This window comes from Pristis pectinata, chromosome 33 (assembly GCF_009764475.1).
Source record: "Pristis pectinata isolate sPriPec2 chromosome 33, sPriPec2.1.pri, whole genome shotgun sequence".
Classification (NCBI taxonomy): Eukaryota; Metazoa; Chordata; class Chondrichthyes; order Rhinopristiformes; family Pristidae; genus Pristis; species Pristis pectinata.
The window spans coordinates 5,692,800-5,921,902 of record NC_067437.1 but is presented as its reverse complement, the minus strand read 5'-3'; the positions used below and the strand labels follow the sequence as shown (position 1 = coordinate 5,921,902).

Here is a 229,103-nt window from a genome sequence, read left to right as displayed (position 1 = left end):
ACATGCTTTTTAAATAGTGCCTTGGTTACTTCTCAATTATAGATCAGCTGAGAGGTTGCTTCACTAGAATGTCAGCCTTCACTTTGGTGCAGACCTTGGGCTCTCTCATTCAAGCTCCAAGGCAAAAGGAATTTATGAACTGAGCTGATCAGTGGGCTTTTTATCATTTGTCCTTTGGATTATGCAAGATTGGGTGAATTAGGTCAAAAATCGTATTGAAATAACATCATGAAAAATGTCCTATCTTGAATTTAGCTTGGATTCTCTAATGACCAAATAATGCAAGTCTGATAATTGAACCATTATCCCACTGACCCATAACATCTGTGATCAGTGTTGGCCAAGGTGGGCCTTGAACTTTTACAAAGGCCAAGTAGTTTATTGTCATATGCACAAGTACATATATGCACAGGTACAAAGAAGAACTTACTTGCAGCAGCATCACAGGTACATAGCATAAGATAAGCAGCAATCGCAAGAAAAACAAATTGTACACAATTCTTACAAAGAGCACAATGAGAACAAAAATTAAAAACCAAGTCCATTTTGGTGCAAAATTATAACTTGCTCAACTTTAGTGATTAGGGTTGTGCCGGTTGGTTCAAGAACCAAATGGTTGAAGAGAAGTAGCTGTTCTTGAACCTGGTGGTGAGCAAATTCTGGCTTCTGGACCTCCTGCCTGATAGTGGCTGTGAGAAGATGGCATGGCCTTGATGGTGGGGATCTTTGGATGTTGCCTCCTTGAGGCAGTGCCTCTTGTAGATACCACTGATGGTAGGGAGGGATGTGCCTATGATGTATTGGGCTGAGTCCGCTACTATCTGCAGCTTCTTGCATACCTGCTCATTCGAATTGCTGTACCAGACCATGATGCAACCAGTCAGGATATTTTCAACTGTACATCTACAGAAGCTTATTAGAGTGTTCAGTGACAAGCTGAATCTCTTTAATCACCTCAAAGTTAAAGTCCCTGGTGTGCCTTCCTTGTGATTGCATCGATGTTCTGGACCCAAGACAGGTACAGTTGATCTTTTCTCTTGCTTCAATAGCGAAATGCAAGGGAAATCTTGGCTTCCCTTAAACCTCACAGCACCGTTTTTAAAAAGCGTTTTCCTCAGTTGATTTAACTGTGGCTTCACATGTTGATACCTATCTCAAGTTAAAGTGGGGTTGCAGACCTCTGTCCATTGTTCAAGGATTCCACCTTTCCATGTAAGATAAGTGTCACCGACAAAGCCAGCACTTATTGCCCATCTATCATCCTTTAATAATGTGTTGGTGCTTTTTGAACCATAACACTCCCTTGAAGGGATCCTGTAAATGGAGTTACAGGATTTTGACCCAGTGAAGGAAGTGATAGTTCCATGTCAGTTACTTGGAGCATTTTTGTGCACTGATTGTCCTTGTCCTAGGTGGTGCGAGGATCAGGTGCTGTTGGGGAAAGCTGGAATGATTTGTAGCAGCCCATTTTGAAGACAAAATGCACCATGTGCCAGTGGTAGAGTGCCATTCAAGTACCTGCCTCTTGAATGGTGTCAAGCTTCCTTTTGGGAGATGCACTTATCTAGGTTAAATGAAAGGTTTTCTCAAGAGTTCTGTACCCTGGAAGTGGGAGTTGAGTCATTCACTGCGCAACACCTAGCCTCTAACATGCTTTTGTGGCTGAAGTATTTTTATGGTTGCTCTGGTTGATTTTCTTATCAATGTTAATCTCTACTAATATGGTTAAGAGATTGAATATCAAGTGCTTGAACTTTTATTGGAGAAATTCATGGGCAGCCATTCTGATAGCACAGTGTGGAAACCATGAAACCCTGATCATCCAAACTTTGGAGCCATCTCTGGTTATCCACAGAATTCTTGAGGCATTGTTCAAGCTGTTTCACAGGATACTATAGTTCCAGAAGTGATTTCATCTGGAATCAGTGTCGTAGAACCTGATTACACTGAATTCTGGTTGTTAGTGGATGTTGACAGATATGGGTATTGTGAATAGAACAGAATGAATAATTCCTGAGAAGGAAAGGTCTGACTTATAGACCAGCCACCCTCAGTTGTGAAGAGGACTCAAGGTGCCTTCTTGATTAATTAGATTTTGATTTGGGTATGACCACTCTTTAAGAAGGGGAGGGAGGCAAAAGACAGGAAATTAGCCTGACTTCAATGGTTGGTAAGATTTTAGAGGCCACTATTAAGGATGAGCTTTGGGGTACTTGGAAGTACATGATAAAGTAGCTTGAAGTCAGCATGGTTTCCTTAAGGGGAGATGTTGCCTGACAAATCTGTTGGAATTCTGAGGAAGTGACAAGCAGAATAGACAAAAGAGAGTGGATGTTGTTTACTTGGATTTTCAAAAGGCCTTTGACAAGGTGCCACGCATTAAGCCCCTAAACAAGAGATGAGCCCATGGTATTACAGGATAGATGGGCTGATTGGCAGAAGGCAAAGAGGGTGAATAAAGGGGGCCTTTTCTGGTTGGCTGCTGGTTGACTCCTGATGTTCCTCGGGTCCATGTTGGGTCCGCTACTTTTCACGTTACATGTTCATGATCCGGATGATGGAATTGATGGCTTTGTGGTTAAGTTTGCGAATGATAGAGAGGTGGAGGGGCAGGTAGTGTTGAAGCAGGCAGTGTGCAGAAGGACTTGGACAAGTTGGGAGAATAGGCAAAGAAGTGGCAGATGGAATACAGTGTAGGGAAGGGTATGGTCATGGACTTTGGTAGAAGGAATAAAGGTATAGACTATTTTCTAAACAGAATTCTGAAATCGGAGGTGCAAAGGGACTTGGGAATCCTCATGCAGGATTCCCTAAAAGTTAACTTGCAGGTTGAGTCAGTAAGGAAGGCAAATGCGATGTTAGCATTCATTTTGAGAGGACTAGAACTTAAAAGCAAGTATGTACTACTGAGGCTTTATAAGGCGTTGGTCAGACCACATTTGGAGTATTGTAAGCAGTTTTGGGCCACCTATCTAAGGAAGGATGTGCTGGTGTTGGAGATGGTCCAGAGGAGGTTTACAAGAATGAGTCCAGGGATGAAAGTGTTAATTTATGAGGAGCATTTGATTTATTTTTCTCTCACCCTCATTCTCCTGCCTTCTCCCCGTAACCTTTGACGCCCTTTCTAATCAAGAACCTATCAACCTCGGCTTTAAATATACCCAATGACTTGGCCTCCACAACAATGTTTTCCACAGATTCACCACCCTCTGGCAAAAGAAATTCCTCCTAAAGGAACATCCTTTTATTCTGAGGCTATGCTCCTAGACTCTCCCACGACTGAAAACATCCTCTCCACTTCCACTCTATCCAAGCCTTTAAATATTCGGTAGGTTTTAATGAGATTTACGCCCCCCCCCCCCAAAATCCTACTTAAACGCAAGCGAGTACAGGCCCAGAGCAGCCATGATCAAATTGTGGAGTAGACTCAATGAGCCAAATGGCCTGATTCTGCTCCCATCTCTTTATGGTCTTATGGAATAGTTGCTCTATGTACGCCACTGAGTTTTGTTACTTGCAGCAGAGGAGGAACTGTCCTTTTATTCTGATGGGGGGGTCTCCAAATTGCTCAAAGGAAATTTACCACTGTTTTGTACGTTAATTATACCTTTTTATATTCACTTTCCCCACTCGTTGCTCCCACGTCTCATTTCACTCCCCATTTTGCTGTTAATCCTTGGCTTTGGAAGATATCAGTCACGTACCCTTTTTCAACCAAATCTGGTAAGCAACAAGGTACAGATAAATTTCCCAGGCTGGGACCAAATGACCCCTCCTGACCAAATTTAGTTGGGAATGGGAGAGGATCAAATATGGCCCATATATTCACGCTAATGCTTGGAACAGTTGCATGCTATTGAGTTGGTGCTTTTCCGATCAGTAAGCTTCCTGACTTCCCTTTTGTGCCCTGCTATCAACCAAATTCAGTAAAAATGGATGACCTGTTTCTGGGTCTTAATGCTGCTCCAACATAGCTATAAAAGATAAATGTTGGATTGCAGTATAACTCTAGACCTGCCTTGTTCATGTGGATGTCCCTTAATTAATCCTAGTCAACATTCATCCCTCAACCACAGAACTGGTTAACTTCCAATAGCTGTTTTTAGGGTGCTTGCTGTGTGTAAATTGATAACAAAACAAGTACAGCAACCACATAGCTGTGAAATCATTTGGGGAGGGGGTGTGGAGGAGAAAATCTGAGATCATGGTTTTAAAATGACCTAGTGAGTACAACCATCTCAATTTTAAATAAAGACATGTTTAGCTTGTGTACAAATTAGTTAAAACTGTCACCATTTGATATTAAAAATAGCTCTGGAAAGGGTTACATGGATTTCCTCTGGCTCTGTCTGTGGGAGTGCAAAGCTAGACTTGCAGATTAATGAGGAATATGTATAGCTTTACTCAGCTCGAAATATGACACTCAGCATTCCTGAGTCAACAGATGCACATTGGGAGGCATTGCCAGTGGGAAGTCTTTCACCGAACAAACCAGTGACATTTTTTGTTTTTCCATTCTTGATCTCCCACCCTTAAGCAACTTGAAATAGAACAGTTAGTTGTCATCCATATTTAGAGGGTAGTGCACTACCTCGGTCACATGGGTAAAGTCCTGTTCTGGAGAACCAAGGACTTGTTTAGCTGACCATTAAACATTGCCCTCAATGGCCATATATATTGTCTTCTGGCCACCATTCTCATCCCAAGACATTTCCAGCAGCTGAGCCAGACCATTTAGAACCTCGGTGTTAATAAGATCCTTTGTTCCACGTTTTCCCCTCACTAAAACTGCCTGTTTCCACTATCTCCTCCCTCAGGTCCTCGGTGGCTGGACCCTGATTTACACCCTTTTTATCTCTAGACTCAACTATCCTGGCTGACCTGCCTTTCATGCTGTGTAAACTTGATCATTCCAAGCACAGCAAACTGCATCTCAACTTCAAGTCTTATTCACCAATACCCCTCTACCTGCTGACCTATAATGGCACCTACTCTTGTCTGCACCTTAAAATTCCCATAGTTCTTAATCCTTTCCCAGAATCCCCCCTCCATCCTTGCCTTCTGCAACCTCTTCCAAACCTACAAGCTTTCTCGGACTCTGTGCAACTCCTAAGTTGGCCTCTTGCAATTTCTCACATTGGTTGCTATCATCGGCAATGTGGTCCCTAAGTTCTGGAATTCCCTTCCTAAGCCTCTCCAATCCATTGGACAAGTCTTTGGTCATCTGTAATCCTTGTCTGGTGTCACATTTATGTTTCACAACGCTCCTGTTGGGTGCTTGAAGTATTTCCTTACCTTTAGGGGTTCAATATACACATGGCATTGTTGTGGGAAGGAAAGGTGAATCAAGAAATGTGAGCTGAAAGGCTGGAGAAAGAATTGGGAATATGATAAACTCTGTAGGATCAGTGTACAATGTGGTTTATAATTTGGAAATCTTGCAGGTGTGGAAAGCATTTTGTACAGTAAAATGCAGTGGGATAAGCACAGAATAAAGCTTCCCACTCTACAGTCAGCTGACTTGTGTATACAGTCACGTTGCAACAGTTGGAGTAGAAAATTACCACGCAAACAGCTCTCTGGGGAACTCGGCTGGAACAAGTTTAACAACAAAACCAAGACAGAAGATTTATTTTGCTTGTAAGTCTTTTATTCAAATCCTTGAAGTATGAGATTCTATACGTTGTTAGTCAGCATTGAATAGTACAGAGTAGGAGGCCATTTGGCACAAGCAGTCCAGGCTAGATCTTTCCAAGAGCAAAGCAGTTAATCTAGCATCCTTCCCTCATTCTCAAAATCCTGCTATTTTTCTCCAGGTATATATGCAATTTTTGGAGACTGCTGTTGAATTTATCCATGCCTGATTGCACAATTTGTAGAAAATTGTTTTTCTTTGTGTATTCCCGGTTTTTGTACCAGTCTCCTTAGACCTGTATCCTTTTAAACTTCAACTACTAAATAGATTTTTAACCCTACGTCCTTAACACAAGTTAACTTTCTCTTGCCACAGATGCTGCCTGACCTGCTGAGTGTCTCTAGCACTTTGTTTTTATTTCTAATTTGCTGTATCTACAGTTTTTTTCATTTACTTGCACCCTAAATGAGTTGTATTTACATTTTTCAGTTTCATTTTATATAATGAACTATCTTGTAGATTGGGAGGATTTAAAATTTAGCTAGTGTATTTGTTTATTTAGAACCATAGAACCATACAGCACAAAACAGGTCCTTGTGTAAATTTTAGAATAGTGGGTGTGTCAGTGAAAGACACCAAATTTTCTCTCCCAGAGGGAAAGCTGTGTGTGAGAACTTTCACTTTTGCACAAAAATTCAAAAATGAAAACCATGTAACCTTTTCGTAAAAATTATTTTTTTTAAAACTTATCCACGCCCCCCTCAAACCAACAAGGTGTTCAAGATTTGGGCTTAACGCCAATATGGTTATATAGGATATAAGCATCTAACCAATCCATGTCAGTGTTTGTGTGTCAAACCTTTTGATTAGTGTAACTATCGATTCCCTGCTCCTTTGTGTGCTGATCCCACCTCCACCATATTGCATTTATACGATTCATCTCAACCTTTGAGTGAATTCCATGTTCTCACCACTCATTGGGTAAAGGAGTTTCTTCTAAATTTACTATTGGATTTTATCTCCAGTTGTGCTGTGGAAACATTCAAACACCATTCTATCAAAATCTTTCACGTAGACCACCTGAATCTATTGGTCCACTTTCATAATCAGATTTATTATAACTGACATATAACATGGAATTTGTTTTGCAGCAGCAGTACAGTGCAAAGAGATTAAAATCTATGAATTACAGAAATAAATAGTGCAAAAAGAAAAGGGAATAATGAGGTAGTGTTCATGGATCATTCAGAAATCTGTTAGCAGAGGGGAAGAAGCTGTTCCTGAATCATTGAGTGTGGGTCTTCTGGCTCCTGTATCTCCTCCCTGATGGTAGTAACGAGAAGAGAGCATGTCCCAGATGGTGAAGGTCCTGAATGATTAGATGCTGCTACCTTGAGGCACCAGATCTTGAAGATGTCCTCGATGGTGGGGAGGGTTGTGCCCGTGATGGAGCTGGCTGAGTCTACAACCCTCTGCAGCCTCCTGTGATTCCATGCATGGGAGCCTTCGTACCAGGGCTGTGATGCAACCAGTCACAATGCTCTCCATTGCACATCTATAGAAATTTGTAAGAGCCTTTGGTGACATACCAAATCTCCTCAAACTCCTAATGAAGTAGAGGCCCTGGCATATGGCGTACTTGCATTTCTGGTGTCATCTTTAAATCTCTGCACCCTCTCCGCTGCCCTCTATATCCTTTGTATAACAACTATATACAGCCTCTGTGCAGTCCAAGTTGTAGGTTTTACATAACTTTAATCAGTTGATCAATTTTTAATAACCGGTTTGTATTCTGAGCTCCCTTTATTTCTCTATCCCATCTGGACTTGCATCTTCCAAGTAATATGCAATTCTATTTTACCAGCAAGTTATATTTGTGTTTCTGTTGAACTGCAGAAAATTATTTGCCTACCATTTATAAATTTTCCTATTTATTAATATACTCGTGTAACTTCCTGTAGTCCTCTTCAGTATTGATCACCTTCACCCCTCCCCCCCCCACCCCACCAAAAAATGAATCTGCAGATCTAGAATTTAGTCTAAACTCTCTGCACTCTTTCAAGCTTATTGATATCTTTCCTGTAGGTACATGACCAGAACTGCACACAGTACTCCAAGTGCCACCTCACCAATGTCTTGCACAACTTCAACATAATCTCCCAGCTCCTGCACTCAGTGCCCTGATTTATGAAGGCCAAGTGCCAAAAGCTCTCCTTACGACCCTATCTGCCTGTGATGCCACTTTCAAGGAACTATGGATCTGTATTCCCAGGTCCCTTTGTTCTACCGCACACCTCAGAGCCCTACCATTCGCTGTGTAAGTCTGACCCTGGTTTGTCCTCCCAAAGTGCAACACACTTGTCTGCATTAAATTCCATCTGCTATTTTTCAACCCATGGTCAAGTTCACGCTGCAAGCTTTGATAGCCTTCCTCGCTGTCCGCTACGCCCCCAGTCTTGGTGTCATCCACAACTTTTGCTGATCCAGTTTACCACATTATCATCCAAATCACTAATATAGATGATAAACACAGGACCCAGCACCGATGTTCTCCCTTCGGCTGTGTGGGTTTTCCTTGGGTGCACCTGTTTCCTCCCACATCCCAAAGACATGCCAGGTAGGTTAATTGGATATTATAGGACTGCCCCTACTGTAGGCGGGTGGTGAGAGAATTTGGAAAGTTGATGGGCCTGAGAGAATAGATTACAGGGCAATAAATGGGAGAATGAGGTAGCTTGGAGGCAAGGACATGATGAGTTTAATGCCATTGTATCATAAGGAAATATGAATATACATTAAAATTGCCTCAAATTCAGTAAGGTTAGATTAGCTGGCTTTTTTGAAAATCCTTGTTGACTATCATTAATATACATTTTTAGATGTTCTATTCTCTCCTAAGTAAGGTTCTTAGCACAAGTGTCAAACCGACTTGCCTGTTCCCCTTATGAAATATAGGTATTGCATTAGCTTTATCAGTGCCTTGCAGCTCTGCCATATTTGCATGTTCTCCCTGTGACTACCTGGGCTTCTGCAAGATGCTCTGGCTCCATCCCATATCCCAAAGGTATGCTGGTCAGCAGGCTAATTGGTTACTGTAAATTGCCCCTAGAGTGTTGGTGAGTGGTAGAACCTGGGGGTGGGGTGTTGGGAATGGGGGGAGAATAAAATGGGATTAATGTGAATGGGTGCTTGATGGTGTTCTGGTTTCCTCCCACATTCCAAAGACGTACGGGTCAGGAAGTTGTGGGCATGCTATGTTGGCGCCGGAAGCGTGACACTTGCGGGCTGCCCGCAGAGCACTCTATGCAAAAGATGCATTTCACTGTGTGTTTCGATGTACATGTGACTAATAAAGAGATCTATCTTTGTGCAGATAAGCCTAGTTGGTCCAGGAAGGACAATTTCACTTGCCATTGGGGTCAAAAACCAGGGGGCACTTATTTAAAATGTGTTAGAGGGCAAATAAGGAATTGTTGTTTTAACCTGGATGGTGGTGGGGGTCTGGAACTTTCTACCTGAACAATTGGCAGAGGTAGAATCTCTCATCACTTTGGGACTGGACTTGAAGAGCCATGACCGTTAAGACTACAGACCCAGTACTGGATCGAGTGGTTCCACTTGGCAGATCATTTTTGACCATGGAAGCAAAGGGGTTAATATAAATTTTCTATGAATGATACAGTGACTAACTTCCAGCTCTTAGCAAGTTCCCGTAGTACAATCTTTGTCACACCCGAATTACAGAGGGGTGAAATTTTTTTCTGAGCATCATGAGTCTTGGGAACTCTTCCTCAAAGGGTCGAATGGTTACTACAGGTAGATGGGAATTTGGAGTCAAGGTTGCAATCAGATCAGCAATGATTTTATTGAATGGTACAGCAAGCTTGAGTTGAGCAGCCTACTCCTGCTCTTAATTCCTATCTCATGTAAGTTGTTGCGTTGACTTTTTGATTTGTGTTAAGAGTGAGTCTGAGCTCCAAGGCAAAGTGCAATACTGCTAACCTACTCTGAACCTTCAGCAACAACTTCCATTTTTATTACACCATTAGAGTTTAAAGTAAGTTATCCTAAAGCTAAGGCATCAAGTTTTGAGGTAAAATAACCCAGGGGGATATTAGAACGTAGAACAGTACTGCACAGGAGAAGTCCTTTGGCCCACAGTGTCTGTGCTGACCATGATGCCAACTTAAACTAAAGCCATCTGCCCACACATGGTCTATATCCCTCTATTCCCTGCCTGTTCTTATGCCTGTCAAAATGTCCTTTAAACATTGCCTTTGCATCTGTTTCGACCACCACCCCTGACAGTGCATTCCAGACACTTACCACTCTGTGAATAATAATAATTTTAAAAAAGCTTGCCTAAAATCTCCTTTTAAACCAAAGTTTTATATGGCTGTGACATGACTTCCCAACTTTTATACTCAACACCCTGACCAATGAAGGCAAGTATGCCATATGCTGCATTTACAGCCTATCTACTTGTGTTGCCACTTTCAGGGACTTGCACCCCCAAAATTCCTCTCTGCATCAATGCTCCTCAGGTTCCTGCCATTTGCTGTATGCTTTTCTTTCGCACTTGGCTTCCCAAAGTGCAACACCTCACACTTGTCTGGATTAAATTTCATCTGCTATTGCCCTGCCCACATTTCCGACTGCTCTGGATCCTTTGACAACCTGCTTTGCTCCCCACAACTCCAATACTTGTGCAGCTAATTTACTAACCAGCCCCCTGCATTTCTGTATAAATTATGTATATCACAAACAACAGAGGTCCCAGCACTGATCTTTGTGGAACACCACTGGTCACAGACCTCCAGTCAGAATAACACCCTTCCATCTCTACCCTCTTCTGTGACCAAGCCAACTTTGAATCAAATATTGAATACCAAGTTTGCCACGGATCCCATCTGTCTCGGTACAGATGGCCTAAAGTTTGACCAAACAAATAATTCCCATGAGGTAGAGAGGTAGCAAGGTTTATGGGGCCTTGGGCAATTGAAGGTGCAGTTTCCAATACTGGAGCAATCAAATTTGAAGATTGGCAGGCCAAAATTATTGGTAATGCTGGAGTTGTGAAGCTGCAGGAGATGCAAAGATTGGGAGTTGCAAGATATTTGAAAACAAAGAGAATTTATAATCAGGGCATTTCTGAACCAGAAGCCTATGGTTGAACAGTATTGAAGCAAGTTAGGACATTAGTCAGAAATGTTTCGGATGAACTCTTGCTCACTGAGTGAGTGAGGTCAGTCAAGAGTGTTGTAATAGTCAAGTTTGGAGATAAGAGGTGGATGCAGGTTTCATCAGCAGATGAACCTGGGTGGGTGTGGACTTGGGCAATGTTCCAGAAGTAGAAATGGACTTGGGGATGATATGGATATGTTCAAAACTGATTAATCCAGGTATCTGTAGCTACTTGAAAACCGTGAAGTTGAATCAGAGACACGAGAGATTCTGCAGATGCTGGAATCTTGAGCAACACACACGATGCTGAAGGAACTCAGCAGGTCAGGCAGCATCTACGGAGAGAAATAAACAGTCAACTTTTCGGGTCGAGACACTTCCTGATGAAGGGTCTGAACCCGAAACGTTGACTGTTTATTTCTCTCTGTAGATGCTGCCTGACCTGCTGAGTTCCTCCAGCACCGTGTGTGTGAAGTTTAATCAGACACTGGTAAATTGCTTGAGTGATACCTAGGCTGCAGCTCAAAATTTAGGATAGAATCTCTGGCTTTAGTTGTCTGCTTTAAGATTGTTTTGTATCATTAGCAGATTGTGACATCTGTGTGACAGACACCCTACTAGAATGCTGATGGAAACAATTCTCATCAGTACTTTTCATGTCACTGTTTTATTATCATTTGATTACATTTGAATGTGCTTGCTGTTTATCGGCAGAAGAGACAGTCAATTGTAAAAAAAGGCGTGCGGCATGCTTGCCTTCATTGGTTGGGGCATTGAATATAAGAGTAAGGAAGTCATGTTGCAGCTGTATAAAACTTTGGTTAGGCCACACTTGGAGTATTGTGTGCAGTTCTGGTTGCCCATTACAGGAAGGATGTGGAAGTTTTGGAAAGGATACTAAAGAGGTCTACCAGGACGCTGCCTGGATTAGAGGGCATGAGTTATAAGGAGAGGTTGGACAAACTTGGGTTGTCTTCTCTGGGGCATCAGAGGCTGAGGGGAGACCTGATATAATTTTATAAACTTCTGAGAGGCATAGATAAGGTAGACATTCAGAATCATCTTCCCAGGGTAGAAATGTCAAGTACAAGAGGACATGCATTTAAAGTGAAAGGGGGAAAGTTTAAGGGAGATGTGTGGGGAAAATTTTTTTTTATATACAGAGAGTGGAAGGTGTCTGGAACGGGCTGCCAGGGGTAGTGGTGGAGGCAGATATAATATTCGAGTTTGAGGCTTTTAGATAGACACATGAATATGCAGAGAATGGAGGGATGTGGACCATGTGCAGGCAGAAGAGATTTAGTTTAACTTGCTATCGTGTTCAGTACAGACATCATGGCTGACGGGCCTGATCCTGTGCTGTACTGTTCTATATTATAATTGCCCACGAGCAGCTCCCACAAACTAGATGGAATGATACTTTGTGGAAGGAAGCCATTGAGGCAGAGTGCCTGGCTGGCTCTTTGAAAGAGCTTTCCAGTTAGTCCCATTCCTCAATTCTTGCCCACAGCCCCTCAACATTTTCCCCTTCATATATTTATCCAATTGCTTTTAGAAACTCATTGTTGGTTGAGGGAAAACTATTGGGACAGGACACTGGGAGAACTGTGAAAAATGTCATGGGATCTTTTTAAGTCATTTGGGACTTTGCCTCAGTCCTCCTCCTCCAGATGACAGTATGGGCCTCCTCTGTTTAGATTATGTGCTCAAGTCCTGTAGTTGGCCTTGAACACACAACCTTATGACTCGGCGATGACACGGGTACCAAGCTGGTTAGACTGATGGGAGTTTACCAGCTCCCCCAGTCACAGGGAGGCTGACTTTTACTGAATTGGATGCTTTTGGACTGCTAACAACCATATTAATCTAGCATGCTTTTCTGCCTCTTGATGCACAGTTGGTGGTGAAGGAGTGTTGGTGAACTCCTTCAGAGTTCAGAGAGAATGGGGCAGGTAATACTTGGTAGAGAAGTAATCTAATCAATATGAGAATGAAATTCTGTGTTTGGGTGTCACTGAGCAAAATGATACATTGAATATGAAGTGAGTCGAGATGGAGGGTCTCGACCCAAAATGTCGACTGTCCAGTTCCCTCCACAGATGCTGCCTGACCTGCTGAGTTCCTCCAGCACTTTTGTGTTGCTCCAGATTCCAGCATCTGCAGTCTCTTGTGTCTCCTGTGAGCCATTTCTTCCTTCTTCTTCCATAGGAGGTTTGTGAACCAGTGTTATCCTGTAAAGTTTGGATCCAGAGATAATGCTCCCAAATGAGGGTGCAGAGGCCACTGATGTAAACCAGTCACTAAGAAATCCAATAGGGAATTCAGAAGTAAGTTTCCCCAAAAACTAATGACAATATGGACATCATGACCATAGGGAGTGGTTGAAGCAATTAGTACAGATAAGGGGAGGTTGGACAAGTATTTGAGAGAAGGGAATGGAGTGTTGCTGATAGATTTAGATAAGGAACGATGCCAGAATGAAGCATAAGCATCAACATGAACTGTCAGGACAAATAGTTTGTTTATAATATAAATCCCATGTCCTATGTAGAATTAATCCCACAAATATTACTACATTTCTCAAGAGATGCTCAGACCAGAAAGCTGTATTATAGCACTACACTTAGTTAAGCATTTCCTCTGATTATATCATCACATTGAGATGGGATTTTAAGTGTGTGGTATCCTGGACACGGTAATGAACTGGCAGTGTGTTACATCACAACAGCACATTACATCAGGTATGTGGTATCCTAGATGCAGCAAAAAGCTGAGAGGGAATTTGATCCTGCAGGGAGCTGTTGGTATTTTGGGCTGTGGTCAACAGTGTAATAATCTAAATGCTTCAAAAGAAGACAAAAACAAAAATTGTTGATCTTTATATGGTTGGAAACCCTACAGAGGTGCAGGTGGTTTTCGATTACTATATCTTATCTGGGCAAGAGAATATATGGACATTTAACTCGTACCTTGGGGCATTTGTTTCCCAAGGAAAGAATTAAATGGAATCTGTAAACTTCCCCACGGGCTCAGTGTGTGGGATTGAGAACAGATATAAAATTTTTCTGTTGATACAAATAAATAACGCTAGCTAAACACCTGAGGCAGAAAGGAACAAAATATTCTGGAAGGGTTCATGTAGAGCATAAACACTGGTACAAACCAATCTTTTGAGCCAAATGATCTGTTCCTCTGCTGTAACTTCTATGTAATGGTTACTACAGCAACTAACTAGGCTAAACAAATAATTTGAAATATTATAACATAGACTTTTGTTCTCATCTGGACAGTAATCCGGCAGAGTGAATAGTCTGTTGCGAAAACGTTTGATTTATAATCCTTTATTGGAATGGAATGGAAACTTCCATTACAGAGCAGATATCTGCTTGGGTAGAAAATTAAAACCCATCCCAAACCCAACTTATCCATGTCCAATTGAATTTGATCCATGCCTGATGATTTTTTTTTTGATACTTGACCCAACCTAAACCCAACAGATGTCGGGTAGCTGGGCTCTAATACACAAGCAGGTGATCTGTTCTCTGCCCAAGTAAAGGAGACAAAAATACCATAATGTTGTTTAAAAATTCTTGTTGCTATCTCCCAAGAAAAAAGGTCAAAGAGAGATCCAAAGCTGCCAGTAGCAGAAGTGTGAACAGTGGAAGAAAATTGATGGCCACAGCAAAAGATAGGGTGTGGATTGGGAAACCTAGGGAGAGGTACTGACAGAGAGGGAAGAAAAGGAAGCCAGAGAGTTGGCAAGAGGCACACGGAGCCAGCAATGTGCATGCACACACACAGAGGGAGAGGAACATGAAGTCAGAGAGAACAAGAGTGGGTGATAGGCAAAAGCTAAAGAAAGATGGCCGAAGCTTGATGAAAAAATGTAAATAATGACATAAAAAAATTAAAATTCATTTAAGGAAAGAATGAATTTGCATAGGTTGTTTTTTTTCATGAGGCAATCAAATTGTTTTATTACAGCAATAAAATTATTCCAGGGCTTTGAGTGGTTTACGAGTGTAGTGTACTCTATGTGTATGTGCAGTATCATGTGCTCAGGGCTTACAAAATGATCTGGCCCTTATTGCAAAGGTATTCCTATTGGAAGTCTCCAGCCATTAGATAATCAACAGGTTCATTGGAATTCGATCAGTTTCCCAGAATTGCAAAAATGGAAACTTGCATTTTTTTAAATCTACATTTTGTAGTTTTAATCAACAGTGAAATCATTTTTGTCATTAATACAAATCATCCTTCGGAATTAGTGATTCCCTCAACTAAGTATGTTTGAATTTTTGGATAATCAATCTTCAGGGGTGAAATATTTGAGAAACCTTTCTAGGGTTTAACCAGTTATCTGCCACAGGTCAGTTGGTGCCACTGATGTTTCCAAGTGGGACAATGTTGCATTCAAATCCACTGTGGAGCCAAACCACAAGATTCAGTCTGCCAATCATGAGAGACAAAAGATTGCAGTTGCTGGAATCTGGAGCAAAAAAAAACAATTTGCTGGAGGAACTTGGCAGGGCAGGCAGCAAAGAGATGGTCCACCTTTTGGGTTTGAGAGTCTAGAGGGAAGGGAGGCAGTATGAAGAGCTGAGAGGGGAGGACATGGGAGCTGGCAGGTGATAGGTGGAACCAGGTGAGGTGGAGGTTGATGGACAACTATAACCAGGAGGGGGAGTTTGGAGATGGATGCTGGTGTACGATAGGTTAAAAAAATAGGGAGATGGCGTGAGGGGGACAGTGGAGACTGGAAGGTGATAGGTGGAACCGGATAAGGGAGGGATGGAGAACGAGGGAGTAGTTTAGAGATGGAGGTTGGTACGCGGTGGGTGGAAACAGATAAGGAAAAGAATTTGGCAGATGGAGCCCTGGTGGGGTGGAGATGGAGGCTGGAAGGTGATAAGCATGAGGGCCACAGTGAGAGTGTCAATTCTCGCTCTCCATCCCTCCCTTATCTGGTTATAAGGGAGGAGATGGGAGTAGAGAGTCTGCGCCTCATCGTGCCACTGACTCTTTTGCAAGGGCAGAGGAGTGAGTTATTTTGATACTAGCCAATCCTTATAAGGTACTTTTATTGGTCACATGTACATCGAAGCACGCAGTGAAATACATCTTTGCATAGAGTGTTCTGGGGGCAGCCCGCAAGTGTCGCCACACTTCCGGTGCCGACTGAGCACGCCCACAACTTCCTAACCCGTAAGTCTTTGGAATGTGGGAGGAAACTGGAGCACCCGGAGGAAACCCACGCAGACACGGGGAGAATGTACAAACTCCTTACAGACAGCAGCCGGAATTGAACCCAGGTCGCTGGTGCTGTAATAGCGTTACACTAACTGCTACACCTCGATTAACATCATTTTTAAAAAAAAGAGCACATTATCACTGTGGCGGCTTACTGTGCACAGGTTGGCTGTCTTGCTTTCTGTGTGACAACAGGGATTACAATTCAAAAGTACCTAAAAAAAAACAAACTGCTGGAGGAACTCAGCCGGTCAGGCAGCAAAGAGATGGTCCTCCTTTTGGGTTCGAGACCTTGCATCAGGATTGACGGTCGAGAGGGAAGCGAGCCAGCAGAAAGGGTTGAGACGGGAGCTGGCAGGTGATAGGTGGAGCCAGGTGAGGTGGGGGGATGATGGACAGCTGGAGCCGGGAGGAGGAGTTTAGGTAGATTGCTTCCTGTGTTACAACAGCAATTACAATTCAAGAATGCCTCACAGCACACACAGACAAACAAGCAGAAAAATGGTTATATGTATCCAAAGCATTATGGCTTGCGTTTTTAGTTAATGTGTTGGTGACTGCTAACCTTGAAGATAAAATGGATGCTATGTAAAACCATTCATGCGGTGGGTTCCAAAAGTGATGATACAGGAAAATGAATAACTTGAAAGCAGAGTTAATCTAACAGCTTGGGCTAAATGACTTAATAAATCACTATTGTGAATCACCTGACATCACTTAGCTTTGGGAAAGATGTCACAATGCAATGTTCATCAATCTACCTGCATACCATCATGTTAAGACACCTGGTGGCTCTCTCAAGCACCCGGCCCAAATTCTCCAGCAAGATCGGGAAGAAAGACAGCATGGTTTGTAAATTCGGTAGCTCGATGTGTGTTCACTACAGTGGGATACTGGGCAGGGATTGTGTTTAGTTGAGTGTGGCAAAATGTCTGGGCTTAGATTAAAGCTGGGGTTGTCCAAGTGTTTGTCTTGTACTTTGTGACATCATCACAAAGCAAAGTCTGTGAGAAATATTCGTCTTCACTGTTCTGTTGAGAGGCTCTGTAATGGTCACCGTGGCAACGACAAGGTCGTCATAAACACTCTTCAATTTCATTAACGTAGGGAACTTCAGGGAAGAAGTCTGTTATCCTTACCTGTTTTGATTTGCTATTTGTGTGATCTTGCTGAGTGCAAATCAGCTGGCTGTGTCTGGCAATGTGACCGTAATGGCCACCAGCCTGGATCATGTGCCAGGGCGCTATGTAAATGCAAGCTCTTTACGTCTAGGCTGCAGACGAGGACAAACAGTGGGGGCAGAAGAGAAGTAGGTAAGCAACCAACTCCCCCAATGCCCTCTGATCCATTGTTGCGCCTGGCAATTAAGATGAGGACAAGTTGGGGTTTATTCCACTGGTTTCTCACTTCTGTCGCATACATTAATGACTTAAATCTAGGGGATGTGATCAAGAGGTTTGCTGTGTGGAGAAAGCCTCAGGCTGCAGGAAGATGGTCTAGTCAGCTGGACAGAAAAGGTTTTTTAATTTATTAATTTTTCACGATATGGACATCAGAGGATGTAGATCTAGGGTAAAGGGTTAATGGATTTGGAGGGGATCTGAGGGAGACCTTTCTCGAGTGGTGAGTACCTGCAACAAACTCTCTGAGAGGGTGGTGGAAGCAGAGTCACTGACAGCATTTAAGAAGTGTCCAGACAAGCACTTGAATCACTCAGGCACAGAAGGCCATGGGACTAGTGCTGGAAGATGGGATTAATACAAATGCGTGCTCACTGGTCGGCATGGGTGTGTTGGGCCGAATGGCCTGTTTCCATGCCATTTGTCTCTACAAGGCTAGCATTTATTGTCCAAATCCATAATTGCCCAACAGATTGCTGCTAGCACAATACATTTAAGAATCAAGCACATTTCTGTGCCTGTGGATCCATATGTTGTGACCTTGCACCGTATAGCACTGCACTTCTTCTGTAGCTGCGACACTTTACTCTGCACTGTTATTGTTTTTACCTGTACTACATCAATGCACTCTGTACTAACTCAATGTAACTGCACTGTGTAATGAATTGATCTGTACGATCGGTTTGTAAGACAAGCTTTTCACTGTACCTAGGTACAAGTGACAATAATAAACCAATACAAATATGTGGGCCAGAACCAGGTGAGAAGGCAGACACTGAACCAGGTAATGTTCTCTTTTGCAACGGCTGCCATGATCTCTGGATTGTTGGTCCAGATCTCCAAGTGCCTTGTCTGGTAACTTAATACTGCATCACACTACCCTTTGGGAAGGTACAATGAAGCTAAGGCAATAAGTAGGAGGATGTGGAGGAACAAAGGAACCGAGATTGTATGTCCACATGCACTCTGTTTGAGTTAAAGTTAACAGGACGGTTTAAAAATGCCTTTTTAAACAGTCAATAAGACGGTTTAAAAAGGAATTTGGTGGTCTCAGAACCAACAGAAGCAAGTCCCCTTCAACCTGAGGGGCTGTCTGAGAAAAGAAAGAAGTGGGCACTTTCCTTCATTGATTATGAGAGCAGGGAGATTAGTATGCAACACCAATTGGACCACAGCTTCAGCACTGCGTACAGTGCTGGTCAATGCACTGCAGGAAAGCTGTGTCTGCACTGGAGAGGGCGCAGTGATGTCCTGGGAATGGTATGATTAATCTCCATCAACACAATCATCTTCCTTTGTGTGAGGTATGACTCTAACCATTGGGGTGTTCTGTTACCCATTGACTTGCATTCCTGAATGCCACATCTGGTCAAATGCTGCCTTGATATCACTCTCACATCACCTCTGGAATTCAACTCTCTGGTCCATGTTTGCAGCAAGGCTGTGATGATGTTTGGAGCAGAGTGATGTTGGTATCAGTGAATAGGTTATTGGTAAGAAAATGCCATTAGGAAGCACCTTCCATCATTTTGGGATTAGACTGACTGGGCAGTCATTCGTTGGATTGGATCTATCCTGCTTTTGGTGAACAGACATAAATGGACAATTTTCCACATTATTGGTAGAAGCTAGCATTTGTAACTACTGGAACAGCTGCTTCTGGAGTGCAGGTCTTTAGTACTACAGCTGGGATGTTGTCTGGTCCTGTGGCCTTTGCTGTATCCAGTGCTGTCAGCTATTTCTTGATATCACGTGGACTGGATTGTTACTGGCTGAAGCCTTGCTTCTGCAATGGTGGGGATCTCAGGAGGAAGCCAAGATGGACTGGTGCTTCTGGTTGATCATGCCTGCATGTGTTTTAGCATTCACCTGCTGGAGCCCAACATCGTTGAGGATAAGAATGTTCTTGGAACCTTCTCTGAACTCTTTTTATTGTCCATCACTATTCTTAAAAAGATGTGGTACATCTCCAGCACGTTTATCTGATCCTTTGGTTGTGGGGTTGCTAGGCTCTGCCTATCACATGCTGGTTTTGTTGTCCAGCGCACAGCTTCACGAGGCTGGCACTTTATTTTAGGTATGCCCTGGAGCTGCGCATGCAAGCCCTTCTGCACCCCCCAATGAACCAAGGTTGAGCCCCGGCCTGCTGATTCTGGTAGAGTGAGGGAGATGCCAGGTCATGAAGTTACAGATTGCAGCACAGCACAGATGCCATGTTAAGCTGCCAGCACAGACAGAATGGGCCAAATGGCCACCTCCTGCAGCATAATCTTTCTATAATGGCACACACTAACCCTCCATGATGCATTGCCTGAGACCGCACATGAAGATCCTTGTCTGAGATGTGAGAGGAACACAAGGTAGAGTCCTGATGAAGGGTCTCGACACGAAACGTCGACTGTCCATTTCCCTCCATAGATGCTGCCTGACCCGCTGAGTTCCTCCAGTGCTTTGTGTTCATTGCGTCAGATTTCCAGCATCTGCAGTCTCTCTTGTTTCACTGACTTGATAAATCAGTGTTGTCAGGAAAAGACTTGACCCGAAACTGACAATTTCTCTCCCCCCCTCCCACCCCACAGATGATGCTCGACCCGCTGAATTCCTCCAGCAGATTTTTGCTCCAGATTCCAGCGTCTGCCATCTCTTGTGTCTCCGTCAGGAGAAGATTGTTGGGGAAGCAACAGACGCAGGTTTTCGTGTGCATTTTTGTTGATATATTTAGACCTGCATCATTGCTGCAATATGGTTGATTCATGGATTTTTCCCCCCCCCTTCCTGGCAATGGCACCTGAGCAAAACAAATGTGACCTAAATGATGTCATGCTCAGGTGCAAATTCCCTGGTCCATGAGTTAATTCTCCATTCCTGTTTCCAGCTACACACAAGGCTCGCTACACGTCAGTGCTTCTTAGAGGGCTTGCAAAATAACATCTTACAGTGTGATGCATTGAAACACCCAGAACTAGAAACACAGACCAGGCCCCAATCACTCCAATACCTTTACAAACTGATTTGTGCCATAATCTTCACTGATGCATGAAAAGGCTTATGACAACCATTTTACATACTACAGCCAATCACTTTATGTAGAAAAATGCTGAATTTTAAGTACCCAACTTGCAAATTACATATTCAAATTAAAGCATCAAATTTTAGATTCCTTTACTTTTTTTCTTAACCCATTCTTTTCCTTGACCTTAACTCCTTACCGTCTCCCTTCATTTTACGAGCTTAGTGGGATCCTTTCACTATATCTTCATTGGGTGATCTTTTCTGCTATGTGGTGATGTGCTGGGATGTTTGATCCCTCATGGAGGTTTCCCAATAATCCAACAAAATAATCCATTGTGTTCCTAGTGCTGTCTGCACCATCAAAGATGAAGCTCAGTGCTCCACTTGGATTTTGATCACTTGTACTGTTGTCAGTCATTGTCCACTTGGGAATTCCATTTTCTGGCTCTTCTCCATTAAGGGCAGTCTTCAACCAGCTTTGGAATGGTTTGAAGCAGAACGTCCCAAGGATGTGATTATTTTCCTCCCCTCCATCTTTGCTAGATGTCCAAACCATTGTTTCCCAGGAGTTTGCAGCCCTATCGTGCGCCTCTGGTTAAATGGAAGCCACGTCAACGTGGTGGCAGTTAGTAGTGCTGCTGCCTCACTGCTCCAGTAACCTGGGTTCATTCTAGACCTCCAGTGCCATCTTTGTGGAGTTTGCATGTTCTTCTGTGACCACGTGGGTTTCCTCGGGGTGCTCAGATTTCCTCCCATATCCCAAAGATGTGCCGGTTGGTAGGTTAGTTGGCAGCTGTAAACTGCCTCCAGTGTGTGGGTGAGTGACAGAGTCTGAGGGGGGTGGATGGGAATGTGGGGAGAATGATGCAATTTGTGCACGCTTAGTGTAAATGGGTGCTTGATGGTCAGCATGGAATTGGTGGGCTGAAGGGCCTGTTTCTGTGCTACATAACTCTATGACTTGATTTTACCTGACCTTGCACAAACAATAATGCACGTTTAACATAGTTTCTGCAGAGTATAATCAAAAATTGGATCTAAAGTATAATGAAACATCAGAGCAGACCAAAGAGATTGGTTTAGAAGCCCTTTGGTGATTCTTGACGGAAAACTGAGGTCTGGCATTGTGGAATTGTTCCGTAGCTCAGGAAACTTTAGGTCAACTGTAAGGTCCCTACAGAGATTATCTTGGCGTAGTGTGCTGGATTGGAGCTGGAACTATTGTGGTACGTGTGACTGCATTAAGTGGTACAAACATTGTGGTAACAAAGATCTCCCATTTCCCCATGTCCTACCTTACTGTTCCCTTAGCTGGACATCACTCAGAGGGACAAAGAAGATTCTGTCAGTGGAGGGAAATGGACAGTCAACGTTTCAGGACCAGATGAAGGATCTCAACCTAAAACGTCGACTGTCCACTTCCCTTAACAGATGCTGCCTGACCCACTGTTCCTCCAGCATCTTGTCTGTTGTTCCAGGTTTCCGCATCTGCAGTCTCTTGTGTCTACGTCACTCCGAGGGACCACTGTTGCAAGACATTTAGCTTTGCTTAGCAGGTAATATGATCTGCAATACAGTTTCGTCATTGCAATTTTGATGACGATTGGGAAAGGATGAAGGTGGAGATTTGGGCATTCATTGGGAACGTGCTTAAATTAACATTTGGGAAACAGGCAAGAAAGAGACCCAACACCAAGATCAGATCAGCTCTGACTTTCCTGAATGGCAAGTGGGCTTCAGGTGCCAAGTGGTCTCCTGCTGTTCCTGTGACGTGTGTTATAATGATCTTATTGACGCAAAGCATTTTACACAGTGTGAGATGTGATCAAGTGTTATTTAAATACAAGTCTTTTGCTCTCTACCCCCGTAATCAGCTCCCAGTAACATTATCTATGAAGTGCCTTTCCCATGTTCAAATCCTTAGATAAATATGTAATTGGCATCAGCCACAGTTTATTTTACACCATTCTTTATCTCTGAGTCATAACATTGTTTGTTCAAGTCTCACCCCAAACAACTGAGCTTGCAAATCCAGACTGGCATTCCAACAGTATTGAGGAGGCAGCAGAGATGCCATTTATAGGATGCCACATCAAACCCAGGCCCTCTTGTTCTCTCAAATAGATTTAAAAGATTCCCTTTTTTTCTATTGTTACAAATCACCTGAAGGAGCAAACTATACCCTCTTTTTGAAACACGAGAGACTTCAGATGCTGGAAATCTGGAGCAATGCACACAAAATGCTGGAGGAACTCAGCAGATCAGGCAGCATCTGTGGAGAGAAATGAACAGTCGGCATTTCGGGCCGAGACCCTTCATTAGGACTTTTCGATGTCTTTATCTGAAAGCCAGCACCTCCAACATAACAACATTCCTATAATAGAGGCAGCCTAGATCTTTGTGTTCCAATCTCAACCTTTTTAAAGGTTTCTACTTGAAGCCACAACCTTTTCAGAGAGCAGTCCCAATGCAGGGTTTCGATCTGAATTACGGAAAATTCCCCCACCCCCCACCAGATGCTGCTTGACTTGCTGAGCTCACAGCACGGTGGTGTAGCGGTTGGCGTGACGCTATTACAGCACCAGTGACCTGGGTTCAATTCCTGCCGTTGTCTGTAAGGAGTTTGTATGTTCTCCCCGTGTGTCTGTGTGGGTTTCCTCCAGGTGCTCCGGTTTCCTCCCACATTCCAAAGACGTACGGGTTAGGAAGTTGTGGGCATGCTATGTTGACGCTAGAAGCGTGGCGACACTTGCGGGCTGCCCCCAGAACACTCTATGCAAAAGATGCATTTCACTGTGTGTTTCGATGTACATGTGACTAATAAAGAAATCTTATGTTATCTTCCTTCAGCAGATTGTTTCTTGCTCTTTTCAGAGAGCACTTGATTGATAGTGAACTTATCTGGGACATCCCGAGGTTGTGAAAAGTCACATGTAAATTCTGATGCAAGGTCATTGGTCTAAAATGTTCACTCTGTTTCTCCCACCACAGCTGCTGCCTGACTGGCTGAGCGTTTCCAGCATCTTCTCTTTCTGTTCCCAGTTTCCATAATTTTCCTTTTCTCTTTCAGAATTCCAGAATTCCCCCCAAAATATTTACGTTCTATAAATGTAAGTCTTTCAAATTGTTTTGGTCCATTTTAATGCCAGAAACAAACCCCAGCAAATTAGGATGCATGTCTTTCTTTGAGGTTGTTCCAGTGCTCTATCAGAAGGTAAATTGGTTTATTATTGTCACAGGTACCAAAGTTTCAGTGAAAAACTTTGTTGTGCATGCCATCCATATGGATCATTTCATCACAGCTGTAATGAACTTTGTAGTAACTTTCATCACTTTGCACTAAAATGGACTTTTTTTGTTCTTTCTTGTAAAAATGTTGTAGAATTTACATTTAATTTGTTTTAATTTAATTTGTTTTTTCTTGTGAATGCTGCATATCTGATGCTATGTGTCTGTGATGCTGCTGCAAGTATGTTTTTCATTGCATCCGTGCACATGGCAATAAACGCGACTTTTACTTTAAATCCAGGTAGTACAGGGAAAAGCAATATCAGAATCAGGTTTATTATCATGGAAAGATGACATGAAATTTGTTTTGCAGCAGCAGTACAGTGCAAAGATATAAAAATTACTATAAATTATAAAATAGTGCAAAATTAAGGAATAACCATGCAGTGTCCAGTTCAGAAATCTGGTTTTCCTAAATTGTTGAATGCAGAATATGGTGTTACAGTTACAGAGAGAGTGCAGTGCGGGCAAACAATAAGGTGCAAGGCCATGACGAGGTAGACTGTGAGGTCAAGAGACTATCTTATTTGGTTTTCCAACTGCGAATTATGGTTGCACACCGGTAATTACCGCTTTAATTCTCCACACACCCCTTCCCCCGCCCTCTCTGATGTGGATGTCCATCCGGGTCCCGCTTCGCCCGGGTGACGTCACCAGGCCTCCGTTGTAAATAATGGCGAGGCTGTGAGAGCGGGGCGGCGGCGGACAGTGGAGGTAGGGTGCCCGGACAATCCTTGGCCATCCTCACTCGCCCCGGGCCCCAGCGCCGAGACAGCCCGCGGATCACGGGCCCCGCGTTCCCCCCGAGCCCGGGGAGGAGAAATTGAGAGGGGATCTCGACGTTTAGCCGGTTAAATCGGTGGGGAAAGAAGACCCCCCCCCTCTCCGTCGGCGCTCCGGGAGCTGCCAATCACCAGGGGTTGAGGGAGAGGCAGAGCCGAATTAACCTGAAGCCTCATTCTCCCTTCTTTCTAATTATTTTCCAGAGCAAGATAAAGATGGAGCTGAGAGTTGGGAACAAATACAGGCTGGGGAGGAAGATTGGCAGCGGCTCCTTTGGTGACATTTACCTGGGTAAGTTTCATTGTAGTCAATAAAAAATTATAATGTCAAATACACTGGCTTGAACAATGCTGCAAACCTCACGTTGGGGATAAACTCTTTCCTATTGAAGTAATTCAATGCAAAATGAAGTTGGAGAAGGGTTTTTTGCATTTTTATTTTTTTAGTTTATTTTATGTCGTTTGCATCTTTCCCTTTTTGCTTTATATATATATAAAAAACAAAAGGGCTCTCTCTCTCTATATATATATAATATATCTCATGTATATATATATAGAGAGAGAGAGAGAGAGAGAGCCTGGGTTTAAAGGAGGCAGCAGCTGTTGTAGTTGCTGGAGCTGTCAATGGCTGTTTGGATTGAGTGGGGGTCTATTCAGGAGGGGAGGGGGTTCCCTCCCTCCCATTCTGAAGGCTGGAGTTCAGGCGTCCTCTGGGATATGGGGTTCCTGAAGGGAGGGGTGGTTGGTTATTTGTGTTTTTTTTTTGGGGGGGCTGAGGGAGAATCCAAACAATGGTCAGCATGTGTGTTGGTTAGGCAGACTTCCATCTTTTTCCCTGAAAAGTTAGGAATGGGTGTTCTGTTAATTTTTGGGAGCGCAAGATGTCTGAGTTCAAGGGTTTCAACCCCCCTTTACAGGGAAGAAGGGACTGTGTTTTATTTTAAAATGGCACTTCCTTTTTAACTTTAGATGTTTTAGTGGTTCTTGTCAAAATGTGACTGTGGTCTCTGGGCCCTTCATCTGCTGGGTAGCTTCTCAGCTGCCATCTGCAAAAAATAATGTCTTGATGCTCCCTAGCATATGAGTATTGGATATAATGTAAAAGGATCAGCAGTCAGCCATATAGACCCTTGAGCCTGCCCCACCTTTTGAGTAAAATGATAGCCAATCTGATCTTGGTCTCCTCTCCACTTTCCTGCTTGCTCTCTTTAACCTATGACTTCTTGTAGACTAAACATCTGTCTTTCTCTGCTCTGAATACATCTGATGATTCAGACCCCACAGCTGTCTGGGGAAAAGGGTATTCCTAAGATCCATGACCCTCCTGAGAGAAGAAATTCTCATCTGTCTTAAATATGTGACTAGCTATTCTGAAACTATGACCCCTGTTTCCAGATTTCCCCATGATATGGGTAACATTCTCTCAGCAATGCCCTGTGGAGCTCCCTTACAATCTTAAGTTTTTAAAAAAAGAATCACCCCTTTTCTGGCCTTCAATGGGTAGTAGCTAAAACTTTCTTCAACTCCATCCCAAGAATAAATCAAGTGAGGTTTCTCCAAATTGCCTCGAATGTATACATATGTTCCCATTTTTAAATGAGTCTCAGACTGTATGTGTTACTGCAGGTGTGGTCTTGCCTATGCCCTGTGTGGATCCAGCAAGACTGCTCTATTATACTCACTTCCCTTCACATAAAGGCCAGTGTTCTGTTTGTCTTCCTAATTAATTGCTGGGCTGGCATGCTACACTTTTTTTGTCTCTTGGAGAAAAGGCATTTGATTCCAGCCCCTCTATGTTCTGTTTGGCTTCTTTTAATTGGTGTAATGGTCATGCCTTGTGTTGTTTCGTGTGGAGCAGATGTTAGAATTCTTCTCCTGTTTGTTGACACTGCCAAAATGACTTGGCCAGCAAGTAGCTCTGTCTCATGAGATCTCTTTTTTTTCAAGAAAGAAAGTTAGAGGAAATAATCTGTTCAAAGAAAAACTAGCTCTTCCTGATGTTCCTGTCCATTAACCTTAGTAACTTTTGATATAGTCAGCTTAGAGCTCAGTGGAAAAGGTATACATTGTTTACCTTTTCTGCAGGCACGGTAGTGTAGCAGTTAGTATAATGCTTTACAGTGCCAGCGACCCGGGTTCAAATCTGGCTGCTGTCTGTAAGGAGTTTGTACGTTCTCCCCGTGTCTGTGTGGGTTTCCTCCGGGTGCTCCGGTTTCCTCCCACATTCTAAAGACGTACGGGTTAGGAAGTTGTGGGCATGCTACGTTGGCGCTGGAAACGTGGCGACACTTGCAGGCTGCCCCCGGAACACTCTGTGCAAAAAGGTGTGTTTTAATGTACATGTGACCACTAAAGATACCTACCTTGTATGATGGGGTTTTTTCCTCTTATGAGTTTGTAGGACGCATTGTCTGTGGTACCACCTGATGTGTTATGGTGGCTCATTTGTCTTTAATAATTAAACAGCATTTTATTTCAATTAATGTCGAGAGTCCTTTTTAAAGTCTTCACTAGACTGTACAGTGTGGAGGGGTTTGAGCCTTCCATTTCTAATCCTGGAAAACTTGACAAAAAACTGCAGATGGTGGAAATCCAAAATAAAAATGTTGGAAACACTCAACAGGTCAGGCAACATCTGTTGAGGAAAAAACAGAGTTAAGGTCTTCATGTGAGAGACCATTTTGTTAGAACCTTCAAAGATGCTGCCTGACTTGCTGAGGTGTTCCTGGCATTTTCTGTTTTGTTTCTAATCCTGCCTGATTTTTTATCTCTCTCTCTGGCTGTGACTAGAAGTTTGTTTGGTTGGGAGTATGGAGTTTTGGCAATCACCATGTCAATTCTACTGGCTCAAGAACTTTCAATTTGTATTTGATCTGATCAATGTGTGATACATTAATAGCTTGACACACGGCCTTCACCATTCCGCGGGAGAGGCTATAAGATTGGAAGGAAAAATATTGTGGAATCCTGCAATTTGTCCGTTTAGTCGCTAGTGCCTTGTGGTCACCCTTAATTTACTTTTTTTCTCAAACTGTGCCGCCTTGGTTGAGTTTGTCTTACTGACTATATTGTGGCACCTTTCTTTGAATGCTGTCCTGCTTGGAAGTTGGCTGCCTTTTTCCCTGAGCTTCCCCAAAGAAGTCTTGACTCAATATGAGCAACCAGTGTGAAACCAGCAATAATGGCATATAAAAATTTGAGCAGAATTGGTACTAACACGAGATCGGTTGTTCGTGTCGTGCCTTTCACAATTTTGAGGCTTCCGAGGGGAATTGTATTTTCTTTTGAGAGGGAGGTTGGCCATGTTGCAGTCTATAAAGAAAAGGATTGTGTTTTGAGATGGGTGGTGATTATGCTATAAAAAGAGGCAGCATCTTGCAATGTCTGTGTGCTTGGGGATCAGGGAGGGAAGTTGAACAGTAAGCATTTGAGGGAGCATGGAGTGGGAACCCTTCGGATGATCTGGACAGGAATTGGGAGAGAAATAAGAGTTTGGGGTTGGAGGGGAAGAGTTTGACATCGCCACATGGTTTGGGGTACGGTAGTGGAAATGCATCGGTCTTTGATCTCTTCAGATGGTGCTTGCATAAAGAAAATGTTAGATGAAGATGAGATTAATGGGGGAAACACCAGGTTTGTTTTATAATTGCATTTTGAAGTCTTGTGGAAGGTGAAGTTCACTGTAGATTTATGGAATCCAGCCACATCTGTAATGCTGGATTTAAACCAGTTGTGCACCAGAACGTGGTGATCTGAGGGAGAGATTGACGGGAGTGGGGCGAAGTGCAAAAGAATGCTAAATCTGAGGAATGGGGATGGGATACAGCAAAGGCTTTTCAGGTAACCAAGGCATCAACCAGTGGATGGTTGTGCATTCTAGAAGCAGGGTATATGGAATGACAAGAGTTTGGCAGGTAAGAGATTGGAAGTATGGATTTGTATCCTGTTGATCTTGCTGTGGTTGGTGTTGAGGTATGGAAGGCGAAGAATGCAGGGAAATTGGAGAAGATATCTTTACTAGTCACATGTACATCGAAACACAGTGAAATGCATCTTTTGCATAGAGTGTTCTGGGGGCAGCCCGCAAGTGTCGCCACGCTTCTAGTGCCAACATAGCATGCCCACAACTTCCTAACCCGTACGCCTTTGTAATCTTGGGGGAAACCGGAGCACCCGGAGGAAACCCACGCAGAGACGAGGAGAACGTACAAACTCCTTATAGACAGCGGCAGGAATTGAACCCGGGTCACTGGCACTGTAAAGCGTTACGCTAACTGTTACACCACTGTGCCTGCATGTCTATAAGTTGAGCTGGTGTGGTGAATTTGGAAGAGCTTGAGCAGGGTGAGAGTGAGAAAAATGAGATGATTGATCAATGCCAAAGCTGAGAGAAGTTGGGGGGAGAGAATTCGGGCAGGATGTGGAGAAAGTGAGTGGAGGACAATGATCCTAGAGATGGGGTTGGGTGGTGAGGTAAAATAAGGCAAATCTTTTGAAGACTTATTTGGATAGACACATGGGTAGTTGTGGAATTGGGGGATATGGACCATGTGCAGGCAGATGTGCTGTTTAAATTGTTTGTACTGACCACAATGCCGTCATGGGTTAAAGGGCCTGTTCCTGTGCTGTACTGTTCTAAGGAGAAGTGGCACATGAATATAGGGGAAGGAGTGACGTGGTAAGTGACATGTACCACTGCAGCTTGAGTGGAGCAGGCATGAGTGGGGCTTGGAAGTGAGGGGAGAAGTTGCATATTCTAAGTTTCACAGCCAACTGGCCATAGTAGTTTGATTTCTAACAGTTCCTTTTGTATGCAGTTAGTATGACTGAATATCATGCAAGAGATAGGAATTAGCTTCAGCAGTGCACATACTAAAGAAAAATCTATATTGGTGTTGATGAACTCTTAAACAAAACTTGCTGCCTGAAGGTTAAAATGATAACATGGAAAGTAAGTTAGTCAGTCCAACAGCATTAAGGTTTGCTGTTTTGAAACTGATGTGAGCTTCTTGTATTTAAAATACTGTGTTAACAGCTACAGTCATTTTAACAGCATAGGAAGCCGTTTTTGGCCATTGAGTATGCCAGCTCATTAAGCCATCCCATTTCCCCTTTAGCCGATTCTTCCCACATTCCTATCAACTCTGCCCAGATTGTATCGCTCTCCTACATGGGGAAATTTACTTAACCTATCAACCCCTTTGGGACGTGGGTGGAAATGGGAGCACTTGGAGGAAGCCCACTCGATCATCCTTCAGGGTTGAGATTGAACCAGGTCACTCACTGTGAGACTGCAGCTCTTCTGGCTGTGCCACTGACCTGCTCGTAAGCTCTGCATTTGGTGCCATGCTGTTGGCCTCTCTCTCTTTAACTATAAATTAAGTTTGTGTGACTATCATCAGATATTTATCTAGGCAAAGATATTCACTGTTTCTGCGACACCAGCAAATTCCTGGCCTCCTCTCACCAGTTTAGAGACATATTGAATAGGGCTTTTTTTTTCTAACTAATTATTAAAGCTGCTTATTCAACTCTCTGATTTGGTAAAGTATATCTTAGTTCTTTTTCTCAGAAATTTGGCTCCTTATCGTTTGATTTATTTGCTTTACACAGTGGATTTGATTTCTTTTCCACTTCTATTTTTGATTGTACATATTGAAACTAAGGAGGCGTATAACAAATTCTGGTTAATTGAAATTTCTTTGTGTCAAATCAGGAAGTTGAAAGGCAAAGCTGTGGTTTTTTTTGTTTTGCCAACTTCTACTGAACTTTGATTAGGTGTCAAATGTTCCCAAATCTGTTTTTTTTTGCTTGGGTGCTATTTTGAAGCCAACCTCCTGCACTTTGTGAGATGTTCCACTTTTATCAATAGTGTTCTAAAATTGTACAGAAAATACTTGGGTTACTCAGCAGGGCCAGCAGCATGGGGGCTTTGCTATATTGATGTTACTACGGAATGTGTTACCATGTTGGGGAAAAAATGCAATAAAACTCTACTAATTTTGTATGGTCAGGACTGGTATATTTTCCAACCCATTGGATGTTATTCCATTTATGATTCACTCTGCCAAATCTTCCTGAAGTTTAATTTGGTTTCAAAAATCCCACATTTTTGTCATCTTGGATGTCTAATGAATGATATCTATCTGCTTCACTGTGGAAGGCATTCTGCATTATTGGTAATGCTGGCTTAGTTTATAAACTTGGCTGGCTAGCCCAATTTTTGTCTTAAGTGGGGAATGTAAGCAGCCTTGTATGGCTGTCAAACATTGACTAGCCATTCAAGCGTTAATGCTTGGCTGTCAAACAAGGAGGTTTCCTGACCTAAGGATTTGGTCTAAGGAAGGATGTCCCTCAAACCGAAGGTCTTCTGGCCATCCTGGAACAAACCACTGCGCTTGCATCCTATAATTTTATTCAAGATTCATTTGAAGCCTGATAGTTCTTCAAAAATGTGATTGAAACCCCAAGGTTTGGGATTTTGAGCTGCACTGATATGCTGGCTTTATTTTGTACAGTTTTTTTTGCTCCTGAAGAGAAGTATGGATACTGAAAAGCCGACATTTCCAATATGTTATTTATCTTTGGAACTGAGCTACATTAAAAATGTACACATTCTCCATGAAATTCAGGTCCTGAGAAGGAAACTAATATCACTTGATTTGCTAACTTCAGTTGTTTGTGCGATACCAGTCCAGCAACTTTTGCCAATTCCCTAATTGGTGGTGAGGTGCTGTCTTAAACCAGTGTGGTGTATCTGGTGAAGATACTTGCACAGTTTTGGATAAGGAGGTCAAGGGTTTTGACCTAATGACAATGAAGGAAAAATGATCTCTTTCTAAGTCAGGATGGTGTTTGTCTTGGGGGAACTTGCAGGTAAATGTTGTCATGTGTTTGCATGTCCTCGTGTTAGAAGTTATGAATTTGGGAGGTGCTGTTGGGGTAGCCTAGGTGAGTAAATGCATTGCTCCTTTATGGGTGGTTATATAACAGTCATGATCTGCCAGTGATGGAGGGGTTGAATATTTGTTTAAGGGTTGGGTGCCAATCAAATGGGCTGCTTTGTATGGTGGTGTGTTGCACTAGTCCAGTCGAGCAAATCTGTGTCAAATTATGGTAACAACTCTGAAGAGTAACAAGTATGGGGTTAGTGCCATGTTAATTGTGGGACACCTTTGGAGAGTTGAGTGAGTCAGTCACTGCAGGACATTCAGCCTCTGACTGAAAAGTAGTTAACTAGACATGCAACAGTGGTGACTTCCAACAACAACAATCTGTTGTTAGTGGTGGACTTGGTGATGGTAAGCCACTTAAATATGAAAGGGTGGCTCATTACAGCTCAGAGGATAAGGTTGCAGAGTAAAGTGGGGTTTTGTATAATGCTAGTCGATAGCTTTCCAATCATTTACCGGGGTGTGTTTAAGCTAAACCATTCTGTATTGGGGAGCATGTAAGCTTGACATTCCTTTGTAGTGATTAGGCAAATTTGTTGGAACTGGTTTTGCAGCTTGCAAAATATAATGAAATTCTCAGATGTTGCCAATATGCTTCCTAAAAGCCAAAAAAAAGTGTTGATCAAGTTCTTCAATTGCTCTATTTTTCTGAAACTTTGTCTTGAGACAATTATGTAATTCAAAGTTTAAAACAAAAAAAACTTGCTGCTCTCCAGCAGAGCAATAGCACTGTGGACAAACCCACAGCTGAATTCTCAATTTGTGTGCCAGAGTATCACGGAGCAGTTTGCTTTTTCTAATGTAGTATTTGTAAAGATGTTTACATTGCAACAGGGGATCAGAAGTAAATTGGGTCAATATAAAGGAATATCATAGTCAGGCCATATAGAATGAAGAACCAGTTGTATTTGCATAGCATCTTTAATACAGTAAAATGTTCTAAGATCCTTTGCATTACTGTTCTTGGGCAGTCCCTTGGGATCAAGGATGGCTTGCTTCCACCTGTTCTGTGGTTACTGAGGTGACAGAGACCAATGTGGGACTTGCAGATTTTGCTGTAGAATGGGCAAGACATGCTTGGCAGGTGGTTGAGTAGCCTGGAGGTGGTATAGTCCTTCTGCCATTTACACTGGGCTTCCCTTGTGTGTCCGTGATGCATGGACCCTGGGTTCTTGATGTCATCTCAATTGTTTCTTTGAGTAATCATGGGTGGAGATTCCCTGAAGTTGGTGGCAATGTTTCATTTATTTTCTCAAGGAATTTTTGGACTTCCTTGAATCTCTTCCTGTGGCCTCCTGGCAATCACTTAACACATTTTAAACACTGTCATGTTTGTTCTGGGAATCTGGTACCAGACATCCAAATAATGGAGCTGACTGTGTAGTTAAGGCATCACTGCTGGGAATGTTGGTCTGGAAGGGGATGCGGATGTTGGTTTGCTTATCCTGCCAGTAGACTTGAGGATTTTGAAGATATTGTTGTATCCCTTTTCAAGGTGCCTGTTGCAGGTAGTCCAAGTCTCGGGATAATGGGCATCGCTGCTGCTTGCTATAGGTTGAGTTTAGTGCTGGATTTGAGGTCTTGATCTTCTGAAGAAAAGGGGTGCTTGAAGGCCAAAGGTTATACCAGCGCGCACAGTGGTGGTTGCCATCAGCAATCTGTCTTTGAGTAGCTCCAGAGATATGGGAAGTGACCCCAATATTTTTATTAGGGTCTCTTGTCAAGGACATTTATCGTTAGGTGGTGTTGTACAATAGGAATGGGTTGGGAGAGGATCTTTGCTTTACAACTGTTAAGTGTAAGGTCTATCCTTTATGCTTCAGTGAACAAGTCCAGTATGACCCTGGCTCTGAATATACCTGCACACAAGCATTTCTGTACAACAGCGCAACATTTGAGCTTGGGGTGTCAGATTGCCTTTAGTCACACTCCAGTGGGGAAACTTGGGGATGAAGTAGGGGGTAGGGGTGGAGTAGAAAGTGTAGAGTGATGACACAGCCTTGATATAGTTCTATACTGAGGTTGGATTTGTTGTGGACCTGTTGTATAAGATGATCTGATTGTAGCTACCCCTTTCTAATGTTGAACTGGCAGACATCTAACATTGTTTTAGCTGGGACTTACAAGGTGATCCAGAACGCTGTCAAGAAGGTCAAAAGACCCAGCTGGGATTTTCGTATTTGAAAGCCACCAAATATGCTGCATTTATTGAATGATTCAGTTTTTTTGGACAGCCAAGGTGTTAACCGTATGGTTTAAGTTGGAGGGAAGGAGCAGTTCTACAAAGGATCAAGATGAAAATTGCCCAATAGAGCTCCCATCAATTTAAACTGAATGCTTCAACTTAATAATGCTGTATCAATAATTTTTAAGTATGTGCTTCACTTTGGGAAGATGAAATGTTATTTAACAGAGAATTCATTGATCTTTCTGAAGAAGCAGTGAGACCTCTGTAAAATTTCAAGCAGAGATATTAAGCTGGAACCATGGAAGCCTCTTTTGACCTGGGAGTTATTGGCAGGCTTTGCCAGTGTTTATTGTTCAGTGTTGTTTAAAGAAACTATGTGGACGTTTGTAGAAGCTTCCTGCCAAATTTTCCTCATTACAGCAGTGAATAAATTTAAAGTACTTCATTGGCTGTGAAGTGCTTTAGAATGTCCTGCTGTCGTGAAAAGTGATATTTAAGCAAAAGAAAGACTTTGCATTGGAATAGTAAACCAAATCAGTCTTTGTGGGTCAGTTGAAAAGGTATTCTGAATTCCTTCTAAGCTGGTGCAGAAGTACAGTTAACTAAACGTGTTTCAACTTGTCCTACAACTGGCTTGTGTTCCACAACTGTAATAACATAAATTGGGGCTTGAACAGAACTCCGCTAGTAAGTCTTTCATTTCCATCTGTATTTCATAGATTTAAAAAGTCATTAACTAGGGTTAGATCTTTCATTTATTTGTTGCTCAGCAACACTTTGGCATTACACAGCACTTTCTCCCTTGTCTTTTAGAATGTGAGTGCTTTTTTTTTATATCTTTTATAGCACCACAATGTACCATTTCTTGGTTGAGAAGGCAAGTTATTGGTGCTAAAGATTCCTAGCCTATGGTGGGCCAGGGTGGGTGGGGGGAAACTACTATGAACTGCAGGATCACATGTTAGAGCCTAGTTGAAGTGAGGGGAAGTTTTTTTTTCTCTAACTCCACTTTTGATGTTTTTTCTCTCGCCCCACCCCCCCACCCACCCACCCAAACCCGCAGCTTTGCTCTGCTTCCATGAGATTATAGGAGCAGAATTAGGCCATGTGCCTATCAAGTCCACTCTGCCATTTTTTTTCCAACCCCCACCCCCCCCCCCCCCCCCCCGCCAATCATGAACCTATCAATCTCTGCCTTCAATGCACCCAAGACTTGTCCTCCACAGCCCTCTGTTGCAAGGAATTCTGCAGATTCACCGCCCTCTGGCTGAAGAAATTCCTCCTCATCTCAGTTTTAAAGGGACATCCCTTTACTCTGAGGCTGTGCCCTCGGATCCTAGACTCTCCTACTAATGGAAACATCCACTCTATCCAGGCCTTGCAGTATCTGGTTGGCTTCAATGAGATTTCTCTTTTTAGGCACCTCCCCATCCCCCCCAGCAATCCGTCTGATCTTCCAGATTTTTCTCTTGAATCTAAAAATGTAAATACTTGGAGGAAATTGGGTGTGCAATGGGAATTGAAGTATATGACATGTTGCTCCTGTGCATTGGCTTTTCTGAGATGGCATTCAATGCAATTGTCAAGCTGGCACTTGGCTACGAGTCTCGTACTTGAAGCAAGAGTACAATTCTGATTTGCTTCTGACTCTGCCCTGCCTGATCTGTCGTTTCCTTGCACCATGCTTCATCCTAGCAATAGAGACTTTTTATTTGCATAAAGCAACAATCTGAGATTGCTTTTGCAAAGCTTATCCAGTAATTTGGTTCAAGCACAAAGTATGACCTCGTCTGTTGGGTGCTTTTAGAAAACTTGGAGTTCATTTGAATGCATTGCTTACCATCTTTTTATTTTGTTCTATTTGTGCCAATTACTTGTCTAATTTCTTTGAATCCAAAAGCAGTTGGTGGTCCTCTACCTTGTGTTCCTAGACTTAGTTGAACAATGAGATTATTATTGATGGGTATTTGATGGATATGGCATAGTGCCTGTGATGCTTCTGCAAGCAAGTTTTTCATTGTACCTGTACCTCACCGTACTTGTACACATGACAATAAACTTGACTTGGCAAAGGCATGGTGGACCAAAGGTTTCTGTGCAGTATGACTTTAAGATGGTCCTCTAGTTGATCTTCACTGCTCAGTAGCCAGCTAAAATGTTGGGCAAGGAGAGAGTAATTGGTGTTTTTTGAGCCCCGTCCATTGTAGCTTTTCTAGCAGGAGTTAGCACTTGTACAGTAAGGATTGGTGAAGACTTGTCTGTGGAGTCCTTTTGTGATCTGTCTGGGCTTGTACATTAGTCAGATGATGTACAGGAAGGGTGCTCTGTTATTGCATCACGTTAAGAGTCACTACCCAAAGCTACTTGTTTACAGGAACTAAGTAATCACTTGGTTTAATGTGTGGGAATTTGGAAGTCAAATTGTTTTTCTTTCAGACAAATTGAAACATGCTCAATGATAATATTACTCTTAAAAGTTGCTTTTCTCCAGCCAGTCATTGGCTTACGGTAATTCAGTCACTGGATTTTTGTGAGTTTCTTTACCTTTTTTTTGAAGGCTCCCATGATTCTGTAAGTGAAGTTGTTGTGGTGAGAGCTTAATTGTAGGAGGCAATACAGGCCCTTGTCTGCCTTGACATCAGTTAAGACTAGATCTACATCCTCCTTGCACAGCAATAAATTCCAAATTGTTCTAGCAGGAGTCAAGTGGCCAAGGCGACTCACCGATGCTTTCTGCTCAATTTTTTAGCATCAGAATAATACAGCACAGAATTGGGCACTTTGGCCCAATTCATCCATGCCAACCAAGGTGCCCATCTAAGCTGGTCCCATTTGCCTGTGTTTGGTCCATATCCCTCCTAAACCTTTCCGATCTAAGTACTTGCCCAAGCGTCTTTTTAAATGTACCTGTCCTCGACCACTTCCTCTGGAAGCTCGTTCGATATACACATCACCCTTTTTAAATCTCTCCCTTTGAACCTATGCTCTCTAGTTTTTGGTTCCCTTTCCCTGGGAATAAAGGACTGTGTACATTCACCCTATGTATGACCCTCATGATTTTCTACACCTCTATATACTGCAGCAACAAGGGTTGGCCAACAGAACCGATGTGAGCAATGAAGTTCAGCCAGATCAGCACTGGTCTGCCTGGAGATCAGAGGTGTAGAAACACATCCTGCTTTTGGACCCTGCATGGTAGTACTTTATATTTTGAGTAGTTGCCCACAAACAAAAAGCAGGAGTTAGTTCTCTTTTTGTACCAAGGATCTATGAATCTGCTTGAATATATTCAACGAATGAGCAGCTATCTGGGGTAGAGAAAGTAAAACTGGGGGCAGGGGGTCCATAGAAGGATTCCAATCTGGAAACCAGCTCTTATTCCTACGTCTTCAACAAAAACTGAGTAAATGGTGTGGAAAATCTTAATAGCTGCTTAAATTGCTCAGTGTGTTAATCAAACAACTTAACGTGCCACATAAGATATTGGGAAAAGCTGACTAAATTCTTGGGCAAAGATTTTTAAAGAAGGTCTTTGGGGGAGAGGTGGAGAAACTTAATGTCAAACAAGTTATTTTCTTTGAAAGAAAAATCTGTTTTTCTGGCTTAGAGACTCAATACTGGAATGTTACATAAATGAAAAATGTGACGTGCTTTGTTGCTATGAGTCCCCATCATAGGAACACGCTCCTTACCACTGTTCCTTCTAGAACTACTTATTTTTAAATTGCTTTGAGTGCTCGTGAGTCACGCCACTAGTCTGTATTTCTATTTCTGCTGTCAAAATTTCTACCTCTGACATCTCCGTGACAAATTGTTAGTGTGTGCAGTATTTTTGGAGCATTTTCTTTGTGCTGGGGAAAGGAATCATTCCCATGCATGAATAAATTATGCAAATTGGGTCACCAGTTGCTTGTTTCCCTTGCAAAAGTGAGTTCACACAAGTGGTGAAAACAATTTTTTTTAGCCACTTCCTTTTTAGCTGTACTATGTGTAGTGACAAATCCTCGTTTTCTCCAGGTAAAATGTCACATTAGAACACAGAACACTACAGCACAGTATAGACCCTGCGGCCCTCATTTTATCCTGATCTAAGATCCATCTAACCCTTCCCTCCCACATAGCCCCCTATTTTTCACAAGATCACAAGACAAGGGAGCAGAAGTAGGCCATTCGGCCCATCGAGTCTGCTTCAAGGAAAAGGGAAAAAAGAAAAAGAAATGAGAAATGGGGGGGGGTGGGAGTGAGGGGGGGGGAAACTATTCTAATCCCAATTTCCAGCCTTATCCCCATATCCCTTGATACCCTGACTATTTAGATATCTATCTATCTCTTCCTTAAACGCCTCCAATGATCTGGCCTCCACTGCTGTACCTGGCAAGGAATTCCACAAATTAGCCACCCTCTGGCTAAAGAAATTTCTCCTCATCTGTTTTGAAACTGTACCCTCTAATTCTAAGATTGTGCCCTCTGGTCCTGGACTCGCCAAGCCTAGCCACATCTACTCTGTCCAGTCCTTTCAACATTTTAAATGTCTCTATGAGGTCCCCTCTCATTCTTCTGTACTCCAGTGAGTACAGTCCAAGAGCCGACAAACGCTCATCGTACGTAAGCCCTTTCATTCCAGGAATCATCCTGGTAAATCTCCTCTGAACCCTCTCCAACATCAGCACATCCTTCCTAAGATATGGGGCCCAAAACTGCGCACAGTATTCCAAATGAGGCCTCACTAGTGCCCCGTAGAGCCTCATCAACACTTCCTTATTTTTATACACTATACCTCTCGAAATGAATGCCAACATAACATTCGCTTTCTTTACCACCGATCCGACCTGGTGGTTAACCTTTAGGGTATCCTGCACGAGGACCACCAAGTCCCTTTGCACTTATGTACTTTGAATTTTCTCTCCTTCTAGATAATAATCTGCCCGTTTATTTCTGTTTCCAAAGTGTACAACTGCACATTTCTCAACATTGAATCTCATCTGCCATTTCCTTGCCCATTCTCCTAAACTATCTAGGTCTCTCTGCAACGTTCCTGTCTCCTCAATACTCCCTCTTCCTCCACCTGTCTTGGTGTCATCCGCAAACTTAGCCACAAAACCATTTACTCCGTCATCCAAATCGTTAACGTACAAGGTAAAAAGAAGTGGCCCCAACACCAACCCCTGCGGAACACCACTAGTAACCGGTAGCCAACCAGAACAAGATCCTTTTATTTCCACCCTTTGCTTCTGCCAACCAGCCAATGCTCCACCCATTCTGTTATTCTACCCGTAATTCCATGACCTCTCATCTTATTAATCAGTCTCTTATGCAGCACCTTGTCGAAGGCCTTTTGAAAGTCTAAATACACAACATCTACTGCTTCTCCCTTATCCACCCTACCTGTGATTTCTTTAAAAATCTCCAATAGGTTGGTCAGGCAGGATCTTCCCTTCACAAAACCATGTTGGCTAGGACCTATCTTGCCTTGCACCTCCTAGGTATTGCATAACCCCATCCTTCAGGATAGATTCCAATAACTTTCCCACCACTGACGTCACTGACTGTAATTTCCTTTATGCTGCCTCCCTCCTTTCTTATACAGCGGATCTACATTTGCGAACCTCCAGTCCTCTGGAACCATGCCGGAGTCTATCGATTCCTGGAAAATTATCACCAATGCCTCCACTATCTCTAAAGCCACCTCCTTCAGAACCCGGGGATGCACCTCATCCGGTCCGGGAGACTTATCAATCTTTAGCCCATTTAGTTTTCCTAGCACCTTCTCTCTAGTAATCTTAACTGAACTCAGTTCCATTCCGTGAGATTCCTGACTAACCGGCACATTGCTGATGTCCTCCGCATCTTTTTCTATCACGTCTATCTTGTTTAGTCCCTCCTGAATAATTTATTTTGTCTTTTACCTGACTGTTCAGGTCCAGTGGTAGAACTTGACCCCTTAATCCAGGCTGGAGCATTATCTGGATTAATCTGCAGCACTATCTCAGTACTCTGTCACAGTTGCAACCTGATTTAAAGACAGTTTCTACCCCACTGTGATAAGACTATTGAATGGTTCCCTTGTACGATGAGATGGACTCTGACCTCACGATCTACCTTGTTGTGACCTTGCACCTTATTGCACTGCACTTTCTCTGTAGCTGTGACACTTTACTCTGTACTGTTATTGTTTTTACCTGTACTACATCAATGTACTCTGTACTAACTCAATGTAACTGCACTGTGTAATGAATTGACCTGTACGATTGGTATGCAAGACAAGTTTTTCACTGTACCTTGGTACAAGTGACAATAATATACCAATACCCTGTTGTTTTATTTAAGTTGACCTATGGACTTTGTGAAGAGGAAGGAATTCTCCTGGATGTCTCTTGGATCTCTGCTAAACTGGGTTATCCGGTCACACCTGATTAACTCTGCAGACTAATTGTTTCATTCACCCACAGAGTACTGGGTATGCATTAAAAGCAACTTGTGGCAGGTTTAGATATCTGAGGATGTGAAAGCTGCAACATGAAAGAGACTTGCATTTGTAGTCCTTTTCATTCCTTATTTAGAATATCCTGCAGGACTGAAGTACTTGTGAAGGATAGTCACTGTTGAAGACAGTACAGTGGCCAGTTGATGAATTATTGATCTTGGTTGCAGGATAAGTACAGGCAGTCCCTGGGTTATGGGAGATCTGACTTTGAACAAAGTTTCCCCCGTCAAAAATAAGTTTGGCTGCTGTTCATTCTTTTTTTGGGGGGGAACAGTAGAAAAATCACTGCAACATAAAGAGGACATTTCTCCTGAACCAGAAATTGGATGATGTTGTCAATAATCCACTACAGTGCAAAGGGCGTAGTAGTCATGTATACAGAAATCTGAGGGTGCTGTTGGTCCAGTGCCTCACAAATATCAGAAATGGAAATATTGCCATCCCACAACAAAATAATTTGATATTTCTTCCCTAGATTAAACAATCAAAACATTCCCTAAAATTGTTAATTCGAACATCAGTCATAACTAAAATCAGCAGTTGTTGATGTTCTGAACTCAGCAGTCCGATTATTTAATAATCATAGACATCATACTTCAAACGAAATTTGCTACTAATCTGCTGTTAAGGTGTATTGCCTTCCTACATCCATGCAATCAGATTGATATATCTACATGTTGGTTTTGGGGGTGGGGGGGTGGAAAATTGTTTGATTTGATGAAAATTCAGTTAATGGAACCCTTGCATGAGCTGGGGATTGCCTATGTTGCTCAGTACCTTGAGGAGAGATCCTCTGTTCTTGAAAATAGTGCCATGAAAGCTTTTGTTTCCATCTGAGGGGACAGACTGGGATTTTAGTTTAAGATGTCATCAAAAGGACTGTACTTGAAGTAGTGCAGAACTCATTTGGTTATTATATCGGCATGTCAGGAGTAGATTCGTGTGTTCACTTGCCCAGATTGGGACTTGAACTGACAGCCACTTGACTCTACAACTAAATCAGAACTGATATTGTAAATGGAAGGTATCTTGCTATCATTTATATTTTCTTTAACAAGGACAAAAATTTTATTTTCTTGCATTGCATCCTCTTGTGTGATCTTAATTTCATTAATCTGATTTCTCATTTATTGTCAGCTGTGACAGCAGCAGCTGCCTTGTTTTGGAAAAGCAAAAATGTGGCCTTGTGCTAGAAATTATTTTCATTCCTGAATTCTATAGCCCTACATTTTAAATATTGCTTGGTTGGAAATTATAACATTTATTCAGCCAGCCTTGCTTGCAAAGACTTGATCTGCATGCTGTTCTTGTGATAGCACGCATTCTTACTTAGTTGCAGTCTTTGTAAATGAGCAACCTAGCTGCTTCCATTAGGGTACCACAGCATCCAGGCATAAGCTGTGTGGCAGGAAATTGTTGGGAGATTCATTTGGTCTTCTTCAAGAAAAGAGCATGGAATTTGCCCTGGCTGCAAATTATGCTTCTGGTGATTGGTCACACTCAATACAAAGGCGCAATTGGAAACATGTACAGGACTTGGCAATGAAACCTTTGCAGAGGAGGTACCACCATTTTATGCCTTCTTTGCATCGGTTGAAGCTCACTCGTACTTTGCCTCCTGCGTCAAAAGGTTGCAGTTCTTCTACAAAGACTTGTGTGCAAAATTTTAGGCGGCTGCTGTGAAAATTTAAACAGAAGACCCTTCCGTTATAACAGCCTGGGTTCTTTGAAGGAAAAGTAGGAAGTCATCCCTGGCATGATTCAGTCACTTATTTAGTGTCAGTAAATTGGCTAATGCTCATCATCATTACAATAACAACCACACTTCAAAATGTAAGATAAGATGTCTTTTATTAGTCACATGTACATCGCAACACACATTGAAATGCATCTTTTGTGTAGAGTGCTCTGGGGGCAGCCCGCAAGTGTCGCCACACTCCCGGCGCCAACGTAGCATGCCCACAACTTCCTAACCCATACGTCTTTGGAATGTGGGAGGAAACCGGAGCACCCGGAGGAAACCCACACAGACACGGGGAGAACGTACAAACTCCTTACAGACAGCGGCCGGAATTGAACCCAGGTCGCTGGCGCTGTAATGGTATTATGCTAACCGCTACACTACTGTGCATATTGACTGTTAAGCATTTTGACATCCTGAGGCTTTGAAAGATGCTGTTAACAAGTATGTTGTCATTCCACTATTCCTCTGCAAGCTGACATGGATGGTTCTTTGGTCCGGTTGGTCTCTTGCTGCAGGTTTGGTGTCATTTCTTTCCCAGTTGGAAATCTGTTGCAAAAGGTGTTCCCTTGTGACTGGAAGTACTTGGTGTGCACAACGTGGAACTCCTGATCCAAAAGATAACTGGTCTGTTTTGTGAAGGCAGAATTGGGGTGGTTGGCTTCTCTGTGCAATGTCTTTTCTGATGTTTAAAAGCCTGTCAGATGCTGGCTTGTAATTTGATAAGGTTACATTCTGCCACCCATTGATGCAAGCCTGACAGACTGTGGCCTTTGTAATGACAAAAAAACAAACTGCTGGAGGAACTCAGCAGGTCAGGCAGCATCTGTAGAGGGAAATGGTCAGATAACACTTCATCTGTACCCGAAATGTTGACTGTCCGTTTCCCTTCACTGATGTCACCTGACCTGCTGAGCTCCTCCAACGGCTTTTTATTTTGCTTCAGATTCCAGCATCTGCAGTTTCTTGTAGCCTTTGTAATGTTCAATTGTGTCAGTTACTCGAAGCTTATGGGTATTTTACCAGCTGAAGTTAGCCCTAGAAGCTGTCAAGACTTCTGAGTCCCTTAGATAGAAACCCTTTTTTTTGTATAGCTGGAAGACCATGGGTCCAGTTTAAATATTTCCCACCAATCTGGCTGATCCAGCTGTGAACATGGATTATGCTTGTTCTTTTTGGGTTTAAATAGTTTAGTAGCACACCAGACAAGTTCTTTTCAGACCTACTCATGTAGGTTGTCAGCAAGCCTGTTAGAGCTTACTTCATGTAAAATAAACACTTCAAATATGTTGTATGGGTTATTATCCAATACTGACAGCAGTACGTCTTCTCCCTCCACTTTGAGCTATGTTTTGGGTTGGCAGAAGAAGGTCCCAAAGTGGGAAACTTCCATCATGTTTGTTGTTGAGGGAACATTTCTCCTTTTACATTCTTTTATCTCTTGTTTTTCAGGTGCGAACATAGCTACTGGGGAAGAGGTTGCAATAAAGTTGGAATGTGTCAAAACAAAACACCCACAGCTCCATATTGAGAGCAAGTTTTACAAAATGATGCAAGGAGGAGGTGAGTGCCCAGAGCAGTGTGTGGAGACCAACCTGGAACATTAAGTGGAAAGCTGACAAAAAGACCTTTGGCTTCAACAGTGCTTGTGCCTGCCTTGTTGCAGTTGGTATCCAGTTATCAATGTTTGCCTTGGGAATTTACCCTGTTTCTGTTTGCATGAGTTATCTGCTTTTCTGAAAAAATTGATGCCATTTGACATCTTTTTACACTTGTGAATTCGTGGGTGAGTCTAGCATTCCCAACTAGGGGACAAACTAAAGTCAATGTAATTGATTCAGCTGTTGACATTTTAAACTGTCAAGCTTTGTTGTGGGATTCAGCTGTGAGTAGTATTTCTCCATCTTTTGAAGGTTTTTCTTTCATTTGACCAAATGGTCCCCATTGCAGTGTGGCTGAAGAGCTACATTTGGTCCATTTATTTAGCATTTAATGCCACGTGTGAATTTCAGCAGGGTGAAGCTGGTTGAAGTTGGGGTGGTGGAAATGTGTGTCAGAACTGATGAAATGGTTTTGGAGTGTATTAGCTAGGCGGAGAAGTCGGGCAAACTTGAGTTGTTTACTCTGGAGACTGAAAGATAACCTGATAGAAGTGTATTGTTTGAGAGGCAGAGGTAGGATAGATAGTTTTTTTTTCCCCCAGGGTGGGGGAAAAAGTCAAATATCAGAGGGCATGGGTTTAAGGTGGAGAATCTTGAAGGAGGTTTGAGGGAAGTATTTCACAGTGTAGGTGCCTGGAATGTGCTTCCAGCAGAGGCAGTAGAAACATACAGTAGCAACATTTAATCATTTAGACAGGCACATGAACAGGCAGGGAGTGGAGGGGTTGTACAGGTAGATAGCATTAGTTTAAATTGGCATCATGGTCATTGTAGACATGGTGGGCTGAAAGGCCTGTTCCTGTGCTATACTTTCATGTTTCCACTTTTATGAAAAGTATGGGTAACTGATACTCTGCAAATAACTTTAATTGTGGCTAGATTCCTTCAAGATAAGGTCTGACTATTGAGTAGCAACATTATGCACCCAGTGACTTGGTGGAGGGATGGGGGGAGTAAACTTAGTTTCAACATTTTGCAAAGTGTCAGGGAAGGATTTTGAACTGGGCAGCAATACAATGTAATTCACACCGGCCACATGCAGTATTTTATACCAGAAGCTTCAAGTGGTTTGCTGTCCAGAAAAGCTCTGCTCACTAGTCATTGACCACTGTGTGTGCAACCAATTTACCAGATCACATTACAAGAAAGATTACTCTTACAAAGCATAACTTTGTATGGGTACCCATGAGAGGTGGACCCAGATGAACAAACCAAGCTCTGCTGGATGGGATTGGGTGCTGTTCAACAATTTTCAATTCCACCTGGGCTGACTTGTTTGAATAATCTCAAAATGGAAGACAAAGGCTGAATTTGCATTGTGCTGTCTGACAGCACAAGTTGCAGTGGCTGGATATTTTGGGGGAACTTGCCAAGGAAAGTGGATGGGAGTGAAATGGCTGTGTTCATTTCTTCTCTGCTTACTTCACAGAAAATGGGCAAATGCACCAGCTGGACTTCGTATGATACTGGATACTCTCTGTTGGGTCTAAATGCTGGAACTACCTGCCTAATGCTCTTAATAGGTGTACCTTCACCAGAAATGTGCAATGGTTCCACAATGTGACATAGCCCCACTCACCTGTTAGGGGTGGACAATAAATGATAGACCTGGCAGTGATGGCCCTGGACAAAGCTGACTCCATGTGGGATTGAGGTGATTCATGGTGTGAGCATTTGCATCTTGACAAGAAAGACTGTTTAGCCAAAGAATATCCTGATTTGTACTGAATTGAGTATTCCTGTGGGAAAATTTTTTTTTGCAATATTGGATTGCGTTAATTTCATTTATTGAACTCTGTTAGAAAAAAGTGATACAAATATTTACCGTTCTATACTACATGGAGCAGAACTCTCCCACTTGATAAAAATTGGGGTGAAAGAAGTTTTATTGCACAAGGTCTACAATATCGTAAGTTGATTTGGGTTGTGTGGCAATACAATTTTTGTAATACTACGCTTGTCAATGGCAAAGACTGAAGGGCAAGTTGTGGCAAAGACTTTTAAGACTTGTTTTGGGCGCTAATCTGTCTTTGTTTCGTTGCAGGATAAAAATGTAATTTTGGTTAATTGTTGTTACATGCACTGAGGTACAGTGGGAAAAACTTTGTTTTCATGCCATCCATACAGATTTCATCACATCAGTACATCGAGGTAGTAAAAGGGGAAAAAGGCAATAGCAGGATGCAGAATAAAGTGTTACTTACACAAAATTTAGTATCTAGTTTTGGTTGAAATATACTTGAATCCTCTATTTACAGTTTTGTTCTTGAGAATGATTTGGTGATGTATGCAGCCATGCTTGTAGTACCAGACCACTCTATGGAACTGCAGCAAATCTGAGGCCATTTGGCTCGTTGTGGCTGTGCTGCCTCTTCATCCCACCAGCCTTTTTATTTTGGGTCCTCTTTGAATTTGTCTTTGGCATTTATCTATTTGCTTGGATTCTGCTTTCTGCCTGAACATTCAATATCCAGTTGTCTTTTCAATCCCACAAGTTGCTGATTTACCAAACCCCCATGTACACATTTTCTCAAATCAGTATTAGTGAGAAACAACCCACGTTCTCACCGTTTTACAACTAAAGGCTCCCAATGCCTTTCTAGTAAAGTTGGCCTGGAAAGCCGTCTGCCTGTATATCTGAGCAAAATAGTAACCAAGACACTGGCTTCCAGCTGAGAATTGTCAAAGAAAAAGGATGGGTGATTGCAGAGAGAAAAGGAGAGGTGCTAAGCGGACTTGAGGCTCCAGGACGGGGCAGGGTGAGGGGTGGCCCAAAAGTCTTCAGAATTGCACTGGTGTGAAAGGCAGAGATCTTTCTGTGGAGAGGATAATGTTAGGGGTCATAAATGGTCGGTGATTAAATCCTTGTTTTCAGGTGAAGCTGCTTTTTAGTGGCAGGGATGTGGAATATTCTGAGTGCATCTCTGTTATGAAATGCAGTTACTCCATGCAAGAATGTATCTAACAGTGAAGGAGAAAGGAAGAGAAGGCTGTGATAGTGATGCAGTAAGTTGGGAGGCCTGTGTGAAACCAGAGCACTTGCATGGGTGGTTTGGATGTAATGACCAGCTTCTATATTTTAACTCTGTGCCATGTGTCTGCGAACATGTTCAACCTTTTAGAAGTTTCTCATTGAATTTTAAAATGGTTGTAATAGGGTTTTTCATATGGGGATCTAATTTCCTCTTCCGTGGCATTAAAAAAAAACAAAGTTGAAGGAACTTCCTTTAACTGGTATACCACCAGAATGTAGTGAATTGCTGCCGGTAATTTTTTTTAAAAAAAGAACTGACGTTTCAGAATTTAAGTGGCATATACATGAAGTCTTGGGTAAAATAAAAATATCTGTTTACTTTGGGAATTGCTGCTTCTGAGTTTCCCCCCCCTTTAATGTACCTGTTTGAAAAGCACGATCGTTGGTGGCCCTTGGGATGTTGACGGTGGCAGATTCAGTGGTGGCAATGCCATTGAATGTCAAGGGTAGGTGGTTAGACATTTGGTGATGCCTGGCATTCCTTTGGCACTATCCAGTCGTACCCCTGAATTTTGTCTCGGTCTTGCTGCATACAGCCAGGAGCTGCTTCATTTGCTGACAAGGTACAAAAGGAACTGAACATTGTGTAATCATTGGCAAGCATCCTTACTGCTGACTTTGTGGTGGAATGGAGGTCATTGATGAAATGGCTAAAGATGGTTGGACCACAGTGATGTTCAAGGGCTGGAGTGATTTAACCTTCAATGATCACAACCATCTCCTTTGTGCAAGTTGTGATTCCAGCCACTGAGCTTTTTCACTTTTGATGCCCATTGGTTTCAGTTTAACTAGAGTTCCTGATTCTACACCTGGTCAAATGTTATCTTGATGTCAAGCACAGTTACTCTTATTTCTGGAATTCATTTTTGTCCCATGTTTGGACCAAGGCTATGATGAGGTCTGGAAATGAGTTATCTTGGTGAAATCAAACTTGGGATGGGTAAGTAGGTCTTTTGCAAGTTAGTGCTGCTTGATTGCTCTGATAGCAGAATGATTAGCCAGATTGGGTTTGGCCTGCTTTTTGTGAACAGGCATTACTTGAAGAATTTTCCACATGGTTAAGTGGATGTCATTGATCACAAGATCACAAGATCACAAGATCACAAGATAAGGGAGCAGAAGCAGGCCATTCGGCCCATCGAGTCTGCTCCAAGGAAAAGGGAAAAAGAAATGGGGTGGGAAAAAAAGAGAGAGAAAAAAAAAAACTATTCTAATCCCATTTGCCAGCCTTATCCCCATATCCCTTGATACCCTGACTATTTAGATATCTGTCTATCTCCTCCTTGAACACCCCCACTGATCTGGCCTCCACTGCTGTGCGTGGCAAGGAGTTCCACAATTTCACCACCCTCTGGGTAAAGAAACTTCTCCTCATCTCTGTCTTGAAACTGTACCCTCTAATTCTAAGATTGTGCCCTCTGGTCCTGGACACGCCCACCAAGGGAAACAGCCTAGCCACATCTACTCTATCCTTACCTGTCAACATTTTAAATGTCGCTACGAGGTCCCCTCTCATCCTTCTGTACTCCAGCGAGTACAGTCCAAGAGCCGACAAACGCTCATCGTACTTAAGCCCTTTCATTCCTGGAATCATTCTCGTAAATCTCCTCTGAACCCTCTCCAACGTCAGCACATCCTTCCTAAGATGCGGGGCCCAAAACTGCGCACAGTATTCCAAATGAGGCCTCACTAGCGCCCCGTAGAGCCTCATCAACACTTCCTTACTTTTATACACTATACCTCTCGAGATGAATGCCAACATAGCATTCGCTTTCTTAACCACCGATCCAACCTGGTGGTTAACTTTTAAGGTATCTCGTATAAGTACCCCCAAGTCCCTTTGTACTACCGCACTATCAATCTTCTCTCCTTCTAGATAATAATCTACCCGCTTATTTCTACTTCCAAAGTGTACAACTGCACATTTCTCAACATTGAATCTCATCTGCCATTTTCTTGCCCATTCTCCTAAACTGTCTAGGTCCCTCTGCATTCTTTCTATTTCCTCTATGCTCCCTACTCCTCCACTTATCTTGGTGTCATCCGCAAACTTAGCCACACAACCATTTATTCCATCATCCAAATCATTGATGTACAAGGTAAAAAGGAGAGGCCCCAACACCGACCCCTGCGGCACACCACTAGTAACCGGTAACCAACCAGAACGAGATCCTTTTATTTCCACCCTTTGCTTCCTGCCAACCAGCCAATTCTCCACCCATTTTGCTACCCTGCCCATACCATGACCAGGGCCTTGTATGAATCTGTGAAGACAGGTGGGTGTCTGTCTTGGCTGAATGTGGAGGCCTTTCGTAGTGCTGAACTGGACGATTGGCCTGGGTTTGATGATCTTGAGAAATTGCCAGCTCTTTGGGCAATTCTTCTATTGATGCTGCTCACCTCTTCACTTTTTCTCACCCATTGTTCATGTGTGACATTGGATGTGAAATGTCTTGAGTGTCAAAAGGAAGGCATTGCAGTCAAATATCCTTGCCCAAGATCCATAGTTGCCCACTCACTCGATAGCTGCCAAAAGCAGGAGCTTTTATGTTTAAATTATTGTCCATGCGTAATATTAAGTGTCCATTATGTACTTCCAGAGGAGTGTGGTCATATACTCTAATGCCAAATTTGCTGCTCTAAGATTCATTCTTTTCCTTCTCCAACTGCATAGACATCTGTGTGTATGAGAGATTTTTCTGGGAATTAAAAGGAGTTTGCCTGTGGGGAAAGTTTAACAATCTTCCCTCAGATTTGAGTATGATTAAACAATGACAAGTGAGGAAGCTACATGTTTGGATTTGCTGTGTGTAATAGTTGTCTCCATACTAATTGAGAATTTAACGTTATTGCAGTCCAAGACTACTGCAAACAAAACCAATGTTTCTTTAAATACTTGAGGCCCAAAGATTTCCTAACCAGTTCAGGATATTTCTTGCTGAAAGTGGCATGTGCCCAGACACATGGGCTTGTGTGATTTATATGTCTATTTTTGTGTTTAAGCTGCACTGGAGTAGTCCAGCTGGAATGGTTGTCTGCACGAATGTGTGCACAGCACTGAATCTTTGATCCAAAGGGGTTGGTAATGGTGTCTGACGGGGTTGGGTATTGTATGTATTAGCTGCTTGTTGGAGAAAAACATTGAAATCTTGAGTCACCAACACGTGTCGGTTGCATAGTAAAAACAATTGGGTCATGTGTAAATGGTATATTGTCAGCACATTGCAGTGACCACAATTTTCAGCCAAGTGTAGTTTCCTGGCATTTACAGCAGCTGGTAACAATGTCAATTGAGCAGATTATATGTTGTTGTTATTATTAACCTGTTGTTGCTTGGAAATTGTGTGTGACATTTTGGATTCTATGTTTTCTGCAGTTGGAATTCCTTCAATTAAATGGTGTGGTGCAGAAGGAGATTACAATGTGATGGTGATGGAGCTGCTTGGTCCTAGTCTCGAGGACCTCTTCAACTTCTGCTCGCGCAAGTTCAGCCTGAAGACTGTGCTCCTCCTTGCAGACCAGATGGTATGGATTTTCACTCTGAATTTACAGTTAATTTGTGCAGTGCAACTGGAAAATGGGGAGGGGTTGAATATATTCTGATGGAACCACTGAAGCATATGTTGGCACAATTAACAATTCTCTTCTGTGTTCTAATTTTTGCCAAACTTTGTCCACCCATCTTCTGTCTGACCTCTCTTCCAGCAATATTCTTTTTCGCTCCAAAAAAAAGCTTGCATTTGCAAAGCGGCTTTTTCAGGCAGTACTTTCTGAAGTTTAGTCACCATTCTTAAATGGGGAATGGACTAGTTAATTAGCAATCATTGGTTCCGTTGTTGACCAGATTTTCATATCGTTAAAATTGACACACGTATTGAATCATAGAAATTTCTAACGCATTGTATCTGTCCATGACGGCCATTAGAGTATTTGGGTTATTAAGGTATTTGCGTTGCTCCTCTCCTGAGCTCATGGTCGAGAGTCCTGTAGCTTCTACCTCGTGTATTCATCCAGGTACTTCCAAAATGTGATGAGGGTTTCTGCAGTGACTTCAAGACTCACAACTCTTTTGGGTTGAAAAATGTATTTTTTTTTCCCCTTTTCCCCTCTAGTTCTTCCATGAATCTGTGTCACCCCCTTCTGCCAAGAGAAGTCAATCCCCCTCGTTCAGCTGACATAATTTTTTACGCCTCACTTGAATCTCTTTGCAAAGAAAGCAGCTTCCAGCCCAGGTGATCTCTCCAGAACCATCCTCTCCAATCTCCTGTACGTCATCAAATGCTATCAATCCTTACTGTAGCATAGTGACCAGCACTTAGTTTTGACATCATAACTAGTCTACTTGAGCTTGTTTCAAAAACAGAAGCATCCCATGTACTATCATTAGCTATCTGTCCAGGGTTTTGTAATTGTGTATTCCTGGGTCCTTCTATTAATTTCTTTTAATATTCCACGCCCCCGCCCCCACCCCCAATTTTCTTGTACTACCCAGTTGACCGGTATATGAATCCAGACCCCCAGTGTGGTTGAGTCTTAACTGCCTCAGTTGAGGGGCAATTGAAGATGGGCAACAAATGCTGGCATTGTCAGTAACATCCACATCCAATGAATGAATTGCTTTTCGAAAACAAGTCCCTGTCAACTTTTTGGTATCATCCAGAAGCTTGATTGTGGAACTGGTGTTAAATATGTCATTTAATATGTATCACAAGAAACCATCTAGTACTGAGCCCAAGGGAACTGTGCATCAAAAAGCCTCGGTCACTGAAACTCCCACTGACCTTTACTTTCGCCCACCAAGTTAAATTTTAATCCAACTTGCTGCTCTCCCTTGAATGTCATGGGTTTGCTCTCTTGATCTGTCTACCATGTAGGTCATTGTGAAACACCTTACTACCATAAACATCGACTTCATTTAAGTTTGCTACTTCAGCTTTGTTATCTCAAATATTCATCCTTCTCAGTCATGCATAGCCTTGCCTTGACAAATCAATGTGGGCTCTTTTGATTATGCCGAATCCTGACTTCTATGCTGCTTTCAGCCTTTTCTGAACAGCCTGTGGATTGATGACGAATTTCTCCCCGATCAAATGCATAGTGCCGTGGATTTGCTCGCATCCATCTGATGGGAATCCAGGCCACAGTTTAATGTCTTGCTAACCGCTATGCTACCATGCCAGGACTCACTCCACCCACTCCATCCAGCTTGATCTGCCTCTTCAGCACCCTTTTTTCACGCCTGTACTGACCTATCATCACCCCTGATTTCTCAGAACTCCACAATTAACAGCTATGCCTTCAGCGCTTGGCTCCTAAGGATTCCAAGCAACTCTTCCTCTTCAAAGCCTACCTCCTGATTTTAAAGTTAACTTGCTTGCTGTTGTAGCTTGTCAGGTTTTGTTGACTCGTGCCATTATAGTCTGATATCGTTCCAGTGAAGCACTGTAGGAGTAACTGTTTAAAGTTGCTATATAAATGCAAAGCATTGTTACTTGTACTTCTCCAGCGTCAGCAGACAAGGGATGCATCAAATGGCCAATGCATACAACTGCCTTGCACACCAGCCTGCTCATTCAAACAATGGTAGTTGGTTATGGGTAAACAGACAAACAAATTTGAATAAAGCCATAAGCCGTGGGATCGAGTTTAAGAGCCGTGAGGTAATGACGCAGCTCTAGAAAACTCTGGTTAGACCACACTTAGAGTACTGTGTCCAGTTCTGGTCGCCTCATCATAGGAAGGATGTGGAAGCGTTGGAAAGGGTGCAGAGGAGATTTACCAGGATGCTGCCTGGATTGGAGAGTATGGATTATGAGGAGAGACTAAGGGAGCTGGGGCTTTACTCATTGGAGAGGGGAGACATGATAGAGGTGTACAAAATATTAAGGGGAATAGATAGAGTGGACAGCCAGCACCTCTTTCCCAGGGCACCAATGCTCAATGCAAGAGGGCATGGCTTTAAGGTAATGGATGGGAAGTTCAAGGGAGATGTCAGAGGAAGGTATTTTACCCAGAGAGTGGTTGGGGCATGGAATGCCTTGCCTGGGGTGGTGGAGGAGGCAGATACATCGGTCAAATTCAAGAGATTGTTAGATAAGCATATGGAGGAATTTAAAATAGGGGGATATGTAGGAGGAAGGGGTTAGTCTTGTGCGTGGTTGAAAGGTCAGCACAACATTGTGGGCCGAAGGGCCTGTATTGTGCTGTACTGTTCTATGTTCTGTAGTTGTGGGTAAACAAACAAATCTGAATAATATTGCTAAGAAAGCAAAGCGAGCTGTTGCTAATTAACTTTATCAGCAGGAAAGAGTTTTACTTGCAAAAGATGGTTTCCTGTCACTAAAGTGTCCTTAAAGTTGATCATTGCTGCTGCTTCAGAATCGGGTTCATTATCACTTGTATAATGTGACATTTGTTGTTTTGCAGCAGCAGTACAGTCCAAAGACAAATTACTGTAAATTACAGTGTTCTTGGTGTACTAGGCAGCTTCCACCTCCTTTCATTGGCCCAGCAAAAATCAAAGTAGTATTATAAACAAGAAACTGTTTGGAAACCTGATGCGTAGAATTCACAGGGCCTAACCCTAACCAGTGAGGAAGTGTGGTAGTGTCAGTTCCTGAAAACGTGCAGTATGGCATATCAGAAATAATGGGTAGTCAGAGACTTTTACCCAGTGCAACAATGGCTAACACGAGGGGACAATTTTAAGGTGATTGGAGGAAGCTATCAGGGGGATGTCAGGGGTAAGTTTTTTTTACACAGAGTGGTGGGTGCATGGAACGCACTGCCTGCAGAGGTTGTGGGGGCAGATACATTAGGGACATTTAAGAGACTCTTAGATAGACACATGAATGATAGAGAAATGGAGGGCTACGTGGGAGAGAAGGGTTAGATAGATCTCAGAGCAGGATAAAATGTTGGCACAACATTGTGGGCCGAAGGGCCTGTACTGTGCTGTAATGTTCTATGTTAAAACAACAAAAAAACAAAATAATCATGGTGATCTGAAATGAAAGTAATTGTTGGAAGTACTCATCAGGTTAGGCAGCATTTGGGAGAAAAATGCTTAAGTTTGAGGAAGGAGAAAAATTGTCTGTGATAGTGGAAGATGGACAAAATTTAAGGATGATGGTGAAAGAAGGCATCAATGGGACACAGCAGAGAATAAAAGATCAGTCTGTGTGTAAATGTGGAAAAGGTGAATCACAGTCATTTCAAATACTGTAGATGCAGAAAATCTGGAAAAAAAAAACAATTGTCTCCTTTGGAATTGTTGCATTCCTAGAATTCACTTCAATTGGCTCGGAGGTAGGAAGCAGAGGGTAGTGGTTGAAGATGTTTCTCAGAACGGAGGCTGGTGACTAGTGGTGTGCTACGGGGGGGGTTGGTGTTTGGACCCTTGTTATTTGTTATTTATATAAGTAATTTGGGTGCAAGTGCACAAGGCTTGATCAGTAAGTTTGCAGCTGGCACAAAATTAGGAGGGGTTGTTGATTAGTGCAGAAGGTTATTGTAGATTACAGGAGCATCTTGATCAGTTAGGGAAGTGGGCCGATGAGTGGCAAATGGATTTCAGTACAGATAAGTGTGAGGTGATGCATTTTGAAAAGCAAACCAGTGTAGGACTTGTTCTATGAATGGTTGGGCACTCGGGAGTGTAATGGAATGGAGGAACCCAGGAGTACAAGTGCATAGTTCGGTGAAGGTGGCATCACAGGTAGACAGAGTGGTGAAAAAGGCATTTAGCACGTTGGCCTTCATCAGTCAGAGCATTGAGTTGGGACATTATGTTGCAGTTGTATAAGTCATTGGTGAAGCCACACTTGGAGTACTGTGTACAGTTTTGGTTGCCCTATATAGAAAAGATGTGATTAAACTGGAAAGAGTGTGTGAAAAGATTTACGAGGATGTTGCCAGGAATAGAGGGCCTGAGCTGCGGGGAGAGGTTGGCCAGGCTAGGTCTTTATTTGTTGGAACTTAGGAGAATAAAGGGCAACATTGTAGAAACGTTTAAAATTATGAGGCATGGATAAGGTGGACGGGGGGCATAGACTTGGGGTGAGAGGTGAAAGATTTAAAAGGGAACTGAGGGGCAACATTTTCATACACAGGATGGTGATTATGTGGAACAAGCTGCCGGAGGGAGTGGTAGAGGCAGGTACAATAGTGTCATTTAAGAAGTACTTTGATAAGTACATGGAGGGGAGGGGCTTAAAGGGATATGGGCTGAATGCAAGAAATTGGGACTAGCTGGGTGGGCACTATGGTCGGTATGGACTGGTTGAGCCGAAGGGCCTGTATCTTTGCTGTACTACTCAGACTCATTTCTGAACAATTTTTGTAAATACAAGGCTGGGTAAAATGCACCATTGTTTTGGTACACTGTTTTTCTATAGGCAGAGAGTAAGTAGCATGCATGTGCTGTAGTGAAAAAATAGATTGATAAATCAAGGAATATTCTTAAAGAGTTGATGGATAATGAAATCCGTAAATAGACTGTTGGTAAATTAAAAGAGTATCTGTAATGACTTTCTTTTTAAAACGGCATCTGCTGAGAGTAACAAATTAGATCTGGTGACTGTCTAATATTCAGAAGCAGTTAATGAATCCCTGATGCATGATTCCTTGTTCTTCACTCTCCCCTCTCTCCAGATCAGTCGAATTGAGTACATTCATTCCAAAAACTTCATCCACCGTGATGTTAAACCAGACAACTTCCTCATGGGCTTGGGCAAGAAGGGTAACCTGGTTTATATCATCGACTTTGGCCTGGCCAAGAAGTACCGCGATGCACGGACTCACCAGCACATCCCATATCGGGAAAACAAGAACCTGACAGGCACGGCACGGTACGCTTCCATCAACACCCATCTGGGCATCGGTAAGTAAACAGTGACTCTAAACATTGTGGTATCTACACAAAGTGGGTTTGCAGTTTCTGGCAATAACATTGGGCAAAAGACAAACCGCTGGAGGAACTCAGTGGGTCGAGCATCAACTGTGGGGTGGGGGAGGAATTGTCATTATTCTGGGTTGAGACCCTGCACCATTCCTCCAGCAGTTTGTGTTTAATTTTGCTCCAGATTCCAGCATCTGCAGTCTCTTGTATCTACATTAATGGTAGAGAATCGTATCTTCAATGATTGGGGAGGGAGCTTGTGTGAGAGATATAGGCACGGAGGGGGAAGGAGTCCATGATCGACGTTGGCAAGAAGCAGACCACCTTAACTATTGGACATGAGTATTGTGCTAAAGTTCTGTGCTACAAGCACAGAATTCTGAAGCAATGTTTTTGAGGGAAATTAAGAGAAACTTGGGGAAAACATTTGGGTTAGTGAATTTAGAGAATCCCTTAATGCCATTGCTAGTAACTCTCTTAAATAAATCTTAGCTCCTGACTTTTTAAATGAAAAAAAAATCTCCACAGAACAAAGTCGCCGTGATGACCTGGAGTCACTGGGTTACGTCCTGATGTATTTTAACTTGGGCTCGTTGCCATGGCAGGGACTGAAAGCGGCCACAAAACGGCAGAAGTACGAGCGCATCAGTGAGAAAAAGATGTCAACTCCAATCGAAGTATTGTGCAAGAGCTATCCGTGTGAGTGCCCCCCGTTTCTGGTATCTTATAGTGAATGTTGTTTCATACTTGGGCAATTTGTTTAAAATCCTATTTTGTGCCCCTCTAGGTTGAGTACTCTTTTTGCTAATCCCACAATGTGTGGAGTCCATTTGCTTGCTTTGCATCTAAGGTTGGATAGGTGGGGCAGTAATGTATGACATTGAAACTACACTCAGCCACCACTTCATGTTCTGCAGCAGTTTTACTGTCTGAACAGAAGCAGAAACGCCAACACTTCCTCCTGTACACCCTTTTGTGCCAATAGGAATTCTCATTTTGGTAAATAGGTTTTTTATTGTCATGTACTGAGGTACAGTGAAAAACATTTTGCATGCCATCCATACAGATCATTTCACTATAAGTGCATTGAGGTAGTACAAGGGTAAACAATAACAGTGCAGGATAAAGTGTTACAGACTGCAGTGCATATGCACATGCTATCAAACTCAACACGTACAGGAATAGACTTTTTAACCTCCTGTAGCTTGCCACAACACCGTGTAATATGCACGTACTTGTTTTGAAATTACAGAGGCATACACAAGTTATGAATATATGCCATGTTGAACTAGCACACCATGCTGCGGGGTCCTGTACCCCCAAGTCCATGGCTCGTGTCACAGAATTGAGTTGTTCTATCTTGCTATTACCCCCAGAGGTAAGCCAGTCCAAGTTTTTGTATGTCCTGCTGAATTCTTTAACAGATGGGTGCACATTAACAGCTTGTTAATTGAGTTCAACCCACACTCAGGAAAGTTGGTGTCACATCTAACCTATCATAGCATTGATGAACACGATGGTGGCAAGATATTACTGAGACTGCAAACCAAAACTTGTTTTGTAATACAAATCCCTTGTTAAGAACATTAATATGGCAGAGCTGTTTCTAGGTTGAAATGAAGCCCCTTGCATGTGTACTATGTCTTGTACAGTTTTTTGTACTTCCATATTAGATATCCCATTACTTTAAGAGCTTTGGTAAAGTCTCCACTGGTTTTGCCCATCTTGATGCATTGGCCTACTGTTGATATAACCTAAATGTTCTGTGGAGTGCAGATGTTTCCTCCTGTTAAAATTTTTCATCGGTATTTGCTCAGTCAACTATCATCTGCGTTTGTAAGCTCTGCATTTGAAGAAGTTTCTGAATTGCCCTTCCCTGCAGTGTTTAAACATGCTTCGGTTTTCCTTGGTAATGCCAGGGTTCGTTTCCTAGTAAATGCTGTCTGCAGTGCCTGCAGGTGAACTTAACCTCTTGCATGTTGACTGGTGGACTTGAATCTGGTGAAATGCCCGAAATAACCTTTTCATCAGCCTCTCCTTTTTGTTGTACTTCAGAATAGGGTGAAAACCTTAAAACAACAAAAAAAATCTACAGGATTATTAAGATCTCCATTACTGTTTATGAAGGCTCCTTTTTTTTTTCTTTGCTGTTCTTGCATTTTTGTTTTCTCTTCAAACCCACTCCCTTTTGGTTTCAATTCAACCAGCCCAAATTCAGCTTGATTTAACCACATCTTGCTGCTCACTTTCCCTGGGTCTGTCCCATGGGACTTCTGCTTTCACTCCTGTAAAGCATTGCTTGCCTTTTACAGTTGAAATAAATGGTTGTACAGCAGAGAGTGAGGTCGGGGGGAATCTTGAAAGCTCTGTGTGAATCACCTTTTTTCTCCAGACTAAATGTCACTGCTTGTGACTTAACAACCCTCTTGTGGTGTCTGCCACTGACCTTTGGTCGACTCAGTGTTTCTTGGCTAATCAGTCTTGTTTCAGTATTTCTGTGATCCTAATCTTTTTATTTTCCCTCCCCCCTTAGCTGAGTTTTCTACCTACCTGAACTTCTGTCGCTCCTTGCGTTTTGATGACAAGCCTGATTATTCGTACCTGCGCCAGCTTTTCAGGAACCTTTTCCACCGACAGGGCTTCTCGTATGACTACGTCTTTGATTGGAACATGCTGAAGTTTGTAAGTGCAGGCATATTAAGCATGTAAACTTGGGTGTGGGAGTGGTCTTCGGATGTTATATTTAAAACATTTTAAGACAGTCGCATAGTGTTGCAGCTTTTTGAAGACCCTTCAGTATTTTGCATGCAGCATGGATTTGACAGATGGATGTCAGGGCTGTTCTATAAAAAGGCTTAAGTAAGTGACCAATGTCCTCTGGAGTCGAGGAGCATAAAGGCTGATCTCCTTGTGCATTCCAATATACTGAGGAACTGACCAGGTATATGACACGAGAAGGTTTGCTCTGCTGGAGATCTTAAACAAGGGTGTATGGTCACTTGCGTCAGATATGATGGATCTTTTCCCTTGGAGTGCAGATCCATGAAGGCTGAAGGTTGTGAATGTTCAGCTGCCAGGTATATTTAAGACCAAGATGGATAGATTTTTGGATGCTCTACCAAAATCAAGGGGTCGGGTATTGAGTTTACTGATGGTACTCGTGTAAGGAGCTAGTTGGCCTACCCCTTGTACAGTAATGCCAAAGCAGAACATGCTTGCTGCATACTGTGCTTGTCAGAAATCTTGGTGCTTGGCACAATGACGGTAAACTTGCCTCAACCTGCTTGTTAGTTCAAAGGCCACTCCAGGTTGTGAAGCATAAAATCCATCCTGGTGCTCCACTGCAGTAGTGAGGATATGCTGCTGTCTGCAGTGCCATTTATCAAGGTGAGACATTAGACAGGGGCTCAGTCTGAGGCACAGGCTTGTTCCTTCAGGGTTGTGACCAATCTTTATCCATTGACCAACGGTAGGGTTATTTTTCTTTCTTTTTAAAGAATGGTGTCTCAAACAACGATGCAGTGATATTGATCTGTGTCATTTGATGGTGCAGTAGAGTGCTTCACAACCCAAGGTCATGAAAAGCATCATAAATAAAACCAAGGTTTTACTACTTTATAACAAAAGTTGAGTTTATGTGTGTATGCACTTATTGTGAGTTGGGACTTCCTTGATGATTAAGTATTAAAATCCCATCTTCAACTTTGAAGCCTGTCAGCTGAGATCCAAAAAGATCTGAGCCTGAAGGATGAAATTGGATTTCCCCTATCTCAATTATTTAAGATCAGTTGAAACAGCCAAAGGAGTGAATATCTGAAATGAGGTTGTCCAGGGCAAAAGGAAGGTGAAATGAAACTTGTGTGTCCCCATCACTGAAAGCAAGTGTTGAGATGCAGCAAGGAGTTGGGGGAAACAAATGGTATGTTTATTTCAAGAGGGTTTGAGTACAGGGGCAAAGATGTCTTGTTACATTTGTACAGGGCCTTGGTGAGACCCCATCTGGTGTTCTGTGTGCAGTTTTGAATTCCTCTGAGGAGAAATGTGCTTGGAAAGAGTGTAACCAAGGTCTATTTAACTGGTGGTAGGATTGATAGATGAGGAGAAATTGGGTCAATTAGGCCCATCTTCACTGAAGAATGATAGGAGCTGTCCTAATGCAGTTCTTCCAGCGAGATTTGACTTGGAGGATGTTGCCAATGGCTGGAGAGTCTAGAAGCAGAGGTCACAGCTTCAGGATATGGGAGATGCCGTTGAGAACTAAAATCCAGGAGAAATGTCATCACCCAGAGTGTTGAAGCTGTGGAATTCTCAACCACAAAGTGGTAGTGGCCAAATCATGAAATGTATTCAAAGAAGCGGTAGATGTATATTGATGCTAAATGATGACTGGATAGGGGGGAGGTGGGACAGAGTATGGAACTGGGTGATCATGTTGAATGTCTGAGGCCCAAAGAGCTGACTGTCCTGCTCCTGTTTTCTCTCTCTACCCACACCCAATAAATTGCATTTTCATTCAAGGGGTACCGATGGTCTTTTCCTATTTCCAGGGTGCAGGTCGTACCCCAGAGGAAAGTGAGCGTGAACGCAGAGACCACGAGCGGGAAGAGCGCGTGGTGCAGACGCGCAGTTCGGCAACGCGAGCCCTTCCACCGGGAACAGGAGCCGGCGCCGTTGGCAACCGGTTACGGAACGGACAGGATGCAATGCTCCCTTCACAGGCCACTCGTGCCCAGCAGTCTGGTCAGTATCTTCCCCCAGTTGTAGCACTTTATTCCCTGCTTTGGCTATTCAAGCCCCAAATCAGTTTCCTTCATTTGCCTCTGAGCACACCACAGCAATGTCTCCACAGATCATTGGTTCAAGGTCCAGTCTTAGCCCGTCAACCCTGTTCTGCCACTTGGTGAAATTATGGCTGATCCTTGTCCTCATTCTATGCACACACCTTTTTACCCATGTTCCTTTAATACTTTTTGGATTAACAGTCTTGTTGATCTTGGCTTCAAAGTTAACAATTGGTTAGGTATCCGTAACTGTTCCTGGAAGAGTTCCAAACTTTTCTTATCAAGTGGAAATGTTTCTTAACCATGCTGGTTCAAGCCCTGACTCTGATTCTTGGATTATATGGAATGTACTGTTGTGGCAGATTCCTTGGAGTGATCAACACACACAAAATGCAGGAGGAACTCAGCAGGTCAGGCAGCAGCTATGGAGGGGAATGCACAGTTGACCTTTTTGGATTGAGACCCTTCATCAGAACAGTTTTGATGAAGGGTCTAGACCCAAAACGTCAACTGTGCATTTCCCTCCATAGATGCTGCCTGACCTGCTGAATTCCTCCAGCCTTTTGTCTATGGTTTTCCAAATTCCAGCATCTACAGAATCTTTTGTCTCCTTGTAGTGATCGAAAGGGAGCTGGATAAGTATCTGAAAAGTTTTTAGGGCTGTGTGGGAAGTCCTGGAAGGGACTAGCTGGATTGTTCTTACCTAAGCTTGCTACCAACTTGGTGAACTGAATAGCTTCCTGTTCTATAACATTTGTGATTCAATGACTCCTCTGCCCTCCCTGTTCCCATCTGCCCTCCACCTTCCTTTCCTCTCAGATTCCACCATCTGCAGCCCTTTGTTGCCTCCTCTCACCTCCCAGCCTCTGTCGCTATTCCCATCCTTAGCTCCTCCATCTGCCTATCACCCCTCCTCACCTGGATCCACCTATCACCTGCCAGCTCATGCTCCACCCCTTCTCACCTCTTTATACTGACTATTTCCCCTCTCAGTCCAGGTAAAGAGTCTCGACCCAAAGGTCGACTGTCCATTTCCCTCCACAGATGCTGTCTGGCCTGCTGAGTTCCTCCAGCATCTTGTTTGTTCCTTCCTAGTCATTGTTTCCCAACCATTGGAAATAACCTAGGATAGGTGGAGGGACTCTCAGATGTGGCTCAGTTTTTTTTCCCAGTTCACATAATTAACTTAAACAATCTCCTGTTCTCTACTTGAACTACCTCTTCAAAAATTATTGTGTCAGGTGAGATCTGCCCATGTGTAATAATTTTTAAAAAATCCATGTTGTCTTTTTCCGTAACTGAAAATTGAAGGTGTTCAGTAACTTAATTCCGAACTCCTGGCATCAGATGTTGGGTTCTTTAACCCAATTGTTTCTGTTTGAGTAGTTCTGCTTTAATGCGATAGTTACATTCCTAAGAAACCTTGAGTCATAAAGTCGCATTATAGCAGAGCAGGCTGCAGTTGCCTTTGAAGCACAGATTTAAACTGGTTTTCTCAATTGCACCAATGTGGCCCGTGTAATGCAAGTAGTGTTCCCTAATCCGTCAATCACATTATAACCAATTTGCATTATTGAAATGTGCATTATAACAGAACTACCTGTGGAAGCTAACACTTTGGTATGGTATTGAATAGTCCTGCTGATCAAGCAAGAGGAAGGCAGATTCTTCAGAAACCAAGGCCACTCTTTCCATAACCAGCATTGGCTTTTAATACCAAGGGTGAATCGCCAAGAAAGAACAGCATTTGTTTTGTTTTGTTATTTAAATCCTTGCTTCATGTAAATCAGCTGCTGTTTGCCTGCACTACACCAGTTGATATCACTACAAAATGTCCCACATCCTTTGGATGATCTGATGTCCTGAGGATCTGAAACATGTAACAAATTAGTTTGCTCTTCTCTCTGCCAAACGTCACCAAAAGTATTTTGTAATTGGTGCTGCTGTGCAGATGAAATAGTTGTGTGTTTCAGGCATCCACTCTGCCCTTCGGGTTCATAGCATTGCTGGAAATTTGCCAAGAGTGATTATTCCAGCAATGAACTTTTACGATTGGTACTAGAGTAAATTTGTATAATTTTATCTATTCTCCCTGGCAAAAGAAGTAGATCTGGCTTCTGACCACTGAAGGCTCAACTTTGTGTAACTGACCTCTGGCATTCTGGTTTGGTTCTTCTCTCGCTCTCTGGTTCTTATCTCGCTCTCTGGTTCTTATCTCGCTCTCTGGTTCCTCCTTCTGCTCTGAGCTTGCATGAACTATTCTGATCAGTACAGCGGTGGACTTGCTCAAGCTTCTCTTAGTTCTCCTGAAACGAGCAGGGGCGAAATGTGTTGCTGATTCCTTTGCTGATTTTTTTTTTGCCTATGTACAGAGTACCTTGAATCGGGTCATTTGGTGAAGTCCTTTATCCTTGAACGATCCACTTCTATCCTGGTCCTCCTCCATATGTAACCTAATCATCATAAACTCTGCTTCCAGTGTTCCCAGTTCTCATCCACCGCCCCATCCCTCGGTGACCCCACTTGTCTCTGAGTTGAAGCACTGGGAATTTTGGAATACAGTCTTAATTTCAAATTGCTTAAATATTTATGCTACCATCTTTATTCCTCTAACCTGTAATCTCTGCCATTCCTGTAAATCTTCAACCCTCTAGATCCACAAATTTTCATCTTTTGGTGACCGTGTGGTTTCAGCAGCAAAGGAACAAGCAAATGAGTTCCTTCTCAGGGTACCTCATTTGACCAAGCCTTTTGATCACCTCCACTAGGTATTTCTTCACATGATTCAGTGTCATTGTTTGATGACACTCATCTGAATTTTTATTTTGCATTGTTGGTGTTATATAACTGAGGTGTTTTGTGTTTCAGGATGTGGGTGTTGCTGGCATGTACAATGCTTGCTGCTCACTCCTAACTTCCTTAAAGGCAGTGGTCAACTTCCATCCTAACAGTTGCAGTTTTTCTGGTTAAGATCCCAGCTTTGTTAGGTACAGAGTACCAGGATTTGGGCTCGTTAGTGATGAAGGAACTGTGAGACATTTCCAAGTTGGGATAGTGCAAGTCTTGAAGAGAGACCTGCAGGTAGTGTTCTCATGTTCCTTCTGCCTTAGGGTGTGGAGACCTTGGGTTTTGGAAGTGCAGTCAGACCAATTTCAAGTTAACTGCAGTACATTGTGTAGCTGGTTTACACTGCAGGGGTGGTGGGGAGTGAGAGTGTTTGGGTTGATGGATGGGGTAACAATCAACCATTATCCTAGATGGTGCTGAGCTCTTCTTGTAGGAGTCGCACTCATCCAGGTAAGTGGAAGAGCATTTGGTCACCCTCCTGACTTCCATCTAGGAGATGGTGAAAGGAGTTTGCATGTCAGGAGGTGGGTCACTCACAGCTGGATACTCTGCTTCTGACCTGCTCTTGAAGCCGTCAGATTGTTGGGGCTGGTCTGCTTGTGTTTATGCTCAATGGCACCCCTACTTTCCCCTTGCCTCCCCCCAAGATGTTAGTGGTGGAAAGCTTGGCAATGGTAATACCACTGACTATCAAGGGCAGGTGGTTAGACCCTCCCTCTTGTCAGTGATAGATGTGTCTCGCACATCTGGCATGAATGTTGCCACTTATCAGCCCACGCCTGAATGTTGGTACAGGGGACTGCAGATGCTGGAATCTGGAGCGAAAAAACAAACTGGAGGAACTCGGCAGGTCGAGCAGCATCTGTGGGGGCCATCTGCCCATCATCCTTCACCCCTCTTTGATCCACCTATCACCTACTGGCCCCTGTCCCACCCGTTCCCTGCCTCCTTGTACTGGCTGTCTTCCTTCCACTCTCGGTCCTGATGCAGGGTCTCGACCTGAAATGTCAACAATTCCTTCTTCCCACAGATCCTTCCTGGTCCACCGAGTTCCTCCAGCAGTTTTTTTTTTGCTTCGTGCCTGAATGTTACCTAGGTCTGGCTCCTTTGCTGATGTGTTGCGAATGGAATTAAATGTTGCACGGTCATCAGTAAATATCCCTATTTCTGATCAGCCCCTTTCATGGAAGGAAGGTCCTTGATGAAGCAACTGAAGATAGTTGGACCTAGGACATTAACCTGAGGAACTCCTGCAATGATGTCATGGGGCTTGGTGATTGATCTTCAAGCGTCAGAATGTGACTCCAGATATCAGCACTTTTCCTGTCCACGCCTATTGACAATTTTAGTAGGGTGCCGTGATGCTACACTTGTGGAGTCGTACTGCAAGGTAACGGACCCTTGGGCCCAACTCGCCAGTGCACGACCAAGGTGCCCATCTTAGTTAGTCCTATTTGCCTGTGTATCGCTCTAAACCTTTCCTATCCATGTACCTGTCCAAGTGTCGTGTTCAATGTTGTTATTGTACCTGCCCTCAACCACTTACTGTGGCAGCCCATCTCGTATACGTACAACCCTCTGCGTGAAGAAGTTGCCCCAGGGGGTCCCTTTTTAATCTTTGTTGCTCTCCTCCTTAAACCTATGATCTCTGGTTTTGATTCCCATCTCTGAGAAAAAAAAACTTTGTGCTTTCATCCTATGTCCCTCATGATCTTGTACACCCTCTAAGATCCCCTACGCGTCAAGAATAGTCCAGTCCTAGCCTGCCCAACCTCTCCCTATAACTCTGTCCTTGAGCCCTGGCACATACTCGTAAATAGTAGAATACTGCCCTGATGTTAAATGTATTGTCTTGCCTGGAATTCTACTTTGGGTCATGTTTGGCCAAGATAGGATCTGAACCTGGTGATCCTGGTGAAACCCAGACTGAGCAGATTTATTGGCAAGTGTCACTTTGCGGCACTATCATTGACGTGTTCCAGCACCTTGGAGGGGAAAGGCTATCACATAATGCTCCCGCCATGTGAAATGAGCTGTAGCCAATTCCACTGTTGATGATCCCACTTAAAAGAACACAGCCCTTTGGAGGGGTTGTGTGCTTGTGACATGGCAGCTCAGCAGAATGCAACTTTCAGGAGAATTGGGGCAAGGAAAAGCTTTGTAGTGTTAAATTGACCCAAGAACGTTCAACTCTCAACAGATGCTGCCTGACCTGCTGAGTTCCTCCGACGTTTTGTGTGTTGCTCCAATTTCCAGCATCTGCCGTCTCGTCTCTCTCAAATGAGACCTTGCTTGTGGAGAGTCCACACGTTCGGCATTTCTTTGGTTTGGAAACCTTCCTAGGCATGTACGCAATTATAAAATGGTTTTGTAGAGACTATAACGTGTGCCCAGCAACAAGGAAGGACGGCCCTGCAGTCTGCTCATTATCAGTATAAAGGTATGTGGAGAATGCAGTTTAACAAAAAGGCCTCTTGTCGTTGCAGCAAATACCTCACCAAGGCCCATCTCTCGAGCAGAGCGAGAGCGCAAAGTCAGCATGAGGCTGCACAGAGGCGCTCCTGCCAACGTTTCGTCCTCTGATCTTACGGCGCGGCAAGATGCGTCACGCATTTCTGCATCACAGGTATGCACTTCACTTCCCTCAGCTGTTCACAATTTCCCAGACCTCCTGCAGCTTTCTGCTTCTGACTGGGTGGCAAGGCTGGGAGGGAGAGCGTTGCCACCTAGCCTTTCCCTCCCTCCTGGTACTTTGCCACTGGGTTTGTTTTGAGACTGAGGATTACATGGGAGCTTTGCAGTTAGTGGCCACATCACTGAAGCATCTTTAATCCCAGATGAGAGGCTGGGTTACTTAATAGTCAGATAGACAAGTGTGAATGCCACAGTGACGTTCGGACTCTGATCAGTTTCTATGTGAATTTATTCATAACATCTCCTGCTTTAATGACTACAAATGGCTGAATTGACCTAATGCCCCAGATGCTTCACTAATATTCCCTTGCTGTCAGTAACTAATTGGCATTCTGCCTGTCTCCAGACCCATGTGAGAGTGGTTCCCTTTGAATTGGTTTATCCCCTTTTTTTGGAGTGAGTTGAGCACCCATGTAGGATCCTGTGTGCTTGTGTAACTGCACACTATGCTGTCACGAGTACGCACACAGTCTTTGAGTTGCAGTGTCATTGGTGGTATAAGCATAGACCAAGACTAGTGAGCTATTTGACTGAAGGAGTCACCAGTATAAAGCTAAAACCTATTCAAGAACTGGGTGTACTATTTTCTCTTTAGACCTCCTCTGATTCTGTTGATACAACATTTCCCTCTGTCAGATGAGTAGGGTAGAAGGTTCAAATTTGTGTGCATAGATAATATGGCATGTGAGTTCTCCAGCCTGCTAGCCACACAGCTCTTTGAGAGCCTCTAGTGGTGATAGTTAATGTTGCAACAAAGGCAAAACTGGTTTCATGAAACAGGATTGGTTTGTTCATGCAGGAAAGCTTCTCTTCTCTCAAACTCCTCTTTGCTAATTCCAACCACCGCAAAAGAAGCATTTTTTTTTTGGCACCAACCTGTTAATGCACTATTCTGTCACCTAGTTTTTGTCTAGCATTTGTATCTTGACAAGAATGTTTTGCAACTGAGCCTGATTCATTCCTTGTCCATTGTCCACAATACTTCACAGCAAGGTTTATTGGGCAGTAATTGGCAGTTACTTAGCGCTTGTCCTCTCTTCATGTTCCAGTATTTGACTTTTTGCAGAAGTTGGTCTTGAGCCCATTGGAGACTGAATATCACGGACTTAAGGGCGGAGAACAGAATTCTTTGGTTGGAGAAGTTTCACGTGGATTGGGGCAACTTGGAGCAACTCGGCAAACTGAGGAACCCAGACTGGCTCTAATACCAGTCTGCAAGAAGTTCAAGATGCTGCCCTTGTGTCAATCATTTATTGTTTTGTGTTGTGGGGGTTGCTGATGCTAGGGAAGGGTTGGGCTCCCTGTTCTAATGTGTCAATTTTAGCTGAATTGATATCACTTGTTTGAATTCTGTGAATGGCTGTGCTCTCTTAACTTGCGCTGGGACAATAATGATCTTGTCATTATTTCTTTGGTAGACCAGTATGCCCTTTGAACATCTGGCAAAGTGACTAACATCCTTAGAGCAGCAGGTAAGATTTGGTAAGTGGTTTTCGGAGCTCTTTCACTATAAATGTAGCCCCAAACATAGTTCTTGGCATTTCAGTGAATTTCTAAGCAGCGACACCATTTTGAGATAACCAAATACAAGTTGGGTATGTCAATAGCTAGATGAGTTGGGGTGGAAGAAGCTTCTGCGTATTATAAACACGGAGAAAGTGGGGTGAATGGTGAGTTTCTGGAGCTGCACATTCTGAGGTGTTGGTTGCACAGTGCATTACTAATTAGATTTACTGCCGTATAACTAATACTGGGATGTTTATGCACTGCATAGTGTATCCTGCTGTTGCTAAGCTGTACACTCAGGATTTTGGGATGTCTTTGTGCAGACATCTCTCCTGGCACATAGCCATGTGCCTGTATCTCTCCAGTGCCTTGCATATGCTCATGACCAATTCTTCTCTTGCTGCTACTGGTCTATATTGGGGGGGTGGTGGTGTGTTAAACTTTGTTCCAATGTGGAGTAAACTGTGTTTGTTGTCCAAAGTGAACTGGCTATTAGCTTGACAAACTACTGACTTAAGGTACAAGCACGCCACTTGATGTGGTGCTGAAGTAACAGACCATAATGTTGTTGGTTTTCGCCTCTGGTGTGGATTCCTGGCTGTGCTATTTTGCTGGAGTTTAGTTTTCCCATCCCTGCACTGGTGACTGTTATTTGAACTTGTCTTTTCTCTGGTGCAGCAGATGCTCGTTGGTCAGCACTGGGAGGAGCTGAGTGTGCTTTTTAAATTCTCAATCTCCAATCACTCCAAACGATGTGTTGGCTGTCTCCTTGGACCGCTGACCCTTTTCCCCCCACACAGATTGAAGGAAGAATAAATCCTGAAATTTGGGGAAGGAATGATTTGATCCTTTAGTGACCAACACCCAGAGAGAAATGCATATTGGACGCTGGAGAGCAACATGCATTTGTGGCTGCGTGTCAGGGAAGAAAATGTTCCTAAACCGAGGAATGTAGGGTATCTGTTAATAGCAGCATTGACTCCACTTTGCAAATATTTGATGTATTATTTACTGCACTGTCAAGTGTTTAACTTGATACTTCGTCCTGCAGTGTGCAACTTGCAATATAGGACAGAAACCAGATACTGAGCACAGCTGCTTCACAAGTTGCATTTGCACATGTGCAGCATGTACCAAGTCTTCGAAAAATCCTGTGTGAGTTGAGTATGTAACCACTGAGATTTGACATGAATAGAGTACTTGAGTGGGGAAAAGCTGAGCTTGGTTCCGTTATTTTTTTTGTTCTCTCGCTCTCCAAATTCTTGTGAAACTTCCCCCTTTTTTCCTTGATGTGGTGTAGATGGAAATTGATTTTCGTGGTTAGCCAACAGACTAGTAGAGATTAAAATGGATAGATCTGTGTTGGTGGTTGTACACTCCCTGTAATCCAGTTGCAATTTTCTATACCACTGCTTTGCCAGGAAGTGCAGTACAAGAGCTCTGAAATGATTTGTTCAAAATGGGGAAGTTTGTGGGGGGTGATATTGGGTGTGGCAACTGAAATATGGCTTTCAGGTGGTGTCTGGCACGTCTGGGACTTTTATTCCCTGGAGCTCAGGAGGCTGCGGGGTGATCTTGTAGAGGTATCGAAAATCATGGGGGACATGGCTAACAGCCTTCTTCCCAGGGTAGGGGAGTCTAAAACTGGAGGGCATTGGTTTAAAGTGAGAGGGGATAAGATATAAAGGGGGCCTGAGGGGCCACTTTTTCAAGTAGAGGGTGGTGCGTATATGAAACGAGCTGCCAGAGAAAGTGGTGGAGGCAGGTACAATAACACCAACTAGAAGACCATTGGACAGGTGCATGGCTAGGAAAGGTTTGGGAGGAATATGGGCCCACTGCAGGCAAATGGGACTGGCTCGGGTAAACTTGGTTGGCATGGACATGTTGGGCCGAGGATCTGTTTCCGTGCTGTGTAACTCAATGGCTCTAACAGGATTTTCTTGTCTTGATCAGAAATGTGATTTTTCACCTGTTTCCTATGTCGCCACCCTCAAAGTCACACTGGCTACTTATGGGCACCCTGATCTGATTGTGGTTTGGATAATCCAGCAGAGATTATCCAACTGTGGTCACCGATTCCACTGATTGGATGAACTAACAATCTGCTGGAGGAACCCAGCGGGTCATGCAGCATCTGTGATCCTGATGCAGGGTTTCGACACGAAATGTTGATAATTTCTTGAGGACAGATGCTGCTCGACCCGCTGAGCTCCTCCAGCACATCGTTTGTTGCTCCAGATTCCAGCACCTGCGGTCTCTTGTGTATCTCTCCAATGAGATGAACCTACTGAGTATCTGAGGGTTCACCAAAGGGCACTGGTTCAGTCGATGCTCAAATTGTGATTAGGAGATCTACAGCAATGGGCTGAATGCATTCCCAGTTGTCAGCTGGTGTACCTAACCCAGTTGGGAGTCCCTGGGTCAAAACTGGATCCAGATTTCCAATATATCACGGCGTAGCCATTAGGGTTCTTGCTTATAAGTGGAGTGCAAGAAGATGGTGGGGTAGGGAGAGAGGGAACGTGTCCAGGACTGAAGGACATTGGTTATACGTAAAGGTTGGGCAGGCTTAGGGCTTTATTCCTTGAAGCATAGGTGACCTTGGGTGTATAAAATCGTGAGGGACATGGATAGGATAAATGCACCCAGTCTTTTTTCCCAGGAAAAGGGAATCGTAAACTAGAGGGCATAGGCTTAAGGTGAGAGGGGAGAGATTTAATAGGAACCTGAGGGGCAACTTCTTCAGAAGGTGATACATGTATGGAACAAGCTGCCAGAGAAAATGGTTGAGGCAGGTTCAGTAACAACAATGAAGGACACTTGGACAGGTCCATGGATAGGAAAGGCTTAGAGGGGTATGGGCCAAACGTGGGCAAATGGGACTCTCTTAGATGCTCACCTTGCTGGGCATGGATGAGCTGGGCCGAAGGGCCTCGTTTCCGTTCTGTATTACTGACTCTAATCGTGATCTGCTCTCCCCTCCCTAGATTCCTTCGCTGACTTTTGCCAATGATGGGACGACTTTTCCAACATTGACCACTGCGAACAGGCTTTCAGGGAGGACATTGGAACAGGGCTCGTAATGATCCACTGTTTTATTTGCGTGTGAATTGGGAACGTGGGCTCCTATTTCAGTCTGAACATACTTGCAATGATCTTGTCAGTCACCTCAGATTTATTATATACATTCTTTTTTTTTCCCCGCCCCTGTCTGTTTGGAGTTTTCTTTACCTGGAAGAAAACCCCGTATTTCACCTTGACTGGCCCTTCCGCCCCTACTAAAGGAAGTTCGGCCTCCTGTCTTCAAGGGCTTCAAGCTTGCCCCTCCTATAACAGTGGCCAGTTACCATTATCCTGCCTTCTCTACCTTTCGCTACCTGTCTACTGGCTGTGTGATGACTTCCCAAGACATCATTTAAAGATAGGACGTGAGAGGAAGAGGAAATATCTAAATACCGAGTTGAAAAAGCTTTTTTGACATGTAGCGGTCCTGATTCTGCAATGCTAAGTACGGTCCTTATGGTTCTTAAATGTGGGCATTCCCACGGGAGCTGAGTTTAAATAGATAAACCTAGCATTCAATACAATAGATGGCTGCAGTAGACTTCATCGCGTGGTATGGTGTAAGTAGAATTTGGGATTGCCCCCTTCATTTTCAAGTCACATTTGTAGGTTCCTGTATATAAGGCATTTCTTTTAGATCCTCTTCCCAGACTGAACCTTCTCTCTGAATAATATTCACTCTGTATCACTCCTTGTAAGTATTGAAAGTTAGTTTTTTTTTAAAAAATCTGTATCCAGGGTGATAAGACTTAATATTTTTAAAAGTATATATAAAATCGGTTATGATTTTTTAATAGCAGCACTACTGGTGCAAAAAAAGGGGAGGAGAAAATCCTTGCCCAGCAAACGCTCATTAAAGAGGGTTTGTCAGTTCGGAACCGCTTGTCCTTTACAGTGTCAACTATATCTTGTATTTGTGTGTTGACAAAACCAGTGACTTGGAACTGCATTGGCTGCTAACTTCTGAAGAATGTATGTATTTATTTTTTAAATCTTTTTTTTATTGTGTTCTGTTGTCTTCGAGAAAGGATCAGAAAATTCAGGAGTGAGGAACATAAGGTTTCCTAATCCAAATATAAAGCATCAGTGCCATGTTCCCCCTTTAAGACACCTCCTATTCCCCCCCATTGGTGACTTTATTGGTTAAGGATGCTTGACCAAACTGTTCATTGTGTAGCAGTATTTAGAAAGAGAACCAACCAGGCGGTGTTCTTTGTTCGTGGCTTCAAATGTTTTTTTTCCACTAACACATACACCATGTCTGCGTTGCCATTTGGTGAACCTAGGTTTAATGCAACTATGGCAGATTATTGGGTAGATCTCAAGTATATATTCAAAACCAATTGTCCATACAAGGGTCCCTCTTGGCAAACAACCTGCAAGGAAGGAGTTAGCTGCACGGTGCTAAATGTCATCTGGGAATCTGTTGGTGGAGCTGTAACTGCTTAAATTTCACTTGGTACTCCTGTGTTTGTGGCCAAATTGCCATATAAATGGCTCACTCCTGGATCTCATGCCTTTTTTAAGGATAGTTAGTAGTACTCCCTTCTTAAAATGGCTTCTCGGCTTTGACAGTCATTCCCACAGACACTAACGGTTTGAAAACATGACTGACTCTGCCTTTTTTTAAACAGTTAACTGCATAGTACTAATCAGTAAATATAAAGACTGGCTTGGGCAGCAGGGGTAGTGCAGCAATGAACGGGGCGACTTGCCAAAATACCCAAAACTAAGCCTCTTTTTTTTGTAGTTAGTGCAGCTGAGGGACTTTGCCTACAAGATATAAAATTTTATTGGAAAGGAATGCATCCTGCTTCTGACTGTTTAATGGTCAGCTTTTAGCACACTGAAATTTTAAAAAAATGTAGTCACTTACTAAATATTTTCCAGTCCAGGTGTAAATGTGTCAATAACCACTGTGTGCGCGTGTTTTCTAAGTGTTCTGTGAAATTCTTGCGAATTCAGCAGCCAGAAACCTGAAGCGGGAAACTCTGACAGCTCAGAGGGTCGTGTTGTCTGAGTGGAGCTGTCGTCCCTAATACTCAGGCACTCCATCCAATTCTGGTCACCAAGGCCTGTGGAAGCCCCTCCCTTAAAGATGTACTTCAAGGCTCTGGGTTCATCTGCAGGAGAGCAAAAGAGGAGGTGGCAACTGAATTGAATGCAGCAAAATAAAAACATGACTCTGTGCAATCCAAACACTTAAAATGAAAAGTACCTGCATTTGGGTTGAGCAACAAATGACCTATTTGTCTTCTATTTACATCAAAATTTAGCAGGGTCCTCTTTTTATACCACTACCACCTCTTAAAGCGATCTACGCTAAGCAAAAAAAAATTATAGGATCGCATCTTTGTTTACAGGTTGGTGTTTTTTTTTGTTTCCCCCCCCACCCCCCCCGTTCTGCAACCTCACACAAGTTTCTCAACACCAAAGCTATTTGGCTTTTGCCAAACCAGGGTCTAGGGTGTGCATTTGATTGGTGGGGTGCATCCACAAATGGTGCTCAGGGAAAAGAAGGCAGAATTGGACGAGTTTAGTGGGAGGGGGCAAGTTTGACGCTTGCAGTGTGAAAGCAGAAAAATAGATTAGTCTCATAAATTTCTCTCAAAGATTCTTGCCTGCTATTTGGCAGCCAATGGCCTCCTCTTCTCAAATATAGAATGCATTTTCTTCTGTACTGTAAACTTGAATGTCACTTTTTATTTTAGATTTAACTGTGCACCAATGCTAACAGCCCCCTCGGATATTTTGGTTTTGTATTTAATACACGTTAAGTTATTTCCCCATGTATTTTTTTTAACATTTGGTATTTCATAACTTTTTTGAGACTTTTTTTGTATTTGTGTAAATAACAAGTTTTTGATTGTAAAGTGAAAGCTGTTGCTTCTTAGTACTGATGTTGAACAGTGTAACATAGTTTTAATTTGTGCAAAAAGTGGGGGTGGTTGGCTGGGGAGTATCCCTGCATATAAGTTCACCTGTTGGTGGACCATAACTAGATTCAGTCTCTCGTACATTGTTCTTCTGAATTTTTGTCCCTTCACTGAAGGAGCAGTGTTAACTCCAGCCAGAGTTCATGGGATGTTCTACTGGTGGACTGGCCAGTGTGTGTTTTTGTTTAACTTTTAAAGCTTTTACTATCCTTCCACACTTTCTTACTGAATCTTGTATCCAAATTCAAATCTGACACCGATCAGGGTCCAAATTAAACAACTTTGCATTAACTCAGAGCTGTCATTGCCAAGTTCTATTGCCACCAGACATTAACTGCTTGCCCTTGGGAGAAGAGCAGTCCTGTGCTCTAGTATCATGAAGATCAAAGTTGAATTGAAATCCGGATCCAGTTTTCGCAAGGCAGCTTGTGTTTTACTGTTTTGCATTGTTGAAGATTAGCACCAGGCATGGTGCCAGTATCGGTTCAAGTAAGAGGAGTAATGGCAAAACAAATCTGTGTCGTATATTGTATTTATTGCAAACTGTCTTCTGAATGTGTGTGTACGTGTATGTATTTTGGCTATTGGCAAGGCTTTAAGGGAATTAACGATTAGTGGCTTCAAGACTTCTAGCTTGGTTCATTTGCAATCACTCCCCAAACTTTAGCCTGTGTGCAGCATGTGATTGTTCCTGCCTGATCTGATTTATAAAAAGTGACACAGCCTGCCTCACTAGGGGCCATGCAAGACTAGAATTCCTGTTTGCAATTTTAAATGGAGGAATATACTTCCTCTGTAATGCAGATATAACTTTGCTGTTCGAGGGGAGCGTACCGGTTTGTAAAGCTCTGGGTGTAATGCCTGCAATAAAGCAACAAATGGAAATGTCCTGTAACTTTGTTAGTTTGACCATTTGTGTTACTGGCAGTAAATTTTCTTGGCTTTTCTGTGGGGGTTGAGTCTGTCCTGTCTTGGGAAAACATCAAAATGTGAACTTGGCTGAAATGTAAGATGGTTTGAACTGCCCTCGCCCCACCCCCTTTTTTTAAAAAAAGAAAGTGCTCTCTGACCTACTGTCTCGATGTCTAATGTACAGTTCTTTATTCCTGATTACTATTTAACATTATTTACAATGCAATTTAATATGGTTGTTATTTGTGTACATTTTAAAACTTATAAATAAAAGGGAGAGGAGAAAAGTTCTCAGTCTGCGTTTTTATGTTTGAACAGAACAGCATTTGAATTCCCTGCCACAGTGACCTTTTAGTTCACAATGTGGGCATCATTGGCAAGGCTGGCATTTATTATCTGCCCTTCATTGCTTACTGAAATGATTGAAGGACCAGTTAAAGGTTAACTACTTGTCGATCAGGTAAGCACAGTGCATCTCCTTCCCTGGATCAAAATGGGGGGGGGGGGGGGGGGGGGGGGGGGGGTGGAACTGCTGATGTTGGAAATCTGAAATAAAATGTTAGAAACACTCCGCAGATCAGGCAGCATCTGTGGATAAAGAAACAAAACTAATGTTTTGGGTTGAAGATTTCACCACTCGGGAGATGAAGGAGATTCGACCTAAAACATTAACTGTTTGTAGCATTTTCTGTTTTTTATTTGACCCCAGTGAACCAGAATGGGGTTTTTGCAACAAAACTAGAACTTGCAGGGGTGAGAAAGTAAGATCAGCTACATTGCTGTTGGAGGAAGTCAGCTCAACTTTAGATCAGATTGTCACTGCCTCCTGCTGTTCACCCGAGCTGCATTTGGATGATGCAATGCTCATTGTTTTTTACATGAATAAGGATCATGTGAGAAGGCTGGCATATTTGCTGGTTTGTATGGTTATCAATAGCAACCTAAAAGCTAATCTAAGTGTCTTGAGAGGGAATTGTCACTTTTTTTTAGGAAGGGCGGGTTTTTCTGTTTGACCTGAGAATTCTTATAATGAGACCTAGGTTGAAATTTTGGAAATGCCTGTCTGAAGGCAGATGTGCAGTTTAAATTGACATGGTCGGCACCAGCATTGTGAGCTGAAGGGCCTGTTCCTGAACTGTTGTGAAATCATAAGACCATAAGATGTAGGAGCAGAATTAGGCCATTCAGCCCATCTGCTCTGCCATTTAATCGTGGCTGATATTTTTTTATTTTCAACCCCCTTCTCCCTGTAACCCCTTTACCAATCAAGAACCTGTCAATCTGCCTGAAATACACCCAATGACTTGGCCTCCACTGGCCTCTGGCAACAAATTCCACAAATTCACCACCTTCTGGCTGAAGAAATTCCTCCTCATCTCAGTTCTAAAGGGACGTCCCTTTATTCTGAGGCTGTGCCCTCAGATCCTAGACTCTCCTACTGATGGAAACATCCTCTCCACGTCTCTATCCAGGTCTTTCGGTATTCAGTAGAGATGAGATTGAAGTGCTTACAGCACAGTATCAATGCAATATTCACCCATTTAAATGGTGTCTTTCATTTGCTGGTAACATGACTTCCTAGAGAAGTGGTGTATTTTCAGGGGAATAGTTGATTACAAAGCACTGCAATATGAAGAGGCAAATGCCTTCAGTTGAACTGGTGCTCTTGGAATTGGGGCAAGGGGTCCTCATTCTGAGCTCTGACTTCTTACTGGATGGGGGAATAGGCTCAAGGAGTCAAATGGTCAACTCTTGCTCTGTGCTGTGTTGACAAGCCATTCATCAATGATATTGGAGGAGCATAAATTGCAGAACCCATGATTGATGTGAGAAATGAGATTGAACATGACTAGTTACCACTCCCTGGAGTTGAACGTTTGATGAATTGGCTGCTACTCAACACAATGTAGAATGATCAATGCTAAAAATGCTGTGTGTATTCCATTTTGGTAAGGAAACACACTTCACATGTAGCATTGATCTCTGTAATAGCCCCGGTGGGACACTTGAAGTAACTTTTATCGCACGTTGTAATGTGCCTGCCAGTCAAGTGTTTGCCTCTCCTGAAGAAATTGTAGGTAAATTGTTCAGTTAAAAACAAGTAGATTAAGGGCAGTACCTGGGACCTCAACCGTAGTTGTGCATCATAGTGGTGCAGCAGGTAGGTTAATTGCCACTATAAATTGCCCCTTGGTGTAGATAATTGGCAAATGAAAGGGAAGTTGGTGGATAAAGAGTTCATAGAGTCACACAGCACAGAAACAGGCCCTTTGGCCCAATTGGTCCACGCTGACCAAGCTTTCCCATCCAAGCTAGTCCCATCTGGCCCATAACCTTCTAAACCTTTCCAATCCATGTACCTGTCCAACTGTCTTTTAAAAGTTGTTATTGTACCTGCCTCAACCACTTCCTCTGGCAGCTCGTTCCACCCTTTGTGTAGTTTTTTTTTTAAAATGTTGCTCCTCAAGTTCCTATTTAAATCTCTTCCCTTTCACCTTAAACCTATGCCTTATAGTTCTTGATTCCCCAACCATAGGGTGAATGCACTCAGGTTTTCTACCCCATCTATGCCCCTCATGATGTTAAACATCTCTATAAGATCACCTGTCTCTTATGGTCCCGGAACCCTAGCCTATCCAACCTCTCCCTATAACTCAGTCCCTCAAGTCCTGGCAACATCCTTGTAAATCTTTTCTGCACTCTTTCCAGTTTAAATTAATAATCTTTCCCATAGCAGGGTGACCAAAACTGAACACAATACTCCAAGTGTGGCCTCACCAGCATCCTGCACAACGACACCGATACCTTGCATCTTTTATGTGGGAGAGAATAAGTTGGAAGGGCACCAGAAAATAAGATAATGGAGTGATCTGCTGCGGAGATCCCTGGGCCAAATGACATCCTGTGATGTACAAAGTCATATTTGTAAGTTGTCCAGGACATTTTAACACTAACTTCCACCTCAGCTTGTTCCACACACATCACTGGTCACATGACATGTCCATCCTTGCAGTGGACCCATCTTGCCAATTGGAATGTGGAGGGGGGGAAAGAAAAGTCATTTGATTGGTTAATTCCTGACTTCCCTTTTGCCCAATTTCAGAAAGAGAAACACTGCAGATGCTGTAAACTCGAAAAATAATTCTGACAACACTCAGCAGTTCAGGCAGTATCTGTGGAGAAAAACATTTAATGTTTTGGGTTGATGAACTGAAGTTAAACATTTCAGGATGCAGAGAGAACAAAGGGCGAGGTCTGTGGTTGGGTGGGAACCAGAACAATATAATAGGTGGGTAAATATCACCCTCCTATTTGTACCTTTCCAAGACGCACCTTTTGATTTTCACCACTGCCACCACTTGTGTCAATCAATCTCCTGGTCTCCAACCCTTCACTAACTTGTTTATCTCTAACTTTCCCCAGTCCTGATGAAACATTGTTGATCTAAAGCATTAATAAAAGCAGAAAATGTGGGTGGGGTGGCAGCTGTGGAGAGAGAAACGATTGACATTTCGGGTCTGTGCAAGAGAGAAAACAAGTCACTTTTCAGTAACTCCTCTGCTGCTTGACCTACAGAATGTTTCCGGCATTCCCTGTTTATTTCAGCCTCGGTAGTTTGATTTATTTTCACAACCTGCAACATTAACTGCAATTCTCCCTCCACAGATGCTGCCTGCTGTGCTGAGCATTTCCAGCAGAACTTAGGAACCATGTTGGTGGGTTCAGAGCTGGAGACAGAGTATGTGCAGCAGATTTCTTTCACTGTACCACATCAGTGAATCAGATGGGTTTCTACGATAATGCAGCAGTTTCACAGTCACTGAAATTAGCTTCAAATTTCAGATTTAGGGAATTACTGGAATTTCAATTCTCCGGTTTCCATGATGGGAATTGAACTCGTGACTCTCGATCAATTGTTTAGAACTTCAGTTCAAGTGATGGTAAATGGGAGTAGGTTAGCTTGGTCGAAGGGCCTGCTTCTGTGCTGTTTGATGACTGGCTGTTAATCCAAAGGTGGCCCACACCACCACCAACGTTCCTGTATTTTTAATCAGGAAAACATCCCAAGAGAATTCAAAAGGACACTTTCATCAACACTTGACTGAAAACCTCATGGGGTGACTTCAGACCAGATGAGAGAGAAATAATTGGTGTTAAGGAGAGAGGCTGAGAAGTTTAGGGAGGGAATATACTAATTTATTGCACTCTCAGGTAACATGAAATAAATGTAAAGTATTGGGGAAAGAACTGAAAATCTCTACGTTGGGATTCAACAATAAGTAAGACAAATATTTCAACTGTACTAATGTTGGATGATCTTCCAAGGTGGTGATAAGCCATTTCCCATTGGATTATAGAGGGCACGTGTACAGGGTTTGATTGGAGAAATATTGTTTCACCCAACTGCTCTTAATGCTAAACTAGTATGCTGGACAATCAAATGGGAGCAGGATCAGACTGACCTGGGAAGTTGGTGGCCTCTAATTCCCAATGCTCAGGCCCACAGATGAACGAAACAAGTTAGTGCTTATAGAGCAATACATATAAAACACTGGAGGCCCTCAGCAGGTCAGGCAGCATCTATGGAGGGAAATAAACAGTTGACGTTTTGGGCCGAGACCCTTCATCAAGGACACCTGTTGAGTCTCCATTAGTGCTCACAGAGCTGCCGCCCAGCAGATTAGTAAATGGTCTTGGGGGCGTGGGTGTGTGTGGGGTTAAGAGTAGTGCAGGATCCAACATCAAAATGTCTCCTTCATGTCTGGGATGTGACTGCTTGTAAAACTTCAGAGGTGGGAATTAAAAAATGGGCAAAGCTGCCTCCTCTTCCAACCCCACCCCCATTCCACTGGTAGACCCCTAATCAATAATAGGCTACAATAAGCAATCTGCTGGAGGAACTCAGCGGGTCGAACAGTATCTGTGTTGGGGGAGGAATTGTCGATATTAAGGGTTGGTTTTGACCTGAAACGTCGACAATTCTTCCCTCTTTCCCCTCCCCACAGATGCTGCCTGACCCGCTGAGGTCCTCCAGCAGATGGTTTATTGCTCCAGATTCCAGCATTTGCAGTCTCCTGTGTCTCTACAATGACAGGATGTACACCGGCACAGAGCCAGGTTTGCTCTAATACAATAACGTGATATTGGAAATACTCAGCAGGTTAGGCAGCATCTGTGGAGAGAGAAACGGAACCAATGCTTCAGGATGATGACTTCCATTTGGTCTTGTGATGGCAGAGCCCTCTCACGTTAACTTGAACTGCCCTTTGTCTTCACGCACAGTTGGAATGAAAATTGATGGACTGTGTGCGTGATCACATCCTGAATCTGCCCATGCTATTCCCCTGCGTGTTCCTGTTTCAACTCCCATTTTACTAACTTAGCTCCACTTCACTTCTTTGTTTCTCCAACACGATGATCAGGTGGTCTTGCTGTTCCCAAGCCAACACAGCGGTGGAGGTTGTTTTCTCAATGACTTTCCTTCCTTCTCTCTGCAGCACAGACTGGGGAGCTGCTTCATGCAGCCCTGTCTCAAGTGACTACTTGAGATCACCTGCTTCAAGTCACGTCAACGGATGACTGGATCCAAACTGCTTCCCTTCTCTCAGTTATTGGATGTCCAGATTAGGAGGTTCAAATGCAAATCATACAACTGCAGATGCTGGAAACCTGAGATAAAAACATAAAATGCTGGAAATACTCAGCAGGTCAGGCAGCGTCTGTAGAAAGACAGACAGAATTAAATGCTTTGGTTCTCCGTGCCTTTCCCACTCTGACATATTTGTCAGTGGCCTCCTGTATTATACAGAACAACACCTCCTCTATCTGTGCGCGTTGCAGTCTTTTGGACTGAATATTGAAGTCAACAATATTGGATAACTTATGAACAGGCAGCGAATGGAGGGATACCGATGATATGTAGACAGATGGGATTAGTTAGATTGGCATCATAGCGCAGACACGATGGACTGAAGGGCCTGTTCCTGTGCTGTACTGCTCTATGCACTTTCTCTGCTTGGTACTGAACCAGTTCTGCTATAAATGATTCATCTGTAATATACGGATTTCCTCTCTCCACGAACACTGCCTGCTGGGCCTTTCCCAAGCCTCATTTTTACAGCTTTTACGTAGGGCAGGCACAGTAGTGTAGCAGTTAGCGTAATGCTATTACAGCGCCAGCAAGCCGGGTAAAATTCTGGCCACCGTCTGTAAGGAGTTTGTACGTTCTCCCCGTGTCTGCGTGGGTTTCCTCCCACATTCCAAAGACGTACGGGTTGGGAAGTTGCGGGCGTGCTACGTTGGCGCCGGAAGCGTGGCGACACTTGCGGGGCTGCCCCCAGAACACTCTATTGCGAAAGATGTATTTCACTGTGTGTTTCGATGTACATGTGACTAGTAAAAGTATCTTAAATGTAGTAGAATATAAGAGTATAAATAGGCCATTTGGCCCATCGAGCCTGCTCTGCTACTCAATTGGAGCATGGCTGATTCTCCACATTCAGCAACACACAAAGTGCTGGAGGAACTCAACAGGTCAGGCAGCATCTGTGGAGGGAAATGCACACAGTCCACATTCACACCCCATTCCTGTTTTCTCCCAGCATCCCTTGCTCCCTTTAGCCCCAAGAACAATATCCAACTCCTCCTTGAATATTTAATGGGTGTATTGAGCTCTGTGGAGGAGGCAGACAGATCTGGATCTCATCCAAAGGATCACACCTCCAACAGGGAAGCACTCACTCAGCTCTGCAGCATTAACCAAGAAATGGCCCTTGAGCTGTTGGAGCAGCACTTGAGCCAAGTCCTTCTCACTCAGATTGTCAGATTAGTTTATTGTCATGTACACCAGGGTGCTGAGGGGGAGGGCTGCAGGTGTGGTGGTCTCCAGCTCACTAGGCCTGGGTGGGGTGGGGTGGTGTGCTGGTTTGATCCGCAATGAAGTGGTGTGTCCTGGTTCTGAACCCTGTCAGGTCAACGTTCAGGAAACCAGTGGGCACTGTCAGGTTGTAGTTCCTACAGTTCTGTGCAGAGGTGGACTTCATTTCCCATCTGGTGGCCCTTTCTCCCACGGGTGCTCTGATATCAGCTGCTGATGTTCTGGGGGCTGGCGTTGGCTTGGAGACAGCAGTCAGTCATCTTCCTCATTCAGATTATTGTCATTTACACCAGGTTGCAATGAAATTACTTGCTCGCGTGAAGCTCAGAGAGTAAACAGTGTACATGGTGATAATAAATACAGCAGTAAGTACAACAACGAGGGCAAAATGATGGAATGGTGCAAAGTATTGTAGTGCAAAAAGAAGTGCTAAAGTGACAACAACAGAAGAAGTAGAATTAAGAGTTTGAGAACATGGAAGCTCCACCGGGAAGGGGATGTGAGAGAGGTGGTTGATTCAGGAGTCTGACAGCAGTGGGGGAGAAGCTGTTCCTGAGTCTGGATGTCTGGGCTTTCAAGCTCCTGTACCTTCTCCCAGAAGGTAGAAAGGGGAATGGCCAGGGTGGCAGGCATCCTTGACGATACAAGAGGTGATTGGTTTATGCTGTCCCTGAGCAACGGTTGATACTCCTCCTAATGTTCTCTAGCTCACCGATTTCCACCCCCCACCCCCCACCCTTCCTGTTCTCCCTCCTCCTCTCTGGATGTCACTTACTCAATACTTGGGTGCACCCTCTGTGCTCATTAGCACTTCACAACAGTGGCCACGCTTGTGTTGCACCAATTCTGTTGTGACCATCCCAACGAGGTAACAAGGCCTCGCCCAGGTTGTATCCTTACACCCAGAGTGGGCAAGGTGACACTTGATGAGGCGTTGGTCAGACTGCACTTAGAATATTGTGAGAGCAGTTTTGGGCCCTGTATCTAAGTAAGGATGAGCTGACGCTGGAGAGGGTCCAGAGGAGGTTCACAAGAATGATCCCAGAAATGAAAGGCTTAATGTATGAGGAGCATTTGATGTCTCTGGGCCTGTACTCGATGGAGTTCAGAAGGATGAGGGGGATCTCATTGAGACCTACCGGATAATTACAGGCCTGGATAGAGTGGACATGGAGAGGATGTTTCCATCAGTAGAAGAGTCTAGGATCCGAGGGCACAGCCTCAGAATAAAGGGACGTCCCTTTAAAACTGAGATGAGGAGGAATTTCTTCAGCCAGAAGGTGGTGGATCTGTGGAATTCATTGCCACAGACAGCTGTGGAGGCCAAGTCATTTAAACAGAGGTTGATAGGTTTGGGGGTTAAGGGTTACAGGAAGAAGGCGGGAGAATGGGGTTGAAAAAAAAATATCAGCCATGATAGAATGGTGGAGCAGACTCGATGGGCCGAATGGCCTAATTCTGCTCCTATATCTTATGGTTTAACGCCTACTCAGCATCCATTCCACAGCACGAACCCTTCAAATCAGGGTCACTGAGCCTGATTGCAGCAGCTTTATTTCTGCTGTTGGCTGAGATTAGCCAACGTAGACCAGCAATTGAACTTCAGTCTCTATCCGAAGAAGGCAATACAGGTTGAAACTCTTTAGTCTAGCACCCTTGAGATCTGACTGGTGCCGAATCACAAAAAATCCAGACCACAGAAATTGTCCCGAATCATCTTCCTCTGAGCAGGACAACTTTTCCTAAGTGCAGATACTCTCTGGTTCACTAAAGGGTTCCAAGAGCTGTCTGCTACCGAAAATTTCCATAAGTTGGAAAAACTGTTGGCTAAGATTGCAAAAGTTGCACTGGTAAGTTAATTAGCTACAGATTGGTACAGATCTTAGTTAATCTTAGATATTAGTTAGATCTTAGTTAATTCGTACAGATCTGTACTACAGATTCAAAACCTGTGGTGTTGCCACAGAATGTCGTACCAGAGGGTTTCAACCTGTACTTTCAACGAGTCAGTGCGATAAGGATTCACTTGATCGATCCTTGGGAGATGCGGGCTGCCCTTTGAGGGTTGAAGAGAATCATTACAGTAGAGAAGGAGGCCATTTGGCCTATCACGTCCATGCCAGCTCTCTACCAGAACATTCCTCCAGTTCCACCCAATGGCCCTTTCTCTCCAATCTTGTAATATTTCTCCACTGTATCTTCATCCAATTCCTTCTTAAAGGCCACACTGCCTCCACCAGATCTGTAGGCAATGCATTTCAGACTCCAGCCACACACAAAATAAAAGCAACCTTCCCTCACCTGACCCTTAATTCTCTTCCCATTTATTTTGTACCATGAGCTTTGGTCTTTGAGCCCCTCCACCAATGGGAACTCTGTCCATTTGACCCCCTCCACCAATGGGAACATGTCACTCTGTCCAGAAACCTAATCATTTTATGTAGTCCTATCAGACCTCTCCTCAGCCTTTCCCAAAGAAAACACTCCCAGCATCTCAAATCTATCCTTGTGTGGTCCCACATCCCTTCTGCCCCTAGAGTTTGGATGAGAGGTGATCTCCTGAAGAGGGAGAGACAAGTAGGTGACCAGGAGGCCAAGTCCTCAGGCTGGAGACTTTAGATCCAAGGACACTGGCTCTGCATCACGGCTTAGTCATTTAGGATTGAGATAAAGGAGGAATCTCTTCACTCTTGAGTTTAGGGTGGGAGTTGCAGTTCTCCCTCCGGGAGACTTATGATTGGTCAGTTGTTGAGAATGATTCGAGACTGAGATATTTGGGCATGGAGGGAATAAAGAGGCTGGGGATCAAGTGGAAATCTGGGCTTGAGGGGCAGGATTAACTGTGACATTGAATAGCAGAGCAGGCTAGAGGAGCCACATGGAGTCAAACAGCAGGGAAACAGGCCATTTGGCTCACCATGTCCATGCTGACCAGTGGGCACCCATCCATATTAATCCCCTCTTCTAGCTGCAGTGCTCTGGGACACCACCAGAATGTCGGACAACTTTGCCAGCATTTCACACAGGGCTCATAGAGTCATGCAGCACGGAAACAGGCCCTTCGGCCCAACTCATCCATACCGACCAAATGCCCACCTAAGCTAGTCCCATTTGCCCATGTTTGGCCCATATCCCTCTGAACCAGTCCAGATGAAGGGTCTAGACCTGAAATGTCAACTGTCCATTTCCCTCCACAGATGCTGCCTGACCCTCTGAGTTCCTCCAGCATCTTGTGTGTTGCTCCAGATTCCAGCATTAGCTGTCTCCTGCATCCCTCTAAACCTTTACTATCCTGGAGGGAAAGAGAAGGGAGGTTTATTCAAGAGTTGGGGATCCTCAACGCATAGTGCATAGAGCCATCTAAGGAGGACGAGGTTATTGCAAGACACAAGAAGCCCTAAAGATCACTCAAGACGCTGGAGGAACTCGGCAGGTCAGGCAGCATCTATGGAGAGAAATGGACAGTCGATATTTCGGATCAAGACCCAAAACATTGACTACCACTTCTCTCCACAGATGCTGCCCAACCTGTTGAGTTCCTCCAGCGTTTTGTGTGTTGCTCCAGATTCCAGCATCTGCAGTCTCATGTGTCCCCAGAGACCACTGCTTGGACTGGCTAGCTTTGACTTTCGAAAGCAAAATCCCGCAGATGACTGAAAGCTGAAATAAAAACAGGAAATGTCCTGTAAATCAGGCAGGATCTGTGGGGAGAGAAATGTTTCAGGCCAATTGTGTCAGAAACGATGAAACGGGCTTGAATTTCAATGGACAATTGCTGTAGCTGGAAGATATCAGAATCAGGTTTATTATCACTGACATATGCTGTTGAAATTTGTTATTTTGTGGCAGCAGTTCAGTACAAGACAAAATGACTATAAATTACAAAATGAATACTGCAAAAAAAAAGAAATAATGAGGTCATGTTCATGGGTTCGTGGACAGTTCAGAAATCTGATGGCGGAGGGGAAGAAGCTGTTCTTAAATGATTGAGTGTGGGTATTCAGGCTCCTGTACCTCCTCCCCAATGGTAGTAACGAGAAGAAGGCATGTCCCGGGTGGTGAGGGTCCTTAGTGATGGATACTACCTTCTTGAGACACCGCCTCTTGAAGATGTCCTCGATGGCGGGGAGGGTTGTGCCCGTGATGGTCTACAACCCTCTACAGCCTCTTGCGATCCTGCGCATTGGAGCCTCCATACCAGGCGGTGATGCAACCAGTCAGGATGCTCTACACTGCACATCTGTAGAAATTTGCAAGTGTCTTTGGTGACAGACCAAATCTCAGCATACAAAATTAGGTCAATCTCAGCCATTTACAGCACAAGGGTGAACAGCCTAACCTGGCTGGGGAGAGCATTGCACCTTTTTATTTGCGGTAGGTATGTTAATGCACCTTTTGTTTTGCGGGGGGGGAGGGGATGTTAATCCTCACCCACTCCACCCCCCACATCTTGAGCCACCACCTCTGGCCGGACCACGGCCCCTTTAAGAAACTGCAGGGGTGACGTCACCCGGAGGGCCGGGGAGGAGGGGGGAAGCCGCCGAGAGTGCGCAGGCGCGGGGGCTGCAGCCCTTTAATCCGGGATCGCGGTGGCAGAGTAACGCGGGGGTTGTTGTGGTCGGAGGAGGGGGGAATGTACCCCTCCTGTCCCCAGCATCAGCATCTCAACTGCTTCCAGCTTTAGCCCCTCCCTTCCTCCCCACCCAATGTTGCAGCCCCCTCCTCTGGAACCTTTGAAGTTGTCCCTCGCTGCAACATTTCACAGCCGGAGTGAATGTGTTGCATTGACCACATCCCAGTGACAACCATGCAAAGGTAAGGGGGGGGAGGTGAAGGAGGGAGGAGGGGAAGGGAAGAGAAAAGGGAAGGAGGGAGGAGGGGAAGAGAAGAGAAGAGGAGGGAGGGAGGGAAGAGGAGGGAGGGAAGAGGAGGGAGGGAAGGGGAGGGAGGGAAGAGGAGGGAGGGAGGAAGGGAAGAGAAGAGGAGGGAGGGAGGAAGGGAAGAGAAGAGGAGGGAGGGAGGGGAAGGGAATATAATTTCTCTAAAAGAAATGCATCTCAATCTAATTAATTCGCGGTAATCTAAGTAATTGTAACCCTGCTTTTTAATCATCTCTCACCCCCCCCCCCCCCCCCCCCGACACACACACACAGCAAAACCCACGGTTTAATTGCTGTTTTGCTCGTCTGTATTAGTTTGGGCGAAGCTGTAGATCCGTGATGTGTGCATTGGAGTCAAATCCGTGTTAAAATGCATGTTAACACTTTTGCCAAAAACAAAATCTTTCCTTGGAAGATTTTAACCAGTGCAGGTGATGTGCACTGTTGGGCAAAACTTTCTGTTGCCTGCACCGTTTTCGCGTGGGGGTGGTGTGCTGGAGCTTATTTCGATGTGTCACACCCTTTTTAGAAAACAGTTTAAATACCATCTTTTTATAACTGACTTGCTGCTAACATTTGCTTTCCCCTTCTGGGTCCGGTTTCATATTGAGAATGTTAAAACGCTTTCTGATGGGCCCGTGGTGCAATTTGCTTTATTCTGTTTTCCCAATGTGCACCCTCTAACCCTTTTCCCTTCAAAGACAACGTTTCTAAGTGACGAGTTATAATGTATCAGTGCTATTCTGTGAGCTGCTCTGTTCTCCCTGCACCAGTTGGAGGCTTCTAACGCTGTAGCCCGTTAGTCCAGCAGAGATTGGGGCAGCGAACCGGCTCCCAAACCCCTCCCCTTCCAACTGTGTCGGTTGAGCTGTGGTCTGTACATAAACAGTGACACGCACTGAGCTGGCCCCATAAACTACAGGATGTGGCAGAAAAATACCGTCTGAGTTATTAATATAACAATCCAGTCTCTTTCCCACCCCCCCTCCCCCAAAATATGTTGGGGGTGTTTACAGACATTCAGTTATACATTTCCATCCTGGTTTTTCACATCTGAATGTTATAGTCACGACCTTTTGCGTCTCCCTCTGTGATTACAGTTTCATTTACATTTTGCATTTCAAATCAATTCTCTTCCCTCCCCAACCCTGTGATGTTTTTTCAACAGCAGTTTCTTTATTTTTTTTCGTTTTGCACTGAAGTTATTTTCCATCTAGTTTCAGGGTGGCTGCAACAGGTTTAACATTGTGATCAAAATCAGTGTCTGTAAACCTCCCCTGCTCAGCAGCCCTCCAAGGACACTTGGCTCTTGACTAACCCATCTCCCCCCACGTTGGTGTGTCTGTGTGTGGTGTTGCTGGTGAGGATGGAGTTTATTGCCCATCTGTAACTGTTCTTGTGAAGGAGGTCGCTCTTGAACTGCTGCAGTCTGTGTGGTGAAGGTGCTCCCATAGTGCTGTTGGGTGGGATTTTCAGGACTCGAATCCCGAGACGATATAGGACCAAATGTATATTTCCGAGTCAGGATGATGTGGGACTTTGAGGGGAACCTGAGTGTGGTGGTGTTGCCGTGCACCTGCTGCCCTTGTCCTTTGCAGTGGAGGTTGTAGGTTTGGTGGGTGCTGTCAGAAGTAAGCTGTATGACTCTGACTCAAGTGCAATGCCTGAGGGTTTTCCCTTGCCCAAGGTGCTGCCTTTCCTACCTATTCTGGTGGCTGTTAAAAGACCCTCGACTGCTGTGTGAAATCAATCTCCTGTCAGGAGAGAAGCAGTGTTAACGTGGATGAAATCTCATTGATGACCTAACGTGGTGGTGAGAAGCTTCAGGTTCACCTTTCCCTTTGCTACCTAACCTGGTTATTCTCAGCACTTTCAGATCTGCAGCATCTGTGGTATCTTGTTCTCTGGGGACACCCAATGTTCTGATCAACCAGCATGCTCACAGGTCACCTGTCATGGAACTCAGCATAGCTAATGTGATGCCTTGATTTCACCCACAGCGGCAGCCTGTCATTCAGTCCATAAGACAAGATATCTTTTAGTCACACGTACATCAAAACAGACAGTGAAATGCATCTTTTTGCGTAGTGTTCTGGGGGCAGCCCGCAAGTGTCGCAACGCTTCCGGCGCCAACATAGCGTGCCCACAACTTCCTAACCCGTACGTCTTTGGAATGTGGGAGGAAACCAGAGCACCCGGAGGAAACCCACGCAGACACGGAGAGAACGTACAAACTCCTTACAGACAGCAGCCGGAATCGAACCCGGGTCGCTGGCGCTGTAATGTGTTATGCTAACTGCTACACTACCATGCCTGGGTGATCCACCGCAGTGCATTTTGTAGATGGCGTGCACTTGCACGGCATATTCAGGCATGCCACACGAGTGGCATCAGTGCTGTGTTTCTATATATATATAGATAACACTAATCTGTAAACGAACGTAAAGGCTTGCACTGTTTTTATTGTTGTATATAGTTTGTTTTTTTATGATGAATAAAGTTTATTTTGGAATTTTAAAAAAATTCAGGTGGTAAAGGGAGTGAGTATTTAAGGTTGAGAATGGCACCCCATTCAACTGGATTGCTTTGTTCTGAATGGTGTTGAGCTCCTTAATGCTTAGAGCTGCATTCATCCAGGCAAGTGGAGAGTTGTAGATTCTGACTTGTATCTGATTGATGAAACAAAGGGCCGCAGATGCTGGAATCTGGATGAAAAACATTCTGATGCTGGAGGAACTCAGCAGGCCAGGCTGCATCCGTGGAGAAAAGCAGGCGGTCAACGTTTCGGGTCAGGACTGAAGATAGGCAAAGGGGAAGCCAGATATGTAGGAGGGAAAAGCAGAGCAGTGATGGGTGGACAAAAGAGGGGAGGTGGGGTGGGCACAGGGTGGTGATAGGTAGATGCAGGTAAGAGATAGTGATGGGCAGGTGCGGGGGAGGAGGGGAGAGCAGATCCACTGGGGGATGGGTTAAAGGTAAGAAGAGAGAGTAAAAAAAAGGCTAGGAAAGGGAAGAAGAGAAGAAGCGTGGTGGGGGTGTGGGGGGGGGGGGGTTTGTGGGGATTACCTAAAGTGGGAGAATTCAATGTTCTTGCCGTTAGGCTGCAAGGTTCCAAGACGGAAAATGAGGTGCTGTTCCTCCAGTTTGAGCTTGGAATTCTCCTGGCAGTGGAGGAGGCCGAGGACTGACATATCAGTGATATTGTGGGAGGGGGAGTTGAAGTGACTGGCAACGGGGAGATGCAGATCGCGGTTACGGACGGAGCGCAGGTGGTCTGTGAAATGGTCACCCAGTCTGCGTTTGGTCTCACCAATGTAGAGGAGGCCACACTTGGAGCACCGAATGCAGTCGATGATATTAAGGGAGGTGCAGGAGAATCTGTCTCACCTGAAAGGACTGTTTGGGTCCCTGGATGGAGGTGGTGTAGGGGCAAGTGTTGCACCTATGGCGGGGGCAGTGGAAAGTTCCCAGAGAGGGAGCAGGATGAGTTATGGTGGGGAGGAGTGAACGAGGGAGTCGTGGAGAAAGCAGTCCATGCGAAAGGCAGAAAGGGTCAGGAAGGGGAAGATGTGTTTGGCGGTGGGGTCCCATTGGAGATGGCAGAAGTGGCGGAGAATGATGTGTTGGATCTGTAGGCTGGTGGGATGAAATGAGGACAAGGGGGACCCTATCCATGTTGGTTCTTGGAGGGGTGGGGGTGAGAGCTGAGGTGCGGGAAATGGTAGAGATACAGGTGCAAGCTCGCTTGACCACAGTTGGGGGAAATCCCTGGTTAGAAAAGAAGTTGGACATCTCGATGTCCTTGAGTAGAAAGCCTCATCATGGGAGCAGATGCTGCGGAGGTGGAGAAATTGAGAAAAAGGGAGAGCATCTTTGCAAGAGACAGGATGGGAGGAGCTGTAATCAAGGCAGCTGTGGGTTTGTCAAAGACGTCAGTGGATAAGCAATCTCCTGAGATGGAGACAGAAAGATCGAGGAAGGAGAGGTGTCAGAGATAGTCCAAGCGAATTGGAGAGCTGGGTGAAAATTAGTGGCAAAATTTATGAAACTGTCGAGTTCCTCATGGGTACAAGAGGTGGCACCGATACAGTCATTGATATAGCAGAGAAAGAGCTGAGGAATGGGGCCGGATTAGGCTTGGAACAGAGACTGTTCAATGTAGTCAATGAAGAGGCATAGCTGGGGCCTCCATCATCATCATCGTGTTTTTCATGTATCTTGCTGATGATGGAAAAGCCTTAGGGTGTCAGGAGGTGAGTCACTTGCCGTAGCATCCAGTCTCCAACCTGCGCCTGTAATGATTGTATTCACATGGATGGTCCAGTTGAGTTTCTCGTCAATAGTAACGCTAAGCATGTTGACAGTGGGGTACTTGGAAATGGGCTTTAATGTCCTGAGTGGCTGCCTGGACTTGCTGAAGATGGTTATTGTCTGGCACTTTGGCATGAATCTTACTTGCCTCTTCTCATACCATGCCTGAATGTTGTCCGGGTCTGGCGGCAGTCAAGTGTGGGCTGCCTGACTGTACTCTGGAGACTTTCCTGCGTTGAAGCTTTTGTATAGAAGCTTGCTGTTGCTGTTCTTTGTTGTGGCTCTGACTTAAAGAACATAGGAGTAGGTCATTCAACCTCTCAAGCTCAAAGTGAGATCAGAGCTGATCTAAATCATCACTTTCTTCCTATGTCCCCATATCCCTTGATTCCATAATATCCAAAAATCTATTACTTGGCATTGAATGAACTCAATAACTGAATTTTACAACATGCTGGAGAGGACTATTCCAACTTTACCATCTTCAGAAGGAAGAAACTTCTCATTTGTCCTAAAGCCAACCCCTTACCTGTACGCTGTGACTTCTGGTTCTAGAGTCACCAGCCAGGAGAAGCAACCTCTCCACGTTTACCCACTTGAACTCCCTAAGGATTTCATGTTTGGCAAACTTTCTAATAGGGTTCAATTGTTTCTGTAGCTGAGAGGTATGCTCTTGCACAGATGACAATCGCTGTTCCACACTTGATGAAATGTTTCTACCTCCTGAGGCAGCAGGGAGCTGCAGCCAATGATGATAGGAATGTGGGGAGAATGGGTTGTAGGGAAAATTTAGTGGGGAATGGGATAGCTCTGTGAATTGGCATAGAATGACCTCCCACTATGTGGAAAGAAGTGTGGACTTTTAGTTAGTTCCTGGATGGTTCTGCCGTGTGGAGACTTGGCCAGTTGGACTCCTCTTAGTGGTGTTTACCAGAACCAATGTCTGTGCCTACATTTTGCCATCAATGCTCCCATTGAGACTAGCTGGAGTACTGTGTGCAGTTCTGGTCACCACACTGTTGGGAAGGATGTGATTAAGCTGGAGAAGGGGTAGAAAAAATTCACAAGGATGTTGCTGGGACCGGACAGCCTGAGTTATAAGGAGATTGGGACTTTTTTCATTGGGGCGAAGGAGGTTGAGGGGTGACCTCGGGTGTATAAAATCATAAGGGGCATAGATAAGGTGACTGGACTCCAGAATCTGGGTAGGGGAGTCTAAAGTCAAAGTCAAGTTTGTTGTCATGTGCACAGGTGCAATGGAAAACTTACTTGCAGCAGCATCACAGGCACAGAGCATCAGATAAGTAGCCTTCGCAAGAAAAAAACAAATTGTACACAATTTTTACAAGAAAGAACACAATTTGAATGAAATAAAAGTTCATCGTAGAGTTTAGGTTGAAGGTGAGAGGGGCGAAGATTCGAAGGGGATCTGACAGACAAGTTTTTCACACAGAGTGTGGTGGGTATCTGGAACGAGCTGCTAGAGGAATCAGAATCGGGTTTATTATCACTGTGTTGTGAAATTTTGCACAGCAGAAAAGAGCAAGACATAAACATGGCTATAAGTTTAAAAAAATAAATAGTGCAAAAGATGCAGGTGCAATTACAACATTTAAGTCATTTGGACAGTTGCATTGGATAGGAAGGGTTTATAGGGATATGGCCAAATGCAGGCAAATGGGACTAGCTTGGGAAGGCACCTTTGGTGTGGATGTTTCCATGCTGTATGACTCTGACTCAAGTGCAATGCCTGAGGGTTTTCCTTTGCCCAAGGTGCTGCCTTTCCTACCTATTCTGGTGGCTGTTAAAAGACAGGACTGCTGTGTGAAATCAATCTTCTGTCAGGAGAGAAGCAGCGTTAACGTGGGTGAAATTTCATTGACGACCTAACGTGAACTTGATCTTCTCACCGCCACCTTTCCCTTTGCTACCTAACCTGGTTATTCTCAGCACTTTCAGATCTGCAGCATCTGTGGTATCTTGTTCTCTGGGGACACCCAATGTTCTGATCAACCAGCATGCTCACAGGTCACCTGTCACAGCTGCTCATGGCACTCAGACTAGCTAAGGTGATGCCTTGATTTCACCCACAGCAGCAGCCCATCATTCAGTGAATAAGATAAGATATCTTTATTAGTCACATGTACATCAAAACACAGTGAAATACATCTTTTGTGTAGAGTGTTCTGGGGCAGCCCGCAAGTGTCATCATGCTTCTGGTGCCAACATAGCATGCCCACAAATTCCTAACCTGTACATCTTTGGAATGTGGGAGGAAACCGGAGCACCTGGAGGGTGGTTTGATGGACAGCACAACATGGTGGGCCGAAGGGCCTGTTTTGTGCTGTACGGTTCTATGGAAACCCATGCAGACAAGGGGAGAAGGTACAAACTCCTTACAGACAGCAGCCAGAATCCAGAATTGAACCCGGATCACTGGCGCTGTAAAGCGTTACACTGACCGTTACACTACCATGCCTGCCCATAGCAAGGTGGCTTCTAAATCACTGAGGGGGCAACATCCTGGTGAATCTCACTGCACCCTCTTCAGTACTTTCACGTCCTTTGTCATCCCTCACCCCCCCACCCCTTGAATCTCTTTCAAAGTCTCTCATTACTTTTCCTGACTCTTCCTCATCTATTAAAGGTCACCTGTAAGTTCTTTAAAAAAAATAAAAACACTGAAATTATCATTTTTATTCATTCTTTTGTGGTCCTAGCACGGCTGACATTTATTGTTCATATCTAATGCATCATGATGACATCTATTAAGAAGACTTCCCTTTGGTCTCCCCCCTCCCCCCTCTCTCTTTCTGCAAATGGCATGGACTCCAGTCCTGAACCCAGTATCTTACCCAGTCAAGTCTCCCACTGGTCAGATGGGCACCAAAAGATGGTGCAATTCAAGGTGAATGCAGGAACCGAGGAGTTGCATCCCTTAGACAGGATGCACAGATCCTTCAGATACATACGTAGAGGCACCATAGGTTGCATCACGGCTTGGTATGGCAACTGCTCTGCCCAAGACCACAAGAAACTGCAGAGTTGTGGATACAGCTCAGCACATCATGAAAACCAGCCTCCCCTCCACAGACTCTGTCTACGCTTCTCGCTGCTTCGGTTAAAGCAGCCAACATAATCAAAGACCCCTCCCATCCTGGACATTCTCTCTTCACTTCTCTCCCCCCCCAGAAGATATAAAAGTCTGTTCCACCAGGCTCGAGGACTGCTTCTGTCCTGCTGTTATAAGACTATTGAACAGTCCCCTTGTACAATAAGATGGACTCTTGACCTCACAATCTACCTTGTCATGGCCTTGCACCTTATTGTCTGCCTGCACTGCACTTTCTCTGAAACTGTAACACTATATTCTACATTCTGTTATTGCTTTTCCCTTGTACTACCTCGATGTACAGATGTGATGCAAAACAAAGTTTTTCACTGTACCTTGTTACACCTGACAATAATAATAAATCAGTTAAGCATCTACCAGGAAGGGTTAAACTGGCTTGGCTGCTATTCTCTGCAAAAGAGAAAAGTAAACACTTGTTTATATAGAGTGTTTTACATCCCTTGCAGGATGCCCCAAAGTGAAGACAGAAGTCTCCCAAGAGAGCTTTAAGATTACAAAAGGCTTTCAGAATGTAGACATTTGCTGCAGGAGATAGCGGAACATGGTGATGTAAATGCAAGGAAACCACAAACAAAACCAGTAGGAAGTTCAGGAGAAGCCTCCGCAGTCAGAATGCGGAACTTGCTAATACCAGGAATCGTCCAGGCAAATGTCAGAGGCTTTAAAGAGGAACCCTAAGAAAGGGCAGAGGGACATGTTGATGGAGTCACAACAGTGAAGGAGACTATTTGGCCTTTGTGCCCCTGTTGGTTCTCCAGAGAGAAATCCATTCAGTCCCATTCCTGTACTTCGAAGTTTACTTCCCTACCATGCTCATCCAATTTTCTTTTGAAACCACCGATCACTTTCACCACCCTCGGGAGCACCAAGTTCCAGGTTATTATCAGTGGCTGCGTAAACAAAAAATCTCCCTTGCATCATTTCCACCTCCCCCTGTGTATCCTTCACTCAAAGCCTTGAACCTGTGTCACTGAGACCAGCCTTGTCCAGGTATTAAACCTCCTTCTGCTCAGAGGTGAACAAAGCACAGTGTCCCTCAGTCCCGGAACCGTTCTGGTAAATCTCCTCCTCTCCACTTCCTTCCCAAAGAGCAAAGACCAAATTATTGCAGTCACGTCGGTGCTCCACAGATGTGTAGTGTAACCTCCCTGTTTATAGAGCCGTACAGGATGGAAAAGGGCCCTTCAGCCCAACTCGTCCATGCTGACCAAGATACCCATCTAAGCTAGTCCCATTTGCCCGCCCGTATCCCTCTGAGCCTTTCCTATCCAAGTGTTAATTTTAAATGTTGTTATTGGACCTCCCTCAACACTTCCTCTGGCAGCTCGTTCCATATACCCACCATCTTCTGCGTGAAGAAGTTTCCCCTCGGGAATGGTTCTCAGGACCTCAACGTATGAAGCTCAAAATCTCACACATGCTGCTAACCGACCACTTTCTAAGGTCTCTTCAGATGAACTGTCAGTTCCTCCTTAGCATACTTTCCAACTGCAGTTATATGAAAGCAGATGGAAGATCCTCACTCAGAACATAAATATGGAAGGAAAAAATAAATCTATACAATACTTTCACTACCTCAGGGTGTTTCAAAATACTTCACAACCGCTGAATGACTTTCTGGAGTCAGTTGAGTGTATCGTCAGATGCACAAGTCCATGTGCGCACAGGTGCAATGAAAAATTTGCTTCCAGCAGCATCACAGACACAGCATCAGATAAGCAGCATTCACAAGAAAAACATAAATTACACAGCATGTTTATAAAGGAGAACACAATTAGAACAAAAAAAAGTCCATGTTAGTGCAAAGTGGTCATAGTGTTGCTAAACTGTAGTGATTAGGGTTGTGCTGGTTGGTTCAAGGACCAAATGGTTGAAGGGAAGTAGCTGTTCTTGAAACTGGTGGTGTGGGACTTCAGGCTTCTGTACCTCCTGCCCAATGGTAGCTGTGAGAAGATGACATGGCCTGGATGGTGGGGATCTTTGAGGATGGATGTTGCCTTCTTGAGGCAGCGACTCCTATAGATATTTCTGATGATAGGGAGGAATGTGCCCGTGATGTATTGGGCTGAGTCCACTACTCTCTGCAGCTTCTTACGTTCCTGTGCATTCGAATTGCCGTACCAGACCATGGCGCAACCAGTCAGGATACTTTCAACAGTACATCTACAGAAGTTTGTTGTGTACAGTGACAAGCCGAACTTCCTTAACCTTCTACGAGAGTGAAGACGGTGGTGCGCCTTCCTTGTGATTGCATCTGTGTGCTGTGAGTGTAGTCACCTTTGTTATGTAGGAGAAGCCGCAGCCGATTTGAACACAGCAAGCTCTCGCAAACAGTAAAGGGAGAGTGATCATGTCATCTATTTGTGACACTTCCCCAGGGTGTTAATGTAAAAAAATATCAGGTGAAAGTTGTATGTTCACATTCAACCTCCAGCGGGGACAGGTCACTGGAGGTCACTGCTGGCAAACTGCTCACAAACATCCCCCGATTATGATCAACGTGTTATAACAGGTCCTAGCCTTAAATACTCGGGAGGACACCACACACCTGAGTAATGCAAACAACAAACAATTGTTACTTGGCGAGCGACCTGGAGAAGACAACTGCTGCCAACTAACCTGTAAATCAAAAAACCTGCAGATGCTGGAAATCTGAAATGAAAACAGAAAATGCTGGAAACACTCAGCAGGTCAGGCTGCGTCTGTGGGGAGGGAAACAGAATTGTCTGACAAAGGGTCTCGCCCCGTTTCCCTTTCCACAGATTCTGCTGTACCCGCTGAGTGTTTGCAGCATTTTTTATTCCTACTAAACTGAATTCCCCCTCCCAGCTGACTTTGTTTGGCTTTCTAGTGACGGGACACACTGCTATTGGTCCACAAAGGGATGAGTCTGTACACAGCATGCATTTCAAAAAGTGTGTCACTCAGTACAGTGCACAACTTGGAATCATACAACTTGGAACAGGCCTTTCGGCCCACTGAGTCTGCGCTGTCCGGCAAGCTCCCACATTCTCCTCTATTTTTTCCCCCCAGATTCTGCCACTCATTAGGGGCAATTTACAGCAGCCAATTAACCTACTGGCCTGCACGTCTTTGGGGTGTGGGAGGAATTGGTTTATTATTGTCACGTGTACTGAGATACAGTGAAAAGCTTTTGTTTGTATGTTATCCAGGCAGATCATTCTGTATGTAAGTACATCGAGATTGTGAAAAGGATAAACAGAATGCAGAATGGTGTTACAGAGAAAAGTGCAGTGCAGGTAGACAAAGTGCAGGGGTCACGCTGAGGTAGATTGGGAGATAAAGAGTTCACCTTTAGCACATGAGAGGTCTTTTCAAGAGTCTGATAACAGTGGGTAGAAGCTGTTCTTGAATCTGGAACCCCCAGGATAAACTCGCGTGGTCACAGGGAGAATGTCCAAATTCTACGTCGTCAGTGCCTGAGGTCAGGATCGAACCTGGTCGCTGGAGCTATGAGGCAGCAGTTGTGCTACTGTAAAGGATATTGAGGCATTAGAGAAGGTGTGGAGAAGATTAGCAAGGAAGACACCGAAAATGTGAGGTGTATGTATCGGGTAAAGAAAAACAGCCCGAGTCTCCCTTGAGAAACGATAGCCGTGGAGTGGCCCAATGAAGGTTTTTGAAATGAGTTTGAGAAACTTTCTACCTGTTGGGGGTTGTGGTGGTGGGAGGGGGAAGCATAACCAGAGGATGTCAGCGTGAGAAAGTCACTAAGGAATCCACTCGGAGGTTGAAGAAACTTTCCAATCCAAAGTGCAGTGAGATTCACTCCCGCAGGGAGCGGTTGAGGCAGATGTTACTGATGCAGTTTCAGGGAGACTGGACAAGCACTTGAGGGAGAAGGGAACGGGAGAGGGTGCACACTGATCGATTTCACTGAGGAAAATGAAAGGAGGTGTGAGTAGAGCATAAAAGCTAGTATGGACTGTTTGGGTTGAATGACCTGTTTCTGTGGCTTATATCCAATGTATCAACAGTTCCTCTTTTCAAAAGAATTCATTGGTTACAAGGACATCTTGGAATACCCCTGAGGTTGCAAAAGATTGTGAACAAGAGCAGGCTTTCTGAGAGCCTGCTATGAGCTGGGAGTATTTGTGTCCCTATTTAAGAACAACACGTCTTTGCTTTTGCTGCTTTCTCTGTAGGTTGTCAGGGACTGACTCAATGCTGTGTGACTCATCTTGGCCGAGAGGGACTTTGGCCAATGACGTCGCTAGATAAATCCATCCTCCCTCTGTCTAACAAAGGAAACCTGAGTGTTTATTTTGCAGTCGGTTCTTTCCTGTTCTTGTGTTGAAAGAAGGGGCTGGACTTGCCTTTCCTGTCTGGATAATCACAAGATCTCAATCTCCATTGCAATCCCTGGTCAGGTTGGGATGTCAGTACAACAGGAAGGCAGATCAACGTCAAAATTGAGTTTATTGTTACACGTACATGTATGCACAAGTGCAATGAAAAACTTACTTCCAGCAACATCACAGGGACGTAGTATTAGAGACACAACATTCAAAAGGAAAACATAAAATGAAAATTAGACAAGAAAGAACACAATTAGAACAAAAGGTCCGCTGTAAGTACAGAGTGATCATAGTGTTGTTCTACTGAGGTAGTGATTAGGGTTGTGCCGGTTGGTTCAAGAACCAAATGGTTGAAGGGAAGTAGCTGTTCCTGAAGCTGGTGGTGTGGGACTTCAGGCTTCTGTACCTCCTTCCCGATGGTAGCTGCGAGAAGATGGCACGGCCCGGATGGTGGGGATCCTTGATAGATGCTGTCTTCTTGAGGCAGCGCCTCCTGTGGATACCACCGATGGTGGGGAGGGATGTGCCTGTGATGTATTGGGCTGAGTCCACTACTCTCTGCAGCTTGTGTTCCTGAAGGCTACTAAATGAAATGGTGCCATTTAGCACAAAAATCTTCCTGACGGACTGTTTGCCAGTCCTTTGGCCTTGAAGCAGGTGAGTGGTGTTGATGGAATGGAGTAAAAAAAAACTGCTGGAGGAACTCAGCAGGTCAAGCAGCATCTGTGGAGGCAAAGGGATGGTTGATGTTTCGGGTCAAGACCCTGTAAGACTTTATGCTGCTCGACCAGCTGAGTTCCTCTAGTTTATTTTTTTTTGCTCCATGTTCCAACATCTGCAGCCTCCTGTGTCTTCAGTGTTTGTAGAAGGTTTTGGGCAGTTCCAGGAGTTGCTGTGAATGGGCAGCAGAGAGGCTCCTTGCCAAGCTTCTGTTCCCTGTTCACACATCAGGGTGTACCATCGTTGCTTCAAGTCTGTCTCCCTGACTGGGAACCTGTAGCCAGTAGACCTCATCTGCAACTTTGTGTTGTTCCTGATGAGGTTGGGAATTGTTATGGCTCAGGCCCTCTCCAGACAGCTGGCACCCAAATCGAGGCCAACACTCCATTGTGGTACTGAGGGAGTGCTGCACTGTCAGAGAGGCTCTTTTTACAGCAAGTCTTCCTCCTAAGGTGAAAGTAAAAGATCTCTCACTGGTGAGCAGGAGAGTTAACACCTTCACTCATAGGAAGTGGACATCATTGGCAATACCAGCATTTATTGTCCATCCCTAATTGCCCCTGAAGGAAGGAGGCAATTACGTAGACCATGCTGGCGACTCTGGAGTTGCGTATGGGATGGGTAAGGATGGCAGGCTCTCTTCCCTGAAGACATGAGTGAATGAGGTGTACAAGACACCGGTGAGACCGCACTTGGAGTATTGTGTACGGTTTTGGTTATCCTGTTATAGGAAAGACGTCATTAAGCTGGAAAGTGTACAAAGAAGATCTTTGAGAATGTTGCCAAGACTCGAGGGCTTAAGTTACAGGGAGAGTTTGGGCAGGCTAGGACTTTATTCCTTGAAGTGTAGGAGACTGAAGGGTGATCTTATAGAGGTGTATAAAATCATAAGGGGCATGGATAAGGTGAATGCACAGTCTTTTTCCCAGGGAAAAGGATCAAGAACTAGAGCGCATAAGTTTAAGGTGAGAGAGGAAAGATTTAAAAGGGACCTGAGGGGTAAGTTCTTTACTAGAGGCAGGTACAATAACATTTAAAAGACAGTTGGACAGGTACATGGATAGGAAAGGTTCAGAGGGATATGGGCCACACTGTGAGAACTGGCTTTGGGCAAATTGTTTCTGATGTTGTGGTAAGTGCTATACAAATGCACATATTTCGTATTGAGCTACTGACTCTGAAACTGTACACGAGAGAGGAGCAGTTCCTATATCTGATGAGGTCACCCACAGAGATCGGACTAGCTTAGGAGGGCATCGTGGTCAGCATGGACCAGTTTGGCTGAAGGGCCTGTTTCTATGCTGTATTGCTCTGTGACTCAGTAGTTTTTGCAGCTGTCTAGTAGTTGAAATTCTTTTTAAAACTTCAGATTAATTTAATCACTTACATTTAAGTTCTCCAGTTACCATGCTGGGACTTGAACTTGTGTCTCTGGATCTGTGGTCCAGGTCTAGGGCTATGACTGCTGGTCAAGTAAATGGGGAAGCTGCTATAAGCCAACACTGATCACTGGATTTTATTTTGGCCTATTGTTATCATGTGGCTGCTCCTTACACCTGGCTTTGGGCAAATTGTCTCTGATGTTAGTTGTGATAGGTGCCATACAGATGCAAATGTTTCTTACTGAACTGCGCAGTCTGAAACTGTACACAGGAGAGGAGCGATTCCTGTATCTGATGAGGCCTCCCGTAGAGATGTGACCTGGTTTTCTTTTAATTGCATCTGTCAATTAGGTTATTGGTGAAGCTCTGGTTTATTTCTGAACATTTCCCTTCCTCGACGATGGGCGTCAGCCGTTGAAGATCTCAAAAGCAAGCAGCGGCTGGACAAATGGAGGCTCCTTTGATTCGCAGACAGCCCCAAGTCTGGCTTTGACATCAATGGTGTCAGAGATGTGGCAGAGTCTGCTTCAGGGTCTCAGTTACTCTGGAGGAGAAATCAGTGTTGATTACTCACAGAGTAGTACCTCAATGCACTGTGTAATGAATTGATCTGTACGAACAGTATGCAAGACAAGTTTTTCTCTGTACCTCAGTACAAGTGACAATAAACCAAATTCCAACTTGAAAAGGATGATGGGATACTGGAGGAGCGGTGGGTGAGCCAGCTTGGTGCCTTTGGAGGGGCGATGGTGGGAAGGTTTTTTGTTTCGCAATGTGGGGAGGCTGGTGTTTCCTCTTCACCTTTCTGCAGAAGTAAGTCTAAACCCTATCCAAAGTGAGCACATCTCGGGTAAACCCCAGACCTTGCGACCATTGTAGTGCACCGCCTCAGAATGAAGGAACGTCCCTTTAAAACTGAGCTGAGGAGGAATTTCTTCAGCCAGAGGGCGGTGAACCTGTGGAATTCATTGTCACAGAGGACTGTGGAGGCCAAATCATTGGGTGTGTTTAAGGCAGAGATTGATAGGTTCTTGATTGGTAAGGGGGTTAAGGGTTACAGGGAGAAGGCAGGAGAATGGGGTTGGGAACTTCAAGTTCCTCTGAGTGAACATCACCAGTACCCTGTCCTGGTCCAACCACATAGATGCCACAGCCAAGAAAGCTCAGCAGCGCCTCTACTTCCTCAGGAGGCTAAAGAAATTTGGCGTGTCCCCTTTGACACTCACCAACTTTTATCGATGCACCATAGAAAGCATCCTATCTGGATGCATCACGGCTTGGTACGGCAACTGCTCTGCCCAGGACCGCAAGAAACTGCAGAGAGTTGTGGACACAGCCCAGCACATCACGGAAACCAGCCTCCCCTTCATGGATTCTGTCTATACCTCTTGCTGACTTGATGCGGCAGCCAGCGTAATCAAAGACCCCACCCACCCACCCCGGTCATTCTCTCTTCTCCCATCAGGCAGAAGATACAGGAGCCTGAGGGCACATACCACCTCAGCTTCCATCCCACAGTGATGAGACTATTGAATGGTTCCCTTATATGATGAGATGGACTCTTGACCTCACAATCTACCTTGTTATGACCTTGCACCTTATGGTCTACCTGCAATGCACTTCCCTGTAGCTGTGACACTTCACTCTGTATTCTGTTATTGTTTTTACCCTGTACTACCTCAATGCACTGCGTAATGAATTGATCTGTACGAACGGTATGCAAGACAAGTGTTTCACTGTACCTCGGTACAAGTGACAATAATAAACCAATACCAAAAAGAAATCAGCCATAATTGAATGGTGGAGCAGATTTGATGGGCGGAATGGCCTAATTCTGCTCCCACGTCTATAACCTCCATGTGAAGAATGACATTAATTTGCAGTGGGATGGGGTGTGTAGCAACAAATGAGGCGCTGAAGGAACTCAGCGGGTCAGCCTGGGCAGTGTTGTTGGGGGTAAGGTTGGACAGCAATCACTGGTAAACAGATTTGCCTCTGGGAGATCTCGGACTCTGTGGTTTATTCCTGGCACTGGTGCCAGGCACGGCGGGCACAAGTGAACAACACTGTCGCAGTGGGGGGTGGTGGGATGTTGGTAGTGTTGCCAAACCCCAGCCTTGCTTCAGTTTTACAGATGAAGATCAGGCACTGCAGGCTCTCCCAGGAGGAGATTTGTTCCAACGCTGCTAAAAATTGATTTTGGAAACTGTGTGATGACTTGTTCACAGCATGTTCCTCCTGTGCCCTAATGAGCCGAAACCAGTGACATTGGTTGAGGGAGAGATGTTGGACAGGACACCGGGGAGATCTTCTCTGCTCTTCTGCACCACAATCAATCTAACGTCTCACCCTGAACACGGCTCCTCTGACATGCAGCAACCCTCTTGGTCCTTCACTGTACGAATGTGGCATTGAACCTTGCAGCTGGCAGGGCTCTCTGATCGGGGCAGGAGTGGGAGCAGAGGCTGGGGTATCTCTGAACCTGGGCGGTTGTACTCTTTGGTTGTTTTCAGCTTAACTGCTCAGACCCTGAGTGACATTTCCATTCCGTAGCCACTTCTATTTAACCTTGGGGCTTGGAAGGATTAGAGGGGATTTGAGCAACATTTATTTACTTGGAGAGTGGAGGAAAATACCCCAGTGCCCATATAAACCCTTGAGCTAGAGTGTACAGGGAAATGAGTTAGTGAGTTATGTACTCCTTCTCCCCCAGGACAGTATGGACCTGATGGACCGAACGTCCATCTGTGCCACAACTTGACTCCTACATCGTGCAGAAATGTTAACTGTGATTTGTTTCCACTTCCTCAATCTAATAACCAGCTCTGCAGCGAACTACGCACTGACCGGCTAATTATATCAACCAGAAATTGGATCACTCATTTCCATATCTGAAGCATTGTCCCAGATGAGTAATCCTGGTCCCAGATCAGGCAGATGAGCCCTGCTTGTACAGTATCAGGGATTGGAACACATCCATCTTTGAGTGTGTTCAACATCACGTCTCGAATCCAAATGTCGGCAATGCAACAGATCTCTTCTGGGAAAGCACTCGTGACTGTGCCAGTTTGGGTAGGCCCTGGGGGAGGAATGGTCAAGCATCCAACTTGTTCCCCCCCCCCCCCCCCCCCCCCCCCCCCCCCCCCCCACTCCCCTTGCTGTCTCTGCATAGTTGAGTGGTTGTGAAGCTGCTTCTGTTACTTTTGGAACAAGTGGCTTTGTGTTGTGTGGGGAGGGGGGAAGCCAGGGCAGTTCCCAGAGCAATGCACACAAAATGCTTGAGAAACTCAGCGGGTCAGGCAGCATCGATGGAGGGAAATAAACAGTCGACGTTTTGGCTTGAGACCCTTCAGGACTGGAAAGGAAGAGGGTGGAAGAAGGTTTGGGGAAGGGGTGGAGAACAGGCTGGCGGGTGATAGGTGAGTCCAGGTGAGGGGTGGGGGAAGGTAGGTGTGGGGAGTGGAAGAGAGTGATGTGAGTGGCTGTGGAAGCAAGTCTGGGTGAGCGCATGGTCGAAGAGCTGGAGAGCAGCAGAGAACATGGGGGAGGGGGGTGGTGGAGAACAGTGAGAGAGGGCCTCACAGAGCTCCTGTTGAAGAGAGGAGCAAAACTTCTTCAGGATAGACGTACCTCGAAGAGGCTTCAGAGTGGAGCAGTAAAACCAAGACACGAGATTCTGCAGATGCTGCAGTCTGGAGCCACACCCACAAAGTGCTGGAGGAACTCAGCAGGTCAGGCAGCATCAGTTCCCAGAGCAGGATTGCCTCTCTAATACAAGAGGAAATGCATTTAAGGTGAGAGGAGGCAGGCTTTTTTTTACACAGTGATGGGTGCCTAGAATGTGCTGCCAGGGGTGGTGGTGAAGGCAGATATGATAGAGGTGTTTAAGAGGCTCTTGGATAGGCACATGAATGTGCAGAGAATGGAGGGATCTGGACCTTGTGCAGGCAGAGGGGATCAGTGTAATTAGGTGTCATTAATTAGTTTGCCACAACATCGTGGGCCGAAGGGCCTGTTGCTGTACTGTTAGGTTCTATGTTCTATGCTCTAGCATTTGTGAAGAGTGACCTCCCATGTCCAACGCTAGAGTTTGGGAATCTGCGGTGAGGAGTGGTTTGCGAGAAGCAGCATGTCTAAGGAAGGTGTGCCTCATATCTCAGGGAAGATGCACTGGCCCTGGAGAGGATCCAGAGAATGTTCACATGAACGATCTCAGGAATGAAAGGCTTGAGCGTTTGATGTCTCGTGATGTTCAGAAGGATGAGGGGGGATCTCATTGAAACCTACCAGGTACTGAAAGGCCTGGATAGAGTGGATGTGGAAAGGAGGTTTCCATCAGTGGGAGAGTCTGGGATCCGAGGGCACAGCCTCAGAATAAAGGGACGTCCCTTTAGAACTGAGATGAGGAGGAATTTCTTCAGCCAGAGGGTGGCAAATCTTTGGCATTTTATTGCCACGGAGGGCTGTGGAGGCCAAGTCATTGGTTGCATTTGAGACAGAGATTGATAGGTTCTTGATTGGGAAGGGGGAGAAGGCAGGAGAATGGGGTTTAAAAAAGAAATCAGCCACGATTGAATGGCAGAGCAGACTTGATGGCCCAAATGGCCTAATTCTTCCCCTATGTTTTATGGTCTTTGGAGTAATCTGAAAGGTGCAAATATTTTTGATTGAAGAATTCTTGCCCCGTTTTCTGGTGCTGGTTCTGAATCTGAGGGTCAGTGTTTGACACGAGTTGTAGTGGGTCCGTGCTTCATTTCCTTTGTCCCTTGGCCCAGTGTTTGTCCCCTCCCCCTCGCCGATATCCGCAGTGATGGTTGAGTGAGACTGGGCCCGCTGGTGTGGAAGGATTTCAAGCCCTGCCTTTTGTAATGTGTACCTCGGGCTGTCACTGAGCGAATCCAACCGTGCATGGGCTGTCTGCCACAGTCTCCTCCTGCTATCTGACAGCTTTTGATGTTCTGCAGCAACATGAGTGACGTAGCATCGCGTCACTTTGCTCCACCAAAGGGGTTTGCCGGCAAACGGAGGAACAAAGGACTGCAGATGCTGGAATCCAGGTGAGAAACACGATGATGCTGGAGGAACTCAGCAGGCCAGGCAGCATCCGTGGAGAAAAGCAGGCGGTCAACGTTTCTGGTCAGGACCCTTCAACAGAACTGAAGATAGGAAAAGGGGAAGCCCAATATATAGGAGGGAAAAGCAGAGCAGTGATAGGTGGACAAAAGAGCGGAGGCGGGGCGGGCACAGGGTGGTGATGGGTAGATGCAGGTAAGAGATAGTGATAGGTAGGTGCGGGGGAGGAGGGGCGAGCAGATCCACTGGGGGGGCGGGTCAAAGGTGAGGAGAGAGAGGAGAAAAGGCTGGGAAAGGGATTTTCTCCACGGATACCACCTGGCCTGCTGAGTTCCTCCAGCATCATCGTGTTTTTGACTGTAAATGGGCTGGATAAGTCTCGGAAGGAAAGAAATAGTGCGGATGTGGGGTGAGAGTGGTGGGATGCGACTGGCTGGATTGTTGTAACAGAGCTGGTATGGATTTAAAGGGCCAAATGGCCTCTCTCCATGCTGTAAACATCCTGTGGCATCTGTGCATTTCGCTGCCAATTGTGTGTGGTGGCATTGCTAGAGAAAAGGTACATGTAGGGGCAGGGTAAATAAGGGGTAAGTATTCTGCGGTAGGTGCCTGGAATGGGCTGGTGAAAGCAGATGTGACAGTGGCATTTAAGAGGCTGTTGGACACTTGGGAATGGAGGGATCATGTGCAGGCAAAAGGGATTTAGTTTACTTTGGCATCGTGCTCAGCGCGGACATTGTGGGCCAAAGGGCCTGTGCTGTTCTGTGGAGCCGCACAACTGTTCTGTGTTTTAAATGCTTCACGAGGTGTAGTCCTCCGAATTGGTGGGGTGTGGAACTGGGGAAATGGAATGCGTAAATCATTTTCTCCACACTTTTGGTGGAACTGTTTTATCATTGGTGCCAGTTGTTAAGCACAGTTGGTGAATTCACCCTTGTAACTGGGAAGTGGAGTTAGAACGAGGTCACGACTGCTCTGAACTTGGTCTGGGTCCCACTTTCCTCACTGTTGCAGAGAACAGAGTACGACTTCTCATGAAAGAACGTAGAACAGCATAAGAACAGGCCCTTTGGCCCACAATGTTGTGCCGAACTAATTAAACTAGTAGCTAAGTGCCTAACTAAACTTCTGCTGACACAATGTCCATGTTCTTGAGCTTGATGGAATATCTGAATGTTGACCTGGGTAAGTAGAGTGGGAAATTGATTGCTTGGCACCTCCTGGTGAGCTTTAAGTGCAGTATCCAGACTGTGTTGGCACTAACTGGGAACTTCACTGGCTCAATGTGTCTGTGATTGAGCTTGGAGTCTCTTCAGACAGTGGCAACAAGCAAAGCCCCCTGGTGGTGGTAACTGATTCAGTTTGATGCATTACTTAAGGGGGGATTGGGTGCTGGTTGACTGCCTTGCCCCCTGTGGGAGAGGTTGTTATTTGGGTATCTAGTTGTTGATTGCCATTCACTGACCACAAGCAAAAACCCATATACACGGACAATCCTTTCCCAATCTTAGCGTGTTGTAGTGACCACAAATTGTCATTGGGGAACCCATCAGCTCAGTAATATTCTTGAGCAAGGAAATCTTGCGCAAACTTGAAGTCCCACACCACCAGGTTCAAGAGCAGTTACTTCCCTTCAACCATTCAGTTCCTGAACCAACCAGCACGACCCTAATCACTACCTCAGTAGAACAACACTATGATCACTCTGTACCACAGTGGACCTTTTTTTTTGTTCTAATTGTGTTCTTTCTTGTCTAATTTTCATTTTATGTTTTCCTTTTGAATGTTGTGTCTCTAATACTACGTCCCTGTGATGTTGCTGGAAGTAAGTTTTTCATAGCACCTGTATGTATGTGTGCTTGTGCATATGACAATAAACTTGACAGGACTCTTCCCTTCTCATCCGCTCTTAACTGGATATAGAGTTTGAACTTCTGTTTCATTTTTCTTTTTATTGGCAAATTCATTTATTTTTCTTGTTAAAACTAGTCAAGAGATGATTTGAATTTTGGTCTCTATTATGCACTCCTTAATTGGAATTGTGAACGATAACATACACATTCAAAGCCATATCAACGTTAAAATTTGCCATTGTCCACCAGCTCTCTACCATCACACCACTGAGCAGTGGATGGTCAGTTGTCCAGAATAGTTTGAAAGCCATGCAGTGTGTTCTTAAAGCAGAACCAATGAAGCTCTGAATTCTGCATGGGAGCCATTTATTGCCAGTGTGGAGTTTTTATACAGTGGAACGTGAAGCTTTGGGCTGTGTTTATCAGGGGGACAAAAGTCTGAGTCTTGGCTGTATGTAACTCGAGGCCCACATCAATGTAGTCGAGTGACTTCTGGGGTTGTCCACCAAGAAATTCAGTTTGAGGGAAATGAATCACCCAATCTTGGTGGTGCCCACAGTGTGAATGAGGTTTTAAAAAATCAAGGCAGAGGCTCAAAGGTGATGGTTCGCCACCACAGTGTAATATAGCGTCGATTCTTCATTTGGATTTCCTTGAATGGCTAAAACTGTGACCGGCACCAGATTGGGTGCTTTGTGTCTCTTCTGTGACCTAAACATGGAGCGTCACAAGTTTTCATAATTAATCCCAGTGTTGCTCTTGTGTGGCCCTCATTTGAGGCTGCATGCGTGGTGAGGTGAACTGGCCTGTTGCCGGCTCTTTTCCTCCTCCATCCACTACCCCATAACCGGGTCCTGCCCACTCTCTGTGGAAGGTGAACTCTGTTCAAGTGTTAACAATTGTTGGGACATCTCTGGGTGGAAGACCCTTTCTCCTTCCTCCCACGATGTTGTGCTGAACTAATTAAACTAGTAATTAAACTAATCCTTTCTGCCTACACGATGCCCAGATCCCTCCATTCTCTGCACATTCATGTGCCGCTCTAAGAGCCTTTTAAATGCCTCCATCGTATCTGCCTCCACCACCACCCCTGGCAGCACATTCCAGGCACCCACCACTCTGTTCTTTTTTTTAAAAAGTAACTTGCCCCACAAATTCCCTTTGAATGCCCCCTCCCACCTTAAATGTATGTCCTCTAGACACTCCCTTGAAATCATTAATCATCCTTTGGCAGGATTACCAGCTGATTATCTAGAGTGTCCATTGCTGTTAGTACATCATTCCCTGTCTCTGAACCGCTGCTAATGAAGAGTTTGATATTAGCAAATTAGACTTGCATTTGTATAATGCCCTTGAGATAACAGCCAGAGAAGTACTTTCTGAAGTACTTCTTCAGAAAGCCTGTCCTGATCCAATCATGTAGACACCACTGACAAGAAAGCTCACTGGCGCCTTTACTTCCTCAGGAGGCTAAAGAAATTCGGTATGTCCCCTTTGACACTCTCCAACTTTTAGTGATTCACCATAGGAAGCATCCTACCTGGATGTATCACGCTTGGTATGGCAACTGCTCTGCCTGAGACTGCAAGAAACTGCAGAGAGTTGTGGACACAGCCTAGCGCATCACTGAAGCCAGCCTCCCCTCCATGGACTATACCTTTTGCTGCCTTGGCAAAGCAGCCAGCATAATCAAAGACCCCACCCACCCGGAACATTCTTTCTCCTCTCCTCTCCCATCAGGCAGAAGATACAGGAGCCTGAGGGCACATACCACCAGGCTCAAGGACAGCTTCTATCCCACTGTGATAAGACTATTGAACAGTTCCCTTATACAATGAGATGGACTCTTGACCTCACAACCTACCTTGTTTGACCTTGCACCTTACTGTCTACCGGCACTGCACTTTCTCTGTAGCTGTGACACTTTGTACTGTTATTGTTTTTACCTGTACTACCTCAATGCACTCTGTACTAACTCAATGTAACTGCACTGTGTAATGAATTGACCTGTACGATCGGTATGCAAGACAAGTTTTTCACTGTACCTCGGTACAAGTGACAGTAGTAAACCAATATTCACTGAGAGGGGGATGTCTGCTGATTTGTGGACAGTAAGCTCCCACAGGCAGCAATGTGATGTCAGGAAATTCTTGGTGTGACTTGAGGGGTATATATTGGCCAGAACAGCATCCTGGCTCCTCTTCACTGAGTGTTTCCTGACTTCCCAAGAGTGTAGACTAGAGCTTCAGTTTATCATCTCTCCTAAGTGCAGGCCTCCCTCACTGCTGCACTGGAGTTTGGGTCTGGATTTTTGTACACAGGTTCATGGAATATACTTGAAGCCACAACCTCCTTGGGGTGATTTAGTGTTATCATCAACGGAAGGGGTTTAGTTTTCTACATTCTGCATCCTCTTGTAGATTTGACGTCACCGGCAGTTAGCCTTGCTGGGAGTGTCTGGGTAGGTCGAGGGGCCAGTCTGTGGGCTTCGGTTTGCAAGGAAGCTGTGATCAAACCCAGAACGGGGGCTTGTGGTAACTCTTCCAATTTGTCCTTGGTTGAGAGGGAGTGAAGGCTTTCCAATTGCTCTGCGTGGAGTCCCTGTGCTCTCTCCAACTCTTACTTATGGGTTGGGAGCATAAGACCCCTGACAGGCTGCAGTGTCGTGCAATTCCAATACGAATGGGAGAGGGTCTTGATCTGACCTTGGGCTCCCTCTTCACCCCAACAAAGTACGACTGTGCTCTATTGTCAAAATGCAATGTTTCTGAAGTGTAGGCACAAAAGATTTGAGCAGATGCTGGAATCATTTTCCTCATTTTCGCTCTGGACATTGACCCCCTGTACACTTCCATCCCCCATCAGGGAGGCCTTGAGGCTCTCTGCTTCCTTCTAGCTACCTCTTATTTATCCCTCAACCTTGACCCCCACCAAGGAGCATCAGGCCATCGTCTCGCGCACTTATCACCTCCAGAGATCTCCCCTCTAATGCCTCCAACCTCATAGTTCCCCTACCCCGCCCTGCCCGTTTCTACCTCCTACCAAAGATCCACAAACTCAACTGCCCCAGTAGACCCATTGCTTCTGCCTGCTCCTGCCCCTGCCCCACTGAACTTGGGTCTTCATATCTTGACTCCATTTTGTCCCCCTTTGTCCAGTTCCTTCCCACCTACATCCGTGACACTTGGCATGCCCTCCATCACTTCAACAACTTTCCCAGTCCTGACCACCTCATTTTCACTGTGGGTGTTGAATCCCTGTCCACTTCCATCCTCCATCAGGAAGGCCTTAAGGCTCTCTGCTTTCTGGACAATAGACCCAAGAAGTTCCCCTCTACCACCACCCTCCTCCGTCTGGCTGAACTGGTACTCACCCTCAACAACTTCTCTTTTGGCTCCTCCCACTTTCTCCAAACCAAAGATGAGCCATGGGCACTCGCATGGACCCAGCTATACCGGCCTCTCTGTCAGCTACATTGAACAGTCCATGTTCCAAGCCTACACCGGTAACGCCCCGCTACATTGGGGCTGCTTTCTGCACCCGTGCTGAGCTCATCAATTTCATCAACCTTTCCTCCAGCTTCCACCCTGCCCTCAGATTCACTTGGTCCAACTCCGACACCTCTCTCCCCTTTCCAGATCTTTCTGTCTCCATCTCCGGAGACGTATCAACCACCGACGTCTTTTACAAACCCACTGACTACACCCCTTCCCACCCTGTTACTTGCAAGGACGCCATCCCCTTCTCCCAGTTCCTCTGCCTTGCTGCTTCTGTTCCCATGATGAGGCTTTCCACTCCAGGACATCCATGATGACCTCCTCCAGTAAATGGGGTTCCCCTTCTACCACCATCAGTTCTCTCCTCACACGCATCTCCTCCATTTTTCGCACATGTACCCTCACCCCATCCTGCCCCTCCCCCCCACCCCCCCCCCCGACATGACAGGGTTCCCCTTGTCGTCACCTACCACCCCACGAGCCTCCATATCCAACACATCATTCTCCACAACTACCACCACTTCCAATGGGATCCTACCAGCAGGCACATCTTCCCCTCCCACCCCCCCCCCATTGTTCCATAGGGATCACACTCTTCGCAACTGCTCTGTCCACTCGTCCTTCCCGGCACTTATCCCTGCAACAGCACTAAGTACTACACCTCCTCCCTCACCGCCATTCAGGGTCCTAGACAGTCCTTCCAGGTGAGGCAGCGCTTCACCTGTGAATCCGAGCTTGTCATTTATTGCTCCCGGCGCGGCCTCCTGTACATCGGTGAGACCCGATGCGGATTGGGTGACCGCTTCGTCGAGCACCTTTGCTCCGTCCGCCGCAAAAGCCAGGATCTCCCAGTGGCCACCCACTTTGATTCCACATCCCACTCCCACACAGACATGTCTATCCACGGCCTCCTCTACTGCCATGTTGAGGCCAGATGTAGGTCAGAGGAACAGCACCTCATTTTCCACGTTGGGAGTCTCCAACCTGACGGCCTCGACATCGATTTAAATAACCTCCCCTCTTCTTTATTCCGCCCCCCCCCCCCCCACAGCCGCCCTTTTTTCTCTCCTGTGTCTTCCCTCATTCCAGTGTCGCCCTTCCCCCCTTATCTTTCCCCCTCCCCTGCCCATCTATTCTCCATCTCCTCTTTTTTATTCCATGGTCCTCTGCCCTCTCCTACCGGATTACTCCTCATTTTGCCTCTTCTAACTATCACTTCTCAGCTTCTTTCTTCCTCCTCCCTCACCCTCCTACCTTTGCCCCCCCCCCCCCCCCCCCCCCACCACGTGCCTGCATGTACTCCTCCCTCTTTTTCCCTTCCACCACCACCACCCCCCCACCAATCTTATTCTGGCTTCTGCGCTCTTCCCTTCCAGTCCTGATGAAGGGTCTCGGCCCGAAACGTTGACTGTTCATTTCCCTCCGTAGATGCTGCCTGACCTGCTGAGTTCCTCCAGCATTTTGTGTGTGTGTTGCTTCTGAGGTGTAGCTGCTTGCAGTAGCACGGATGGCACTGTTTTGAAGAGAAGGCAGGTTCTCCCTGGTGACCCAGCCAATATTTTCCCCTCAACCGGCATCACTTAACGACCAAGTCATCTGTTTTTGTCACGTCACTGTTTGTGCGAGGTTGTTGTCAGCCAGTTGGCTGCATTTCCTACATCGGGGCACTGAAAGAACTTGGCTGTAAAACGCTTGGGGACGTTCGGAGGTGAGCGGTCCTGCCTTCTGAGTGCAGTATCGTGTGTTTGAGGAACAGTTTGTCTCTAGAATGTTGGTCACATGTTATATTGGCATGCCCTTGGCTTTGCTTTGCTTGTGAAACTTTGGCATCGTCCTGCAGGACTAAGATATCTTTATTAGTCACGTGCATTGAAACACACAGTGAAATACATCTTTTTGCATTGCTAAGAATGTGCTGGGAGCAGCCCACAAGTGTCGCCATGCTTCCGGCGCCAGCATAGTATGCCCACAACTTCCTAACCTGTATGTCTTTGGAATGTGGGAGGAAACCGGAGCACCAGGAGGAAACCCATGCAGACATGGGGAGAACGTACAAACTCCTTGCAGACGGCGGCCAGAATTGAACCCGGGTCACTGGCACTTTAATAGCATCACGTTAACCACTAACCTTCCAGCGAGCGCGCTTTCGCTCCCCTAATTTTGTTTCCCTCCCTTCCTGGTCTTGCTCACGCCAGCCTATTCCACTGCATTTATGTGTTGCCTGCCCCTCTCCCTGTCAGATGAACAGCGGGCCGCTTGACGACAACGAGACCTCTGCAGGTGTCAGCACCTTCTCCGTGGCCATGGTGGCTCCCAAGCTCAGCTCCGTCACCACCCTGGTCGACCCCAGCGTCTCGTGGATGCCCGACACTCCCACGCCGGTGGAACAGCCGATTTTCCTGATGACTACGGCGGCCCAGGGCGTCTCCGGGTTCTTCGTGTGGACGGCACTCCTTATAACTTGTCACCAGGTAAGAGTGACCACGTTGTCCTGATGCCCAGGTGCTCCCGTCTTGTGTCGTATGTCCTGTTTAATGCCACTCCCTTGGAGAATTCGATACTCTGTCCTTGGGTGCTCCCCCTCTCTCTGTCCCTCTGATCCACTTCCAGCCCTCCCCCATCACCCATATTCTTCATCCCCCTTCTGCTTCCATCTGCCCTGCACCTCTCCCCTAATGAACGTAGAGCACCACAGCACAGTACAGGCCCTTCGGCCCGCAATGTTATGTTGACATTTTATCCTGCTCTAAGATCTACCTAGCCCTTCTCTCCCACATAGCCCTCCATTTCTCTATCATTCATGTGTCTGTCTAAGATTTTCTTAAATGTTCCTAATGTATCTGCCTCCACAACCTCTGCAGGCAGTGCGTTCCACGCACCCACCACTCTCTGTGTGAAAAACTTACCCCTGACATCCCCCTTATACCATCCTCCAATCACCTTAAAATTCTGTCCCCTCGTGTTAGCCGTTGTCACCCTGGGCAAAAAGTCTCTGACTGTCCACTCGATCTATACCTCTTTTCTTGTACATCTCTATCAAGTCACATCTCATCCTCCTCTCCAAAGAGAAAAGCCCTAGCTCACTCAACCTATCCTCATAAGACATGCTCTCCAATCCAGGCAGCATCCTGGTAAATCTCCTCTGCACCCTCTCTAAAGCTTCCACATCCTTCCTATAATGAGGCGACCAGAACTGAACACAATACTCCAAGTGTGGTCTGACCAGAGTTGTTCCCATTATCACCTCCACTGGAATCAGATTCCAGTGCACCCCAACTTCACACACCTGGCTCCATCTGTACCTTTTTATTGCCCTTCACTCACCTACCTGTCTCCCAACTCCACCCCTCACTCTCCTCCATCTATCACCCCCTCCTCAGTTCATTGATCACCTACTGGTCCCTATTTCGGCCTCCTCTCCCCCCCACCCCTTCACATCAGCCATCTCCCTTCTCTCAGTCCTGATACAGGGTCTTGTCCAAACTGTCAACAGTACCCCCCCCCAGCCACAGATACTGGCCGACCCACTGAGTTTCTGCAGCAGATTGTCTTGTTTTGTTCCAGTCTTTGGGTAACTTGTTCTGTCTGCATCAGAACTTTACTACCTGTCATCCTGTTGCCTCTGTATTTTCTTATTCTATTATTCTGACCTGCTCGGCGTGTCCCACAGCCTCGCCAATCTATAACATGTTACATGGATAAAGAAGCTTGCTATGCTGGTGTCTCGCCCCATCACAGATATTCCCTTCGTTTCACCCATCCCTACTCCCACCTCTCCTACTGAAAACTAACAACTTTCCTCTGTTTCCCAGTCCTGACAGAGGATCCCAGACCTGAAACATTAACTGTTTCTCCTTCCACAAGTGCTGCCTGACCGGCAGAGTGCTTCTAACATTTTCTGCTTTTGTTTTGGGGAAAGAAAATATCTTTGAGATCCTTCTTGTTTTAACCCCCTCTGCCTCCAGGCCAAATTTGACTGCCAGTTTTTAAAAGATCTATGCCTACTCTACCCTTGGTTAATTTATTGAAACCCTCATCAGAAAGGCTTCCTCTTCTGTTAGCTATTGAACCACTCTTGGCCACTTCCCCTTGTTATACCCTTTGTAAACTTGCTCATGGTCAAGAGAGAATAAAAAGTTTACCAAAGGTTTTGGGAGCCAGGGTGAGAATGTTGGAATGGGACAATCTTGGATTCTGCAATGGGACTTTGGATGCGTTCTTGTGAGTCTATGGTGCACACTAGCAATGTGTTGTGTACTCACTGGGAATGGAATAGCTGGTCAGTCCTCTGTCAAGGCAGAATGTATAGAGGCTGGGAGGCTCTGTTAATCTGTAATACCATCATAGGCTAGTTGGGCCGAATGGCCTGAAATAACATGTAATTATGCAACACCCATAATTCCCCAGAGTTCCATTCTGTTTGGGCTCTTCCTCCTGGACCTGAAAGTTGAGAGACTTCCCTCCAGTGTTGCCGTCTTGAGTGAGGACGGAGCTTTCTGCTGACAGCAACAAGGGCGTTCTGGGAAACATAGGAATGCTGTTATTCCCGTGCCTGGCAGTCACCACCTTCACAAGTGCACAGAGTGCGGAGTGTTTCTCCTGCTAATGGTTTGTTTCGGCTTGCTTGACACTGTCATGTGAAAATACGTTGGGAACAAAAAGTGCTGCGTTGTACAGCAGCTCAGATGTGCGTCTTCTGTGGGAATGTCAACAACTCGACCCATGCTATCGACGTGTGTGTGTGTGTACTAATCCCACTGCCCTGCATGCTGGGCTTCCCACCCACACACCCCCCAGCTTTAAGGATGCTAGTATTTTAATTTCTTTTAATAATTAATTAAGTAACAATGTATTTATTTCCCATTTTTACCTTTTACAAATCTCTCGGTGACTTCCATCACATCTCCCCCTAGTCCTTGAAGTTGTGTTGAGAATCTCCCATTCTCCTGATCCCTTCCAGGATGGCAGTGAATCAACGTGTGGGCTTAACAAAGTAGAGCTACATTTCTTTAGCCCCTTTTGGGGACATTACAAAACACTTTATAGCGTTGTGCAAGTGCAGTCATTGTTGCACTGGAGGAAACTTGGGGACCGATTTATGCACAGCAAGCTTCCCCAAAGAGCAAGGGGATGATGACGGCCTTTGCTGGTGAAGTAGGTTGTCTGGGCTGATATATTCTTTTAAAGTTTCTCACAAACTCTGGCCCAGAATTGTCATTACCTTTTACCTTTTGCATTTAAACCTCCTATTTAGAAGCCCTAATGAAGGATCTCGGCCCGAAACATCGACTGTTTATTTCCCTCCACGGATGCTGCCTGACCCGCTGAGGTCCTCCAGCACTTTTTGTGTTGCTCCAGATTCCAGCATCCGCAGAATATTTTGTGTCCCTGTTTAGAAAGCCCAGAGTTGTTGTTCGCAATTCTCATGCATTAATCTACTTTCATTTCCAAAGAATTGTTGGATCCGTGCCTTTTGAAAGTGAGATGCAAGGGGCTGGGAAGAAACGTGCTGCTCTGTTAGGAAACGTCATATCAATATGACTCTGTGTGACTGACGTTTTTTCCCCCTCCCCACCCCAACATTCCTGACAAATTCCACTGATTAATTGAACTGATGGCTTCCTGTGCTGATAAGCAATTTTTAAAAAAATATTTTACACCCCCCCCCCCCCCCCCCCCCCAACCAGCCCTGCACACGTTGCCTTCCCAAGTCCCCAATCACAGCAAGCTGTGATGAGCAGCTCCTGTGTGCAGTGCCAGGTTGCTGACCTCCTGATCGTTCCTCTGTTCAACAGTGTGAACAAAAGCATTCATCGTTCGTCGGAAGCAGTTTCTCCTGCCATCTGAGACTGGGTGAAGAGGGCCCCCCCCCCCCCCCAACCATCTGTTCCTTACTGGCTTCCTCACTGACAACAAGCGCGTTTAAGAGATTCCATCACCAATTAGATGTGGTGGAGGTGTAGAACAGAGCAGTGAAGCGCATCGGTGCCGACCACGACGCCAATTTAAACTAAGCCCAGTGCTTTGCGCAAGGTCCATATCCCTCTATTCCCTACCTGTTCATATGTCTGACCAGTGTTTCATCATGTGTTCCTCCAGCTTTTTGTGTGATGCTGTTCATGTTTCTTAAATGTTGTCAGATCTGTTTCCACCACCTCCCCCGGGAGCCCTGACTATCCCTCCTGTCTCTGCCTCTTCATAATTTTATATACTTCGCAAACTTCTCTTCTTTGACACTTCGGGGTCACTTCAGTTTAATCCTCGTTTGAGCCCCAGTGACCCAACCTGTGACTGGGCCTGTGCCAGGTTGGTGACGGGTCTACGTGTTTGTGAAGTATTCGGGAGTCATCTGTGGTATGCAGAGGGAGATTGGTAAGCAGTGTGAGTTGGCCAATGTGCCAGAGGGGGAGGGGGCAGGCAGGGAGAGAGATTGTGGTTCGGTTTGGAATAAGATAAATAGTAGTGGGTTGTCCTGGGCCAGGTCTCAGTTCTGTACCCAATCAAACCTCTGCTCTATGTGAGCTAAAAGCAGAAAGGTCTGATGATTCAGTTGTTACAGGATTGGGTCACCGTAAATGAACGCAGAGAGTTAGAGACAGGACGTCTATCCGCACTTTGGCCTACTGACCATCAACTACTCCTATGTTAATTCCATTTTTTATACTCCCCATGTTCCCATCAAGTCCCACCCCTCACCCACACGCTAGAGGCGATTTACAGCGGCCAGTTAACTGATCAACCCACTCTTCGTTGGGATGTGTGATGAAACCAGAGCATCCGGAGGAAACCCACCCGGCCACAGGGAGAGTGGCGCTGTCTGTGCAGATTTTGAAGGGAAGCTGGGATTGAACCTGGGTCGCTGGAGCTGTGAGGCAGCAGCTCTACCAGCTGTGCCACTGTGCTGCCCGTACTTGATTGCTGGGCTGAAGGGCCTGTTTCCACGTGGTACAAGTTCTGAAGAGCTTGGAGCTGGGTCTTAAGATTAGGACCAGAGTTTGGTTAGTCTTTTGTTGTGCCTGCATGCACTCATCATTAATCAGGAGCTAGCCACCATCATGAGGCTCACCAAAACCTTTCCTCTTGTCCGACAGAGTCATGATTATCAGATGTTTCTATAAGTTGCCTGTTGAGATTTAGATTAATAAAACCCAACGATGGAATAGACATCCCAAACTTCACTGGTACTTCCCGCTGATCCGTTTTAGAAGCCTGCATCTCTTCTAACCTCCCCTTCTCTCCCGTCTCTATCCCGGCCACCAGCCTTTACCTGATATCCAGCAGTTGCCCGAGGTTTTCTGTTTCATTGCTGGTTGGATTTTGCTCCCACTTGCTGTATTGTGAGAGGGATGAGGTCACGGGTGGATGGTGTAGCAGGCATAAACTGCTACTGTGTGAGAGAAATTGGTTTATTATTGTCACATGACACACACGTCACATGAGGTACAGTGAAGAACTTTGTTTTGCATGCCATCTGTACAGATCATTTCATCACATCAGTGCATCGAGGTGGTACAAGGGAAAAGCAATAACAGAATGCAGAATAAAGTGTTACAGTTACAGAGAAAGTGCAAGCAGAAAATAAGGTGCAAAGCCATAACGAGGTAGATTGTGAGATCAAGAGTCCATCTTATTGTACTCTGGGACCATTCTGTAGTCTTAAAACAGCAGGATAGAAGCTGTCCTTGAGCCTGGAGGTGCATGCTTTCAGGCTTTTGTATCTTCTGACCGATTTGGGGGTGAGGAGAGAGAGAAAATGTCCAGAACTCAGTCCAGTAAGTGGAATCCCAACCCTAGAGTTCCCCAGTTGTGGAGATGTGCTTGTTCCTCTGGCTTCTAACAATTCCCAATGGGGGACTTCTCTGCTTCTGATTGAGTCTCAGGTAATGTATAATGGGCCACTCATGGTAGCAGGGACCTACCCCACCAGGTAGCCACCTAACACTGTGGCTTTGTACATGCCTTCCAACAATGAGCCCACCTGGACCCCGTGCCTCTGGGCTAGATAGAAGGTCCTGTTCCCCGCCAAGGTTGTGGGAAGTGTGACTGTCTCGCTCAGTGGGGGACCTGCACAAATACTTCCACAGTCTCTGGGGGGAAGGTGGGATGGGGGTTTGAGTCCCAAGGGTTTGGGGAAAGCAGGCAACTGGCCCAAGGAAGTCAGGCTGCAGCTATGTAAAACTTTGGTTAGGCTGCACTTGGAGTAACGTGTGCAATTCTGGCCTCCCCATTGGATGTGGAGGCTTTGGAAAGGGTAGAAGTTTACAGGATGCTGCCTGGATTGGAGGGTATGAGCTATAAGGAGAGGTTGGGCAACTTGGATTGTTCTCTCTGGAGCGTCGGAGGCTGAGGGGAGACCTGATAGAAGTTTATATTATAAAAAAAAATTGAGGGGCATAGATAGACTCTGTTTCCTCAGGGTACAAATGTCAAGTGCATTTAAGATGAGAGGGGGATGTTTAAAGGGGGTGTGCAGGACAAGTTTTCTTTTAACACGGTGGGTGCCTGGAATGAGCTGCCAGGGGTTGTGGTGGAAGCAGATATGACAGTGGTGTTTAAGAGGCTGTTAGACAGTCGAGTGAATATGCAGGGAGTGGAGGGATGTGGATCATGTGCAGGCAGAAGAGATTTAGTTTAATTTGGCATCGTGTTTGGCACAGACATTGTGGGCCGAAGGGCCTGCTCCTGTGCTGTACTGTTCCATGACAGACCAGCCAGCTCCATGCCGGTAGCTTGGACAGGCCTAGGTTATATCTCAATGCCAGCCCCCTTAGACCGTTCACTCCCTCCCACCTACTCCCCAACCCGGCCAGCTGACGTCAGCAGCCATTGCACTGATGTGCCACCGACGTTGCCTCTAGAAACTGGTTGCTTGGCAACAGCATTCACACCAGCCAGACGTGCAAGGTTTGTGCAGTGCTGTCTCCTGGCCAAGCCCAAGCACCAGAGTGTTGAGGGCCTTGTGAGCTGCTGCTTTATCAAGGAGAACGGATGTGGTTCGGGATGAGATCTGCAGCAGCAGTGGTCCAGTCTAAAGCTGGCTCCCCGGGTAGCAAAGTCATATTTGCCAATCTTCCGTTTGATATTTGTTTTCATTGAACAAGCAAAGCATCTGATTCACTGGCACCCTTTATGTAAGTACCAACAGGAATTAGGAGCTAGAATAGCCCACTCTGCCCCTCTAACCTGTTCCTCCACCACAGTGATATCAGGGTTGATCTGATTGTAACCTCCCCTCTGCATTTCCACCCACCTGCTTATCAAGATTCGGTCTGCCCTTGACGTAGAGGAAGAGTTCAGAAGGATGAGGGGGGGGATCTCACTGAAACCTTCTGAATACTGAAAAGCCTGGATAGAGTGGACGTGGAGAGGATGTTTGCATTGGTAGGAGAGTCCAGGATCTGAGGGCACAGCCTCAGTAAAAGGACGTCCCTTTAAAACTGAGTTGAGGAGGAATTTCTTCAGCCAGAGGGTGGTGAATCTGTGGAATTCGTTGCCGCAGAGAGCTGTGGAGGCCAAGTCATTGGGTGTATTTAAGGCAGAGGTTGACAGGTTCTTGATTGGTAAGGGGGTCGAGGGTTACAGGGAGAAGAAATCTACCACGGTTGAATGGTGGAGCAGACTCGATGGCCCAAATTCTGGTCTTGTATCTTACGCTCTTATCCCTGACCTAAATGGGTGTCCCTATTTTTTTAAAAAAATGTGACCCCTAGTTCTAGACAATCAAAAAATGCAGATGCTGTAAATTTGAAACTTAAGATATCTTTATTAGTCACATGTACATCGAAACACACAGTGAAATGCATCTTTTGCGTAGTGTGTTCTGGGAGCAGCCCACAAGTGTCGCCACACTTCCGGCGCCAACATAGCGCGCCCACAACTTCCTAACCCGTACGTCTTTGGAATGTGGGAGGAAACCGGAGCACCCGGAGGCAACCCACGCAGACACGAGGAGAACGTACGAGCTCCTTACAGACAGCGGCCAGAATTGAACCCGTGTCACTGGCGCTGTAATAACGTTATGCTAACTGCTACACTACCGTGCTTAAAGTAAGAGTTGTGGAAATCCTCAGGAGTCGAGTAGCATCTGTGGAAAGGGAAAAAAGGGGTTAATGTTTTGGGTCAATAACCTTGCGTTAGAACCCCCGTGGGGTATTTCCAGCACTTTTGATCTTAGTTCTAGTTTCTCCCACAAGTGTAAACCTCTCCACATCCATTTCCCTGAACTCTCCCTCTACAGCTGGTGCACACTGTGGTGTACCATTGGCACTGGTGTACCAAGTGCACTGCAGTCACTTGCCCAGGTTACTTCTGCAGTATCTCCCACCAAGAAGGCAAAAGGCAGTGGGTGTGGGGAACACCACCTACAGGCCCCCCCTTGTGCACCATCCTGATTTGGAAATGTATCGCCGTTCCTTCATCGCCACTGGGTCTCAGTCCTGGGACTCCTTCCCCCAACAGCCCCTTCATCAACATCCTCATCTCCTCGAGAGTGGTTCAGGTTGGGTAATAACCACGGATAACATCATCAAACAGTAGAGCACAGGAACAGGCCCTTCAGTCCACTATGTTGTGCCAAACTAAATAAGCCAATGACACTTAATCCTTTCATCCTGCACGTGGTCCATATCCCTCCATTCTCTGCAAATTCATGTGCCTTTCTAAGAGCCTCTTAAATGCCTCTGTTGTATCTGCCTCCTCCACTACCGCCCCTGGCAGTGCATTCCAGGCACCCACCACTCTTCCTAAAACAAAACTTGCCTCATACATTTCCTTTGGACTTCCCCCTCTCACCTTAAATGCATGCCATCTAATATTAGACACTTTGACCCTGGGGGGGGCGGTGGGGGGGGGGGGAAAGAGATCCTGGCTGTATGCTCTATCTATGCCCCTCATAATCTTAGAAACTTCTATCAGGTCTCCCCTCAGCCTATGCTGCTCCAGAGAAAACAACCTTTCCTTATAGCACATGCCCTCTAATCCAGGCAGCGTCCTGGTAAACCTCTTCTGCACCCTCTCCAAAGCCTCCCCATCCTTCCTGTAATGGGGTGACCAGAATTGAATGCAATACTCCAGATGTGGCCTAACCAGAGTTTTATAAAACTGCAGCATAACTTCCTGATTCTTGAATCAATGCCTCAAATAATAAAGGCAAGTGTGCCATACATCATCTTTACCACCCTATCAACTTGTGCAGCCACTTTCAGGGAGCTATGGTCTTGGGCCCCAAGATCACCCTGTACATTAACATTAAGGATCCTGCCATTAACTATGTTCTGTCGCTTTGCATTTGAGTTGTCTGTATTGATCAAACAATTCTGCAAAACTAACAAATTGATATACTGGCTTTTAGAAATGTTGGGGTGGTCTTGCACATTGGGACTAGTTTCATTTGTAGCTTCAAACCTCCTCGAACCACAGTTATGGGGATCACTGCCTGCAGGAGATGAACAAGTGACTACCATATTGGAGCATGTGGCAGAAATCACTGGAGACACGGGGGACTGTAGATGCTGGAATCTGGAGCAACAAGCAATCTGATTTGCAGAAATCATTAACTCTCTTCCCTATTGGACTTCCCGATTTCACTTCCTCTGTTTCCCGTCTTTCAAAGTGTTGGAGTACCCACTTCTCTCTGAGCTGGAAGGTGGTGGTTTCAAATCCAGCCCCAAGTGCAAAAGTCGAGACTGATACTCCAGGGAGGAGCAAGGGGTGAAGGTGTTTGGAGGTGCTGTCCTTCAGAGAAGCCCTTTATCCAAGGTTCAGGGTCCAGTGTCCATTAGGGAAGGAAGTCTACCATCCTTGCCTGGCGCAACACCAATGTCATTGGCTAATCAGTTGGTGTGGGGCACATGAGGTCTCCTATCGTCGGTGGTCTGGTCACAACGTCCTTGGTCGTGAGAAAACAAAGATGGACTTCAAGCCACTCTAGGCTCTCCTCTCGCCCTCCTGTCCCTTGCACTGACAACCCTCTGTGTTCTCTTGCAGATCTACATGCACCTTCGATGCTACAGTGTGCCCAACGAGCAGCGCCACATTGTGCGGATCCTCTTCATCGTCCCCATCTACGCCTTCGACTCCTGGCTCAGCCTCCTCTTCTTCACCAATGACCAGTATTACGTCTACTTCAACACTGTCCGTGACTGCTATGAGGGTAGGTGAATGCAGGGGTGGGATGTCCACCCCTGCTACCTCGGCGCTTGGGAGGCCGGGGGATTGTAGCTCTGGACCAGGAACCCAAGGGCCCCACGTTCAATCTCACGTGGCAGCTGCAAAGTTCAGTAAATTGCCTCCAGGCATGAACCAGGCGTGACATTGTTTAGAAAATAAGCTATCTTTATTAGTCACATGTAAATCGAAACACACACAGTGAAATTCATCTTTGCGTAGAGTGTTCTGGAGGCAGCCCACAAGTGTCGCCACGCTTCTGGCGCCAACATAGCACACCCACAACTTCCTAACCCGTATGTCTTTGGAATGTGGGAGGAAACCCACGCAGACACGGGGAGACCGAACAAACTCCTTACAGACAGCAGCCGGAATTAAACCCTGGTCACTGGCGCTGTAATAGCATTACGCTAACTACTAAATGTCACTACTTTTGAGCGTCTGTAAAACTTCTGTGCCTCTATCTTCTGCGCAACCTTTCTGTCCTGTTCGTACATGCGTGCTCTTGTCATAGTCTTACAGCGCAGAGACACTCCCTTCGTAGGTACCTGACCAGGTCCCCTTTTATACCAATTCCATTTACCAGCACTTGGTCTTCAGCCTTCTATGTCTAGCTGATTTGTGCTCATCGACGTTTGGACAGCTATATGGATGGGAAAGGGTTAGAAAGATGTGGGCCAAACTTGGGGAAATGGAACTGGCGTAGGTGGGCATCTTGGTCAGCATGGTCGAGATGGGCTGAAGGGCCTGTTTCCATGCTGTACAACTCTGTTAATCTATCTAGATGTTGTGAGAATACTTGCCTCCACCACTAACGGGCAGTTTATTGCAGATTTCAACCACTTACTGGGTGGAAAAAATTCTTCCTCCGATCCTCTCGCCCTAAACCAGTGTCGTCCAGACACCCTTCCATGGGGGCGTGTTTCCTCCCATTACTCCATCTAGACCCCCCTCATAAGTTTGTACACTGGTGATTGGGTTCCCACTCTACCTCCTGTGCTACAGAGGAAAACAAACCCTGTCTAGTGGGTGAAGGCTGTGGTGGGCAAAATTCTGAGAGATGGTGCCCGTTCCCATCGTGTAGTATTGGATTTGACTGGTGGGTGTGTGGTGTGCTCCCTGGCTAACGACTTAGCTCTTCCTCCTCCTCCTGCCAACGAGCCTTTATTCCATTTGTGTTTCAAGACCCCAAATTGCAACTCCTGGCTTGAGGGTGCATCTGTGGTCCTGGGCTTGTCCTTGAAGGTGTGGGATTTGGAAACCTCTTGGGGGTGTGATCTGTGACCCTAGTGCTGAAGGACGGAGGATCTGTGCTACTGCTCTAGGGAACGCAATGGTCTCTTCCTGCGCAGTGGATTTTCGTCCCCTGAGCCTTCTGTGCAATCTAATAGAACGTAGAACATTACAGCACAGGAACAGGCCCTTCGGCCCACGATGTCTATGCCGAACACCATGGCAAATTAAACTAAATCTCTTTTGCCTGCACATGGTCCATAGCCCTCCATTCCCTGCATATTCATGTGCCCGTCTAAAAAGCCTCTTAAACACCTCTATCGTATCTGTTTCCACCATTCCCCCTGGCAGCTTGTTCCAGGCACCCACCACTCTCTCTTTCTTAAAAAAAACTTGCCTTGCACATCTCCTCTAAACTCCCCCCTCTCATATTAAATGATTGTCCTCTAGTGTTTGATATCTCTACACTGGGAAAACAATTCTGACTCTCTACTCTATCTACGCCTCTCATAATTTTAGAAACTTCTATCAGGTCTCCCCTCAGCCTCTGACACTCCAGAGAACAACCCAAGTTTGTCCAGCCTCTGCTTATATGCCCTCTAATCCAGGCAGCATCTTGGTAAACCTCTTCTGCACCTTCTCCAAAGTCTCCACGTCCTTTCTGTAATGGGGCGACCAGAACTGCACATAATATTCCAAGTACAGCGTAACCAAAGTTTTATGCAGCTGCAACACGACTTCCTGACTCTTGTACTCAGTGCGCTGACCAATGAAGGCAAGTGCACCATATGCCGCCTGTACCACCCTATCTACTTGTGTGGCCACTTTCAGGGAGCTATGGACTTGGGCCCCAAGATCCCTCTGTACATCAATGCTTTTAAGGGTCCTGCCATTTACTGTGTACTTTCCCTTTATATTTGACCTCCCAAAGTGCAACACATCACACTTGCCTGGATTAAGCTCCATCCGCCATTTCTTCGTCCATATCTGTAACTGACCTATATCCTGCTGTGTCCTTTGACCACTTTAACTGTCCACAATTCCACCAATCTTTGGTGTATTAGTAAGTTTGCAGACGACACAATCTACATTTTTAATCCAAGTCATTTATATATGACGAAGGAAGTCTTTAAAGTTCCCCCCTGAAGTGGGTCAGGTTGATGAGCTGAGCCACTTTGTCCGTGGTACCTCAAGCCTTTGCGAAGAGCTCTGTAGCAAGCGTGCTAGAAACACCGCACTAGGGATTCTGGCCTGGGGTACGAAGACGTGTACTCTGCCATGCTGGCAATGCTGTGGCATTTGGTGCATTGAACCAAGGTTCTCTCAGCCCTTTCGCATGGATGTTAAAACCTGTCACACGATGTTAAAGTTTCCCATGCCTTGAGGCAGTCTACTTCTTTCACTGCTCTCTATCCAGAACAAAATATTAGATGAGGATCAACTCATCAAGATCGTGGTTTTCCATCACTGACAGTTTTATTCACAAGCCTTTCAACATGGTTGACTTGCCTCTGAGCAGCTCCTGATGTAAAAGGTTTTTTTTTAATCATTTGCTGCTTGTCAGACTTAACCACTTGGGATTGATGGACTGGCCTTGTGTGTTTGTCCATGATGTGAGTTTGGCCCCACCACTGCTGCCTGCTATACTGAGACCCCTCGGGTCAGGAGTCTCCAGAAATAGAAAACTAATCTCATGAGGGTACGGGAAAGTTGGTCTTGTGACCTCTGGGGCTCTATCCATCGCTATAAACAAAGTCATTGTTGTAGGAGCATTGGGGTGTTCCTGGACTACCCACGCCCCTCTGAGTGGGAGATTTCCAAAGGCTTGTGACCCCTGTGAGTGAAAAGATAGCTCCTCTTGCTTGGTCCCAAACAGTTGCTCCTTGGATCTAAGCTCTCATGCTTAAAGGAAAACAACCTTTTGGCAGCCACTAGTCGATCCTTCTCAATATCTTGTTCCAATGAGATTACCCTTCATTATAAAGAAATAAAAAATTTTTACCCTCAGTGGGAGCAGTTGTCCAAATTCCCAGGGGTCATTCTGTTGCCCTCTCTCTCGCACTTCCTCTCAGCACCACGATGTTTTGCTGAACTAATTAAGCTAATGACACCTAATCCCTTCTGCCTGCCCATAGTCCATCTCCCTCCATTCTCTGCATATTCATGTGCCTATCTAAGAGCCTCTTAAACGTCATCTTGTCGTATCTGCCTCCACCGCTACCCCAGGTAGTACATTCCAGATACGGACCACTCAGTGTATTTTTAAAAAAAAAATTGCCCCACATGTCTCCCTTGAACTTTCTCTCTCTTACCTTAAATGCATGCCCTCTAGTATTGGATATTTTAACCCTAGGGAAAAATAACAGCTGTCTACTCTGTCTATGCCTCTCATAATCTTATAAACTTCTATACCCTCTAATCCAGGTAGCATCTCGGTAAACCTCTTCTGCACCCTCTCCAAAGCCTCCACATCCTTCCTATAAAGGGGTGACCACAATTGAATGCAATACTCCAGATGTGGCCTAATCAGAGTTTTATAAAGCTGCAACGTAACTTCCTGGAGCAACGCACACAAAATGCCGGAGGAACTCAGCAGGGCAGGCAGCATCTGTGGAAGGAAATGAACAGTCGATGTTTCGGGCTATTTCCCTCCATAGATGCTGCCTGACCTGCTGAGTTCCTCCAGCATTTTGTGTGTGTTGCTCCAGATTCCAGCATCTGCAAAATCTCTTGTGTCTCCAACATAACTTCCTGACTCTTGAACTCAATGCTTTGACTAATGAAGGCAAGCACGCCATACGCCTTCTTTACCACCCTATCCACTTGTGCAGGCACTTATGTCCTGGGCATTATGTTTTATTCATTATCTGTCATTTTTCAAAAAGGGTTATCCGGTCATAATTCAATGTGGAACGCTGCTATGTGTTAGTACAACAGTGACTGCACTGAACAAATTATTGCTTGGAAAAGCCTTTGGGTATTCCAATGTGAAATTCAATCCTGCCTGCCCTTTGCTCAGCCATCCTGCCCAGACCATTGGTAGTCATGGATGATGTAGTTGTACCTGTGGCGCCTCAGCCCTCTAAGTTAAACAACAAGTTGCTCCTGCTTCCGGTGTCTTGTAATCCTGTGCACACACATCCTGTTGTGGGTGGTGCATTTCCTTTGAGTCGATTTTGTTTTAATGGGATCCTGTTGGGAAATGTCTCTGAGTAACCTGCCGTCTGTCAGTCCTGGCACAACTACTGCATGCAAATGCCTTGAATTCTTGCTCTCATCGACTACTTCCCTCTTGCAGTAACATCTCTCTACCACTGCTGAAAGTGCACGGTTTTCAACGTAGATCTAGTGATAGGTCTGCTTTCTAGGAGTGGCCCCTGCTAGCCCTTGTTGCTGCTCCAGTCGGGGACCTCCCCGCCACACTGTGGGCTTGCATAATGTGTTTGGGCTACAGGAGGAGGCAGGGCACTATAAGGGGGCGGTTGGGAGGTCTGTGTTTGGGTAATTGGTTTATTATTGTCACAGGCACCGAGGTGCAGTGAAAAACTTTGTTTTGCTTGCCATCCGTACAGGTCATGTCATGTCATCACGTCAGTGCATTGAGGTAGTACAAAATGCAGAATAAAGTGTTACAACTACAGAGAAAGTGCAGTGCAGGCAGACAATAAGGTGCAAGGGTCACGATGAGGTAGATTGAGGTCAAGAGTCGATCTTCTGCAATAGTCTTATAACAGTGGGATAGAAGGTGTCCTTGAGCCTGGTGGTGTGTGCTTTCAGGTTTTTGTACCTTCTGCCCAATGGGAGGGGGGGGGGAAGAGAAAGAATGCCCAGATTGGGTGGGGTCTTTGATTATGTTGGCTGCTTTACCGAGGCAGAGAGAAGTATAGGTAGAGTTCATGGAGGGGAGGCTTGTTTCTGTGATGTGCTGGGCTGTGTCCACAACTCTGTGCAGTTTCTTGCAGTCCCGGGCACAGCAGTTGCCGTACCAAGCGGTGTTGCATCTGGATAGGATGCTTTCTATGGTGCATCTATAAAAAAAATTGGTGAGGGTCAACGTGAACATGACAAATTTCTTTAGCATCCCAAAGAGGTAGAGGCACTGGAGTGCATTCTTGGCTGTGGCATCTACATGGTTGAACCAGTATGGGCTATTGGTGGTGTTTACTGCTGGGAACTTGAAGCTCTCAACATCAGCACTGTTGATGTAAACAGGAGCACGTGTACCACCCCCTTCCTGAAGTCAATGACCAGTTCTTTTGTTTTGCTGACATTGAGGAAAAGGTTGTTGTCTTGACACCATGCCACCAGGCTCTCTATCTCCTTTCTGTACGCTGGGTTCCTAGCCAAGATTGGCACCACCTTGCCTTGTGTTGCTGACGTCCAGTTTGATAAATGGCACGTCTTGGATATTGGATGAAGCTATCTAAACTCTCCCAGATGGTGGGGCTTGGATTTTCTCCTCCAGTCCCACACTATTACCTTGCTGAGGGGGAGGGCTGCAGGTGTGGTGGTCTTCAGCTCACTAGGCCTGTGTGAGGTAGGGGTGGTGTGCTGGTTTGATCCGCAGTGAAGCGGTGTGTCCTGGTTCTGAACCCTGTCAGGTCAACGTTCAGGAAACCATTGGCAAATGGTGCCCAGTGTGGTTGTAGTTCCTACAGTTCTGTGCAGAGGTGGACTTCATTTCCCACCTGTGGTGGAGGTGGCCTTTTCTCCCATGGGTGCTCTGATATCAGATGCTGACGTTCAGGGGGCAGGTGTTGGTTTGGAGATGGCGGTCACCTTCCTCATCCAGATCCTGAAACAGGATGTGAAAGAGGTGATTGGTTCAGAAGTCCGATAGCAGTGGGGAAGAAGCTTTTCTTGAGTCTGGTTGTCTGGGCTTTCAAGCTCCTGTATATTCTCCCAGAAAGTAGAAGGGAGAAAGGGAATGGCCAGGGTGGCAGGCATCTTTGACGATACTGTTCACCTTCCTGAAGCAATGCACAGTGAAGATGGACAGGATGGAGGGAAGTGACGAGCCTGTGACGGACTGGGCCATGTTTACCCCCCTCTGCAGGTTCTGTCGGTCCAGGACAGAGCAGCTGCCATCCCAGGCTGAGACCAAAGCTCTGGCTCCTTGCCTGGGCACTTGTATTGGTCTGACCAATACAGTTCCTGAACTCTCTCATGTGCCAGTCAGTACCTACATCTGCGCACTAAGGTGTGAGCAGAGCATGGTCTCCCTCATCACTGGATCAAGGCCTCGCTCTGTGAAGCCCGTGTGATATCTCTTGTGCATTATCTACTTCACATTGAAAGAAATCAGCCCAAGCAACTTCTGATCTTCTCGTTGTGGAGTCAGGTCCCTAATGGTCAATCCCAATGGCAACTGACCTGAACGCCCCTCCGTCCTCGTAACCTGGGAACCTGGTTACGTCACGTCTTGAGTGAGAGACAACAGGTCGCTCAAAGTAAAAGGCTGTGGGTGTAGACGGAGAGGAGGCCACCTTCACAGAGTGAGCTTCATTCCCAATCCCAGGGAGGACGAGATTTCTACACAGAGAGGCGGTAGGATAGTCAGTCAGAATGATGCCCAGGGCTGGAGTGGGAATGCTCCTCCTGTGGTGTGGGATGGGTGAAGAGCAGTTTCTTGGAATGTTTAAGGAGGTGAGTCTTGGGGCAGGTCAGCCATTATATAATGAATGGTGGGGCAGGCTTGAGGGGTCAAATGGCCTGACCCCACTTTCGTTTGTTCTTCTGTAGTTCCTATCTCATTCTTTGGGTGTATTTTCAACCATTCGGTTCTTGAACCAACCTGCCCAACCCTAATCACTACCTCAGTGTAGCAACACTATGATCACTTTGCACTAAAATAGACTTTTTGTTGTTGTTCTAATTGTGTTCTTTCTTGTATAATTGTGTATAATTTGTTTAATTCATGTTTTTCTTGTGACTGCTGCTTATATCTTGCTATGTGCTTGTGATGCTGCTGAAAGTAAGTTTTTCATTGCATCTATGCACACATGTACTTGTGTAAATGACTTTGACTTTGGATATTGGAAGATTACTGGCAGCAGGTTCCTTGATTTGAGGTTGTCTGTTTAGAAGAACAAGAGGGGATCTAATCCCAATTTACAAAGTCCTGACGGGGCGGGACAGACTGGCTGTGGGGAGGATGTTTCCCCTGACTGAGATGTCTAGAACCAGGGTGGGCTTTACCTCGGGATTCTGAGCAAGGACTGGGAGAAGTTTCTTCACCCAAAGTGTAGTGAACCTGTGGAATTCTCCATTGCAGAAGGTTGTGGAGACTGAAAATACTTGAGGAAATAATAATGACAAAATGATCTGTGTTTAGAAATTTATTAAGGGGTACAGGGAGATGGTAGGAATATGATTTGTATTAGTGTTTCAGGCTGGAAGGGTTGAACAGCCTCTAGGAAAGTTTATTTCTGCTTCATTTTACAACACGTCACTACAATCATCTCTCTTGGCTGCTTTGGAGACTAGTCCTGGGTGACAAGGGCAGGTGAACCGAATCCTAGCTTATCTGCAAGTTCTGGATCTTGGTGCTGGCAAATGTTGGACCACACCTTGCCCCAAACTTTGTATCTGTTAACAGGTGGTTTAAAGCTGCCGGCCACTGTGAATGGAACAATTGAAGTGGTGTGATAATACAACAGGTGATGGCGTGTTGTATACCCTCTGTTTTATTTCCATTTCCATTGATCTTGCGTGGCTGTTGACTTGGGATGGATTTGTTCTTTGTTTATACTGCAGTTCAGCCAACGATTGTGCCCCTTTAATTGAAAGTTGGCTCTAATTTATGCAGGCATTTGCACGCTGTTTTGCAACGGTCTCGATGAGCTGATCTGTGTGGGTGTCACAAGTCCAGCAGAGCCTTTCGTTAACCCCACAGACCTGTTGAGAGATAGCAGATGGCATGTTCTGTGCCGGTAGCCATGTTTGTTTTACTCCGGGGCCTACGGGGAGAGTTAGATGTTTGCTCAAAGGCCGTTGCTTAGCAATGTGCTTTGGTTAATCTTTCTAAGGGACTTGAGTGACACAACATCTGCTCTGGTTGCCTAGGTGATGGCATGGGATGTGCAGGCAGGGTGGGAGTTACTCAGGGCTGTGTATAGGTATTGCTGATTCTAAAATTAATCGTGGAACTCTTTTTAAATTTTATTCTTTTTCAAAATAATTTCAGTCTCAAGGGCATTTTGAGTTTTAAACAAATTGCTTGTTTTATAGAACGTACAAATCTCTAATGAGTCTCGATCTTAAATTGCTCCCGATTTAGTTGCTGTGAGGAAACCTTTTTAGATACTCAGTGGAGCTTTTAATTGTTCCTCGAGAGGAGCATTCACCATCTCTGCATTGATTATTGAGCAATTTAACAAGTAAAACTGTACCTCAAATTCACCTCCTTCCCCTGCCCCCTTTGTTCATTTAAACTTCGCTTCCCACTTGTACCAGGCCAGAAAGTAAGCCCTCAATTAGCTGTCAAAAGATCCAAAGAATTACTTCTGAGAGATCTGAGTTTGTAGCCAGATGCAGGAACCCATCTGCAGACCAATTAATCTCCCAGATAACAACTGGCAGAGAGGTGTGACGGTCTGTTCTTGCTGAAGGGTCAGGGTTAGATGCCAGAGCAGCTCTCTCCACTCTCCGACTCCTATCTCACCCCTTCTCCCTTCCCCTCTCTACACTCAGTCTTGATGCAGGGTTTTGACCCGAAACATTGATGGTTCCTTCTACCCCCACAGATGCTGCCCGACCCGCTGAGTTCCTCCATCAGGTTATTTGTTGCTCCAGATCCCAGTATCTGCAGTCTCTTGTGTCCCTCCACTCGGAATTGTAAGGCAGCTCAATTTCCCTTGGGTTATCTTTTGAACAATATAGTCCTCCTTTAATCTGAACTGGCTGGGCACTGGAAACCAAATCTGGAAGGAGGTGTTGGGGTACAGATTGGCCACGATTTATTTGAGTGGAGGAACAGGGTTGAAGGGCTGCCTCTTGTCCCTACGTTCTATCTCCACATGGTTATTCTGGCTAGTTTCTGGGCCAGGGTGGGATGTGATACTTAACCAGAGAGGGTCCTGGGGCATGATCTCCTGCAGGGGAGGTGGCTCAGCTAATTGGTCTTCAACTCAAGAATCTTTTCCAATCGCAAATGGTAAACCCGCCCTTGGGTTTGCTGGCTGGTAAAGCCATCGGCCAGGATTCATCAGGCAGTTGGGAGGGGGATAAGATGGATAGCCCCAGTCTTTTTCCCAGGGTTGGGAAGTCTCAAACTAGACGTAGATTTAAGTTGAGAGGGGAAAGGCTTAAAGGGGACCTGAGGGGGAAGTGTTTTTACACAGACGGTGATGGGTATGTGGAACAAGCTGCCAGCGGAAGTGGTAGAGGTGGGTACAATTCCGATGTTTAAAAGACATTTGGACAGGTACGTAAATGGGAAAGGTTTAGAGGGATATGGGCCAAATGCAGGTGAATGGAGGCAAGCTCCGATGGACATCTTGGTTGGCATGGATAAGTTGGGCTGAAGGGCCTGTTTTCCTGCTTTATAACTCTATGACTCCAAATATTTAAAACTATATCTACACCCCAGGTTTTGGGTATCTTAAAAATTTAAGACTAGAAAGCAATTGATTAAATATATTTAAATTGACTCAATTAAGTTGTTATAAACTTGACCTTCTGCTCTGCGTTCAGTTTAATGGGGCTTGCTGCTCTGTGTCCAGTCAACCGGTGCTGGGTGGATTTATGAGGGTAAGGGTTGGGAGATTTGCGAGTTTGTTCACATCCCCCCGCCCCCCAATGAGGTGTCCAGAGATGTTGATCGGGTAGTGTGTGTAGGGCTGGGTACAAGTTTGTGGCTGTGTTCCTCATGTGGCTGTCTTGCACCTTGCACAGTAAGAATAAGAATCGGGTTTATTTTCACTGACCTATTGTGAAATTTGTTTTTTTGTGGCTGCAAAGACATGAAATTACTATAAATTACAAAATAAAAATAGTGCAAAAAAAAGGAATAAGGAGGTAGTGTTCATGGGTTCAAGGACCATTCAGACATCTGATGGCAGAGGGGAAGAAGCTGTTCCTGAATCATTGAGTGTGGGTCTTCAGACTCCTGTACCTCCTCCCCGATGGTAGTAATGAGAAGAGGGCATGTCCCGGATGGTGAGGGTCCTTGGTGATGGATGCTGCCCTCTTGAGGCACCGCCTCTTGAAGGTGGGGAGAGCTGTGAGTTGGGTGGGGGGACTGGAAGATTTCAAGCAGTGAGGTTGTGAGCGGGGTTGACAGAGTAGATGCTTCAAGGCTCCTTCCCTGTCCGGAGAGATACGAGTTATACAGCCCAGAAATGGGCCCTTCAGCTCATCATCCGTGCCAATGGTTGTGGAACCAGGGTTGGTGGTCTCTTGGGGATTGTGGATTTCTCTACCAGGACATACAGTCATTCCAACCTGAGGCTGATGAATTTTGGATGCTAAGGCATTGGGTAGGGAAGTAAATGAGGTACAACATTGGTTAAGATCTCATTGAATGACTCAACAGGTTTGACGAGCCAGAGTCAAAGTCGAATTTATTGTCACATGCACAGGTCCACGTGTGCACAGGTGTATTGAAAAACTTACTTGCAGCAGAATCACAGGCACATAGCATCAGATAAGCAGCATTCACAAGAAAAACACAAATTATACAGTTTTTACAAGAAAACACAATTAGAACAAAAAAAAGTCCATTTTAGTGCAAAGTGATGAAAGTGGTCATAGTGTTACTAAACTGTAGTGATTAGGGTTGTGCTGGTTGGTTCAAGAACTGAATGGTTGAAGGGAAGTAGCTGTTCCTGAACCTGGTGGTATGGGACTTCAGGCTTCTATACCTCCTGCCCGATGGGAGCTGCGAGAAGATGGCACAGCCCGGATGGTGGGGGATCTTTGATGGATATTGCCTTCTTGAGGCAGCGCCTCCTCTAGATACCACCGTTGGTGGGGAGGGATGTGCCCGTGATGTATTGGGCCGAATCCACTACTCTGTGCAGCTTCTTGCATTCCTGAGCATTCAAATTGCTGTACCAGACCATGATGCAACCTGTCAGGGTACTTTCAACAGTACATCTGTAGAAGCCAATTAATATTGTGATGTCATTACATTGAAGCTTGCTCTGTACAAAATTAGCATCTGCACTTCCTAGCAGTGGGATGTGTTTTGGAACTTCTGGTGTTTGGGAAGGCTGCTGTTGAACTCCATCCAGGTCAGGTACCGTACAGGGTGGGTAGAATTTAACTTGAGTTGTGTGCTTTGTTTTATAGCAATGAATAATTTATTAAAGCAGTGAATGTATGACTATTACCCAATGTGTGTGGGTTTACTAATTTATAAGTGATTAATTTTTTATGTACTGTTTATATCCTTATAGCAAATACCATTTATGCAACACTTTAATGTACACAATGCCAATACACTCCACAGAGGCACAGTGTGACAAATATTGTCAGTGAGCCACAAAAGGAAGTGGAGGGGGGGAGGTCAGGTGAATGAAATGCTGGATAAAGGTTACATTTTAAGGAAGGTCTTAAAGTTTAATGTGAGTGTGTGTGGAGTGTGTGTGTGTGTTATGCTCCCTATTCCACAGTGGCAGAGCTGATTTTTGTGTTTGAACAACATCCTGTTGTTGGACAGTACAGTGCCTCCCTCGCTTTGTGGAATGTTCAGCTCTGGATACAGATGGCCTGCCAAAGTGGTATCTAGAAGGACTATGCTCCACGTTGCCTGCAGCATCTGACATGAGGATTTTATTCTGCCCTTGTACTCCGTCCCCTGAGTGTGACAGGGAGCAATACTTCTGCTCTGGTGGTTTAAAATGTGGAGCACAGGAACAGGCCTTTGGCCCACAATGTCTGTGCTGAACACGATGCCAAATTAAATATCTTCTACCTGAACATGATCCATATCCGTCCATTCCCCGCACATTCCCGTGTCTAACAGCCTCTTAAGTGCCACTATTGTATCTGCTTCCACCACTGCCCCTGGCAGCCTGTTCCAGGCACCCACCACTCTCTGTCAAAATAAAACTTGTCCCTTTAAACTTCCTCCTCTTACCTTTAAATGCATGTCCTCTACTAGTAGATATTTCTACCCTGGAGAAAAAGACACTGTCTGTCTACTCTATCTGTGCCTCCCATAATCTTATAAACTTCTATCAGGTCTCCCTTCAGCCTCTGCCGCTCCAGAGAGAACAACTTAAGTTACCCAACTTCTTTAATCCAGGCAGCCTCCTGGTGAACCTCTTCAGCACCCTCTCCAAAGCCTCCACATCCTTCCTGAAAAGGGACGACCAGAATTGAATACATCCACGTTCCGAGAGGAGCTAGCTGCTTCCTGCATCGTTGGGTGAAGATGTTCTTTCTGCCCTGATCAGTCAGCAAGACCAGGTGGATACCCCCCTCCCAGCTCCGTTGCAGTCCCCACAGACCCCCTTCTCTCCTCCTTCCCCCCGAGGTCGAGTCACCTGCTGCCATTCCATTACCACCCACCGTGGTGATGGGTTGCTTGCTCGATGTGAGTCAGTGCCTTCAGGGTTTGGGATGAGGCTTGTGCATCTAACAATGTGTAGCATTGGCTATAGTCAGTGCAGACTTGGCGGGCTGAAGGGCCTGTTGTGTGTTGTGTGACTCTCTTTCCAGCGACTTGCAACCGAGTGAATAAATTTCTCTCTCCTGGCTTCAAAATAGCCACCTTTCTTCTGGAGGACATGGACAGCCAGCCTCCTTTCTTTACCCTGTCACCGCCTGCACCTCTTTTTTTTTCCCCCCCCCTTCCTGTCCAAATAAAATGGATGCATAGGGCTAGATATCACAGTCTGGAATCTTCATTAAGAGAATCACTGGTGATGTGGTTGGGGCTGTATGATCCTTGCATTGCATTCTGTCTGTTTGACAAACCGGCCAGTGTTATCGGGGAAAGGCGCTGGGGGCTAGGTCGTGAGGGGGATGATGTGGACCACTGGTAGAACTTGGATTTGGACAACAGCATGGATCCTGACGGATCGAATGGCCTGGTTATGTAAAACCTCTCCCTGAGACCAGGCACTCGGGTTGGGTTCCCCTCTCCAGGTGTGCCCTGCTCTCCACTGGCGGTAGCGGCTTCTCACACGTTTCTGGCTAGTTGACTGTCGAGCAGAACCCAGTGTTATTTTTGGCTGCAGCTTTCTGGTTTGTAGGAAAAATGCTTCATTTAGAAACTCTCCTCATCCAGAAACTGGAATTTTTTGTTTATTTTGTTTCCCTGCTTCCCCACCACTCCAGATTTTATTTTGTGTCAACGTTTGGAGACAGAGGACACAATTTCCCCTTGTAACTATTTCCAGGGTCAGACAGCCTGCTTGTTGTCTCTTCTGGGTGTCTGCTACTTTGTTTTCTTTTAAAACTTTCTTTCTCAGGGTGGGGGTGTCGCTGTGTGGTGGGTGTTAATTGGCTCCTGTAAATTGCCACAGGTGTAGCTCGGTGTTTGAAGAATCGGACAGGAGTTTGTGAGAGTACGAGTTCGAGGAAATAAGATTAGTGGGGAAAGTTCAGAGTGCTGGCATAGACTCAATGGGCCGAATAGTCTTGCTGTGTGAGGGACGATGGATTTGAGAGGGTAGGCAGATCACTGACTTGGAGACGTGCAAGTGGTTTGGGCAGTTAAGAGTTGGGCACCTTGCAGAGACTGGAGTTGTGTGTAGCCCTGTACTAGGTGAGAGAGATACACAAGGCCTTAATTCACCAGGTTTGGGAACTACTGCCGTTGTTTATCGTTCTTGATTCTAATAATAGTTCACTCGGTTATAAAATTAAAAACCTGACTCGATCAAAACCAGTCTGAACCTGAACTGTGTGCAAGAACTTCAAAATATTTTCATGCTCAACTTGACCATGGCTGAAACCATAGCCTGAAGTCAAAGTTTGAGTTCAATGTCATCAAAGTTCAAGTTTATTGTCATATGCACAAGTCCATGTATGCACAGGTGCAGTGGAAAACTTGCAGCAGCATCACAGGCACACAGCATCAGATAAGCAGCATTCACAAGAAAAACATTAATTATATACGAGAGAACACAATTAGAACAAAAAAGCCTATTGTATTGCAAAGTGGTCAGTGTGTTGCTGCACTGAGGCAGTGATTAGGGTTTTGCCAGTTGGTTCAAGAACCGAATGGTTGAAGGGAAGTAGCTGTTCCTGAACCTGTTGGCTTGGGACTTCAGGCTTCTGTACCTCCTGCCCGATGGGAGCTGCGAGAAGATGGCATGGCCCGGATGGTGGGGATCTTTGATAGATGTTTGATGAAAGAAGCTGTTACTTGTGTGGGGAAATTCCAACAAAGCTGGAAGTAATTTTACAGTGTTTTGTAGAATGGGGGAGTGTGGGAGGGAGATAGTTTTGTTCTTGCTAACCCATAATTTATAAAATACATTAGGCTGTGCTGTGCCAAACCCTGTATGATCAGCATATTCTCCTGAATCCAGTCCAAGTCACCAGTTCTCAATGGGGTTGGGTTGAGGAGGTGGGCTCTGGTCCTTAAACTGGGCATCATACTGGGTGGGCCAACACACAATCTGCTGGAGGAACTCAGCAGGTCAGGCAGCATCTGTGGGATGAAAGGAATGGTTGACGTTCAGGTCAAACCCCTACAGAGAACATTTGACACATAGGATGGTGTATGGACCGCATGGAGTGAGGATGATAGATTTCCTCTTACCTAAAGGAACATGGAGAGCAGAGCAGTGGTGTTATCACCGTTACTGATACCAGGCTTTTAATTCTGGAACTAGTTGACTCCCGAATATGAACTTGTATCCTCCTGTACCCTGTATGCAAGGATGGATAGTTTCCTGGAGCAAAAAAAACTGCTGGAGGAACTCAGCAGGTCGGGCAGCATCTGTTTCAGGCCAAGACTCTGCATCAGGATGGAAGGTTTCCTTTTGAAGCACAAACCACCAGGCTCAAGGACAGCTTCTATCTGCTGTTATCAGACTCAGAGGGGCCTCTTATACACTAAAGATGAACTCTCGATCTCTCAATCTATGTCGACATGGCCCTTGCACTGCACTTTTTCTGTAGCTACAAACACTATATTCTGCATTCTGTTTCCTTTCTACCATCTCGGTGTACTTACAGATGGCACATAACCAGTGCGTCACGGAAACCAGCCTCCCCTCTGTGGACTCTGTCTATACCTCTCGCTGCCTCAATAAAGCAGCCAACGTAATCAAAGACCCCACCCACCCAGGTCATTCTCTCTTCTCTCCCATCAGGCAGAAGATATGGAGCCTGAGGGCACATACCACCAGGGTCGAGGACAGCTTCTATCCCACTGTGAAAAGACCATTGAACAGTTCCCTTATACGATGAGATGGACTCTTGACCTCACAATCTACCTTGTCGTGACCTTGCGCCGTATTGTCTACCTGCAATGCACTTCCCTGTAGCTCTGACACTTTACTCTGTATTCTGTTATTGTTTTTACTTGTACTACCTCAGTGCACTCTGTACTAACTCAATGTAACTGCACTGTGTAATGAATTGATCTGTACAAATGGTATGCAAGGCAAGTTTTTCACTGTACCTCGGTACAAGTGACAATAATATACCAATACCTCAGTACACATGACATTAATAAACCAATACCTTCCCTATACATTTTCCAAGCAAGTCAGCAATTTTTGATCACTGATTCTGCTCTCTGCTTTTGTTTAGATTTAAATTTTTTTTAAAACAATTAAAATTTATTAAGTTGCAATCATTAGATTTGAACTTGCTGCCTGTACTGAGGTACAGGGATGATTTGGTGATTGATGTGCAGTAACTGGTCTGCCACTAACTTGCTTTCTCTTGCAGCCTTTGTCATTTACAACTTCCTGAGCCTGTGCTACGAGTACCTCGGAGGCGAGAGCGCCATCATGTCAGAGATTCGGGGCAAGTCCATCGAGTGAGTCGCCTGCTAAGTGCAGCGTTGTTCCTGCTTTGTCTTGCTGCAAGTATCTTGCCTTTTGGAATATGCTGGAAACACTCAGCGGGTCGGGCAGCAGCTGTGGAGAAAGAAACAGTTAACGTTTCAGGTTGAAGATGCTTTCTCAGGTCCCTGCTGAGCATTTTTTTATTTCAGATTTCCAGCATCTGCAGTTTTTAATTTTTTTTAAATCTAGTTTCAGGGGTCTCCCCAGTCATGGCCCTTCCCTGAATTAACTCTCTCCACCATTAGTGAGTATCCTCCAGCTACCTGGGCCAAAAGCTCTGGAATCCCTCTCTAAACTTACAGGATTTTGCCTTGTTCAGAACCTGTAAGTTGTATGCATCAACCTGAAACGTCATCTGTCCATTTCCCTCCATAGATGCTGCCTGACCTGCTGAGTTCTTCTAGCTCCTGTGTGTGTGTGTGTTTCTCCAGATTTCCAGCATCTGCAGTCTCTTGTGTTGTGTGACTTGGTGCTGTTCATTTTTGGTGGTATCTGGGGAAGGCCAGAATTTATTGCCCATCCCTAATTGCCCCATTAGGTGGTGGTGGTGGTGACAACTGTGTGGCTTGCTAGGCCATTTTGGGGGGTGGGGGGGTGGGGGTGGTTTGTTTTAAGACCCAACTGAATGGGGTGGTCTGGAGTTACAAAGCCCAGACCAGTTAGCTCGACAAATTTCTTCTCATGAAGGGCATCAGATGGGTCTTTACCACAATCCAGTAGTTTTTGTGGTCACCATTATGCAGGCTAGATGTTCTAACTCCCAGTTAATTCACTTGCTGTTAAATTGCACGGCTGATGTGGTGGGATTTGAACTCCTGGTCTTCAGATCTCTAGTCTGATAACGACCACTGTCCTGATGTATAGATGTTGCAGGAATATGGGTGTTTATTTTTCCCATGAGATTTCTTCGGGTTTAGTTACCCACCTGAAGGAACACTAATGGTGTCAGTTCCCTCCCCCCCACTCTCCCTGACCCACATTACTACGCTAAACCTTTTCATCTTGGTCCCAAAATGGTACTGTTCTCAGAGGAACTTGCCCTAACTTCCAACAAGAAGAAAACCACAGCATTGATAACCTAAGGGAGGGATCCTGGCATGTTCTCATTGTGACTTAGTAGGCCATTCAGGCCGTCAAGTCAGTGCCAGTTCTCTGACCATTCCATTCCCCCACTTATTTCTGTCTCAAATACCCACCAGCTCCACCCAGCTACAACTCTGGACAAATTACAGCGGTCAACTAACCTACCGACCCGCACTTCTTCGGGATGTGGGAGGAAACCGAGGCATTCTGTGGTGGGAGGAGGTGGAACTCATGCAGTCACAGGGAGAACATGAAAACTCCACGGTGGTCAGGAACGAAACCTGGGTCGTTGGCGCTGTGAGGGAGCAGCACTACCCGCTGCACTACTGTGTCGCTCTCGCTCCGCATACTCTCAAGTGGCAGCACCACCAAGAACAAGAGTTCAGCTAAAACCTGAACCCCTCTGATTGACAATTATGTTAGAGCAGTAAGGGTTTGGGAAAGAGCAAATTGGCTTGAACATTGATCAGACTGGACATAACTGGAGCTAAGGTCGCTTGCTTGTTCTGAATGGACAGCAAAGGCTTTTCTTTCCTTAACCAGGATGATCCCACTGTTGACTGTGCCAGTATTGATTGACATTTGACTTGGGTTTCCTCCTGGATTACCGAGCCACTAATATGCTTTACCTTAAGGGAGAAGTGTCCAGGGGCCATCCTGATGTTACTGCAGTTGCAAAGGTATCTGAACTGTGTCTAAGTCATGGAACTCCGTCCCAGGACCACAAGAACACCAGGAGTAGGCTTTCGGCCCCTCTTGTCCGTTCTGCCGTAAGATCACACTGATCTTTTACCTCAGCACCGCCTGTCGACACTAACCCCACTACCTTGATTCCCTTCGTATCGAAAACGGAAGCAATTTGTACAACCTGTGCTCTCTAACATCTACTCAAGGGCGATTATGAAGACAGTAAACAGGTCCCTGTCCTGTAAATTTCGTTTAAAAAAACGTACTAACCTACATCTCAGTTCTTGGAGCTATAGTGAGTGCCCTTGTGGTGAGAGTGTGCACTTCCCATGGGGAAGGAGTTCCCACTTGGGAAGATCTCCTGTGCTTTGGTGTGGAGATGCTTCCATTTGGTTCTTGGTGTGTAAGAGGTGTATCTGATCAACGAGCAGTTCTTTGGGGTTAACTGATTCCATGGGTTATGGTTTGCAAAGACGTTGTTGTCTCTCCCGGGAACATTTCTGACCAGCTTCTCTCTCTCTCTCTCCCGCTCTCCCCCAGATCGAGCTGTATGTACGGGACCTGCTGTCTGTGGGGAAAGACCTACTCCATTGGATTTCTGCGCTTCTGCAAGCAGGTACACGTAGTTCCGAAGCTTCACCCCAGCATTCCCAGGTTTTTAAATGGGCTTCTTCGCTCCAGGAATCCACGTTGAAAGGCTGTTGGGAATGCCAAGGATCAGTGGGATTGGAACTCTTTTCCCACGTGGCCTGCTCCTGCTATCTGCCTTGCAAAGAACCATCTTCTTTCCTCAGATCTTGGAGGAACTTTGGTTCATTTGCAACTGTTGGTGAATCTCCGCAGTTGGAGCTCAGCAACTGGCAGGTTGAGAACTTATGGGTAAGAGGAGTGAACATTGGACCTCATCCCACAGCGGTTGTGTGCATAAGCCTTTCGTTCCTGCTGGGAGCACAGGAACAGGAATGGACCACCTAGCAGGAGGCGTGAGACTGCAGATGCTGGAATCTGGAGCAAGTAACAATCCACTGGAGGAACTCAGCAGGTCGAGCAGCATCTGTGGTGGGGGGAAAAGAATTGTCAACGTTTCAGGTTGAAACCCTGCATCAGGACTGGGAGTGGAGGCGCGAGGTGGCCAGTATGAAGAGGGGAAGGTGTGGCAGGAGCCTGAGGTGATTGGTAGACTTGCCCCATCTTGCTCTCGCTCTGCCTCCATCTATCATTCACGTGCTGCTGTGTCCCAACTCCACCCCTGCTCCCCTCCTGGAACCACCTGCCCGTCGACATACACCCCGCCTCGGGCTCCTGTTTCACCACTCCCCTTCTCTATACTGGCCAGCTCACCTCTCTGTTCTCTGTGTCTGGTGCAGGGTTTTGACCCAAAACTTCGACAATTTTCTTCCCACAGATGCTGCTCGACCTGTTGACTTCCTTCAGCAGATTGTTTGTTGCTCTGAGATTACTTAGCTCCTCACATCTGTTATTCTGTGAGATCCTGGCAAATTCTAAGCCCTAAGTCCCGACACAATACCTTTTTGGTTAATGGAAGTTTATCAACCTCATGATGTCAAATTAACAATTGACTAGGTGTTGGCTGCAGAATGTTGCAAATTTCTGCCACCCTCTATGTACAAGTGTTTGCATCTTCAGTCCTGGTTAGTTTTTCTAGATTTTTACAACCCTCCCTGCAATCCTGGACTCCCTGACCAGTGGAAATGGTTTCTCTCCATTCATCTCATCAATTTTCCTTCATCATGAAACTCATCCTCCCTTTTGAGGATAGGTTTGATATAAACTATAAATGTTCAGTTTGTGACTTTATAATCTGCTGAGGAACTGCAACCCAAAACTTTAAACAGAAAGCTCAAGGAAAAAGTCTCGTTATTTACGAAGTGTCCATTTTCTCCTTCACCATCTTGCAGTCATTGACTCAAAGTAAACCTTGGGGCACTGTTGCCAAGTAGAGTGAATGGCAGCTACAAGCCTCAGTTTAGCCAGCTGTCAAAAATGCAATATGTCCTTGTGTCTCTCGCAAATGTTCAAAAATTTGAACATTAAGCATTTTTAAGTTTACAAAAAATGTGACTATTAAAAATAATTAATGTTATAAAGATTAATACAAAATTTAACTAAGCAGTTAATTTAAAAGGCAAATTATTGGGATTGTATTTTTAAAACTGCAACCCATAATTTTCTTTTAAGTTACTATGCAGCCCTGGTATTAAGGGAAATGGGGAAAAGGCAAGGGTATGGTGTTGGATTATCCATGATCCAATTGATAACAGAGCAGGCTCGAGAAGCTGTATTGCCTGGTCTCATTCCTGTGTTCCCATTGGTGCAGGAGCTTGAGAGAATAAATTATGCTAATGTAAACAGGTGGTGTGTTGGCTGAGGCTCACTGGGCAGATCTCCTGCCTGGAAGCAGAAGGTTGTCGGTTCGGCCCCACTGCACGCTCAGTGTAGACTTGTCCTCCACTGTGTCACCGAGGGGAGTGCTGCATTGTTAAAGTGCCACCTTATGGGGTGTGAAAGATTCTGTGCAGCACTATTTTGAAGGAAAGCAGTGAAATCTCCGGTTTTGTGGCTAATGTTTACCCATTGTTCGCAATTTCTAAATGGGGGATTGTTGTTTGTGGGATCTTACTGTACGTAAATTGGCTGCCAGGTTTCCTGGCCCACTGACCACACTTCAGAACGGCTCCATTGGGAGAAAAGGTACCGTACAAATTCAAATCTCTTTCTTTGGCTGGCAGGAAGGATTGCATCGGGCAGGACCTGATGGGTCGATGGCCTGTTTCAATGCTCCTTGGGAGTCTGGGCGAAGAGCAGCCCTGGCGGCTGATTTGTTCTCTGATTTAATTCCAAATCAGTCAAAGTCAAGTTTATTGTCATCTGCACAAGTTCATGTGTGCACAGGTGCAATGAAAAACTTACCTGCAGCAGCATCACAGGCACAGAGCATCAGATAAGCAGCATGCACAAGAAAAACAAATTTAGTATAAATTATACACAATTTTTGCAAGAGAACTCAATTAGAACAAAAAAAAAATCAGTTCATTTTAGTGCAAGGTGGTCATGGTGTTGCTACACTGAGGTAGTGATTAGGGTTGTGCTGGTTGGTTCAAGAACTGAATGGTTGAAGGGAAGTAGCTGTTCTTGAACCTGGTGGTGTGGGACTTCAGGCTTCTGTACCTCCTGCCAGATGGCATGGCCCGGTTGGTGCGGAACTTTGGATGTTGCCTCCTGTAGATACTACCAGTGGTGGTGGCTGGTGGAGTTTGAATTTGGACTTGTGTCCTGGAGCTTTAGGTCACTAAAGGACGATATTTGTTGTTCACAGGCGACCCTCCAGTTCTGTGTGGTGAAACCACTGATGGCCATCATCACCGTGATTCTGCAAGCTTTCGGCAAATACAAAGACGGCGACTTCAAGTGAGGAATCCCTAACCTTCCTCTTTTCTCCCTCCTTCCCCACTTCCTCTCCTGAAAGTTCTCTGTAGGGTGATTGCTGGATGACCTGTGTCACTGTAGCCACGGTTCCATACGTGCTGCCGGAGACTTGCTCACTGAGTATGTCCAAGACAGATTTTGAGGGAAATGGGGTTGGTGCAATAAATTGTTGCTGAGCCATGACTTTACTGAATGGCCAACTCTTCTATTTCTTGTGTGGTTACCTCTGATCCCTCTGTGGCCAAGTTGGTACATTGTGGGATGCCTTTACTCAACAAATTCATTCCCTGAAGAGCAGGCTAACCTGTCTCTGACCTTGCCCAATGACTTGCAAGTCATTAGACGCCGACCTGTACCAGAAAGCCCTGTCACGTTAACCGTCCTACACTGCTGCTCCAGTTGATGAGGTGAGCTTCGAAGTGAGGCAGAATTTATAAGAGGGGAGTCCCAGATCTTTGGGACTGTGGCTCAGTGGGCGGTTGCAGTTGTTGAGCGTGAGGGGGTAAACCATCCCAATAAACTCTCTCAACAAACAGTCTGCTGGAGGAACTCAGTGGGTTGATCAGCATCTATTGGGGGGGGGGGGGGGTGGGGAAGGAACTGTTGACATTTCGGGTCGAAGCCCTGCGTCAGGACCACAGCAGGCGGGCAGTATCTCACTGCTGCCTGTAGCTCTTTGCATCTCCCACCAGGTGCCTTTATTGCGATTGCTTAACAACTTGACTTACAAATTCTCACCCCAGTTGGCGGCCTCTCTTCTGTGTTCATGGAGCCCCATCACCCTCTAATGTTCCTACACTGCACCCAGTTCTTGATCATCCCCAAATTTAATTGTGTGTGGCTTGCTGGGCCTTGTTCTGTACATTTCCCTTCCAAAACCTATTTATCCATCATTCCAGCTCCTCAAACCCATCTCTTTAACCAAGCCTAGGGTCTTCTGCCCAGATATCTCCCTGTCCTCCCCCTCTGTCCCTCATTACTCTACTCTTTGTTTTTGTGCTGTTGTGCTCCCTCCTGATCCAATCAGCTCCCGTCACCTTGTCTCTTTCCCCTCCCCCATCCCCTCCATCTGCCCATCACCCTCACTCCTCCCACTGGTTCCCCTCCCCACCTCTCTCCCTTTATTCCAGGCTCTCCTATCAGATTCTGCCCTCTTGTCGGTTCCACCTATCAGCTCCTACCTTCTGGCATCATTCCCATCCCTATCTGCCTATAAACCCCTCCCCTGCTTGGATCCACTTCTTCCTTCCACCTCTCTGTACTGTCTACCTCCCCTCTTTCTTTCCAGATGAAGGCTCTTTACCCGAAACGTCGACCGTCCATTTCCCTCCATAGATGCTGCCTGACCTGCTGAGTTCCTCCAGTGCTTTTTCCGTTAATCTCCGTGTGTGTTGATGTGCCGTTTTGATAATACTCCTACTTTTTGTGGATGACGATAAGCATTATTCAATAGGAAACGATGTGTTTATGAACCACTGTGTACGGGAGCTTTTCATGTATAAAATTTACCACAGCGCTGCAAGACTTGGTTAAAGCAGCAGGTTGGAACATCTTAAAGGGAAGGTGAAGAGGTTTATAGAAGCAATTGCAGAGTTCAGGACTGAGGGTTATCTTCTCTGGAGAGTTGGAGGCTGAGGGGAGACCTGATAGAAGTTTATAAGATTTATGAGAGGCATGGATAGGGTACACAGCCAACATTTTTTCCCTTGGGGTGGAAATGTCAAATACTAGAGGGCAGAGCTTTAAGGTGAAAGAGGGGGAGTTTAAAAGGGATGTTCAGTGCAAGTTTTTTTTTTACACAGATTGGTAGGTGTCTGGAATGGGGTGGCGGTGGAAGCAGATACAATAATGGTGTTTGAGGCTTTAATGCAGGGAATGGAGGAATATGGATCATATACAGGCAAAGGGATTAGTTTAATTTTGCCTGGTGCTCGGCACAGGTGTCCTGTGTCAGGAAGCACAGATATAAAGCCGTGGGTAATCACGGTAACTTTACATTGGCCGAGTGTGTGTCTCGGGACTGGGTTAAGGTCTGTTTCCCTCTCCACCGCCAGTGTTGCCAGTGGCTACCTCTACGTGATGATCGTCTACAACATCTCCGTCAGCCTCTCGCTCTACGCACTCTTCCTCTTCTACTTCGCCACACGGGAGCTCCTCAGCCCCTACAGCCCCGTGCTCAAGTTTTTCATGGTGAAGTCTGTCATCTTCCTCTCCTTCTGGCAGGGTGAGTGGACACGTTCCTCTTCTCTGAGAGCACGGGGGGTGAGACTCGGTAGTGAAGGGGAGGGAGGGGCAGTTATATTGTTGAGTTGGGTCCAAATGGATCACTCTGGTCGTCGTGGTTCCTGTCTCTGGTTCCCTCAAATCCCTTCCGTGTGTTTCCTGCTGACATTTGAACAGAATTGGTGGGAGTGATTTATAGGTCACACTGCATAAACCAGAGGTACATGTAACAGGGTTGAGACTCTAATCTCCACGTAGGCTAGAAAAAAATTGGAATAATCTGTCTGGGTGGCCTGCAAAACAAAGCTTTTCACTCTATCTCGGTATATGTGACAATAATAAACCAATTACCGAATCTAAAGTGAAAGATGAATTCATGGAATGTATTTGAGTCTCTTTTCTAGATCCATAATGTTCAGGAACCAACTGGGGAAAAGGCTGTTTTGGATCTTGTGTAATGAGAGAGGGTTAGTTCGTAATCTTGTTGTCAAGGGGCCTTTGGGGAAGAGTGACCATAATGTGACAGAATATCAATGTTTGAAAGTGATGTGGTTCAGTGAAAAGAATGGGCTTCTGATGGGCCATCACGAGCTAAACAGAGAAAAGTTTCTGCCCTGAGGGTGGTGATCTTTTGAAGTTCTCTACCCTGAGACCTGTGGTGGCTGCCTCATTATATCCGTCAAACAACTGATTGATAGATTTGTAGACGTTTAAGAGAATTGAGGGATATGGGGATAGTGCAGGAAAATGGTGCTGAGGTGGGGGAAGGTGAGTCATGATCCTGAATGGCAGGCAAACGAAGCACTAAACAGCCTACTCCTGTTTCTTGTACTTTAAAGGTCTGTTGGGGTGGGAGTTGTAAGGTTTAGACCCAACAATGATGAAGGAACAGTGATGTATTTCCAAGTCAGGATGGTGTGTGACTTTGGGAGAGAAAACCTGCAGGGTTGCTGTTCTCGTAAGCCTGGTCCCTTCTCCTTGGTGAGAGAGGTGGCAGGTTTGGGAGGAGCTGTCGAAATAGCTTGGGCAAGTTCCTGCCCTGCATTTTGTCCTTTTGGCTAACAGTTACTGTCAGTGGAAATAGTGCGTGAATGTTTTAAAAACAAGTCCTCTATCATTTCTGTCCAGTTTGTATTGTAGAACATAGAACAGCACAGAACAGGCCCTTCAGCCCACAATGTTGTGCCCGCATAGCTATTCCCTCCTGCCTACAGAATGCCCATATCCCTCTCTTTTCCTCTCATTCGTGTGCCCATCCAAGCCCCTCTTAAAAGCCCCCAATGAATTTGCCCCCACCACCATATCAGGCAATGCATTCCAGGCATCCACCACTCTCTCAGTAAAAAAAAAACGTACCCCTCACGTCTGTTCTGAACCTACCCCCTGTCACCTTAAATGCATGCCCTCTGGTATTGGATCGCTCAATAATGGGATAAAGATATTGCTTGTCCACCCCATCTATGCCCCTCATAATTTTATACACCTCCAACAGATCACCCCTCAGCCTCCGCTGCTCCAGAGAAAAGAGCCCAAGTTTGTCCAGCCTCTCCTGATAGCACATGCCCTCTAATCCAGGCAGTGTCCTGGTAAACCTCCTCTGCACCCTCTCTAAAGCCTTGACATTCTTCCTATAGTGAGGTGACCAGAATTGCACGCAAGACTCTAAATGCGGCCTAACCAGAGTTCTATAGAGATGCATTGGCTGGTTGGCAGGAAGCAAAGGGTGGAAATAAAAGGATCTTGTTCTGGTTGGCTACCGGTTACTAGTGGTGTTCCACAGGGGTCGGTGTTGGGGCCGCTCCTTTTTACCTTGTACATTAACGATTTGGATGACGGAGTAGATGGTTTTGTGGCTAAGTTGGCGGATGACACCAAGATAGGTGGAGGAAGAGGGAGTATTGAGGAGACAGGGAAGTTTGCGGAGAGACCTAGATAGTTTAGGAGAATGGGCAAGGAAATGGCAGATGAGATTCAATGCAGTTGTACACTTTGGAAACAGAAATAAATGGGCAGGTTATTATCTAGAAGGAGAGAAAATTCAAAGTACAGAAGTACAAAGGGACTTGGGGGTACTCGTGCAGGATACCTTAAAGGTTAACCACCAGGTCGGATCGGTGGTAAAGAAAGCGAACGCTATGTTGGCATTCATTTCGAGAGGTATAGTGTATGAAAGTAAGGAAGTGTTGATGAGGCTCTATGGGGCACTAGTGAGGCCTCATTTGGAATACTGTGCGCAGTTTTGGGCCCCATATCTTAGGAAGGATGTGCTGATGTTGGAGAGGGTTCAGAGGAGATTTATGAGGATGATTCCAGGAATGAAAGGGCTTACGTATGATGAGCGTTTGTCGGCTCTTGGACTATACTCACTGGAGTACAGAAGAATGAGAGGGGACCTCATAGAGACATTTAAAATGTTGACAGGAAAGGACAGAGTAGATGTGGTTAGGCTGTTTCCCTTGGTGGGTGAGTCCAGGACCAGAGGGCACAATCTTAGAATTAGAGGGTACAGTTTCAAAACAGAGATGAGGAGAAATTTCTTTAGCCAGAGGGTGGTTAAATTGTGGAATTCCTTGCCAGGTACAGCAGTGGAGGCCAGATCATTGGGGGTGTTCAAGGAAGAGATAGATATCTAAATAGTCAGGGTATCAAGGGATATGGGGATAAGGCTGGAAATTGGGATTAGAATAGTTTTGTTTTCTTTCTTCCCCCCCCCATTGCTCATTTCTCATTTTTTTTCCCTTCTCCTTGGAGCAGACTCTGGGTCGAATGGCCTGCTTCTGCTCCCTTGTCTTGTGATCTTGTGATCATAAACTCTCGGGAACCCTCTTCCTGCAGAGTTACTTCCACACAGCTCCAGTGACCCAGGTTCAATCCTGACCTCGGGTGCTGTCTGTGTGGGGTTTGCACGTTCTCACTGTCGCTGCTTGGGTTCCCCCCCCCCCCCAGTTGCTCCAGTTTCTTTCCACTTCCCAAAGACGTGGGTTGGTAGGTTAAATGGTGACTGTAAATTGCCCCTAGTATGTCAATGCGTGGTAGAATCTGGGGCGGTGGGGGGGGGAGGGATGTGATTAGTGTAAAAATGGGTGATTGATGGTCAGCAGGGACGGTGGGCTGAAGGGCCTATTTCCATGCTGTTTGGCTCTAAAACTATAACCTTGTGGTTTAATTAGCTTGAAGGATTCACTAAGTGATGGGTGCAGGGCTCCAGAGTGAAGCTGGGAGTGCCCTCTGCTGTTGGGGAGCTGTATTACAAGCCCAGGACTCCATTTAATGGACATTTAATTCTGGGAACGGCCTCCTAAGGGTTAAGTGAGGCAGATAATGATTGACTTAGAAGTGGTTCCCCCTCTGGAAATGGTAGCCTTGTGGGCAAGTTAACTGCATTGGCACCTAGAGCTATGGACCAAAGAAGTAAGAGTCTCCCAGCGGCTTCCTGAGATTTTAAATCCGAATAAAAGCATTAGGGATCAAAAGAACAATTCAAATGGTCATGAAACTACTGTATTTCTGTAAATGGATGGTGTATTACCCTGGGGGTTTTTTTTTTGCTTGGGTTTTAATGATATTCCAGTAATTTCATGCCTGCATTTATGAAGTATCTTTTCCTTCACAATTATTTAAATCTCCAGCTACCTTTTGTGGGATTTGAACCCATGTTTCCAAATCAGTGGCCAGGACTATAGATGATCTGGTAACTTAGCTGCCATATTATTGTATGTGTGTGCCATTTTTCCCTTCTCACTCACCCCTTTGGCCAATCCTGTCCCTGCTCACATCTGTGGAGATGTTCGAGGGGAAATTCTGTTGGACAGTTGTATCTCCTCAAGACCAATCCCTTTCCCCCCTTGAGCTGTAATCCATCTCAAAGTTGAAATTGAGTTTATTGTCATATGTACAAGTACAATGAAAAGCTTACTTGCAGCAGCATCACAGGCACATAGCATCAGATACACAACATTCACAAGGAAAAACATAAATTATACCCAATTTTTTACAAAAAGAACACAATTAGAGGAAAAAAAGAAAACAAGGTCCATTGTAGTGCAAAGTGGTCATGGTGCTGCAGAGTGATTAGTGTTGTGCAGGTTGGTTCAGGAATCGCATGGTTGAAGGGAAGTAGCTGTTCTTGAACCTGGTGGTGTGGGACTTCAGGCTTCTGTACCTCCTGCCCAATGGTAGCTGCGAGAAGATGGCATGGCCCACATGGTGGGGATCCTTGGATGTTGCCTTGTTGAGGCAGCGCCTCCTGTAGATACTACTGATGGTAGGGAAGATTGTGCCGTGATGTCCATCCATCAAAGATCCCCACCATCCAGGCCATGCCACCTTCTCGCAGCTACTGTCAGGCAGGAGGTACAGAAGCCTGAAGTCCCACACCACCAGGTTCAAGAACAGCCACTTCCCTTCAACCATCTGATTGTTGAACCAACCTGCACAACACTAATCACTTTGCACTACAATGGATATCATTGGGCTGAGTCCACTACTCTCAGCAGCTCCTTGCGTTCCTGCACTCTCCTTATTCAGCTCCCTATTGGCCCCTTGTATTTGGGAGGGGCACTGACATTCCCTTTCCTCCTCCCGTCAGGAATGCTGCTGGCCATTCTGGAAAAGTGCGGAGCCATCCCCAAGATTGCCGTGGCTGATGTCTACGTGGGCGAGGGGACCGTGGCTGCGGGCTACCAAAACTTCATCATCTGCATCGAGATGTTCTTTGCAGCCATCGCGTTGCGCTACGCCTTCACCTCCAAGGTTTATAGAGACAAGCGAGTGGACTCACAAGGTAAATGTAACCAAGAACCTAGTCAATTAATTGCCACTCCCTGGCTTGCCAAGAGCATTGCTGTTAACAGTTAACTTCAGAATGAAGTTCTGTTGGCAATCCATTGCCTGAGAGAAGGGTGCGTAATGTGACTTGAACCTTTTTGTTTCCCATCTGTCCACCACTGGTTCAACCAGCCTTCAGTGGCTCTGACAGAGACTCGATGGCAGAGTCATCTGTGAGGCAAGGCCGTGTGACTCCTGAGAAGCTTGTCTCAAACCCCTTGCCCATTGGTGTTTCATTGAGGGAGGGAGGACGAGTGCAGAGGATGTGGATTCAAACCACCCCCTCCTCTCCCTGTGGAAGTATGGGGAAATGGAGTTTGTGTTTTACAAATGCCTCCAAAGGAAGGGCAGCCTCTGTGAATGTAACCCTGAAGTTGTGGGATTTGCTTGCCTTGATCCTACCTGTTTGACTCTCTCTGGCCTCAAAACTGCCCCCCAGTGGTTGCTCTGTTATATCAAATGGCCACCGGGGGGATTCCTCATCTCACCAGTTTGAGAGGAATGAGCAGCGCGCGCGCGCACACACACACACAATGCTGGAGGAACTCAGCAGGTCAGGCAGCATCTATGGGGAGAAATGAACAGTCGATGTTTTGGGTCGAGACCCTTCATCAGGACTCGGAGGAACGAGGGCAAGATTGTGTGCAATGCTACATTTGAGATCGAGGGGAGGCAGGAATGCTGTACAATCGTTCTTGAATTTTAATAACCGGTGCTGTTTATTGGGGGCAGGGGATCTTTCTCTCACCCTCTCTCACTCTGTCTTTCTCTGTCTGTCTCCTGCTTCTGCCAATCTTTCACCTCGGATAGTCCTGGCGTACGGGCCCTACGGTAGGCTGGATTTACCTTTTTTATTCTCTGTGCTATAGTTGAACTCTGCTCTGTGAACGTCCTGTGTTCTCTACTGACCCCTGTGATTCTCCCACGAGCGTGTTGACTGTGGTCATTCTTGTCTGGAGGAAATGATGTACGTTTTTGTAGCACCTTTTCACAAATGCAGGGTGCCCCAAGTGTTTTACAGTGAGTGCTTAAAACTTCTCCGAGAAGCAGCTGTGTGCCAGTGACCAGATTGCCCATTCTTGTGTGTGAGGGGGAAACGGTGTCTGGATCAGAATCAGATTTATTGTCACTGACTTGTATATCATGAAATTTGTTGTTTTGCATCAGCAATACAGTGCAAAAGTATAACATTATTATAAATTACAAAAAAAGCAAAAATAAGGAATAACGAGGTAGTGTTCAAGGGTTCATGGACCGTTCAGAAATCTGATGGCGGAGGGGAAGAAGCTGTTCTTAAATCATTGACTGTGGGTCTTCAGGCTCCTGTACCACCTCCTTGATGGTAGTAACGAGAAGAGGGCATGTCCTAGATGGTGAGGGTCCTTAGTGATGGATGCCACCTTCTTGAGGCACCACCTCATGATGTCCTTGATGGTCGGGAGGTTTGTGCCCGTGGGGAACTCTCTGCTCTTCACAAGTAGTGCCCTGAGATCTTTTGCAGTTGATTGCAGAGGCTGTCTGGGCCACAGACTTCTATTTTTTTTTACATTCAGTAGCTCATTTCCCTTTGTGGGATCTTGCTGTATTGGGACATTACTTGTGTGTCACCAAGTGTGGTATGTTGTAGACCGTGGGTGCGTTTATAAACAGTCCCGTCACTTGCTTCACACCTTTTCAGAAGGTCAGAAAATAGTGGGGAAACGCTCAGCAGGTCAGGCAGCGTCTGTGGAACGAGAAACAAGAGTTAATACTTTATTTCTGGGACAATTGATCAGATCTGCTGAGCTTTTCCAGCATTTTATCTCTGGTTTCCAGCATCTGCGGTCTTGCTCTTGATTTCCTTTTATGCTTTAGGAAGGGTTTAGGTTGGTTTCTGATGACTTACTGGAGCGGTTCCAAGCATGAATGCCAGGAGACACTGAAGCAGCTGGAGGGGTTCTCCTTGGGATGGAGTTCGTTGTAAGAGTTTCGACAGGGAGTGCTTTGCACTGGGTGGAGGCTTTGGAGAGGGTGCAGAAGAGGTTCACCAGGATGCTACTTGGGTTAGAGGGTATTAGCTATAAGGAGAGGTTGGACAAACTTGGGTTGTTTTCTCTGGAGGCTGAGGGGAGACCTGATAGAAGTTTGTAAACTTGAGAGGCGTAGATAGGGTAGACAGAATCTTTTTCCCAGGGTAGAAATGTCAAATAATTGTGGGCATGCATGCATTTAAAGGTGGGGGAGTTTAAAGGGGATGTGTGGCTAAATTTTGTTCTGCACACAGAGCGGTGGGTGCCTGGAGTGGGCTGCCAGGGAAAGTGGTGGAAGCAGAGTTTGAGGCATTTAGACAGGTATGTGCACAGGCAAGGAGTGGAGGGATGTAGCCCATGTGCAAGCAGATGTACAGTTTAACTTGGCATCGTGCTTGGGCTGAAGGAACTGTTCCTGTGCTATACTGTTCTATGTACTAGGGAGTGTTGGAGCTCAGAGTCTGGGCAAAATGTATTGAGTAGGGTTAAAGAGGACACAAATTTGAAACTGCTTGGTTCTAAAACATAGAACAGAACAGGACCTTTGGCCCACAATGTTGTGCCAACATAGCTATTCCCTTCTGCCTACAGAATGCCCATATCCCTCTTATATTCCTCTTTCATGTGCCCATCCAAGCCCTTTTGAAAGCCCCCAATGAGTTTGCCTCCACCACCCTATCAGGCAACGCATTGCAGGCATCCACCACTCTCTCAGTTTAAAAAAAAACGTACCCCTCACATCTGTTCTGAACCTACCCCCCTCGCCTTAAATGCATGCCCTCTGGTATTGGAAAGTAGTAAAACTTGGCCACACATCCCCTTTAAACCCCCCCCCCCAGCTTTAAATGTATGTATGCCTGTGAGTATTTGACTCCCACTGCCTTCCCTGATGGGGTCCTCTCCTGCTAGGAGTAGGAGCTCCAATTTCAGTAGGGAGAGGGTCAAAGGAGGAGTCTTGAGTCTTGTCTAATTTTGCAAAGGGTGTGATTTCACTTGGATGTGGCCACTCATACAGTCTCCTCTGGGTAAAATTTATTTTTTTTAGCACAATTAATGCGCATTTGGTTTCCCCCAGTTATCTTTAATTAAAGCTTGCTGTGCTCTCTTTCCTCGTTCTTTAGTTATCTGGTGGAGGGCGGATTGGATGTGAGGCCTGGACTTCCAAAGGCCCTGTAGTGTCATCTTAAACAAAGCTTCTCAAAATACTGCCTTTTTTACTGACACTGATTTAGCAATGTCCTGTCACAGGGCTCCCTGAAGAGTAGTGGAAGTTGCTGGTTTGCAGAAGTTGCATCCTTGCAGACCAGGGCCACCTCTGACCTAGGAAATTCTTGGAGCAGCACTCGGGCTGTTCCTCGTGCACGTGTGGGCTGGCAGTGAAGAGGCTGTAAGGTTTGGCCAATGCGTCTGAAAATTCCCAGTTACCTGCTATCACAGGGGTCTGAACGTGGGGCAGAAATTGACCCAAACCTGACTACAGGCCATAGTTAGCACCACTAATGTCCCACCACTCCCCGCTTCCTTCCTGTAACAATCCCACACTATTTTTGTGCCAAAGAAAAGAACTAACCATGAGGCCACTGTAACAGCATGATGACTGTTACTGGATAATAGGCAGAGTTCTGCAGAGGTACAAATTCAAATTCCATTGTGGACGATGGGAATTTAAATTCAAGTAATTAAATCTGGAAGCCAGAAACCTCAATTGCAATCATTGAACAAAAAAAACTATCTTGTTCACCGATGTTTGCATGGTTTGGCTTGTACAGTGTTTGACTCCAGTTGACACTTAACTGCTTTCCTAGGTTGGGGGCAATTAGGAATGGGCAGGATATGCCAGTGATATTAACATCCTGTGAATAAATCAATTAAAAAATTCCCATTTTAAATCTGAGGCTGTGCCAATCGAGAGCTCTGGGTAACAATTAGGAAAGCAGGTGGTATGTTTATTGCAAGTGGATTTGGTTAAGAATAAGGACATCTTGCTGCAATTATGTAGAACCCCAGCGAGATGGCACCTGGAATATTGTCCGAAGGTCTGGTCTCCTCATCTAAGTAAGGAGGTACCTGTTGTAGGGGGAGTGCAGCAAAGATTCACCAGGTCGATTCCAGCGATGGTGGGTCTGTCCTAGGAGGTGAGATTAAACAGAATGACCTTGAACCCTGAACTTGGAAGAATACTAGATTTGTATTTGAATTAGTTTTTGTCATATACACCAGGGTGTAATGAAATTCCTTGCCTGCGTGAAGCTCAGGGTAAAGCAGTGTACAGTAAGTACAACGAGTACAAAACAGCAGAATGGTGCACGGTACACTTGTACAATCTGAAAGTAGTGCAAAAAGGAGTGCTAAAGTGACAATAACGGAAGAGGTGGAATTAAGAGTCTGAGACCATGGCAGCCCCACCGGGAAGGGGATGTGAAGGAGGTGATTGGTTTAGGAGTCCGATAGCAGTGGGGAAGAAGCTGTTCCTGAGTCTGGATGTCCGGGCTTTCAAGCTCCTGTATCTTCTCCCAGAAGGTAGAAGAGAGAAAAGAGAGGCAGGCATCCTTGACAATACCGTTGGCCTTCCTGAAGCAACGCACGGTGAAGATAAGAGATCAGAAACAGAATTTTTGCAGCGTAGATGTGGAGTTTGTGTTTTCAGAGGCTGGTGTGGCCTGAAGTCAAGGACCAGTCTCGGAATAAGGGATTGGCCATTTGAGACCAAAATTTCTTTCCCTGGGGAGTAGTGAATCTTTGACAGTCAGTCTCCCCTATGACTAATTCCGTAGGGTTGACTGACTGCCATAGGGTTGACTGATCATCTTTGATCACACTCAGTGACTGAGCTGCCACAACCCTGTAGCGCGTTCAAAGCTGCGATAGATTTTTGGATATCGAGGAACAAGGGATGTAGGAAAGTGGAGCTGAGGTAGGAGATACTACGGAATGGTGCGCGGGGATACAGGGCAGCTCCTTCTGTTTCCGATGTTCACGTAGTCCTGCTTCCTTTCCCCAGGTCGCTGCGCCCCAATGAAGAGCATCTCTAGCAGCCTGAAGGAGACGATGAACCCACACGACATTGTCCAGGACGCCATCCACAACTTCTCGCCTGCCTACCAGCAGTACACCCAACAGTCCACCCTGGACCACGGCACACCTTGGCATAAAGGGCACATGGTCTCCCGCACGCACAGCACCGCCAGCATCCGCGACACGGAGAAGACCCTCCTGCTGAGCTCGGACGACGAGTTCTGAGCCTCCCCTCCTTTGGGAGGAGCAGGGGGCCGGCAGTAAGTAGCCTCTCGCCTGGCTGCCTTTCAAACCTCGGGCAGTGAAGGGCCCTTGTCGACTGTGAAGAAGACAGCTGGGGGCCGTTTTATCTGCTCGTTAATCTAAAGCGACCGGTCTACACAACTGATGGAAATTGGCTTTTAAATTTGTTTTAACCCATCGTTCTGTGGTCAAGCACGAGTTGCATTTGGATATAAAGAGTTGGATCTTTGTTTCCTGAATGAAGGATATTAACTTGTGCTGGCCACCTTGACATTTGTTTTAAGAGTTTAAACATCTTATTTTAAATGTGTTGGGATTGTTGTGTTCTTAGGTAGTTAATTAACAACGAAATGGGAAGTTGTAGCAGGGACAGGATGTTTCGAGTCTGTCCCATGGAGGATGCAGGGCACGGGCCTGGGGCCGGGACACCTTGAGCCAGAGGCCAGACTGTTATCTGGTGCTGGCAACTTGCTATCCATTCCAATACAGTTGGGTTTTGGACCCCAGGCAGGAGGCTACAAGGGAAGCTTTGCCCCTTGCTTGCATTGTGACCTTCTACCCACTTCTGAGCCCTTCTTTCTCTCCAAGGGATTTAACTGGAAGTTTCCAATGTTCTCTCCCTCTGCGCGGAGTGGGGAAGGACATGGGGAGCTCTGTAGTTACTGGGACCTCAAGACTGCTTTCCATGAGCAGTGCTGGAACTGACAACCATCTCTCCCTGTGCCTCGCCAGTTCCTCCCCCCAACACCACGTGACTTTTCCCCACACATGCTTGGGATCTGGCCCGACCACAGGCTCTTGCTGCTTCAGGCAAGTCTAGGCATGAGCAGCCATTTTGAAATGTTGGAGGGCAGATCCCAATCAAATTTTGTTTTGTTGTAACCATTTATTCTTCATTTGTTATTTGATGAAAATGTAAATGTTCTTTATCGAGTGTTTTATTGACTGGATGGCATTGACCAAGTGTAACCTGGGGCACCATTGGTGAGCTGGGATGGGAATGGCTGGGTGAAAAGTGTGAAGCCAGTTTGTCTTCCTCCATTATCCCCAGGACCTGCCAAAGGAATTGGATTAAAATGACCCTGTATCTGAGCTTTCTTAGCATTTTGTTTTGCATGTTATTTTGTAGGTGCAATTTTCAGCCATTACATGGTGCCAAACCTGACCCTGCAAACTCTCCTGGACCCAGGAACCAAACCTGACCTTGTGTGAATTGCACACTGCTTGGTGTCTTCAACCAGTAAGCTGGCAGTAGGACTGTGCACAGGCTTGCTCTACAGTAAGGCTTGGCACCTGAAGACCCAGCTCCCCCTTGCCATAAAGCAAATGCAGCAGATGCTGGAAACCTGAAATAAATTCAGAGAATGTTGAATTTGTGGTGCAGCCTGACCTGAGTATCTCCAGAATTCTCTGTTTTTATTTCAGCTTCCCCATCACTTGTCCTTCTACAGTAAACCTAAAACACCACCTAGGGGTAAGCACGCGCTGTGCAGGAAAGTTGGTGTTAAGTTCATTCCAGCATGCTTAAGGGCCAAGACCTTGCCAATCTAACTGTTGGTCTCTCAATGATCGAGCAGGGCGTTGAGAGAGGAGATGCTAATAATGATGGTCTCTTTCGTCCTGTTTTGTTAGCAGTGCAGTGATTGGTGGCTGAATTTGCATCTGTTGAGGGATTGGGTGAGTGTATTGTATCTCCATGGTACCCAGTTTGGTTCTTTCTATTTGGCTTCAGGCAACCACGTGATGGTTGGAAACTGGGATCTCAGTCACACGTCACTCAGTCACTCGGTCTCAAAGGCAAGTGATATGCATTTTAGTTGTTGCCAGGACAACGATATTAAGGAACAAATAATTTCCCACTGTATACTACAGAAGTAAAATGGATCCAATCTTGTTGCCTCTTGACTAAATTTTTTTGGTTTAAGTTGTCTTTTTATTTTACACACTAACCTTGATTTTAATCTGTTCACTGCCATATGCTTTCACTGCTTGTAAATAGTAGCGAAATCCTCAATGGATTATTTGTACCCCTGTTGTCTAGTATTTCTTGCCCCATATTAAGGTGATTCTGGCCCTTGTGATCTGACTTTCTACCTACTTCTGGGCTATTCTTTCTCTTCAAGGGATTTAACTGGAATGTTTTTTATGCTTCTGCTTTCTCTGGGCAGAGAGTTGGGATGCAGTGAGTTATCAGGACACCCCAATGGCTGCAAGCCACCAACATCCATTCTGTGGCAAGAGGCTCGTGGTAGTCAGATCCCAACAGACTTCCTCTCCTTTCCAAGGATGAGGCAAATTTTAAAAAAAAAATGCCCTGTGGATGGATCTGTCACTGAAGACTTTGAAAGTGAGCAGGAAATTGAATGTTGAAGAGTGACGTACAGCAGAGGAGCCCACTCCGATTTGCACTAAGCACCTCATTGCCTGTGAAGTGTTTTTGGGGTGCTCTGAGAGGGATGTGAAGGAGGCTATGGAAATGCAGGTCTGTGGCAGCAGCTTGCTTGCCCCACAGTGCTTGGCTGACCAGTTTGGATTTGAGTTACTGAATCGTTAACCAGGGAAGGTGACTTATCAACCAGCATCGCCCTCTACTGGTGTTCTGCACATCATAACACTGGTGTATTTTTGTACCAGACCCCCTTTTTTTAGTCTGACCCGATGATGAAATGTGGCGAGAATTCCTGCTGCTTTTCCCTTGCCTGTTGGGAATGAGTTGGAGTACGGGACCAGATTCCATGTGCACGCCCCCAGGAGAAGGATCAGGCAGCCTCGGTGCTCTGCTGGCCATTCCCGGCTCACGTGGCACCCTCTACCCATTGCTCCCAGGGTATGTTCTCACCCAATAAGACTGTGTCCTTGATCACCCTGTTCATAAGCCAAAGGAGTTGCAACCCTTCCTGCCTCAACGCCAGCCGGTATCCAAAATTGGTTTCGCATAGACTTCCTTTCCCCCTTCACTGAAGCCAGATATCTCATCTGTGTTGTAGTTTGGCCTGACCTCGTTCTCCACGTTCCAATATAGCCACCACAGAGATGAAGATTCTATTCCTTTACAAGTTTGGATCCTGTCATCTTGTACCTTTTGAAATTAAATATAACTTGGCTATTATTTTGCAAGCAGGAAAGATGGGATTGGTTTGTATGTTTTTGTTTGAGAAATTGTGAATGTTTCATTGCTTTCTTGCCCTGTTCATTATTTTCTTGGACTTGGGAGTGGTTTGGTTGACCCTTGTGTCAAAAGCTTGCATGGGACAGTGATCTAGGAATGTACTTGCCCCATTGAGGGGCAATGTTCAAGGCCTGTGTCATCCTGATCCTTCAATAGTCAACCAGAGAAGTAAACCTCTCTTTTTACAACACAAGGAGGCCATTTGGCCTAATGGGCCCATGCTAGGTCATAGGAGAGCAATCCCATCAGTTCCATTTACCCTTCTGATTTCCATGTCCTGCTGCAACAGGTTCTCTTTAACAGATGCCCAATAATTTCCCCTTTGATTCACCTTTCCACTTACCCTGGGGGGTAACTTACACTAGCCAGTCGATCACTAACCCAACCTAATCGATTTTTGGGCAAGGTGGACTTCACCCTGGGGCTCTACTGAAACGTCCTTCTCAAAGGCAAGTGATATGCATTTTAGTTGTTGCTAGGGCAATGATATTCAGGAACAAATAATCTCCCGCTGTCAACTACAGAAGTAAAATGGATCCAATCTTGTTGCCTCTTGACTAAATTTTGTTGGTTTGAGGTGCTTTTTTTTTTAAAACACTAAGCTTGATTTTAATTTGTTCACTGCCATATGCTCTCACTGCTCTTAAAGGAGTAGCTAAATCCTCAATGGATTATTTGTACCCCTGTTGTCTAGTATTTGTTGCCCCATATTGAGGCCATGCTTGATCCAAATGCTGGCAGAGTTGTCTAGTTTAAGTGTGGTCTACACCCACCAGGGCAAGCTACTGAGCCCAATCGTTCAATGAATCTGAGGGTCCATAGGCTTTATCTATCCTCAGCCCATTATTTCCCCACATGTCCACCCTGAATATGGATCTCCAACAGTCTGCCTGCCATCAAAATATCCTCAGACAATGAATCATTTGTGCTCAGTTAGTGAGTTGAGTTTTCCACAGATAATTTTCCTGCAAATGCTAGTGTTTTTTGTTAAACAAGTTTTTCTCTCCTGATTTGCTTCACAGGGAGTATCTTCCTGATCCATGTTCCAATATGGAAAAGTAATGTTCCCTTCAGCCTTCCTGGATTTCACCTGTTCTGACTTAAGGCAATTGCTTGAGGAAAAATACTGGCTATTGGCACCTTTGTCTATAACAATGTTCCTGTGCAGGTTTGAGGATGAGGTACCTTTTTAAATAGAAAGTCAGTCAACCTCTTGCCCCATTCTTTAGATGTAAATGACGAATTGTCCTTTCCCTTCGATTCCGCTGTGTGCATTGGGATGTGGCTTTGCACAAGTGAGGAGGTTGGTTGCTTTTCGGCCAAATGATAGCTGCTGTCCTCCTCTCACGAGTGTACTTTGGAGTAACTGCGTTTTGAGGGTAAATTTTTTTTTTTTTTGTTTTGTATATTTGAAGAGTCAAACTGTGCAGCTCCTACCTCTGGTTTCGACTGGGGACCCTGTGGGTAACCGGCCCTTTCCGAATTTTTCTGCAGGGTCCCAAAGATAGCCCGGAGGCTGGTGTCTGCGGACTGATGGGGACGGGATGGAGGAGGGATGACGATGTATTTATGGGATTGTGGTGTGATATTGTACATAATATATATATTGAAATGTATGATATAAAGATGACAGAAACACCTAGTTTTGTATCTTTAGCCGTCATTTGTGTATAAGCTCAAGGAAACTGCTTCTATTTTGGTTCTTGTGACGTTTCTCCTCTACAGAAGTTAATAAAAGATCTTATACTGATTTTTGTCATTGCTTTTGAAACTAAAGTTAATTTGGGGGAAGATTTGAGATCTTTTGAAAGGCTTTGAGCAGTACAGTGGTACCTGCTGACCCACAGGTCCAAGGACCCAGGTTCAGTCCTGACCTCTGGTGCTGTCTGTGTGGAGTTTGCATGTTCTCCCTGTGACCACGTGGGTTTTCCCCTGGTGGTTTTGGTTTCCTCCAACATTCCAAAGGAGTGCGGGTTGGTCGTTGAATGGCCGCTGTAAATAGTTACATAAGAAGTGGGAGCAGGAGTCGGCTGTCTGGCCCATCGAGCCTGCTCCGCCATTTAATAAGATCATGCCTGATCTGGCTGTGGACTCAAATCCACCTACCTGCCTTTTCCCCATAATCCTTCCCCTACTTTGCAAAAATCTAGCTGTGTCTTAAATATGTTTAATGAGGTAGCCTTCACTGCTTCCCTGGGCAGAGAATTCCACAGATTCACTGAGACACAAGTGATTCTGCAGATGCTGGAATCTGGAGCAATGCACACAAAGTGCTGGAGGAACTCAGCAGGTCAGGCAGCATATGTGGAGGGAAATAAACAGTTGATGTTTTGGCTGTTTATTTCCCTCCATAGATGCTGCCTGACCTGCTGGGTTCCTCCAGCACTTTGTCTGTGTTCCACAGGTTCACTACTCTCTGGAAAAAGCAATTTTGGCATAGAGCACTACCCTTTGGCCCATAATGTTGTGCCAACATTTTATCCTGATCTATCTAACCCTTCCCTCCCACATAGCCCCCTATTTTTCTATCATTCATGTGGCTACCTAAGAATGTCTTAAATGTTCCTAATGTATCTGCCTCCACAACCTCTGCCGGTAGTGCTTTCCACATACCCACCACTGTGTTTTTAAAAAAAAAACAAAACTTACCCCTGACATCCCCCTTGTACCTTCCTTCAATCACCTTAAAATTATGTCCACTTGTGTTAGCCATTGTCGCCCTGGGAAAAAGTCTCTGACTGTCCACTCGATCTATGCCCCTTATCATCTTGTTCACCTCTATCAAATCACCTCTCATCCTCATCCTCCTCTCCAAAGAGAAAAGCCCTAGCTCACTCAACCTATCTCCGTTCTAATAAGTTTCTCCTAATTTCCGTCCTAAATCTACTCCCCCGAATCTTGAGGCTATGTCCCCTAGTCTCACTTTCTAGTAGAAACAACTTTCCTGCCTCTATCTTACCTATCCCTTGCATGATTTTATGTTTCTATAAGATCCCCTCTCATTCGCCTGAATTCCAGCGAGTACAATCCCAGGTGACCTTATCTCTCCTCGTAGGCTAACCCCCACATCTCTGGAATCAACTAGGTGACCCTCCTCTGCACTGCCTCCAAAGCCAGTACATCTTTTCTCAAAAGATATATGGGGGGTGGCGGTTGTCAGGGAATGTGGAGGGAATAAATCACAGGGAACCTCAGCGGGGTAATGGAATTGCTCTGTCAGCTGAACCAATGGGCTGAAGTGGCATCCTGCCTTGCAAGGAGAAGGGGAGGAATTGTGGAGGGAAGGGCTGGAGCAGTAGGGAGGGGGAGAAGGTGTCATTTATGGAGCTACTTGTGGTAGAAGCCACCCACTGCTTCAACTTATTGATAAGATATTTATTTATTAGTCACACGTACATCAAAACACACAGTGAAATACATCTTTTTGCCTTGCTAAGAATGTGCTGGGGGGCAGTCCGCAAGTGTCGCCACTCTTCCAGCGCCAACATAGCATACCCTCGGCTCCTAACCCGTACGTCTTTGGAATGTGGGAGGAAACCGGAGCACCCAGAGGACGCCCACGCAGACACGGGGAGAACGTACAAACTCCTTACAGGCAGCAGCGGGAATTGAACCCGGGTCGCTGGTGCTGTAACAGCGTTACGCTAACCGCTATGCTACCGTGCTGCTCCACTAGCCTGGTGCTGGCTTAATGTTTGCTTCAGAGATTAGTCGTGGGTCCATGTGGGGGAGCCCCTAGAAGTTCAAGCACTGTCCCAGTCCAGGACTCTGGCCATTCCACTGGGTAGGTTTCCCTCCCTGAAAGATCATGCACTGCAACAAGTCGGGGACTGCTCCTGGCCCAGTGGTTGGCTCGTTCAGAGACTCCAAACCTGTGCTGTAGAGGTTGCCCTCAATACATTGAAGAGTGGTTCCTGCTGTGACTGTGGAGACAGCTGCTGGACTTCTGTTACCTCCGTTGGGGCTGTGTGAAGGGTCGTTGGTTTTGTGCAGCACAGTGGCGCAGGTAGTAGAGCCGCCGCCCCTCAGCACCAGGGACCCCAGGTTCGATCCTGACCTCGGGTGCTGTCTGTGTGCAGTTTGCATGTTCTCCCGGTGACGGCATAGGTTTCTTCATGGTGCTCCAGTTTGCTCCCACGTCCCAAAAATGTGAGAGTTGGCAGGTTAATTGACTGCTCTAAGATGCTCCTGGTGTGTAGGTGAGTGGTAGGATGTGGGGGACAGTAAAATGGGTTAGAATAAGATTAATGTAGAAATGGGTGGTTGGTGTGGACTTGGTGGGCTGAATGTATAATGAGAATGAACCTTTTATGTTTTTCTCTTGCTAAAATAAATCTCTTGTTCTTCAATGTACTTCGGAGTAACTGTGTTGGGAGCTAACTTTTTTATAATGTTAACCATTGCAGACACACTTTATTTTTAGATGATTTTAATTACATTCAATTGATGTCACCCATGTGTTGTAGGTTGGAGCAGATACGATGGGTCTGGAGAGGGTACAAAGTTCTCTGTGTTGGAAATGACAATGCAAGGGTTAAATCAGGAAATACTACTTCATTCTGAAAATGGGGTAAGTGTGGATGGGACTCTCCAAGAAGTTGAAGCTTCAGTCGAAAATTTCGAGACCTGATTGGCTTTTTTTAAGTTAATATTTGAGGGTACTATACTGCTGCAAAACAACAAATTTCACGTCATATGTCAGTGATAATAAATCTGATTCTGGTATGGAACCAAGGTGTGTAAATCATGTTGTGTACTCCTCCAGTTAAATAGCTAAGCCCACTTAAGAGGCCTGCTCCTGTGGTTCAAACCACAATCATTTGATTTAGGAAGTATTTGCCCCGCCTCTGGGTCGAATCGCTGGGGCCCCTCCTAATAGTTCCCCAGCTCCAGTGTTGCATTCACTGTGACTAAACAGCAGTTTCCAAGCAACTCTACTGCAGAGTCGTTGCCAAGGTTGGGAGGAGGCGAAAAACAGATGAGTCATCATGAGGAAACTGAAACAGAAACAGCAGTGGTTCCTTTATGGTAGGGAGCAGTACAAGTTTCCTTGTAATTAGAAGATATTTGCGACAGAGGGAGTGCATTCTTGGGATGGGGTGTTGTCCTTTGATTAATCAAACTCTTTTCTTGAGTTCAGGAGAATGAAGGGTGATCTCATTTGAGGCACTTCTTGCCTGTGTTGAAGCAGGGAGGATGGTTCGCTGGTTTAGAATCAGGGGTCACAATTTCAAAAGTAAGGGCTTGGCCATTTGTGTCTGAGATGAGAGGGATTTTTTTTACCCAAGATGGGGGGGTGGGTGGTGGTAAATCTCTCCCGGAGGAGGGCTGTGGAGGCTCGGTCATTATATGGTGGCATAGTGCAGCAGGTAGTACTGCTGCCTCCCAGCTCCAGTGGTCCAGGTTCAATCCTGTCCTCTGGTGCTGTCTGTGTGCAGTTTTTGTACGTTCTCCCTGTGGGTTTCCTCCCATATCCCAAAGATGTGCTGATTGATGAGTTAATTAACCGCTGTAAATTGCCCGGAGTGTGTAGGTGAGTGGTAAATCAGGGGGAGTTAAGATTTCTTTATCAGTCAGATGTACATTGAAACACAGTGAAATGCATCTTTTGTGTAGAATGTTCTGGGGGAAGCCCGCTAGCGTTGCCACACTGGCGACCCGGGTTCAATCCCGGCCGCTGTCTGTAAGGAGTTTGTCCATTCTCCCTGTAACTGCGTGGGTTTCCTCCGGGTGCTCCGGTTTCCTCCCACATTCCAAAGGTGTACGGTTTAGGAAGTTGTGGGCAATGTGGGGAGAATAAAATGGGATTAGTGTGGGATTGATGTAAATGGACGGTTGACGGTTGGTGAGGACTTGGTGAGTCAAACGGATTGTTTCTGTGCTATTTGACTCAATGAGATTGATAGATTTTCAGATATTGAGGGATCTGAGGGGGAGCTTTTTTCAACCAGAGAGCAGTGAGTATCTGGAACACACTGCCCGAGAGAGTGGTGGAAGCAGAGTCACTGACAGCAGTTAAGAAGTGTCTAAACAAGTACTTGAATCACCAAGGCATAGAAGGCTGTGGGCCAAGTTCTGGAAGATGGGATTAATTTGGATGGGTGCCCACTGGTCAGCATGGGCAAGGTGGGCTGAATGGCCTATTTCTATGCCGTATGACTCCATAACTAATCCAGGGATAAGCAGTTAATGCAGGAACGTGGCACTGAGGTGAAAAAAAACTCAGTCAGGCGACCTTATTGGATGGTCTACACCTGCTCCTATTTCTCATGTATTGGGTGGTCACAGTGGAAAAGTTTGGCGAGATTGTCATTTGGTGTCCTCCTCCTATTTCCGATGTTGTGGAAATGATTACATGACCACAGTCCTCTATCGAAACAGCTGTGTGGACCCCTGAGCCTAGCCCACCATTCAGTGTGATTGATGTGATCCTCTCGCCTGTCTGGTCCCCATTTCCCTTTGTTGAGACAGAGAAGTGTGAGGAGGGAAGAGGAAATGGAGGAAGCCAGGTAAGGTGAAGGTTGTTCAGAGAAATAATGTCTAAAGGGGGGAGGAAAGAAGTACTTTACACGACGATCAATAGATTTCAATCTGCTGACTACCCAATGTAGCTCCAAGTTATTGGAGCTACGTTGGCCTGGAGCGATCCACACAATGAAGCCCTACTGAGTGGACTCCTTGCAATGAGATGTTGTATGTCAACAAGGCCGGCGACCTCAGTGATCAGATCCAGTGGCAGGGTTGCTGCCACACAGTTCCAGTGACCGGGGTTTAATCCTGACCTCTGGTGCTGTCTGTGTGGAGTTTGGATATTCTCCCTGTGACCTTTTGGGTTTCCTTCCACATCACAAAGATGTCGCGGTTGATGGGTAAATTTGCCCCTACTGTGTAGGTGAGTGGTAGAATCTGGGGGGTGTTGATGGGATGTGCGGAGAATAGGTCACAGGGAAAAATTCAGTGGGGGAATGGGACTGCTTTGTGAGATAGTAGAGACTTGACGGGCAGAATTGCCTCCTTTACTATCACATGGAAATATAGAAATAACAAACCAGAAAATGTCTTCTCTACAAAAATTTGACTGCTTGCCCAATGACTGAGCTGGAAACATAAAAACTGTTGACCCTCTGAATCTCTCATTCAGAAACATTCAAAAACCATTGGAATGCATTAGTTTTTTAAAAAAATATTAACTTTGTAAGTTTCTAAAATGTTAAGCGCTTAAGAACATGCAAAGAAGGGAAGTCAGTGCTGCTTAGCAGATTGTGCGTGGTACAATGATTAGTGAGGATGGTGGGTCATGGGGCAGAATTATGGTGGGGGGGGGGGCGATGAGGGTGAGGGGATGTTCCCATTTTCATTGCTGTCTAACCTGCTAACAATGCAATGAAAGGCAAAGTTGTGAGGAGAGCTTAGTGCAGGAGGGACATGGGTTAAGAAGTTTGGTTTGATTTTGATAGAGGCTATCCATTTCAGAAGGAAAATTGCAAGTTAGGATGTTGTTTAAATGGAGAGTACAGGGAAATCTGGGTGTCCTTAACCACAAAATAATCATGCAGGTACAGCATGCAAAAAGGCAAATCAAATGCTAGCCATTATTGCAAAGAGGGCTGTGCTATATAGGGAATATCTAAGAAAGGATGTGCTGGCGTTGGAGAGGGTCCAAGGATGATCCCGGGAATGAAAGGGTTAAGGTACGAGGAGCGTTTGATGGCTCTGGGCCTGTACTCGCTGGAGTTTAGAAGGGTGGGGGGTGGGGAAGGAATCTCATTGAAACCCACCAAATATTGAAAGGCCTGGATAGAGTGGACATGGAGAGGATGTTCTGGTAGTGGGAGAGTCTAGGACCAGAGGGCACAGCCTCAGAATAGATGGGCGTCCCTTTAGAACAGAGATGAGGAGGAATTTCTTTAGTCAGAGGGTGGTGAATCTGTGGAATTCATTGCCACAGACGGCTGTTGAGGTCAAGTCATTGAGTATACTTAAAGCCGAGATTGATAGGTTCTTGATTAGTAAGGGCATCAAAGGTTACAGAGAGAAGGCAGGCGAATGGGGTTGAGAGGGAAAAATAAATCAGCCATGATCGAATGGCGGAGCAGACTCGAAGGGCCGAATGGCCTAATTCTGCTCCTTTGTCTTATGGTATAAAAGTAGGAAAGTCTTTCTACAGTTGTACATGGTGTTGGTGAGACCACACTTGGAGTACTGTGTCTGTACAGTATTGGCCTCCTTATTTAAAGAGGGATATATTTACATTGGAAGCAGTTGCAAGAAGATTGCTTAGCTTGATGCCTGGGATAAAAGGGTTGTTTTATGAAGGAAGGCTGGGGTTATAGCCATTAGAGTTTAGAGGAAGGAGAGGTGATCTTATTGAAGCATAAGATTGTAAGGGGGCTTGACAGGGTAGACACTGAGAATGTTTTCCTTCTTGGGGGTAATCTAGAACTTGGAGACATTATGCAGGGCATTTCCAAGTCGATTTTGTGCACAAGTTGGAAAATGCACAAAAATCACTTAAGGTGGTGACCATACCTCCACAGTGCGTAGTACATGGCATCAAAAGCACACAAGACTGATAAGAAAGAACAATTACTAGAAGTGAGGGGTGGGGTTAGGAGGAGAAAGGAAACTAGTTCTGCTGTACATAGGAATGAACATATGTACATGCCTCTGCACTTTTGAATTCAATATTATGGGAGTTCGGTCATATGTAGAGGTGTCTACAAGTCAGGCATTCTTAACCCCGGGTGGACTGAAAGGGCAGGCACGGTAGTGTAGCGGTTAGCGTAATACTATTACAGCGCCAGCGACCCGGGTTCAATTCCGGCCACTGTCTGTAAGGATTTTGTACGTTCTCCCCGTGCCTGCGTGGGTTTCCTCCGGGTGCTCCGGTTTCCTCCCACATTCCAAAGACGTACAGGTTAGGAAGTTGTGGGCATGCTATGTTGGTGCTGGAGGTGTGGTGACACTCGTGGGCTGCCCCCCAGAACACTTTACGCAAAAGATGCATTTCACTGTGTGTTCTGATGTGCTTGTGACCAATAAAGATATCTTATCACTTATTTCAGATGGTGGGGAGGAGGAATATTTCTTGGAACGTTGTGAATCTGTAGAATTCTTCACCCACAGAGTGGTAGAGGCCAGTATTGAATATATTCAAGGCATATTTTTGGTTGATAGGGAAGCCTAGGATTATGATGAATGACAGTTATAGGCAGGCGCAGCTAGAATTCTGCATGTCACATTGTGTGACAATTGCTGTATTATGCATGCACCCATGCATTGCCTCTATGTATGTGCACACACAAGGCGTGCCTGAACCCAATGTGTGTGGTAGTTGCCACCCTTTTGTACTGATCAATTATGCTTTAAGTAAAATTCGCTTGTGTAACATGGGAAAACATCGCACCGGATTGGAGAATCTCTGGGTGATGATCCCTGGTGTGGGTCGAGTGTTAGTGTTCACAACCCGCCAGAAGGACTTGGCCAACCGCAAAACCTCCTGCCTCAGAGGCAGAGTGATGTTCAATGAGTCACAGCTTGAAACTGTTACAGCCAAACAACCCTACTCCTACAAGGAAGAAATGAATTACTCTTTTGAAGGTGGAACTGAAGCTATTTACATCGAGGGTCCTTTTTCCACTTCCCCACCCACACCAAAACTGTTATCTGTCTTCAATGAATTTCTGGGTGCTCCGCCATTCGTTTATGGCTGATTTTTTTTGAACCCCCTTCTCCCCATAAACCTTAACCCCCTCCTTACCAATCAAGGACCTGTCAGCCTCTGAACCCCCCACCCCAGTATGATCGTCTGGTCCAATCATTTCCTGTCCTGCAGGGGACCCTGAGCCACTGCGAGATGTGGGCCAAATAAGGGGCCCAATGTTGATTTGCCAAAAGAAGCTGCAGTCGGTGAAGGAAACTCCACTGATTCGCTCTCCCTGATGCTGAGCATCGGAAGCTGAAGCCGCTAGATGTTGTGTGCAGGACAGCGATGTCACAGTGCAGCCTCTTTAATTGCCGTCTCATTCCCAGTCCCTGTGTGATACGCTCCTGGTTTTTCTGTGAGTGAACAACGAAGGTCATAGGTTGCACCTAAAGCTCCAATTGCTACTGACAGCAGTGGAAACACACACTGCATGATCAGTTACGTCATTAGTTGTTCAACTAACACCGGGCTAACATCAGATGGTGACAAATTTCCCAAGGGTGTAGTTTCAGCTCAAAGTGATCACTAACATAGGTGAGAGCATTTATCTCTGCATATATTTTGTATGTACCACAAGTCCAATCTCTCTATTCCAGGGTTGAGGGAGTGTTGCACAGTCAGAGGTGTTCTCTTTTACAGGGACCATTTGCACTCTTGGGTAATGTGGTGGATTTTGAAGTTGGGGCAGGAGTCTGAGGCTCTGTTCTACTGGGACACCTTGCGGTGAGTATGGGTTGGGCAAACAGCAACATGCAGTCATAAAACTTCTTAAGAAAAAGGCCAAGGATCAAGTTGCTGTCAATATTGCAACAGGGAAGTCCTTTGTGTGGGCTGGGAACCTCAAAACTAGCACTGGATTTGACCCTGTGAGATTAAACACTAGCCTTAAAGCTTGGTCACTGGCCTCACTAGCTTACTGTTTCTTCCCCTTCCAGAAAATTCTGACTCCTTGCTAGGGTTAAAGTACAGCGGGCCCCTGCCGTTGATACAATTGCTATTCCTCAGGCAAGAAACAGTCAGTGCCAGTAGTTTATTTGACTGTGGGAGAGATCAGCATCCCATTGTGCTTTAGTAAGACATGAGAAAGTTACCGAAGATAAAAGACCGCAGAGGCTGGAATCTGGAGCAACAAACAATCTGCTGGAGGAACTCAGTGGGCCGAGCAGCGTCTGTGGAGGGGGAAGGGGTCCTGGTGCAGGGCTTTTGCCTGAAACGTCAAAAATTCCTGTTGACTCTCTCACAGATGCTGCTCGGCCCCCCGAGGTCCTCCAGCCGATTGTTTGTTACACGAGGCAGTTCCGGTTTGCCATACTCTGCGGAAAGTGTACGTTGGTCAATGGACAATTTGCTTCAGTCTACCAGGCAGCACCGAGTGAAAGTAAAGACACTGTGTATGGAAAAATGTCTTTATTGGTACAGTATACAAAATAAATGCATCAAGGTACATTAATTTTACAAAGCAATAAATATGTGGATTTTTTTTTTAAAGAAACATGGTCATATAATATAAAAAGTACATCTTTAATATCTACAAACAAGTTTTATAGGACAGAAAAAATGAAATAATTTATGCAATAAATAATAGAATCAGTTCTCAGAGCAGCGCCTTAAATCACCAGAGTCGACAACTTGTTCTAACTACCACTGTGTCCGTGGGAGTCCTCAAACATACCCATCTGGTCCTATACAAGCCCTATAATCCTACATACTCCCAACTACCCCTTCCCAGAGGGAGGAAGGCATGAGTGTGTTAGTCAGTCTTATGGTTAAATATATTTTATACATCACCTCTGTTTATAAATACCACGTCTTCTAAAGAAAAATATATGTATATTGATATTGCTTTGTATTTGATCAAACTGCATTAGAATGTAGTCCCTTGCACAATCAAAAATTCTGTCCAATCTTCCTTGGTTGGCCACTTCCTCTGATCTCCCTAATTTCAGGCAGGCATATAACAATAGAGCAGGCTACTATTTGACCCATCATGTCCATGTTAGCCCCCAGCAGAGCAATCCCATCAGTACCATTCCAGCTTCTTTATTTCCCTGTGCTCCTCGTTCTCTCTCACATACTCAACAACTTCCCTTTGAGTCACATTGTCATTGCCCTACACTAGGGGTAATTGAAAGCAGCCAGTGAACCCACCAACACACCTTTGGGATGTGGGGAGAAACCAGAGCAGCCGGGGGGGGGGGGGGGAACCCAAATGGTCAGGGAGAGAATATGCTGAGTCAAGGTGGATGGGATCGAACCTGGGCCCCTGGCGTTGAGGCACTGCACTAAATGCTGTGTCACTGCGCCACTTAGTAGATCTTGGGGAGTGGGAGGAGGAAGAGAGGACATTGAGGGTGGCAATACTTGCAAGCATAGGGTCATAAAGGGCCTCAAACTTGCTGCAGGCCCCTGGAACCAAGTTATGGAAGCGGAAAGGTAAAATGTCCGTCTACTGACAACCCAATGTAGCTCCAAATTTGCCTCAACTGACTGTTTTGATGCTTCCAGCTCAGTCATTGGGCAAGCAGTCAAATTTTTGTAGAGAAGATATTTTCTGGTTTGCTATTTTTCCCTGTAACCTATTCTCCACACATCACATCAACAACCAACTCCCCCCACCCCCCCACTGGATCTGATCACTAAGGTCGCCGGCCCTGTTGACATGCAACATCTCATTGCAAGGAGTCCACTCTGTAGGCCTTCATTGTGTTGATCCTGGCAGACTCAGCTCTGCTGTGGACTAGAAATAGTACAGGAAGTGGAGGTAAAAAATAACCTCTCTGGCAGGTAACTATCCTGGGTAAATAATCAGCCTGCAGTTAATTGTAAGATTTCTTGCACAGCCATAATTTTATAAACAAACAGCTGATGTGGAGACGACACCTTACAATTCAAAGCAAAAACCCTATAAAATATATCCCTGAAGTCCTAATTAAAACGTGCATCGTCTAGAGTTTGGTGTGTTGGAAATTATGTTGATTGGAACATTTTATCTTTAAGCCGGGTTTCAGTCATGCTTCTGATGTCAGGTTGAGGAGGGTGCAGGTGTCTGTGTGACGTAATCGCTGGCCACAATGGCAAAAAATAGGCAGACGGATGTTACTGTTAAACCACACATCCTCCCCACGTTTTATAGGAAGTGGGATGGCTTTTAAAATAACTCAAGCCTTCCACTGGGTGATGTTACACGGCTGTGTGGCAAGGATGGGTTTTGGAACCTTTGGGTAGAGTTTCCTATTTTGGCCGGGGAAATGCCGAGCAGATTACAGACCTCTCCTCCACGCCCACCAAGGAAGGGGTGTGAAGAAGCCCAAGAGTAGGTGAAATCGCAGCCAGAGAGCCCTCATTACAAGTTTGCAGATGCTGAAATCTGAAGTGACACAAAAGGACACTGGGGGAACTCAGCAGGTCAGACAGCATCTATGGAGGAGCTAGTCGTATCATCCATGCTCCCGCTCTACCTGATGTGCAGTGGCCGAAGGGTCAACAACAAAGGTGAACTGGTGACTGTCCTGCTATTAGTGAATGTACTGGGAAGTTCAAGAAAATTGAGAGACAGCAGAACAGGCAGGTCTAAATAAAAATGTAGCCCGGTTCATGCACATGCATGTGATTGCCTCTGAAATGCATCTCCCTTATTCTCCTCGTGGCAACCATTCCATTCCCCCCAATTTCCCAACTGGGTTTATCAGAGCAACTTACTCCTGGTCCCTTGTTCTGCTCCTGCCCACGCACACTCACAAGCAGGCACACAGAGCTACCCTGATATTAGAATACAGGCTATGTAAGGTTACAGGCTATGGAAGGGTTCTGTTCCTCAGTACTGTTGATTTCTCCGTAACTTGGAAATGTCTGTTTTCTACAGCCACCTGTATCGTATCACCCTACTTGGTATAATTCTTTCATTTCACTGAATATTCACCCTAACACTTCCCATAATTAAGCCAATGGAATATATTCTGTATCCAGTTGTTGATGATGACCACAAAACATTATTCCTACCACTGTGAAAAAGTTTTTAAAAATTTATGGGAGAATTTGCAAAAAGATGGATTTCTGTAAGTCAAGACGTCCATAGCATGGGGAGTCCCTGTACTCATTTTCCATGTAAAAAGGTGAAGCAATCTTGCTGGCTTTACAAAATGTAGTAAGGAAGGAGCGAAAATGGGTGGTGTGTGAGGGGAGAAACGGTCCTTTGCACTATCACAGGTTTGAGCAACAAAACCATGAGGCTACTTACCACCAAGGGGGGCAAAGGCAGTGAATACCACTCCCTGCAGATCCCATTCATGTCCCACACCACCCTGACCAGGAATACCTTGCCATCCCTGGGATTCATTACCTAACTGGACTGTGGGAGTGCTTCCTCCACATTGAATGCACTGATTCACCCACCACCTTGTAAAGAGACGATTAGAGAATTTGGCAACGAGAAAAGGAAATAAAGAAGATTGGATTTAATGCTTGATGGAGACAAGAAACGGCAGCTGCTGGAATCTGGAGCCAGCAATAAGCTGCTGGAGGAACTTGGGTCGGGCAACACCTGTGGAGGGAAATGGACATTCAACAGTTTGGGTCGAGACCCTTCATCTCAACTCATTTGCAGCAAGGGTAAACTATGCTGGGAATGGAGTAAGTAACAGCAAATGGCCAATGAATCCCTTGTTCATTCTGTACATGGTGTCTTCAAGTCTTAGTAACAGAATTCCATCTTTATATTCTCTACTTGACTATTGTTTCATATCTCCCCCAACAAATCATTCTGTAATTGGCATAGAGTAAAAATTACTCTGGGAGGAACCCTTTAGGAATCAGAATGCATGTGAAACACACCAGGTACAGTATGTGCCTAGTGACAGGGCCCATGCCTGCTCTTGTGCATACTTAAGGTCACTTGAAGGAAAGTTATGTTAATCATCATGTGAGCATTCTAAAAGCAATCTTCTTGCTTTCTGGAGTCACTGACACACCCAACCACACCCCGACCTCCCCCAAAATCTTCCAATGTTTCATCCCATCAGATTACAGGACAAAGAAAGGCAGAGAACCAGAGAAACTGGGAGGAGTCCCTTGCTTTGTGAAGGTATCAACTGAAAGTTGTGGCCACACTTCATCCAAGGTCACCAACTGTCAACTCGATAGAAAAAAATCGCTGATTTTGGCTTTGTGGTACCCATCCTGTTTCATTTCATTCTCAAAGGAAACAGCACTAACAAGACCTAAACTGCTGCCCCAATGTGTCTCATCCATCAACACATTCCTTCCTACTTTCTCCTCATGGCGGCTGAGAACTGTTCCGTTTCCCCCAATCTCCCATTTGGGTTCATCTGACTAATTTACAGTCCCTCATTCTGCTACTGCTTATGTACCTTCCACTGAATTAAGAACTGCTGCCAAATTAAGAACCACTGCCATGTTACCTCCTGCTCTGCTTGAGGAAATGATCTGAGGTGGAGTGGTTCAACAGCCCCCAGGGAAGATGCAACGGTCTGGAACTTTGATAACCCAGAGACACCAAGTTCAAACGGAGACTGGAATGGGTGGTAATGACATCACAGAGAAGAACTTTGAATAAAAGCATCCATCTCCAAATGGTCTCTGGATGGCCCAAGAAAGTTGAACAGCATCAGTACACAGACAGAAAGACCTTCCTACTCATATCAGCATGGCAATTCAGAGAGTGGACTTCCCCTCTGAAACAAGCAGCCAGTGGGAGATGGTTGGCTTGACAAGAGCGGAGTTGGGAAGCCCATTAGGTGTCTAACCTTTGAGAGACATTGGTACAGCTGCCTGTCAATACTACTCACAATCATACATTTAAAGAATAGCGTGTTCTTTACTCCTGGCCTACTGACATTGGTATCAACCTCTCTGGTCAGGAATACCATGATATGGAGCTCAACTATGGGCCAACACTGGCAGGTGTAGTTCATTCCACACATCATCTCCTGCTGGCCATGATTAAGGTGGTAACATCAGCTTGCCATTGGCAGCCATGCCCACAGCTGCCAAGATCCTAAATTGGCCAATTACCATCCTAAATTTCTCCACCCTTCCCGCTACTCCTTAAAGCCTCCCTCCTTAACCAAGTGTCCAATCACAAGCCTAACGTGTGGGACCCAACGCCATGAAACAATGAAGTCAGCTCAACAATATTAATGTTAACAGTGCTGACATTATTGAATCCTATACAAATTACACATTGGACCATTAACTTGGAGATCATCCAGACCATGTAGAACAATCTAGTCAAGTTGGTTTCCCTTAAGAGCCCATCCAATTCCCTTCGGAAAATACTGATTGACTGTTTCTACCACCAGTACTGCAGTGAGTTCCAGGAAATAAACACGAAAGGTTCCTCTGATTTATTCAGTCTGTGGCACATAATTGGGAGGATGGAGAAAATGGGGCTTGTTTAGGCCATGGGTCACTGGATAGCAGCCAGACCTTTGGCTTTCTCCTACCTCTGCTGACTCTGCACCCCAAACCAAGGCTGTGTCTCACCCTGCACAGTGTGGGGGATCAAGACTTTTACCCATCAACATTCTCCGTGTCCACCAGTACATCGATTTCAAAATTTGTCTACGGTTCCAAATCCTTCCACCATACCTCAGCACCTGACCTCTACAATCAATGCCTTCTCTCACATCCTCTGTTCCATTTTTTCCACTTCCATTCACCCTCATCTCCACTTCTTGAACGGACCTCTCGTACGATAAAGATGAACTCTTGATCTCTCAATCTACCTCACTGTGACCCTTGCACTTTATTTGTCTACCTGCACTGCACTATCTTCTGCATTGTTTTCTTCCCCTTTTATACTACCTTGATGTACTTCTGTATGGAATGATCTGTCTGGATGGCACGCAGACAAAAGCTTTTCACATCTGACAACAATAAACCAAATGCAATTACAATTCAGTGAGTCCACCTTCATAAACCCCATCTCTCACCTCCTGGCTGGATCCCCACTCTTCTTCCTCGGAAAGTACTTCGAGACACCTTGGTGTGTTGAAGAGTCCCTCACATTTGGACTTTGATGCAAGCAGGAACCATGAAGATCACCCTAGGAAGATTGCTGGGGCAGACCATGCAAGAATGGTTGGTCATTGGTACAGTTGAAGCAAACTAATTCATTAGTAACGGGTGCCTTGAAACTCCTCTGCCAGTAAATAAGTTCTGATCGCTTGGTTGAACTCCAGTACCCGTCTGAACACCACAACCCAGGGTTTTGTAGTCCAAAAATCTATCTCTGCCTTGTCTACCTAACGACTTAGCTTCCATATTTGTGTGTCTTTCAAAGCCCCAAAGATTCATAATTCTCTCTGCACTTGTCTTAAACTGCCGAGTCTTATTCTGAATGTATTCCTTTGGTTCTAGACTCCCCAGACCAAGGGAGGCATCTTCTCGACATATATATGCCAAGCCTAACTTGGGGAAAAGCTTCATCCCTGTATGCACCAGCGGAATTTTATACTTTTCAACAAGGTCACCTCTCATTCTTCTAAACTCCAGAGAGTAGTTGTAAATTTGCTTAATTGCTCCCATGGCAGGGGGTATCAAGAACAAGGGGCGAGAGGTAGGAGATTTAAAGGGGATCTTAGGGGCAAGTTTTTACGGAGAGACTGGTTGATGTTTGGAACCCATTGCCAGAGGAGGTGGTGGAATCAGATATAATTACTTTAAGAGACATTTAGACAGACACTTGAGGCAAGGCATAAAAGGATACGGTCCTAATGCAGGCAAATGGGATTAGTGTCGATGGCCAAAAGGTCAGCACAGGCATGGTGGGCCGAAGGGCCTGTTTCTGTGCTGTACTTTCCTCGTGACAAATCCCAATCACAGGAAGCAATCTGGTGAACCTTCTCTGCACCCTCTCCATTGTAAATGCATCCTTCCTAAGGTAGGGAAACCAGAATTATACAAAATATTCCAGATATGGATTCCCTAGGTCTTTATATATTTGGAGCAAAGCCTCCCTACCTTTTTTACTCAAATCCTCTCTCAATAAAGGCCAACATATCATTTTCTGACCCAACTGGTTGGATGTTAACTTTCTGTGATCCATGGCAAGGACTCCAGGTCATTTAGATTCATCTACTTCCTCAAAAGGAAAACAGAGACTCGTTTTACTTATGCAGCTTGCTCCATGATTGTCAAGACTGCAACAAAACATTGGGATCTTCCCCAGAACCTTCACATAAACTATGTGTTAAATGCTTCCTTTATATCAAGGTGATTTAAGTTCAAGTCAGACTTACAGTATCTTAACCAGAGGGTGGTCAATATGCCCAGGAAGTCACAGAGAGTGAAACTTTGGAAATAGTTGGGGCTGAGATGCATTTGACGAAGTGTTTGCTTTAGATTTTTGGGACTGGACAGATGGAGTTTGTAAATGTTACTCATTTAAACAAAGAAGACTGTCTTTTATACAGCACATAAACAGACAGAATAAGGTCCATTGTTAAGCAGCGACTATTGCTTTCAGACTAACAGCTACAGTGATAAAAAACCCCCCCGGAAAGATTGTCCACCATCAATGCTGTTCCATTGTTGGGGGTCATCATGAGAATATTGAAAGGACACAGGAGATCATCCTTTGTAAAATTGGCTCTGTTTTTGCTCTCTCCAGAGGCACAGTGTGACCTGTTGGGCATTTCTTATAGCTCAGCGTTCATCTGTGTTCTTTCTCTCGCTCTCTCCCTCTGTAATTTCCCTCATTAATCTATTAACCAGATGCTTTCATCAACAACTTATCCACATGGCAACCCTGCCCTCACCCCATCACAATATTCACTTTGGCCTATCCATCCCTCCCCCACTCTCATTGCAACTTAAGTCTAATCTTTTCTCCCTTTCACAGTTCTTAAGGGGTTATCGACCCAAAAAGTCAACCCTGTTTCTCTCTCCACAGATGCTGCCTGACCTGCTAAGTGTCTCTAGCATTTTCTGATTTGATTTCAGATTTCCAGCAGCTGCCAGTTTTTGATTTTCATTACAAGTTGTGTCCATGGCTAATGGATAAAACACAGTGATATGAAACTGTATTTCAAGGTGGTGGCACCATTAAAAACATTAACGCTTACGAGTCAAACAAATCAGTACAAGAAGCTGGAAGTGATGATCAGATCTGCAAATGAGTGGGGAGAAGCAGTTAATGTTTCAGGTGGTCATAGAGTCATACAGCACGGCAACAGGATCTTCAGCCCAACTCGTCCACGCGGACTGTGTTGCCCAGCGAGCTGGTCCCATCTGCCCTCATTTGACCCGTAGCCCTCTGAAACTCTCCTATCCATGTACTTATCTAGATGGCTTTTAAATGTTGCTAATGTGCCTGCCTCAACCACTATTTCTGGCAGCTCATTCCAAATACGCACCACCCCTTGTGTGAAGCAGCTGCCCATGATGTCCCTTTTAAATCTCTTGCCTCTGATCTTAAACCTATGCCCTCTTGTTTTTAGCACCCCCTCCCTGGGAAAAAGACTGTGCACTTTCACCCGGTCTATGCCCCCCTCATGATCTTATACACCTCTATCAGGTCACCCCTCAATCTCCTACATTCCAGAGAATAAAGTTCTAGTCTATGCAACCTTTCCGTGTAACTCAGGCCCCCAAGTCCAGGCAACATCTTGGTAAATCTTTTCTGCACTGGCTGTGCAGCTGGTAGTGCTGCTGCCTTATATCTCCAGCAACCTGGGTTCAATCCTGACCTCCAGCACTGCCTGCGTGGAATCTACACGTTCTCCCTGAACGCATGAGTTTCCCCTGGGTGCTCCGGTTTGCTCCCACATTCCCAAGATATGCAGGTTAATAGACTAATTAACCGCTGTGAGTTGCCTCTAGTGAGTGGTAGAATCTGGGGGAGAGTTGATGGGAACATGAAGAAAATAAAGTAGGATTAGTGTAAGTGAATGCTTGATGGTTGGTACCAACCCAGTGGGCTGAAGGGCCTGTTTCTGTGCTGTATGACTCTATGGGCTTTCAACCCAGAACGTTAACCATCATTCCCTTCACTGAGGCTGAGTGACCTGTAGACTATTTCTGACATTATCTATTTTTATTTCCGCTTTCCAGCACCCATATGATGTTGCTTTGTCAAAAAATATATATTAGCCTAGAAGAGGATGGTATTGACATTGTCACCATTAATAAGATAAAATATTGCAAGTTGCATCTGCTCCCAGGAGATATTTTTGCAGCTTCTTGCTTATTCTTGACACTGGTTATTTTAAGATGCAACCACTGTGTATGTGAGATATTAGAGAAGCATTGTATGTGGTCAGAAACGTCAGTCATTGGTTTCGAGCTGACTGAACTTCGAAGGAAGGTACTTTCATGAGAGCAGAGCGAAGGTGTCCTCAGACACTGGAGAAGGCTCATGCCTCGCAGCAGCACACAGGAAGCAGATGGCAGCTCAGGATGAGAATGCTTCACTTCCCAACCCACAGGTTGTAACCCCCAAACCTCAGGGCAATGAGGGAGAAGTGGTTGGCAGGAAACCGTCCCTTGCTTTGCCAGTCTTTTCAGCAATGCTGCTCTCAGAGGACAAACTGACACCGACCATACCCTCACCCCCTATTTGATGGTAGGATACTTCAATTCACGCACCACAACAAATGGGCAAGTTTCAACTGGGACACAAGAGACTCCAGATGCTGGAAATCTGGAGCAACGCACAAAGGAGCTGGAGGAACTCAGCGGGTCAGGCAGCATCTATGAGGGGGGAATGGGCAGTTGACGTTTCGGGTCAAGACCCTTCATCAGGACTGGAAAGGAAGACGGGAGACAGCCAGTATAAAAAAGGTGGGGGGGGGGGAAGGGGTGGAGCAAGAGCTGGCAGGTGATAGGTGGATCCAGGTGAGGGGGGGGGGAGTTGATAGACAGGTGGGGGAGGGAGGAGAGTGGGAATGGTGTCAGAAGCTGGAAGGTGATAGGTGGAAGGGCTGAAGATGAAATCTGATAGGAGAGGACAATGGACCATGGAGTCAAGGGGAGGGTGGGGAGGGGAAAGAAATAGATCAGGAAAAGAAAGGGGAAGGGACAGAGGGGCATAGTAACCAGAAGTTGGAAAAAATCGAGGTTCATGCCGTCAGGTTGGAGACCGTCAAGGCAGAATATGAGGTGCTGCTCCTCTAATCTGCATCTAGCATCGACTCAGCAGTGCAGGAGGCCGTGGATGTCGGTGTCAGGCTGAACTGAGTCATGACACCAGAGGTTTATGGTTTAAGTCTTAGCTATAATATGGCACAGGGGCAGCCAACACATTTTTTAAGGCAACAAGCATTTGTTGTAATATTAAATGTTAAAATGTTGTTGTAGTAAGTTAACAATATCACAAACAGATCCCTCTCTAGGACTGGGTACAGTGCTTGGAGATATCCTAGTTTTTAAGCATCTGTTTAGTGATTGAGGTTGGTTTACAGTTAGTGAGGTAGAACAATTAATCCAAACCTTTAACAGCAATAATTTTTCTTTTGTAGAGGAGTCATAGGATCATGCAGCGCAGAAACAGGCCCTTCAGCCCACTGAGTCCGCACCAACCATCGAACACCCATCTGCACTAATCCTGCATTAATCCCATTTTATTCTCCCCACATTCCCATCGACTCCCATCGAATTCTACCGCTCACCTGCGCACCTGGGAGCAATTGACAGAGACCAACTAACCTACCAGCCCGCACGTCTTTGGGATGTTGCAGGAAACACACATAGTTACAAGGAGATTGTGCAAACTCCGTACGGGATTTGGATTTCTTCCAGCTCCCGAAAGGAGCCACTGAAAATGCACAATGGCTCTTGTACCGATAAACACCTGAGATTAACAACCCAGGGTTCCGAGGTAGGTTGTACTGACTAAACACGGGGCATCCCTGTGGCCAAGATATTCCAGCTTCACATCCACCCCTATTAATACCGAGAGTTATTCTACAGCCTCATACTTACTCAGGAACTTAAAGCTAAAGAACTCAACACTTTCCTTCATATTCCTGCTTTTAACACCCAAGTGCCATTTAAATCTATCAACTCTTCACACATTTTTTACATTCTTGGCTGTTCCACATTTCATCTTTTGCCATAGTCTTCGAATTCTCGAGCTGTACAGCATGGGTCAGGCCCTTCAGACCATCATGTCTATGTCAACCATCAGCAGGGACCTTTTGACTTGACTTTCTACTTTGAAATGATTCTCAATTATCACCATCTGTCATCCGATTACCCGGTTTTCCCGACTCCCCCACTGGCCCCACCCCAACTGCACTATTTCCTCCTTCATCAGCAACCTTACCATAACTCCCCACACCCACACACCCTTTGATATGCACTCAACAATTCTGGAATTGTTCATAGGCACACAACAATTACAGAATTCCAACACGCGAAATTCTTCCTGCTTAATTCCACATATTTATACACAACTTCTTTGCCAGGCATAACACTGAGTTTTGTAATCCTGATCCAAAGATAATATTTTGCCCGGTCCATCCTGTTTTAGCATTCAAGTACATCCGCTCTACAATTCACTACCAAATATCAACTGAAAAAATCAGAACACACAGTTGGTGTGTCATTGTTTTTAAACACCGCTCTGTGTTGTACCATAGAACCACAGAACAATACAGGTCCTTCGGCCCACCATGTTGTGCCGGCCTTCAAACCACACCTAAGACTATCTAACCCCTTCCTCCCACATATCCCTCCAACTTAAATTCCTCCATATGCTTATCTAACAATCTCTTGAACTTGTCCAATGTATCAGCCTCCACCACCACTTCAGTATTGAGAGGTACAGATATTACCAAATCTCCTTTGGCCTTTGACTGAGGAGAGCAAGAATCAATCTGATTGGTAGGGTGCCCACTTCATGAGCATGTGCTTTTTTTTTTGAACAGTTTACAGTGTTGGCACAAAGAGCAACAGGGCAGCTCTTTACTTCCAGAACAGTGTGAGATTTAGCATAAAAAATTGTTAATCATCTACACTGGAACGCAGAGGTGAATGGAGCACACACATTGCCATAATCATTCGCTCAATGGATCAAGGACAAACTCCCTTCCTTTGGCACATTCTTGGATCGTGTTGAAGAATATCCCAACTAATTTGAGACCCTCAAACACAAAGGCAGCACCAATTTCTTCCCAGCAAAGTCCAATTTCGGATTTCCTGGGCCCACATTTTATTTTGATTTTCAAGGTCCAACGAGATGAGGCAATTGATTGACCAGAGCACCAGGTTCTTCAAGAGGTGGCAGTTCAATGCTTCAAAGTCTCCTCTACAAGTAAGTGCAATAAGGAATATAGGAGGGATTCCTTTAACTGGAGGGCACTGAGAAGAGGAATGGGATCTTACAGGGAATAGTTCCACAGGGGAGAAAGGAAGTGGAAGGGTGTACTGATCAGCTGAGAGACACAAGAGACTGTGATTGATGGAATCTGGAGTAAAGAACAAACCCTCCAGATTCCTGCATATTCTGTCCAGATGAACAGTGTTCAGTTCTGGTCGTCTCATTATAGAAAGGATGTGGAAGCTTTAGAGAGGGTGCAAAGGAGATTTACCAGGATGTTGCCTGGATTGGAGAGCATGTCTTATGAGGATAGGTTGAGCGAGCTCGGGCTTTTCTCTTTGGAGAGGAGGAGGATGAGAGGTGACTTGATAGAGGTGTACAAGATGATAAGAGGCATAGATCAAGTGGACAGTCAGAGACTTTTTCCTCAGGGCAACAATGGCTAACATGAGGGGACAGAATTTTAAGGTGATTGGAGGAAGGTATAAGGGGGGATGTCAGAGGTAAGTTTTTTTTTACACAGAGAGTGGTGGGTGCGTGGAACGCACTGCCGGCAGAGGTTGTGGGGGCAGATACATTAGGGACATTTAAGCGACTCTTAGATAGAAATATGAATGATAGAGAAATGGGGGGGCGCAATGTGGGAGGGGAGGGTTAGATGGATCTTAGTGCAGGGTAAAATGTCAGCACAACATTGTGGGCTGAAGGGCCTGTACTGTGCTGTGGTGTTCTATGTTCTATGAGTGGTTTCAACACGAAACTTCGACTGTCCATTTCCCTCCACAGACTCTGTCTGACCTGCCGAGTTGCTCCAGCAGTTTGTTTTTCACTCTCTGGGTGAAAAGGTTTTTCTTCAGATCCCTTCTTGACCTCTTGCACCTTACCCTAAACTGACACCCTCTAGTTTTAGATATCTCTGCTATGGGGTAAAAGTTTCCTGCTGTCTACCCTATGGTATCAGAGGCAATTCAAGTCTTATGTTACGATGCATGATCTTGTTAATTCTGTCCCATAAACCAGGTATCATGGTGGGAAAGGCTAAAATAGCCCAGATGGGTTTCTACATCTGAAGCTACACAAGGTCACGTGTAAATCACAGCCAGGTCATTGTGCAAAATTTGCACTGTCCTCTGTTTAAGCTGTAGTACGCCCTGTATAATTAGTTCCAATCTAGATGGAGTTGTTCCCACAACCCAAACCATGGTTAAGTGTTCTTGAGCCCTCTATCACTTACATCTCAACTGCAAATGACCCTCTCCCGCCATGGACCACACCGTTGTCACGTCACCTGCACCTGACATTACTGGTTATCAGGTTAGTGGACTTTGTCTGCTGGGCAATGATAGGGGATTTGCTCTCTTAAGTGCTCTACCTGGGAGTGCTAGTGTTTGACCCGGAGGACTGTTTACCTTCGATGTGTCACTGCATTCCTCACGGTTAGGGAATTCTCTTTGCAACTCTGTTTACAAAATTGTCAATCACATGCGCTTTTAATTGAAAGTGCCACGGGAGTCAGCAGAGTGACAGTGAAAGGAGGGGTGAAAATTCTGTCCTTATTTGCCAGCTAACAGGGTATCAATGCTCAAAATATTTTATCTCCTTTCTGCAACGCTGGGTGGGGACAGAGGGGGAAAAAACCTTAACATTTGCTTGTAGTTAGACATTACCGCAAATCTTCTGTCCTAGTTATGCTGTTCTCCTTAAAGTTACAGTCACACTTTACGAACACAATCTATTGACATCCCCACTGATAACAGCTGTTTCTGAACTAGTTTCCAATGGACCATATTTTGGTGGATCCCTGCCCTTCAAATTTCCCTCTATTTTACCTTAAACATATTTGGACAGGTATATGGATAGAAAAGGTTTACAGGGATATGGGCCAAAGATAGGCAAATGGGACCAGCTTAGATAAACTGCTCTCCACCATGGAAACTTGGACAAGGTTCCCCCAAAGCTCAACAGGCAGTGGTTGAATTTAACCAGGCTGAAAGACTAAAACACTTCTTTAAAGCAGAACAAAGGAGCATTATGGGTCAAGGGAACTGCAAATCAATTTTTTGCTTATTCAAGCAGAACTAAGCTCAGGTAAACTTCTGCAATAAAAAGGAACAATGATAAACTCATGGCCCAGTGAACGCTGACACCAGGCCCTCGGGCTATTGAGATAGACAATCTCCTGCGCCAATGGAGACTTGCTTCGGGGGCTATAAAATAGACACCAAGGTTAGACATGGAGCTGAGCGTCAGGCCAGTGTAAGGTGTGCTTCCTCAAAAACTGGTGAGGGAGGAAGACGTTTTCTTTTGGTGGGGTTACTTGGCTGCTACTGGTCCAATATATATTTACTTGTGTTTGGTGCACTACACCCAAGGAGAAACACTAGTGTTAGTTGGTGGAGATTTGTCCCAGGACACCTACTGTAAACATGCAACTCATTAGCAGCTGGATGTTTTAGAATTTTGGCTCCTCCAACAGCAGGTAACAACACACCTATGCTCACAGCCACTTGCTGGTGAATCTATACCCCAACTAGCCCTTGGTTGTTCAAGCACTTATCCTGTCGAGTCCCCGAATTCACAGTTTCCCTCTCCGCTACTCCTCGTCTGCTCCTCAGTTGGGTTTCTGGAGCCAGACAGCCTTTAAACTCAAGGACAAACACAGAAATCCCCAGATTAACAATATTCCTGCTATCGTCCCGTTACCATCACCAGTACAAAAGAGTCTTCTGACTGCTCGTTCAATCATAGTAATTTAGATACAGGAGGAGGTCTGTTCATTCACTAATTTTAGCAACCTCTACCTCATGCTATTTAATGGGCTATTGGTTCAAAAATCCTCACTAATTTGGCAGTAATTCCATTGGAGGTGGCGAGTGTTGGAAGTTGGAAGGTCAGAAAAGGGGCTTGAGAGGGCTAATCCCTTCCTTATCCACAATTGGACACATCCATGATGCTCCCGATCTCCTTCCAGCTCCAAATGCTCCCCCCTCCACCATAACAATGGACAAATTCCTGAGCACTGATACCCCAGCAGGAGTAGCACTTTGTGATGTACTGAACCAATAGGCAGAGGGCAATATCACCCGGTTACAAGGCCCTTTCAAATTGGCAATACTGTTGTTAATCGGAGGACTCTTGTCACTCACTCAGACTCCAGCAGACGTCATAGTGCAATGACCAGAAGTAGGGAGGATGATGAGATTCGAGGAACAAATCAACAGGCCCCATTCTCCCCAACAACCCAGCTCGATAATTGGTATTTTGGGGAACAGCTTCTTTCTTTGCAACAATTACTATATTAGACTCAATTTTGTTCAGGTATCCCAAATCCTTAGAGCTGTTTTCTCTTCAGCCTGTGCACAAGCACCTGAATGCTACACCAAGCCATTAGAACATAGAACAATACAGGAAGAGGGCCTTCAGCCCACCATGTCTGTGCTGACCATGACGCCAACTTAAACTAATCCCATCTGATTGCACGTGGTCCATATCCCTCCACTCCCTGCCTGTTCATGTGCCTGTCTAAACACTACTATCACATCTGCCTCTACCACTTCCCCTGGCAGTGCCCTCTGGGGACCTATCACTCCCTATGTAAAAAAACGTGCCTTGTAAATCTCCTTTAAACTTTCCCCCCTCTCACCTTAAACCCATGCACCATAGTATTTGATATTTCCACCCTGGGTAAAAGACTGACCATCTACCCTATCTATGCCTCTCATTATTTTATACACTTCTATCAGGTCACCCCTCAGCCTCTAACTCTCCAAAGAAAACCATCCAAGTCTGTCTAACCTCTCCTCTCAATGTGATACATTTAAGCACTTGGACATTGTCCCAGAACACCAGAACTTCCTCCAAGGACAGCATCCCAAATAATTTATTGAATCTCCAAATTAACATTATGACTGAGGGACAGTAAAATGCAGAGAATATTCTACGTTCTGTTATTGCTTTTCCTTTTGTACTTCTCCAACGTACTTATGCTTGGAATGATCTACCTGGATGACATGCAGGGCAAGGCTTTTCACTGTGTCTCAGTACATGTGACAATAATAAACCAATTAGCGTTGCTGATCTACCTGCCTCTCTTTCTTTGTGCAGTCTGACTTCACTCAAAAGGATTCATTTTCCCAATCCTATTAGACCCGTTGTTACTCTATTGTCACTCCTTTGCCTCCCTCACTGATCCAGATTCCCACTGATCCAGATTCCCACTGCTCCCTCTGTTCCCCCCAACCCTTCCCCCACAAAACCACAGTGGCAGCCTTGAGCAAGTTTGAGTATTACCTGTGAAGTGAATCTTTCTCCAAAAATCTTCCTGTTTCCTTGAGGAAAATACAAAGAAACCCACTCATCTTTTGTGGCCTTGGCCACAAAACAATTCAAACAAAGGCCACAAAACACTAGATTTAGCCACTTCTATGATACATTCCTGCTTCCTGGCATCTATTCTGAAGATACAAACAAGGGATAGACCCAATTTTCGATTCTAGCTGCGTTTTACTGGAATTAACCCAAATTGACCCCTTCACCTGTGATCCAGCTCGCTGAAGAACTGATGATGTCACTTCCTGTCATAAATACTCTTGCACAATGAGCAACCACAATTATCGATATAGATTTTTCTGTTTTACATATAACTCCATAAATAGAGTTCCGTTAATTAAGACAAAGAAAGGTATCACAAGAGGAAACAGAACAAGACATTCAATGGCAAGATGAATCTGCAATAAAACCTTCCCTGTGTTATCATGCAGCTAGCAGGCAGTTCCATGGTAACCACCCATCTGTCAACAAAAAAAGACCCTGCACTGCTGCCGTTTAAAAAAATAAAGAGAACTTTAAAACACAATCAACAAGCAGAAGAGACTTCTCAACTTCATTAAGTTACAGTTCAGAGTTGCTTTCCCCTTAAAGAGCCATTGTGGTAAGAGTTAGTCATGGTTTGCAATCCAGATGTTCTGGCATTGAAACAGTGCTTAGTTCTGAAAGGCAGAGAGCAGTTATTGTTTCCGGGACGTTATGGTGGGATGTGCTGGAAGGGCACAGCAGATTGGGCAGGGACTTTGAAGAGAAGGGTCCATGCTTATGACAGGGAGGTCAACCAATGGATATGGGAGAAAGAAGGGTTCACGGATTTAGGTTACAGAGGAACCAGGATTTCACTGAATGGCCTCCTCTCAGTGCGTCTGGTAAGGGAATACGCACTGAAGCCTTGCTCTTTGCAAAGGTTGCCCAATCAGCTGTACGGACCCAGCCTTTTCCCTTGCTCTGGTTTTCTGGATATATTTGATGGTTTGTCTCACTTGGGTCGAGGGAGACCATCAACCTGGGAGGAACAACCCGGCTGGATTTATTTGCGGGGTGCGGGCCGTGCAGGGTGGTTCAACATCTGCCGCTCAACCACAGTGATCAGCCCGAGTACGAGCGGGGCTCCCACTCCACTCTCTCCAGTAATGGCTCTCCCCCAACCCACCCAGGAACCCGCCCCTTCCCCACGAGTACTTTCCCCGCCTCAAGTCAATTCATCGGTGAAAAGGTTTCCTGCGGCAACATCCGTCCCGGGGAGGGAAAAGGAGAGGAGGAGTTTCTGTGCTGCGTAAACCTTGGCTTGGGTGTTGTCGGAATACCAGAATTCTTACCTCGCAAGCCAAAAAAGCTCCCCCCTCCCCCTCCTCGAGGATGGGGGCCCTTTCGGAAAAGCGGGGCCTTGGCTGGGGGGGTGCTAGCGGGAGAAGTTGGAGGACTTCACGATGGTGATCACGCTGGTCGTGTTGACCTTTGTGGGCGTGATGGGTCCACACGCCACCGTCCTGGCAAAGCTCTGGAGGGCCTCGTACTTGGAGCGCAGTGCGTCCAGCTCAGTCTTCATGTCAGCGTTCTCCGCCGCCAGTTTCTCCACCTCCTGCTCCAGCTCAGCCTTCTGCCGCTCCAGCTCCTCCTTCTGGGTCACCCTCTTCACCCGACAGCTGGCCGCGTAGCCCCGGTTCTTCAGGGTCCTCCGCCGCTGCTTCAGGTTCAGGATCTCGTCCTTGGAGAGGCCGCGGAGGTGGTGGTTCAGCTCCCGCACGGACATCGACACCAGGTCCTGGTCCATCAGCACCGGGGTGTTCTCACCCGATTCTCTCTTGATCTGCAAGGCACCAGAGCGACAATGCAGTGGGGGCAAGTAATACCTCAGCCAGGCAACCTCATTGGGAAGACCATGGTCGCAGGATCAAGCATCTCATAGAGTCACTCAGCACGGAAACAGCTCCTTCAGCCCACGTCGCCCATGCCAACCAGGGTGCCCACTGCAAGTCCCATTTGCCCGCGGTTGGCCCATATCCCTGTACCTGTCCAAGTGTCCTTCAAATGTTGTAGTTGTACCTGCCTCAACCACTTCCTCTGGCAGCTCGTTCCACGTATGCTCCATCCTCTGCGTGAAGAAGTTGCCCCTTTTAAATCTTTCCCTTCTCACCTTAAACCTAGGCCCTCTGGGTTTATGCTTCCCCTACCCTGGAAAAAGGAGTGTATACATTCACCGTATCTATGTCCCTCATGATTTCATACACCTCTATAAGGTCTTGGTTTGGGATGAGGAGAAACTTCTTCACTCAGAATTCCCATGGCCTAGGAAGCTATTCCTTGGCCTGTTGAATCCATGTTGGAAGCTGTAGAACGATCCAATAACTCCCCCTTCTTTCGCCACTGCCCTGGGAATTATGCTCCCTCTGCCCTATCCAGTTCCTTTCTGAAGGCCCTGATTGTCTGCTTCCACCCTGCAGTGAGTTCCTGATCAACTCCATCGGAGGGAAATAGCTTCTCCTCACATCCCATCCCACAGTGGGTTTGTTCGCTTTGGTCCTTGAACCACTTGCTAATGGGAACAACTTCCCTCAAAGTTTACTCCATCTGAACCCTTCAGCATCTTGTCCACCTCTATCAACTTTCCTCTCAAACTCTGCTCCAAGGAGAATGATCCCAGCTTCTCCAAGTCTCGCCCTCATCCCTGGAACCCTTCAAGGAACTCCCTTCCACATCCTCTCCAAGACCATTACATCCTTGTCAAAGTCTGATGAGCAATATTGGACTCAGTACCCCAACTGAAAAAATTATTATAATTATGATACTATTGTTCGTTGTAACATCTTGGAAAAAAAAGTGTATTAAAAGTATGCTGGAGTGTTAACATTCAACAGTGTGGAAAACCTGTTAGCCCGGCATCAAAGTTCCAATGTGCTGGATTATCAGAGTTTTACTGTCCTGTGAGAATTACACGGGGTGAATTACACAGCTCGTGAAGGGTCTGCTGTTACCTTTAATGCCTTGCTTCCTCGGTTGGTGCTCATACTGTGATGAACTTGACCAGAACACGCTCCCTGGATCAAAGATAAAAGAAAACAGGTCAGCTATCAAGTCTTCTGGGCAACACTGTTGACGTCACTTCCATTGTGACCCCAAGCCCCAGACAACTGATGTCACCAATCCCCTTCCCCCTCCAACCCCACCATGGCTCCCACACAAGTCTTCCCCGAACCATGACGCAGGTGGCAGGAGCAGAGGACTTGCCTATCACCATGCTCAGTCCAAAGTACGCTTGACAAGTTCAAGTTCATTGTCAGGAGTACTTTGGACTGAGCATGACGTACCTAGGGTGCAAATGCCATGAAAATTAGCTTTTTTGAAGCAGCAACACAGTACATTACAAATATGAAAAGCATCAATTGCATAAACTTAAATTAACATAAATTATACACAACTTACACAACAAAATAACATCATTAGAGTGAGTGGAGGGAAAAATAGTCCGAGGTAGAACACGATTTTTCAGGTTGGTTCAAGAACCTGATAGCAGTGTGGAGGGAGCTGTTAAACCTTGTGGTGTGGGTCTTCAGGCTTCTGGCTTACTGACAAATTGGCTTTCTTGGCATTCAGGATGCAAAAAGGGCAGGATATCTGATCAATTAGGTCACTTATCTAGTCCTGCATTTACTAATGAGATGCACACTCCAAGTCGATTGGGCCTGTACTTGAAGATTAGCAGATGAGAAGTGATTTTATTGAAACATATTGATACACAGTGCACTTGACAGGGAAATGTTGGAGAAATCTAGACTTGATAAGGGGTTGCCAGTTAAGGAATTCTTTCTCACAGAGGGTCATAGATTAATGGACCATATTTAGTAACAATATTTAGTGATTTAGTGTCCAAAGCTCTCATCCACTGAGAGAGCTTTGGAGACTGAATCACTAATATATTCAGAGCTGAGACTTGCAGATTTTTGGACTACTAAAGGTGCCAAGGGTTTTGAAGAAAATTGGGCAGGAAAGTGAGCTGAAGCCAAAGAGAAATCCCGACCTCCGGTGCTGTCTGCGTGGAGCTTACATGTTTTCCCTGTGACTGCATGGGTTTCTTCCAGGTGCTCCAGTTTCCTCCCACATCCCAAAGATGTGCAGGACAGTAGGATGGCGATTCTAGTGTGTGGGTGAGTGGTTGAATCTTGGGGGTGGGAGTAGAAAATGGGATTAAATGTGGGAGTAGTGCAAGTGGGTGGCTGATAGTCTGCATGGACTGGGTGGGCCAAAGGGCCTGTTTCTGTGCCGCATGATCTAGAACTCTATCAGATCAGCCACGACCTGACTGAAAGGCAGAGGTTTGGGAGACAGAACATCCAGTATCTGCTCTCATTTCTTGGGTTAGACGCCCACCTCCCATTCCAGATTTAACGTGGGTGAAAAGGGCAGGGTCACTGGCTTTTGCCCCCGTCGTGAAGTCCCAGGTCTTCACCCCTGCATTCTCATTGATGCATTCGTGGTGTTAAAAAAAGAAAAACGGCTGCAAATGCGCGAGGAGTCTCCGAGAACAACAAAAAAGGGGAAAAATCAGTCAGGAAAAGCCTTGTGCCAAATTCACTCACTGAAGAAATTTCGCAAGGCATTCCGGCATAACACACAGCAAGGAAAGTCACCCACTGCGTCCATCAAGTGCGCTACCAGCTAAGCCCAGGCTGCTTTAAAAAAATCTCGTAAATGCTGATTTAACCAGTAGTAAAACAGACTTACAGCATTGCTTTGTAAATAAAACCCAGCATGCTATGTTTGTCTGCACAGAACCAATTAAGAGTTCTGATACACAGCGTCCAGTTCAAAACACAGCATAAAACAAAATGTGCAGATTAATCAAAAACAGAAGTTGTCTTTAATCAGGAGCAGAAGTTCATGTTTGTTCAGCATTTCCTGTTTAATGCTTTCCCCGTCTTCGCAGATGACAAGCTTAAAATTCTTCTGAGACATAGGTCATTTAATACCGAGCTAGTAGCTCAAACCCCCTTGGGCAGCTCCTGAATATAGAGGGCCCACCTCAAAGAGCGGTTTCTTAAAAATTTCAAAAATAAACTTTATTCATAATAATATATACATAAGAATAAACACAGTGCAAGACATTTTAAATTCATGGTCAATGCATTCAGAAGTGTTTTCTTTTAAAAACTACAGCATCATTGCCTCTCATGTGGCCTTCTGGGGTGATGCACCCTTTCAATATTTGAGGACCTTCCCCACTTGACTCTGCCCCTCCACGTGGGGTAGCAGGATGAGCCCAGACTGCGGACTATTCCCCATAGAGTCTTAGCACTGGCTGCACTAAGCTTCAGTGCGTCCCTCAGCACGTCCTCCTGCAGCCCGGAATGTGCCAGTCAGCAGCATTCCCCTATGGACATCTCGCCGTGCTGTAAGACCAAGTTTCGGGTAGACCAAAGGGCAATAGAAAAGCTCCAGCGAGTTTGCCCACTGAATTCGGGATGTACGTCCTCCTCGTACCCCAGCTCAGCATTCCTGGAGCACGTCAAAGCCATTCCTCCCAAATTAAACATCAATTTTGTTTTGGTCAAATGTTTCTTAACGGACTAAGTGTCTTGAAGCATTAACAGGCTTGGAACTATCTTTGCTTTCAATTTACGAGCAACTGAAAAAAAGAGCACGCATTTGACAAGTTGATTTTTACCCTGTCCGACTGCCAAAGAACAATCAAGCAATGATCTAAAGTGGGCCTCATCCACGTTCTTGCTGAGATTAGCTAACCCAGTACAGATCAGATAGCTGACCTGGGACTGGATTGGATCGTAGCCACACCAGCGTTAGATGTACTAAACCTTCTTTGGTAATCCTTAAAACCAATCACTTGAATGAGTTTTTGATCACCTCCCAGAATACCTCTGTGATTCACAGTCAACTTTTGTGAATAAGCTCGTCCGTGGGTGTTTTGCTTGGTAGTGGTATTATATTAAATGGAAGGCTGTGTTGTTGAGTATTGGTTTTTGTGGAGGTATCTCTGTACAGGATCATCAGCAAGTCATAGAGGTAAACAGGCCCTTCGGCCCAACTCATTCATGCTGACCAAGTGTCATCAGTGGAACTAACGTCAAGGCTGGGCTTGTTCTTCACCTCGTGGTCACTGAAATGGCTCAGATTTGCAGCAGTTGTTGCCGTGGGAGTTTTGCGTTGGAGTGGTGCAATGTTCACCTGGTGCTATGGAGGAGAGTGACCTACCCCCAGTTCTCCACATGCTAAGCTTTCTTTATTTATTCACTTTCTAGGATATGGGTGCTGCTGGCATTTATTGCCCTTCCCTACTTTCCCTTGAGAAGGTGATGGTAAGGCACCTTCCTGAACCTCTGCAGTCATGCTGGTGAAGTGCTCCTGCAGTGCTGTTTAAGGGAGGGGTAGGAGAAGGTGGGAGGGTGCTTCAGGTTTAGACCCAGCAACCATGGAAGGAGCAGCGATATATTTCCAAGCCAGGATTGTGTGCGACTTGGGAGGGGAACCTTGTCCTTCTTGGTGGTGTAGTTTGCCACGTTATCTACATTACAGCAATGAGTACGTTCCATAACGTATGGCTGGCCATATCGAGGCTGTGAGCTGGGCCTGTACAAACACAGGATTGTCTTTTACAAAATATAAAAATGAAGGTAAAATGCTGGTAAAGAACCTCAAGAGACATACTGAAAGAACAAAGTCCAAGTTAATTGATTGGATTAGTTGCAGAGTCTCTCAGGAGCCCCTCCCTCATTGTGATAAGTGTGTTTAATGTCATGGTGTGGTGTCTGTGATGTGCCATTTACTTGTCAATAGAAGTCAGAGTTCAACAGGCCTTATGATTCTCGTAAGGGCAAGGCCGTGGTTTTGTTTATTTGACACAATTTCCTCCCCTCTTGGTGTCCCAAAGGTCACAACTCCTTCAGGGTGTTGGAAAAATGACCCAGGACAATGCCTCAATCACCCACAGTACCTGTAGTATGTACCATCTACAAAACACATTGCATTACTCACTTAGGTTACCAGCAACCTCTACACCAATAACGAAGAGGATAGCAGCTGCAGGAAAACACCATCTGGTATTGGTATTGGTTTATTATTGTCACTTGTACCGAGGTACAGTGAAAAACTTGTCTTACATACCAATCGTACGGGTCAATTCATTACACAGCGCAATTACATTGGGTTAGTACAGAGTGCATTGATGTAGTACAGGTAAAAACAATAACAGTACAAAGTGTCATAGAACGATTATAGTAAGGGTAATGAGTAGATCTGTAGAGAGCTGCTTGCAATGAGTCACCACACTCCGGTGCCATCAAGTTACCCATCCTGTACCCTAACTTCAATGTATAGTCAGCCCTTTATCACCACTGGGCCTCAATTCTGGAACTCCCAGGCCAAAAGCATTGTGGGAGTACCTTCACCAGAAGGAATGCAGCAGTTCGAGAAAGTAACTCACTACGACCTTCCCAAGGACTGATAGGGATGGGCAATAAGTGCTGGCCTTGTTGGTGATGCCAGGCACCAAGACTGAGTAAAACAAAAAGCAACCAAGGTATACATACTGGAAGCTGCAACATTATAATGACCAAACAAACTGCTTTAGCAAATGTTGACTGAGGATTGGATACGGGATATGGGACACGTTCCCTGGATTTCTGTCTGGAGAGGGAGACGGCGAGAAGGACCGTGGAAACAGGCCCCTCATCCCACCAAGTCAGTACCGACCATCAACTACTCGATGACACTAATATTATTTCTCTTTGATGTTGAGCGAGCTGTGTGGTATGAGACTGCAGTGCCCACCAGACAATAAGTTGTTATTCATAGAGCTGTGCCAATTCAGTAAAACACACCAAGCCACTTTACAAGAACATCAAACAAAAATTTGATTCTGAGCCACATAAAAAGGTTTTAAATTATATGCCTTAAACGCCTCAAAGAGGCGACAGTAATGACCCCAGTTCTGAAATGGTTGATGAGGCCTATGGGGACTCACAAACTCAACCACGGGTGGGGCAGGTTGTGTTTAATGGGATGAATGGAGAGGGTAGTTTGGGAAGTAGCGTACTCATTATGCTTGGCTTTTGTGCGCTCCCCAAGGGACTCCAGATTCTCCGTGCCAGCCTGATTGCTGCTTCTCCATTTTGAATGGCTATAGGTCCAAGATTCCCATGAGGTGATGAGGATGTTACTTTTTTTTTTGAAACAAGCTTTGAGAACACCCTTGAATCATTTCCTCAGTCCTCCTGGTAACCTTTTGCCATGTCAGAGAGCTTCCTTCAGGGATCTGGTGCTGGGCACGTGCACAAAGGTGGTCTGTCCACTGGAGCAAACTGACAAAGGTACCAACCTGCCCGCACTGGCATTACTTGCACCGTAATTTGGCATCGCGCTTGGCCCAGCCATTGTGGGTCGAAGGGCCTGTTCGTGTGCTGTACTCTTCTATGTTGTATGTGGTATGATCTATGTTGCATGTAACTGTCCCCCAACAAACAGCCACAAAGAGACCCTGGGAAAAGCATGGACCACTTTCTCAGGTCTCTGGAACTACCCTCTCAGTAAGGCAGAGGTGGACGATGAACCCACCACTACCTGTGTATCAATACAACCTTGGTCGCCTGGGGAAAAATGTGCTGGTAGGTCAACACCTCAAACATTGCACCAAAGAGATGAACTCTCTGGCATCAATGATCCCCACCCTCCTGTATGCTTCTGAGACATGGACTATTGACAGCAGTTACTGCAGAGCACTGGAGAGATACCATCAACACCGTCTCGGCAAAACTCTCCAAATCCACTGGCAGGGTAAGTAAACCAACACCAGAACCCTCTCGCATGCCAACATCTCTCACGGAGAGGCTCTAAAAGGATCATTAAAAAGGAGGGCAAAGAGCCAGAGAGCGTTAGGAAGAGAACCCCAACACTTAGGCAGCTGAAGACACAGCCGCCAATGGTGGAGCAATTGAAATAGGCCACGTCAAAAAGGCCAGAAGAAGTGGAGATCACAGAGTGTGGTAGGGTTGGAGGTGGCTCTGGCAATGGGGAGATACTAGACAATGTAAGGGTAGGTGATGGATGTTCAGGGACAGAGTTGTCTTTTGACAACAACCCTCCACTTTGATGGTTATTTCACAACAGTGGCTGCCCTTCAAAATATTTCACTATTGAGAAATGCAAGACTTTTTTAAAATTAGTAAATTAAACTTTCTGGAAGTGAGTACGTAAGCAAGCCCTTGTGCCCTTGTGCAGCACCAGCGATGCATGGAGTGGTGTAGTTTTAGATGACACTAAAATAGGTGGTGTCGTAGACAGTGAAGGTGGTTATCAAGTATTACAAAGGGATCTTGATCAGCTGGGTAAGTGGGCCGAGGAATGGCAAATGGAGTTTAAGTCAGATCTGTGCGAGGTGTTGCATTTTGGGAAGACAAATCAGGGAAGGACTTTCACAATGAATGGTAGGGCGCTGGAGTACAAGTACATGGTTCCCTGAAAGTGTCGTCACAGATAGCGGGGTGGTGAAGGCAGCTTTTGGCATGCTGGCTTTCATCATTCAAGGCACGGAGTGTAGGAGTTGGGATGTTGTACAATATGTCATTGAGGCCGCATTTGAAATATTGTGTTCAGTTTTGGCCACCCTGCTATAGGAAAGATGCCATTAAGCTGGAAAAAGAGCAGAAAAGATTCACGAGGATGTTGCCAGGACTTGAGGGAGTAAGTTATGGAGAGAGGTTGAGCAGGCTAGGACTTTATTCACTGGAGCATAAGGGAATAAGAGGTGATCTTACAAGATCATGAGGAGCATAGATAGGGTGAATGCACAAAGTCCTCCCCCCCAAGGTTGGAGGATCAAGAACTAGAGGACATAGGTTTATGGTGAGAGGGGAAAGATTTGATAGGAATCTGAGGGGCAACTTTTTTCACCCAGAAGGTAGTCCACATATAGAATGAGCTGCCAGGGGAAGTGGTTAAGGTGGGTACATTAACAACTTTTAAAAAGCACTGGACAGGTGAAACGACTCTATGGCTCTTGTTCCAAATTACCATCCACCAATGAGCAAATTGTTCAATTTATCCGAGACCCTAATCCCTAACCAATGTGTTTCTAGTTCAATAGCAAAACTCACCAACCATCAAACTGATACATCTTCCCCATCTGAACCAGCCTAAGCAGCCAGTCTTGATTCCTCAATTGACTTTACTGAAATAGATCACAGGCAAACCCACCTTACGGCTGTTTGGGTTACAGAAGTTTGCCCTTACAGAATTCACAAGTCACTTGAGATACAGGATGAAATTTGCTCTCACTGAATATGTGTGAAAAGATAGTAAATATAATAATAAAAAAAGTTTTTGAACTCATATTTCTTGATGTATGTGCAGATGATACAGTTTTGTGTTATGGAAAATTGTTTATGTAATTTTTAAATTTTTATTACAATTTATTTTTATGTTACAATGTACAAATTCTATTCATATTATATATATTACAATTATTAATTACACTTAAAATTGTAATGCAGGGTTTGCCTGTATCCAGTCACAATATTACTGTCTGTGGGAGCTTTCAATTCAGAAACTGGCTGTGACCTTTTCTACATCACATCAGTGGCTGCCCTGCTAAACATTTCACTGTTGAGAAATGCAAAATCTTCTTTAAAATAAGTAAACTAAAAACTTTCTGGAGGTGAGCAGGTAAGCGAGCTCATTGTGCAGCACAAGCGATGCACAGAGTAACATGCAGCTTCCCATTGTACACGATGGATCTGTCTGTTCGGTCTCCACACTGAAGGATCAATAAATTCAAGTATTTTGTCAGGCCGGGTTCCTGATCTAACCTTGCTTTGCCTTCACAGTCATTCCTGGGGGAATCTAGAACTGGTGACATACTTTCAGGATAAAGGGTTACCTGCTTGAGATGGAGATGAGGGGGAGGATTGCTTCTCCCAGTGAACCTTTGGAATTCTCTGTGCCAGAGAACTGTGGAGGTGGAGTCCTTGAATACATCCAAACCAGGTTTCCGGACCGCAGGGGAGTAGAGAGATACGGGGGGGGGGGGGGGGGGGGGGGGGGTGGGAAGAAAGGAAATCAGTGGGAAAGTGCTGTTGAAGCCACGGTTTTATTGAATGCCAGAACTGGCTTGAGGAACTGAATGGCCAACTCTAGCTTCTATTTCTTACATTCAAATTCTCACTAGAGACACAAAAGACTGCAGGTGCTGGAATCTGGAGCAACAGACAAAATGCTGGAGGAACGCAGCAAGGCTGTCCACTTCCCTCCACAGATCCTGTCTGACCTGCCGAGTTCCTCCAGCACTTTGTGTGTTGTCTCAGCAGTGCTTGTTGGGTCGGGAGCTTTTTTATTTCAATGTGAAGAAGGTGATCAAAGGAAAGGGAAAGAACACAAAGGTTTGAGTCTTTAAAAGCCCCTTTCCCATTATGAAGCAAAAGAGGACCATTTCTCACGGGGATGTGTACTTAGTTTTATTCATATGTGGGATGCGGCCGAAGCTGGAAAAGGCCAGCATTTATTGTTCATCCCTAATTGTCCTTGAAGATGCGAGGGTGAGCTGCTGCAGTCCTTCTGGTGAAGGTGGTCCCACAGTGCTGTGGGGGAGGGATGTGGTAATGATGAAGGAACGGCAATATATTTCTAGATGTGGAAGATGTGCAACTTGCAGGGAAGCCCGTGCTCTTCTAGATCATAGAATTCAACACTTTGGTCAAATTCTCAACCAAATTAAATAGAGAGCATGATGCTATTTTTGTTAATCTTACTGAATACAAAATGTGTGTTGAATTTGCCTATAAAAGCAATAGGGATTACACATAGATGCAACTTGTTTTACAGGGAGCACAAGAGCATTCTGTGATTCACCAGGCACTGTACAAATGCATGCAGCTAGTATAAAAAATGGTACAAATTATGAAGAATTACAAGGGACTTCTCTGGTGTCCTGATCAATATCACCCCCTCAAACTGGTATTGCAAGGTCCGCTGTGTTTATCATTTGTGGGAGCTTGCTCTGCACAAATTGGCTCCAATGTTTACTTATAAAGGCAGAAGATAACAGAGACTGCAGATGCTGTAATCTGGAACAAAGCACAGGAGAAACAAAGGACTGCAGATGCTGGAATCTGATGATGCAGGAGGAACTCGGCAGGCCAGGCAGCATCCGTGGAGAAAAGCTTGCTTTTCCCGTGGAGAAACTGCCGGCTTTTCTCCGTGGACGCTGCCTGGCCTGCTGAGTTCCTCCAGCATCATTGTTTTTTCCACAAAGCACAGGACACTGGAAGAACTCAGGAGGTCAAGCAGCATCCGTGGAGGAAAAAGGAATCGTCAACACTTCAGGTCAATACCCTACGGAGGGGCTGAGAGGGAAGAGAAGAGATTGCCAGTGTATAGCAATCTGGTTGGACAAACTTGGATTGTTTTCTCTGGAGCGCCAGGAGGCTGAGAGGTGACCTGATTGAAGCTTATAAAATTATGGAAGGCACAGATAGGGTAGATGGAGTCATTTTCCCAGGGTGGAAGTGTCAAATACTAGAGGGCATAGATTTAAGGTGAGAGGGGGAAAGTTTAAAGGAGATTTATATATTCCCACCCCCCCCCCACCCCCAAAGAGAGCAGTAGGTGCCTGGAACACACTGCACCATTTCCTACATTAAAAACAAAACACTAGAAGAACACAGCAGGTCAAGCTACAGCTGTGGAGGCAAAAGGTGCAAGTCAAACTTTCGGGGTTGAGACTGCGCATCAGTCCCAATGAGATCTTCCAGCATTCTGTTTCTTTTCCCCATTCCAGATCTGCACTCTCTTTTGTCTGCACCATTCACTTTCTAGAGTGGCCCAGAGAGGCTAAGTTTCCAGTATAAATTGTAGAGCTGAGAGTGACTGAGTTTTCTTACACAAGGGTATTCAGGACAATTGCAGGGTGTTGGAATTAAAGTGCAGATCAGCCAGTGATGAACTGCAAGGTGTTGTGGGCTGGAGACGATGATGGCCTCTTCCTATATGGAGTCATACAGCACGGAAACAGGTCCTTCGGCCCAACTGGTCCATGCCGACCAAGATTCCCATTTAAGTGAGTGCCATTTCCCGGTGTTTGGCCCATATTTCTCTGAACCTTCCCATGTACCTGTCTAAGTGCCTTTTAAATGTTGTTAATGTACCTGCTTCAACCACATCCTCTGGCAGCTCGTTCCAGATATGTACCACCCTCTGGGTGAGAAAGTGGCCCCTCAGGTTCCTATTAAATGTCTCCCCTCTCATCTTAAACCTATACCCTCTTGATTCCCCAACCCTGAGAAAAAGACTGTGCACCTTCACCCCATCTATGCCCCTGATGATTTTATACACCTCTATAAGATCACCCCTCATTCTCCTACGCTCCAATGAAAAAACTTTCTCAACCTCTCTCTGTAACTCAGTCCCTTGAATCCTAGCAACATCCTCGTAAGTCTCCTCGGCACTCTTTCCAGCTTAATGGCATCTTTCCTACAGCAGGGTGATCGAAACAGAACGCAATATTCCATCTGCGGCCTCACCAACATCTTGTTAACTGCAACATAACATCCCAACTTCTATACTCTTGTGTCCTGACTGACGAAGGCCAGCATGCCAAACACCTTCTTCATCAAGCATTATTACTAAACTCTAAAGGAGATCTGATACTGTATGATAGATAAATAAATAAGCATATTTGTGAGATCAAATACCAGACACCACCCAGTTGGAAGTATTTGTTACACACCCTGCTGATCGCCTTCTGAACTTTGACTTTCCAGGTAAACCCCAGAACACCACACCTACACTTGTGCATGCATTACGACAATAAAACACTCCTAAGTTCTGTTTTCTGGGAAATGAATCTCACTACGCAGAAAGAATTTTAAACACAGTAGAATCTTCTGGAGGCTATTAAGAAAAAAAAGCAGCAAGGATTCTCAGTCTAAGACCACAAGCCTAAAAGCTTGTTGTTAATTGATTGAGAACTGCTTGGCTGAAACCCCTACTTGACCAGTGAATGAATAGAGAATAGCATTTATGCGTGAGAACGTTGCTGTGGAGATGGTGTCACGTAGAAACGGCTGGGTGACTTCAGGCTCGCATTTGCCACTCAGAAAGGCACAAAGGGTCCTTCCCCAACAACCACCACCCATCCCCCCACCCTCTTCCCCAACTCCACCACAGCTAAACGCTTTAAGAAGCTGGGAACCTGTATTAATACAACGCTGCGCAGTTAGCAAAGCAGTTCAGGCCAACTGAACATCCCAACAGCACAAGGAGAAGAAATTCGGCTCAGCACTGAAGTTAAGATTAAAGCAGGCACAACTTTATATCGAGGACAAGAAAGAACCTGAGTTTGAGTACAGCCTCGCTCAGGAGACACTTTATGGCCAAAGTGGGTGTAGTTTAAGAGCTGTCAATACTGCACAGTAGGAATGGAGCAATCAAAGGTCAGAAGAAGTGCAGGAACAAAGGGACCTGAGAATGTGCTCGTGGACTGGGTGATGTGGTGGTGGATGCAAACAGGGGATGCCTCGAGAGGGAGTAAATTAGGTTGCTGGGAATTTCTGCTAGGAGCTGCCAGAGACTCTGTGGGCCGGACAGACTCCTCCTGCACCTGATCATTCAAGTTGTACGAAGCAAGATCTCACAGCAGTACCCCACCCCCTTTGGTTTTCCTTTATCCCTCTGGCCCCTTTTCTTTTCCCTCACGACCTGCCCATCACCCACACCTTCCTCCCTCTTTATTCCATGGTCCACTGTCCTCTCCTATCAGATTCCATCTTTTTCAGCCCTTTCCCTCTGCTACCCATCACCTCCCAGCTTCTCACATCATTCCCACTTCCCTCCCCTCCCTACCTTCCCCCCCTCACCTGTCAGCCTGTGCTCCTCCCCCTCCCCTTCACTCCCCACCCCCCCCAACCACCTTTTATTCCGGCTTCTGCCCTTTCTTTCCAGTCCTGATGAAGGCTCTCGGCCCAAAATGTCAACTGTTCATTCCCCTCCATAGATGCTGCCCGACCTGCTGAGTTCCTCCAGCATTTTGCATGTGTTTCTCACACAGTAATGTGATAACCACCACATCATCAGTTTTAGTTACGCAAGGAGATAATGACCACCCAGTCACAGGGAAACAACCCAACTCTTCAGAAGAATGAGGATTTTTCCAGCAGCTACGCAAAAAAGGCAGAATTTACACCTCATTCTACAAGAGCACTGTTGTGGAGTGGTACCAACTCAGTGCCAGTCTTTGATTGTTCACCTGTCTGGTTTGAGCCAACTATTTTCTGACTTGGGGTCAAGATCCCTTCTCGGCAAGATCTGCGGATCAGATCAGGCCACGGCAGCTCAGCAGCTCATCCTGGGAGGCAGAAAGCCATGGGTTTAAGCCCTGATCTAGATCAGGGACATTGCAGGCCTTCGAACGGGGCGTTACCCAGGGCTCTGCCTGATACAATGAAGCAAAACATCCCTTGGAATGGCTTTCAAATAACAGGAAATCCTCTCAAAGTATGGCCCAAATTTAGTCAACACCAAAATAATATCCATTAGCCATTTATCACTTTGGTGAGTAAATTGTGTGCCACATTTCTCAAAGAACAGCCACTATGCTTCAATAGACACAGTGCTGTTGAATGAAGAGCAATCACTTGATATCTGTCCTGACATACTGAGATATTCTAAATCAGTTTATTATTGTTACATGTACCAAGCTACAGTGATAAACTTTGTTTTGCATGCCATCCATACAGATCAGAGCATCAGTGCATTGAGGTGGTACAAGGGGAAAACAATAACAGAATGCAGAATAAAGTGTTACAGTTACAGAGAAAGTGCAGTGCAGGCAGACGATAAGATGCAAGGCCATGATGAGGTAGATTGTGAGGTGAAGAGTCCATCTTATTGTACTAGGGGACCATTCATTGGTCTTATAACAACAGGATAGAAACTGTCCTTGAGCCTGGTGGTACGTGCTTTCAGGATTTTGTATCTTCTGCCTGATGGTGGGGGGGGGGGGGGGGGGGGGGCAGGTGGGGTGGTGGAAGAGATAATGTCCAGAGTGGATAGGGTCTTTGATTATGTTGGCTGATTTACCAAGGCAGTGAGAATAGACAGAGTCCATGGAGGGGAGGCTGGTTTCCGTGATTCCCTAAAGAGAAGGGTCCTGTTTTACCCCAGGAGCTGGTTTGGATGTCTTCAATGCACAAGCATGTTTTTAATGCCAGTCCCTGCAATGCAAATGGATCTTTAGACCTGTTTCCAGGTTATAAACTGGGCTGCTTGCTGGCACACAGTGGTCCTCATTGTGCCAAGTTGGCTCCATTTGTATGAGCGAGATGAATCCAGCAAAACACTGCGCTCGTAGAAATGGGCAACCGATCCTCACAGACCAATGGACAAGGAGAACAATCTAATGACTGCTAATGTAACTGAGGCAATTAGTTAATGCTCGCAACAGGGCGACTCACAAGTCTCCCAACATTGTGCTCCATAATCCTGCTCACTATTATTAACACCATACACTTCGTGAGGGTTAGTTCAACACTTCCCTCTCCCCCTCGGTTCTCTCCTCTCCTGAAGGGGGACATTCCCACTAGAGGTGAAACTATTGGCCAATCCTCACTGGTGTTTCTGGGATTGAGTGAGGACTTGGGAACCCATCGCTCAAGATTCCACAAGGTGAGTCAGTACTTGGCATTGCGTGTAAGTGTCCCTCCCTCACCAAGGTCCAATCATGGCAGAATCTGGCAAAGATCAGGCCAGTAGCCCTGGATGAACAACTGACCTGAAGGAAATGTGGGGCCTCTGTTCATTTATTTGCTTATGAGATGTGGATGGTGCTGGTAATTCCCGCATCTATTGAACATCCCTAATTGCTCTTGAACTACACTCAGCCACATTTGGAGTCCTATACAGGCCAGATGGGGCAAGGATGGCAGATTTCCATCCTTAACAGGTTATTAGTAAACCATTTGGGTTTTTACAACAATCCAGTGGTTTGATGAGTACTTGCTTATTACAACACAAAGTCATTCGGTCCTTTGGGACCATACTGGTTCCCGGAAGAGCAATCCCATCAATCCCCTAATAATTTATTCTCTCTCACATGTGCATCAGCCCTTTGATTCTTTCTGCCATTAACCTATACTAGGGCAGCAAACAATCTGCTGGAAGAACTCAGTGGGCTGAGCAGCATCAGTGGGAGGAAAGGAAAGGAATTGTCGATGCAGGGTTTCGATCCGAAACGTCGACAATTCCTTTCCTCCCACAGATGCTGCTCGACCCGCTGAGTTCCTCCAGCAGAGTGATTGTTGCTCCAGATTCCCGCATCTGCAGTCTCGTGTCTCCAGCCTACACGAGAGACAATTTACAGCGGCCAATTTAACCTACCGACCAGTTGCCAGCCTCGTTGGGATGTGGGAGAAAACTGGAGCACGCGGGGGAAACCCACGAGTGCCGCTGGGAGAATGTGCAAACTCCACACAGACAGGAGGTCAGGTTTGAATCAAGGCCACTGGAGTTGAGGCAGCAGCACTACCCGCTGTACCACTGCCTTGCCTACTTGTTATTATTCTTCATTCCAAATTAATTTAAATTCCCCAGCTGCTGTGCCAGGATTCGAACTCGTGTCTCTGTATCAATGGCTTACTCTCTGGATGCTAATCCAGTGACTTAACCTACCATGCTACCGTGTAGGACCTCTATACCTGGTTCAGTCCAGCACCCATGTTGGTAGGTTTGGGTGGAGTCAGCAGTTACAAGGTATAGCCTTGTACAACCCACAGCAACCCATTACCACTGCTTTACCAAAGAAGGAAGTCGATCAGTGAGAAAATCTGCCCAATCGATGCATACTGCAGTACGCAAGAGTTCATCCAGGAACTGGCGCCAACCTTGCATCAGTAATGACCCAAGGTTCACCAGATCAATTTCTGGGAGTGGGAATTGGTCTGGTGAAGAGGAAAGATTGAGCAGACTGGCCCTATGCCCTCAGGAGTTTAGAGGAACAAGAGCCGATCTCATTGAAACATAAATTCTTACGGGGTTTGACAGGGTAGATGTGGGGAGGATGTTTTTCCTGTCTGGGGCTGTGTAGAACCAGTCTCCAAATAAGGGGTTGGTCATTCAGGAGGGAGAGGAGAAGAAATTTCTTCATCCAGAGGACGGTGAATTTTAGGAATTCTCTACCCAAGAGGGATGGGGAAGCTCAATCATTGAGGAGACAGAGACCAACAGTAAGGGGCTCAGGGGATTTGAGTAAGGAAGTGACACTGAGGTAAAAGAACAGCTATGATATAATTGAACGGCAGATACAGGGGGCCAAATGGCCTGCTCCTGCCTCTTTTCCTTACGTCCCGGTCCTCTGGTTGGGAAAACTGTCAGCCAGCGTTCCCAAGGGATAACCTATTCACTTAGAAGTTCATAACCAAACACAATCCCTCTACCTTCCAAACAGTCATGTATGAAAGTGTGAATTGTTCACATCTGGGCAAAATCCTGAGGTACCCAGTGCTGATGGAACCAAGTCCAGGATGTACAACCTCCTTCAAGAGAGGAGGAAATAAAATGTGTAATCCGAGGACCTTCCCGCACCCAAGTTATGATATAACTGGAATAACTTCAATCACCGTGTAGGTGTATGACGATTTCACAATTCTGCATTTGTTACAGCACAGCAATAGTACTTGGAGCATCTAACACAGTATTAATGCAACAGAGTATTTATAAAGCAAGGAAGAATACTGGATGACACAGTGATGGACACACAGTACACAGCACCACATGGAGATACAAGAGACCGCAGATGATGGAATCTGCAGCAACAAACAAGATGCTGGTAAACTCAGGCAGCATCTGTGGAAGGAAATGGACAGTCGACATTTTGGGTCGAGACCCTTCATCTGGACTGAAAGATAGAGGGCCAGTATAAAGACGCGAGGGGGAGGGGTGGAGTACAAGCAGGTCCACCTTCCTTTCCTATCAGATCCCACCATCTGTTGCCTCCAGCTATCATCTCCCGGCCTCCATCACTATTCCCACTCTCCCCTCCTCCATCTGCCATTTGCCCCTCCTCATCTGGATCCACCTATCGCTGGCCAACTCTTGATCCACCCCTTTCCCTCACTTCTTTATACTGGCTATCTCCCTTCTACGCTAGTGTAGCGGTTAGCGTAACGCTACTACAGCGCCAGCGACCCGGGTTCAATTCCGGCCGCTGTGTGTAAGGAGTTTGTACGTTCTCCCCGTGTATGCGTGGGTTCCTCCGGGTGCTCCGGTTTCCTCCCACATTCCAAAGACATACAGGTTAGGAAGTTGTGGGCATGCTCTGTTGGCACCGGAAGCGCGGCGACACTTGTGGGCTGCCCCCAGAACACTCTACGCAAAAGATGCATTTCACTGTGTGTTTCAATGTACATGTGACTAATAAAGATTTTGTCTTATCTTATCAGATGAAAGGTCTCGACCCGAATCGTTGACAGTCCACTTCCCTCCACAGATGTTACCTGACCCACTGAGTTCCTCCAGCAGTTTGTTTGTTACCATGTAATGAATTGCTTTTGAAATACACCTAACTACTTTGCATGCAGGACGGATGCTTTAGTCAACCTCCCGATGAAGAGAAAAGTAAAGGAAATAAAAAAATTCAAAAAAAATACATGGCAACAAAGTAGTGCAGCTGGTAGAGCCACTGCCTGACAGCTCCAGTGATGCAGGTTCGATCCTGACCTCCGGTGCTGTGTGGAGTTCGCACATCCTGTGGACCGTGTGGGGTGCCCCCGGATGCTCAAATTTTCTCCCACGTGTGGGCTGTTAAGTTAAATGTCTGCTGTGGAATGCCTCTAATGAGTAGGTGAGTGGTAGAATCTGGAGGGAAATGATGGAAAAGTAGGGGGAGTAAAAAGGGATTAGGGTAGGATTAGTTTAGATAGGTGCTTAGTGATCAGCATGGGCCTGTTCATGTGGAACACGAGAGCTAATCTAGTTTGCTACCTGACCACTAAATTGGTGTTGGTAATATTATTGTCACATGCACCAAGAGACAGTAAATAGCTTTGTTCACATGCCATCAGACAGATCATTCCATACACAAGTACATCGAGGTAGTAAAAAGGGAAACAGAATATAGTGTCGCAGTTACAGAGAAAGTGCAGTGCAGGTTGACAAATAAAGTGCAAGGGCCATGACGAGGTAGATTGGGAAATCAAGAGTCCATCACTTAGTGTACGAGAGGTTCGTTTAAGCGTCTGATAACAGCAGGATAGAAGCTGTCCTTGAGCCTGGTGGTACATGTTCTCAAGCTTTTATGGGTGAGTGGAGAAGAAAGAATGACTGGGGTGGGAGGGGTCCTTGATTACATTGGCTGCTTTCCCGAGGCAGCGGGAAGTGTAGACGGAGTCAATAGAAAGGAGGCTGGTTTGCATGACGGACTGGGCTGTGTTCACAACTGTCATTTTTTGTGGTCTTTGGCAGAGCAGTTGCATATTAAGCTGTGATGCATCTGGATAGGATGTTTTCTATGATGCATCTGTAAAAATCTGTAAGGAATCATTGACATTACATGATCGATATGATCTGTAACTGACATTACAGATCAAATGGCCACTGTAGGAATTGCTAACCTTCACTTCCATTGGATGTTTCTGCAATCAGTGGTCAGCTTAATCCCTCAATGGAAAAATATCCAAATTAGACAAGCTCTTCAAATCAAATGGCATTAAACACGATGGAACATTTGACCATGCTGTACAGAAATAATTCAGTCCCTTTTTCAAAGCCATGCAACCATCAATTTAAATACATTTCAATCATAAGGAAATATAGCTCTGCTTGCTGCTATCTTTAAGCCACAAATGTAAATTTCTAGTGATTCCAATTTTTCTCCCCCTTTTTAATCTCCCCTCTGTTTTGCTTCCACTCTGTAAACCATTCCAATGGACTGCTGACCCACAAAGAGTGAGATACCTCCCTGCTAATGGAGAAATGAGCTACCCTGGTGGTGACTCTGCATTGGCCACACTGACCCGAAGAGAGAACAAAATTCCTTGAGATGCAACATCAAAGCAGCTGAAACAGAAACGCAATGTTCTAAAAATAAACTGCACATTCCTAACTGTCATCAGAAGAAAAGCAGAACAAAAAATGTTTATCTGAAATTAATACAGGCTCACCCCAAACCACATGCCAACGGCTGAATGATTCAGCAGCTTTGCTCCTTAGAATAGTGGGTTGGGGGGTGGGGGGGTGGGCGTGGTGGGAAGGGTGGGATCCCATTCCCTTAGGCTCCATTTCCACCCCCCTCCCTCCCAACCACCACCATTTCCCTTCCTTTCATGCTGGGATTCAATACCACAATCAGTAATTATCCGAGGGGTAAGGCCTCAGGATGAGTGGTAGACCACTTAAGATTGAGATCAGGGAGAATTTCTGCTCCGAGGATTGCGAATCTTTGGAATTCTTTATCCCAGAGGGTTGTAGATGCTGAATCATTAAATATGTCCAAAATCCAGACAAGTTTTCAGGACTGTAGAATCAGGCAGGAAAATGGAGGTGATGACAGAATTACAGAATTACAGATCCAGCCTCCCCTCCGTTGACTTTGTCTACACTTCCTGCCGCCTCGGGATAAGCAGCCGACATAATCAAGGACCCCGGTCTTTCTTTCTTCTCCCCTTTCCATTGGGCAGAAGGTAGAGAAATTTGAAAGCACGTACCACCAGGCTCAAGGACAGCTTCTATCCCACTCTTATCAGACTTCTCACATGATAAAGATGAACTCTTGATCTCCCAATCTACCTCATCATGACCCTTCCACCTTATTTGTCTACCTGCACCGCACTTTTTCATGGAACTGTAACACTATTTTCCTTTTATACTACTTCAATCCACATGTCTGGAATGTTTGGATGGTATGCAAACAAAGCTTTTCACTGTACCTCAGTACATGTGAGAATAATAAACCAATTACCTTGTGATGGTGCAAGCCTGGAGGGTTGTATGGCCCACTCCTACTCTTATTTCTTACATAAATACATTGTACTACACCCACTTCTTTTTATTCCATTCATATGACGATAGGTTGAGCGAGCTCGGGCTTTTCTCTTTGGAGAGAAGGAGAATGAGAGATGACTTGATAGAGGTGAACAAGATGATAAGAGGCATAGATCGAGTGGACAGTCAGAGACTTTTTCCCAGGGTGACAATGGCTAACACGAGGGGCCATAATTTTAAGGTGATTGGAGGAAGATACAAGAGGAATGTCAGAGGTAAGTTTTTTTATTAAAAACACAGAGTGGTGGGTGCGTGGAACGCACTGCCGGCAGAGGTTGTGGGGGCAGATACATTAGGGACATTTAAGAGACTCTTAGATAGACACATGAATGATAGAAAAATAGGGGGCTATGTGGGAGGGAAGGGTTAGATAGATCTTAGAGCAGGATAAAATGCTGGCACAACGTCGTGGGCCGAAGGGCCTGTACTGTACTGTAATGTTCTATATGCCATCTGAACACTCTGATTATCAGCTTTCAATCTCATAGAGTCATACAGCACAGAAACAGGCCCTTCGGCCAATCATGTCAATGCTAACCATCAAGTACCCATCCATTCTAATCCTAGAACCTCCTATCTTGGTGCTGTTAATATTTATTTAGTAAGTGGACCTTCCGAGCATTGCCCACAGTTCTCAGTCTGACCCAACCTGCTTGCTACCCTATATCCTGTATGTTAGCCATTGTGGAGAAGCAACAGTAGGCTCCATTTTAGTACAGAAGGTCCTATATTGAAGAACAAAATGGAGCTTTGGTGCTCTGATTGAAGTAGGGGATTGAGGGAGATGGGACCTGATGAAAACTGGAGCAGAGCTGGGGGTAGCGTATACCTGTCAGGCTGTTGAGTATAAAAGTCAGAAAATCATGCGGCAGCTGTATAAAACTTTAGTTAGGCCTCATTTGGAGTTATGTGTGCAGTTCTGATTGCCACACTACAGGAAGGATGTGGAGGCTTTGGAGAGGGTGCAGAAGAGGTTCACCAGGATGTTGTCTGGATTGGAGAGTACAAGGGAAGGGATATTAGCTATAAGGAGAAGCTGGACAAAAATCAGTAATTATCCCAGGGGTAGGGCCTCAGGATGAGTGGTAGACCACTTAAATTATGAGAGACAGATGGGATTAGTTTGGTTTGGCATCATGGTCAGCACAGACATCATGGGCCGAAGGGCCTTTTCCTGTGCTGTACTGTTCTAAGTCCGGGGGAAGAGGTAAGATGGGACAGTGGCAGTTGGAGGGAATGGAAGAGTGAGGATCCAAGGATAGGCAATGAGCTGGGAGAAGGCAGGATGGGAGTGGGAGCCAGCTGAGAGGCCACGATAGGAGAGAGGAACAATATCCGAAGCCAAGAGAAGAAATAATTTGGCATGAACACATCAATTTGAAAATAATCAAATATTAAATGTTAACTTACATTAAAATTCTTTGCCGAAGAGCTGTAGAGGGTGCGGTGCATTGAAATCTTAATTTAATCATGATTTTCCTTTTAGTGTCAATCAGAAATGGAAGCACAGGCACCAATTACAAACTCTGAGCTCATGAGAGAGCTCAGACCTGAACCAGTCAAAGGGATTCAACTCAAGCCCACAATAAACCAATCCAAAACCACGGATGGATGTGCCACAGAAGGGAGAGTGGTTGAATGTTCAGTGGGTAAGTAGCTACCAATCAGTTTGAGACGTTGTATTTATTAAAACAGTGACAATTGTCTGCATAAAATTCTTTCATTACCTTTGACAAAAATCAATACTGTTAATACACAGCCCAGCTACGCAAAGCATGTACATTACAGTTTTAGTTTAGCACAGAATTTCCAGTCTGGGGTACATGTAACATCTAGTGGGGAGGAGGGCTGTGGGGTACAAGTACACAGAAGGAATTGTGCAAGGCATTTGTAAGGCAGTGGGTGTTTACCCTGGGTGGTGGTGGGTGTCAGGGAGAGGACTGAGGGAGATACTCCTGCAGAAAATGGCAGGCAGTGGGTCCATCACACAACTGATTAGTAGCTTATAGGTGACCTACTGAATAAGGGAAAGCAATACACCAATTTCACAAGTGATGGGGAGAAAGAAGATATTGACAACCAAATATAACAATGACAACCAAAACACGAAACCTGAGGGGTTATAAAAGGGTGTGCAAGAAGGGGAGTGTGAGCAGTTTGTAATCCTGAGAGTGGGATGTAATAAAGGAAGGGTGTCAATCTCTGGCATGGCAGGGTTACATTGTATAAACAACATACTCTGACCGGGATATTACTGGGGCACCAACCAACATTACTGCTAATGACACATGCCAAGTATTCACTGTAGTTAATGACTTTTCATATGTTATGCACAGTAGCTGTAACCATACAGTTTATTATATGATTGACATGTTTTCATGTACCCGCACTTTTACAACCAGTCACTGCCCTTTGAGTGGACGAAAGAGACATTGAGATACAACTTCTGTACAAGGTAGACAGATGCAGGCATATGGAGACACAAGAGAGACTGCAGCTGCCAGAATCTGGAGCAACACAGCAGGTCAGGCAGAATCTGTGGAGGGAAATGAACAGTCAATGTTTTGGGTCAAGACCCTTCATCTGGGCTGAAAGATTACAGGGGAGATAGCCAGTAGAAAGAGGTGAGGGGAAGGAGTGGGGCAAGAGCTGGCAAGTGATAGGTGGATCCAAGTGATAGGCAGATAGAGGGAAGATTGAGTCCAAATGAAGTATTTCATCCCAAAACATTGATTGTCCATTTCCCTCCATAGATGCTGCCTAACCTGCCGAGTTCCTCCAGCATCTCGTGTGTAGATGGTGGTATATCACTTGTCAAACCATTGGTATATTATTGTCACTTGTACCGAGGTACAGTGAAAAACTTGTCTTGCGTACCGATTGTACAGATCAATTCATTACACAGTGCAGATACATTGAGTTAGTACAGAGTGCATGGAGGTAGTACAGGGTAAAAACAATAACAGAACACAGAGTAAGGTGTCACAGCTACAGGGAAGTGCATTGCAGGTATACAATAAGATGCAAGGTCAAACAAGGTAGATTGTGCTTAATTTGCCTTCTTAAGCTAGTGCAACACCTTTTTATCTCTGTTCTAGACAGATCCATTGTAATGAATGACACCCCAAATACAATGGTGCCAATGGTGCAGTTAGCAAGATAGATTGGACCATCCAACCTGGTACAGAACCCCAATAGATAGGGATGTCGGGGAAACCAGTACCGTTTTACTCAATCAAGACATTTTCGGCAGTAGGCAGGTAACTACAGCAAGTGGGGGTGATCAGATTGTCAGGCAGTGTTCTCTGGTGTTAAAGCACCCTCAGTCCATTGCCCCCACCACACACAGGAAGCTTCCACTGCAAACTTTTCTCAAAGGTTTGACACATTCTTTAGTTTCGATTGGGTTGGCTGATCGGTGGCTTCTTATTCAAGCCCAACTGTTTAGATAATGTATGCCCTCCTGGGAAGGAACCACAAGAAGTTCAAAAACTATCTACACAACACTCTTTTGCAACCCCAGTGTTTCAATGTGCTCCACGGCTAAGGAAACAGTTACTTTGAATTTACCACACACCAGCAGTCCATTTAGCCAAAGATCTGTGCTGTTTACCCTCCACATGCACCTCCCCCCACCCAATTTAATCTTATCCTTTTATCCCTTTCTCCCCTCTGGACTTATCCATCTTCCTCTTACACACATTTTGGTTATGTGCATCAGCTACTCCCTGTGGTAGTGAGTTCTGAGCACTGTTGTAAAAAGAGAGTTTCTTCAGCACTGACTTTTATTAGCAACTATCATTTCTATTTGGGACATCTAGTTTTTGATTTCTGCCTGAGGTAGAAACATCTCAGCTACCCTACTCAAACTCTTCATTATTTTAAAGGCTGTGATTAGTTCTCCCCTTGACCTTTGCTCCACCGTGGTGTCTGCAGGTTGTAAAGTAGGGAGAGAGAGTTAGGAGCTGACTACCCTTCAGAAGAACTCCAAATATCCACTGTAGAAGGTCCTCACACACGCACACAACTTTCAGTAACAGAAACTACAGATGGACTCTTGACCACACAATCTACCTCGTTATGGCCATTTTATTGTCTGCCTGCACTTTCTCTGTAACTGTGACACTTCATTCTGTTATCCCTTGTACTACCTCGATGTACTTATGTGATGAAATGATCTGTATGGATGGCATGCAAAACAAAGTTTTTCACTGTACCTCAGTACATGTGACAATAATAAACCAATTTATATCGAATAACATAAGAAAATTCTTATCACCTTCAGTTTCCTCTCCCTCTATCTGAAGCCAAACCCTCTTCAGTTTTATCTTACTGACAGCTTTCTGGAAGCTTCTCCACATGGTCATTACTCAGGTCATATGAGTGAAAGAGAGATACAGCATAAGAACGGGCTCTTTGGCCTAACAACCTTCAACCACCATTTACACATATCCTATATTCCCTGTGGAACGAGAAACCGGGGCAATGTTTCAGGTTGAAAACCTTTCATCAGAACATCTGAGTTCCTTTCCACAGGGTGCCTGTGATGCAATGATCAGTATCATTCACCAGGCCGACTAATCGATCAGATCAATCAATTAGTGTAGGCAGCAAAGCTAGAAGCAAGATTCAGGAATCATCAACAGCATTCATATTATGATATCTCAGTGAAACAGCTTGATATACACACTGACATACAAACATCAGGAGTCTGCCTTATATGCATGTGATCCAGTACTGTCACTCAACTGTGGCCGATCTTATAAGTACAAATTCCCTCTTCAACATATTGCCTGATTTCTACGGTGACTAAAAAATAAATCTATTTTTGCCTTTCAAAGTCTTAACAATTAAGTATCTCTACCTAAACCCCAATCACTACAGTTTAGCAACACTATGATTACTTTGCACTAAAATGGACTTTGTTTTTTTTTTTGTTCCAATTGTGCATATGACAATAAACTCGACTTGACGACAGCTGGACTTGGGAGTTACAACAATTGACAAGCATCAACTCATCCACACCTTGGCCCTCAGTTCTGAGACTAACTCCTGGTTTTAGATTCTAGATTAGCAATGAGAATGTGCGAGTCTCTCCAGAATGAGACGGCATTAAGCAGTCAGCCAATGTTCTGTGTCACAAATAACCACAATTCCTTCCCTAGTTGATAAACGTTGGTGTCAGCCGTGCTTCTGGGGACAGCAGTCTTGCCTTCGAATCAGAAGGCTCTGAGTTCAAGCCCAACTCCAGTGCAGTACTGAGGAAGTGCTGCATTGTCAAAGCTGGCCTCCTTCAGTTGAGACATTAAACTCAGCTGGCAGAGGAGTTCTCCTTGGTGTTTTGGGCAATATCCCTCCCTCAAATATCACTAAAACTAGATAACCACATTGTGGGATCTTGCTGTGATTGTTGGCTGCCATATTTCCTACTTACAAGCACGAAAAGAACTTGGTTCTTGTAAAGTGTTTTGGGATGTCCTCAAAAAGAACACCAAGGTGCTACAAGGAAACAAATACATATTTTCTAATACACATAGACACCCTACCAACTATGGGAATTTGATTTTGCCTGCCCCTAGCCCAGGGTTAACAAGGCCCATTGTGGCTTCTTGATTGTTGCTTTAGATCACCTTTTTCCCCCTTTTAAAATAAAACTTCTGTAATGAGGCACAAGTTTTAAACGTGTCCCTGCCAGTCTCCATTAATGCAGAGCTCCAGCTGCTTAACAGAAGCCGTCACATCCGATGCCAACTGTCCCAACTCATAATAAAATGCAATCCGGAAAACACCTCACTACTTCCAACTGAAAATGACTAGGCACCGCATAATTTAAGCCACTGAAATGGATTCCAGATAACTGCTGAACCACACGGTTAAATATTAAACAGATGCTTGAGGGAAAGGTGCAGGATTCTTGAAAGCAGTACATGTGTACATTGCCTTAAAACAACTCACATGCTTCTGGTAATTCAAAAAAGAGCCTCAAGAACTTGCTTTCACTACCCACAGTTCCCAATATCTCATTTTAAACTGCTCACAATCAACACTACCGATTTTATTCTCCTGTTCGTGCACCAACTTATTTAAACTAGCTAGTTTCCATTTTATTTACATGTTACCTACCTGTGGAATGCCGCGAATCTCTCTGGGCCTGGCTTTATTTTGTTTTCGTTAAATAGCTGGTCCTTTTAGATGAATTTCTCCCCTCCTGTTCCTTCCTTATTTCTCCACCCTCGTTGAGCTCAGATGAAAAAAAAGAGCCTCAGAAAAAAAAACAGCGAATCCCTTCTCTATCTTTAACAAATCCTCCCCCCTCAAACAAAAAGATCCAACAAGTCTGAGAATGAAGTAAAAGAGGCTGAGCATTAAAAAAAAGAGGAATTGGAATTGAAACAATCCCCCGTTAAACATTAAATACTTTGGATCCTGAAATCGACCCTTAAAAGAGCACGCTCGCACACTCAATGGTGATTCAGCAACAAAGCAGCCAAACCAACAACAACACTGGGTCTGGGTATTTCTATTTAAAGGAAAAAAAAGATCTGAACTTCATTACAAATATTAAATAGTCGAAATAGGTCGAATTGAAGGGATTATGGTGGTTACTCACTGTCTTCCAGAGGCGCCGTGCAAATTATGTTGTTTTCAGCCTCTTCGCTTGTTGCTTGTATGAAAACAAGTCAGTTCGTGGAATTCCTGGGTCAGATGATACTCACACACGCAGATGCCTTTCATTCATAAAAAAAACACACGGGCGGCGCGCACGTCACTGACTGGATGGCCATAGATGGTAAAGTAATGACGTCAGTCAATCCGGTCAAAAGAATGATGTAACCTTTCGGGGAAGCCATGTTTGTGCGGGGCAAGCGACGGTGGGGGGCACTCCACCCACTGCTGCTGAGGGGCAAGTGTGCTAGCAGCGAAGGGTACTGTCGCCTGTTAGCCCCACTTGGAGGCTGGTTCTCAGCAAAGAAGCAGCTCCTTTCTCAACGAGTGTTGCTTTCCAAGCAGTAGAACTGGAGCTGAATGCAAATACTTCAGAGAGGCTAATAATTAAAAATAGATTTGCAAGGCAGCTTTTCCAGCAAATCTAACCAAACTGGGAGGGTCTAGAGCAACACGCAAAGGAGCTGAAGGAATTTAGTTGGTCAGGCAGCATCTATGGAGGGAAATGGGCAGTCGAGGCTTCGGGTCAGACTCTCATCTGGACTGGTGGTCTAGCTGTCTTGACCTATGCATTGAAACATAGACAAGTCTGACAGCTCGACAGGCTGGATGCAAGGAGAGAACCTTGAAGGAAAACACAGTGATGCTGGAGGAACTCAGCAGGCCAGGCAGCATCCGTGGAGAAAAGCAAGGCGGTCAACGTTTCGGGTCAGGACCCTTCTTCAGGACTGAAGATAGGAAAAGGGGAAGCCCAATATATAGGAGGGAAAAGCAGAGCAGTGATAGGTGGACAAAAGAGGGGAGGCAGGATGGGCACAGGGTGGTGATAGGTAGATGCAGGTAAGAGATAGTGATAGGCAGGTTCAGGGGAGGAGGGGAGAGCAGATCCACCAGGGGATGGGTCAAAGGTAAGGAGAGAAAGGAAAAAAGATAGAAAAAAAGAGGCTAGGAAAGGGAAGAAGGGTGGGAGGGGGGTGTTGTGGGGAAGGGGGGTGGGGATTAGTTAAAGTGGGAGAATTCAATGTTCATGCCGTTGGGCTGTAAGGTTCCAAGACGGTAAATGAGGTGCTGTTCCTCCAGTTTGCGCTTGGACTTCTCCTGGCAGTGGAGGAGGCTGAGGACTGACATATCCTTGGTGGGGAGGGGAGTGTGGGGTTGCTATAAACAGGACAACAGTGTTAGGATTTGGGGTAAGACATTTAGAAACATAGAAAACCTACAGCACAATTCAGGCCCTTCAGCCCACAAAGCTGTGCTGAACATGTCACTACCTTAGAAATTACCAGGCTTACCCACAGCCCTCTATTTTTCTAAGCCCCATGTACTATCCAAAAGTCTCTTAAAAGACCCTATCGTATCCGCCTCCACCACCGTTGCCGGCAGCCTGTTGGAGGTCCCCACCTCCCTCACTTGATTGCATGCTCCACCTTCCTATCCTGTCAGATTCCATCATCTGCAGCCCTTTGTCGCCTCCACCTCTCACTTCCCAGCCTCTGTTGCGATTCCCACTCTCCCCTCCTCCATCTGCCTATCACCCCTCTTCACCCGGATAGACCTGTCGTTTGCGAGCTCTTGCTCCACCCCTTCCCTTCACCTTTTTATACTAGCAATTCCTCTAGCTTTCATTCCAGATGAAGAGCCTCAACTTGAAACATCGACTGTCCACTTCCATTCACAGATGCTGTCTGATCTGTTGAGTTCCTCCAGCAGTTTGTTTGTTGGTCCTTTGGCCCATTGAGTCAGCATGGACCGCAAAGCACCCAGTTGCACTAATACTCCTGATTGTTCTCCTGACATCCCCATCAGCCTCCCTCCCCTCCTCCCCCACTTGATTCTATCACACACTCACACAGTAGAGGTAATTTGCAGTGGCTAACTAATCAATCAACTCGCAGGTCCTTGGAATTTGGGAGGAAGTCTGATTATATGAAGGTAACCCATGTGGTCACGGGAAGAATGTGCAAACTCAACATAAAAAAACACCGGAGTTCTGGATTGAACCTGGGTCACCGGGGCAGTGAGGCGTCAGCTCTACCAGCTGCCCAACAGATGAATGAGTGCAGCACCAGCAACTCTCAAGAGCCTTGACAGTATCCAGAACAAAGCAGATGGTTGACTGGCACCCCATCAACAATACTAAATGTTCATTCGCACCAATTCCAGTGCACAGTGGCTGCAGTGTATATTGTTTACAAAATAGTCTGTAGTTACTTGCCCAGGCTACTCCAATAGCACCTCCTAAACTTGCAACCTCTACCACCAAGAAGGACAAGGACTGTGGACACACAAGATTAACATTGCCCTTCAAGTTTCCCTTCCTGATTTGGAAATATATTGCTGGTTGTTCATTGTCATTGGGTATAAATACTGGGACTCCCTCACCAACAGCACTGTGCAAGTACCTTTTTCACCAAAAGGACTCCAGCATTTCAAGGTGACTCACTGCCATCTTCTCAAGGATAATTGGGGATGGACAATTACAATGGGGATGGTGATGCCCAGATCTCAAACCTGAATAAAAATGAACATGATTATTTAATTGAGCCTTAAAGTGACTCCAGACCTGCAGACATGTCTCAACACCCCTCTGAAAACATCCAAGCATCTCACTGGTTTTGAAGAGGAGGTAGAAAATAAATGCATAGTATCACTAAATTTAGGACTGAGATGAGAAGAAATCTGTTCAGTCAAAGTGAACCTGTGGAATTTGCTACCACAGAAGGCAGTGTTGAGATCAAGTTACTGAATACATTTAAGGAGACAGATTCCTAGACACATAAAGTGGCAGGGTGGTACAGCTAATGGAGCCTTTACCTCACAGCACCAGACACCAATGTTCAATCCTGACCTCGGGGTGCTGTCTGTGTGGAGTTTGCATGTTCTCCCTGTCACTGCGTGTGTTTCCCCCCGGGTGCTCTGGTTTCGTCCCACATCCCACAAGGTGGAGGGGTTAGAAAGTTAATTGGCTGCTGTAAATTGCCCCTAGTGTGTAGGTGAGTGGGAGTTGGTGCCAATGTGGCAGGAATGAAAGTGAAACTGATGTAGGATTAGTATAAGTGGGTGGTTGATGATTGGCGTGGACTCGGGGGGACAAAGGGCCTGTTTCCGTGCTGTATCTCTCTATGACTATGTCAATAGGCATCCAGGGATACAGGGAAAGTGCAGGAATTTAGTATTGAGGGGATCAGCTGTGATCATAATGTGGCTAGCAGATTCAAAGGGCTGAATGGCCTATGATCATACAGCACAGAAATAGGCCCTATGGCCCACCATGTCCATACCAACCATCAAGTACCCATCTGTACAAATCCCACTTGCCAGCACTTACATTTATCGTCAAAGATCCCCACCATCCGGGCCATGCCATCTTCTCACAGCTCCCATCGGGCAGGAGGTACAGAAGCCTGAAGTCCCACACCACCAGGTTCAGGAATAGCTACTTCCCTTCAACCATTCGGTTCTTGAACCAACCTGCACAACCCTAATCACTACCTCAGTATAGCAACACTATGAACATTTTGCACTACAATGGCTGTTTTTTTGTTCTAATTGTGTTCTTTCTTATAAAAATTGTGTATATTTTATGCATAATTTATGTTTTTTCTTATGAATGTTGAGTATCTGATGCTATGTGCCTGTGATGCTGCTGCAAGTAAGTTTCTCAGTGCACCTGTGTGTACATGGACTTGTGCATGTGACAATAAGCTTGACTTTGACTTTGCTTTGGCAATTCAAGTGTGTGCCCAGATTCCTGTTCCAATGTTGCTTTGTTGACGGGAGGAATAGAGAAGCAGAATATTAAGTGGAGGGAGGTGGCAGAATGCAGCAGTGCAGAGGATCTGGGTGTCATCTGATGGGAAATTCAGCAAGCAGGCACTGCAAGTAATTAGCAAGGCAAATGGCTATTATTGCAAAAGGACATGAAATATTAAAAAATGGGGAAGTTTGCTGCAATTCACATGACATTGGTAAAATCACACTGTATTTTTTGATCATGTTACCTCTCCAGGGCAGTCGACACAATCTCTCCTCGCATGACAAAACTGTCATCTCAGACACCAGTCTGGTGAACCTTTGCTACAATTCTCCTGCTTGGTACAACCTCAAGGAACTAATAGATTAGTCAGACATGATATCCCCTTTGTAACTTCAAGCTGATTCTGCTCAATTGTGTTATTATTTTCTAATTATCATAATATTACATCTTCTTTAGATTACATCTAAACCAATTCCTAAACCATTTCCAAGACTGGCCTTCAGAAGGGAGCATTTCTGAATACGGGGCCTCCAAACACCCTCTGAAGATGGTTGAATAGCCAGTCCTCCACCACTTTGAAGATCAGAGATCCCAGAGGAAGCCGGTTTCAGACAATTGGTTAGCAGTGTCACATTTGCTATCCGCTGATTTGCAGGAAACATTCTAGGATCTATAGAATTTTGGAAGATGATAACTGGATGGACAACTTTCCATCCAGATGGATAACTTTCTTCATAGCCATCTCTTTCTGGGATGTAGATCATCAACTCTTTGTGATTTACCAGTTTTCATACTCAGTAATTTATCTACTAGTATTTCTTTACTAACACCAGCTTCTTTTACTCCTTCATTTATACTACACTTGGTTCCCAGTATCCTGTGACGTTAGACACAATGTGTTTATTTATTTCATTTGCAATTTCCTTCATTATTCTTCATTTACTTTCTTAGAAAGAAATTCAGCATGTCCCTGTTGAGTCTTACCGATTTTTACTCATGCACCAGAGAAAGCATTCTGTCCAGATGCATCACAGCTTGGTATGGCAACTGCTCCGCCCAAGCCCACAAGAAGCCACAGAGAGTTGTGAACGCAGCCCAGTCTATCGTGAAAACCAGCCTCCCCTCTGTTGACTCCGTGTACACTTCCTGCTGCCTTGAGAAAGCAGCCAACAAGGACCCCTCCAACCCCGGTCATTCTCTCTTCTGCCCCCTCCTGTCAGGCAGAAGATACAAAAGCTTGAAAGCATGTACCACTAGATTCAAGGGCAGCTTCTGTCCTGCTGTTACTAGACTCTTGAATGGACCTCTCATATGCTAAAGATGAATTCTTGATCTCCCATTATACCTCGTCATGGCCCTTACATTTTATTTGATTACCTGCACTGCACTTACTCTGTAATTGCAACATTATATTCTGTATTCTGTTTTCTTTTTTGATGTACTTATGTATGGTACGATCTGCCTGGATGGCACGCAAACAAAAGTTTTTCACTGTATGTCAGTACACGTGACAATAATAAACCAATTCCTAAACCAATTCTAAGACTGGCCTTCAGAAGGGAACATTTCCGAATGAGGGGCCTCCACATTCCACCAAACACAAGGCCCAGGGTTGAATAGCCAGTCCTCCACCATCATGAAGAGCAGAGATCCCAGAGGAAGCCAGTCTCAGGTTTGGGGGTTCCGGTCAGATGATGGGAGAGTTGCTGAGGACATCAGTAACAGTGGAACGTTAGAAGTAAGCTGATCTTTGGAAGTTTGATGACAACGCTGCATGCTAAGTTAATAACATGGACTATAAAGATTTACACAATAAAGTTCTTGCAGAACTGCACAGAAACCAGCTGACTAATGAATCACACCATCTCACATCACCAACAAAGGAAGATTGTAGTACAACCATTACTGGTAAGCATGAACATCACATGTTTTTAATCAGAAAGATAGATTTTCATCATGAATAACAACACAGCTTACTAACCTATCAAGGATTCATGCATACACATTCCATGGATTCCTTGTGAAGAACAGTGAACTTTTAAAACTTAAATTGTTACAAGATTGGAAATAAGCAAGACAGCTGTTATAAGAGTTAGATCATTACGACATTCTTAGGTATTAATAAAATGCAGGCTGTTTGTCTACAGTCAGCCGTTGGAGACAGATGAAATTTTGGGGACTGAAATGCAGAGTTTAGCCTAATGATCTGGTTAGCTGACGAAGAAATAGAACTTAGAATATACTGAACAGCAGCTGCCGTATCTGATCAGGCCTGGTAACGCGATTGCTGTGCAACCACTTTGCTGATCCTTTTGTTGTATCACTGTAGCAATTAATAAATAACCTGCTTTTATGGTTTCCTTTCGCCAAATCCATTTGCACATAGACCTTTGGAGTATTGGCAGGTGGGGCTGAACAATAATGCCGGAAAGTTAACTGCACCTGACTGCAGGAAGAAGGACACCTTGGAGACGTCAGCAACAGCCCAGGTAAGGTGCAGCCCTTTAAACAATGCTGAAAGAAACCCCAGTCCTCAACCTGTGACAAAGGCCTGCTGTAGGGATCCAGTGTACTTGGTCAGAATGATGACATACAGGTATTGCATGATATCTAACATCACTGCACATATCTGACAACCTCTGTGCTTAGGACATCCCTAGAGATTGAAGATCTGCTTCTGAAGTGGCCAATGTAGGAACTATAGACTCGTTCACAGATGGGACAGCTAGTGGATGAGAAGGGAGGGGGATGAGTTGGCTGTGAATTGGTCTGTTCCTTCCACCTTAGATATCAGTGTGCTCCCTTTACACAGCAGTAGGGTTCTCAATGCCAACCCGACTGCTCCTTCTCCTCTTTGAGCAGTTGTGGGCCAAGAATTCCCAGGATTCGGTGGGGATGTTGCATTTTTTCAAGGAGGCTCTGTGAGCACACAGAACGTAGAACAGTACAGCACAGGAACAGGCCCTTCAGTCCACAATGTCTGTGTCGAACATGATACCAAATTAAATTGAATGTCTTCTACCTGTATGTGAGCCATATCCCTCCATTCCCTGCATAGTCATGTGTCTGTCTAACAGCCTCTTAAGTGCCACTGTCGTATCTGCCTCACCACCACCCCTGGCAGCCTGTTCCGGGCACCCACCACTCTGTGTAAAACACTTGCCCCACACATCTCCTTTGAACTCACCTTAAATGCATGTCCTCTGGTATTTGACATTCTACCCTGGGAAAAAGATTCTGAATGTCTACCTTATCTATGCCTCTCATAACTTTAGAAATTTCTGTCAGGTCTCCCCTCAGCCTCCGACACCAGAGAAAGCAACCCAAGTTTGTCCAACTTCTCCTTATAACTCATTCCCTCTAATCCAGACAACATCCTGGTGAACCTCTTCTTTTTGGAATGGAGACTCTGGCATTGGTCATGTGAATAACGGGATCTGCAATTCATTTCTGATTGAATATAACTGGTGCCTCAGTGCTGGGGAAGCTGGTCTGGGAGGGGAGACTGCACAAAAGTACTAGTTACAGTTTAAAGTCTGAGACACAAGACACTGCAGATGCTGCAATCTGGAGCAACAAACAAGCTGCTGGAGGAACTCAGTGGGTCGAGCAGCACCTGTGGGAGGAAAGGAATTGTCAATGTTTTGAGTTGAAACCCTGCATCAGGACAGGTTTAAAAAGTCCTCTGTCTTCTGTTCCAACCCGAAAATCTCTTGCCAAGCCTCACAAACTTGGCGGTCCTGGTCCAGACATAGTGAACAAAGGAAAACTCCTTTGGTTTGCTGGAAAGTTTGAGAACCAGAGGTTATAGAGTTAAGGTGAATAGCAAAGGGTCAAAGGAGATATGATGAAATTACACAGAATCTATCCATGATCTGCAATGCGTAGACAGGTTGAATTGTGACTATCCAGAAAGGAGCTGGACAAATATTTTAAGGAAAAAGTTTGGAGGATTATTGGATAAGAGCTGGTAACTGGACTAAAAACAAAAAGTTCTGGAAGTCTCAGCCAGTCGGTCAGCATCTGTAGAGGTGGAAACAGAGTTACCATTTCATGTTAATGTCCCTTCATTGGGACTGGCAGATGAAAAGTTATTGATTGGAAATGTTAATTCTGTTTCTCTCTCCACAGGTGCTGCCTGCCTTGCTGATTGTTTCCAGCACTTTCTGTTTCTTTTTTTTCTTTTTTCATTCAGGTTTCCTGCATCCGCAGTTTTTTAGTTATGGTAATGGAACTAATTGGCCTGCTCTTCCAAAAAACCCAGTGAGAACCTAATTGGCAGAAGGGTCTCCTGCATTGTGATGATTCTGTGATTCTGATTGGTCCCACATATTCATTCTTCTTTTACACAAGGACCAGGACTAGGCCATTTGGCTGTTTGGAGGGTAAGCCGGCATGTTACCAGTGTATCAACATTAAATCAAGGCCGTATCCACTCGTGTTGGAGGACTTATGAGTTTCCTTACTATGAGAGGCTGGACAAACTTGGATTGTTTTGTCTAGAGTGTAGAGGCTGAGGGGTGACTTGACAGAAGTGTATAAAATGATGAGAGGCATAGATTGAGTAGCTAGTCAGTCCTTATCCCCAGGGTGGAAATGCTTAATACGAAAGGGCATATCTTTAAGGCGGGAGGGGAAAGTTTAGAGGAGATTTACGATACGAGTTCTTTACACGGGGGAGGTGGTAGAAGCAGATACGAGGGCGACATTTAAGGGGCATTTGGACAGGCACATGAGCAGGCAGGAAGTAGGCAGGAAGTAGAGGGATACAGACCATGTGGAGGCAGATGGGATCAGTTTGGATTGGCGTCCTGGTCAGCACAGACTTGGTGGGCTGAAGGGCCTGGTCCCTGTACTGTGCTGTTCTATGTTCTATGTTCTATTTCCACAAGTCTCCTAAACAAGTTGGAAATTGAATACTTTGTGATTTACTCCAGGCATTAGGAAGCTATATTGTGAAATGTTCATTTAGGGGATCTAATCAGCAGCATACCAAGCTCGAATTTTTATTTTCATTTCTATCAACACAGATTGTTTATCAGGAATGAATTTCCTTTTCCTCAATGGAATAGTTCAATGTTCAGTAGCAGAAGTTTTCTCATGAACTATGTGTGGCTTGGGGCAATAGCAAAAACAATGCATTTTTGAACAACTTCTGATAAAAGGCTTCCACTTCTATGGAGACACAAGAGATTGCAGATTCTAGAATTTGGAGCTTTGGAAGAACTCAGTGGGTTGGGCAGCATCTGTGGAGGCAAAGGGCTAGTCGACTTTCCGTCCTGACCCAACATGTTGACTATCTCTTTGCTTCCACAGATGCTGCCTGACCCACTGACTTCCTCCAGCACTTAATTTTTTTGTTTGCATTTCTATAGTGCCTTTCACATCCCTTTAAGAACACCCCAAAATGCCTCATGACAATGGCGAACTTTTAAAGTCAAATTGCAGTTGGAACATGGGAAATGAAGCAGTCAGTTCATGCAAAGCAAGCACCCAGGCTCACCCATGCAATATTCATCAGATAGTCTGTGTTTAGTAATGTTGACTGAGGGATTTTTGAAATGATACCTTGGAATGTTTTGCATTCACCTACAAGAGCAGACCAGGTTTTGATTTAATATCTCAATCAACTGTGATAAGACAAGATAAGATTATATGTCTTTATTAATCACATGTACATCGAAACACACTGTGAAATGCATCTTTTGCGTAGCGTGTTCTGGGGGCAGCCCTCAAGTGTCACCACGCTTCTGGCGCCAACATAGCATGCCCACAACTTCCTAACCCGTATGTCTTTAGAATGTGGGAGAAAACCAGAGCACCTGGAGGAAACCCACACAGACACGGGGAGAACATACAAACTCCTTACAGACAGCAACCAGAATTGAACCCAGGTCGCTGGCGCTGTAATAATGTTAAGCTAACTGGTACACTACCGTGCTGCACTCCCTTGGATAGATTTTTGTGTTTAAATCTCTGGAGTGGAGCTTGAACCCAAAACCTTTTGACTCAGAAAGGAGAGTGCAACTTATTGACGTATGTTGGAATTTATTTATGAATATTTATGCTCATGTATTTATGCATATTCATGTAATTACGTTTACATAAAGTGGCATAAATTATTAAACTGGTTATGGACTAACAGCAATCTCAGATACCCTGGGAAGCTCAACTGTTCCCTCTACCAGTCTCAAATACACTCTAAATGCAGAGTCTCAACCCTAGTGTCGACCATCCCTTTGTCTCCACAGATGCTGTCTGACCTGCTGAGTTCCTCCAGTGGTTCGTTTTTTTGTTCCAGATTACAGCATCTGCAGTCTCTTGTGTCTCCCTCTATCAGTCTAACTGGCTCCAAAATACCTTTCATGAGCCCATCTCTCTTCAATACTCATAACATTACTGACAGTGTTTATGTTGTCTCCAAAGGTTCTGATCCTTGGGACCTTCCTCTTCAATGTTCTTCTCTCTCAATGGGCCAGAGTTGGTGGCCTTGGAGATTTCTTTGATTGTCTTTCCAAGACCATGGCAACTACATTTAATGCTCTCAAAGTTGAGAGACCTCAAATTATTATTCAATCCTGCAACTCTTTTACATGGATGTAATTCTTTGCTGGTAATCACTTCCTCTGACAATGCTCCTCTTGTGACATTCATAGGAGGCTTTGTTGAAACCACACATGGAGACCACACCTTAACCTCAGTGTGCAAGGAAGGATATACTTGCCTTGAAGCAGATGCAATAAAGATTTACTTTTTGACTTCTGGATGGCAGGACACTCTTACGAGGGGAAATGGAATGGGTTTATATTTCCTGGTTTCCCTGCAGTAATCTCATTGAAACATACCTTGAAGAATTCGAAGGGTGGATGATGAGAAGCTGTTTCCTCAGAATGGACAAGCTAGAACAGGTACATGAATAGGAAAGGTTTAGAGGGACATGGGCCGAATGCTGGTTAATTGGAGTGGCTTAGATGGGAATCTTGGTCAGCATGGACAAAATGGGCCAAAGGGCCTGTTTCCGTGCTGTGTGACTCTATGAATCTCTATGATTTGAGTGAAGAAATTTCTCCCAATCTCCATCCAAACTGGCCAACACCTATCCAAGTTATGATTGATCATAGTCTGCTACTGAAGGTTATGGGACCAGACAACACCTTGGCTGTAGTACTGAAGACCCCCAGAACCAGTGATACCTCAAGCTAGGCTGTACCCTTATGCTTATAATATCTGCCTGATAATGTGGGAATATTGTCCAGGTATAACCTGATTACAAAAAAAGGACAAATCCAGACTAGGTAATAAGTGTCAAACTTCTCTCTCACAATCATCAACAAAATGATGGAAGGGGATGTGTTAATAGTGCGATCTCTCCTTTGTGACCTGCTCACTGATGTACAGTTTGGGTTACAACAGGACCACTTGGCTCCAGACCTTAACACAGCCTTGTTCCAAACACAGGCCAAAGAACAATTCCAGAGGTGAGCTGAGAATGACGGGCATTGACCTCAATGTATTATTTGACCCAGTATGGCATCAAGGCACCTTCACAACACTGAGGTCAATGGGCGTCAAGTGAAAACCCCAAGCCTTTCCATTGTTTACAAGGCACAAATCAGGAGTGTGATAAAATAGTCTCCAATTGCCTGGATGAGTGCAGTTCCAACACCTAAGAAGCTTGCCACCATTCAGGATAAAGCAGCTCACTCACTGGCACCCCAATAACCACCCTAAACATTCATTCCCTACACCACTGGTTCACAGTGTGTACCACCTACAAAATGAACTGCAGTAGGTCACCTAGGCTACTCTTAAACCCTCAGCCTCTACCACCAAGAAAGACAAAAGCAGCAAGCACTTGGAAACACCACTCACCTGTAGGTTCCCTCCCAATTCGCACACGATCCTGACTTGGAAACTTATCGATATTCCTTCATTGGTGGGTCTATAACCTGCAACTCCCTCCCCTACAGCACTGTGGGGATATTTTCACCAGAAGGACTGTCGCAGTACAAGAACTGGCCATCACCTTCTCAAGGGCAATAAGGCAGGGCCAATAAATGCTGGCATTGCTCATGATGTGCCATTGCTAAAACATGAATAAATAAAAAAGCTATTTAAAGAATGCTGTCCAGTCACTTATTATTGCCAGGTGAAAGTACAGTTTATTTTTAGTTATAATCCTTACAGGCAGGGTCAAAATATATTCAGATGTCATGTTTACTAGTTGAGATTCTGGAACATTTGGAAATTCTCAGCGTAAGCTAAACCAGTCAAAGTCTATAAACCTCCATAATGTCTGTGAACCTCCTGGCCATACTTACATGTGAAGTTTTCATTGTGTGACCCTTTTTGTTTAGGGATCTATAGTTAAGCATAAGCTGTATCTTTGCACCATTGTGATGTGATGATATTGAGTGTACCGTCTGAGAGCTCTAAACTTAAATCAAGACTTTAAGTTCTATCTGGCATAAATATCTATGAGTTCCCTCACTATAGGGAGATTATACTGTATCAACCTACACTGAAGGACTACTTTAGTCTCTATGGAAAGGTCCAGCTGTCAATAATCACTATATCGAGCGGTGGGTCCCTCCTCCCAACCAAGGAGAAGATACTTCCAGCTAACAATGCAGTTTAAACACAGTTTTATTTTAAGTGAGACATGTTTAATCCTAATAAATAATTCTTAACTACGACTTGTAACCTACAAAGGATTTCCAAACACAATTCTTACAAGTTAAAAAGTCATACCATCAAGTTGCAGACGAACAAGTCATCCGTCACAAAATCCAAAGGCTGAGGAATGAATTCTAGATCTTTTTTCTGTAACCCCTTCTCTCTGTCGTTCCCCCCTACCCTGACTGCTTTCTAACATTTATACTGTTTTGTCCTGAGTTGACGCCATTGGCATGTGATGTTTTTTCAACCACATGTCCAGCCCAGGTGGATGGAAGGTTTAATTCAGTAAATGTGATCCCATTGTTCTCCTGTTTATGTTGAGAGGCTGAGCAGGGAATATTGGTTGGAAGTTTAACTCAGCAAACTACAAATATCTTGAGCTTTGGACAATTTCTGCTGTTTTTGCACAAGGGATTTTAGCTTAATGAGCAACAGGTGATGCTGCTGTGCTATAAAGCTGAGATTAGCAATAAGCCTTTTTGGGGCCTGGAAAGTGCCACCACAGTGCTGCAGACATACAGTTAAACCATCTTGTTGGCAACTTTATCAGATCGGACTGACAGGGGAAATAGATTTGTTTGCTGATCTCATGTGAATGTAAAGCTGCTCTAACTGAGTATTGAATGGAATGTCCTGGTACTGAGCAATAAATAACTTTCATTCCTTGATTGCTCTGTGAAAGGTGAATGTAACAATTGCCCTTTGCATTCCTAAGTGTTACTAATTAGCTTTCTGTTGAAGTAATGAGTGAATTATTAGAATTTTAAATAATTATTTTTTAATTACATTTTTGCACTAACTGCAATAACTTTTCCTTGGTAATGTACCTTGTGATTTTTGGGCTGTGGCACACCTAGTCCCTAATGGCACAGTGAGTTTACCCAGGGGGCAATCAACCAGAGTTTTTACTCTTGATCATTGTGACACAATCTGTATTGGGAGTGTGCATTGTGTCAACGTCAAATGTGGACATCTGGTGAAAGAAGCTTTGATGTAGCTTAACAGTTACCCATTGGTGAACCCAACATATGAATAACAACCACTTGGGCATGATATAGATTAAGATATCTTTATTAGTCACATGCACATCAAAACACACAGTGAAATACATCCTTTTGCGTAGTGTTCTGGGGGCAGCCTGCAAGTGTCGCCATGCTTCCGGCGCCAACATAGCATGCCCACAACTTCCTAACCTGTACATCTTTGGAGTGTGGGAGGAAACCGGAGCACCCGGAGGAAACCCACTCAGACACGGGGAGAACGTACAAACTCCTTACA

At 45.3% G+C, this 229,103-nt stretch overlaps 3 protein-coding genes and 1 long non-coding RNA gene across 9 annotated transcripts; 3 read left to right on the top strand and 1 right to left on the bottom strand.

The window, feature by feature from the left end:
* Positions 1 to 24,421: 24,421 nt before the first annotated feature.
* Positions 24,422 to 74,543, top strand: LOC127585490 (casein kinase I). Of its 2 annotated transcripts, none has more exons than XM_052042981.1 (11): positions 24,422 to 24,483; positions 24,756 to 24,843; positions 43,370 to 43,480; positions 49,989 to 50,137; positions 55,265 to 55,493; positions 56,040 to 56,210; positions 58,045 to 58,193; positions 60,059 to 60,251; positions 65,626 to 65,765; positions 67,252 to 67,315; positions 70,330 to 74,543. In XM_052042981.1, exons 2-10 carry the CDS (start codon positions 24,768 to 24,770, stop codon positions 67,282 to 67,284), a joined length of 1,251 nt encoding a protein of 416 aa, XP_051898941.1. In that variant the 5' UTR covers positions 24,422 to 24,483; positions 24,756 to 24,767; the 3' UTR covers positions 67,285 to 67,315; positions 70,330 to 74,543. The 2 variants fall into 2 exon arrangements, with proteins under 2 accessions (XP_051898941.1, XP_051898940.1); XM_052042980.1 differs by having other exon boundaries at positions 67,252 to 67,305; positions 70,330 to 74,534.
* Positions 74,544 to 85,692: 11,149 nt separating this feature from the next.
* On the top strand, positions 85,693 to 161,128 carry LOC127585595 (transmembrane protein 184B-like). Of its 3 annotated transcripts, XM_052043184.1 has the most exons (11): positions 85,693 to 85,945; positions 112,539 to 112,769; positions 122,284 to 122,449; positions 138,556 to 138,646; positions 140,985 to 141,060; positions 143,782 to 143,873; positions 145,946 to 146,115; positions 150,703 to 150,897; positions 151,752 to 151,772; positions 155,952 to 156,225; positions 157,941 to 161,128. In XM_052043184.1, the coding sequence occupies exons 2-10, from the start codon at positions 112,539 to 112,541 to the stop codon at positions 156,188 to 156,190; spliced, it is 1,281 nt and encodes a 426-aa protein (XP_051899144.1). In that variant the 5' UTR covers positions 85,693 to 85,945; the 3' UTR covers positions 156,191 to 156,225; positions 157,941 to 161,128. The 3 variants fall into 3 exon arrangements, with proteins under 3 accessions (XP_051899144.1, XP_051899143.1, XP_051899145.1); XM_052043183.1 differs by having other exon boundaries at positions 155,952 to 161,128; XM_052043185.1 differs by lacking the exon at positions 151,752 to 151,772 and having other exon boundaries at positions 155,952 to 161,128.
* Positions 161,129 to 164,273: 3,145 nt separating this feature from the next.
* LOC127585704 (uncharacterized) lies at positions 164,274 to 170,467 on the top strand. The gene is made up of 3 exons (XR_007958557.1): positions 164,274 to 164,405; positions 169,723 to 169,806; positions 170,327 to 170,467. It is a non-coding gene; the product is annotated as an uncharacterized LOC127585704 (long non-coding RNA).
* Positions 170,468 to 170,475: 8 nt separating this feature from the next.
* On the bottom strand, positions 170,476 to 215,433 carry LOC127585703 (transcription factor MafK-like). 3 transcript variants are annotated; one of them, XR_007958556.1, is made up of 5 exons: positions 215,334 to 215,422; positions 214,847 to 214,964; positions 189,664 to 189,726; positions 188,008 to 188,498; positions 170,476 to 176,978 (listed from the first exon to the last, which is right to left on the bottom strand). XR_007958556.1 is itself a non-coding variant. In XM_052043404.1 (4 exons), the coding sequence occupies exons 3-4, from the start codon at positions 189,694 to 189,696 to the stop codon at positions 188,091 to 188,093; spliced, it is 441 nt and encodes a 146-aa protein (XP_051899364.1). In that variant the 5' UTR covers positions 189,697 to 189,726; positions 214,847 to 214,964; positions 215,334 to 215,422; the 3' UTR covers positions 170,476 to 188,090. The 3 variants fall into 3 exon arrangements, 2 of the variants coding, with proteins under 2 accessions (XP_051899364.1, XP_051899365.1); XM_052043404.1 differs by having other exon boundaries at positions 170,476 to 188,498; XM_052043405.1 differs by lacking the exon at positions 214,847 to 214,964 and having other exon boundaries at positions 170,476 to 188,498; positions 215,334 to 215,433.
* Positions 215,434 to 229,103: the final 13,670 nt, after the last annotated feature.

What these genes read in the sequence shown, in the direction of transcription:
- LOC127585703 (XM_052043405.1), bottom strand. Translation starts at nt 189,696, where the DNA reads ATGAGCACCAACCGAGGAAGCAAGGCATTAAAG. An exon ending in GAGGAAGCAAGGCATTAAAG is followed by an intron (nt 188,499 to 189,663) that starts GTAACAGCAGAC and finishes GGTGCCTTGCAG; the next exon opens with ATCAAGAGAGAATCGGGTGA.
- LOC127585490 (XM_052042981.1), top strand. Translation starts at nt 24,768, where the DNA reads ATGGAGCTGAGAGTTGGGAACAAATACAGGCTGGGGAGGAAGATTGGC. An exon ending in CTTTGGTGACATTTACCTGG is followed by an intron (nt 24,844 to 43,369) that starts GTAAGTTTCATT and finishes CTTGTTTTTCAG; the next exon opens with GTGCGAACATAGCTACTGGG. An exon ending in CACGCATTTCTGCATCACAG is followed by an intron (nt 65,766 to 67,251) that starts GTATGCACTTCA and finishes TTTCTTTGGTAG; the next exon opens with ACCAGTATGCCCTTTGAACA.
- LOC127585595 (XM_052043184.1), top strand. Translation starts at nt 112,539, where the DNA reads ATGAACAGCGGGCCGCTTGACGACAACGAGACCTCTGCAGGTGTCAGC. An exon ending in TCCTTATAACTTGTCACCAG is followed by an intron (nt 112,770 to 122,283) that starts GTAAGAGTGACC and finishes GTTCTCTTGCAG; the next exon opens with ATCTACATGCACCTTCGATG. An exon ending in ATTCGGGGCAAGTCCATCGA is followed by an intron (nt 138,647 to 140,984) that starts GTGAGTCGCCTG and finishes GCTCTCCCCCAG; the next exon opens with ATCGAGCTGTATGTACGGGA.